Genomic DNA, 244318 nt, shown 5'->3' on the forward strand with positions numbered 1-244318 from the left:
CCTTTAATACTAGTACCTAACAGCGAAATCTTCTAGCAGAGCTATTAGAAGATAAACTTACTAATTAATAACTAACACTGCAATATTCTATTATCTACACTACCTTAATTACTATATATATAGTTAAAATATATCTAAATAAATAACTACCTATTATAAGCCTAGCTAACGCTATAAATATATCTACGCGTAGACTAGTAGTGTAGCTACCTATTTTAATTACTCTAAGTTCTATAACGCCTTTTAGGCTAGATTAATACTAGTTTATTAGCTTAATACTTATTCCTGCACTAGCTGCACGTAACAAAGAGACAGTATCTATCTCTGCGCATTCTATACCTATTACCTCTCTTTTCTAGTCTTAGAAAGCGCGTATTATAGCTATTAGCATAGCTATTACTTTTATCTAGTAGTTCTAGTTAAGTATAGGTTAGCTTAGTTATACTGTAAATTACGCTAATATTAACGCTTCTATAGAGAATCTATAGAGTGTATTATCTACTCTTAACACGTGTTACTCTATTATGCTAGAGTGTATTATAGATATAAATACTTTACTTAGCTAGTTAGTTATACTATTAGACTAAGATATCTATAATACTGTAGACGTAGCTATATATAGACTAGAATAAGTTATATAATTAATTTTAGCTAAAAATATAGATACCTAATACAGCCTTATATACTTATAAACTAGTTAGCTTGCGGCTAGAGTTTATAACGTAGCTATACAGTTTCTATATATTACTTTCTAATATAATAAGATTTTAATATATATAGAAAATACTAGAGACAAATTATATAGAGTAGTTAGTATTATTATAAATAAGTAGAATGTACTATATATAAGCTAAAAGAAGAAGTATTATAGCGCTTTTAAGCACGCTAAGAAGATTATAGAAATTAGTAGTAATAATACGTTTAACAAAATAGTTAACAAATATAAGAATATAGCTATAGCTCTTAACCTTCTAAATAGAGCTTAGAATAAAACTGTCTTAGCTAGTTATATTCTAGATAGCAAGTATAGCCTATAGAAGAATACTAGAAAAGAGCTTAAGCTTTTAGTAGTCTATCTATATAGTAATTCTAACTTAATAATACCTATAGCTATATATCTAACTTTAAGTAAATATAAAGTAGTTCTATATAATCTTAAGAGCGTAGTTATAAAGGTTATACTTTAAGATAGTTATATAGTTAGTAGTAGAGCTATAAATTTAGATATATTTAATACGTAGTATTTATATATATTACTTTAACGTAAAGTAATAGTTAGTGCCTAGTACTACTATAGTTATACATCTATCTACACTACAGACACTCTCTAGTAAGCGCAGTATACGTTATAATATTCTACTATACTATTACAGAATTGCTAGCTATAATCTTTAAAGCTCTAGTTAAACTAAGTATAAGTTGTCTACCTATCGTTTTGCTCTATTAGCTAACTTAAGTAGTCTTCTACTAATTCTTCGCTAATTTATTACTTCTATAGCCTAAAAGATATATTTAGTATAAATAATATCTTCTACTTCTCTAAAACTCTATAATCTTGCACTTTTTACGCGCTAAACACGCTATTATAATACTATAATACTAGACTTTTACAGCTCTTTCTTAACCTAGTATATAACTTTAAGACTTATAATTATTACTATAGAGTAGAATATAACTTCTTCTTTAATACTATCGCAGCCTTTAGCTATTAAGTAGCTACCTTAGAGAGTAATAACTCTAATTCTAAACTTACTATTAAGCTTATAAACTATATGCTTAATAAAGCGTATAAAAAATTTAATACAAGCCTTAGATAAATTAATAATATAGTTACGTAAATTAGTATACTTAATATTTATTATAAGAAGCGTACTATTAAGCTTACGCTTTAGGTTATTCTTATTATAATATAGCATTATAATAAGAGTTGCACCTGTCTAATAGAGAGTAATTATAAGTAGAGTAAGGCTTTTAACTACTTTAAGAACATAGCAAATAGGCTTTACTAATATAGTATTACTATATATTATAGTCTACAACGTATAGTTACTCTACTATTATCTTACTGCGTTTAGATAGACACTGCTCTAGCTATATTTAAGATACTACTACCTAAGTTAAAGTAGCAGCTCTAATTAAAAGTCTCTTAGTATTTTAGTGTAAGAGTCTAGAGAAATAAGTTATAATAATAGTAAATAGCTAATTAACCTTAAGCGTAAGGTATAAGAAAGAAATTAGAATAGCGTTTATAGTCTTAGTATTACCTTTAGCTTATATACTTATTTATACTAAGCTAGAATCTATTTAATATATTACTATACACTACTATATGTATACAAAACTTAATAGTCTTCTTAGTATACTAGAGTTGCTAGCAAGGCTATAATAATTTAGAGAGATACTATTAGTTAAAGAGAACAAAACTACTAGATTTGTACCTCTATTAAAACTCTATTATATAACGTTTTCGCTTATTCTACTTATATTATATATTAATAAAGCTAAGAGTTAATAAAGAGCTTAAATAATCTTTTCTTATAATAGAGACGAGACTCTTAAAGCTTTTAAGAGTCTTTTACTAGAACGTTCTAAGGCTACCTAGCTATTATCTATGCGTAAAGCTTAGCTAGGTAACACTAATTTCTTTTTTGCTTTTTACACTACTAAACACTAATACTCTTTATCTTTATCTAAATCTAAATATATACGCTAACTTATATATTATAGTAGTAATACTTACTATAATACTAAAGCTATAGGTCGCTAGAGAAGTGTAGAGAATACACTAGTAACTAGTAAGCACCTTCTCTCTTTTAATTCTGTAATTATACATCTTACTATAATATAGCAGGTAACCTAGCTAATAGTAGTAATCTTTATACTATTTCTTATAGTGCTAAGTATATTATATATTATAATATTAGTTACCTTCTACCTATTAAGTCTAGAGAATATAGAGGTGTTTCTTTTAGAATAAGGTTAAGTTTAGTAACGTGCTCTTTAGTTACTTCTTATTATATAGGCGCTATAGTAGTAGGTAATATAGTAACTATAAGTATACTTATATTCTAGAATTTAATGCGCTAACTTAATATTACTATAAAAGCTTCTCTATCTACGTCTTCTTCTTCTAAACTAAACCTTCTCTAAAAACCTATAGTACGTACTAACGTACTTCTCTCTATATTATAAGACCTTAACGTAGATATACTTAGTAGTTATATAACGCCTCTACTAGTCTATACTTATAATTTTTATATTATCTTCTCTACTTTATAATACTACTACATTGCGTTAATACACCTTAATTATTTTAGTTTTTAGCTTTATCTCTACTATTCTTAAGCGCAGTAATATAAGTTAAGAAAAGTGTCTTTATAATATTAGTAGAAATAGACATAGTTACGTTAGCTAGGCTACGTAGAAGAGTTATAGCAAGAGTAGCTAATTAGATAATAGGTAGGCTTTAGAAAATAGCTATAGCGCTTATAATACTTATAGTAAGCAGGCTCTTAGGTAAGATACCTAAACTATAGAGTTTGTTCTGTATTAGCTACGCAAGAAGAATAATGCCTAGAGTAGAAAGAATAGTAGATATACCTATATTCTAATAAGATAGTATTTAGGCTTAATATAAGAATAGCAGAAGATAATAGAATTTTAATAAACGCTAGTTTATAGCAGTAAACACTCTTAATTATATAAAAAGTTTTAACCTCTCTAGTAACTTTATATATACGTAATATAAGCAAAGTATATATCTATTAAGTTCTAGTTATATAATAAAGGTAATAGACTACTCTTTAGTTAAATAATAAACTCTATATTTGCTACTTACGTAGGCGGTTAAATAAAACCTTAGAACACCTAGATACCTCTAGAGCTAAGTGTATTTATAAAAACCTTAGTAAGATCTTCTTTATCTAGATAATTATAATTACTCTATATATCTAGGTATAAATTTAATATCTAGCTTAAACTAACCTTAGAAGACTTAGCTTAGTTCTAAGTTAAGGCGCATTTTCTTCTCTATAAACCTATAGACGTAAATAGACCTAAGCTCTTTAGGTCTTAGTAATAATAAGTACGCTAAGTAAAAAGAGTCTAGCTACTATAGATAAGTACTGAATACAGAAGTACCTATAAAACTATAGCACTATACAAAGAAAGTTATTTCTCTTAGATTTAGGTAGAGACTAAGATTAATATAAACGCTATAGAAGATATCTATATTAAGCGTTAACTACTCTAGGTAGGTACCTATCGCATTTTATAAATAGTAAGAGATAGATTTAATAATAGTAAGAAGAAATTACTTGCCTATTAAATAAGTAGGCTAGCAATAGACACAGCTCTATTATAGTACTTAATATTTATATAGTTATTTACACTATACACTATCTAAAGTTCTATTTATCTATCTAACTCTGCTAACACGTTAACCTAGGCTATTCTAATTATACTGTGTACTAAAGTACTATTTTAAAGACTAGCCTAAACTAAGACTAGACCTTAGTCTAATTTATAGGCGTATCTTGTTCTTCTACTAATAGCTATAAATAGAACTACGTTCTACCTTGCGTTATATATTAGTAACTTAAGCAGCCTCTAGACTAATCTAGCTAGAGGCCTTATTACGTAAATAGAAGTAGGCGCGTTCTATTATATATAGGTAGATTTGCTTTGTAACTCTTTAGTTTTACTAAAATAAACTATATACTAACGCTAACTTTACTCTTAGTTATGTAATACTACGCCTTTCTATAAACTTAATCTACTTAGTTCTCTTTCTACTAAGATTCTTTTCTCTTACTTTAGACTTAACAGCACCTACTATTTAACTAAACTAGCTTCTTACTAACTACGAGTTCCTTCTCTCTATTAAGATAATCTCTAATAGATAGCTTATTTACTATAGCTCTAAGAACTACTGCTATCTCTCTATATAATATCTATCTTACAACTTAGCTACTTCTATAGAAGTACGACTATAAGAAGGTAGAGTATACTTATTAGAGGGTAGTAATATAGAGCTTTAGTAATATAGTAGCTTTACTACCTCTTCTAGTATCTCTAAAATAAATAGCGTTTGTCTAAAGTATTCTTAAGAATCTTAATAACGCGTAGTAGAATAGTTCTACTAAGCTTAGTAAACTACTTCTTCTTATAGGCTATAGCGTTCTTATAAGCTTTGTACATTTCGCTACTAAAAAGTTATAAAAAGAAGTTATTATTAAGAATATAGCTAAATAGCTAAAGAATAACAAGCTATACTATAGTCTAACCTAGAATACAATTCTAAGTATTACAATTCTTTACGTCTTTCTTAATTATATAGTAATTAAGTAATATACTACTAGTAAGATAATATTCTTATATGTCTGTGTCTAGTACTAACTAATATATATTAGTTAGCTTTGTATAGTCTACACCTCTAGGTAAAGATAGCTCTACTAGAGAAGAGTATATCTTTATTACTAGTAGCTATAATATTAACTTAGATCTAATACACTAGAATAATAGCACTCTTTATAAGAAACTAAGTTAATACTATCTAAGTAGAAGTATAATTAAGAAAGAGTATATTTTATATAATCTCTTTATATAGAAGTATATAAAGCTAATATATATAGAGTTAAAGCGTACTAGATAATATTTATAAATATAGTAGTAAAGCGCGTAGCTTTTAGGTTACTAGAAAGCAATATAGATAGTTATATTCTATTAAGTATTACTAAACTATTCTTCTAGTCTAGAATAAGTAAATAAGAAGTAGAGAGGTATTTTAAAATCTATACGTTAAAGAAAGTCTTAGAAATCTAGCTCTTTAATTATTTAGAGAAGTTACTATTACTATTATAACTTTAGAGCGCTCTATACAATAGACCTCTATATAACGTACTACTTATAAAAGTATATAAAGTAGCCTTATCTACTAATTCTCTAGAAGCTACTTAGGCTATACTTATACGTATTTCTACAGACGCGTATTCTAAATCTAGAGCTTATTATAATAGTACTCTATAAGCTCTTACTTCTCTTCTAAAATTATTAAGCTTAGATAGATAAGGTCTAAAGAAAAATATAGTTAACGTAATTCTTATAAATATAGGTTTTAAAGCTAGTAAAAAGGTAATTACAGAGCGTTTTAATAAGCGCGCTATAGCTATCTACGTAGTAAAAGACGTTAATAACGTACTAAAAGCTAGAAGTTACTATAACCTTTATAGTAATGCTTAAGATCTTAAACTTATAAAAGAAGGTAAAGTAAATATAAAAAAAATAGTTTATATAGAGCTTATTTTTAAGTATTTTTATAGTACTTTACGTAAACTAAAAAAAAAATTAACTCTAAAGTCTAACTTACTTCTACGTCTAAAGCAATTAAAGCTATTTCTACTAGTAGAAGCTACTACAAACTAGATAAAGATTAATAATAAGAACTCTAGATATATAGTTAGAATAAATAGATAGACTAACTATAACGTAGACTTAGAAGACAACCTCTATACACTAGATAGAGATATAGCTATAGTTATGCGTTCTATAAGTTCTAGAGATACTATAAATACTAATAATTACTCTAGGTCTATAAAAGTAGAGTAAGAAAGTAGTAATATAAGCTTTATAAGTACAAAAAGCTCTACACTTACGTTAAATCTAGAGTTATAGAAGAATAAAGTAGTAGAGATTTATATTATAGCTAGAACGTTAGCTTAAAAAATTAGAAAAGATAAAAGCCTTTTTCTATAGTTAGCAAAGAAGAGAAGAATAAGCCTATTAGTTTTAGAAAGTTAGAGTAAGAGGGTTTTAAACTTAGCAAAGGCAAAACAGCTACTAGAGTAGAATATAGCAAATTTACTATAGCTACTAAAGTAGTTAATTCTTTTATTTAAGAGATAATTATTTTAGAGGTAGAGATAGTCTAGAATATTTAACTATATAAGGTTTTATTTCTATTATACGCTATATAGACTTAATATTAAAACGCTAGTATATTAGTTTTAAGCCTTTATATTAGCTATTACTACGTTTTTATTCTCTATACACTAAATCTTTTTTTTAATAAGTATATCTATAGGTGTTAGGTAATAGTAGTATTAAAAAAAGAATATACATACTATAGAAACTAATAATACTCTTTAGAAGTATTTTCTTACTCTTAGTTCTAATATAACCTCTCTTAAGATTACTTAGAATTCTAGAAAGTATCTTATTTTAGATAGCGTAGGTAGTAACAATAAATATATTAAAGTTACGCTCTACCTTATTTAACGTATAGTTATACTTACCTAGATATAATTTATTAGTTCTTATTATTATAGTAGGTAGGTAAACCTACTAGTAATATATTCTCTTTCTACTATAAGTTTGTATACTTTATTAGCCTTATAAAGTAAGTCTTCTAGTAGAGGTTATAGAATCTCTATATATATAGGCTAGTATTTAACTACTAGAGCTATAGCTTTGCTATAAGCTAGTACTTCTAGAAAAGAAGGTAGCAAGAGCAGCTTCTTCTTATAGTTACATATTCTAGTGTAGTCTTTCTATTTACCTTAGCTCTATAGCTGTTTCTATAACTATTAGATCTAGCTAATATCTTTAGATATAGAAAATTTGTTATTAATTATACTAATGTATAAGTATTAAGCTTTTAACTAGATATATAATATAAGCGTATACCTAAAAGTTAAGTAAGAAAATAATAAGTCTACCTTTCTCTACTTATCTTTATTACTTAACTACAACGTTAAAAGCTTAATAATCTTTAGTTACTTATAGGCACTAGTAACACGTAAACCTCTAATCTCTTTATTACTATTTTCTATTTATACTATAATAGCAAATATACTATATATTATAAGTAGTAAGGTATAATAGTTCTTCTAGTAAAAAGACTTCTTATTTTATATAGTATAAGGTAGAGTATATAATAAAGAGTATAGAGCTATTACTAAATTAGAATAGATAAGTATAGGTAATAACGTATTATATATAACCTTAGCCTATATAGTATAAAGTAGAGCGTAAGGCCTATCTCTACCTAGAGATATACTATAGTAAATGTTCTTTTGCTCTCTCTTATGTTTCTAGTATACTTCTTTACTAACTATTTAGATAGTATCTTAATTCTCTAGTTTAAGTAGTTTAGAAGATAAAGCTAAGATAGAAGATACTAGTCTAGACTATAGAATATTCGCTATAATAGCTAGGTACTTAGTAGAGTTATTTTATTATAATATACTAAGAAAAGTATATAAAGTTAAGCTAGAAGTAAAGCTTTCTATATCTATAGTTTTAGGTATATTCTCTAAAACTAGTATATAACTACTTTAGAAGTCTAATAAAAAACAAAGTAAAGAAAAAAGTGTAGCTAATAGAGCGCTTCTTCTAGTTAATAGTAAACTACTTTAGGCTTAGCTCTTTAATAAGCATTATAATACTTAGCTATATCTATTTAATAATAACCTTACTATAATATAATAATCTATAGTTCGCGCTCTTATATTTAATATTAAAACAAGTGTAGCTACTATTAGTTGCTAGGTTTATGTTTCTTTTTTAATCTTAGCGAGCTACTAGAACTCTTAACGTGTAAATATTATACCTTAGAGCCTCTATTATATAAGAAAAATTCTTAATACCTATATTTTAGAAAGAGTGTTTAAAGTTTCTGTACATAATATTCTAGATATAATAAAATTACTTATACGCGCTTTAGAAACGTTCTAAAATAAACTAGAATAGTACTATAATTTCTCTAATAAAGTTAAGTTCTATTAGTATACAGTTTCTATCGCTTACCTAGACTTATTATTACTTCTTTTAATAAGTAGTAATAGCTAAATTTCTAAGTTAGCTATCTATTAGTTAGTAAGTTATCTTTAGTAGTATATATTCTACTTTTATATTAAAGAGAATCTCTTTAAACTCTTAGTTAGAGACTTTATCTTATATAATACTTTAATAAACTAGTACTATATTATTAAGTATAAGGTATAGAAGAATTACTTAATAGATAGTGTAAAGTAAAAACTTAAGACTTATACAGCAAATTAGCACTTTGTAATAATATATTAATAGTTATAAGTTACTATAATAGCCTAAACAACTATATATACTAGTAAGAAAAGTAGTTAGAGAGGTAACTAATCTAAGAATAATTATTCTAATAAGTTTAAGCTACAACTTAATAGTAATAAGATTAATATAACTATAGAAGGTACTTAGCTAGTTAAATTTATTTAGTAGTAGAATAAGAAAACAAGAACTACTCTCTACTAGAAATAGAGAGCTTCTAGAAATAATTCTAGTCTCTATAACTATAAAGTCTCTAATCCTAACACTACTAGTTAGAAAATTAATGCAGATACAGATATAGATAGTATAGATATAGATATAGATACAGCTATAGATAGAGATAGAGATAGTATATTAAAATTTAACACCTCTACGCGTAGAATTTATACTAGGCTAAACGCTTAATACTATATTCTTTAGAACTTAGTATAGCTTTCTAATTAATTTACTATTAATAGTAGAGTTTAGAGATTAGTAGTTAACCTTAGAAGACTATAGAACAAAGACAAGATATATATATATAAAATATATTATATCTCTCTAGACCTATTCGCTTATATAGATATAACTATAATAGAGAACTATAGATATATACCTATATTAGCTCTTCTTGTTATATAGAGAACTACTTTAGAAAATCTCTAATATAAACTTAATATAGACATTATAAAAAGATATATAGTATCTTATAGCTATATTAACTCTATTCTTATAGTAAGTCTGCGCTTTTCTACTAATAAAGATATTAGTATATTTAGTATCTATTACTAGCTAGTGCTAAATAGTTACTGCAAAACCTATAATTTCTATAAGAATAATAGTATAGTAAGTAACCTAAGGTAGTATTTAAGTATTAAGAGAGAGCTTCTTTAGCTTACTAACGCCTCTTCTAGCTAACTAAGCCTTCTTAGTACTAGACTTCTTAAGAATTTCTAACCTAAGAGTTTTTTTTATATTAAGAATAGAGACTTCTAGTAATACTTTAAAGACGCTTTCTTTAAGCCTAGCGTTACTACTTTATCTAAATTCTAGTAGGTAGAATAGAATTATAGAAATCTACATAGAAGAATGCTAATAGCTATAGCCTAGTATAATAACTAATAGTATTTATTTACTACGTTTACTAATCTTTATAAGCATTATAAAGAATATCTAGAACTTTAAGTCTATCTTAATAGATAGTAGCATAACAATATTCTTTAAGTAATAGAGTAAGCTTATAGTTAAATTTTCTAAAGATAGTAGTACCTATAGCAAAGAGCTTTAAGTTCTTCTCTAAGATACTTAACTATATTACAACTACTATAGCTTAGTAGAGTAATACTAATTACTTATTTCTAGCGCAAGTTATATAAGCTTTACTAACTAAGTTATAGTCTATATAAGTTATTATAAATTCTATAAAATAGTACACTACTTCTAGAACTCTCTTTATATTAGAACTCTACTTAAGATAATTACTAGAGAGTGTAGAGAGTATTAATACTACGTTCTATATAACTAATATATTAATAAGAGCTAAGAGTGTAACACTCTTAGTAAAGAATATAGAACCTATTAAAAAGAAAGTGCATAATATACTTAATAAAGGTGCATTTGTTTTAACTACCTATATAGTGCCTTATACTTAATTTTATAGACTTTATTTAGTAAAAAAATATTAAAAGACGCCTAGCTTTTATTCTAGAACTACTAGAAGATTTTAAGATTTTAATACATTTAGTGTATATTACTATTAGCACTAAAGCTTCTATATAGACTAACAACATATTACTTTTAAAGTCTTACTAAGAAGAGAAACTTTTTAGCTATTAATATAACACAACTTAAGTAGCTAACAAAGATAACTACTCTATTATAGCTTAGTTCTTAAAGGTAACTATAATAGTAGAACACTAATACAGCTACTATCTATTTAATAGTATTATTATACTAGAAGTAGGCCTTAAACACTTTATTCTCTTTAGTTTATTTATTACTACTCTAGCTAAGAATTCTAATAAACACTTTACGCTAGTATATAATAGCTGCCTTTATCTTTATAGGCAGAGCTGTTTATAGCCTAAGCTTATATATAAAGTTATAGATATAAATAGTGTAAATAATTAATAAATTACTCTAAGTAGAAAGAGTAATACTAGTAATATAATAACTATTCTATTACTTTCTTTAGAGTAGGCACAGCCTATAAAAAAACTTCTATATATTACTAGTAAGTTACTTAAAGGCTTAGCTATAATAGAGAACTATAGAAAGTCTTAATCTACGTATTAGAAGCTTTTATAGTAGTAGTATAATAATCTTAATAGTATTAATAGTATTAATAGTAGTAATAGTCTTAGCAGTCTTAGAATATAATATAAGATAGATAAAGTAGACCTTAAGAGCTCTAATAATAGCCTCTATAATAGCCTTAATAATAGTTTATATAATAATTACTAGAATAGCCTAACTAAGAGCTTTCTTTTTAGTAGTAGTCTTAGAGTAGTCTATAGAAGCTTTAATAAGTAACATAGTATAAGAATATAATTAATATAGGTATAAAGAGAGGTAATACAACTAGTAATAAGATTAGCTTTAGACTTACTAACGCTAGAAGAACTTATAAAAGAGGTATTAGTAATATAGTTAAAAGCTTATTTAGTATACTAGTATAGCTTTTAGTATTAGATTTAAGCTACTATTTATATCTTTAATAAGTTTTTAGATCTCTAATTTTACTATAAGCTATAGAATAAAGATAGAGGTAGAGAATAGAAAGTATATATATAAAAGTACAATTTTGTAAGCTAAAATTTTAGTATTTTATTACTTTGCAATCTATAGCTTAGTTAGTTATAAGCTATTAAGAATATATAATTATATTATAATTCTCTCTACTATAGTATAGGTAGATATTAGTATTTATAGAATAGTTGCCTTACTACTCTAAATTTTAAAAGCTTTAACTATACTAGAAGTAGTAGCGCTAAGAACCTAAGCCTTAGCCTATCTAACGCCTATACCTCTAAATATAGAATTTTAACTTTTTTAGAAATACGTCTTTTTGTGTACTAGTAATAAACCTTACTCTTTTTAGACTAGTTTACGCTATAGAATTAGTTTACTAATAAATTAACTACCTATATTAATACAATTAGCAAGATATATATATACAGGCTTATTATAATAATAGGTATAGCAAGAGTTATTTAACAACCTTATAATATAGGTGTAAGAAATGTAACTTACTTTGTGTTAATTCACTTACTATGTACCTCTATCTTGAGAGCTGCCGAACGCGAGGTTCACAGATGATGACATCATTACTCTAGCCACTTTTAGCGCTAGCGGGCTCACGAGCCATTACCACACACCACCACGACCGAGCGTCGCCCACAACACCCTTCTCTTCTATCTAGACGGAATTCCGCGATTCGCTTGGAAAGAAGACAACCAGAGTGTTATGCATCTGGTACGAGAACGAACTACATACATCCTAGACTGCTGCAAAAGCTGCAATGTCTGCATCCTTCACACCAAATGGAACCCTGAGGCCAAGTGAAGGTGAAAGAGCATGGAAAGGAGCAAGCCCCCAGATTAAAAGACATTTAGTACCAAAAGCTACCATGAGCGAAGCCTCGGGTCTCACGAGCCTCCCCTCGCAACGGATGAAATCAGTGTTAATGTGCTGAGAATGTCACATCTGGCTATGAGACGGTCTCTCTCACGCCTGGAACTATCGCAGGTCACCTCGACTGGTCCCGTCTTAACCGCTTTTCGAGACAATCCTATTGTTTCGTTAAGTGAACGCACTCAAAATGGATCGTTTTTGCGTCTTCACTACGACTCACAATAGGAAATACCAGCCTTCACCACCCGATTGGGACAAGATGGCAGAAATTTGTGCAGCTCACCTCGAGACAATAGCAGCTTAATGAGAAGAAGTCGCAGCCGTCGACAGCAGTCCTCATACTTAAACTGCCCTCCCCCTTGGCAGACTCTATCGCCAGACCACTCAGCTTCTTCTATCTTCTCATCACGACTTTCTCAGTTTACAGCACTTTACCATACATTCTTCAGCACTCAGCTTCTTACCTCCATCTTCTACTCTTTACGATACCCATTACTCTTTACGATACCCTTCTATCGCAATGTCTTCCTCTACTCTCCCCTCGGTCGAGCTGGTCTCACCTGGCATGCTTGAAGCAGCCACGATTCTCGCTGGACTTCGTCACGCTCGTCCCAAAGATTCCTTCACGACCCCGACAAGGTCACCTTCCGTCATCCTCCCTTCGGTTGAGCAGGCCTCATCGATCGATGTACACATGGGAGCCGCTCGTGCTGGACATACCTTCGTCCCTCGCTCCACTGGCGCTCCTTCCCCGTCTGCTTCTTACAGCTCTGGTAGCCCTCGTCTCAAGCTCAAGCTCAGGCGCACCAAGGACACCACCAAGAATACCACCGCGGTCGACTCGACTCCCATCCCCGTGAGCCACGCCGCCGGCCTCCCGAACGCAGGATCTGGTCGCTCAGGTCTCAAGCTCAAACTGCGTTGCATCCAATCCGCCCTTCATCCTTCTTCACCCACCCCCATTGCTGGCGCTGGCCATAAGCGCAAGATCGATCAACTCGTCACTCACTCTGAGGACGACAACGACTCCGAGGCCGACATCATGCCGCCCAAGCGTCGCATGAAGCAGACCGCCCAACCTCCCCTGCCAATCTCCGCGCCCACCATGAAGCGCAACAAGCGCATCCTGGACCCGAAGAGGGCTGATCACGCAGCACTCATCGCCACCGCCGCCAAGGCTGGCAACGAGTACTACGACTCGGACGTGGGCGACGTCGCTGGCGACGTCAAAGACACCACCAAGCCAGAACTGTTCCGCAACGTCACCTGGGGCGCATACGCCACCGACTACGCCGACGACGACAACTTCAAGACCAATCCTGAGTTCACTCAGTTCGTCCCCGGCCGGTTCGAGCTTCTCGCCGACGGCACCGTGTTCGACCAGAAGCACAAGCTGGTCGTCAAGCTCCTCGACAAGAACGGCAAGAAGCGCATCTTCGCCAACCCGCCCCCGCGCAACTGGGCTTCGCAGGAGGCCATCACGGCGCTGAACAAGCGCACCGTTCAGCAGATCCGGCGCAACACCAGCGTCCGGTTCCGTGAGGTCGTGCAGGCCTACGTGGCGGAGGAGCGCAAGTGGATCCTTGCCAACCTCACCGCCGGCAAGCCCACCAAGGGGTGGAAGGCCTTCGTTGAGGCGTTCAACCAGACCTTCGGCGGCAAGGTTCTCGCGGGTACGGCTGGCGCTCGGCCCTTGAGGAGTCACTCAAGTCTCACCAAGGAGGTGGAGAGATTTGGAGCTGACTTCTACATGAAGGGTCGGGTGCCGGTGACGGCCAAAAAGGTGGTCAAGAAGGAGTGAGTGGCTGTTGCAGCGGCGGCGGTGATGGTGGTGTTCGGTTTGCGGGTGGTGGTGGTGAGCTGGGCGCTGGTCGTCCGTAAGTCTCACCTTGACGATCATTAGCTAGTTGTGAGCTGGGGCTGGTCCCTTGTAAGTCTCAACAATTCATGTATACACTCTCTGAACCCTCGTATGATGCCTTTGTGATGACCAATATTGACTGAAAGACTGGAATGTGAGCCTCCGGGCCATGCATGCTATATATACTTGGTGAACTGTAACGTGTATATCGTCTTCCCGCTGCTATGACCTGTGCCGTTCTAACCCTTCGCACATATATGTTACCTCTAGCCTTCACCCTTCGCACCCTGAGGCTGAGTCAAAACTCCATTGCATCCGTCGCCATGGCATTCACCCCCATTGATGCAAGCACCGCCGCAACATCGTCGACTGCCTTCGTGATCTTATGATGCTCCTGCTGCACCATCTCCACACACCGCATAACCTGAGATCGCGCGGTATGCGCATCAGCTGGTCGCGCTCCTTCCGTACCCGCGAAATGATCCACGACATCAAATAACTGGTGGCCATAGCTATCGTCTGCGCTCGCGGAATAGCGTGAAGAGTTCGCGCCATTCTTCTCGTCCTCGAACATCGGAAGGTTGTATTTTTCTATCACGGTCTTCGTCATGATTGCGATCTCGTTGTGGAGGAAGATCGCATCTGAGTTGGAGTTGAGCATGCGAAACAGTCCTGGTGAAGAGCCGGACCCGCTGATGTTGCATCGAAAGACTCGTGTGATAATGTTCCCGTAGAGCAGGAAGTCATTGAGACCAATGATATCCTTGAGTCTTTGGAGGATACTGTTGGTGTAACAGGACGTGTGTGTGTTCATTGTCTCGACCATTGTTCCAGTTAGAGTCGATCTTGTGTGTTATCGGAGCGGTTGGCGGTGAGTTGGAATGTATTGTTGAAAGCTTCCGGTGGCGGGTGAAGCGGTAGAAAGCTGGGGTGTTTATAAGGGGCCTACAGGCCTTGACTTTGAGAGTGAAATGGGCCGAGTGGAATGAGAGTTAGAGTATAGATCGTTCTCAATATATATATGCGGTGAAGAGGGGGCTGATTCACATAACGAAGGTAGGGCCACAATGGTCCAAGTGGTGAATCGAAAGAGCGTCTCAATTGTCGCCACTCCCGCGGAGCGACTGCGGCGGCCACAAAGCAGAGTATCGCAAGCTTCATTTTCTTGCAAGGCGGGAAGTGTGTCGGGTAGGATTTTTGGGCTTGACTGGAGGCAGTGGAGGTGTCCATGGTTCTGTTTGGGTGTCTTGGTCTCGGGTTGGGTGTGTTGATCAGAAGCAGCACCTGACTGATCAGCTTGGTAGCAAGAGATGTAAATGCAATATATATATATGTATAAATATAAAAGGAATTTGAGAAGCAAGGGAGAAGGTAATTCCGTCACTCTAATAAATACTTGCACTTACCTTGTGGTCAGTGGACTATTGCTTGTTTGGCCTCATTATCTGACCTCAGTTCATTGTCCTATACGAGCGAAACATCAAAGTTAGTTTCAATGATTGCGCAGGCAGTTATGCCAAAGCTTGTCGTACAACGAGACTACGCTGCCAAGTGAGTGTAGGATGGAGTGGCCTCTACTGCAAGCTGAGCCAAACTGCGCGCAAGACCCTTCAGCCATGATACCTGCTGAAAAGGCGCTACAGTTGTGACAAACACAGATTCCGGCGTGGCGGGTAGGTCAAAGGGCGATTGCAAAGACAACACAGCTAAGAGAGCAGCAAGATCGAGGACACCAATCTGACCAATGGCAGGCGTGTCTTGCACGGTACTGCCAAAGCGGAGACGAGAAGCCTCAAAATCTCTTCGAGCCTGCTCGCGCTGCTGAACAGCCACACCCTGCTCTTCCAGTATTTTCCTGGTCTGCGCAACTTTCGCCAGCTCAGCTGCCCTCTGCGCATCGTCTAAGCGCCTGTAGATGAAGTCGACTACCACACATCGCGCGACGAAGACATCCTCTCTTGTCATCAGCGAGAATCTCTGCGTACAATACTCGTGGAACCTTTGTATCAAGGGATGCGAGAAATTCGTTCCCGCGAGCACCGATGGCAGGTTCGGTTCGTCCTCGTCGTACATCTCTAAGAGCAGGGCTTCGTGCCACATCTGGATGTGTGGACGAGCACGCAGAAAGGAGATGAGGTGGGCTTTGGCGATGTGCGCAGAGCCAGACTTGCATAGTATGTGCGAGATAAAAGTCAGGTAGTAGAACCACTCCACTGCCGAAGTGTACGACTGAATCGTGGAAAGGATTACTGGGATGGTGTACCAGCTTGGGCGCAAGAGCTTTGGCTGCTGGGTGGATTCCATTTCGGTGAAACCGCGCAACGTCGAGCTGATCGTTTGGACACGCTTTGCTTAATCTTCATTCGGTTGTAATAGCTGAGAGAAGCTCGTGGAATCGCGCATACTCATGGAATGACTTCGATTGACGGCGTTGTGAAGGGCGATGTCGAGAAACAGTGTTTGTTTGCTGGTGATCGATAGCGCAAGGGATGGACAAGTCCACCAATGGACGAGACTGCATCCGGAGGTGGTATGAGTATGGAGCGCGAAGCGGTCATGATGCTTGGGACACCAGGTAACGATATTGTTAGTTCCAGAACGGATCATCATGTGCTTTGCGATCCAAAAGGGTGTACAGGGTACTCAATGAAAGACACGAACCACCTTGCACGTGTCAGTGCAAGAGCAATCTCTCCACCACCCCACCATACATTGGAGCACTGCGGCTCTCATGAAGAACAAAGACCACTATCAATTCTTACCACTTATTTCTGCAGCCGTCTTTGCTCTCCACTGCCCATACAACAGTAACTATGTCCACTCGGGAGGTTTCGGTAGAAACGCCCTTCCCCGACATGAACATCAACAAGCAGCATGGCCCTGTGCACGTTCACAGTGCGACCGCTACAATCACCACGATCGCGAAGACCCCACCGTCCGAGGGCTTCACCACTAAAGTCATCAAGGTCGTGATGACATGCACCGGCAACCTTGACACCGACACCATCCTCATCGAGAACCCCGATATCCTTCGCATGTTTGTTGAGAAGGAGGGAAAGATAGTCATCAGTTTCTCGCATCTTCCCATGATGATACCGATCTGGAAGTTGGAACCTGCTGGCCCAATGCCTGACAACCAGGGTCAAGAGGACACCGATGAGGACTTCGAGATGATAAGGAACGCTTGGAAGACCTGTCTACTCGTATGGGGGCGCCACGCGGGGCTCGACGAATTGAACAGGCGAGCGGCTGTGACTATGCGTGCGATGCAGGAACAGGACGAGCTTGCTGCTCGAGCTGGTAATGGTAAACAATTGCGCTCTCTTCAAGTTGGTTGTTTGTGCTTTCGAAGTCAGTCTCCCCGCAATCGCGATCGCTGACCTTTGATAAGCTGAGCGTCCACGAGCAGTATTTGCACCATCACTATCGACGACGCCAACAACGACGCCGACAACGACTCCGCCACCATCGACGACTCCACAAGATAGCCCGCCGAGACATCCGTTCGTCCTCCCTGGCGTACCAGCTTCCAGGAATTCTCGTCGCGATCCAAGCCAGGCATTCCCGTCGGCCCCGACAACGATGACACGTCCTCTACGTATCGGTGGTCATACACTACTACAGCCAGAGGACGTCGAAGGACATTGGAGCGACGCAGAGGAAGAGATTGGGGGCCAGACTGCTGGCGACTCTTCATCAACCGGAGCGCACAAGCCCGGGTCTGAAGACCTTGCAGCCTTAGTCCGGCGTCGCCAGGCCGAAATTGAGGCTGCTCAGGCCATGAGGACGGGGCCGTCGAACCCTTTGGACGCACCTCGTTTGGAAGATGATGATAAAGGAGCTGGAGATCCTGAGCTCTTTGGTTTCTCGGGTATAGATGACGAAGGAGGTATGAAGGGTCAATTCGAGGACCAGTCGGAAGAAGAGCCTGAAGAGGACAGCGAAGACTTCGAAGATAGCAGCGAAGAAGCCGACGATGACAAAGAAGACGGAAACTTCGGGGAGTCTCTCCCTGTGAAGGGCAAGCGCTCGCAAGCTACCCCGAAGAAGGTCTCACGACCGTCTCAGAAGCAGCTTGGAAAGCGGCCTGCCAAGCCCACTCCAATAGAAGCCAATACCCAGCCCCCCAAGTCAAAGCTTCGAAAGACTGGGGTTCCGATCTGGCCGACGACTATCATCACCACTGGTACCGCCGGACCGAGTCTACGACAGGTTATGGAAGAGATGGGCCAGATCCTGACGACAGACGCTGAGCGTCAAGAGTATATGCATCTCGTGTGGACGCGTCGTCGAGCCGCCGAGGAAGACAAGGATGCTACCGCCGAACAAGCAGTGCTTCATGACCTAGAGACCTTTGTGCGTAATCACGGCATCGTAGACTTGCACAACCGATGGGCACGATGGATGGAGTCTGGCGTCAAGACTGCTATGCCCATGTATAAACCGGCAGGAACTGGTGTGATGGATGCGGATGAGCGGAAGACGATGTTCGAGAGGAAGAAAAGGGTGCGTCGGGGCTAGGAAGGCTTGGTGGGTTCGAGACGAAATGAGACGGTTCGGCGCGGGTTCATGGTGTTGAGACATGATAGGGAGTCGAGAAGGCTTTGCGTATGACACTGGTTGTTAGCTGGAGGGTAGAATGTCTTCGTTGAAGAGGACAAATTAAATTGTGATGAATCCTCGATGTACTGAGCAATGCGCGCCGATATGACGTCGTGTGATCGCATGTGTAGAACTTGGGCCTGTAAATATGCTTCACAGGTAACCACGTGCGACAAAGAGTATTGATGAAAGTGAGGTAAATGTTGGAAAGTTCCTCAAGATGGCAACCACAGTCTTCTTCAGATGTCGTGAAGTTTGGTGGTTCAGGGTCCGAGCACGCGTTTCGCGCACGCGACATCGGCGCTAGTTTCGGTGATGATGACGTCATCACTCTTCACAACACCACCGCAACCACAACCACGCATCTCCAGTTACCTTTGGGGATATACTTCCGAGCCCGCCCATCTGACAACTACATTAAGACCTCAGGATGCTCGCCATAAGCAGGTGTCATTGCCTCCTTCCCAGCGAAGCGTGGACTTCGAAGACGCCTGACAGCGACGAAGACCGCTCACAATGCTCACGACATCTTGCGATGCATGAGATGAATCCAATATTGTTACGGCCCGCATCGGCTGTGCAGAAAATTCTCCGCACGCAAATTCACTATTTCGATGTCGAGCCGCTATGACCAAAGGTTCTTGGAACTCATCGACATTGCTCGTCCTCTTACATGCCCCCAGTCTTCCAGTACGCACTCGTGTACTGATCATAATCTTTCTGCCTCCCGCCAACTCAACAAACTCCGAAATTAAGACTTTCAGGTTGAAAGTCACGGTGCGTGAAAGCTCGTCGCAAAGGAAACAAACGGTAGAGCACCCCGCCAATCACTTTCTCCTCGACTAGGAAGCCTCACACTCCTGCATCCGAATCGCTGTTACCGATAGGAAAGTCAATGAAATGGGAAGTGAGAGCAGCGTCCCGGCAGCTAGGTCTTGTGACAAAGAACCGAAGCAAGCAGCTAAGAAGCATGAGCCCGGCAAAACCGAAACAAATTTGCCTGGTACAAACTTCAGCGAACCCAAACCGAAGCGACACAAGACTACCAAGGCCAAGACAGTCATGAGATCTCCCACTGAGCGCATACCGCATTCCGTGAACAGTCGTGCGTCACAAGGTCAAGGCACTCAACAAACTGTCGATCACCTCCGGGATAAACACTTCCAGCCCCAAATGCGTGAGAAGGGAGGACGTAATGGAAGGAACGACAGTACGACCGAGACTCCAACAAGACGTTCGCATCGGAAGAAGGCTGGTGGACCGGAAGCTGGACCGACTACTCCTCTGGTAAAGAGTGTAAACAAATACGGCTTTGAGGTATGGGTCCCGGCTACCGGATCGAACAACCTTACGGCGAGTCAGAGTACTAAAGAGGAGACTGCAAAACCTCCTTCTCTTCAGGAAGACGACATCTCCGATGATGTTTCAGTCGAACCCGCCTCTGATACTGCTGTAGCTGACCCACGCAACGAGACTTCTGGAGACGCAATATCCCAAGAGCACACTGGCGACGATACAAGACAAAATTTCGTCATTGATGTCGTTAGGGGCGACGTGAACGAGAAGACGATGGCAATGGAGGACGTTGTCGACACCAACTTCATTCTAGAACGCCTGAAGACATATAATGCACAAACCCCTACCAACAAAGACAGAGGTGCGCAAGATGCTATTGACCGGGAAAGACAGCCGGTACCTGAGCAAGATGTTCAAATGATGGATGTCGACGACGCTCAAGTTAGTGTCACTACTTCTGGCCTTGGTCGTGACGACACCAATCCCCAAGTCAACCACCATGCTTCCCCAAGCTTAATACCGAAAAAGGAAGTTGGCGCTGCTGAGGTCGATAACCCATTGCGAGACGACCGCGACGTTGTAAGGACGACACCTGGCCCCTTGTACTGGCGTGCAGCCGACAAACGAACGGAAACTGGGGTCCACTTCTTCAACATGCCTTTCGAGGACCTGCGTGAGATGACGCGACTTCAAGCTCTCGAGCGAGCGCGTCCGCAGTCATCCGATGAGCTTCGTGCTCTGCTAGTCTCCGCAACTACCAGTAGCGAATCCAGTCCCGAAGAATACGCCCTCGCCGATGCCAGAGTCAAGCTACAAGCATGTCGCAATGCGTTGTATGGCGTTCGACTAAGGGAGCGCATGGCTACGATGCGCATGGCAGCCGCTCGCGCGACGCGACAGCCGCGTGATAGTGTTGCAAAGCTTGAGGTCATCACCGAAGAGGCACGGAAGGAGCTTCTTGCTGCTCAAGATGCATTTGATGAGGACTTTCGGAATGTTGCTGCCGCCAAACAAGCCCTCAAGAATGTCACAGGTAAGCCCGTGCCAGATCTTCAGGACCCAGAGACGGAAGCGGATGCTTTGAGAAGGGAGAAGATGGTTGATGAGATCAATGGGGCTATTGCAGAGTATGAAGCGCAGGTGAAAGCGTAGTACGGTATTATTGACGCACACTTGAGGCACGATGTTTGGCAGAAGAAGTTGGATGACAGGACCTGTGTAATAATGTGTAGTGGAAGCATGTGGCGGAGACGTGTAATGCATGGTATATAGGAAGAGATGAGAGATCATGATACAGTAGTTGACTAATGCAAAGGTGCTTCCTATATTTTCATCAAAGTGCTCGCGCGATAACGACATCGCTAGTTTAACTTCTATGGTGCTTCCTGAATGTACGTGGGTAAACAACCATTGATTCCATCCGTTGCAGAAGTTGGATTGATGATTGGTACTGCGTATAGTGCTTTCAGTGTTTTCTCTCATTTTGGAGGTTGCGAGTGAGAGCGCAAGCGAAAGTGAGACAAAACAAAACAACTCTGCGCGCAAACGCCCACCAGGCGACCATCAATAACATCACATCTCAACGAACTCTCTAGTAAAACTCGAAACATTAATATACCAAGACCAGTATGCGCAAAGAAGGCACCAAAATGCAAAGCGACACGCCAGACCCCCAGCAATTCTTCACACCCGCGCCTACCCCACCGCTCAACACCACCGCGCCTGAGACAAACGCGATGCAGACTCCCAAGACATACAGACGGAAGAGACCACCCACGACGTCGAGCAGTCTTACCATCTTTGAACCTCGGCTCTTCGCTGTTATGCCCGAAGCCGCAGCCCACGAGCTCATCAACACTATGCGCTTGGTTCTCACCAGAGGCGGCCAGAAGAAGCACTTGCTGGCATTGTGGACGCAGAGAATCAAGGATATTCTCCAGAGGCTAGGGAACGGCGAGGTGACTAGGGTGTATAATGAGTTTGCGACTGCGCATGATCACCGAGAAGAGAGGTTGTCGTACAAGCTGCCGTTGATCGAGGACTTGGTAGAGGAGAAAGAAGAGGCGGATAAGATTGATGAAGCGCACGACGATGTTGGACCCCATAGCGCGCCCGACAAGGTGATAGGAGAGAATGCTACTGCCGATGATGCACTGCAAAAGAAAGTCACATCCAAGGTCGCACAAGACTCAGATGTCCACATGGAAGACTTACCTCTAGCAAGAAACCTCCAACCTGTCACGATCGAACATGCCAGCCCAAAGACAGCACTTTCGCCTCCACCCTCATCGCCGATACCACCACCTGCTCCAATCACTTCTGCAGGTGTCGCATGCGAAAGGCATACCCCCGGTACCTGCACAGTTGTACGAATCCATGGTTTCGAAGCTTTTCCCATGACAAAGGTCCAAGAAATCCAAGCCGACTATTACCCAAACGCTATCATCGTTGCTATGTGCGTACATCGCGACAACAACAGCAACCAGGTCACCCAAGTAGCAGCAAGTATGGATAACGGGCCAGTCGAATTCCTCCTCATCAACGACCCACGGATCATCACGTTCCTCGGTTTCCGCCAGCCACAAAACGATCCCCTCTGCCTCCAACCCAATCCTCGCCTAAATGAGACATACCAGATCTTCATGCACCCAGGTCTAGCATCGCGGGATCCGAAGGCTTGGCGAGTTGGCGAGTTAGTATCGGCGCGCCATGCGTATCTATACTGGTTGGACAGCAGACAGACCGCAGACCCGAAAGCTCCACCTACTGTAGCAGAAGCCAGGATCCTGGCTCCCAAGATAGGTCGTCGAGCTAAGGACGTGTGGGAAGAGGTTGAGAAATGTTGGAATCTGGAGCAGGGTAGTAGTGGAAAGCGTTACCGAGAGAACAGGATGGAGTATCTCGGCGAGGACCCAAAGTATCCGGAGGGCGAAGAAAGGAGATCGGGGAGGAGTATGTGGGTGTAGATGGAGGAGCTGTGCTTGTATTTTTGATTCAGTCTGATTACGATGAAGGTTTCGGCGAACACTGCGTCTGCTTGACACTCCAGCCATGTCCTGAGTTGTGCGTAGTCGCAACGGCCACCTCAATACAGTGAGCGTGATGGTCGACTGTTTGTCGCGCCCGTAGTGTATGCGCATATCGAAAACACTCTCTTGTAGTAATAAATGTTTCGAACACTTCGATAATAATGAATCCACGAGTGTAAATTGGCAAATCTGAGTCCTGGTGTTAAGGCCCATTTAAATAGGTAGGACTGACTCTGCCACGGGGCATTGATAGTTGCATCGAACCCTAACATCACATTATATTGTCGGGTAATTCAGTTGAATTGCTCGAATGTCGATCTGGACATGCTGTCGATGCTCCCGTGCGTGGTGGTCGACACTGGGAGTCTGCGTCAGGGAGGGAATAGGGCGGTTTACCCTGAGTTTGTATGGAGACGACCACTTCAGACTAATCTGGCAAACCACCGTTACCAAATCTCGCTCTCCCAATATACAGGATCAGAATTTTCTCTCGCCAAAAGATCACTCAGGCTCGAGCGCGAAAGACAGAAGATGGGAGAGATGGGGTTCCGCTAGGTAGCTTGAGCTATGACGCACATTGATTACTAATCACGAATGGCTCCTGAACATCGAAGGGCATCTGGGCAAACTTCATTGCTACACATCCGCCAGCAAACGTCAACGATGACCTGATGTTACGATGTCGCGGAACCTGTCGTCCTTCTTGAAGTTACCTCGCGCTACGAATACAGTTTCTACCCGTCCTCTCCTTCCCTGGTAGGGAGATCATGCCTGCCTAGATAACGCGAAGACGACGCGTCCCTCCGCACCGGCGGACGAAAGCCGAAATGTCACCACTACCCCCTCCACCTACAAACTTCGTGTCGCCGCGAATTATACCTTTTGCTCCAACGAAGGAGCATGGACAGATACCGATGCCTACCTATCGATGGCTTGATGGCATCTGGTAGTGCTGTGGTTCAGAGATCTTCTGCACCAGCACCCACTTCATCATCCTCTGCAGGTGCGACAGCTTCAGTAGCAGCACTTGCTGTAGCTATATCGTCCGGAGCGGTAGGTCCCGGGGCCATCGTCGGTGGTATAACAGGCGCAGGCCGGCCGTTGGGAAAGGAACCTCGCTCGTACGATATGCGGAAAAGATCACCTTCGTCGTCGGATTCACCCTCGTCGCCCTCGTCGTACTCGTCGCCGCTGTCCGTTAGGTCTGGGTCCATGTTCCACTTGATCTTTTTATGCTGAGCCTCTTCTATAATCGGCACCGCAAGAGAACGCCATCCTTGGAGAGGCGCATTTATGTGCTTGAGATTTTCAGCGGGGGTGAGAGTAGTGGGCTCGTACGGCACTCTGATACCCACTCGGGGCCATATCGCTTTGCCTCGACCTCTCCGACCGTAGTGGTCATGTAGCCGGCCATGATACGTCTTACGACTTCCTTCGGGCACATCGAGTAAGACCGGTGCGTCGATTTCCATGCGATTAGTTGGCAAGGAGGTTGGCTCGTCATGGAGTGACCAACATTCATCTGTCGCGTGCGTCCACCATGCACGACACGTCGTGTTGCCATGCGTACACCTGCGTAGCTTGGGTTCGTTTGGAAGACCGTTCCCGTCAGGTATCGTGGACATGTCCACTACATCTGGGTCGATAGGTGAATGAGGAGGTGAGTTCACTGGAGAGTAGGGTCTTTTAATCATGCCGACATGTCTCTCTCGTCTACCATCTGTTGCCTCCGCCCACACCGTTGACAGTAGCCGGCCGTCCTCGACCCAACGAGTTTTCTTCGGCAGACAGAACTCCCGCTTGTTGTATGGATAGTCGATGCTAGCTGTGACCCTTCTCCGGCTTTCGTCCTCTGTGGGCCCCTTCGTACCGTTCCCAGGAGCAGGCTTGCTCGCGCCTTTCTTCTTTGAACCTTTCGCTGGCCCTGCATCATTGCCGGCGCCCTGACTCACTGTGACAGCTTGAGCACCACCTGTCTTGCTTCTCACCCGCTTCGCCTTTGGCATCGGTGAGCTGCTTAGCTGTTTCCCATTTCTCAGCTGCCGACCAGTATCATCAGGCTCCTCTGCGCTCATGTCTGTGGCCTGAGGGGCTTCGCCATCTCCATCAACGGGCAGATCATCGCCTTCGTCGTCTTCGAGATCCTCATTAGCACCGTCATTCGCTGGCCCAACACCCTCTTCATGTTCCCCATCGTTACCGCCTTCCATCTCATCACTGGGCGGGTCAAACGGCGCATCGAAATCCTCGTCTTCGTCAGGCGAATCATAGAACTGATCTTCATCGCGGACAGCACTGGTCTCGAAGTGCTCTGGAATACCACAGATCTTCACCAATCCCAAGCAGTCGTACGATGTAAGCCAATCATGGGATGATTCTCGTGCGGCAACGAAGACTCCTGACGCTGTCTGGATTCCGCGAAACCTGTCTTCGTCGACTTGGCCGCCCTCCGCGTTAGTCTCGACTAATACATTGGCCGTACTCGGTCTGGTGTCTGCGTAAACCCCAAGCTCGGCCGCACGTCTTTCCGTGTGCGTCCTGTACTCTAGGTCTGCATCGTCGTCGACGATATTCTCGAACTCTGCGCGACGAGCCTCTATAGCTTCTTCATTCACCCGAAATTGTATCGGGTCTCGTGCGGCTTGCTCCAGGGCTAGACGTTCTTCCTCTTCTCGAAGCCCTCCAGGTGCACGTCTCCACATCGGAGTAATAAGATGAAGGTCTTCAGGTTCCACCAGAATTGGCGGCGCGCCAGTCCCGTCGTCTACCTCTCCAGTTTCGATGTTCGCTTCACGGTACCTGGACAGTCCCGTTCCAACCTCTCTCCGGTCATAGTATTCCAGCATGTTACGAAGGTACTGGACCTTTCGAGGGTCGTCTCCATGCGAACTTATCAGCATTGGTGGCATGTTGAGTCTGCGTCCATCCTCTTTCTGCACAGCTGTTGGTCGGTCCGGATTAAACCTCAACCGTCTGTTTACCGTGTTCTGATAATATAGGAAGTCCTCAAGTTCTGATTGCAATCTAGTCAAGCGAGCTGCGGCGTTGTTCCTGGTCAGCTTTTTGAATACCTTGCCCTTATTCTTTAGAAACCCAGCGCGTTCGCCTGCGGACAATCCAAGATACTGCGGCAACAACTCTTCAATCTGCTTTCTCACCGTCTCCTGGTTTGTTCTTGCTCCCCCCAGATCGCTTTTGAGCTTGGCCATGTTGATGCCGTTGAACTTGATGTTATCAGACTTCTTTCCGTCTCTTTTTCCCTTTTCGTCCCCTCCATTCTCTTGACCCCCCTTTTTGGGAGGCATGATTTGGAAGCTGATGAAGCACTCTCTCACGGTCAGCGGTGTTTCCTCACTCTGTACACACTGGACCAGAGAATGTTTTGGCAGTGGCCGGCTGAGCGCAGAATGCGAAGACTTCAGGTGTTGCGAGCACAGCTGTTCTTTCCACTTTAACTGGTCTCGCGACAAAGAGTCCTGTAGGACAGCTTTTCATTGTCTCTATTACCGAAGCCGGCAGTGACTGGCCCCTTTGGCGGCCACTCTACTGCATGCGAAAACAAAGAACATCCGTATGCCTCGGTTCCCCCGAACTCCTCATTTCAAGACCGCATTCCCGATGAAGCATCTACATATGCTTAGTCCAGTCATACTCTTCCACCCTCTTCTCCGGTACGTACTCTTCGCCCCTGGCCTTGGCCTCCTCCTTGCGCTTCTCGATCAACCGCTTTGTCTGCCTCTGAACTCGAAGCATACGCTCTGGTCCGTTCAGGAAGTTGTACGGTACCTCCCTCTCTTCCTCCTCTGTCTCTCTGTGCAGGTAATTAACCATGTTAATACCGTTCCATCCAAAGACCTTCGGATAGCCATGCTCATCCTTTGGCCAGTTTGGATCCAATTGCTCCACTTGAGCAAGCTCAGCAGGGGTAAGCTTTCGATCGGCATTGGGTCTAGCCACGTTGTCTTTCGGATCTCCTTCGGATGCTTCTTCGGTCTCCTCCAACGTGTCGTCAACTGGAACGTCCCTTTCACTGGCCATACGGACCGGTTGGCGACGAAGTGGCAGCTGCTCGGGTGCGTTGGCGGGCACGGTGCTGCCGGATACAACGCCCAATCCTTGAGCGACAGTGTCGTCAGGGTTGTTCTTGCCGCCTTCCATGGGTTTTGCGAGCTCAAGAGGAGATGCCACGCCATGCTGTAGCCTCGAAGCTGGCTTCTTAAGAGTGCGCCGGGTGTTGGCTGTGCGCGTGTCTCCAGCAGTCTGTCTCGGATGCTTACGAGCACCAAGACCCTGAGCATTGTCGTTAGCAAGAGCCATGATCTTGTCGCACTCGGTCTCACTTACTTGTGTCGCAGTCTGCATGCCGCCAGTCGCAACTCCATCCTTGATCCGCAACTTCAACTTCACGATCAACGATGTCTTCGGTCGGTCGGTACGTGCCCGCTTGGTGTCAGATGGACTCACTGTGGCAGGACGCTTGCGCTTGCCCCCGCCGTCGACGGGACTAGAGACCGCCTCCGCTGTCGGATCGACCAATGGTACTGCCTCCGCCGCATCCTCATCTCCCGCCATACGCACATCTCCGTCTTGATCTCGATCCGCTGCTTCGCCGTCGATCGGGGTAGCTTCATCTTCTTGAGCGCTGGCCTTGGTCTTCACAGGCCTCACCGTGGTCGTCTCTTTCTTTCGTTCTAATTCAGACCTTGCTGCTGCGTTTGCGCTACGCTTCTTCTCTTGCTCTGCCTTCTTTTCCTCTTCCTCCAGCTTCTTATTTAGCTTCGCGATCTCCTTCTGCCTATTCACCTCTTCTTTCAACTTAGCCTTCTGTGCGTCGGTCACTTTGTCCTCGATATCAGGGTCGCTCAGAGACAGCGGATAGTTTCTGTTATCAAAGTCCAGAAAGATCCCCACAAGTGCATCCTTCGATACAGCGTTGAAATTTGTAAGTGTGCTGTCGGCTTCCTTGAGCGTCGGTCGAAGGGCTGGCTTATTGCCCGAACTGACGTTCACCGGCCAATTCTCGTAGTCGTCTGACATCGTGTGCAGTATCGCGCGCTGCCGGCTGTCTTTCTGTAGGCGCTGTCTTGATGCGTTGGGGTCGTGCGATCGGAGCGAGATGGGCTGCGGAGGTGTGCGCCAAGGATCGTGACTGGGGTCGCGTCGTATGCGGAACGGCACGCGAGTCGCGCCAATGATACGCTTGCGATGGAAGTTGCCGAGCCTGTATCCCAGGGTGAGTGACCATGCTGCGAGCAAACCCTGGAGGTGAAGCGTCCCTCACGTGCGACGTCCCGCTCTGGCCCTACACAGCGCAACCCTAACCGGATTGGGGGTACGTCATCAATCAATTTTCGACAACAGTATGTTCGACAACAGTGTGAGCCACGAAAGCTTCTGCTCTGTATAAGCTTCCAAACGAGCAGCAGCGTCGTGGAACACTGCGGCAGTCAGATACAACAGGACTTGAGCTTTACTCGGCTCTTGGCGTAGTCCATGTCTCGAACTGATTGCTCAGACTCTGAGGATTGCGATGTCTCTTATTTAATAAGAAGTACCTTTTGCGTATATAGTAGTTATGTATTTTAGGAGTTATAAGTAGCTTATCTTCCTCTGCGTTATTGCAGTACTATAGATAGAATAGAAGAGAACTAGAATATTAAGTCGCACACCGCAGTAAGTCAACAGTCGAGGGATATATAAGTTGCTTTCGCGACTCACACCAAACTGATTGCTTAAAGCAAAGCGCGCGCTATGAAGAAGCACAACGTGCTGAAATTGTGAGAACTATACTAAGTTTGGTCTATTCTAGCAGACTGCGAAATCGAGCGCGAGAAGAGCATCGCATGCATCTCCATGCCATGCATCGGCTGTCACCCCAGTCAAAGCTTGCACCTACACGCCCACGCTCCTTCTTGTCGTCCTTTTCGCCAAATATCGAAGAGATAAGCGAAGGGTTCTACTTCTTGCTCTTACGTTTTGGCTGCGTCTTCTTCTTTTTCTTAGATTTAGATGTCTTCTTAGCTTTCCCCTTCCCGGTTGACGCGGGAGAGTTCTCTTCGGATACGTCAGTATCTACTTGTTCGCCATTCTTATTCTGCTCATCGAGTTCCTTTTTATATTCAGTCGACCAACCTTCACCCAGTTCAGTAATCCTTTTCTCAAGACGATATGCGACACTCCGATCCTTCAGGATATAGTGATGAATAGTACCAGGTTGTTTCGGGTTGTCGTCATAATCATTAGCACGCTTGTGGAGCTCCGTAACATACTGAGCACTCTGAGCTTGCCCTCGATACTTCAAAGCTGTACGGACTTGTGGGCGATTGTATTGCGTGTAATTATGTTTTTTCGCTTTCTTTCCTGGCGATTGAGGTCGAGGTTCGGACCCGGTTGGCGGCTCACCAGCAGGGTTGGTTGGTGCTACTGGATCACTGGTGTCTTTCTTATTCCCCTTGTCACCATCGCCGTCATCATTACTACTATCATTCCCACCATCATCACCGCCACCGCCACCGCCACTACCATTGCCTCGGGGACAACCTGCCAAACCACTGCATTCGCGGTAACTTATTGCAAACAAGTCGTTTTCGTCGTCGCTAGAATCGCTGTCACCATCTGGTATCTCCTCCTCGGTCGGTGGGTCGTAAAGCTCATTCGGTGCATCTCGCTCGTCGGAAGTCTTCCAGTCGTTCCATGTCTCGCCCGCTGAAATGAACAGACCACTCTCCAGTCGCGTCCTGCTAAGATCATTCGCTGTTGATAACGCGTCATTAACATGACTATCTGTCGGTAGTCCTTCCAAAAGCCCAGTCTCTCGTGCTCGACGTTCTGAGTGTGACTCGTCCATCTTGTCGTCCTTATTTTCATCCTCTACTTCCCTCCTTCTCTTCTCGATAGCTTCGACATCAAGTTTCAGGTTGATCGGCGGATCGATTGGCGGAAATCGCGGTCTACCTAATCCCACAGCTTGACTCTTTGCCCTTGGTATCCTGACGTGTAGATGATGTGGGCCCATGTTGTCGTAATCGAGTGTCTCCGTTTGACCGACTTTATCATCTTCAAGCGATTTGAGGATTGGACGTAGAAATTTATCGTAAGCATCGTCTCCTGTGAGTAGCCCAGGCGGCTGCCCGTCCCGTATGGACTGCTGTATTCGGTCTTTCACCTTATCAATGTCCTCGAGATACTGAGAACGAAATTCAGGCGTCTGATAATATAGAAAATCTTCATACAAGGCAGTCGCATGTTTTCGTGCGGCATGGGCCTCCCGGCGTACAACACGGTCGAATTTCTCTTGCCCGCCTACCGCCTTGTTGGCCGCACGAACGAGAGCTATCCGATTGCTGGCATTGATATCTTGCGCTCGAGCTCGGTTTGTGAGGTGCTCCTCGAATCTGGGTATCTCGGCTTCTTTCTTCGTCTCTTTCAGATTTTGCGAGAGTTCTTCTCTCTGTGCTTCCAAGTCCTGGTATACACGCTGGGACTCATTGGCACTATCATTAGATCTAGGACCGTTGCTCCGCGTCGCTCTCCTAGTATTGGGGGTCGTATCACCGCTCTGCAACAGTGGTGCTGGTGTTCTCTTCGCTCTTAGATTCGGTCTATTTGAAGTTGTGTCGCCTTGGTCGTGTGGTGGCTCTTCCGCGCTGCTCGCGACATCAGGATCAACTTCTGCACCTTTGGGTGACATCGTCAATCAAGAAGAGGGGTAGAGCTCTGGCAGGGACATACGATAGAAAATAGAGCAACTGAGAGACTTCAGAAGCTTTCAGTAAGATAGCGTGACGAAGCTGTAGTTATTTAGATGAACGAGGCTGATATTTCATGCTAAGTTCTTTGTTTTGAGCGCTTTTGTAGAGTACAAAAGGGATATGTCGTATTCATCATCCCTGCGCCGCCGTTCCTGAACAAAGGATTTGGAGACTCTGCGACACGACACAAAGCATCCTGACGTGAAGTATTCGCTTGCTATCGCCCGACACTAGTGTGCCCATAAATCCATCCCAACATCATGCCCTACCATTCTTCGTAAATGTCCTCTTCAAAATCGTTCCTTGATGGCGACGCTCCGCCACCCATCCAGAGATCTAGGTCCTTCCCTTCTTCTTTTGCCTGATTCATGAGACGCTCGTGCAGACGCCATGAGCCCAGCTGATCAGTAGGTGCAGGTTTGACACCAGGTCGGATGTGTCCGTCCAGGGGAGCTCGAACTGTCTTGTGCACGACACGAAACTGCTTTGCGAGGATAGGGTCTGAGTAGTGACCTAGTGAGCGCGCTTCGTGCAGCTTCTTTTCCTCCTCTTCATCTTTCAGACGCTGCTCCTCCTCAAGTTGTTTAGCAGTCTTTAGCGTGCCATCTTTGTTGAGCATCTCTTTCGTTGTGCCAGCCTTGCTGTTCTTCTTCTTGCCTTTCCCGCTCCTAGTCGCTTGCCGTTTAGTACGATGTCGCCCTGAAGCTGGCACTTGCACCTCTTCAACATGAGTCTCGAGCCTCTTGTCGTCTTCTTCGCGGTTGTGGGCCAATGCATCGTCCGTAATACCGCCTTTGTGTTCCCCAAACTCCCTCAGCGCCAGTGCAGCCATGCCCTTGTTTACTTCGAGGTCCGTCTCGGTAGCAAGCGGTTGAAGGTTTCGAGGCTTGCGGAGACGCGTTCGCGGCTGAGCCAGTGTTCGAGTTGGCGTGCCGCCCTCGACAGCAGCTTGTGGAAGGGAGTCGCCGTCATCTGGTTCGCCTCGGTCCTCCGTTGCGACGTTGTGGTCCCCTGGAGGAGCGTTGGCATCGTTCCGGGGCTTCTTGGATGCTGTGACTTTAGTTGGCACAGCCTTGCGCTTCTTCGACTCCGCTGGCTCGATATCGGCCTTCTTTCGTGTTGAGACGACCTGCTTAGGGATGGCGGATTTAGTGGCCTTGTCCGAGCGCGGTAGCAGAGCCGCCATGAGCGGGACGTTTTGTAGATCCCAGTCTGTCAGTAGTTCAACTAGTCTGCCTTTCTTTATTCCTTCTTGATGGAGGTTGTGCATGCCAGCTGCGTTAGCCATTGGCCGCAAGTGGTCGTTGATCGCGTATTTGGCGTAATCAATTGGCTTGAGGTCTTTAGCATCCGCTTTCGCTGTTGACGGGTCGTGCTGATCCAGAATCTGAATGGCGCGTTCAACGTCGTCTGGTAGGATCCTTGGAGGTACCACCATTTTATGCCGCTGAAGGACGACGTGGGCTCTCAGCGCAGAGGTCTGCTCAGTCGTCGCCCAAGGGGGGTGGTTCTTGCTGCTGGCTGGGGCCATGGCGTCTGTGAAGTTTTGTTCAGCGCATGCAACGGGTGTCTTTGGATGCGGATGCGGCGCTCGGAGGTGCGTACAAGCGAAGTGTGAGCGCACAGCGTAGGGGGCGCTGTGCAGCGGTCGTGTTCGGACGCGTCGAGAAGATGTCGAGATTAAGATCAAGCGCAAGCAGCGGCATTAAACAGTGCCAAGCTGATGGGTGACCTCTACGCCGGTCTCGTCAACGGTTAGCTCCGATACATCTCCAGAACCGTGCGGTAGTTCGGTGTGCTGACATAAACAAGGAAGGGGTGTCCACCACGTCCTACTCGCATAGAGCATGACCTACCAGAGCATTCGTTCACCATCGTCCCAGCCGCGCCCCTCCCGAATCACTCAACTTCACAGCCATTGCACCTTGGACTGCCCATTACTCCGACCGCAAATCACACCACCAGCGCAACTGCTCCACCCCAACCACAATCACAACCTACACCATGGGCCAGACACCAACCACAAACCTAGACATGGATCCGCCATCGTCTCCACCCCATACCGGGATTCGCGCCTTTGCGGAAGACCTTGAAAGGGAGACCACTGAGCGGGAAGAGTACACCGCGACCGGTAGCTCCGTTGACGCCTTCGACCAGACTGATAACACTGTCAGGAGTTCTAGACTCTCTTCGCGTCACGCTGACATTGCCCGCAACCATCCACTCCCGCGCGCTACAACCCACGTCCCCGAGTTCCGAGACCGCGATACCACCAAAACTGGTGGACAGGAGGAGGCAACAACGATCCGGAAGACGGACCAGCATGAGACGGCGGACGAAGATGAAGACTTGGAGGAATTGGAGGCACTGATGATCCCGGCGGAAATGAGGTCGTCCCCGCGGCAGCCGGAGGAGTCTCCCAATCCAGAATGGCAACCCATAGACAAGTCTTCGTGGGACCCTGCCGGTTTCCCGACCACGTCTGGATGGCAGTCCATCAACGACCCAGCGTTCGACGAGAACCCCAGCCATGATATCGACAAATCCTCGTGGGATCCCGCCGGTTACCAGACGAAGACGGGATGGCGGTCGATCAACAATCCAGACTTCGACGAAGACTTCAGCGAAGAGACACCCACAGACGAGCCCTCGGCAGCGCGCGAAGGCTACTTACCCGACGAAGGCGATGAAGACTCGGTGGCTGATTTCCCATCTGATCCTGCTGACGATGCGAAACCTTTGAGAGAGCCGGATGATACCGACGATGTACTGGACGAGAAGTACTTCAAGCACAACGGCTACTTGAACTACATCAACAACGTCGAGGACGGGGGTGAATCTGACTCTGCGACGGAGAACAAGAAGACAGGGGTTCAAACCAAACTCAAGACAACGAAGAAGAAGGAATTCAAAGTTGTCTTCGGCTCCTCGCCTGCCAAGTCCACGGGACCTGGAAAGTCTTTGCCATCGCCAAAGAAGTCTACCAAGGCATCCGCCCATCCGCCGGCCACGGGAGACACGGGTCGCGATAATCTCAAGGTCGACGCTAAAGCTGAGCGAAGCTCCAGCCCTGCTTCCTCTTCGGATGAAGCTAGCGGATGGGAGGTGGTAGACGGCAACATCGACGCCCCACGGACGGGCAACAAGTCGGTCCACAAGCTCACGATCAAGCTTCATAACAGCGTGACCGGTGAGTCCAAGACCATCACGTACACCGACGTCGAGCACGATGACATCGACTGGAAGTCCAAGCCCCAGATCGTCGCAATAACACAATGGCGTACCGACGTTTTCAAGCAACATGGAATCGGTACCAAGAAGGCTGCGTACCCGTACACACCATTGGAGGACGCCTGGATGACGCTCTTCCACAGAAAGCTGCGTGCAACCATCGATGCGGGCCACGTTATCAAGCTTCCCGGCCCAGTCAGCGTGATGGAAGCCTTCAACGCCTTTTTCGAGGGCAAGGTACTCAAAGACGCGAACGGTGCTGATGCACCTTCTAGACCACAGCGCGACGTGTCTTCCATCCGTGGAAAGCTTGATGGCAGGGTTAGCAAAGTTGCTACAGAGAGGAAGAGCATGAGAGGACTTCTAGAAGGGAAGACAGGTGGTGTTTTGTTTGTTCCAAATGTGACAGAGGACGAGCTGAGGCAGTTTCAGGTGGATGAGTCGGTTGCGGTTGACGACCCGACTGAGGTTGGTAAGAATGCGGCCTTGGATGTTGAGGGGAAGAAGAGCAGGCGACCGTCACCGAAGAGGAAGCGGGATGAGAACGATGCGGGGGACATGTTGGCGAAGAAGACGAAGCGAGTAGGCTGAGGTAATCAGGATTAGTATCGGATACGGAGATGTCTAAGCCGGTACCTCTGGCCCCAGTACGCATGTGGCCGACGGCCGACGGTGTTGCACGTCGAAGAAGAGGTCTCGTTGTACGTATGAGTCGCACATTGCAGTAGTCAAGCCGATATTCATTTGTCTCAAATTTGTCGATTCAATCGCAGTCGCGCTCAACCCGTCTTGTCTTCCCAGATTTTCAAGAACAGCTTCCACAAGATGGAGAACAGAATGCCCTGCAGACCGTTGGCGATGATTCTCGTCTTCAATCCGCGCCCAAATAGGCCCAATCTACCGTCTTGACGGATGACCTGCTTGGCAGCCTCTGTATAGGATATCCTTGTATCGTTGACCTGTCGATATGTCTTCACAACGCGTAACGAATTCGATATTGTGTCCGAAGCGACCGAAGCGCAGAAACCGATGAAAGCCGCCCGTAGTAACCACCATCCGATCTGTTGTCTTGATGGCTCTGTAATGGTTTCGGAAAGGAAGTTGTATACGGCGAACCAGGGGTAATGCCCAACGAAGGTCGCTGCTGCGGTTGCAAAAGCACCCCACCACAGGGAGCCGATGCCGTCGGTCCTAATGCGCTGCCGCAGTAGACCCCAACCACTAGAACCCTGTGCCTGTAAAGTAGTCTTCAATGTATCGATTGGTGTTAGTAGCATTCTGAAAGCTGCAGCGCACGCAGATGCAAAGATTGTCTGGATGGGCGATGGGAGCTGCTTCAAGAAGCCGTTGGACTGCAGCAAGGCCAGGATGCCAGCGTTGGCGGCTGTGTCTCCGAATCGAGCGATGGGCCCCTGGAAGAGCGCAGCACCCATGCCTTGGTAGTATCGACCTATACCACCGTCTGCATATAGAGTTTTGGTTGCGACAGTCGTTGATGTTCCGTGGCGATATTGGTAGTTCATGATTGTACGGATAGGCATCAACAGCAACACTTGCAGTATCATGGCCGCAGCACCACTCAGACCCCCACCTAATGCACGCTTCAGTGCGCCTTTGAGATCGAACTAGTTATGCTGTGAGCTTTTGGAGTTTGTATGTACCGCGACAGTGCAGAGGGACATACATCGACGTCATCGGCCTCTATCCAGCCTTTGATGAAGACAGCAACGACCAGTATCGCGAAGACGGCAAGGATGCCTCTCCAAACATAATACCAGGTCTTGGAAGCCGCCTTTTCCGGTTGGTCGATGATTTCGTCGCTTTCCGATGGCGTAGGCGTGGGCTGACGCGCGGCATCATGTGAGAGCAAGGGCGCGCGCTCATCTGGCACGCTACCGCCTTCTAAGTCGCGTTGAGAAGGCATCACTATAGGTGTGTGGTGTTGAAGTGCAACGATACACAGTATGTCGCCTTCGTTCGACGCGTGTTGAGATGGATTACCAATCAGTAGCGATGACGCTCACTCGGCTATACCTTCATGCCGAAAGATAAGGACCCACTTTGCGACCACGTGACACTCTGTCCTGCCGGGGCACCATCTAGCAAAGCTCAACAACAAGGCTACCATTGACCTCTCAGACACCGCACCGTTACTATTCCACATTCTCCGCTTCTCATTGTCATGCTGCACCTTTCTCACGAACGAGAACGACCTCACTTCAATCTCCATCATGAAGTGCTCAATGCGGCGAGCGGGTGTGACTTTTCCCACTAATCATTTCGCTATAAGGTTTCGATAACTCAACGACCTGCAATTTCTGCGATGTTGCGATTGCACGACATGGTTAGAACCATGAAAAGGTCCACGGCGCGATAGAAAGAGGCGCACTCACACGTCGACCAAAAGGTCACTACCAAGAGTTGTGTCGCCTCGTCGAAGTTAGCATGCTGTTACTACGATGCTTCGGGTCGACTTCACACGAGACGACCTCATCACAGCCCCCTATGAGTCTTGGCTCGTAAGGCGAGCAACCTTGATATTCCACACCGATCAGGCCTTACGACATTTTAGTCCTCCAGAGTCACAGAAGCTTGCCCCGCCTTGCCAATACAACAACGGATGACATCTGCCGTTTACCCATTCGAGTTCCACCCATCACGCCCGGATCCCACAGCCGTGACAGCCAGGCACAGCCGCAACTGCATCGCTTAGCGGGCCAATCACCATGAAATACATACGAGACCCGAGTTACTTAGTTACTTAGGCTCTGTTGTAAACAAGGCCACCAGCGCCAATCTGTTGTAAACCAACACAGCAGGTATCCCGCCACATTCCAGTCATTTGAGCAAAACGCCAACTCAGTGATATGATAGCCGCTATAACCGCTTTATGTAGAACGGGATCCGTTCAAGCCAAGATACTGCGCCCTGGGCTTGGCTAACCGGTGAGGATGCCCTACTATAATCCCACGATGCTTAAAGGGACGTGAAGACTTCGTGGGAAAACTTTTGTGTTGTGCATATCACAAATCAACTTCCACTGCACCTGAATCCACCACCACCACCACAATGGCATCCCTCCTCTCCACCATGCTCTTTGCAGCCACGGCATCAGCCCAAGTCACAACCTCCTTCTGGATGCCCTCCAACGGCCTCGGAACAGAAAACATCGGATTCGTCGGCTCCGTCATCAACGCCAACGAAACCCACACCACCCTCGCCGTCGAATACGACGAAGGAACCGATCTCGACGCTCTCAGCATCGGTGTCAATGGTCCCATGACCATGACCATAGGCCCCAAAGTCTACGGCACCACAGTCGACGTTGGCGTTGCCTCTTCTGGGGACGACGACGAGGACGACACCTACGCACTTGACTGCACGTGGCCGACCCCCGAAGAAGCAGAGTCGAACCGTACATGCACAGTATCTTATCCTCCGGGGCTCGCTAGTCTTCTCTGCCAGAACACCGCTTACATCTCGACAAGTGAAGAGATTTGGACGCGAACTCACACCTATCCTGCGCGCGGCTCTGAACCCGCAGGTACCGAGACTGTTAGGCAGACTTTCAGCTGGGGCTATGGCTCTGCTGTCTCGTCCGTCTCTCAGCCAGCTTACTGCAGTGAGAGTGGTACGCCTGACGAACCTTATGTTTCTGAGGTGGAGATCGCTGCGACGCAATTTGGGACTTACTACCTTGTTATCACTGCGGGGACGGAGAAGTTGGAGGCTACTGCTGCGGCTACACCGACGATGTCGAGTGCCATGTCTACGGGTGCTTCTACGGATGCGACAGATGCTTCTGGAACTGCGCCCGTGCCTGAGGTGACGGAGGCTAGTGCGCCGATGGTTAGGGGTGCGCCGCTGTTAGCTGGACTTGGTGCTGCTGCTGCTGCGTTCTTTGTCTAGTTCATTAGCTTGAGCAATGAGACAGGATGTAGATCAATATGACATGGAACACTCGTTTAGTAATTCTTCATACATGCAACCACTATCATACCTACCAAGTACCGCTCAGAGCACCCAACCATGCCACTATCCCGAAACCTTCGTACCAGAAGCACATGTATCAACCAATCAGCTCTACTAAAACCCGAAAGCATCCAACAAACTATTCGCATCCGGCTCATTAAACTGAGTCGGCGGCGGTTTCTTCTTCGGCTCCTCCTTGGGCTTTTCATCATTGTTCTTATCCTCTTCATCCTCTTCACCTTCTTCTTCACCGTCCTCTTCACCACTCTCCCTACTTTCTTCCAGCGTGCCCTTGCTTTCCGCGAGATCGTTATGAGCATGCTCTCGTACCGGTAAATCGGCGATAACAAGCGAACTCCTCCTGCGCAGTAGCTTTCTGGGATCAAAGTCAAAGTCCGTCGCAGACTGATTTCTGCCTTGCGATTGATAGCTTTGACGCGGCATCGAGGGACTCAGCGGTGGACGACCAGATGTTGCTTTTGTCGGTGGTGGTGGGAGTAGGAACTCCCATGTCTTGACTAGGTCGAGGGCGAGGACGTCGCAGCCCATGCGATCGTAAAGGCCTGCCGTGTGTAGCACAAAGTCCCACTCTTCGCGCATGCCTATCATTGTGGCTCCGCGCAATGTTTGGAGCGACTTCTCACGGAGTTGCTTGTACAGGACTACCAAGGCGGGGTCGTCGGTGAGGTACGATTTAGCGGCTGAACTGGGCGGTTCGGAGGTCTCGAGTAGAGTTGTTAGTGGTGTGACCAGCGAGCGAACGGCCATGTCCTTCTTGTTCAATAGCCAGTATGCCCATGTTGCGAGCCATCGATTGCCCTCTCTAGCAGCTTGGGGTAGGATTTTGTCTCTCAAGAAGTCCAGTAAGATGGGCGAGTCATCACCACCGTAGACGCGAGCGACTGCTATGGCGAGCTGGGTATCACCAAGCTGATTATGGAGAACGCTGACAGCGTCTTGTAGATGATCTGCAAGTAGAAAGAACGACGCAGCATACTCGAATCTTCTCCTGCCCATCAATGCGTACGCGTTCTTGAGAGCGGCGGTTTTCCAGCGGTCTTCGTTGAAGTTGTTCGATAATAGTCGATGTGTTGCGCCCTGTTCTCTCGACCAAGTAGCCATGCGCCAAAGACCGACTAGAACTGGCTTCTTCCGGAGGGCCATGTAGTATAGAGCGCAGTCGACGGGGTTCTTTTCGTCGGTCTTCGTGTACTCGTTCCGAGCAATGACCTCGAATTGGGCCCGCTGTATATTTCATTAGTTACTTCCGCCGACAAAGAGATGTGTACTTACCAATGCGTTGATATCGGACATCCACATGAACACTCCACACTCCTTTGCGTGCTGCCACATCATCTTCCCGCTGAAGTGTCTGCTGACAAGGTCGACAAGAATATCCTGACTTCCTGAGTGGAACGCCCAGATGATCTCGCGCCACGAGATGGGTCCCTTGTGCGTTTCGCTCAGTACATGTTGTCGAAAGAATAGCAAGAAGCGACCGGCGTTATCATCAATCGATCGACGATGCCTCTCTACCATACCAATACACTCGATGATGTCGGCCAAGCGAAACTGTTCGCGACTGGTCAAGAGCGGTATCCGCTTGGTGGTCAAGAGTTCCTTGAGACTGGAGGCGACTTCTTCGGTGACTGCTTCAGGCTCGCTATCGTCAGAGAAATCGGCGTATGATGAATGAATCTCTTTTCGAGATGCAGTCATTTGAGTCTGTAGAGGTTAGCTAAATCCAGATAGTGCTATTCATATACGTGCCTCAGCTTCTGAGAAATCTCCAGGTGCGAATCCCAGCGAGCTGTCAAGCTCTTCGCCTTCGATCCAAAACTTGAGTGTAGTGTAGAGCTTAATCAGGATGCGCTGCACCAGTAGCAACTTGCCAGCCAAGACGCATTGTGAAAGTAACTGAGGGTGGTACGCGGGTAGAGGACCGTTGAGTCTGCTAACTGCATCGAAGATGTCAATAGATGCCGTCTTCCGTGAGATGGTACGTAAGCTAGGGAATAGCCCTTCGGACACCTGGACATGCTCATCCTGAATGAAGAGCTGGTTGCCTGCGCCAATGATCAGATTACCACTGCTTAGCCACACCGAATCGCCGATCGGGTGTGGCGTGATGTCGCGAATGCGCACGTCACTGATCTGTACCCAAGATGGACCGGCATTGAGATAATCGTATCGCAGCTGGGCGTAGATGACGACACGATGGGGGAAGCCAACAGCAAGTATGGACTGATTGTCGGGAGTAGAAGACCAGTCGAGATCCTGGATGCTTCCGCTGCCTTCGAATGTCTCTTCATGTTCCAACTGGGCGCTTCGGGTGTTCCATATTGTGAGCGTAGTTCGATCAACATCGGCCAACGCAGCCTTACGTATCGACGTGCCACTAGCAAGTGATGGGTTCTTGACGCCAGTCTCGACTTCCGAAGTCAACAGCCAGTCCAGTCTTCGGTCTTCGACGTTGACGCGCGCAGTCCAGGACTTGATGATTCCGGATTTCGTGTATGAGATGGCTATGTCTCGCGCAAAGGTGTCAAGGAAGCCCGAGATGACGGGTGCTGTGCCAGCAGGATCTACAGGCAGTACAAAAGCAAGGTCGTCGCCAGATCCAAGGTTGAATGTGGAGAACTCCTTAAGCGTGATCTCTGAATGACCGTTGGTATAGCCATTGGTGTGCATGATGGCGGGTTGTTCCTCACCCACAGGTGCATCTCGCTCCGGTTTTGGCAGTGTGACCTCCCAGCAGATGCCTTTCATCTCGGAACTGATGGTGGCGATGTGTATGCGCTGTCCGCCAACTTCGACCTCTGGTATCACTAGCAGACACAAAGGTTTGCCCAGGAGTTTGTATGCGAGCCGTGTCATCTCAACGGCTTCATGACCACGGGTATCCCAAAGCGAGATCTCGTCATGATGTAGGAAGACAATGAAGTTACCCTCTTGCAAGAGAGCAGTACGATGGATATGCTCCGTCACTTTGACGCTGCAGTGTCGATGCAACGTCATGCCCTGATCGCTCTGCCGCTGTAGCCATACAATGCACTCATCTGTCGTGGTCCGCGATACCAATGCTCTTCCGCTAGCTGTGCGGTTGACTTTCTTGATGGCATGCGAGTGTCCCGTCCACATAGCCTTGCGCTGAATGCGCTGTGGCTGTGACGAAGGGTCGAACAGATAGTCGATGCGCGACTCTAGCCACTCGATGCGCCCGTCAAAGTGATGCGATAGCAGGGTCAACTCGGAGTCAGGTTTCTCATCGATGAACGCGTAGAACTGTACATTGTCTTCAATGGGCTTTGGTTCCTTTGCGAAGTGTAGATGAAGTCCATCGACATGCGCAATGTTGAAGACGTCGGTGACCTTCTTCTGTTTTGCCCCCACGTTCTCAAAACCCCACGCAGACATGTTGCCTCTATCATCCAACACAACACATATCTCCGGGTTGCGATTCGCGACTTCTATTAGGTGATGCAGCGCGATGCCGTGGTCTTTCTCTTCTGGCGAAGCCTGTTGCATCGCTCTTTCCGTCGCATGTGTAAAGTGCTTGCCGTCGATGAAGAAGGCATATCGCTTCTTCGACTGCTGCTCCAGCGGCACATGCCGTGACATTATCGACTCGACGAGGTCCACCTCAGCCCACATGTGCATGCCGTCTACGCCATGATGCTCGCCCGGTACCCAGACTCGCACCTTCTGGTCCGCGCATATTGTGTATAGTACGTTGTCCGTGGACTGGTCTTTGTGGTACGGGTGCCGCCAATGCAAGCCTGTGATGGCCTTGGGGTGTGGGAGGTAGAAGTAGTCGAAGCTCTGATCCGCCGAACCGAAGGATGTGCGTCGCCATATTTTGAGGAGCCGGTCGTACCTGCCTGTCGAAGCTATCAACTCGGCATCGGGCGAGAAGTGGGCGAACTTGACAGGGTTCGCTAGCTGCTTTGTCCATATTCGTTCGATGTCGCTGTGGGTGTTGAAGAGGGTGAGGGATGCGCTGCCGACGAGCAATTCGTCTGGCATGCCCCATGAAAGGGTCATTATCGTGTCATCGGCGTCAGACAGGGACGTGCTGCCCTGTTGCGACCACTGCGCATATCAGCAGTCATTCCTAGCTGCCCCTCCTTGTGTGCCCACCTTGATTGCGCCTTCATCTTGCCCGTATGGCCGGTATATGTATATGTGTCGCGTCGAACATGCCGCGAGCTTGCCGGTGCCCTCGTCGATCGCGACTGCCTCAAGCTCGAATTCTTCGTCGATGTAGATGGTTTGGAGGACGTGGTTGGGTCGATCGAGGATGATCAGCGCGTTACCGGAGATGTAAACCTATATGGACAGCGAGTCAGCCTTTGTGCGCGCCGCAAAGGGTGTAGTCATACGATTATCTGGAGGCCTTCCCACAGGCCATGAGCGACAGCTTGGAGCTTAGCCTGGGGTCGCCCAGGGAGGATACCGCGCATAGAAGTTATCGAGCTCGGCTACCGTTGATTGCGCATTATTAGGCAGTCGCTGGATGTCAAGTAGCGTCCAGTTGACAGTAGTACGTGTAGGGTTCTAGTAAGCTTCCGGTGTCGCGCGGTGCGAGATGCGACACCTAGGGTTCCTGGAATGTTGAAGCTCACGCGCACGATCCACGTGCTATGTCGTCACCTCGCCCATCGGCAATCTTGGAGAAGAAATGCGGCACAGCTATTACTATAAGCGACATGAACTGGTGGGCAAGGCTCCGATTCGCCGTGTCGTAGCAAATGGGGTGTTATCTGATGTCAAGATGCATTGTCGACGCTTGGGGGTTGCTGCCAGCCTTCCGCGCGCATTTCGGAATCGGAACACTAGCGCGAAATCAGAGATGCCGGTCCGGCATCGATTGATGTGTCGCGTTAAGCTACATACACGCGTTTTGGTGGTATCTGGTGTCTACAACTGTGCTTCTCCAACTTCCTAGGCCATTGTTCGCTGCACCTTGCCCTCCACATCGCCCTGCTCGCCTTTACCCTTCCACTCCACTGTCACGGTAATACCACGATCATCACCCTTCTCCTTCGCATACGTCAGGCTTCCCTTCAATACAGTGCCCTTCTTATAAGCTTGCTTCTCCGCGACCTCTGGGTCGAGCAGTAGTACTGCCTGATGCCAATGTGTAGGTGTGTTGCTCGGACCCGTCGAGAAGCCCAGGCCCGGAATGCCGTTCTTGCCCCAATCAACGTTGTCAAGCGTTTTGACATCTTGCGAGCTACCTGGGTGGATGAAGATCGTGTCAAACCATATCGCAATGGCCTGAAGAGATGTGATGTCGCGGTCGAGCGTCATGCGAAGAGGCACCTTGAAGCTTAGATCCTGCACGGACACAGTCTTCATCTCCAGCAGATGGCTTGTCGCAGTGCCGCAGAGCGCCTTCTCAGGCACGTCAAAGACGCCGATTTCGTGCGTGTTGAGCAAACCGCCTGGGATCATGGGTGAAAAGTCGAACCCGTAGATGTCTTTCCAGAACTTCTCACTCGTGCTGTCTGCTATCCAGTCTGCATCTGAGATTGGCGCAAGACGGATGTTGCAGTGGGACGGTACCATAATGCCATCAGGTTTGAGGTACATGTCTCGTGCGCGCAGGACCGAATCCAACATGCCTTCGAAGAGGAGACCGTAGCCCATCCATTCCGAGATGATGATGTCGACCTTCTCCTTGCCAATCAATCGCTGGGTGTTGAAGTCCTCAGCGCGGCCTTGGATCAGTTCAATACGGTCCTGGTACCCGTTCCTCGCGATGATCTCCTTCGCACGGATAGCGATGCCAGAGTTGTCGACCGCAAACACCTTTTTCGCGCCTGCACGTGCGCAGAAGAGGGACAGGATACCCGTTCCGCATCCGACATCAAGCACGGTCTTTCCAGCAAATACCTCAGCATTCTTCTCGATGAAGTCACGGTACCCTTCTGTTCGTACGCGATCTTCGATCATCTCACGATGGATACTGTTGCCCTTATACGACTCAAAGTAGTCTTGGTCCCGATCGTTGGTGAGCTTGATCTTGGAAAAGTCTTCTTGCATGTCCTTGTGCATCTTCGCCTCATACTCGTCGTAGTCGATGGCCTTGCTGTCGTCATCTGGCATAAGATCTCCAAGTTCAAAGAGTAAGGCATCGTCCTCCAATACTGGCTGTAGATATTTGTCGCTTATGAGATCATCTAGGGTAACTTTGATACTCTTGGGATCTGTGCCTTTTTGTGCTTCTGATCGGAGGTAGTTGATCAGCTTGATGATGGTGATCTCGTCCGCGTCTGGTGCAGGCAGTCAGTAGTCATCCGAAAAGGGTAAGGCGTATAACGTAGAGATGAGCGTTCAACATTGTGAGCCATACCTGGTCCAAGTCCTTTGATCGTTGCGGGTAGATCGAATCCATTCTCAGCTTTGTTGTGCTCTACCATGTCCGACACACGAGTCCATTGTCGATCCGAAAATAGATCTTTGAAAGTAGTCGTATCCGGCTCGCTTGCGTCTTCGACGATGCTGCCGACCGAGCTCGCGGTGTCCGATTCCGTGTCTGACATGTTTTCTGGAGTGACTTTCGCTCTGTTTGCGAACGCAAGTCTCTGGAATTTTGCAAAAATTGTAATGAGTCGGGATGTCGCGTCAAGTTTCCTTTGGTGGGGGAAGGCTCTGCGGTTAGTGTGCTTTTGTGGGCGATGCTGCGGGGCAGGTTTGTCGCGCCTGCCGTAGTGATCTTCGCACCTCCTTTCATTGTCACTCCCCTTCGCATGCCATCAGCACAATTGATCTTCATCCGCACCGTCATGTATATTGACCACCCCTGAGATATCTGGCTACAGCATGCTGGATGGAATCGCGAATCTATCCATCCCTGCGTTTTGAGCGAAATGCAGTTGATCGTGCCTTCCATCATGCGACGCAGGGCCATGCCATCGTCACATCCGTTCTCCTCGTCAGTCCCGACATCGTGACATCCTTCATCTTTCTTACTCGGCGCTCACTTCAACTATTTGCAGGCTATCATGTCTCTCGCCATCAGAAGCATCGTGTCACTCGAGCGGCATGTATAGTCACGCACAGGGGTCACGCCGGGTTTTGCTCCCATCCATTCTACGCTTACGAATATGCTACTCATACGTGTGTCCCTTACTAACCGTCGCTATTGGTCAAGTCGCTTTTTTGCTGTGCGTTCAGTCAATGATTGACAACGTCGTTTGTACCTCCACCAATCTCAGCGCGCGCATGGAACTTTTACCGCGCCTTCATTGCACCAGCCTCCGGCCGTTATTCTGATCTCGGCCGTGACAGGTGTATCTCACAGCTACTCATCAGAATCTTCTTCGAGCATTCGGCGAGCGAGCTCAATGGCGTGGTCGGTCACACGTGGCTTCTTGGCTGGCGGAGGGGCGTCGGCCTTCACGTCTGCTGCCTTCACGACCTCGGGCTCCTTGTCCTCGACCTCCATATCCTCGGCCTTCACGTCTGCGGGCTCCTCCAAATCCTCTGCCTCCTCCATGTACTCGGGCTCATTACCGTTTTCCTCCTCATCGTCCGAGGTCTCGCCAGCGTCGCTTCCGTAGCCATGCTCGACCTCCTCTTCGTCACTTTCCTCAGCAGGAAGCTCGGTCTGATCATCGACTCCATCGCTGTCGGAAGCCGGCGCATCGCGCTTGCGTTTCTTGGAGATTTTGCTTGCAATCGAAGTAATGCCAGCAGTTTCGTAGTCTTCGTGGACCACGATGTCATCGCCAGTCTGTGTGTTCACAGATCGGAACTTGGGCTTGTACTTGGGCTTACCGGTGCCCTTTCGGTGATTGGCGCGCTTCTCAACTGGAAACTCTGACAGAGGAATCATGTGTTTAGGGTACCGCTCCTCGTCGCTCACCACGCCGCCAGCTTCAACCAGCAGTCGAAAGTCTCGGGCGTGCTCACGAAGATACGCCATCGTCTTGTTCTTCGTCTGATGAGCCGACGTGATCTGACCTCGGAGAGCGTCCAGACCACGATTCTTCCCACCAGCCTTGTTGATGGCATCAACGATCTTGGACAAGTCGGCGGTAGTAATGGTGTCGTACGCGTCGAAACCCTTGGTGTGGACGAAGTCGTTGATGCCAGCGTACATGGCGCAGATCTCTGGGACGGTCCAGTGGTCACGGTGCTTCTTCTTCTCGTAAGCGGCGTTAGACCGGCGCGAGATCTGGTCGATCCACTTGTTGTATGCGTCCTTCCATTTCTTGTCGTTGGGGTCGATATTGGTGAGCTTCGACTGGCCAACGTGGACGTGTTCGTATGCGTGGGTACGGGCGTTGAAGCGGCGGAGGGCGATACTTGGGGTGAAGACCTCATGGATGCCTTTAAAGGTCCGCTCCCAACGATTCTCGCTAACCTTGTTCCATTCCACCACGGGGTTTTGCTTCTTCTCCTTGTCCTTCTTGGGAACCTTACAGCTCTCGAGGTCAGGGAAGAAGATGCTGTCATCGGCTTCGTACAGATCACGGTCGGCAGATTCGCGCTTCTCCGGGATTATGTTCTTCTGGGTAAACCAGCTCTTGCCGTCGGGCATTTGGATCCTGAAAAGCGCCTCGATCTTGGTGGGGTCGGTGTCGTGGGGCGTGAACGTCTCTTTCGGTGTGAGCTCCTTGTTGACTAGCTCTCGACCGGCGTATGGTGCAGGGTCGTCCGACAGTTCGCCATCGCTATCTTCATCAACTGGGATGAATTCGGCACCCGAAAGGTGTTCCGGTGGGCTGCTGACGGGCATCTTGATCTTGATCTTGCTCTGGGGTGTTGGCACCTCAGCCGCGCTGAGAACCTCGCGGGCCAGGCTACCGATCAGGTGTGGCGCCATCTTCATGTGTTCTTGTCCCCCTTGTGAAGGTTTATCGGATGCGTACAAGGTTTGTGTTTGGAAGCGTGGGGGTATGCGCTGAATGAGAACAGTCGTGGCAAGAGGTGGAAAAGCTCTTCAGAGAAATGTGTCAGTCAATGCGCTTCAAACGTCGGATTGGACAGATGAGACGACTCAAAAAGTTGCGTCGCTGGTATTGCGCACGAAAATTGAGCGGTTCAAAACTTACGGCGCGATGTCGACTATGTTTGCCGGGTATAGTCGCGAAGTCAGATGCGCAGATATCACGCGTTACAGTCCTGAGCGCTCGCCAGATCGAAAAGGCTGTTATGACCAAGTCACTCTTCAGAGAGTAGAGACTTCAACGTGTGGTGACGGTGGCGCGTTTGGTCGCGCAGAGAAATGAGCAAGATATACGCCAAGGAAGGGGAAAACTCAAGACTCCAAAACAAGGCTTAACAAGTTGGGACAGTGCGCGCGTCACTGCCTGGCGTAAAAAGCCTCAAAACGCTCATTCACTTCTGGTGCTTCGCGTCGGAGAAATTGAACAGTCACAGGTGTATCAGGGCGAGTCTCATCCTGCGCCTGGTGAGAGCTTCTGGGCGTGTTGTCCACGCGCCAGATAGCCATGAGGACAGTCAATGTTGAAAAACCATCTGGTGTCGGTTCAAACGATCCAGGCTGCATTGTATGTTTGCGTTGCGCGAATAATTAGAGTGAGTGAATGGGAGATATTATGTTATATGCCCATTCATTGTCGACCGGTCTAGCTACAGTACGTGTAGACGCTGACATCCCTCCTCGAATCGATACCTCCAATTTTCTGTGGTCTCGTGCTCCCGAGAACCATCATCCCAAAGTCAAGACGCACCTTATAGCGACGAGTTCTCGAGATATCAGCGTTCAAATCGCGTCCAAATGAGGACAGCAAGTTGACACGGTAAAGGCTTACGGTGCTATGGCTTATTGCGTAATTGTTTTCAACGTCTTAAAATAACGTGGTGTCATTATAGAAAAAATGTATCATTCACTAGGTCCACTACCTCTCCTCCCCAAACCACTCACCCTACGCATGCGCAGACGAGCAAATCCTACACGTAAACCCTCCACTCCACGTTACACACATCGCCTGCTGCAACTTCCCATCTGCGAAGCAATTCCCCCTACACTCCTCCACCGTCGGCCAACTCCCCTTCTCACTACACACCGTCTCCACAGGCTTCACCGGCGTCTGTCGAACCGGCGCCTCGAACGGCAACGTCTTCGTAGGCGTCGCACCTACCGTCGTTGTTATAGTCGTAGCGTCTTGCGTTGTGTGGACTGGTGTGGATGTGATAGTAGGCGTTTGGTAGACTGGGGCTGGCGCGTGTGGACATTTGGACAGACCGATCTTGATGCCGCCGAGTAGGGCGGCGATGAAGAGGGCTATGATGAGTATTGTGGCGGTGGGGATGAGGAATCTCTTCTTGGTGAAACATGAGTGTCGTTTGTAGAATGGACGTGGGGGCAGTTGGGCTTCGTCGTCGTGGGGGAAGTAGGGGTGGTTGGGGTCGATGTGGTCGGCGGGGACGCCTGTGCGTTGAGGTGCGATGCCGGAAAGCTCGATGTTGGGTCGTTGGGACATGGTTGTTGGTATTGCTGCGCTAGGATAGGTTGCTGGGATATTGGATATCGACGGTGCTCACTGGTCTGTAGTGGTCAATAAGTTGGATATTGAGGAGGAAAGTGGCAAAGGACATTATGTAACCGCTTGGACTATAGTGAAAGGAAAGCGGCCAGCAAAGCATTATGATCACAGCGCAAGCACACCGCTCCAAAATTGCACAATGGAAGTCTAGGTCAAATAATGGCAAAGTATGCCGGCATCGCTGTCATGTTGATGCGTAGAGCTGACACTTCACTCACAGGTGTCGCAATGCCCAGCTCTTAATCAGAACGTAACTAGAATTTTAGCCTATCATAAAGCGTCTATGACCTGTCAGGGATGTGCCCGGCTTTCTTTAGCAAGGTGACTATGCACGCACAGTTACGACGTCTCATCTGCATGATCTCGAGGAACATACTTTTCCCAGTCCTCTAGCAACAGCCGTTCCGTCTCATCTGCTGGTGTCGTTATTTCATCTGTACAGTAAATGAAATGTCTTGTCCCTTGGAAGTCAAACCAAAACTGATCTACCTCACAACCAGTCATTGCGGCCTCTTCAAGGCCTATTGCGGTGATCGGACAAGCATGACCATAAAAGCGTCCCAGTCTATCACTATGACATAGTTTATAAAATTGAAAATGAAAGTTTCTCATCTGGGCCCATGTAATGTCCATCCCAATAGCAGCCCCATAACACAGCGTGAAAGCTTGATTCTTGGGTGATTCTGCCGCTAGTCCCTCGAGACATTGATTTCGAATTACGGCTAGAGCGACGTCCATGAAGAGTTGATCGATCGACTTCTCATAATCGACTGTGACGCGTTGGTCGTGATGTACCAGCCCGAGTAGACCGTAGACTTTGTCGCGCAGGTCTGCGCATTCAGTTCCCGCCACATAACTGTCCAGTGCGTCAAATATACCGAGATATATGAATGCGCCGGTTCTCCGCAAAGAACTATTGCACATAATCCTATACACGCTTGAAGGTACGTTTTTGCGAATATAGTTATAGAAGGTTTCAGAATGACACTCCGGTCTCCGTGTGTCATCCACCAGCCACATGTCTTTCACTAGGATCCTGATCTGTTTCGCTAGGATGAACTCTTGTACAATCCAAAGTCGTCTAAAGTACTTGCTGTGGAGGACATAAGTAAATGCCGCTTTTTCTGCTGCATCCCTCCATACACATGCAGCATCGTACGTGTTTTCGAACTTATCGCATCCGCCCTCGGTATGTGAATTGGGTTTCTCAGAACCGTCGCCCAACCAAGCAACGACTGACGTAGCTTTGCTGTAGATATCGCTCATCATCTGCACCTGGTGGTTGCGCTCAACAGTACTCGACTGATCAATGCACAGCTGGTCAATCCACATATAGCGATCCGAAGGCGCCTTGTCGCGGCATTTTCGAAACTCAGTGAGAAATTTGAACAGGTTTTCGCGGATTTGAAGCCGTCCGTCCGCGATGTAGATGGTTTGGTCCGATGGTGGTGGACCCCAAACATAGGACAAGGCTGTGTATGGCGGGGCTTCCGAGATTTCGAAGACTTCGATGTCGAGACGTATAGCATCGTCGTTCTCTAGCGGATCCAGAAGCGTGACAAGCCGTATCTGCTGTGTCGCATGGTCTAGTGGCTGATATTGGTAGTCGTCAAACGCCGGGTTGGCTGCGGAAGACATGTTCGCTCCATGGCTGCCTTGTGCCTCGACCCAACATGTCAGTACGTGCCATGTATACGAAAAGCAGCCATGTCACCTACCAAGGCACCACGCAGCAGACTAAGTAGATTCAGCATACGATTAGACTTTAGGAGGACATGTGGACTATGTGAGGTTTGTGATAGTCGCGATAAGAAAGTAATGCAGCATATTGATTGTAAGCGGGGAAGATGCGCGTGCCAACATGTTGCTGACTGCGTGGGCTGTGCAGACGTCTGTGGCTTGCACGATTGAGAGTCTGACCAATGAACAGTGAGGCACCCGAGCAAGCGCTAGACCTTATCAGGCTAGTAGCTGCAGGAGCATGTTGAGCAGATGGCAGTGCAGTGACTTGCAGGACACCGAGGACTAGAGTCAAATCAGATCAGCGGGTAGTACACTTAACTCAGGTTAGCGATCGTGTGGACATAAATTTGATGGGTATATAGCGCCTTGGATGGGTATCGCATGGAATCTCTCAGAGCTCCAGAGCCAGGAATACCAGTTTGGTGTAAGGAAAAAATCCCGCTTTCTTTCGACCTTTGCGTTTCTCGGGACTATGAAGACCAAGACAGTCTGTAGGCCTTATCCGTGCTCTCTAGGTATCATTACCATACCGACCATACCGACCATCAGTACCACTGTTGCGCTTACGCCGGGTCTCGGTGCTTCGATCATCGTTGCCTGGGGCCGGCTCTGGACGTCCATTGGCTCGCGCCTGGTCCTCAATGATGTTACCATGGCTCCCAGAGGACCGTCGACTAGGGCGTGAGTTGCCTCGGCGTGGTTGTCGTGGAGCATTTTGCGGGGGGCGGTTGCTACCGTCGTTGCTACCAGGTCCTGTAAAGCGTCGAGCTTCGTTAACGCGGTCAGGCGGAAGCTGGTAAGACGGGCCGCGCCATCGCGAACTGTTGCGCTGCCCGTTGATTGCTTCGGCCTGGCTGCTGTCTCGAATTGCGGGGGCGGGTGTGAGCATGCTGATATCGGTCTTTGCGCGCTTGGTAGGGGCTGTCCTCATTGTAGTGTCACTGTCGGGGGCTCGGCGCCGGGAACCTCCAATGACACTACGTCCTTGTAGGCCTTGGTCCTAGAACAATGTCAGCTTTGGCCTCGAGAACTACCTAACACTCGAAGACATACCTGGAGCTGAGCACCCTGTTGGCGATTTTGACTGGGCTGCTGATCCTGCTTCGTCTGCTCCGGGCGGGCCTTGTCGTCTGCATCTTGGTGAGTGTGCTTATCTTTGTCCAGGCGTGCCTCCAATTCTTCGATCCACATGTCCTTGGGGGTGCTCGTGCTTTGTTTCTGTAGAAGTCTTCGATTGCGCTTCTTCAGAATCGCGTTGAGGACGTGTTCCTCAATCATTCCGCATACTTGAATGCGGGAATCGTACGGGAGGGGGATAGCATCCAAGACATTTCCAAAGGCGCCCGTCTTGGGTTGGTATGGGCAACTCGCTTCTATGTCGTAGACGCCCTTTTCCGGGACATAGGCGACCTCTTTTCCCTTGCGCTCGTCCCAGCAGTAGTAACCTGCATCTTCTGCTTTCTTGAGCCCGAAGCAATCCACGCGGACTTCTACAGGCTTCGGTAATGGTCCGCTGCCTCCTGCAGTGCCGAGCTTCAGAACCTCAAGTTCGGTAGTGTTGTCGATGACGATACCGTATCTGGTCTTGAAACAGAACCAGCCGAACTGCGTCGAGACAGCGTTGGGGTCTTTCTCTTCGCAAAGGACCACATGAGGGAAGTTCACAATCATGCCTTCCACGTATTCATCTTTGTCAACAGGGGTGTGGTCGTTCCATCGTCGTACCTCGGATTCTCTCCGCCGAGGCCGGCCGGTTTGTTCGGAGACCTCTTGTGTAGACAACATTGTGAGCGTTGTTGACTGTCAATAGGCCAGCTCATAGGCGCCTGTCTGGAAAGGAATTTGGGCCGAAGGGCGAGTTACTGTGGCGACCACGCAGGGTATCGTAAATCTGGATTGCACGGTCGTGGAACTCGCGCTCCTGCGGTACGGGGATTGCGTATTCTTTCTCCGCAGCGTAGCGCTGATAGTCTGTATAAACTGAGGGCATCGCAGGGAGTCAAAGCCGCTCTGGCCATGTGGCGCTATACTGTTTCAGGAAAGAGAGATGGCTCAAATATAAATGAAGTGTTGGTGTTACTTCGTGAATAGGGCGACGGAGCGGAACCCTACTTATTCCGCGCTCACCTGGCTGATCAAGCTTTTTGCGCACTCGATTGCCCGCACTCTCTGCAATCGTACACCCTGTAGCAATCTACGTTTTTCGCTGTGATCTTCGACAAGTTCAAGACACCCAAACCTAGATATTCCCGCGATCAGACAATCGACGGTTCAGGCAAGATTAGGCCTGCATTAACAAACGACCTTCCCAACATGTCGACCACTGAGAGTGTTTTGAAGACAGCTATCCGCCTGTACAGGTCGGTAGCGGGCTATATTCCCCTCTTCCGTCGCTGCGAAGGCCAGATCCACCGAGACAATGGACGCACTGGTAGTGGCGCTGAAGAGCGTCCAATTCCATCAAACGTCGAGATGTCGTCATTGCCTACTCAGCTTATGATTACCTCCGTCCAGTCTGGAAAAGTCAAATACGAAACGATGTTACAACTCCGATCCAAGGCGGACTCTATCAAAGCGGACATTGCGATGGTGAGGGCGAACGAAATCGACGCTCTGTCGACAGTCCAGTGCAAAAAGGCGGCTGTTGAGAGGTTAACCCGTCAACTGCAACGTCGGGGTGGCAGCGGAGTAACGAAAGCTTAGCAACGTTGCCTGAAGGTTTTAGTTCGCGAGCGCGACGCAGCGACCAAGACCAAACGAGAGATGCAGAGATTGGTAAAGTCTCTTACGAAAGAATACGATGGGAATCTTCGCTCCTTTGCTGAAGTCGTGATGGACCTCCAGGATACGTTCCTGTTACCAAAGAAGAAGGACAACGATGTCATAGCAGAGCAGCATGAGGACGGATCTGTGCAGGGAGAAGTGGAAGGTCCGGTACAAGAGGACGAGCAAGCTCAGACACAGGAAGACGGTGGTATCCCCGAGGTAAACAGTGACCAGCCGAACAATTCGCCAGGCACCGCCCAAGGACTCGAGAGTAGCAAATCTCTCGCCCGTAACCAGCCTGTAGAGGCTTCGCAACCCGACATTCATAACCTCGTGGTTAGTGCTGCCTGTCTTGACCAGCAAGCCGAGGCCCAGTCTATCGACATCGCTGTTGACGACATTGCAACAACGTTGAACCCGCCAGTAGAAGACAAGGGTGGCTCGCCATCCAGCAGAACAAATTATTCTGCTACCCACTTCGAAGACCCGCAAGATGTGCAGGACATGGCTAGATCAGAAAACGATGGCGATATTGATGGTCGAACAGTACATGAAGTGCAAGAAGTCGGCATCGGACAGGAGACCGGAGAAGCACTCCCCCACGAGGATCCGTATATCAAAAGTTCCAAAGGAGAGTGGGATAGGATTGAGCAGGCCATAAAAAAGCTCGAGCGATGTGAGAAGACTTATTGGGAGAGGAAAGAAAAGTTCGAACAGCACTACAAAACGTTTGATGAAAAGCTGGATAAGTTCTGCTCAATCAACCCACGCTTGAGTAGAGCGGATGCAGAAAAGAAATTCGGGCGACACTTCCTCCAGGTAGGGGGCAATTTCCGTTGTTCTTTAGGTGTAGCAGAGACGTCGCTCAAGAAAGCCCGAATTGAGGCGAAAGAAGCAGGAGTCCACGATTGCAACTCATGGGACCAGGAGTCCGGCTTCCTTTCAGTGGCGGGGGAAGGTCCGGATCCAGAAGACACCGGATACCTGAGCGATAGTCGCGATCGCGAAGTGGTGATGGAGTGGCTGCAGATGCCCCACCGCTCAGAAAAAATGCAGCCTTCTGAGTTCAAGTTCGCGACATCGAAGGTGAGCGTCGATCCTTGGGAGAGCCATTCCACAAGGGGAGACTCAAGCAAACGGAAGAAGATAGACGAAAATGTCGACACTTGGGAAGCTCAGTCCTCCAAAGCGTACTCAAGCAAGCGGAGGAAGATTGAAGAGGATGTTCCTTGGGTTGCGTCCAACGACAGCAATGACAGCGCGTATGGCACCGCCAAGGAAGACAGGGGAGACCAGAAGCAATCGGAAGGTCCAAAGAAGAGACCTCGCGCAAGGGCAGAGGTAACCCGTAAGCGACGTGCCCGATCATTCGACGCGCTTCCGGGTCACAAGGTCGTCAAAGAGATGTATTCCGACATGCCTGTAGAGGATCACAGCGTGAGTGTTGACCCCTCCGTAATAGTCGATACCGAGTACTGACATTTCCACAGGTCTGGATGAAGCGAGATTACCGAGAAGACGTTGTCATGGTTGATGACGAAATGACCGACGACGACACCTGAGCGCAACAAACTGACGATTGGGATGATCGAAGTCGGTGGAGTGGGAGGCTATGAAGCAGCGGCTGAAGCAGCTACGTGCCGTTGCCGGATGTAGCAAAACAAGACCGGAGGCGTTGCGTGAAGGATCACAGAGGGAAGCGACCCATCGCGCGATGAACATAGGCAGTGTCGCAATGTTACAAAGCAGCAAGGGCTGAACCGATAGCGTATGCAAGACGCGTACGGCACCGCGTCGAACGCGTCGTCGATGCGGAGAGATCAATCGGCGGAAAGGCAGGGCAGAAGAAGTCGATGCAAAGATATCGGCGAGGACCTCCAATGCGAAGACATCAGGAGATACTCTGATCAACACCGCCAGACAGCTCGAGAAGCCACTGGACAAAGTTCAGGACGTTTGGTACGCGTGCAAAGACATGCCGCCGATGCAAATATCGGGGAAGAACTCGGTGGAAAGATACCGGGGGAAACTCCGGCGCCAAGACATCGGATGACCACATCAGCCGGAAGGTCTGTGCACAAGCTTCACAGCCTTGCAGGTGCGCACGCGCTAGAGATGATCCCACATCTGGGCGTCGCGCCCACAACACCACGTCTGCGATGTCAACGAGGCTCCACTGAAGGACATAGACGCTGAAAGAGCATATGCGACAGAGTAGGAAATAGAAAGTACGAAGAAAGTACGAAGGTAGATACCTAGGTAGTGAACCCGGAGCCGACGAGCAATTCCCAACGTCCGCGATCGATATTCCACCCATACAAAATTACTTTGTTTTATGAAGAGACTAACAAACGTTCTGAACACACAACTGACAGCACTAATGCTTCAATCACCAGCTATGTCTGTAGAATCTCTCATGCCAGCACAGAGCCTCACGAGTGATCACAGTACGTCTTCGACGGTTTGGTGCGCTGGATTCAAACACCCATGTTCAACATCCACACTACCGGGCTTCAAGAGTGGGAACTTCACAAATGTCAAATGTCACATATGGTTGGTATATAAGCGCTCATTAACTCTCCTATCTTACCATATCCACAAAACCCTCAAGTCGTCGAAACACCAGCAACTTAACGAAACCCACTTTTTACCTAGTACAACTCACATCCAACATCCCGAGGACATGCTTTCCTTCCTACATGCTAGCGATAGGCACTGCGCCAAGTTCATCATGCACCCCGATGCGCACCGTGTGCGTCTTCCAAGCGGTTCCGACCTCTACTTCACACTACCGATCGACTTGGACGCACGGCAACCCATGCCGCCCCAGGACCTGGCCGCACTTGATGCATACCTAGAACGGACTCCACCACATCCCTCAGAAGGACCAAACGGTCCCACTCACCAGAATAACCTCGAAGTGCGAAGTATCATTAGCGACTGGCTCGAAGGCTCGCGCTACCTGGACGATATGGAGATGTACGCGTGGGAGTCTGGTCATGGCTTTCCGATATTTGATGAATTCGGCATTCCAATCGATTTCCAGTGGGTTTGGGATGTCATCGCTTTTGAGGGTGGTGAGGAGTTGATCTCCCGTTATGTCGAATATATCAACGATTCTGCTGAGCTACACGCACAAGGTCATGCCGAGGACCACCATGACTCCGCTTCTATAGGCCGCGCTACTCGCACACCCCACACGCCTCCTCCCGATTCTCCGCTCGAGCAACCTCAACATCACCGCTTTGGCCGGTTCCGTGTGGCAACCCAGTCCGACGGACCCGTCTCTGTAGGTGGAGCTGACTTTGCAAACATGAACGATTGTCTAGCATTCCTGGATACCCTTACCGACATCGAAGCGAAATTGCTCAGTAAGAACATCATACAGTTGGAAGGCGATAGTTCCACTGGGTTGCGCATCGTACGTGGCCCGAATGCGAAGTTCCTCCCTGAGGGAGCTTCGCAGGCTCAAAAGGTACCTGTTCAACTTCACGCGTCTCCGGCTGATCATCAAATCCGGCATGTGCATGTCCAACAAGCAGATATTCAACCTGCTCAGATCCACACTATCACAGCTAATCCTCCAAGCCGCAATGTAATCATTCGCCAAGAACACCAAGAACCAAAACCCATTGTTTTCGTTCACGAGAACCCCGTCAAACAAGAAAAGAAGCCCGTCCAAGAGCAGAAGTTAGTCTTCAAGCGCGTAGGCTCACCACCCGAGCAAACAGTGGCCGCCGAGCTCGACCCCTTCCGCTTCTACGGCCGGGAACCTGCACACGAGGCACGAAACCAAGCTGCCAACGAACAGAGGCTGTTCGACGAGCTTCAAAACCTATGGGATGAGTCCCAAAACCTAGCCGATGAGTACTACCAAGTTTCCAGCACGCGCCCTACTTGGCATGCCAAAGATCCACGGAAGACCTATAACAAGGTAGTAACAATTGATCTGCGCGGGCAAGGAGCACCCTCGTTTCGACCTCTATTCCCGCCCAGCGCCGTAGATCCTTCCAAGAAGACCACCAACAAGTCCATCCCCGCTGCCAAAACGGCCCACTCCGTCGCTGCAGAAGCACGTCATAAACTCTTCGGCGCCGAACCAAGTGCTCACCGCAGTTTGTCGTTTCAGGAGCCTACTCGTCTGTCCAGGCGCCCCAAGGCCACTGGTAGGTCCTCGAGCTATGAAGCTGGTGTCGACGACCCCGCGTACCGCATGTGTGGAATGAATGCGCATCAGCCGTATGCGGAGGATAGCCCGGAGGATTCGCCGAGGCCGGCTACTGGGAGTTGGAGGGATGTGTGAGTGTACTAGTATCGAGGAGGTTGAGATGTTCGTAGTGTAGTTGGGTGTTGTGGTAGCTATGCTTTGTCAGGTAGCATAGTCAATGTATTCCGTCATCAGCATGCACTTTACAAAGCGGCTGACTTACTGTTGCACTACGTTACATGCCATCACGATCGTTCCATCATGATCACTTATATTAACTCACACAGTCCAGTACTTTTGCACATTTTATCCATTCCAATGCCGTTACTACCCAGCAGAGCTAGAGAAATCTACGCTATATGGTATGTAAACATCAGATACCAGCCCAAAAAAGGATACTGTTCATGTCCAAGGAGATTCGTTGTCGTATCCTTGAAGAAAGCCTATTCTCATGCATATAGAAACCATCGGTGGAAAACAATCCGATGACGACAGTGATAATGGAGCACTGACCACGTGCAAGCTCCATGATGTTCCCGAAGAAGAGCCCTGGTATATTTGGTATCCAATCCGTTGTACCCTTTCCTGTGGATCTACAAGCGTCATATATCGTCGAAGCCTTCATGTTTGCGCCTGGTTTGAAAAAAGAAAAGAGTAAAGTTATAAGATGAAGAAGACATAAACTAGAACGCGGATAGAAGAAGATCAAGGCGACAGGGGGAATCATGCTTGCTTAAAGTCGAAAACCTTGATGGTAATATGAAAGACATAAAATGGGGAAACTCCTCGCTATGCTTGACCGGCCGTCATGGTTGTATATAGGCCGTAAAGATGTTGTGCGCATGGCGGAAATGCATGAATAAAAGTTTGCGCAGTGTCGCTGGTAATGAAGAATAGGTCGACAGGTCGGGGGTATCAATGCAGAGTCGAACACCAAATGCGGAAAAAGACATACTATGCCCTGCTCGGGTTGATGTTCTCCAGCTCGCTGCGCTGGCGCAAGTACTTGGCGGCAAGCTGGTCGCCGCCCTTCATGGACTGCTCCATCCAGTGTTGCGCGACACACATGGTCATTGGGTCGCTGCGGGCAGGATCTTGCGACGCCTTCCTCTCACGGTTGAGAAGCTCAGTCTTGAAGACCTCGCTGGGCCTGGTGAGCGGCAGGACTGTGCGATGAACGAGCTCAGGCGATGTGAGGTAGAAGATGGCAAGCTCACGCTCGGCCACTGCGTCGCCCTCTTTGGCAGTGATAAGGAGCATGCGTCCAGCATCCTCCATGGTGTACTTAGATAGTGGCTCATCAACCGGAGCTGGTGTAGTGGACGATGCACCGGCCTTCTCGACAGTAGCTCCACTGCTGACTTTGCCTGCATCTCGCTTCGAGTTCTGGGTGATGACCTCATCGACAAGCTCTACCATGATTCTGCAGACGTCTTGCTTGAGGCCAAGAGCAGCGAGACCGACATCCCAGAATGCCTTGCCTCGTGCAGTCTTGTCCAGCATCTGCGCAGGCACAAAGGATGCAATGTACTGCAGGTCTCGGAACAGGGTCTTTGGTCGGATGTTAGCGTCGCGGAAGAGGCCTTGGATGACTTCGACGATCATGTCTGTGCTTGGTGGTCCAACCGGGGAGCGTGCACCGTTGCGAGGTAGAGGTGAAGCGTTGCTCACACGTTCTACGCTCATACTGTGGGAGCGGCGCTCCTCGCAGTTGGCGATGGCTTCCTCGAGGTTTTGTGCCCGAGAGGTCTGAGTAGCTGGCTCACGAGAACTGAGCTCTGGCATGGTGCCAAGGGTGGGTGATTGAGGAACCGGGGGAAGAGTCTCGCGGCGGTTGTTGTACGAGCGGCCTGTCCTAGAAGAGAGTGATGCTATGATGAGCAGCTCCAGCTCATACAGTGCATGCAGCTTGGAGAACGGGTTGGGATGTGTCTGGAATCTGCCCAACAGCCGTCGGAAAGCAACGTTGTACGGAAACTCGAGTAGCCCAGCCTTCTTCGCTGTGGCATTGCCAACTGAACGCGAAGTCGCGTCGCTGGAAGTCGAGGATTGCTCGCCAGCAGATTGGTGAGCGTCGGATGCACTGGCGTGTTGGAAGGTTGCGACAGGTGGAGCAGCTGTCCCACGCTCGTTACGACCGAGCGTCTCCAGCGGCAGATTGCGTGAATCGGGCAGGGTCTGCTTCCGGATGTTCTTCATGCTCTTCTTGGCAAGCTGTTTCTTGCGTTTCCGTTCTTCCTCGTCTCTACGCTCGAAGCAGTCGTCTAGCAAATCACCACCGAACCATGAGTCGGTCTCGCTGCCGTTGGCGAAGACCATTGTACCGAGGTCACTCAGGAGCAGGCCTGTGAGTGTTTGCTTCAGATCGAGCATGAAGCGGCGCTTGTCTTCGTTGACCATTGCAGATTGCTTCAGCATCACCGTGCCCTTCGAGGATGATGCGGTACGTGGTCGGATGCTTGTGGCATTGGTAGGAGATTGCGCTTGAGTCTGGAACGGTGACCAGAAAGTAGCCATAGAATCGATTGCATGAACAGGCGAAGAACCGCCAAAGTAATCCGGAGCATCCATGGGATTTCTTCCCCAGGGGCTCTGGTCGAAGCTGGAAGATCCGTTCCGGTTGGCTGCGGCGCGCAGACTACCTTGACTGGGTCGTTGTGAAAAGTCATGGCTACGGGAACCAGGTCGGCCATGGGTCTCGTACTCCTCATCACCGGCGATGGAAAGAGTGCCAACACCAGTCAGGAACAGGTCGCCCTTTTGTCGTCCACTCTCCAGAATTTGCTGGTCGCGTTTGTAGAGATCGCTGGCCCAGAGCACGGGCCCGTCGAGAACTCCCTCGCCAATGACCTTGGTGACGCATTTGTCGACTTCGAGACAGAAGCGATGTATCCGCTCTTCGCCTTTGCAGAAGTTCTCTACGCTGTATTGCATAAGCCACTTCAGCGTAATTTGCGACTGCTCGTCTGACAGCTTGTTCGGGCCACCGAAATCTTGAGAAGCTGACATGAGGTCAACCAGCTGAGCTTCGTTTTGGCGTAAGAAGCTGTTGCTGTTTCGCGGTTGGGAACCTGACGGGCCTCTGACGTTGAGCATCTTTGACTGTTGGTCCATGATCTTGAGAGCAAGCGCAACGTTCCTGGCGTCTTCATATGGCTTGGAAGTGCGGACATCTGTGATGTACCACATCTTGTCTCGAAGGTTCTTGAACGTGAGCATCATCTCTTCGACCATACCGTCTGACCGCTCCTGGGACTGCTTGAGCCACACGAACCAGGCCTCGAACTCTTCAATGGCATTGGCTGCCTTGCTGAGGAGATCGCGCGGGCCGCGCGAGAAGTAGTTGAGAAGGGCCGCGTAGCCGTTCTTAACCAATGTTGGAGAGCTAAGTCTTTTCAGACTCTGCAATGTCTTGTAGTACATGTGCGCATTGACAAAATCGGATCGTGCTTGGCACTGGTACATGGCAGTCTCGAGCATGGTGACGAGAACTGAGTTGTTCTCTTGCTTCTCGCCAATTTGCGGGTTGCTGTGGCTTCTCGGGAACTGTGGTGAGCGCCTTGACGAGACGTTTCTTTGACTTGCAATCATGTTGGTAAGCTGGCTTTGGCTCTGGGTCGAATTGTATGGGTTGCGTGATCCCAGGTTTTCGCTGACGTTGCGTACTGGGCCACGTCCACGAGTGCTCTTGCGGGTCGTCATTCGGTTGCTGAAGTTCTTCGATTCGCTGTCGGGCGCAAGTTCTTTGGGAATCTCGTACTCCTCCACCAGCTTGGCGATTGCCTCTTTCAGCTGGTGGTAGTCGTTGCCAAGATCGAACCTGTTCCCGCCCTCTTCGTCGTCGCTGCTGTCGCTGTCTGGTGAGTCCTCATCGTGCTCATCCTCATCGTCAAAGTCTTTGCGCATACGCGGCTTCAGCTGCTTTCCATCGGCGGAGATGTAAAGGACAGCCCATCGCTCTGCGCACGGATGGCAAGAACCTGATGTGGCTTCGAAACCTAGGAGACGAGTCATCTCAGAACATGCCATTCGCAGCTGTCTTCCGTATTGCTCTGTTGGTGCAGGCTTCATCTCTGTCGGTGATTCGGCGGATGCCGGGTTGCTGTCCAGGAGTGGCTCGCGCGAGGTCTGGTCGCTAGTCATTGAAGAAGCACTGGCACTCAGGATAGAGCTTGCGTCAGTCACGGAAGCGGCGGCATTGCGGAATGGAACCGACATTCCGGACATGGAAGAAGCAGAGGAAGCCAGACCAGTACGGCGCTGGCTGTCATTGTCCATGTGGCTGGATGACGGGCGTCGCTCCGGGAATAGAGCGTTGACCAGGGTGACAATGTCGGCTGGTGACAAGACAATGAATGGCTGAACTTCCACAGTTTCTCTGGGTGATGTTATGGCCTTTGCAGGTAGCAAAATAGGCTTCGAGGGTGTCTTGGTGTGCTTGAACCGAGCCAGGATGTTCTCGATGTGTGTGCGGATCTCTGGGAGGATTTCGTTTTTCTGCTTCCTACAATTTTGTTAGCTGGTGGCCTGAGGGTACTCCAGCATAGCGCCATACCAGTTGTAGGTCATGTTCACGACGTATTTCTGTGCTCGTATGGCGACCTCTTTCAGAATCTTGATGCGAGCATGCTCACTGATGTGGTGGCCAATCATGATGCCATGGGTCTGTTTGGTGTTAGCTTCGCAGTCTTGCGTCAGAAAGGGTAAACATGCCTCGGGATGGATGATGGCGTTCATGAGGAAGGTAGAGAAGAGCCAACGCGAGACAAAGAAATTTTGGGAAGCCCTGCGCAAGCTCTTCTCGTCCTCCAATTTGCGCAGGATGGCATTTCCAATCTCCAAGACTCCTTCTGGAATGCCACCGGCACTGGGCTCATCGTCAACGACCTCGAACAGACGCTTGACAGCCTTGTCAAAGAACTCGTCTGCTGCAATGGTGTCCTTGCTGGAGCGCGGGGTCGCTTGCATTCCGGGTCGTGCGGCTTGCTCCTCGGGCTTCTCGAGCAGGAACTGGCCATCCTGAAGGGTCTGCATAAGATAGAGCTCCAAGTTGGTCTTGCCGGGCCATTCTCGCATGCCGGCCCAGACATCGAGCACAGTGCGAATGAAGTTGGGGTTGTTGTTCTTGATCAGCTTAGCACAAACAGTGGCCCATACATCTGTGCGGCGAAGGTCCTCTGCCGAGTCGGGTCCGGATGAATTAGCGAAGATGGTGTACACGAGGGCAGACAGCGGATCGTGGCGCTGGAAAGATAGCAGGCGCTCTACCGGGCTTGTTCCTTGCTGTTGGGCCTTCTGCGAGGGAGCGTTGCGGCTACGGGCGTTTGCAAACATGACCGAGTCAATCGGGTCCATGGTCTGACGGAAAGACGTAAGAGAAGTGAGCTCTTGCTGCGAAAGACTGGAAATACGAGCAGCAAGAAATTCTGGGTTCGTGCGGATTTCGGAAATGAAATCGAGAAGGTTGTCCAGGATCTTGGACGGTACTTCATTGAGGAAAGTGGAAGCAGAGAGGGGCTTCTCGCTGCGGAAGTTTTTGGACTTGCCAAACTCCAGATCCGGCTCCAAGAGGGCATATTGCCGCGTGGCATCGCACGAGTTGCGGACATCGTTGAGGGCGTTGTAGAGGGAGGCGAACGACTTCTTGTCGTCGGAGCGGAAGTTGTCGACCAGCGTGCGGTAGGCCAGCTCGCCGCAGTGTACCAGACGTGCAGAGAGGGCGCTCGAGACCAGCCAGCGGTGCAGGCGCACGCGGGCATGCGTCTTGCGCTGCTCCTGGTAGCCCTGGAGGCGGATCAGGTGGGCGAGCTCGGCGAGGGAAGTCGCGGACGGTGGGATGGCTGCAGTCGGCAGGTACGAGTCGGTGTAGGAGGAGAGGTCCGCGGGCAGCAGGCGCGGCAGGCGGCCGGCGGGGGCAGACATGGAGGCGGGTATCTGGGGGCGCTGGAGTTGCTGGTGGCCATGGCGGTCGGCGTGGACGTCTGGAGTTCCGCCAGGTCGGCTGCCCATGGTGGCCGGTGGTGGTTTGGGAGCGCGAGGTGAGGGCGACCTGGGCGGGCTGTGAGACCTAGGCGGAGCCTCAGCGGGCGGGTCGTCGACTTGAGAAGTAGTGTACGAGGGCGTGTGGCATCTGGACGACACATGGGTGACGGTGGGCGACACGGCTACGAGAAAGTCAGCGTCGGCTCGCCTGCCAGCTCATCGTACATGCACAGAGCAGCGCATTGATGCCCGCGCCAGCTATTGGCCGGAGACGCGCTCGAGCACGGGGTGGATAGCAGAGCACGGGAAGGGAGATGGGCACCTACGCGGAGTGTTGCCAGCCTGCGCCGGCGAGGCTGTGAGTTGGGTTCGTCGCATCATGTCGCCATGAGAGAGCCCCATGGAAGCCCTACGGAAGGTGCGGACCTCAAGAAGGTGGCAGAGATCCCCTACGGCATTGCCAGATGGGGCGGTAGTCTTGGGAGAAGAAGAACTGCTTTGGGCGCGCCCTCTCCACAGCGCTCGACGTATGCGCTGGCGCGTCTTGACTGTTTAGGTGGTAATGATACAGAAGCGAGGCAAAAGAAGCGTGATTGGGCCTCGTCCTCGAGTCCCTGTAACAAGTCACGACTGCAGCTCAACGGCCCCCGACTAATCCCATACTACTGCTACCAGTGCTAAGCCGCCAGCCGCGTAGAAAGCGATACCGTGTGCGAAATACAGCGGGGGAGCTGCTTCAGATTGGTGGCCGTGCCAGACCGCCAGACTTGCCCACGACCTCCATGTCGCCATGGAGCCGTCCAGGCGATGACTTGCAGGAACAGCACATCGCAGTGGGACGAATGAGGACCAGCCCGCCGAATGCCTCAGCTCAGACCCTCTGCTTCCCACACCAGCCATCCCCGCCTCGCACAGAGACTCGTCGACAACGCACGCTTTCGATCGGCGCCGTCGTCGCTCTGATGGAAGCTTCGGCGACGCTCTCCCGCCGCTGGTGCTGGCCGTGTTGATGTCGCCATAGGGAGACTAGGCGGTATCGCTGGCCGCCTCTGCGACCGCCCCTCAACGCTACCCCTCCTCCCTTCACCACGGCACGCTGCCCTCACCAGCAGCGCAACTCGTAAACTCTCAAACACGCTGCTCCGCTGCAGCTGCAGCGCCAATACAGACGACGCCCCTCAGCTAATCGCCTACGCGCAGCTCTGCTCGCCCTCCTGACGTGACGGCCGGCGAGTGGAGTCGCCCTCTTCCCCTGCGCTGCCAGCGCATGGCTGTCAAAAAGGACCATGCCATGCAACATGCTGCACGCCAAAGCATCGCGCTGCACCGCTGTGAACCCATGTTTTCCCATTCATCTCCCAGTGCATGCCTAGTGCCGAGCATTCCTCGCCATCATTCATCACTCCGCCATGCATATCCAGTCGCCATCCAATGAGCCGCACCGTCACACCACATACTAAACTCTCTGCAGCATCTCCTGCTTGGGGCTATCGTTGCAGTCGCTGCGGAGCTTCGTTCCTTTTGCATGTTTGCAGTCGCAGTGCGTCTGCAGCTATATCCTGGTGCATGGCAACTCAATCGCGATCGTAATATTACGAGATAAGAATATCCTGCGTGGGCGTTGAAATGTTACCTTGAACATGTTTCGTTTCCAGGTGGCTATCGGAGATCGTCGACCATCTGCCGGTCGCGTGTAATACCCCGCCACACGATTGCCGCATACAGACCGCTCCTTCTTCAGGTACCCATGGCCATTCCACCTACTCTACCCAACGGCCTTTGGGCTGACGGTTGCCCTGCCCAATCGCTGCTAAGCGCCTATCTACAATGCAAGACATGCGAAATCGTGGCGATCCCCGCTAATCCGACACCAACGCGCCAGCGTAGCGCTCTACCGGCACCATTGTACCCGATCGCTGCCTCCGCGACTCCATCACAGCTTGCCCAGAACCCATAGTCAAGGCATGGCTTCCCTGAGTAGAGGCGCGACACGTTTCCGACTGTGCTGCACTTGTCGCTGCCACCAAGTCTTTCTCCACTCGCTCTTGCTGTCAATGTCGTTGGAGCCCTGCCAGTCCTCCAATCCCAATTCATCTTTTGAATTCGTGGCAAATGTTTTAGCAGCCGACACGGCGCCGTCGTTGAAGGCCCATAGTAACAGTTCTCTCTGGAATTGCCCATCTGCACCCGACGACGTGGTCATCAGGGAATACATGTCCAGCTCACGCTCCCTTGCAAATTCCTCCAACGCTTTGAGGAAGGCGTCGGATGCCTGAGCACTTGCTTCGTCCCCAGCTTTCTTCTGGAGAAACTCTATAGGCTTGACAACAGAACTAACACCGAGCTTTCGGCCACCCTGGTCCCATTGCTTATAATCCTTCCGAAGTATGTCTTGCAGCTTTAGGCTTCCAATGTCCTTCTTTGCTGCGTTGATCTCCTTGTAGAAGCTGGCGCGGTCGAAGCTTGCAGCCAGCGGGGGACAGAGCATGATCTTAGCTTCCAGGTACTCGACAGCCTTACGGTCATGCTCGGTCGTTTTGTTCTCGTCGTGGAGATCGGCCGTATCGATGAGAATGCTGGCCAGTCCCAACTGGGCGACGTCTGCATCCCAGCGCTTGACAAAGGCAGCGTCGTTGGACATGCTGTCACCCTGCGCATGGGCTGCCCCCGAAGACAAGGCAGACGCGGAAGCCATGTCCCATGATGGCTGGCAGTAGTTTGCAATCAAGCTAGTGCAGCTGCCACACTTCTCGATTATCCTCGGCTCGTCGCCTGTGTCTTCCGGTACTTTTTTCTCATCGTCATGATGATCAATGACACCGGCGACACGCTCTGCATAGATTTTGCCTAATTGGCCCTGCAGCGCATTGTGGTCTACCAAGATCCATTTGGTACTTTCAGGCGCGAGCTTCGACTGTATGTCTGACCAGGCGGGAAGGTCATCCAACGTGATCAAGTGCTTTGACTCAATATTGGCGTGCTTGAACACGGCCAAGTATTCCGGTCGTAGCTGAATATCGGCAGCTGGAATATTTGTGATTGGTACGTAAAGTGGGCTAAAGGCATTTTTGGGCGGCGACATGGACCGGAGGTATGCGTACAAAATGGAACATGACATCGAATCAAGGTCTGCATTTCATGAGTATGCAGCGCCATTGTGGAGCAGGAGTCATGCTCACCCGCAGACTCATTGCCAATGACGAATGTAATCTTCTGACTAGTTTCAATGGCGCTCCGGAGAGCGCCTCTCGCGTGTGTGAGAAAGGCTCGCAAAGAATTCCTCGGCACCGCCATGACTGTGTTTAGCGGTGAGACGTGTGTAGGTTTCGGGAGGGTGGAAGTGGACGAGCGAATGGTGTTCAAGAATGAAAGTGACGTAGAAGGCGCTCGGACCACGCCACGCGCATCACGAGGTCTGGAGGGCGTGATGACGAGAATGTGGTGGGCAAAGCGACATTGATTGTGTGTGGGTGTGAGATTTCTCATGTCCAGATCGCGTGATAATTGGGGAGCCGATTGTATTCTTGATGTCCTTGCTTTGCTACCTACCCAGCACTTGGAAAGGCGCCGCATGCGCGTAGTGGCCCATGGAGGCTTTGACTGATAAGACATTTTGCGATATCTTCACTGACGTGCCTATCCGATCTCGACGCTACCTGCCGGGACTCCTCTAGTACTCCGTAGCCGACGAGCAAAGAACTGCATGATGGGCAGCATCTCGTCGCGGCTGCTCGGCATGCCGTCGCCGTTCTTCTTCCACTCTTTAAACTCGATATATTGGAAAGCATCCTTCAGCTTCGTAGTCGCACTGTCGGTAACTGCAGACTTCTTGCTTGCCTTGCAGATCAGCACTGGTGTCTTGCTCTTCTTCTCCAAAGCTTTCAGCGGCACTGATTGCGACAGTGGTCCTCCGATACTGATTACCCCACCTAGTTCTTCCTCAAGCTGGGCAGCAGCCTGCAGTGCGACCATGCCGCCTTGCGCGAACCCAAAGATCATGATCTCTCGGGCTTTGTAGCCACACTTGCTGATGAGACCTTCGCGGATGACTTGATCGAGTACCAGAAGTGTCGACTTCTGGACGCCGGTATCCATGTCCATCTCGCCCGTGGTGGAGTCAAAGATCATGTCTTCACCCCAGTGCATGCCACCAAGATCGAACGGCAGCGGATTCGGCGCTTGTATCGCGATGCATGCTGTTTCTGGGAGGTTCAGCTGCTCGCCGAGCTTCGTGAAGGACGCATTCGTGTCGCCGAGGCCGTGTAGGAGGATCAAGATGTTCGTGGGTGGTTGCGAAGCCGGCGCTGCATGAGTTAGCGAGAGCAGAAGCGACTCTGGCGACTGCGACGTACGTGGTGTGATGCTCAAGGTTACCGACGACGGAAAGTCAGCTTTGGTAGGGAGTCGGCCCGGCATGTTGTCGCGAAGATGGGGTTGTGGCTGAGTACGTGGTGGAGTGGGAGCAGGCGCCTGAGACTCGGGAGATGATCGCACGCTAACTAGCCAAGCTTTCTACCATGGAACAAGCAACAGCCCCAGCTATCCTACCTGACGGCAGGCTACAGTATTGGCACGAGATTTCGACTTTCATTCCGCATTCTGTGGTACTGTCCATGAGGATTTGGAACCTATTGCAGGTGCAGCTCCTCAGCTCGCAAGCCTAGACGCTCTGTCATGCAAGGCTAAGCTTTACCAAGGAAGCTTGTTTGACTGTGCCGAGCGTCCCGTTGATCTGACGTCCACATCCTGGCTCATTACGCACGCGTCTATACCACAACAGGTTCGCCAACATGCTTTCAAACGTGCCGACACGAAGAGTGAGCCACTCAAATTAAGATGTCAGCGGTCTGGTGCGTAACGTGGCGCAAAAATGAGCTCAAGGACCCTGCATGTGCTTCACAGCTGAGCCACAAGTGGTCCCTGGATGGCTGGGCGAGAAGAGAGGGGTACGATCGGCCTCGATTGAGTGATTTGTTACTGCCAACAGATGCATGAATGTTGGCCGACTATGACGCCGCGTGGCAGCGGTTGTCCGAGGAGAGATACTTAAAGGCTGACAAAGGACGCCTCTAAAACGGACACTACACTCAATTACCACCACTGAACTACACACAAGTCCAATATCAATACTCGTTTTTCCGTCTTCACATTATCAACTATCAAAATGGGTTTCTGGGGTTCGTCTGTCTTACTTATCGAAGGTATCTTCACTGACTCCATTACAGACAAGAACGAAGACAACTACCAGCAGGTCTACGAAAATGACAACTTCGAAGAGAATAAGTCCAGCCTTGGACATGAAATGATTGCCGGAGGTGCTGCTTTCGCAGGCTTCAAGGCATTCGAAGACCACCAGCGCAAAGAGGGTATGTATTTTCACATGCTTGATCTTATCGCACACTGACATCGTCTCAGGCAAGCCGGTATCCCATCAGTTCGCCAAAGAGCTTCTTGCCGGCTTCGCAGGCGCTGAGGTAAGCATCACCGTGAGACAGTGCATGGGATGGCCGCTAATTGGACGTCTGTAGGTTGACAAGCTCGCTGAGACCAAGGGCGAGGACTGGTTCGACCGCGAGAAGGCCAAGCGCGACGCAGAGCACCATGCAGAGCGCATGTACGACGAGCACTACATCGACAACCACGGCGCGGACCAGTACGACCCTCAGCAGTACGGTCGCCCAGAGAGGTTCGAGAGGCGCGGATGGTAGCGGAGGAGAGACGGCTATGATTGGTCAGACCCATAGAAGCAACCAAGAATCCAATGATGGACTAGCTCAATCCTTTTGAGACCAGTGCTCTGGCCAGCCCCTCGGTATCGTCAACGTGTTTCGTGAATAGTGGCAGCTGGACGTCTTTATCGACGTGTGTGTTTATCCGGTCTTGTGCTGGAGGCATTGAGGGGCTTCCACACCTGCGGAATACAGGATCCCTAGGTATGACGTTGTCGCCAATGCGCCAATAGCTGCCAAGGGGAACATGATTCGTGCAAATCTCCTCCGCGGTATACTCAATCTCAGCGTGACAGCCCTCACAACCACGGTTCAATTGCTGGGAGGTAGCACACGACCATCTTCGCAATCACTAACCCTTATCCGCGCCCGTGAAACATTTTACGTGTGTCTGCGCGGAACCTCATGCATCGACAATAACGCGAACGCGCTTCTGTGCCCCCCATTGATCGTGTTTGGGTATTGACGCGCCGACGAGACGGTCATGAAGTTCGCAAAGTGAGACGACGCACCTAAATATCGCCAGCTATGGGACTGACTGGAGTAGAGAGCTAGAGCGCGATCTGGTACCGGAGTGGCGGCTCAAGTACTTAGACTACAAGGTGATGCCGACTTCCGCTAGCCGACGCTTAATACCACAGACGACTGACGATACCTCAGGTGGGCAAGAAGAAGCTCAAGGCCATCAGTCGCGCCCTCCGCAATGTCGAATCGACCCCACGCCTCCGCCGACGCGGCACCCAGATCCTGCCCTCGCCCTTCGACGCCGCGCCCAAGTACACGTATCTCAACCGCGACCAGACGGGCAGCGCCAGAGACCCCGAGGACCTTAGGGCGCTTGCTATCACGAACAGCCGCAGCCAGCACAGCCTGCGCCAGAGAGCGAATAGCAACCAGAGTGGTCGCACGCCCGAAGAAGAGCCACTGGCACAGAGCGAGACGAATCGCCGAGACTGGGCACACAACTACGGCAGTTTTGAGGGAAGCACGTCTGATGGTGCTACCAAGACAGGGACGTCTGCAGACAAGTCCAAGGCACCGCCGTCCTTGAAGCTGCCTGGGGCTGCGCTCGACCCTGAGAACCCTTCCCCCCAAGGAGGAGCGGCGTCTGGCGCACCGCTGCGAAAGCAGAAGACAGTCACGCTTCCTCCGCCAGCAGAGAACGACAACGACAATGCTTTCGAGGTCGGCAAGACGGTGTCGCCCCACAAGCATCACAACTCGCTGCCTAACAGATATAAGAGCGTCTTTACCCCTAAGCGCATGAACTCGCTGCCCGGCCCTATTACCGAGCACAAGTCGCGCCCATCGGTACGCCGTCTGTTCTCATTGAGCAGCAAAACTCCCCCGGATAGCCCAGGCGACGTCCCCCTCGAAGCCTATCGCGATCTTGACTTCCGACAAGCCGAGTTCTTCAACTTCCTCGATGGCGAGCTGGATAAGATCGAGTCATTCTACAAGCACAAGGAAGACGAGGCTACTAAGCGCCTGAATGTACTCCGCGACCAACTCCACATTATGCGAGACCGACGTATCGACGAGGTCATCAAGCGTCAGACGGACAAGATCAATGCCAGGGCCCACAAGAAACACGACGGGCATCATGTGCTGAGCAACGGTCAGAACAGTAGCTCCGGCGACGAGAACCAACAGGCAAATGGGAATGGGAATCTTGGAAGCACCCTCAAGGACACTTTCCTGAACCCCATAGACGCCGCGTTGGACGCCATCAACGCTGGCAAGTACGGGAAAAGCACCAAGAACATAACACAGCTTGCGACTCCAGCGGCACTTCAGCCCAAGGATCATCCCGATAGTCGTCGCGACTTTGCCAGACGCCCAGAGCTGCCCGATGTGCCATACCAGACAGCGAAACGCAAGCTCAAGGTGGCACTGCAGGAGTACTACAGAGGACTCGAGCTTCTGAAATCCTACGCGTTGCTGAACCGGACTGCCTTCCGGAAGATCAACAAGAAGTACGACAAGACCGTCAACGCGCGACCGTCGTCGCGTTACATGAACGAAAAGGTCAACCAAGCCTGGTTCGTGAACAGCGATGTCATTGAAGGGCACATTCGAGCGACCGAGGACCTATACGCAAGATACTTTGAGAAGGGCAACCACAAAGTCGCCATCGGGAAGCTACGCATCAAGATCGCACGAGCAGGCGATTACACAGACAACACATTCCGCAACGGCCTGCTATTGTCAGCCGGTGTCATACTCGGGATCCAAGGTCTCATCAAAGCAAACACTATTGCAGATCTGCACAATACTGATGGGAACGAGTTCGCTGTGAACACGAGCTATCTGTTGCAGGTCAGTTCATCCAAATCATGGATAGGGCAAAGCTAACATTCTTAGATATATGCTGGGTACTTCCTCATCAACTTCCTCCTTCTCTTGTTCACTCTCGCGTGTCGGACCTGGCACGAGCACAAGATCAACTACGTTTTCATCTTCGAATATGATACCCGCCACCATTTGGACTGGAGGCAACTTGCCGAGGTTAGTACTCGTTCCGTATCTGGCACGCTGACACTGACGTATCATAGCTTCCTTGTTGGACTTTGTTTATGCTTGGACTGTTTATGCAAATCAACTTTCATCAGGTCGGGGGAGATCGACTCTACCTCTACTATCCAGTCATTCTTATTGGTATATCTGTCGCGCTTTTGTTCAATCCTCTTAGGATAATGTATTTCCGTACTCGCATGTGGCTGCTGTACTCTCTGGTAAGTTTATTGATCAACTCGTGCGAGACCACTGCTAATGCCTCACCAGTGGCGCTTGTTGCTCGCTGGTATATACCCTGTCGAGTGGCGAGACTTCTACTTGGGCGATATGTTCTGTTCGCTGACCTACAGCATGAGTGTAAGTTCGCCGAACTCATCTTCACTCCAAACCACTGACCCGTCTAGGGCATCGCACTGTTCTTTTGTCTCTACGCGCACGGCTGGGACAATCCTAACCAATGCAACTCGTCTCACCTGCGCGTTACCGGTGTTATGACGACGTTGCCGGGTATATGGCGATTGATGCAATGTCTACGACGATACAAAGACACCGGAAACAAGTTTCCCCATCTGTTGAACGGCGGAAAGTACATCGCAACCATCCTGTTCTATGTCTCCACCAGTATCTATCGCATGGACCAGAAACCGTCTACCAAGGCAGTGTTCATACTGTTCGCAGCCATCAACGGCATCTACACGAGCTTCTGGGACATCTACTACGATTGGAGTCTCGGTGATCCGCATGCCAAGCATCCCTTCCTGCGCAAGGAGTTGGGATACAAGAAGGTGTGGTGGTACTATACTGCTATGTGCATTGATCCGATCTTGCGGAACAATTGGGTTATGTACCTCGTCACACCTCTGCAACTTCAGCACTCGGCGACTACCTCGTTTTGTGTCTCCCTCAGCGAGATCTTCAGAAGAGGCATGTGGTCCGTATTCCGTGTTGAAAACGAGCACTGCACGAACGTCGGTCGCTTCCGCGCAAGCAGAGATGTACCACTGCCGTACTACCTACCCCTGGACGCAGAAGAGGAAGAGGACCACACCTCTGGTATCCCTCGAGCACCTACCCTTATCGACGAAGAACAGCCCGACGAGCTCCGCCCATACACACCGACCGAGAACCAGAACCAAGTCCGCCGCCCAGCTACAGCCTCAGGAGCAGATCTCGAACACTCGCAATCAAATACGCGCAAGCGCCGCGGTCCTCAAGACGATTTCCGTCCTTCTCCTCTCCAGCGCGCGTTCACTCATGTCGGCGAAATCTTCCGCGACGCACACGCTGAGGACTTTGAGCGCAAGACGAAACCTGAGCTTGGCCGCGATCCTCGTGAATCGAATAAAGCCGACGATGACGATACGGACGACGAATCTGACAATGAGGAGGAGCAGGAGCAGGAGGCTTTGGTCAACGCAGATGGCAGCGATGGCTCGGATAGCAGACACAGCATTGCTGAAGCTGAAGTCGATGACGAAGTCGCGGATGAAGAGGAGCAGAGTGCGCTGTCGAGGATACGCGAGGACTTCAACATTGGAGTTACTGGCGCGCGGAGCGATCATACGCATCAGAAGTAGTCTGGGATGACAACGCGTTCGTGGCTTGGTTGCTGATGCATGGGTCTGGAGATGACGGTCTTCGCAATGGTTTCGTTTCCTTCGTCCTAGTTTATAACTATCCTTTTCAAGCTTCTACCCCAGATCACTTTGCGACCCAAAGTGCCCTCACCCTTTTGCCGAACAATCTCGGCACGCCCGTCTCACTCTCCAGACCGCTGTGGAGGAGAAGGAGACGCCCGTCTATAGCTTGGATTACATCCCGGACCAGATTCACATCGGAGCTTCCCATCCGCATCAGCTTTGTTGGTACCGAAAGTAATAGTTTGGCATTGCAAGAAAAGTGTCCCAGCGTCTTGGAAGGCTATTTGAGGATGCAGTTCTCGTCGTTGGTAGAGTGGTTCAAGTAGGAGACTCTACAAGGGTCTGATGAGATCACACCTGTGAGCACCCCATGAGCGTTTCATGGACACAAGTACAAGTACTTTCCTCCAAATTCCAACTACCGCACCATAACAGCCTCCAAAATACCTTGGGCCGCATTATTAAGATTACTCAACCCCCATCCATCACCCATCAACATGACACACAAAAAGAACACCTCCACCGCCTCATTTCTCGAACCTTCCTCCCCTTCCACACCTATTCTATTTGTCATTCTACGTTGAGATCTGCATGCGCATCGTTGCCACAATCCACAATCCACGTGGAACGGAACATAAACAACGTGGCCGGGAACAAAACCAGATTCGCGGAAACAGCCAAGATGTAATGATGAGCCTCTTGTAGGCTTTGTTGTGGTTAGCACAAGCGAGCTAGTGATGTGCACGTCAGCGCTGGGGATGCTTTTTCCCTGCCAAGAACCAATGGCATGGGACGCTAGATGGATAGCAGGGAACATCAAGGAACGGTGCGGTAGAAAAAGGTGTTTCAGCGACCGAGTCTTCGGGCTCTGCGCGAGCTGCGCGAGGCTGAGGCTGAGTGCTGTTGAAGAGGAAAAAAAGTGGCGAATGGGGTACGCTGGGGTGATTCGTGAGTTGGGCTGGCGATGTAATCTCGCGAGTCATGATAAGTACGAAGGATGAGTTATGAGATGGAAGAACGAGTACTGTATGAGAAGGAACAGGGCACTGGAGGAAATGAGTGTGGTAGGGAATATGGGAATGGATGGCTGGCTAGATGGGTAGTTCATGATGAGACGGCGTCTTGGTTAGGTAGTTTAGTAGGTAGTGAGGTCGTCCTCGCCGAACACCCCACGGCGCACAAACCTTCTTCTCGCTCGCTATACGTATGGAAATACGACGGAACACAGCCCGAAAGAAAGAAGTTTGGGGAAAAGAATCATTGGGTTATCCGAATCCGAAGTCGAAGGTCTCTCTTCACGACTAAATACTGTCTCTTCCGACGTCGTACTTGAAGGAAATACTTTCATGCACTTCCACACTTCCGGTTTATCACTTCATACTACACATCAATCACGTTAATCATATACCTACCGATCTTCAAATATCGACCGCTACATAACTGCCAACCTTGAAACACCAACCAGCAACCACCACGCACTTCTCCGTCCAAACCGCAACCAACCACCCACCTCCCACCTCCAATCTTCACTCCTCAACAATGCCATCAGCGACCCCATACCGCTGCACCGGCTGCGACTTCCCCAACCCCGCCTCTCACAGCGGCGCCTGCCTCAACAACATCGCCTACTGCCCCAAATCAAAAGGCGACTGGTTCTGCGCCAAATGCCCGAACATTGTGCGTATCACACTGGGCTGCGATAAAGACGGCGTGTACAGGTGTGATCAGTGTGGTGCGGCGTTTGATGCGAAGTACAAGTATACGCCGCCGGTGAGGAGTTGGAGCTCGGCGGAAAGGAAGAAGGGGACGGAGTATGAGGGGAGGTGAAGGAGGTGTGCGTTTGTAAAGAGGGTTTGACATCAACTCTAAAGTTATGTGGGGAAAGAGAGAGGGGAAGTGGTGGGTGATATGGTGAAAGATATGAGCAGTCATGGTGTAACGGTGCGAAGGATGCGAAGGATTCGAAGGATGGAAAGGAACATTTCGTAATATGACGAAGTCAGGGGCCCGAAGACAGCGGAGTTAAATGCGCTGGGAAAGACCTCCCAGCCCCCAACTTAGGTTACGCCAAATATTACACGAGAGCCCACAAGGGAATGCTTTTGCATAGGTTAAGGAGTCATTGGGGCGGAATTTAGACGGGGATTATAGATTACATCAACAGCAACAGAGTAACGTGTAGGTCGGTGCGCCATCACGGACCAACTAGCGGGATAGAAACGAAGCCTTATCTATATGCAACAGGTGTTATATCTTTGAGTCCTCCCAGTTCGCTAATTCGGTTGCGTTGTAGGTAGTACAACACTGTGATCTTCAGTCAGAGGTTATCATCGGTCAGTAACTTGAACGCAACAGCTCCACCACCGAGATGCTTGACACAGCCCTGGAGTCAGCTTTTTGACTGTACTGAGCAATCCGATGAGCCAGATGTGAGTGTGAGTAGGTAGAATGTATGAGTCTTCACCGGTATAAAATGCGTTTCTTGCGCGCTTTCTTAATGCATTGCAACAACAAGCATCTGTCTACTGTTACAATTACCATCCAGCAAAAGCGCAAGATCAATTCCTTTTACCGAAACTACTCATATCGAGCGAGTAGACCTCAAGCAAGAACAGAAGGCGACCCGTCACTTCACGAAGTCAACTTTGGCAAGATCATCACTTCCACACTCAAAGCTACTACCACTCTCCTTCGTTCTCCAAGCCCTCTCAAATACATCATCAGGCAAACTCAAATATGCCTGGGCGCTTAGAGTACGAGTGCGGTCTATGCGGATACCCCAATCCGGAGGCACACGAGGGGCAATGCAAGAATTCGTTCCGGAATTGTCCAAAGATAAAGTCGGACTGGGTTTGCAAGACCTGCAAACAACCCGTGGCGACTAATTCGCCGCGTGACGCAGATGGCCGTCGGATTTGCCCTCGCTGCCAGACTCCTGAAAATACGGACGAGCCGTTCGAACCGCCGGATGGGAATTGGAGTTTCAGGATTGGACGCCAGAATGCTGCCTTGGGTTCACACAATACTAGACGACCGGGATAAAAAAGGCAAGACATCTTGTGACATCACAGTGGGTAGAGGGAGACATATCGGGGTGTAGGAGAGCTGAAGATATCGGCTACGGTCATTCATTTCGGTTGTGTATTCGGCGTTGGACTAGACGGACTATGGGTGATTCTACATCTTACTCAACGGAGGAGGTAATATGTATTATACATGACAGTCTTTTAACTGGTTGTAATAATGGTTATCATTGTTAATCAATTCTAGTGTAAACTGAACAAGGAGTGAAGGGTGAATAACCCAGTTCTCTTTGTAAAGGCATGTCAACGCGCATGGATATTCAATTTCTAACCTATTTCGCAGCAAGATTGATAGCAAAAGGTTGCATCGAAACGACAAAAGTGAAGCGAAAAGCATGCCTGTAGACCGTCAGTCTTTGGGAGTCTAATAGAAGCATGCCACAACCACCCTTTCTCACAACCCCTCAAGGATTCACCGCACTCCACCTCGCCACCATCTCAATAAATTCCCTCGCAAACCCCTCCTTCTCCCCCGTACTAAAGATCTCCTTCCAAACCTCATTCTCCTCCGTCATCTCCTTGGCAAGCACCTCATCCGCCTTCTTCGCCAGCTCATACAACTGCCTCCCAGCCTGGCGGACCTTCAACACAACCGCCGTCTCCTCTTGGGTAATCATATAAGGCGCAATGTCAGCTTTCAGCATATCATACCCCATATCAGTAGCGTAAAGGTCATCCAACTGCGCTTTCTGATATGCCTCCAACGCCTCCATCTGCTCTTCGAAGCGGGTGAGGAGGGCTTTAGCGTGGGTGCGGCCGTCCATCCATACAGCGGTTTCTTCGAGCATTTCTTTGTGGTTTGGAGCTTTGTCGAGATGGGCTTCTGTGTCGGCTTGGGCTTCGTTGGCGCCGGAGATGGTGTCGTGGGCGATGGGGAGGAGGGTTCGCTCGATTAGCTTGCGGTAGTCTAGGATGAGCATTTTTAGCGCGGTAAGACGGTTGTTGAGGGAGGCGATTTGAGCATAGGGGTGAGGGGTTGAGGTCGACATGGTAAGATATTTGATGGGGATATGAAAAGGAGAGAGGTTTTAGTAATGCGGCTTTTTTTCAAATGAGGTGGATGAGTTTGTGAAGCAAACTTTTGAGATATCATGAGATCTAGAGTTGAGTTATCATGCCGCCAAGCTGTGTTCAAAACGTGGTGACTGTGTATTTGGTGAGGGAGAAGAATAGCAGCGGTGAGCAAACGCAAGTTGGAAGTGAAGGAGCATGACGGTCAATCGCAGACAATAGAAAAGAATGCTGTTGGATGGACCGTTTTGTGACTTTAATTCGAGGTGGCAGCCACCCACGGAAGAGAATACGCGTATTGAGACGTCATGGTTGATGAGCTGCAAAAGGACGCCGTGGTTGAAGAAATAAGAGCGATGGGTCTGCGAGAGTAGTTCAATCCACATGCGTACACAAGGTATGTTTGCAGTAGCCGCGTCTCGTGCAGTCAGCAGACTTAGTCATCGAGATTAGCATTTTCATAGCCTCTATGCTCATGTGTCGTCTGCAATGCTGTTACGTGTCCACTTGGAAGATAGCTCTCGTGGCCTCTGACTAAGCGCCAGCTTCCTCAATTTCCTATCTCTTATGAACCATCTGATGCCCAAAAGCTGACGGGGAGACCTTGTAACCTATGCGCACCCCATCTCTACAAATTACTGTCTAGAGCTGGCTTTCCTCAAGCTCGTGATTGTTGCATTGACGGCGTAACAAGATCGGCTTAATCACAGGTCTTTGTGACACGTATGCGCTACTCATTGTTCGAAATACGAGATCAAGGCCAGGAAGTCCAATACAACAAACAGGATTGAGAATAGATATTGAAGTGACAAAGGCGATGGACAATCTAGACAAGTGCGGAGACCGAGGTAGTAAATAGTGCACTCGTTGACAGCACATAGTGTGGGGGTGAGGGACTGTACTTGTCAAATGGCAGAACACCGCCCCATGGTGGCGTCGCATAACGCTGTCATTTAGGAGGTAACAACGAGACACTCTCCCAAGGTATGCCCTGGGGGCTGGGAAGCCGCGTCGGGACGAAGCGAGCTGACTAGGCCGCTTTAGATGGCACCTCGGGATACATGCATGGACCTGGCAGTCATCTTCGTCACGACTTTGGGTCCAAGTCCAAGCGCGTCGACGAAAGAGGTGGGGGTGGCTCAAGGCTGTGCAACACTGTCATCATCATCGAGGTGATGTCGATGAAGTCAATGAGCTGTTGAAACATGCCGAGCTCCAATTGGGATCCGCAGCCAGCTGGGAGTATAATGGAAGAATTGTGAGAAGATGAAACCGCGATAATTCATGTCCGAAACTCACAAAGACATCTAGAACAACGGAAGAGCCCCTACTTCTATTGACATGACTGCTAGCGTCAGGCACCGGACTGGGAGATGAGACGGATCGCTGCTCATTTCGCGCACGGAAGCGACCCGCACGCACAGATGATCGGATCGATTGGCGAAGCCGCGGCAACGCTGCTTGGTGTCATCTCGGTAGTTGTCGTGAAGTGGTCAGGTACAGCGTCTGGTCCGCGGCATACGATCGTGTTTGAGAAAAGTAAAGATCGTTGACGTAGATGCGGACGCTAAGCTTTGACTTGACGCGATATCACATGACCAAACCATCATCACGACTATGCAGCGCAGCGATCATCGGATCCGGGTACGAGTAGCGCTCCGTCACACCGCTCACAAAGAGAGGTGCGACAGCTCTCGCGGGGTAGACAAAGGCGCTGGTCGCGATTGGGTCTCGTGAGCCTCAGCAGATAACGCAAGAGGATGCATGTCATCTCCTGTGGCTGCCATTGGCGCGCGAGGTTACGCAAAGATGTGAGGGTTCGCATCGGCTGCAGAGTAGAGTGAAATTATTGATGGCACACAGGAAGGTGTGTCGAAGGAAAGACGCCTCGTGACGCTTGTAGCGCCACCCAGCAACGCGTGGGCTTGACTTGACATGTTACTCAACAAATCTAAAACGAACCACGACCTTGTGGGAAGTGTCCGCAGCCCGTCAGATGCTCGCACCGCGGAGCAGAGGCATCGCTAGCAGAGTGATCGGTGCTTCCGTTGTCGATGTCTGTCTTTGTCGAACAAAGCAAATGCCAGAGTCCATGGCCCGCGCCAGCCGTGCAAGCTACTCCGGTGGAAAGTACGGTGAGCAAGCCAATAGTTGAGACAGGGTTGCTTTGCCTGCCTCAACTGCAGCACCCCTTGGCAGCCTCTCTCACCATGACGTATGAATCGAACGACAAGGGTAACCCACCCCCAGCGCGCCCGAGATCTAGCCTAGTAAAAGTCAATCGGCGGATTGACACCTGCGAACAGCCAATCTGCCACCCAAATTTGCTCGAGTCGGCGAGCTGCGCGCGGTCGGTCCCAAGTTCCGCAGCGTGCGCTCCTCGAAGGGGTGTTGCTCCAAACGCGAGCGCAACGGCCGGGGGATTTCAAGCAATCGGAATCGAGGCGGCACAAGCGAGCCTGTGTGTGCATCTAACAGGGAACGGCGAGGCTGCAGCACGTTTATCGTGAATGCGGGAAACACTAGTTGGGGCACGGTGCAGGGTGCTGTATTGAGGGGAATCTGTCGGCCCGCGCTTGCTCTCACCTAGTGGCGCTATGATAAGCTGTTGCCCGTAAAACCTTGATTCCCATCCTCTGTTATTATGCGAAACTCGTCCTCCTCCATTCTCTACTAATCGTAATACCGCCAACATGCCTCCTGATCCAAAGGACGCGCCGTTCCCCACCAAGCAGCTTCTTATTCTCGGTATGTATGGCGGCTGCAGGTGATGTCATGTTGATTGGACCGTCGCTGACCACCGCTTAGGGATATGCCGATTCTCCGAGCCTCTCGCCTTCAACTCTATCCTCGCCTACTCACCTTTTATGGTGCGGGATCTGGGCATCAGCAAACACGATGCTTCGTTCTACGCGGGACTCTTGGTATCAGCGTACGCCATCGCTGAGGCCATGACGGCCCCATTATGGGGAATGGTGTCTGATGTGTACGGCCGGAAACCTGTCGCGCTCATTGGCTTGCTCGGTGTCGCCGCATCGAGTCTCATGTTCGGTGTTGCGGAGACGTACTGGGTCGCCCTGCTTGCGCGCTTCATTGGCGGTGCACTGAATGGAAATGTCGCAATCATGCAAACTATGGTCGCTGAGTCGGTCAAGAACCCAGCTCACGAGCGTAAGTAAATCGCGCAGTCCGCATCAGGCAGGTCAAGCTAACACGAGATAGCGCGCGCATATGCCACACAGCCCTTCGTCTGGACGGTGGGCGGTATCATCGGTTCGGCCATGGGTGGTTTCCTCGCTCAACCAGCACGACTTTACCCCAACGTTTTCGACCAGGATGGCATTTTCGGACGCTACCCGTATCTTCTGCCTAACCTGATCGCCGCCATTGGAATTCTGCTGGCCATTCTCCAGGGTATGATCTTCTTAGAGGAGACCCTGGTCCGGGAAGAGAAGCCAGAGGGAGAGAACGGCATCGAGGACCACCACGATTACCACGACCATCTGGACACCATCAACGAGACCCCCGCAAACGAGCGCAGCCGTCTCCTTCCCCCTCCCTCAAACCATCAGCATGTGAACCGCGACGCCCGAGGCTCGACCGCTGGCTCCATGAGACATCGTGGCTCCATGTTGAGCGTTACGCGCGACCGATTGGCCTCCATGTCGGTTTCCGGCAGCATTCGACAGATCCGCAAACGAGCTTCTTTCCTGGAAGAGGGTATGCCCATGCCTTTCGCGCAAAACTTCGACATCCGCCGCTCGTCTTTTGGAACCATGCATTCGATCAAGGTCCAGCAAGACGTGCTCCCTATTCGAGGTGGACCGACCCCAAAACCCCGAAAGACGTTCAACCGGACAGTAGTCATGATCGTTCTCGCCATGGCCATCTTTGCTTTCCATCAAATGGCCTTCATCTCGATTCTCCCAGTTTACATCCTGGACACACCTGCAAACAAGGGCCTTGATTTCCAGGGTGGACTAGGACTGGACTTGCCCGATGTTGGAAAGTTCCTTACGGTCAACGGCTTCATCACGCTCTTCGTTCAGGGTTTCATTTTCCCTCCATTCGTTGAGTGGGTTGGTGTCTGGAACTCCTTCATCTGGATGATCATCCTTTACCCGATTACATACCTCATCGTACCTTTCATCAGCGCTCTTCCCCACGGACTCATAACCCCGGGTATCTACGTTTCGCTTTTCCTGCAGGCCTTCTTCGGTATCATCGTCTTCCCATGCGCCTTGATCCTGATGAAGAACGCCGTTCCTTCGCCTCTGGTACTCGGTCGCGTCAACGGTATCGCCATGTCCGCGTGCTGCTTAGCGAGAACTATCTCTTCTCCTCTGATTGGATTGATCTACTCACTCGGTGGATCTGCAGCAGCCTGGTTCGCTCTTGCTGCTGCGGCCATCTTTGGCATGATCCAACTTTTCTGGGTCCCCAAGGAAGACGTCGGCGCTGTCCAAATCGACAACGCCCTCAAGAAGGTTATACATCACGATATGGATGAGGATGCAGTAGACGACATTTCCATCATTGAGTCTGTACGATAACAGCTATACGATTACGACAGCAACAAGTTTGAAAAGCGGTGGATCTTGGAGTAATATCTAGAGCGTCTTGATTTCCGACGCTGCATGTCTTTCGGCGTCTTATTGGTTTATCCTCGACATGTTCATGTGTCTTGAGTGCCTGGTCTTCTATGTTCTTCATTGATGCTAGCATCACAGCATTTTCTTTCTTTCTTGCATAGCGCGTTGATAGAGCTCAATGCCACTCATGTTGCGTCTTGGACCAATTCTGGAGCTGAGTCACTTGTACGTGATGCTTGACAGTCGATATATGCTTGGGTATCGGCCCGCTTGGGCTGTCCGTGCAACTTACCTTGAGTACGCACAGACAGCTGCCTACTGCACGTCGATCTAGGCCCGCTGTGGGTCCTACCACCCGGTTGGTGTAGCAGACGGAATGGCGGACATCCGGGATGTTGATCGTGGTCTATTCGCTGGCCAGCCGGAGTGAGATAGGAAGTGTGCGCGCCGTACGATCCTCAATAGGGGTTCAGCACCCTGGCGATAAAAAATCCCAGCAAGAACCACGACATCAGCAGCGAAAGCCAACAGATGGTTTGGAGGCTTCCTAGATTGCTTTGGAGGAACATCTCAACTGTACTAGCTTCCTTGACAGGCAACAGCGGCTGGGTATATCTGGGTAACTTCGTTCTGCGTTTTAGGACTTTGATTCGGGAACCTACTTCAGCCCTCTTTTCATAATCTTGATCTGAATTCCATGTTGCGTAAGTAGTAGCGGTTGCTGGATTGCGGAGTTGGCGGACCAAGTGAACGTAAGTTTGTGGAAGACGACACCCTCGATTCTTGGTGGAAGTTGACATGCTAGCTCCAATGATCCCTCATGCTTCGTGAAAATATTGCTCGGCGGAAGTATAGAGTGGGAAGATGCTTGATGAGTAATCATCGCATTGTGAGTTCGCGATGTGCAGGATATTTCCCCAGTAAACAAGCCATGCCGTGAGACCTTACCGCAGCCCCAAGAAAGGTGATCTCCATCATTTGTAAGTCGCGATATGCCGTTGTGAAGTCTCGTGATTGCGCATTGTCACTGTCACAGGCGTGGGTGAAAGCCATGGCTGCCTGAATCGCGAATGAAGTTCGCCGGCTGCACGACGTCCGACTCCCGGCTTGGCAAGAGCCTGCATGTCCCCGAGGTAAGCTGGCCTTCGCCCGTTCGCAGCTGCCCTACCTCGCCCACTAATTCTCGATTGCTTGCACCTTTGGTGATGCTTCTCTAGCAGAAGCGACTCACTATGACGCTTGACGCGGCAGCCCGACCATGGATCATTGGGGCGACCCGTGGGCAGACAACAATGCCGACCAACAAAAGTCGCCGACGAAGCACGAGGTGACCTCACCACCGCCGCCTACCCTTGCGCCTGCGCCCGTGCTATTGAATGGATTTCTGGATGATGCTGGGTGGGGGAATGAGGACGAGAGCTTTGGTGACTGGACTACGTCATCTGGACATGATGCCGCTGTCACCACGCTCACGGAGACACGCATAGCTGACCCAAGCCCACTGAAGAATGAGAGTGCAATTGACGACGGGCCGCGTTGGGATCTTAAAGAAGAAAGCGAGCACGAATTACCGACACGAGAAGACGCGTGGGGTGGACAAGAAGATACCTCCGACCTGGACAACGTAACCTCGGACACATCCGACACGTCGACTACGATACAGCCGGACAAGTCTCCCAGTCAAGACGCGGTCGCCCCTGCGAATCGATTACAGCCCGACGATGACTCTTCTGAACGACCCTCCACGTCCCCATCCGAAACGAGCCGCACCGAAGCGCCGGTCGAATCGCCACGGACATCATTCGAAGAAGAGGCTGGCAGGCATCAGACTGCAGTGGAGGATCCGAGTCCTGAGGAAGTACACGCGACAGCAAGTCATGAGGACAGTGACGTAGATGCTTCAAGCTCGAGTAGCGACAGCACAGACGATGAGTTTGGGACTTTCACGCAAGACACTCTATTGACGGAGGCTCCTTCTGGTTCACAAGAAACTACAAAAAGCGCTGAAGTGGAGTCGAAGGAGAACTTAGAAGAATCAGCCGCTTCCCGCTCTGGATCGCCGGTAGCATCGAGTGCCGCCGCTGCCTCACACGATGGCGATACCTACCAACTCGATACAGACCTCTTCAACGAGCTCTTTTCTTCCAGCGGCGATACAAGGGAACTAGAGGAGGCACCAGATGATCCTATATACTCAACATCTGGGCGCAAAGCGTGGTACAGGCTCACGCGCAAGCAGACTATGAGGGAGTTCAACAGCGGGAATGCAGACGACAACTACATCCGGGTCACATGGGCAGGCTCACAGATCAGAGCGGAAGTGAACAAGACTGTGGCAAGATGGGCACGCGAAGACCGTCTCTCTGGTACAGGTCCGGGAGCCAGAGCATCGTTCTACTGGGACACGCCTGCGCCTCCTGAGCCCAAGACAGCAAGAGGACATCTGCGCACGAAGACTACCATTCCCACACCACGAGCAGTCGAAGTTGTACCAGCTCGACAAAGTATGCCTCCCGTGTCCACTGACGCTCCAGCTGCGTTCAACTGGAGTTCTCCGACTACCACAGAAGACCCTTGGAAGCAGGACAGTCCCGGTCTACCGCCTATAATCCCGCCTGTCGCGTCTAAGCATAATGCTGTCGAAATTACACAAGCGAATGAGCTTCGTGCAGTTTCAATGGACCTGACACGCGATGTTGGGAAAACACATGGGCAAACGCCGAGTGAAACGCCGGTTGTCGCAACGAAAGCAATCCCACCTCCTGAGCCAACCACGACCTCTTCAAGTCCTTGGGGAGACATTGCTGCTCTCGACACCAACAAGCTCAATCAGGAACAACGTACGGATGTGCCTGCAGAAGATGACGATGATTGGGGTGAGATGATATCAAGCCCTACAGTATCCAATTTCCCCTCGGCCTTTTCAAGTTCTATACCAGCGACGCTCGACAGCACCGTATCAAACTCAGCATCACCACCGAAGACTCCACCGACCCAGGACCGCTCTGCCGAAGCGATGCATATCGTGCGCCTGCGAAGTACCATATCGCCAACATCAGCGATCTTTGGTCCGAAGAGCTTTGTTCCATTCCACGCTGAACAAGGACCTATTGGGCCTGGACTCTTGAAACCCGCCAAGCGCTCTGTTTCTGCCACGTCGGAGAAGAGCAAAGTCGAAGTTCCATCGAAACCGATTTCAGATGTTATTCCACAGGAGGAAGTGAAAGCTGATGTGTTGCCGGCGCGCGACGCGCATGATACAAACCAAATCGCTGTCAACGAGGTGAAGCTCGAGGAGCCTAGTACGAACGGCACGGAAGATGACGACTTTTCTGCGTTTACGTCCAATGCACACGAGCCGGAACCTGCCAGGCCTAGCACTCCGCCTCCAGCACCCATAGCACGAGATGAACCCACCATCGATGCTTGGGCGGACGCCGACTTCTCTTTCTTCGAATCTGCTCCTGCCACGAAAGCGTCTGCGCCAGCCACGCGCGATCCATCAGATCCCTTTTCCGTCTTTGAGACTCCTCCGAGACCGAGCAGTGCTGCGTCTTCGGCGAAAACGTTCACGCGGTCTCCTCCGCGAAATGTAACTCCTCCGCCTATCCAGCCGCTTACTGGAGCTACGAATTCTGCGCAACGACGGAAAAACGATGAAGAGCAGGTTATCAAGAGCATTCTGGCTGGGCTTCCAGACTTGAGTTATATGTTGCGTAGATGACGTATTGTTGTTTAGATGACTGTATAACTGCTGCTTCTTGCATTTCACATGGCGTTTTCAGGTGCTTGGATATCCAGGGTCGTTTTAGCATTGTTGGTGTAGGTTCAAGAGTCTCGTGACAAGATCGTTCCTCAGTACACGTCCAATCTTCATATCATTACTATCACTTAGAGGTGCATATACATACAATGTCGTCTCGGTTGTCCTTACTTTCACATCATATTTTCACTGCTTTTCACACTCCGGTTCACCTCCTCTTCGAACACTTCACTCTAGCCATGCATCGCTATTCTCATAGTCGCCATCGCCGAACAGCCGGTCCCCTCAGTTCATGGGAGTAGAAGTTTACATTCCATCGGCACACCCTCTCTCGGATTAATCCTTCCCACCGATGCCTCTTCGACCTAAACCAAACCCTTCTTTTAACTCGAGCACTATCTCGACACGCAACGTCAACCACTCCCACCTTCGACTCTACCCGACAAAGTCCTTACCAAAAGATAGTAAAACACAATGGATTGGATTACTTCAAAACTACATGGAACGCCACGCCATTGCCACGTCCGTAGTAGGAGTACCGGCGAACGTAGTACAGTCAGCGTTTCTGCCGACTCCGGCCCCATCTATGTACAGTCAACCTATGAAGCTGTACATAGGAGACATCGTAGCGTGAGCTACGAAAGCGACTCAAGGCACGATACTGATGACTTTCGATTCCCAAATCGACTAGACGTGCCAGATGGTTTGATACCCATCGATGGCTCTCGCTACCAGCTCATTCCGACTCATCTCGAAATGCCATACCCCCCACCCAATCGCCACGGTCCCTTCCCCCCTCTGCCCCCATTCCCCCAACCAGTCCCCTCTCCACCTTCTCGACGTGTATCTTTCGCCCCCGACCCTCGAAGAGACCCTCCCCCTCCCTCCTTCCCATCTGAACCTATCCGCCGACACGGTCCCGTACACTCTCGCAGCAGGAGTGCACCCGTGCTTCATGTCGAGGGCTCACATCACGGTGGTGTTGGTGGTGTTGCGAACAGGCTCGCCCAACTTCCTCAGTATGCTCGACAACACCCTCGGTTTGAGGAGGCAAGGCATGCTATGCAGATGATATGGAGGTATCCTAGAGATGATCCTAGGGCGGTGCCGTGGCAGATGATGCTTAGGGAGATTACTGAGGACATGGAGAGGGTGGGGTTGGATGGTTTGGTGGCGAGGGGGGAGGGAAGGGGGGGTTTAGGAAGGTAGGCGTGGGGTATGAGGGGGATGTGAGGGGGATGTGAGGAGGCTGCGGAGTTTGGAGGAGGTTGGGAGATGCCTGGTGTTGCTTGCTATCTGCTTTTCGCAAACTCTCGTGTTGACGACACTTCTCTTTTCGAGAGGACCTGATTAGATGGGTACATGTGGATTTCGGAAGTTGTGAGTCGCTCGTCTGCGTCGCGTCACCGCAGTACCATTTGCTTTTCACGCTCATGGACGTATGACCTTTCCATCATACAACCGCAAACTGCTTGTTGATTTACCGCCTCAGCTATGTATAAGAGCTGCTCTCGGATCCTGACCTCTCATCTTCGAAGCGAAACATCAATCATCAACACGACAATGAGTTCAGCGGCTCGATCCAACGAACCCCCGCCCTATGTACCACCGAAAGTCCCAAACCATGTCATACTCGCAGTCGTCCCGATACAGTTTGTAGTCGCTTGTGACTCCATCCTGAGAGCAGCAAGAGAAGCCATTCTGAACAACACGAATAAAGACCACTTCGAAAAGAACCCAAGCGAATGTACGCTTTATGATTCTTCCTCCGTAGCTGAACAGATCCTCCAAAACGAATACACTTGGCCTCTGGTCGTTGATCGAGACGCACCCCTGGCCACGAACATACACAAGATAGAGGCGGAGGCGCGCACGTGGCTAGACAACTCCCCACTCTTCATCCAGCATCGCAGCGATCTGGAGCTTTACCTCAACGCCCCGATCACCTTCAAACCGAGACGCTATATCGTGGATAATGGTGGTCTTTTACAAATGAGGGAAGAGAGGATTGCGCTTCGACAGCAGCTACTTCAGGGTTACTCGGACTGCACACTTTCGGTCGAGGACTTGTGCTCGGGAGAACATGGGAAAGCGCATCGAGAGTATTTGACTATGCTGGCTTGGGTTGAGAAGGCGCCACGAGAGCGCATGTATATCAGTGCACCGCATTTGGACGTCCCTTCTCCACCTGATCCCTTCGAGTATAATCCACCGGGATACAGATGGTAGAGCTAGCAAGTCAGGTTACCTAGGTAGTCTTGATTAATCGCAAAAGGAGACCGGGTTCTAGCCCAGTTGCGGGTGAAATCAATGTCATAATACTGAAGTCAATTTTCACTTGTGGACTTTACCTTATCTTTTATCTCGAAAAAGAACAGGCAGTGAGATGTCTCTGGCGGTGTGCGACTTACCCTCTCTAATCTGCCAGCCGGTCAGTAAGACCCTTGCTTTCCTTGTCACCTAGCTAGTGTTCACTGACTACCGGTGCAGGACCGTGCGGGCTTGGACGGTCGTTTGCTCTAGCGGCACGCATATCAGGGCATATAAATCATAGTATTCGATCTCTTCTCTCTACTCCATCAATCCCGCGCACAACACACCCTCACTCCCCGCCATGGACGCGTACCCAGAGAATATGATGAAGTTCGCCATTGTCCCCATTGAGACTCTCATCGCCTGCAGATACATTTTATTCCAAGTGCACTGCATCATGATCAGCAACATGTCTGTATATGAGGCTCCATACTCTCGAGATATGGACGCAATCGACGCGCACTACAGTCGAGCTACAGAGCTAGTTGCCTCCAGCGACACTGTCTGGCCGCTCATCATCGGACAGCGATCGCGCATCCACGACAACATCACCGAGCTCATTGAGAACGCGACCGAGTGGCTTGAGCGCTCCGCTTTCTCCACATCGTTCGCGGAGCAAAGCAAGGCCCTCAAGAAGTACTTGACACCCCCGCGAGGCTTTTCAGCCAGCAGATTGGCCATACGTCGAGATGGTACCGTTTCGGATAGAGATCTCATCATTCTGGAGCAGCGCATAGTGGCGCAGGCCTACAAGAATGACCTCAATCGACTGAAGTCTTCCCTTATTGACAGTTACGAAGGCATGGTGTTTTTCGAGGATTTTTTGATGACATTGGCCTGGATGAAAGAGGAGCCTCTCCAGCGTATGTTCAGCAGGGAGTTCAGGGGAGCCTACCTGGAACATGTACCAGAAGTCCAGGACGGTACAGCCTCCGACCACGTCAGTCTGACCGGTAAGGAGACGTTCTTTCCAGCATTCAAGCTTATATCTAATACCGTGCTAGACACCGAGTCCGTTGTCGACACGTTCACTCCGTCGACTACTCGTACCGCTTCGCCAGCTCCCACCGAGCGCCTATAGGACAAGTGGTGAAATAATAAGTAGTTATGGATCATTCCATACTTGATAGTTGTAGTGAAACATGACATGGGAGGGCGCTGCCAAATCCAGGATGCTTACATCTCGCTCAATTGTCTTTGTGTCGTTTTTAAACGATACGTGATGTTTTCCCGGCTGCTGCCTTCCTCATTGAGGGTTCACTGCTAGGCAAAGCGATCTAGGCCAGCGCGTCGATAGCGCAATATGATGAGTACCGGTATGGTACCTCCCACCTCCTGCTCGATCGCTCGATCCGGAAGTGACTTCCCAATTAGTGTTCACCGCTAGGTGAAACCTCGCAAGACCCTGGAAATCGCGACTGCCCTAGTGAGTAATGCTCCAGTTAGAAAACACTGCGACCTGCGGCTTCCGTCTCCGCACCTTTACCTCCCCTCGGAAACCGCCAACGACTAAATCGCACGCGCCCCGCAAGTATGGACAGCAATACTGCGCAGATGACTGCTTCCGTCTTCTTTCCTGTACAAACCATAGTAGCTTGCAACTACATCTTCTACACCGTCGAGATCGCCATTCTTGAGGACTCCAACCGAGAAGACACAGCTGAGATCGGTAAAGCTCTTGCTGCTGGCAAGCGCATGCTCGAGAAGGTTAAGACGTGGCCAGCCATGTTCAAGATGCACTCAAAATGCCATCGAAGCGTTACCAAGACCATCAGTCTCGCATCATCATGGCTAGAGCGCTCCCCGTTGTTCGATGCGAAGACGGTGGAGATCCTCAAGCAGTACCTGGAGGAGCAGCCCGGTTTCTCCGCCAGCGGTCTAAAGTTCAACAAGGACGGTGTCCTCCTGAACCGAGACTCTCTTCTTCTCGTGCAGTCCTTGTACCCCATTGACATGGAATGGGATAATTCTTCGTGGTGCCTCAGCGACGGCTGCATGCTCAGATATCGAAAGTTCGTGACCCAGTTGCTCTGGGCACGAGAAAATCCGGCAAGTAGGATGCTTGCGCCGGAATTCAAGGGTCTGTGGGAAGAGCATTCAGTACAAACATGCGACAAAGATATCTTCCAGCGGCTCGAGGGCTTGAACATCACCGGTGTGTGTATCTTACTGTCTCTAGAAATCCCCAACTGACCATCGCTAGATGACGCGACCACTGCCGGTACACATACACCATCGACCACTCGCCCTAACTCTCCAGCCCTGACTGAGCGCCCAGACGGCACCACCAACGGCGAGTCACCCGAACTTGGGACTCCTCTGGCACCCATGCTCAAATACATCGCTGTCATCGAGACTGCCACCGACAAAGCCATCTTCAACCTCGATATCTCCGACGTGAACGAGAAGAAACGCAGGCTCATGAGGACCGCGCAGGGCATGTGCACTGACATGGTCTCCAACGGATATGAAGGCAAGGTCAAGTTGCAGGACATCATGGACATGGTGGTGAAGATGGCGGAAGATGTGAGACGTGCGAAAGCTGCAGCAACTGTCTCAGCTTCATCCGCGCTCGCTCACTTGTCAGACAGATGATGAGAGATGGCATGATGAGAAGGCCCACGAAACCGCAGAATCTCGACGCGAAAAGGAAACTTAGTAGCTAGACGAGGGAACTGCGTGAATTGAAGATGTTCGCATCCCCAAAGTAGTCACACAAGAATACATAATGTTCATGTCAAGTTCTTTTCTAATCAGAGGATTCGTGAGCTTGCGGTTATGCTAGACAGTTACGTAGCTCATGAGCGAAACCAGCGTGTTGTGCCCTGCAGCTTTCAGGCGCTCAAGTCCATCGCATCCCCAGCAGTAGCCTTCCTAGACCCAAAGCGCGCATCCAGCTTCCTGATTGTGCTCTGCCTCATCTCTTTGGAAGGCCAACCCTCACTCGGCACCCTAACCTTCTTATCCCCCCTCAACTGCACCGGCACAGGGATATTCTCCCCAGTCTTGCTATCCCCATACCCATACATGACAAAGTCCAGATAGTACTGCTGCACATCCAGTCCCCTTCTGATACTCTCAGCGATAACCAGATCCAAAGCATGCGGCATCCTCTTACCATCTTCGTTCCAGCCCTCCAGACTCAGTAGACCCCACTGATCTTCCAATATGCTATGATCGTCTACGTCTTCGAGCCAGGGATGCGCTTCGAAGTCAAGATCGTCCATGAGATATGTAGCAACGACCATTGCACTGGTGGTATCGTAGTTGAACTTCATCTTGCCACTGAGCGCCTCCCACAGGGGAGTCAAGCTCTTCTGGGCGAGCAACATCGGCCCGAGCTGACAGACGCCGTTGCCCAAGATGGGATCTGAGAAGCGCATGTCGAGCTTCATGAAGAAGAGCTGGATGTTGATGAGATCGGCGTCGGTCCAGATATCGGCGTCCGCGAGGAAGGCGCGACGCGTCATCGATTCGTTGAGCTCCATGACGCACCAGTATTTCATCAGCGCGCCCTCGCAGGCCTCCGGTACGCGATGGCCTTCCAGAGCCAGACATGTGAGAATGCTACGTACGACTTTCTGACGATAGACTATCATGCCGACCCAGCGGAAGCCGGGTACGTCGCGCGCCAGCCACTCGCGGCCGTCCATGGGTCGGAGCATAGGGTCGGAGATGCATGTACGAGGGTAAAGAACCCAGCTGAAGATGTGGCCGGCGAGCGGCGCATGGTAGCGGGCGTAGTCGTGTATCAGAGAGACGCTGTAAAGATTCAGGCGGTAGTGGAACTCCTTGTCGATGGCGTAAAGGTCGACGATGGAGGGATAAGGTAGGCGGAGGGCGAACTGGAAGAAGAGGTTCGGGTGTCGGATGATGGCCTTGTAGACACTGAAACGCTGCTTCGGGGCAGGTCCACCGGTGGACGTCTGGGGTATGGGCGTGGAGGGTATGTCCGGGCCCCAGATCTCGGCAGCGATATTGTGACGGCGGTGTTGGCGGCGGCGGACCACGGTAGGCGCATTAATCTCGGTTGTGGAGGAATCCTGAAGCTTGGCAGTATTTGGAGAGCCATCTTCGACTGCTCGTTTGTTTTTCCCTTTCGCATTCGCGTTGAGATAGAGCGGGCTTGGTGGAGGCTCCATGATTGTCGTAAAGCTTGACCTCGTGACCTATTATCACCTAGGTGAGACCAAGGTTCGCTCAAGTAAAGATGCGAAAATCAGTTCAAGATGTACTCTCACCCAGTTCAGGGTGACCGCGTGCGTAGTTTAGGGTTTTCGCGCACAATAGTTGCTGTCAATACGTGGGTGAGGCAAACCATAAAGCTGTCAGGTCGTCGTGCCAACAAAACAGCGGGACGCCTAGGCAACCAACTACACAGCAAATTCAGAGCACCTGAGATCAGAGTAGGACTAGGTGACTGCCCGGAGTTTTCCGGAAACTGTACATTAAAATATGCGATACTCGTTGCAGACGCGTGGATCAAAGATCCGTGAACGAAGATGACAGCTCGCCCCGGCTCCAGCATCCGCATGAATCCCAAGCCTACTAAATGAACATGAGATATACGAAATAGAAAGGAGCAGAGCTGTATACTATACCGTGGCAGTGAAACCCGACATATGCACTCATCATTGCTGTAGGCACGCGATGCTCTAGGCTTTTCCTCTCAGACGCGCTTCTCACATAACTTACGGCGTGTTCATACGTTCGCCTTCTAGCCAAACGCGCGAAATTGCTTCGACAGGGTCGGTGGTGGCCATCTGGGGGTGTTGAAGGTGTATGTCAAGGGGTAGATGGGTGAGTGGACGACGCGTCAACGTCATGGGCCCGTGCGCCGAAACCCCCGCCTCGGCCCCTCGTCGTCGTCCCTGCATAATCTGATAATTTAGTTCGCCGTGGGAAAATCGCGTTCCTCACGCATCACAACAAATTCTCCGATTAACGACTTCGTATCACAGTCGCCAAACACAGCTACCTTCCATCGCCTGCAGTACGTGTTTGCTCTCGGCCCAGAATCAACGCCTTCCGCCACGCGATTATTGACTTGAGATATCTAGGACAACTTAGGCATCAATATTCTAATAATTGAATCAACCCAAGGAGTACGGCCATCGACCATTGCCATAGAGCCATCTCTTTCTGATATACGACACCCTCCGCGATCGCGTACCACGCGCATCATGACGTCCAATGTTCTGGCCACGGCGACGTCGGCGCTCCCCAACGAACTCGCTCTCGTCGTAATCGATCATCTCGAAGGCAATAATAAGGCCTTATGTGCTCTCGCTCGGACATGTCGCGATATGCAAAACCTCGCAGAAGAGCGACTCTACAAGCGAATCGAGCTTCTATCCGTAAAGAACCTCCACGCCATCATCGAAGCCTTTACATCGCGTCCCGAACGCGTCCGCGCCGTACAAACACTCAAGATTTTGTATTCATACAAAGACGACAGTTTAAAAGATAGCGCCGAGATAAGGACCACCTTCAACGAGTGCGTAGCTCGTATGGTTAACCTGAGGGAGTGGCATATTGAGAGCCCGTACGATAACTTCCATTGGGAGAACGATGGTGGAGAGGCTTGGGTGCATGGCGACATGCAACGCTTCCGCCGTGCGCTCGACACAGCTTGCGTGGATGGTCCGATAGAGACGGACAAGATCGCGGCTGAGCGGCGCTTGGGAAAGAATCTCGAGCGGACAGTTGGGCTGGGTCTTCTCGAGAACTTGACCATCCACTCGCACGGTACTGCTACCGACTTCTGGAACCTTGACGGGTTCCATTGCCTCTTCCGACACCCCGCACTCAAGCACCTTCACATCTCCTGTGTGGCCTTCCCAGACTTTGAAATCCCAGAGCTCGCGACATATACGAAGAAGACTCCTCTGACCTCGCTTGTTTTCGACGAGTGCGAACTGCGGTCCAAAAGCCTACTCAGCATCCTTCGCACTCCGGCGCGACTGAAGTCGTTGACTTTGGGCGAGAATGTCTTCAACATCAACCGGTCAAGGCGGGCTAAGCCGTTATTGAACAAAGACGCAGTCGGATCACTGGAGGCTCTCTCCGCAGTCGCGCACTCGCTGGAAAGCCTTACACATCTAAATCCTGGCTGGCGTCTTGACAAAAGCCCGCAGGTGCTCCGCAGCATACGCCCACCTGGTGATGGTATGCGCGATTTCCACCTTCTGAAGTACCTTGAATGCGACACGAATTCTTTCCTCCATCAGGCTATCGTCATGAACCGTGATCTAGCGCCCCCTAGCCTGGAAACACTTCGTATCCGTCGGCATTGGGACGTTCCGGTCGACTTCTGGGATCAGCCGCCTGACTTTGATCACTACGCCGCTTTGCCATCTCTGGACACACTCGAATTATTGCAATCAGCATACATGTGGTAAGTTCTGACAACAAAGATGACGTTGCTTTTAGAATCATACGCTGACTTTGCCCTCTGTGGCTCATAGGCTCGACACGGCAAAGTCTGAGTACATCTGCGATGAGGAACGTCTTCGCAATCGCCACGCAAAGGCGTTCAAGCTGTACAAGGCTGGCATCAACCTGAAGATGTCGTTGGAACTACACAAAAGCGAAGGCTTAATACCACCGTACCTGCACAAAGAGCGCGTTCCTATTATCGAATGCTTGTACGATGCGAGCATGGAAGGTTTCAAGAGTTTCATCCGGAAAGAAGTGACAGATGAGGACGGAGAGACGACTGACTCGCTTGCGAGAGAAGAGGCCGAAACGGACCAACTAAGCGATGTGGATATCAGCCTGTTGAAATCGAAGACGCGTCGTCTTACGCTCACCATGAAGCACAGCCTCGTGAATCGCGGCCACCGACTCCCATCATTCAGGGAAATATTCGGCTCGGATGATGGAAGTGAAGAATCGGCCGATAGCGATGAGGATTTCGAGGTCGATGACCTTGACGAGGATGATGATATGGCGCTCGATCTTGAGCTAGACGATGATGTCGTTCAACAGTATATCGACGAAGACGGTAATCCGGTGTTTGACGAGGACGGCAACCCTGTCTTCGAGGACGACGGAGAGCTATTCACAACCGTGTGGGAGGTGGCTACTGAGGACGAGTTTGATAGTGATATGGAAGAGGATATGGATGAGGATGACGACGATGACGAGATGCACGACGCGGTGGAAACTCAAGAACAGCCCGCCAACACCAGCACCAACAACGATGACGTTGACTAAGCAGTCTCGGGAGAGTGATAGCTGTTCATGTTCGAATTCGGTAGTCTGTGAGCAACTACAATAGTGTATTCCTGTGCATTATTGGCTTTAAAAAATAGTTTTAATGATGCATGTATTATCAAAAGTATTGTGCTGATCACCAGCAGTAGCGATATGTGCTCGTGCAACACATACAGCTTCGGATCACAGTATCTATATAGATTCTCTCTCAAGAACGAACGAACGCCGGGTATGTGGGAAAGCATCGCAGTAAATGTGTAGCCAATACAAGGCTGCAAAAGAAGTCTGCAATAAACGTCAGCCATAATCTCACACGCCCCACCCCTCATCAACTCACATAAACCAACCACCTCACCGCGCACACCCAAGAGTTTGTGACGAACAGTACGCGTTCTCCCTACTCACTCGTCAGCGCTCAACTCCTCAATCATTTTAAATCAATCACCCCTCCCATCGCTCGCATTCCTTCCCAATCCGGTAGGTATCCCGCCTTCCTTCCCCAACCAAGATTCAAGAACCAAACAAACATACCTCGTCAAATAACTCCCATCCGCCTTAGCCCTCCTCGTCTCCAAAAGCGGCGGCACAAAAGGCAGCGCAAGAGCCGAAACTACATAGCTTGTTGCTAAAGTGGCTTTGAGGCGGTAGTGTGGGTCGCGTGGGAGATGGCGCGTAGAGTATGTGCGGAGGTGGGAGAGGGCGTGTGTTGAGATTGCCATTTTGTGTCGTTTAGTTTGGATCGTGGATCTTAGAGTGTTTGCGAATCGCTGGATGGTTCGTTGTGCCTTTGTATCGTCGTTGTTGCGATCGTGATTATAGATGCTCGCGTGTGACCAGCCTTACGGTCGATGATCTCGGAATGTGGGGCCAGGAAGGTTCGGTGGTGTCGGCGCGTGTGGGGTCTTGGTTGTGTCGGTAATTCTGTGCTCTGTGGTTTGGACTTGATGTTCTTTCTTCAGAACAGGTATAAGAAGATAGTAGCATGGGGGCGTCGGGTGATATTAATACGTTTCAAGATGGCTGCCTAGGACGTCTGCCCTGAGGCCATTGAGCAAGGGGTGAACGAACGGTCCTTCGCACTACGGCCGCGGCTGACCTGCACGTGGAGATGAGCGACGTATGCAGGCGGAGTCAAATGTCACCATTTTTGTGGGCTGCGGTTAGGGCTGCCTTGACGCTAGGGATTGTTCCAGTTGCTTATATCTTGCTTTGAAAGCGTCCTCGAGTGTCTTGCGAGTTCGGCTTACAAAGGCGCATACCATACATACTGATAGAAATGGTAAACGTTGAGTGTGCTCGCTAAGAATTTCTATTCATCTTTCTGCGGTAATGTACTTCCTCAGGCGTGCATTCGCGAGGATGCCTCAGGGTCCAGGCGATCCGGGTCACACCACCCTCGCGCGAGTACGCGCGAGCCGCCGCCTTTGCACGGTAGAGGCTTTTACCGGGATGCAGAAAGATCCTTCTTGGCACAATACAGCGCATTGGTGAGCAGTTGGTCACGACATCTTTGCTCGCAGTCACGAATCGGCGGTTCTCGCGGAGCAAGGGTGGCTGTCAGCAGGAACGACCTGATGCTGATTGGTGGATGGGCGTGGCAGGGGCCTTGGGCAACCTCGCCGCGACTTCTTCTTCTGTGACTACCCAACGTCGCGATGATTGGCAACACTTGTGATTCTCTTGCCTTGACTGGTCTGGATAGGTCGCATCTGCAGCTTCTTTAATGCTTCGTCTGCAACTCCTTGTCACTCTCTTAAGCGACTACCAATCCCTTTCGCCAGGTAGACAACGAGAATGTCGGCATCGACGACTGTGGTCATCATTGCAGAGTCTCTAGGTATCACCATGGTAAGCTGATGTATACTGCAGTCTCACACAAGCTATCATCGTCATCATTTCCACAATCTTAAAGTTCATACTACAAATTTGCATTATCTTCGAGCAAAGCTCTCGGAAGCTGTCTTGGAAGAAAAACTATCCAGACGTCAACGCCATTCAAGCTACTTCAGCTCGTCCGGCTCGAAAAGAAAAGTTAAAGCGACAATAGCGCGGGCTTATACCTCCGCAGCTTTTCATCCCCTTTAGTTATTCCTCCTCCCATTACGATCAAAGTTGAAAAACTGGCGTCCACCACCTCCTCCACCACCGCCAGCACGACGCGAACTACCACCATTACCACCACCATAAGACTGCTGAGGAGCATAACGCTGCTGCGGCCTATAACCTTCATGCTCTGAATCTGAGTCATCATCGTAGTAGCCCTGCTGACCAGATGGCTGTTGACGACGAGAACCTCCATAGTCAAACATACGGCCAGGACCTCCACCATGACCATACTGTCCACCGGCACGCGGATCTTCGTATCCAGCTCCATATCGCGGGTCGTTAGCACCACCGCGGGCGTAATCGTCCATGTAGCGCTGTTGGCCGTAGCTAGGCCCTTCTTGGGCGCGGCTCGCACCAGTGGTGCGTGACTGGCGGAACGGGTTGTCTGCGCGCGAGAGACCGGAGAACATGAGGCCACGGCCACTACGAGAAGCAGGATCTTGACTACCACCGCCACCGCCGCCCATGCCGCTCATAGGTCCGCCGCCGCCACCACGGCCGCCAGCGTAGTCACCGAAAGGCTCGTGGTGTTCTTGATATTGTTGGCCTTCTGGACGGGAAGAATCGAAGGTCGAAGAGAAGGAGTATCCGCCTTGACGCGGGTTACCGCCGCCCATGCCACCGCGTCCCATCATAGGAGGGGGACCACCTCCCATCATGCCTCCCATACCGCCCATGGGGCCACCGCCGGAGCCACCCATTGGACCACCGCCGAAGGGGCCGCCCATGCCACCGAAGAAATCGTCACCGCCTGAGTTGCCGAAAGGGTTCATGTTGTAGGGTGTTGTAGGGTGTTGTAGGGTGTTGTAGGAGTGTAGTTGTTGGTTGTGAGTTGGGGGTGTAGATGAAGAGTGCTTAGGAGAAGATGGAATGCACATGATATAGTCAGCGGGGGCTGGGTGAAAGTATCTTGCTATGGAGTTTGGCATGGAGAGTGAACATGCTAATGTTTGCAGTGTGAGCGAATGTCGTTGGTGGTGGAAAGGACGAGTTTTAGCGGGAAGGGAATGGGTAGGGTGAAAGCATGGCTCGTATAGGTGGAGGGCAAGACTACTGATCTACGAGGGTCCTAGAGCATATGACCACATCAGATTAGCAGGTATCTATCCGTAAGTTCAATCACGCCCGGATTAAGACACATCATAGACAAAGTATTGGTGAAGCAGTCTTGTATTCACTCTCCATCCTCCTTTACTATATCTCCATATGTAACTAAAAAAGGGTATATACATTGTTGGTTGTGGTAAGTAATGTAAAAAACGGACCAGCCTTTATAATTCTCGCGCTTTTTGCAACCAACCTCAATCGGCTATGTACTGTTCACTGTGTGTTTGTTTGTTGTTCTTCGTGTTGCGTCAGGGTGAGGCGCTTAGCTGAAGAACTTGAGGGCGCGCCTGAACCTGTTGCCGCCACGGTTGCCTTGGCCGCCGAAGCCCTGCTGACCCTGGCCCTGGCCTTGGTTTTGGCGTCCGTTGCCCTGGCCCTGGCCCTGGCCCTGGCCCTGACCGTTCTGACCTTGACCTTGGTTCTGCTGGCCTTGACCCTGGTTCTGTCCTTGACCCTGACCCTGCTGGCCCTGGCCTTGGTTGCCGTTGTTCTGGTTACCGCCGTTGTTGCCACCGTTGTTGCCGTTGCCAGCGTTGGGAGCTTGAGTAGCGTCAGGGATAAGAGCTGAGAGAAACGTTAGCATGAACTTCATGAAGGTAAAGACGTGACGGATGAAAAAGCAACGCACCGGAAATGGCACTGGCACCCTCGTTGCCACCCGCAGCACCAGCAGCCTGGTTCGCCGCGATAGCAGCAGGAAGATCCTTCTTGTTTTGCAGAATTTGTGCAGAGATACCCTCAAGTGTCTGAGCAGTGTCGACAGCTAGCGGCAGTGAGTATGGATACAGGATAGGGCAGACGCTTTCTGATGATGATAGAAATGTGGAACTTACCAGAGGCAGCCTTGTCGGTGCGACCTTGTCCGTCAGTTTGCTGGACGGCGAAGCATCCACCAAAGGGACCGGCAATAGCGTTGTTGCGGCATCGGATAGTGCAAATGTCTCCAGTGGAAGCACCGAGGCAGTTGAAGTTGTCGGGCATCTGGACGTTGATGACAAAGTCCTTCTCCTTGGCCTGGGAGAGACCGAAAGATCCGGGGATGTTGTTGGACACCTTCAGGGGGGTGAAGGTGGTGACGGCGTTGCTAGTCTCGTCCATGTCGCACTCGAATGGGCCGGCACCATCAGCGTTGACTTGGTGAATGGTGACAGCCAGCATGGAGCCGCCAGAGACTTGAGCCATACGGCCAGCAGCAAGCTCGTTCTCGGTCTGCTCGCCAATGTCGATGTTACCGGCGATTTCAGTCCTTCCGCAGGCGTTGACAATGTTCTGCTTGATCTCTTCGTCACGGATGATGGTAGCATCCTGCTGGCAAGGAGAGATGGTGGTGCAGTTGCGAGCAATAGCAGGGTCGACCAAGAAACCTTGACTCTCACCAGAGTCACCAACGGCGGCCAAGATAGCTGCGTGCGAGTGCACGGTGGTGAAGAGAGCGGCAAGCGCAACGGAAGAGGCAGCGAAGTACATAGTGATTGGAGTTAAAATAAAGTTGGCGCTCAGCGCTGAGAATAGAATAGAATGTGGAGTAAAGAAGGACTAGCGTCGAGCTGTGAAGAAGTGAAGACCGTTGATGGAGATAGATTACAAGCAGTGGAACAGATGGTAATCTATATACCATCCTCCATGACCAGTCGAACCACCACATCGCGAAATCCCTTACTCGACAACCATGGTGGTGTCCACTTGCATGAGACGTGCTTCGGTATAGGTCAAGGGTTTGGTGTATGGTCGTGCTGGCCTAGGCGCCTGAGTAGAGACTTGGCAATGAAAGAGTGGAGTACGGAATACCGCCAAGTAAGGAATAAGCACCCTGGATAGACTTCGCAGGAGCTTATGGTACCTCCTGCACGGGAACACCTAGCCTGTCATGGACGTAAAGGCGCTGTGGTGAGGCTGCTCCACAGGCTTCAAACTTCGAGAACCTGGACCAGATCATGCCCTCCGTCACTTAGCGCTCATTGAACCAACAATTCAGCCTCCGTTTTGCCGTAGTACGCTAGCGATGAGGCGTGGGAGGTTTCGACGACCGTAAAGTCAAGTTTCGAATCAGAACGTCGCACGCCACATGCAAACACGACGGCTTGGCACAGTGCCATGCCGTATGTCCGGCTCAATTCCGGAAACTATGCTCGTGCGAAGGAACAGCAGATGGTGAGTGGCGGTCCCATGAAATGCGAAGAGCCTCGGGATGTTGGTGTTTCGAGATCAGGCGCCCGTTAAAGTGGATCTTCCCGTTACATGGCTGTGGGGCCACCCGTTGGAGCAGGAACGCCGCGCTGTCGGCAGATAGGCTCACAGTCTCTCGCGTAGAGTCGCCTGTTGGTCTCTGTCGACAATGCCTAAGCAAAGGGGCTCGATGTTGCGATAGCGCAGACGCAGGAATTGCACCTGTCATCTCCGCACTCCTGAGGCATCTCTGTCGCGCATCATGCCGGACTTCCGGACTCAACGATGCAGCGAGCAGTGTATTAAGCGATCGTATTGTAGAGGCGATGCTGTGAGCATTGCTTCTTCTTCGTTGGTGTCGCTGCCATCCTCCCGAAGTGTTGCACCTTCTCTTCAAAGTCAGTTTGCTGCAGCGATGATGATCCTGCAGGTTTGACACTTTCACAAAGCAAGTCCATTCTTTCGAGATGGCTCAGGTACTGCTGTGACTTTCATCCAGCTCGAGATAGCGCTTTGTCTGTGGTCAGTAGATTTGGAGTGAGAGCATCCTTGGTCAAAAGTGTTGTGGCTTTAGAATCCTTTCGTCTGACCAAGTGACAGACCCGATGGAGTGAGACTAGAAGGCACAGCTTGTCGCCGCAGATAACAGGCTCCTACGTGTTATCAACAATGATCGTTGACAAATTCCATTGCGGGTCTCCCCAGTATTTCTTGCAATGGCAAGATGCTCTGAGTGTCATGAACAGTAATGCTGTTATTGAGACGTGCTACTGTCAGTGCAAATCAGATGGCGCGAGTCTCGTCATATTGCTCTTAGAGAGAGGGCAAGCGATGATGGCATCCCAGAGAGATTCTGGGCACCAGGTCCAATTGCGACAAGCAGTGAAAAGGTCGTGTACTAGAGATAGTTAACTTGTACCAGTCGATTGTTCTTCCCCGCGGCGAATCCTTGTCTAATCGCCGAACAATCGCCGGCAGCCTTACAACAATCAGACCACTTTCATCATCCATCGCTCAGAAAACTTGCGAGCTGTCGCAAAGCCGCCACAAGCTTCCACACACACCAATTCCCTTCTCAGACCGATAATTCACAACACACCATGAACACAGTAAGCTCCACGTGTACTTTCCACCCGGTCATCAGCACTGACAGTCGAACAGGTCAAATCAGTATAGTACGTCACACCTCTCGCAGACACCCACAAGTCCACCCACCCCATACGTGCCAAACCCAACACCATCCCACCAAAAGCCCCAATGAACCCATCCTAACACCACCCACAGCTACGGCTGGGCGACCCTAATAGTAGCCGGCGGCGGCGCCTACTTCTTCGCCAAACGCAGCATAAACGCCGACCGCGCCGCAAAAGCCGAAGCCGACCGCCAAAAACGCATCCGCCTCTACGAACTCGAGCACGGCTTAAAAACTTCCGCTCCGACCACCACACCGCTGAACCCAACTGCGAAACCAGGATCTACACAGGCGGCGCCGCAGAGCGTGACGAGCGAGGTGGGCAGGCTGAGGGCAGAGGGAGGAGGGAATGGGGGTACGGGGGGTGAGGGCAACCCCAGTATGCAGGCTAGTCAGGATCCGGCGCCGACGAGACATGCGCCTGAGAGTGAGGGGCAGAGGGTGGGCGAGAAGAGCAAGTATGAGGCGCCTGAGGTGTATCGGAGTCGGAAGGGAGATCGGTTCTCATGAGGTATGACACAAGAGGATGTTATGGGTATTTATGATACAGCGCAAGGTTGAAGCACCTATTGGAGTGAGCTCACGTAGATACGAGGCATCAATGGCGTTATGGCATGGAAGATTCCGCTCTTTGTATTATCGTACACCAGCAGGTTGGCGACTCCAATGCCCCAGCTCCAAGCTATGCTAGACTAAATAAATCACTCAAAACGCCCACGCGATATATCAGGGTATAAAGCGATATGTTGCCGTGCCACGTCTCTGTTCGTCATGCCCTATGACAGTCTACTGCGCAAACATTCCGCTTCGGCTGTCTCTCCGCTTCTCGTACAGCCATTTGCTGTTCAGTCCGACACTCGCTTTGCCAGTGGAGGGCGTAGGGGTGCCCGGTGCCGTCATGCTGCTTGAGCTGTCACCGAACAAGCTACTGCTCATTGAACTGCCACCATAGCTCAACCGCTTCGTCGCAGAAGACCCGCTCATTGATCTCTGGAAGTTTCCTCCATTGTTTGGTGAAAAAGGTGAGCCTGAACCAGACCTTCCGAAGTTTGGCGACCCGGAGCTGTATTCTTGATTGCTGAAGCTGTTACTGCGCGGCGTCGATCGCTGGTACCGAGGAGGCGTGACATAGTTCGGCGATGCGAAGGCAGAGCCTGGCGATTGGGGCGCCTGGACGCCAGCCTTCAAGCCCATGGAGGCGCGCTGTGAAGGGGTGAGAGGTATGTCGGCAATTTCATCGGGGTAGTAGCGACGGATGAGAGGGAGGAACGCGATGACGATGTTTGCGGTGAATACGATGCGGACGAGGAGGACGGCCCATGCGCTGTAGGGAACAGCTTTGACGACAGCGTTGATCGGCGTTCTGCTGCATGTTAGCATGACCCACGTTGGCAGTTGGTAAGGAACATACGCAGCGTATTCCAATAGCTTCACCTTCTCAGTGACTCTAGTACCATATACCGAGAGAAACAGGAAGCCTGCATTCAGGACAATGGCCCTGACGTTGCGCTCATCAAACGTGGTAGCGTACTGGCGGCGCGCAATCTCGTCAAACTTGGGATGTCGCCAGGAGCCATTGGGCGTATATGGCTGTTCTGTATGGGCGGATGGTGTCGCGACCTTTTGCGGAGTCGCAGGCTGCGCGTATCGGGCTACCGACATGTTGTGTGAAGCTTTTAGCTACTCGCGTTGATTGTTTATTTGGCCGAAAGGGAGTCGCAAGAGATGGACTGGTTCGCGCGTCGGACTACACTTTCACTGATGCTGCTGGGTTAGTAGTTAGTCTTGATAGCGTCGCGCGGCTACAGGCACATTCCGTCTGCCAAAGGGTGCCGCGGTGGTGAAGGTCAGCGTGGTTGTACAGCAGCCATGTTTTGGCAAGGGCGATCGGAGGACGGACATGCGAGCCGACAGGGGTCCCTTCACTAGCGGACCAATTCACCCCCGCCGTCATCCCGCAGCTGCCAGCCAAACCTCCGACTTCACTTCACTCATGCGACTTCAGCCATGGCGGGCACTCTAGAGCAGCTTGATCAGACCATCGGCGAGGTACTCGCAGGCTGGAACTTTGTCAGCACTCTCATCGCCTTCACCATCGTCGGCTTCCTGGCCTGGGTCATCTATGACAGCGCCGATGCCGACACACACCCGCTGCTGCTCGCAAGACAGGCAGTAGCTTCATACGTGAGGCAGCCGGGAGAGTCTGCTGTCTTCCGCTCCCCCGAAACTCCTCATGGCTGTACGAGCGCCCCACCATAGGTTTGCAGACGTTCCAGCTGACATTCAGCAGATCCTCTCCGTACCGGTCTTGCCGTAAGACCCCCAGGCGCTCCCATGTACTCTGCCGGCAAAGATGGGGATCTTCGGGATATCTGGCGACGTGTCACGGGCGAGATTCCTCTCGAGAAGGGCGCAAAGTCTAGCGGCACTGCAAACATCATGACCGTCTTCGGAAAGGAAGGCGTCACCGAGCACAAGGTCGAAGACATTACCAAGGAGATCGCTATCCTCGGAAAGCATCTTCAAGATCGTGGTGCTAAGAGAGTGGCCATCTACCTCCCCAACAGTCTCGAGTTCCTCTCCGCACTCTTTGCTGGTGCTTTCTTCGACTTCACGCCCATCTTGATCCCATACAACCAACCACACGAAACCCTTGCCGAACTCCTCCTTCAAACGAAAGCCGATGCCCTCATTGCCGAGGCAGGCTCTGTGCCTCTTGCCGAACTCAGTCAGGGCGTGTCCGGCCTGCGCTCCATCGTCTGGACTGTAGAGAAGACAAGCAGGCACATGGACTGGAGCGAGGTACCCGAAGGCATCGGCGGAAAGATCGATGTTGCTGTTTGGCATGAGCTCGTACAGGAACAGAAGAATGCCACTATACCGCTGCCGTCGAATCCCGGCAAGCCTCGAGATGTTGTCTTCCTCTGGCAAGAGGCCGTTGGAAAGCCGGCCGAGGTCGTCGAATTCACGCAACAGGTAAGTAAGATCATCATGTTGACATATGCACGTACTGATAGGAACAGAATCTGACCGCCGCCGTTGGTGCGCTTGTCACGTCCCTTCCTGCCGCCCACCGTCTAAATGCCTCGGATACGTTCCTCCCCGCAGATGCCTTTACACACTCCTACTGTCTGTGTCTGACGCTGGTTGCTCTGTTCTCTCACGCGACAGTCGTCATCCAGTCCGTTGCCGGTCCGGGTGTGGATCTTGAACTGGCTACACGCTCCATCGCCCCTACAGTTACAGTGGTCTCAGCCGAAACAGCTGCGAAGCTCCACAATACCACGAAGACTTCAGTAACGGGTGGCCCCCAGAAGTTGGCACATTACCTCGAGACGCGCATGTTGACTGCTGGCCGTCTGCCTACCGACAACCTCCTCACAAAGCTCAATGCGCCCAAGAGGGCGGCTGTCGGCACAACACCTGGGAAACTGCGCTTGGTCTTCGTGTCTGAGCGACAAGGCCTGAACACGCCACCACTTAGCTCAGAGGACCTTTCCGATCTGCGCATCTTCACCAAAGCACGTGTCGTATACGCCTTGACCACAGCCAAGGTAGTGGGAGCCGTTGCGCAAACCAACATCTACGACTACCGGAGGGAGACAGCATCGAACAAGCATAGCCACTTCGGTGTGCCCCTCAGTTGCGTGGAAATTAAGTTGAAGGATACACCACACCTCAAGACAACAGACGAGCAAACTGCGGGCGAGCTTGTCGTGACTGGCTCATCGGTCGTGGGTGGTGAAGTCCACCTAGGCGTGAATGCGACCATCCGAGATGACCATACTCTGGCGTATGTATAGCTAGCGCATTGAGCAAAACGCGATGAACTTGAACGTACTTCCCTTTACGAAACTTCTTCCAAATGGCCCTCATCCAATCTGCCGCTCAAGACTCTTAACATGCGTTCCGCTCAGCTCAACGACACTTCTCGTATGCGTGAGATTATGCGACTGACCCAGGAATCCAGGCCAGCATGTGCAGTAGTCGGCAGCGACGTGCATGCGGCCCAAGTACCGAGACACACTGATTTCCCCTCCTCCACAGACCTTTCTAACCGCTTGCACCCTTAGTGTGTGCTACGATACGCTGTGTCCCTTGACTATAACCACCAAGTACATGTGTATCTGTAGAGGAGATATCGTACCTATCGCGTCGCGTGGGGATCACCCTCTCTGGGGTAATTTCAGCCGAAGCGCCACCGAGCGGCGCCTTCGCTAAGACCGAACCGACTGGGGTGCTTATCTGCACCTGCACAACCGTCGAATGACAGCCAGCCCCATCTAGCAACGGTCGCATTTCCCAAGGACCGAGACCTTGGGTACAGCCGCTAGCCATTATGACAAGCTGTGTGAATGGCTGTTTGTTGAGCAAAAGGCTGCGAGCAAAGGCTCAAGGCGTTCGTCTAGTCAAGCTCAGCTGCTCAACCTTGTCTTAAACGATGGGTTGACGGCCGGCCTCATGGCGCTTATCTTATCGTCGTCTTGCCAGAGATATAGACGTAACGTCAATCCTGGGCGCCCGCTGTTCGGAGATCTGCACTGAGACTGTGCGTGCTGCTAGAGGATAAGAAGGCGCTTGTGTCCGTCGCGCGGAAAGACCCCCAAGGATAAAAGGTCCCTTCCATCTTTACAGCCCTTCCACGTTCTTGGTGGTTGGCACGGTAGGCTTCAGGATGCCGTTGATCGAGAAGCCGCATTGGACGCTCAGGGTTGAGCAACCCAAGAGCACGTTTGCGGAAGGCAATGCGCGATGGTAGGTCTGAATTGAGAACGGAGATGCGCGATGATGAAGTTTTTGTACTGATTGATGGTATACAGGACGAACAAAGATCTTGACCCTGTTCCGAGGCATGGTAGGAAGTGGGGTGTGACGAGCTTCATCTCGTATTGGGTGTCGGATGCATTCAAGTATGGTTTCTCCCATCTTTGTCAAACCTCAACAAATGTGAGATGCTAACAATGCTCCAGCGCCGCAACATGGCAATTCGCATCCAGTATCATCGCAATCGGTACATCCACCACTTTCCCACCAAATACAATCTGAATCAACTAACACCACCACCAGGCCTCACATGGCGCGAATCCCTCGGCATAGTCGCCCTGGCCTTCTTCATAATCTCTTTCGTCATCGCGCTAAACGGCGCAATCGGCGTCCTCCACCACGTCCCCTTCCCCGTCATCGCCCGCGCCTCCTGGGGTTTCTGGGGTTCCTACATCGCCATCGTCTCCCGCGCCATCCTGGCCATCTTCTGGTTCGCCATCCAAAACATGAACGGCGCGAATTCCGTGCGCGTCATGATTGGCGCCATCTGGCCCTCCTTCCTCACACTGGAGAACGGTATTCCCGAGAGCCAGGGCATCGATACAGCGACCATGATTAGTTTCTTCATCTTCTGGCTAGGCAGCGTGCCGTTTCTGGTTATGCATCCGAATGAGTTGAGGTGGTTGTTTATGGCTAAGAGTATTATTGTGCCGATTGCGTGGATTGCGATTTTGATCTGGGCGTTTGTGAGTACGGATGGTGGGGGTGAGATGTGGAATCAGAAGGCTACGTTGACGGGGAGTGCGTATTCGTGGGGGTTCTTGTCGAGTTTGACGAGTGTTATTGGGAATTATGCTACGTTGTCTGTGAATCAGGTAAGTTCAATTCGCTCTCCCCTGCGGGCTTCGACGAAGCAGAAGGTTTTGGACACATGCTAATCGTAACCACAGTCCGACTTCTCCCGCTACTCTCGCGTCTCGGTAAAATGGCAATGCATCTACGTCCCCTTCCTACCCATAGTCTTCACCTTCATCGCCTTCATCGGCGTAGCCGCCACATCCGCCGGCGCCGTCAAATACGGCACTCTGGACTGGGACCCCATGGCCCTCATCGCCCACTGGGACAATCGCGCCGCCCGTTTTTTCGCCGCCTTCTCCTTCGCCCTCGCCGCCCTCGGTGTCAACATCTCTGCCAACTCGCTCTCCGCCGCAAACGACCTGACCGCCCTGTTCCCCCGCTACGTCAATATCCGTCGCGGCCAGCTCCTCTGTGCGGTTCTCTGTTGGGCGCTTGTTCCCTGGAAGATTCTCGCGTCGGCGGGTAGCTTTTTGAACTTCATGGCTGCTTATGCGATTTTCCTGGGGCCGATCGCGGCGATTATGGTTGTGGACTTTTGGGTTGTGCATCGTGGGAAGTACGATACTTTGGCGCTGTACCAGTATCATGGTATCTACAAGTACACCGGCGGTTGCAACTGGCGCGCTATCGTCGCTTTTCTCGTTGGCGTTGCACCGAATATGCCGGGGTTCATCCAATCTATCAATCCGGCTATCGACGCTGGTGTCGGTGCTCGGCCGTATAGCTTCGGGTGGTTGCTGGGTTTCACGGCGACGGCGCTGGTGTATGCGTTGTTGGAGATGGTTGTTGCGCCACCGAAGGAGACGTTCATTGACAGGGCGGTGTATCCTGATGAAATCTACGATGAAGCGGGTGTGGTGGATGAGGGGATTAGTGTGGGGAGTGGAGAGGAAGGGAGGGCGGAGAAGACGGGGTGGAAGGCGAAGATGACGAGGATGTTGTAGATGGTAGCATGAGTTCTTGAAGACCCAGACATGGGGAGAATACGTCTGGTTTTGTGAAGATATATCTAAGCGTTGTGAGAGACGTTCTTTCGATCTTCAACACGTCCCTTCTCCAAGTAGGTGAAAAGTGAGCTCAATTCGACATGTAGATTGTATTCGATGGATTATAATAAGGATATGTAAAGGGAAAGAGCGTTACTTCGTCCATGACAATACGCTGACAAAACCATACATACTCTGATTCAAGACTGAGTTCCTAGCCAAGATAATAGGGAATAGACATCACATGCCCACCTCCTCTATCTCCTCACAACCCCACAACAACCCCCATCACCGCAACCAAGACATAACCCCCGATCCCCACCGTCCCTGTCCCCTGCGCTCCACTCCCCGCATCCCCATTCTGACTCACTTCCGCACTTGCAGCATTAACCTGCAACCCATACGCCGTGGTCGTAACCAGCGTCCCACTAACCGTCGTAGTAACAACACTCGTCGCCGTCGTACTAGCCTCGCACCCGCTCCAGCTGGTCCAGGGCGCAGAACTACTCCAGGGCCCTGCTGTCCAGCCAGGCCAGTCAGATGGCGGACACGCACTGCCGTCCCACCATGCGGTCCAGGGGCCGGACCGCCAGTCTGAGCGTGTTGACCAGTCGCTGTAGGGGCCGAAGTTGGAGGGGCCGAAGGGGCCGGGACCGTCTGGGCCTGGAGGTGGGGGTTAGTAGGGGTTTTGGTTGGGGAGGGAGGGGAGGGGGTATGAGGAAGGGATTGGAATGGAAGCTATCTTACCTCCCCAGTGTCTTCCCGGTCCTCCAGGGCCATGTGGTCCGCCAGGCCCCCAGGGTCCCTGACCCGGTCCGTAGCTACCAGTTGGCCAGGGTGCGGCGGTTAGAGTCGAAGGGATCTTTCCGGCGGAGAGGAGGGATTCATAGATTGAAGACCATTTCCCAGGGTCGGAGGATGCCCATGGTGGACCGGAACCATACCACGGATCAGTTGATGTAGGAGCAGGCGTGATGCTTTGACCGAGGATAGGCGCGATGAGCGCTGTGATGGTTGTGAAGGTAAACTTCATGGTGGTGGTATTGGCGTCGTGATGTTTGTTTCTGTGTTTGGAGAAACGTTGTTGTTATGTCGTGTAGATGTAGTAACAAACAGTATGCGGTGCTTGACTCCGTGTAACGATACCCAGACCTGTCAGTGTCGTGCCTGTGTATCCGAAACTGCAAAACAACATTTCCAACACGCGAACACCGCAGCATACAAATACCCTTAGACACGACATACGCGGCCCACTCGTTCATTGGACGCCATCATAGCTTACCTGCTACTCCGTCATAGAAACGCGTCCGGAGGGGGCCCGCGAGGCTCAGCTGAGGTTAGTCCACCTTACGCTGGATGGTAAAGAAGCGTAGGATCAGAGATGACAAGCAACAACGCTTACAAGCTTACGCGTCTGCAAGCCTATACACGTACTGTCTCGGCAGTCTGACGCGTTTCCCGAAAAATCGTCATTGGCATGGTGGTGATGCAGGGTCAGGCTTTCAGCCTTGTGGCATGCCGAAGCGGAGCGTAGTGGAGTTCGCAAACAGGCGATCAAAGCTTGACGACGAACTTGCATTGGCCGAACATGGACAGGGCAATGGGTGATTGGGTAAGATGGGTATATCGAAAAATGGGCTTGCGACTATAAACAGAAAGGGCGGCGTGAGATGTGCTGCAGCGTGCTTTTTCGGAGAATGGAGGTGGGGAGAAAACGCGGAGAAACGTGCTGTGGTATTACCGCGCGTGCATATGTCGGTTGTTGGAATTGCGTGCGTCTCTCGCGTTGTCAAAGGGACGAACTGAGATTAGGACGGCTCAACACGATCAGGCAGCTGCAGCCATTGTGTTCGTTGCGCATTCAATTTGGCAATGAAGCGTCGCAAGTTGAGGTTGAGTCGAGAGAACTACACGCAAACGTATGATGCAGAGACCCCACTGTCGATCATCGGCGGAGACGGAGGCACAAGCACCGACGAGACGCTCACTCTGACACCACCATCGCTACTCGATTACACTCGAGTATGACTTGTGTGCGACAGTGTACGCGTCCTGTTGATATTAGAATTGAGTAATACACCGTCTCGTGACGCTGATTGACCTTTAGTAGCTGCAAGACTATCATGCCATGTTACCCTTGAATCATTGTCTCGTAATGATAACATCGTTTTCATGTCAGACCGAAACCAGCCTCAAAACTGGTAAGATGAAAGTTAGGAAGTTGAGCAATTCATAAGGTTGCAAACACAATGAGGCGGACAGCGCATGCATAGCTACACTGCATGGAGGTACGTTGTCTTATGTCGCATATGGAGTTTGGTACTAGCATGTCGTGTACGTGCATGTCAGGCACAACACGTTGACGAATGCGCCAAGTCGATTGGTACTTCCTCAGACCCTACAATTCCTCACTCGTAGTCAGATGCCATCGTATCTCGTCATGAGACGCATTCAACGATGCAGTGCACATGGAATGCATGTTTCATAGTCGTATTGATATATTCATCGCCAGCGCCCTCTTAGCAGTACCTAGTTCACATCGGGTAACCGCACAGCGATGTCGCCTGACTGTGTAATGTATCGTACCCAAGGTAGCGACGGGTATTGCAACTGCGCGTATGTTAGCCACTGCCTATTCGATTGCGATGCTTTGTCCTTACCTTTGGCTCGATGATCTTCAGATACCGCACTTGGATACCTGATGTGGTAAAGTACGGAATCTCGAACTTGACATTGATGGGCCTCTTGGCCTTTCCGCCGCCAACACCACCCATGCTACCACCGAAGCCTCCCATCATACCGCCACCCTTCTCGTCATCACCGCGCACCGATGGCAAACCAAGTTCAGCGCGCATGAGGAACTCCTTGCCACCACCAAACTGCTTGATCTTCCACACTATGGAGGATGTCTCAGGCGCGTAGTGTACGGTGCCAATGTTTGTGCGGAAGCGAGGGGTGTCAGCGTCTTCGGGGACAGGAATCGAGATCTGGACGTTATTGGCGGTGCTTCGTCGCTTAAACTGCGCTCGTGCCTAAAGAGTGTCAGTCTATCAAATCTGGTAATCAGGGACCTGCCTACCTTCAGCATGTACTCGATCCTGCTACCTGAATGGCTCTCGACTATGCACTCTACCCAGATGAGAGGCTTGACTTGTGTGTTCAGGCGGTAGCTCATCAGCTCAAACTCGCCATCTGGTGGAATGAAGCTGATGGTCCTGTCGTTCTCGAATCTCGATAACCGTACGCACTGGTGAAATTTGACATCCTCCATCTCAACGGCCTTTCCTCGTGTAGCCCTTCCGGTGGTCTCGAACATGGCTTTGTCATTCAGACCTAGTCGCAACTCAGGCATACCCGACAGGTAGCACTTCATCTTGACAGCACCCAGAATCTCCGATCGTAGCACGCTGCCGGTCGCGGAAACGAGGAGATTGAGCGATTCGATGACGTCGAGAAAGACTTCGTTCTTGCGGTATCGGATGCCTTCGCTTCGCCAGCTGACGGCGTTTGTGACTGCGATGGGTGGACGTGCGATTTCGAGCTTGTGCGACTCTTGTGTGATGTATCTGCAGACTTGTTGTTATTATGGGGCCATGGCATAGCTGAATGGAATGCATACTCTTGCAATATCTTGGTCTCGGTGGTTTGCGGGTAGCCAAAGTCCATCATCTCATCTAGCAGTTCGTAGATAACGACAAAGTTGTCTCTTATGCTCTCTTCTTCAAGCTCTTTGAAGTATTCTGTAAAGACCTCGACGATCTTGTGGAGGAACAGGAGAATCTCGGCCGCATTAGTGTTCCGCTTGGTAAGGGCGAGGAGGTATAGGTTGTTGTGGCGGATGTAGAGGTAATTGATGCCTTCGCTGGAGAAGCATGGTGGGACTGCCGAGCTCTCGTCTTCGGCCTCGCTCAGTAGAATGGGGAATTTCTCGACGGCTGACATGGGGATGTCACCGCGGTAGTTGCGCGCCAGAAGGGTCTATGCGATGGTCAATAAGTAGCCCTCCCAGAGGCCTGACCGCCATACCTTGCCCTTGAGGTCGAGAAAAAACACCGCCGACGCCATGGTGAGAGAGTGTGAGTGATTTAAAGAAGAGGAGAAGAAGAAGCAACTATCGGGTCATTGTGCGCAAGGAAAGGGCGATCGAGGGGTATATGTGCTATGTCTTGGTCGCGTCTCGGTGATGCCAGAGTAATTGCGGCTCTTCCCGCGCGCCAAGACTCCCCAACGCACTAGGCCGCGACAGTCTCGACGCTGCTACTGATGTCTGAGTTCGTTGTATCTTTTATATCGCACATCCTATCTTGGTTTACATACTCGTCCTCCTATGCCAATGTGTTGTGATTGCATTACATCCATACAGGCTCATACTGTAACGAGCCGCTTTAGCTGAGAACAGCCTTTGCCCCGCATTAGCGAACATGAGGCAGCACAATGGCCGTCCTTCGCGCTCAACGTCTGCTTCGTCATCGGATTACAGCTCCATGCCATCACAATGTCACTTTGCTATCTTTGCAGCGGTCTAACTTTCGCCAATCTCTATCCCCCGAACTTCTATCGTCATGCCGATAACATGGCTGTACTGCAGGCTTCAATTGCAGGCTGCCGTCTCTGCAGGATGCTGTACGGTTCCATCAATGAACCCAAGGAGCATACAAGGCAGCCAGAACTTCGTTTTGAAGGCGCCACCGATGTTTGCATCACCTCTCGTGAAGATCGCGAAGGAAGTTCTGTAAAATTGCAAATCGTCCCCGGCGATCTTTATCCGTGGCAGCCGGAGAGGGAAGGCGCTTCACACGTAGGTATCTGGATGAAGTCGAAATGGATGGTAGCTTCTTTGATTCTGTCGGTCGAGGAAGGTAATAAAGCATGTCGTTGTATCCTCCATTATCTAATCATCTTCCCTAGGTGACGCGTTAGGCTCAGAGCCCTTCCTGCCCGGCAAAGCACACTCCTTCATTTTCGGTCGCGTCCAACTGAACGACTTGCCTTCCCAGGCGTATTTCGACGTCATCAAGCGCTGGCTGGCTAACTGTGAGGCCAACCACACAATGTGTGGCCATGATATCCCAGAATTGCCAAAGCGGGTGATACACGTGGCCGAAGAGGGTAAAAACCCGTATCTTGTACGGGGAGAGAGTATCTACGCTCGCTATGCGGCACTGAGTCATTGTTGGGGCCATTCAAGAGAAGGGATGACCACGACTAAGAATCTGGAAGCACATATGCATGCCATAGGCTGGTCCACGCTTCCGAAGACATTCAAGGACGCCATAATTACCTGTCGTCAGCTTGGTATCAAGTATATATTCATCGATAGGCTGTGCATTGTGCAAGATTCCAAAGTCGACTGGGAAGAGCAGTCTGCGCTCATGGGCTCAATCTACTATGATAGCACCCTGACACTGGCAGCATCAGTCTCCAATGACTCCTCAACCGGACTCTTTGTTCCTTTTCGTCCATCTGGGAACTTCAGGAACGATGTTGTCCCACTACCCCCATCGTTCGGGAACCACAAAGGCCAAGCTTTCCTCACTGCCTTCACCTTCGTCGATGGGCGTATGCGCCAGCCAACAGACAAAGCGAGATTCAATATTTTGAATACAAGGGCATGGGTGATGCAGGAGAGGTACCTATCCCGAAGGTCGCTTTGTTTTGTTGAACATGAGGTGATTTGGTGCTGCGGTGAAGTTTATAAGGATCACGCAGGGCATCTCATCGGCGTGAGGAACTCCCTGAACGTACGAACGGGACTGAAAGCACTAACCAGGGTCTACGAGAGGTCCTGGCTCCTTGAGGGCCCAGAGGATCAGGATGACGAGGAAGTAGGAATATGTTCAAAAAAAGGCGGTTTCGTCTGTACCGTTAATCAGGGGGATGCTGTTGACGAAGATCTTTGCCTTAGTACGTCAGAGTCACTGCCCGTTTTGGTTCATGTTACTCAAGGCGGAAAAGCCGATCATATCCTCGATCTGCGCGCACCTGTGTATCGCACTCGTACTCCGCCGACCTCGTTCCGGCCGAGCGACGACCCCGAGTTCTACACGTTCCTCCTATACATCATACGATTTTCAATACACAGCCTGTGGTACTCCATAGTATCCGAGTACAACTCTCGTCAGCTTACATTCCCCTCGGACAAGCTCCCAGCCATGGCAGGCATAGCGTCACGCGTCCAGGAAATTACACATGATGACTACCTCGCGGGCCACTGGCGCAAAGAGTTGGAGCGTTCGCTGTTCTGGGACACTATCACAATAGATCCTCGCGATCCTCCCGCGAGAGCGCCAAAATATCGAGCGCCTTCTTGGAGCTGGGCCAGCGTTGATGGGAAAATAGGTTGGCTTTCCCCCTATCTAGCTTCCCACGAATTTATTCCTCCGCCCATCCAGATAATCGAAGCGAGTACACAAGTCGACGGCACGAATTCCTTTGGATCCGTCACCAACGCAAAATTCAGTATCAAAGCTCGCTGCGTGAAAGCTTTATGGAACGCCGAACGTTTCGAATTTCAGTTGGCAGGATCCTTTGCAACCTCGAAACTTGTACTAGGTCTGGGTAGACTACAGCTCTCCAATTCGAGTAGTCTAGGCGGTACTTCGGCTGGGTTTTGGGTCTATGACGATCGAAAGCATGGTGTTCTACCTGGCCCGCCTCTCGGTCTTTTCCCCTCAGACGAAGAGTTGGACCGCAGGTTGACGTGCCGACTTCCGATGGATCATCCCGCGTATGGTGGTTCCTTTGTTGGCCTTACGAAAATCCCAGTACTGGAGAGGGTTACACATATCCCAGAGGAGCTCACCTTCGTCAAAGGATTTACTAGGAAGCAATTCGAAGTCTCCTTCGTCGACGTTTTGGTGTTGGCGGCAGCCGAGAACGGGCAGGGTCGGTTCAGAAGAGTTGGCACAGGGACACTGTACAGTTGGGATGAAGAGGCGGAGAGTGTGGAGACTTTGGCCATTGTATGAGCGAAAGCTTTCACCACTTCGTCGATCTGGTTGCTGCGCGATCCTCTTCAAAGTTCCGACTACTCCAGGAGGATCATTGAGGATATCAACTGGAAAACCATATGGACATCCCCTATACTGTCATTCACTCTGCATTGCCTGTTTGGCAATGTCGTCTTACGTTGCGCATGCTAGCAGACCTTTCTCACAATGTGCCTCCGATACTACGACGCACGTTGTATTCTGACAGATTGTCAGAGCAGGCAATGAAATGGCGACAAAATTCTTCACGAGTTCAACCCAACAGCAAACAAATTCCAGGCCGCTTCATTCGAGCAACACGAAGACACCGAAACAAGATGAGCGAAAACCCGATTACCAGCATTTTCAACCACATTCTCACAACCAAACTATATGCTTTTCCACGAGGCCCAACGGAGGCGCAAGAGTTTCTGACCGCCGTGTTCCGTGCCCCGTTGCAACGTCTGGGCTTTCCGTCTCAGCCCATACCATCTCAAACCGGAGTATTTGATACATGGTCCATCCGGGAAATCGATGACGTGGAAGACGCTACCTGGACAGATGACGATGATTGGAACGCGATATTTCTACGTGACAGCATGGAGGAGCTTTTTGACCAGCGTTTTGGAAAAGACAGCCCAATGTACGCCAACTGGAATGGCCATATCAAGCGTTCAATGGGTAAGGCTCACACCCTGACTCTTCTGGACGCTGCTGCAACCACTCCTCGGTCACATTGGTCTGAGGATATTAGAGCTACAGTGGAAGCCTTCACTGCACTTCTTAGAGCCTTCCACAATGTCAAGGGAATTGTCTGGACTAATTACCCAACCGAAGACGCTCTCGATGGCCGCCTCGGTCGATGCAACGACTACGCCTTCATCCAGCGACTTATATTCAACGAGTGTCGTCTTTACGGAAAGTCGCTAGATGAATACGAAGCCAGCATGCGTCAAATACGGGAGAAATTTGGTATACCAGTGGAATTCGATCTCACCGAAGAACTGCAACGGATTGAGATGGCCTATAACCAGCAACACTACGAAATCGAAGAAAGGTTATCGGAAGCGTCAGAAATGGAACGGGTAGGCCCGATGGTTCCTGTCACCGATGTGTCCACAGAGATAGAGGACCCAGAAGGCGTGGACTGCGTAGTTTGTCGGTCAGATATCTGCCCCTCCCCCGGAGTACTGACTGTTCCTTGCCGACATGCCTATCATAAGGAGTGTCTGGAAATCTGGATTCATGCTGGGCAAGGGGCTAGCCATCTTTGCCCCTACTGTCGCACAGAGTTATTTCCCGAACCGGAGTATGAGGAACTTTTTCGTAACTACGAGGAAGAGCGTAACAACATTGAGGACCAATTGTACTGGCACTCTTGGATACAAAAGTCGGCGGAATGGTTTGCGGGTGAGCTGGCCATGCAGAGGGGGTATGAGAGGTCAGAGACAAAGCAGTTGGACTTACAGTGGCTTCGAAAGATAGGCGCACTCATTGCTTCGGGTAGTTCGGGGAAAGGATAGCTTCACCCGTAAATACTTTTGGCGCATAACCAGGTAATCGGGTTTGGCATTAGTATTTGATTGTGAAATCTATTTCTTATTAAACAAAGGATGCACTTGGACTTTGCGACGTGAAGGTTGAGAGGCACATTCGGCAGGACTGTCCAGGTGACTAGCTGCTACCGATCGCCTCAGCATACCATGATGGCTACCTAGGCAACATGGTTCTGGCACTTTCCCTGCCTACTTATCTGCGTGTGTAGTATGGATACTTCGTTCACCGCGCAACAGGCACCAATCACGTGCGGGGTGTGAACGGGCTGCCCCACTCGCTCCGTCCTCGTGGTAGAACAAACACGTGAGGCCGGTACCTTCCATTTCCGAACCTTTCCACTCCATCCCACTCTCGAGTTACCGCGACCGGCAAACTCAATAGTAACCTCTACAAGCTTGCGCAATCATGTCCGCCGAAGCTCAAGATTTGGTCCCGCCAATAAACCATGCGCCGGCAAGCGCCGCAGGTATGTACCTCACCTACATGCCCTGCATTGATTCTGAAATTATTTACGCCGAGCCTCTTCACCTTGAGATCTTCTGCTAACGATGCCAGTATATCGTCGTGTGCGTACACACATACGTAGCCTACGAGACTTGCGCAAGTTCGGCTACAGGCACACAAACCCCAAAGACGTACTTTCCATGACACCCGCAGAACTTCGGAAGCTAGAGCAGCAGCACTTTCCAAGTCCAGCAAACACCGCTCGTCTCGCGGGCATGAGCGATGAAGAGACTGATCAACAAGCCGATGCCGCGCGGCGGTGGCTACTGGTGATGCTCGACTGTCATGACAGAACAATGACCCAGGAACACGAAATAAGAATGTTCAGATTCGCTGTAGAGAAGCAGATGGAAGAACGGGAAAAGGACTGGACAGATCTGGAACGACTGTACATGGCACTCGCAAACAGCAATCTCGCATCGCCGCAAGAGCGATTGCAGGCAGCTTTCGTGACCGTGCTTCACTTTGACTACCCGCAACGCTGGCGAGACATTAATGAGGTCGCCCAAAAGCTTGACGAACGTCTGAAGCGTGCCTCCGACATGGACGCTGTGTTAGATGAGACACGCGATGTTATAGTCGCCAGAACCGAATTAACCAACGTCGACCATTTCGCGTGCGCCATTCCACTTTCACTACTCACCGTCACAGCAGAAAACACTTCTGTGGTCGATGACAATGCCGGCTGCTGCCCGATCTGCCAACTCTCATACACCTCATTCCAAGATTCCTCTATTCTACAACTGTTAGGTGACTATCCAGTGCGAATCAAGCAATGCGGTCATATCATCGGGAAATCATGTCTAGAGCAGTGGATGAGAACGCCAAAGATCGACGAAGCAAAATACCCACATCGCACATGTCCATGCTGCCGTGTCAAGATCGAAGGTGTGAAGTCGCCCTCAGTACCTCGTGGGCTACTGGATCATCTGAAGACCGATCGACGAGCCATGGAAACAGTAAGAGAGTTGCTCTATGGGTATGATATGGACCTGGAAGAGTGTCTGAGCGCCATCAGCGCGTGCATTAGCGACGAGATCGCCTGCGAGGAGCTGGTGGCTGAGCTTGGACGGAATGATGGAGAGCAAGACAACCAGATACTGAAGGACAAACTTGCGAATCTGGAGAAGGAGAAACGGGCTTGGGGATTTAGGGGAAATGGAATTTGGAAAAGGCTGCGAGAGGAATGGATGAACAGCGGTGTTACCCGGAAGGCTTGAGGAGAACGACAGCCATGTCTCTGGATATCGCCGGGAGTCCTCTGGTACCATTCGGACTTTCGCGCTCATGCTCAACAAGAAACACAATACCGTGGGCTCGGACGAAGGCATGCGGATCTCGTGGATATCAGAAAGGGCCGAACGAGCAGCTCGTATCTAGGAGCTCTTGGCTCACGAGGCAGTGCAAGCTGATGAGGCATTTTCTTTCAACCACTTCAGTCTATCTCGAGTATACTCCGTAGTACAACAAGCTTCACGAGGAAAGCTCGCTCAACAGCCAAGCAATGATAGATCGACATACCAAATGTTAAAAACCACGCATCACGAGGGGTAAACAGCCCCGCCGATGAAGTATATCGCGCACACAGCCCCCGTCTGTCAAGTGTAGCTTCGTTCAACACCAAGTAAGGGCGTGCATGTGCATACACCGGCAACAAGTTTCCTCAGCGCGAGGTTTGCTCCCTCATATATAATTCTGGGCCCGCCGTTCGCGCAGTACAGATCACGACGTCACGTGCCCCACATAATGACCCTTGATTTCTCCACGTTCTCCGTGCTCTAGACCCAGAAGCAGCTACACACTTGCGCATCGCCAGGGTCTAGGCTATTGAGGCTGAGTACATAAGCCAATAAACTGTGGCGCGGGCGGCTTTCTGATTGGTTCCAGCGTATGCAGGTAGGAAGGGTAGATGACGTCTTGTTTGTGAGGGTCGCGTGTGCCGCCGCTTATCAACGCAGCAGCTGTTGCTGGGCAAGGCTTGGCCTATGACGATGTATAATGCGTGTGAAAAACAAACATAGGGAGCCCGTTCTGTCGCTGCTACATCCCACGCAAAAACTCCATTCATTACGCAAAAATCAAGTATGAGCGTTAACATTATTGATGTTGGTGTCAGCAGGGTGCGTTGTGTGTTCCTTGCATGCTCTTCCCGCTCTTCTAGATTCCGGTTCTTCCGAGCTGAGACCGAGATCTCTTTACTAACGTTGTTCCCCACAGATTCTGGGTGCGAGAGAAGATCAGGAAGACCGTTATGTTACCTTGACGCCGGGTTCAATCAAGTCACGGAAAGAACTCGCTGTCTTTGCCGTGTATGATGGCCAGTAAGCAGCGTCACACAAAATCCCAAAATGTGGCTTGTAAGCTAACGACGGGGTCGCAGTGGGGGTACAGAAACGGTAAACCATGTTGCAGAGCATCTGCATACACACCTGGAACAACACATCGCCATCCAAAAGCCGTCCAATGTAGCCGAGTATAAGCACGCGATACAGGGAGCTCTGCTGGCTGTAGACCGCGATCTAGACCACGCCAACCTAGACGGAGGCTCAACCGTTTCTCTCGTTCTCATCGACACAAAGCAGAGCTTGCTCATACAGGCGAACTTGGGAGACAGCCACGTCTTCTTCGCAGACCACGAGCCCCAATCCCCGCAATCGCTATCGCCACAGTCGCCCACGCGCGTTGACTCCGGCGTCAGCTCCAGCGGCTGGAACGTAGAAGCGCTCAGCGAAGAGCACGCACCCGACAGCCCGCTGGAGAAGCGAAGAGTAGAAAATGCCGGCGGCGAGATCAACTACCGCTCCGGCATCGCTCGCATCGGCGGCGTGAGCATGTCGCGCGCCCTCGGCGATCTGGACTACAAGAAACCGCGCGTGAACCGTCTAGCAGGCCACGACCTCTCCGACCTCATCGGCGTAGAAACCGGCCTCGCACCAGGAAAAACCGCAGTCCACGACCTCGTCTCCAACAAAGCGCATTTCACCACCCGCACCCTGCACGGCCAATCGCTCATTCTCCTCGCGTCGGACGGCGTTGGATCGGCGAAGGAGGCGGAGGAATGCACAAGGCTGGCGGTTGATGCGTGGCAATCTGGGAAGGAAGCCAAGGAGATTGCGGAGGAGTTGACGTCAAGAGAGGGACAGATGAAGGGCGCGGATAACTGTACTGTTCTTGTTGTTGTGCTGGATACGGAGAGTAAGGGTCGGAGGAGTATAGATAGTGGAAGGCGGAGTATGGATATTGGGATGGAAGGGGGTGGGTCGAGGAGGAGAAGGAGATCGAGTATTGCTAGCTTGAAGGACTGGATACGAGATCGTTAGGTGACGGTTCGATATACCGCGGCTGTGTGATACGGGAAGAGGGGAAAAGATTGAGCACATTGAAGGGTCAGAGGGTTTATCAAAGCTTTATCGGCCTGGTTTGGTGCAGCAAAGGCGTTTTGGTTGAGGCTGGGTATGTCTCTTAGTTCCTTTTTTCGCTGTTGTATCAATATATCAACATAACAAAGGATTCGATCAACATCATCGATATCAAGACTCGAGCAATGAATCACTACGTCAATGCTAAAATTAATCAAAAGCTTCATTATTATCGCGGCATGCCACGCTAGTGCGCTACTATGCTCATCCGCTATTCGCTCAATCGTTTCAACCATCGCTAGTACGACTAACGTATCAACTGGTTCTCAACGATTACTATAAAAGCGTTGAACATCGAGGGGGTATATCCATGCATGCCAGGTCAAGCTCCTAAACGCCCAGAACATATCTCTTGAACACAGCCAGAACCATCGCGCCTATCGTCGATTCCAAGGAACCCATCTTTCCAGAGTTCGCTGTTCTCAACGAGCCAACGTCTGCGTCGCCTAAACCTTCCGTCCCTTCGCCATCTTAACACCCTGCATCAGCGGGTCCTCATCAACAGTCCAAGTCTGAGCATCGAGCCTCGCCCGCTTCTCTTCGCGCGTCTCACCGAATGCCTCAGCCCTCTTGCCAGTCTTCTTGGTACTCTGCATGGGCTCCATGGACACGGGAGTGCCAACACGAGAGCCGCCAACCGCAGGAGTAGGCAGCGAAGTATCAGTAAGAGCAGGCGGGGAAGTAACTTCATCATCAGCGTCGATCTCGTTCAGCTGACGCTGCGCCTCTTCGCGCTCCTGCGACCAAATGTCATGCTGATCTTTGTACTGCTTCTCCATGTTCGCGATCCAGTCTTTCTGCTCCGCGCTCTCCTCACCCGATTCGACACAGGTGGGACACTTGATGTAGAAGCCACCGGTTGTGTGCTGCTCGCCCATGAGCTCGAATTCCGGAAGGGTGTCGCCGATCAGCTCGGTCTCGTCCCAGTCGAGACAATCTTCGCAGAAGCCTTGTGGACACCAGCGGCAACGGAAGATGAGACCGCCGGCATCGTTGGTGGTTTTGCCGCAATCAGTGCAGTTATGCTGGGAACAGTAGAAACCGCTGAAGCCCTTGACCTTGGCTTTGTATTGGGAATCGAGACAGTCGAAATGGTAAGCACGGGGGCAGCTCTTGCACTCAACCAAGTGTCCAGTATCTGCGTCTTCGAAGCAGGCGAGACAGTGGTCTTCATGAGTGATTTCGCGACGCTTCTCGCGGACCGGTTCAGCGAGGCGGGGATCTTTACCCGCGAATGTCGGTACGGCTTCCCAGTCACCACAGTTCATGGACTCTTTGTTGATAGCAAAGCCGTCCACCATGACGGTAGTGTTCTTTCCCTTGCGGCGATCCTCGCGAGTGATGGTGTCTGGAAGGATGTTTGCGGCTGAGGTGTTGGCCTTCCAGCTGGTGTCAAGCTGGCGCTGATGACGCTTGCCTTCGAACACGGCGCATTCAACTCGCTCCATGGTAGAGAGCCATTTGTCTTCATCGACTTCAGAGTGTGTCGCTGAATCGGTCAAATCAGCAGGGGCATCGCGGCACTTGGCCATCATAGTCTCCAGATCCCAAGACACCATCTCTTTGACATCGATTTCCGGATGCGAAAGTGCCTGGGCACCTCGTCGTACAAGCGTCTTGAGCTGCGTGGCATCCATTTGTGGCAAGTCTTCACTCAGAGACGGACGTCCAGCCTTCTTGGTATCGGCAATCTGCTTGCCATGCACGCTCTGCATCGACTCCGTGATCTTTGCCGAGAGGTAGAGCTTCTTGCGAATGCGACCCATCATTTGCTCTTCGACAGTACCCTGGGTACAGAGCTTGTAGATAGTCACCTTCTTGGTCTGCCCAATGCGATGAGCTCGAGCCTCAGCCTGAAGTGTAATCTGTGGATTCCAGTCTTCGTCAAGGAAGATAACGTCCTGGGCGCTCGTGAGGTTGATACCCAAGCCACCGGCGCGGGTCGAGAGGAGCATGACCTTGTAATCCGAGTCCTTCTGGTTGAAAAGGCGGATGTCCAAGTTACGCCGAGCTCGAGCTGTGCTACCGTCTAGACGAAGCGACTTGAAGCGCTCTCCATGGTTGCTGATGAGAGACAAGAGATCTTCACAATAGTCGAGCGTGCGAGTGAAGCCAGAGAAGATGAGGACCTTCTTGCCTTCGTTGAATACCGTGTGCTTGAGAAGCTTCTCCAAGAGGATGAACTTGCCGGATGCGCGAATGATGTGGTCGCTGAGGTAGTAGGGATCGGGTGAGACACCGGGGAGTAAGTACGGATGCGAGCAGCACTTCCGTAGCTGCATGACGAGGTTCATCAGTTTCTTCCAGGCGCCCTTGTTGGTGTCGGTGTCGGTCTGCTCCTTCGCCACGGCTTCTTGCAGAATTTTGGTGGTTTCTTCCCAATCACCCTCGGCACCGCCGGAGTTGACTACCTTGTCTACTTCCTCCATCTTTGCCAATAGCTTGTTCTCTTCGATATCCTGCTCGATGGCGGCCTTCTCTTTGGATTTGCCATCAGCGAAGAGCTCGTCGAGCATACCATCGTCCATACGTGTCAGGAGACGGGTGTACCAGAACTTCTGCATAGGAGTCAAAGGTACGTATAGCAAGATTTCTTCCTTGGGCGGGAGGCCGAGGTTGACTGACGGCGAGTCCTTCATACGTCGCAACATGATGAGTTCGAGCAAGCGGCGAGCGTCTGTCATGGTTTGCTTGTTCGCTTTGCCCTTGCTGAGATCGAAGGACTCTTTGAAAAGTGTCTCGGTCTTGTCGTCGAAGACGTTGGGGTACAGCCATGTCAGAAGCGACCACATCTCGACCAAGTTGTTCTGAAGTGGTGTTCCAGTCAAGATGAGACGATACTCGGCACTGATGCTCTGAAGGGCTGTGGAGATCTGGGTGACACTGCTCTTGATCTTGTGTCCTTCATCCAAGACGACGTAGCGCCAGGCGAAGCTATGTTTGAACCATGATTGCTCAGCCTGGAAAGTCTCGTATGTCGTGACAACAATCTTGTAGTTGTCAGATTGCTGGTCGTTGGAGGTGAGCTTGGCCGCCTTTCGGCCAGCCTTGCGCGAGGCTTTCCGATCTTTGGCGCGCGAGGTTTCATTGCCCTTCATGTCCTCCATGCCAGCTATGACGCGCTTCAAGCGGGTTCGCTCGGTGACGGCGCCGTGGAAGCGCATGACCTTGAGTTGTGGTACCCATCTCTGGGCCTCGGTGACCCACGAGTTGAGTACACTGAGGGGGCAGATAACGAGATAAGGGCGAAGTTCTTCTGAGGTGACACCGTTCTTCTCGTCCAGCTCTTCAAGATACTGGAACAGCGACAATGTCTGTAGCGTCTTTCCGAGACCCATCTCGTCGCCGAGTATACCGGAGAAACCGTTGTTATACAGGTGGACCAAGTAGGACAGGCCAGATAGTTGGTACGGCTTCATGACAGCGGTGACGCCTTTAGGTTGCTCCTGAAGCTCTTCGTACTCGACAATGGGCTGCGCATCGCCCTGGGCGACAAGCTTCGCGACCTGGTTGTTCTTAGGCAAAAGTGGGAGGAAAAGGTCTTTGTTGGCAACGAGGAAGCTGTTCGCTCTCGCCTTGGTCTTCTTAGCAATGTCATCGCGGAGACGGGCACGAGCGGTGTCGAGGTTGGGCGGCGGCCGGGCTGACTTGCGACGGGGTGGTGACGGGGTAGGCATGGTGTCGGACTCCAAGATGGTGCTCTTCCTGTCGCGCGTGCTCCGACGAAGTCCGCCAGATTGTTCGCGCTCCTTCTTACGCTTCTCCATCTTCAGTTCCTCGGTGTAGGCCGAGATTCTGGCGCTTGTCTTACGGTTCGGGCGGGCTGATGGGGCGAGTTCGTCTTCGCTGGTTCCCGCGTCGGCGCCAGCTCGTCTTGTGGAGGCGCGAGGGTACTTGTCGGCGACGGTCCTGGGCTTGTGGTCAGGCGTGGATGGCGAGGCTTCGTTTGCGGATGAGTCGGAGGCGACGTAGTTTGGCGTTGGCTGCGCGCGCAGGCTGCGTTTGTTGTCGCTAGTCTCGTCTGGTTTGGCCGCCTGCTGCGAAGAGATGCGTCGTCTTTTGGTGGCCGACTGGGCTGAGCTCTCAGACCCAAACTGCGCCAGGAGGTCTTCATAGATGCCGCCTCGTTTCTTCGGAGTGATGGGCAGGGGAGAACCCAGGGTGATGAGCGGATGTCCCGCCATGACGACGATTGTGGGGTATCTTGTAGGCAGTTCTTGCGCAGTGACTGAGAATTGGCAAGGGGTGTATAGTACAAGAGAAATGACAGCGAAGTGTAGTCGGAGAGCAAAGAAGAACAAACGACGGCAAGAAAAGTTTTAGACAAGGTCGGTGATGGTGAGGATGAAATGAAACGACGCAGCGTCCCCAAAGAAGCGCGATGAGACGACTAGGCGTCTTCACGGTGAAGTGAAGTGAAGCGTCGCCGCATCTCCAGGCGCGGAGGCGATACGTCGTTTGCGGCCGACGCGTCCTAGCGCGACGTGCAGGCGTTCCTTCCGGAACCGTTCCGAGCTATCAAGTCTATCCAACGCCTCGACCCTCACACGTCGACATTTCGCAAATCAAGTCCCCACGCCCGCGCATCTGGCGCACCACCCCCGACCACCATGGCGCAACAGCCCATGACGCCCTTCTTTCCCATCTTCGCCTCCAAGTCAGATGGGCAGCACATCGTCAACCTCAAAGGCCGGCCGCTCAGAAATGGCCCGACCGAGGAACAGCTCAACACGTCGCCCAACGACCAGGGCCAGCGCGACTTCTACCGCCTCATCGAGAAGGAAGACCCCAAGCACCAGGACTGGCGCAAGAAACTGGGCGGCATGCTCCTGCGCGAGATTGGAGGGAAGCAGTTCGAAGGTATGGCTATGCGAGGCGCATTCGCTGCAGCGCACTGACATGTGACAGATCGGTGGCAGCAATGCATTCTGTGGGAGCTGCCGGAGAACTACGTCCTATACGAGCACATCAAGACCAAGGCAGACGGCCAGCTGAAGACAGTCAAGAACCACTCGGGCGGCGGCCACGACAGACAAGACGCCTATCTCTATGGATACCCCAAAGGCCCCAAGAAGCGCTTCAGGAGCCCCGTCGAGTTCTTTCCCCATCTCCTGTGGCTGTGCACCGACGAGAATAGCGACATGGCAAACTGCACGTGCAAGATGTGCTCGCCCGCCGGAGACGTCGAGAAGCCCCAGGTCAAGGTCGAAGTCAAGCAAGAACAGCCTGCGCCCATCAAGCGCGAAAACAGCTCCACTGGCGCTATACCAAACACAAACGTCACAGGGCGCAACCCCATAGTGCAAATCCCTGCCCGAAGGTCATCGACCGGTGCGCCCATCCCAAGTCCCATCGTCAAGCCCTCGACGCCCGTTGCCGGTCCCAGGCCTGCTCCCACGCCCGCCGCTGCACAGATCAGAGCTCCCCCAACATTGCAGTCAACACCTCTCCCCCAGCCACGATCCATCGAACAACAAGCCGACTTGTCGTACAACAAATTCCTCTGCCGGAGCGGTGAGGTGGTGTGGTTCTTCCGCCCCAAGACGTCAGCCTGGGGTCTTGGGCTGGTAGTGCGAAGATGGGCTACCAAAGAGGTGCCTATGAGCAGGGCATACCTGATTCAGCCTCTGTCGCATCCTTTCGAATCACCTCCACAGGAACTCGTGCAAACCGATGATCATGTCAAACCTTGGCTCGCCTGGAGTGCACCCAGCTGCACCTTTCCCTTCTTACAGCAGAACCCTCAATTCGAATATCACAACACGGATTGGAGAGCACTAATTAGCGGACAGGGAGGTGAGGGCATAGCGTCTGTCGACGCGTCTATATTAGCTGCAAAAGCCATCGATACCACGTATACACTCTTCGAGTGCCTCAAGACGAACAAGGACGACAAGGGAAACGAAGTGCGACAGTATAACGGCATGTATCTGGGCGCCGAGAAGATCTGGAGAGGCGAGGCTGTCCGTCTGCGCATAGGCGCCACGGGAACCGATCTCATGGTCGTGACCGACATTATAGAGCAAGTCCTCGTCAACCCGCCCACCACCAAAGTCATTGCCATAGGCGATGTCTACAGCTACGCCACGTTGGATGCTCCAGACGCGAACCTTCCCCCCAAACCACCCCAACAGAACAACAACATCCCATCGCGCATGGTCCACGACATGGTCTGGCGAAACCGCATGCTCGTACCCCTCACCCGCACCGCAGCCTGGTGGAAGCTCATCCAGCCAGCCTACAAGATAGACATCGACGACATCAAAGGCCGTTGGTACGAGACAAGCCTCGTCTTCCAAGAGCCCTTTGCCAAAGCAGTCAAGAATGGCGAGGGCGGAAACGGTATCTGGATGAACTCGCGCGGCGATGCAACAGGCAAGGGCAAAGGAGCCAGTGTGGCGCAACCGGACCGCATTGGTGCCTTTGGAGCTTCCGTGCCCAAAGGGACGCGCGTTGTCGAGGGCCTGGATCCTCCGAGCCAGCCTATGGGTCAACAACAGCAGTCTCATGACGGAATGGACATCAACATGGGTGGCGGTAACATGGCAGACCCCTTTTCTATCGACGAGTTCATGCACGTTGATCATTTGGGCGATGATGCTGGGATGGAGTATGGTGGTAACAACAACTACACTTTCTAGTGGAAGTGTCTTCGTCTCGTAGCTAAAGGCATAGCATGGCGTACTTAGGCGTGATGGACGGTTTGCATTTCCAAAAGCATTTCTGGGACAGGGTAAACGCATTGTTTCTATTCGTATGGGAGATACCCAGGTCGTTGTTCGGCTATGTAAATTATCGCTAGGTCGGTGACTGCAGGTATTCAATGTAGTACAGCCCATGCTGAACAAAGCGCGAGCCGACAACAAGCCTATGCACATGACTCATTCAACCACAAGATACATACCTGAAACCTTCAAGGGCGCCCCTGTTGTTGTGAATGAATTCCAATTACGACGACGTAGTCATGGGTCATAAGCGCGAACACTCAGTGTCAGTCCTCATAGACCGTTGTCGCATAGAAACACGTAGGTTTTCTAAGCACAACTCGGTATTCTCAAAAGATTAGCAGGCAAAACTACTTGAATCGATCATGTCTACTAACCCAGAAGTAGTAGAGCAGTGGCAGCCGCCCACTAAGTCACTAAGCAGAGTTCCTTTGGTGACTCCGGGAACAAGCTGTGGTAAAGGCAATTTCCCACTCGATCAGGTCGTCATAGACAGTATGTATCATACACCCCACGGCTTAGTAAAGCTACTTATCTTAGAGCAGAACTTCCTCCAGGCACTCAAGTTCACAGCTGCAGCCGACACGGCGCATCAGAATGGACAGTCACCGCAAGGATAGACACCACACGCGCAGACAACGAGCCAAAGTCGTACTTCCTGAAGGTAACTAAAACCTCCTGTCGATAACAAGGTACTCTGGAAGCAACCCACCTAACGCTCATAAAGTGCGCAGACGGCGACCAAGGCAAAGCCATGCTCAAAGGCGAATACGAATCAATGTGTGCCCTCTACAAAGCCGCACCCACCTTCGTCCCCGAACCCCTCGCATACGGTCAACTCAACGTATCAAACCCAGCCTCCTACTTCTTTCTCTGCGACTTCCTAGATATGGATACCAGCCAACCCCCCGACCCAGAACAACTCTGCAGAAAACTCGTCGCGCTCCACCTCTCCAGCGAGTCACCGACTGGCCAATTCGGCTTCGACATGAATACCTGTCAGGGCAACCTGCCCCAGCAAACAGCCTGGCAAGACAGTTGGAAAGACTTCTTCATCCAGCTGCTTAACGGCGCTATGAAACTCAATCGCGATATCAACGGGCCTTGGAAAGATCTGCAGGAATGTACTGATCGCCTCATTTCTCACGTCGTACCAGCGCTTCTCAACCCCCTTACGGAGGAAGGCCGCGTTATTAAACCTACATTGATACACGGCGATCTCTGGGACGGCAACATTGGCACTGATACCGCGACAGGAGAAATCTACGCCTTCGACGCATGTGCATACTACGCGCATCACGAAATGGAGATAGCTATTTGGCGCGGAGATCCTAGTAACGTTTTGGGTCGGAAAGAATACACGAATACTTATGTACAGCTGATGGGGGCGAGTGAACCGGTCGAGGGGTTTGAGGATAGAGGGAAGCTTTACTGTGCTTATATGAATCTGCATGCGAGTGCTTGTCATGGGGGAGGCAGGTTTAGGGAACAGTAAGTTGGTGCCGAACGTGTGGATCGGGGACTTGTTGCTGACTTGATTGACACACAGATCTTATGGTATTATGAAGGAGTTGATTAAGCAATACCCGCTGTTGGATGAAGAGCAGGGGGATGTGCGGTGAATTGGTGGGTCGAACACATGCCCGTTTGGAGTAAACATACATCCTTTGGCGCGCTATTTGTATTCCGTAGAATGGCACCAGGCTTCGTTTAAACACGGTATCGTCTACATGTATTCTTGATTTGGTGATTCTAATGGGATTCTGAATCCAACATATCCAACATCTCTTCATTCGTGCAAAACCCCCGGATCTGAAACTGCACGATGATAACCTTGTCGGTTCAGCACTAGATCCTGCGCATTTGGGCACGTCTGCGTATTAGTGCGCATTCGTCCTTGCACGAATAAGGGGGCCTCCTCGTTGCCTTCCTCCGTACCAACCATGTGGTGTTCGGTTTCATGTTGCTGATGTTCTTGCGATGGTGTCCTTGTAAGAGGTACCGAAGCGTCGTGACTACTGCGCAGACGACTCGATCCGTTGAGTGCGTCGACTGAGGTGGCGCTTTCGTTACTTGCTGTTATGGCCGGCGTACTTGATACCAAATCATGCGTCCAAGCATCATAGTCTGTCTGCTCAATCAAAGGTATGGAGTGACCATCGTCATTTCCAAATGAAGAGGTTACGCTAGGGAGGACTGGATCCGGCGTGACACGTCTGGACCACATAAGTGTTTTCCGTGGCTTTTTGATTCGAAAGATAGCAACAGCGAGCTTTCTGAGCCATGTCAAAGTGAAACGGGATATGAGACGAGCGGGCAGTGTCCACGATCGATATGTGCGGGTCATCCGTAAGCCTTTCACGGCGTCTAGGTAGTTTTCGGTAGAGAGAAAAGATTGCTGACACCACTGAAGACGTAAACGTAAGAAGTCAGTATATGTGCCATATCCATTTTGTGCAGTCAAACTTACTTCTACTGTGATATATAGCATGGATAAGCCCATCACTGACGCGGTCAATGAGGTACCTGAGATCCAGCACCATGCAATCCAGTAGCTGTTCGACGTGAACTGCTGACTAAAATCAAGATAGCCGCCACCCCATGCCCAGTTGCTAGTTATGCAGTCACAGGTTCTGTAATAGCCAAGAACTTGCGCCATAACGATATATATCTATGGGCAAGTAGTCAGTAAGATAGTTTCTATCGAGAAGACAAGCGTAACTTACTAGCCACATGGTGTTAAAGATCTCTACAGGGCGGAAGAAGAACACTTCCCACTTTTTCCTCGCTTTCCTCAGGCTACCTTCAACTCTCTCTTTCACAGTTGCCTTATCTGTGTACGGTACTTTGAGTGCAACAAAGACTGTGCAAAAAACCAACAAGTTTCCCACGGCTTCAAATATCCGTAAAGCGCTTCGTCTCAGCCTTTCCCACCTCGTCTGCGTGCCGGGATCAACGTCATAAAGCGAGAAGAACATCCAGACGCTCATCTCAACAATAAGCAGACCCAATGCGACGATGAAGAATATGGTATACCCTCCGCTTCGGCAACCGAGACCGATGGTGGGTGTAAAGAAGCTCAAGATAAATGCGCCGCCGCAACTTCCACCGACGATCACGACGGCACTGATAACCTGCCAGAACTCTCGGAAATCGAACCAGACTAAGCCCTCTTCATTAACAGTTCCCAACACTAGACCTACTCGTGCATCTTCTTCGTTTTCCAGCCAATTACGGCCCTTCTTCTGGATATAGCAAGTCTCGATATCACACAAAATGGCATGCGCGGCACCATAATGCCACCTAACGCGCGCTTGACCAGCAAAATCTAAGAAAAAGTTGTCCATGCGCTGTGCTTTCTCTGGCACACTTTCGATGGTGGCTTTCAACTCATGGTAGTTTGGCTTCCTTCGCAGAGGTCCCAAATACTCCCTAAAATTTTGCTTGTTACGTAAAGAACAGCGAACGTGGTCGACCAAGGTGTTGAGTTTTTTCCGTATCGCTTCTGCTGCAATCGGGTTGCGGTCTACGATAGAGCCCATGATGAGGACAGGAAACCAGGCAAGCAGACAGCCTAACGCCAGATCGTGAGCAGTAGTATTGGCTCCCAGTTCACTGAATGCATCTTGTATAGAAAGCGCGAATGCGAATAAGAACCACAGGATAGAGACAAAGACTAGAATACTAATTAGCAAGTGCGATCATATCGAGCAAGTGAGTGCAATCACCTGGTACAATGCCTCTTCTTCTCGTTTCACGCACCTCTTGCGCCAGTATACGCCTCATTTGATCGAGCGTCTTGTCGGTATCTGTCATTTTGAGGTCTTTGCTGAAGAGTGTGATGCGCAACAAGCACTCCGCCTCTTTCTGAAAATCCTTCGGCATGGCCGTTGACTTCAGTGTGTACTGGTTCATGACCAGCAAGAGATACATTGAGTCTCGCATGCTGCTAAAATGGGTCGTGCGATGATTCGTGCGATGATCCATACAATTGATCGTACAATCGGGTGTACAATCGGGCAACTCGGAATCAAGCGGCTCGTCGTACTGAACAGACATGTCGACCATCAAGGCAGCTTTGGCGGACACCTTGATATTCCACAGTACGTAGGACAGCGATGCGATAGGCGAGCCCACCCATCGTGTGATGGCCAGCAATGTTTGTCGAGTTTTGTTGCTCTCAAAGGGTGCTTGCAGAAGTATACCAATCGTTGGCAGTACCCAGGTGGTTATTACCCCTGAAATATCTCTCCATGCGTATATATCCGGTTCTGAGCCACACACATGTATGCACCCTTCTCTGGATATCTGGGTCATGTTGTTGTACATGATGCCAATGACGGTACCGTTCCATCCCCATTGCCTGCGAAGTGACTCTCCATCGGAGGTGTTGGCTGAGAAGCGCGCTCCACATTCCGTAAAGTTGGTCATATCGACTGGAAGGCGTACAAGGCAGGACTCACTGTGGAGCTTACATGGCGGGTGCGAGTCGTCTTGATCGAAAGAATGGAGTGCACTTTTGACTCAGACTGCGGTCTGGTCCTGGTGGAAGGACTTACTGTAGAGTTAACATAGCGGGTACATATTACACTTATCTTACTACGCGTTTATTATATAAATTATATATAATTACTAATTATTTTTTTTAGTATTAAAATTAGTAGTATAGTATTATAATATTACTTTTTAAATAAGTAAGTAGTAGCTAGTACTATAAAATAAATAAAAAATTTAGTTAATAACTAAAGTTTAGTAGTAACTTAAATAGTTATAATAACTATAAGTAAAATATTAAAATACTTATAAGTAGTATAAAATTTTATTTTACTACTTTTATTTAGACTTTATTTTTAAATACTATTAAAAATACTATTAAATATACTATTATAATAAACTTTATATTTATTAATAGTAATATTATTTTTATTATTTATAATAGCTTTAAAACTTTAGCGTAAAGCTAGTTAAATTTTTAGTATTTAATAGCTAACTTTTCTCTTATATTTTTTACTATAGCTATACTTATAGTAGTTTAGTAGTACTTTTTTAAGTATACTAGTATATAAAGTAAGTATAGTAAGTAGTATATTATACTAATATTTATAGGTAATACTTACTTAGAGATATAAATAATATAAGCTAAAATTTAAGTAATTAGAGGCTTAATACTAAAGTTAGTATTACTTATACTTCTACTATTATAAGCTAAGAAAATATATATTAAAATATTAGCTTTTTTTATACTTAGTATAAAAAAGTATATTTAGCTATAAGCTAAAGTTTAGTTAAAATTAAAATATTACTAAAAAGATAAGTAAATAGCTAGTATTAAGATAGTAGAACTATTACAGAGGTAGTAGGTAGAGAAGAATAGGTATACGTAATTAGTGTATTTACTACGTATTACTAATAGTATAGAGTTAGGCTAAGATAAGAATATAGCTTAAAGAGCTTCTAATAAAACGCGTCTACGCAGAAATTTTAGTATTATAGATTTTAAGTAAGCTAGCTAGCTACTTAAAATCTATATAGCTAATTAGAGTATAGTATAGCTTTTAGCGCTTCTTACTAGCTACTACTATAATAGTACTTTTTTCTCTAGGTAGAGCTCTAATAACGTAGTTAACTAGGCTTATATAGGTAGTAGTAGTAAAAGTTCTTTATAACCTTCTAGGCGTTTTTAATATAGTTAGCTAGCACCTTAGTAGGCTTATTATAGCTAGCCTATTTTATAGTATACTTTAGCTAAAGGCAGTCTCTATAGCTATAGTAGTTCTAGTAGAAGTCTAGAATATTCTTAACTTTTTACTTCTTAACTCTCTTAACTTAAATAGAAGAAAGTAGCTCTTAGTACTATTCTAGTAATAAGTTTATAGTAGCTAGGTAGAGAAGGCTAATATAGAATATAGAGTAAATTCTTATAAAAGTAAGTAGCTTTAGTTAGTATACGTATAAGCTAATAACTTTAGTAATCTTAAAAAGGTCTAGAAATTTCTAGTTAAGCTTCTTTTATAGATAGGTAGTCTTAATATTCTAAGTATCTAACTAAACTATATTATTCTTAAAGAACTAGTAAGTAGACGTATATTTTTTATTAGTATACTTCTTATACTAAGCTTATATAACATAGATCTCTAATTATAGGTATTTATAAATAGTCTTTATCTTTAGAGCTAAGTCTTTAGTGTCTTAAGTAGTAAATTATTAGCTAAGTTCTACTAGTTTAAATTTAAAGTAGAGATAGAAGCTATAGTTTATAAAGAATAGTGTAGTATAGATACTCTTATTATTAGTATTATTTACTATAAATTTAGCTAGTAGTAGCTATCTTACTTAGTTATTTTATAAGTATAAGACTTAACTTTATAAGTATTATTCTAAAAAGAAGTTTACTCTCTCTATTTACTTATTAGTCTCTAGATAGTATATAGTTAATAAGAAAGACTATATTTCTAGACGTTAGGTTAAGTAGCTCTAGAATTTAGATATAAATTATAGCTTTTAGTTTAATATAATTATCTTAGGTAGGCTATATAGTTTCTAGATATACTTTATAAATAGTTACGCTACTTTCTCTATATTATAGGTACTATTATAGGTAATAAAGTACTTTATCTTAGTAAGTCTATCTACTATAACTAAGATAGTATTAAATCTACTACTCTTAGGTAGGTGCTTAATAAAGTCTATAGATAGGTCTTACTAGACTTAGTTAAGTATTAGTAATAGTTTTAGAACCTCTTACTTTACTTCTTATAAAGTAGTTACTTATCTATAAGTATAGTAGTTCTAAGTCTATTATTTAATGTAGTCTAGTATTCTAGGCTAGTAGTACTTCTAGAATAGTATCTTATAAGTCTAGAATTAGCTTATATAGCTAGCTATAGAGCTCTTATAGTATATACGTAGTAGCTTAGTATATAGCTTAGAGTTATTAAGTATATATAGGTAATCTTAGTAATATAAATAGCCTTTGCGCTCTATATACTTAGTAAGTATAATTCTTTTATAATAGCTTTAACTAGTGTAGAGAGCTTCTAGAATAGAATTTAGTTTTTTATTATTTTAGTATTTTTTTATTACTAAGTCTCTTATAGTTAGTAGTAGTAAGAGTATAGTTCTATTAAGTAGTAGTATTAGATAGGCTAGTTTTAGCGCTACTAGCTCTAGGCTTTCTATAGCTCTAGCGCGCGTAATAGAGAATAGATAGATAAGATAGTTAATAGTAAAGTAGACTCTCTTTTTAAGTTTTAGAAACGCTAGTAGTATTAGTAGTATATTCTTAAGGTAGGTAGTAGCTAGAATAGGTATTATAGTAGACGTGTCTAGCAGAGTTAAAGACTAGTTAAAGTTCTTCTTTTTTAGTATAACTTAGCTCTAGTGCTATAGGTGTTTATCTCTCTTCTTAGGTAGGTTCTCTAACCTTCTAGTTAGCGCGTTAGACTTTACGCTTAGCTTTTTAAGGTAGTACGTAATCTAAAAGTTAAAATAAAATAGAAATTTAGACTAGTAGGCCTATTATTAGTTTAGTAGCTTTATAGTAGTAAAGTATTTAAAGTTATAATAGTCTATAATAACCTTAATTAGTAATAGAGTTCTCTTTAGCTTAGGTCTCTATTTCTTAAAGTAGCGTATAATTATAAGTAGTTTCTTATTATAGATCTTATAGTTACACTTTATTATAAAGTACTTCTTAGAGAAGAACGCTATAAGTTATAGTATTTTATTATCTCTATACTAGAATAGTACTTCTATAGAAATATAGTTAGACGCATTTATCTCTAAAATAATATCTCTTTTCTAGTTAAATAGAGCTAGAATTAAAGCTTTAGTAAATATAGTCTTTAGATAGTTAAAAGCTTTCTAGTAGTTATTACTTTAAGTAAAGTTAACACCTTTCTTTATAAAAGTAACTAGTAGAGTAATAATTTTTAAAAAGTTTTAAATAAACTAGTAGTAGAAGTTACTAAATCTAATAAACGCTTGCACGTTAGTTAGATAGAATAGAGTATTCTATTCTTAGATTATCTAGATCTTTTTTAGATCTATATAAATACTTTTATATTCTATAATAATACTAAAGAATATTATCTCTTTCTTAAAAAATTTATACTTTTAGATCTTAGCGTATAACTTAGCTTCTTATAGAGTAGTAAGTACTAGTTATAAGTAGTTCTTATATTCTTTTTAAGTTTAGCTATAAATTAGAATATTATCTAGGTAAGTAGTGTAGAAAATATCTAAGTATTCTTTTAAAGTATTATTAATAAACCTTTAGAAAGTAGCTAGTACTTCTAATAGGCTAAATAGTATTACTAGGCTCTTATATAAGCTAAATTAGATTTAGAATATAGTTAAATACTTTTAGCCTTTTTTTATATATACGTTATTAAAGGTAGTAATAATATTAATCTTAGAGAAGTACTTTATCTCTTTTAAATTATTTAGACTTTTCTTTATAAGTAGAAGTAAGTAGTAGTCTTTTATAGATATATTATTTAACCTCTAGTAGTCTATATAAAACTAGAGGCCTCTATTAAGTTTCTTAATAAATAAAATAAGTAAAGTAGTAAGTAAGAAGCTTAGCTAGATAAACTTTTTCTAGAGATTCTCTTTAAGCTATTTCTTTAAAGCTTTAAGTTCTTTTTAAGATATTAAGTATAGTAGTCTAAAAAGTAGAGTCTTACTCTTTAGTAGGTAGATATTATAGTTATATAAGTAGTATAGTAGAAGCTTCTTTACCTTCTTAAGTAAGAAGACATTCTAGAAGTCTCTTATTTTAGATAGTAGTAGAGTCTTAGAGTTTAGTAGTTTAGTTTAGTTAGCTTAAAATAGATAGAGGTTAATCTATTTAATAGTAACTATAAATATATAGTAGTTTCTTTACGTATACGTAGTATAGGCTTTAAGTAATACTTTTATAATATTTTAGTTTTATAGTAGTTTTAGACAGTCTAGTAAGTTAATAGAGTAGAACTTAAGTAGAACTTAGTGTAGAGCGTAAATCTTATTTAGTTTCTCTAGAATATTATAGTATTTCTAGTAGTATTTGCTTTTAAACGTTAGAGTATAGCTAGTAAAGCTAATTCTTAGGTTATACTATTTTAGCTAGAGTATCTTAAGAATTATAAAGTAGTACGCTAGCTATATTATATTTAGGTAGATAGTTTCTGTATAGTCTTCTATTCTTATAGTAGCTTTAACGTAGTGCGTAATAGTACTCTACTCTAATAAGTCTCTATTAAATATTATAATACTAAAGAGATTCTTTAGTTCTTATAGAAGTAGCTTATAGCTTTTAGCTTAGCTTTAGTTTATAAACTTCTTACTCTTTATACTAGAGTCTATTATTATATATATTAGTATTATCTTCTCTTCTATCTTTAGTAAGATAGGTAGAATTATTATATTAGACTTTTAGTTACTTTTTTTATATACTAAGAGTCTCTTAATAGATACCTTAGAGAGGTAAACTAAGAGCTACTAGCTCTAGTTATACAACTTTAGAGTCTAAATATAACTTAGTTTAGACTTATTTTATTTAATAAGTAGCTTAAGCTAGATAGTAGGCTAGCTATTTAGTAGATAGAAGAATATAGAAAGCTAATAAAGTAGGTAATCTAGAGTAAGAATATATAGAGAGACTAGTAAGTAGTAGAGAGACTAAAGAATTAGTAAAGTATAAAGAAGTAGGTGTTAAGTTCTAAGTAGTATACTACTTAATAGCTCTTTAAGCTATAGTAAAAATACTTACCTCTTTTTTAGTAGCTATTTAGTATAGAGGTTTTTTATAAGCTAAAGTCTATAAGTTTATATATAAGTATAGTATTTAGCGCTGCTAAGTAGAGAGAGTTTACTTATTTATTCTACGTATCTAGACTAGAAGTAGGCTTTATAGTAAAGGCGTAGCTTACTAAAGAAGTTTTAATAAGTAAGGCTTAGTAGTTATAGGTAACCTACTACTAGTGCTATTAGTAATAGTTATTAAGCTTCTATAGGTAGCTAGTATAAGTAAAGAACTTTTAAGATAAAGCTAAGTTATAAAGTAGTATATTCTATAATTTCTAGAATATTTCTTAAAATAGTAAGAGTATAAGTGCGCTTTTTAGTATATCTCTCTCTAGAGCTAGTTACTAGAATTTAGAGAAGTAAGTGCTAAAATTAAAGTTTTTCTACTATAGTTAAAAGAGCTTATTCTAAGTATTCTAGGTATAATTTAGGTCTCTAAACGTCTACTCTAAGTATTCTAGTATTTATAGGTAGTTAATAAACTAAGAGATACTATATTAGATCTTAGGTAGTATTAGCGCGTACGCGCTGCCTATAAAGTAGTCTATAATATAAGTTATTTAGTTAGTAGCTAATAGAAAATAGTTAGTATTTATATTTATTTTACTATATATCTATTAAATAAACTACTAAAAGTTACTATAAGTTTTATTAAACTTTTTTAAGTTAAGTATCTTTTTACTAAAACTAGTAGTTCTAGAATATAAAGAAGTAGTAGGCGTAAGTAGTCTTATTAAGTTATCTATATAAGCTTTAGCTATAGCTTAGAAAGGTAAAGTAGTAGCTTTATAGAGAGTCTATATAGTAGAGCTTATAGTAGTAGTAAGATAAGACTTTTTAATCTTAAGCTAAGTAATCTACCTCTAGTTAGTAGTAAGTTACTCTTTTTAGTAGTAAATAATTTTATTACGCTTAGTAATAGAGATTTAGAGTTCTTACTTAGTAGCGTATATATTACTTAGGTAGTTCTTAAAGCTTTATAAGTACTAATAATTATTATATAAGTATAGTAGCTAAAAATTAGAGTCTCTCTATACTTTAGCTATAAGAGCTTTAGCTAAGTCTAAGTTTATAGAAAGTTTAGAGTAATCTATAGTAGGTCTTATAAAAATAAGTACTTATAGGTAAAAGCTACGTAATATTATAGAGGTAGTAAGTAGAGAAAAATAGGTATATATAATTAGTATATTTACTATATATTACTAATAGTATAGAGTTAGGCTAAAATAAAAATATAGCTTAAAGAGCTTCTAATAGAATACGTCTACGTAAGAATTTTAGTATTATAGATTTTAGGCGAGCTAGCTAGCTACCTAAAATCTGTGTAGCTAATTAGAGCACAGCGCAGCTCTTAGCGCTTCTTACTAGCTACCGCTGTAATAAGAACTTAGTATTTAATATTACTAGTTAAACTAGTAGCTAAATAACTTATATTAAATAAGATATTTTATTTAGATATTTAGTTTACTTTTTGCGTTTTTTGCTTTCTTAGAAGACGGGTATATATTGCCTTTATCGCCTAGTGCGGTTGCTAGGCTGAAGCGCCACCAATATGGCCCCCAAAGTGATTGCCTGCTGGTAACGATGTATCCAGTAGGAAGGTGCGAACATCGAGCCTCATCGTCAACCGGTGAGCTCTTGAGGGCAGGAGTCAGCTCTTGTACCACCTCACCTACCGCTCAGGTGGCTTCCAAGGTTGGATTTAGCCCAGCCCGTGTCAGGCAGGCAGGGAGGACGTGACGTGTTAGCTTCTCCAAGCAAATGGGCAGCACCTTTCGTCCGGGTTTGAACAACCTGGTATCGCAAACCGTTAATGTACTAGGGGTGGCGCAGAGGTTCTTGTAGATGCAACACATCTCTCGTTCATGAGTGTGTTCTTGCGTGCGAGTCGCATGAAATGCGAAAGGCCTGGTTGGCTTATCGTCTCTAGGTCGCCACTGGGTTATCGCAGCACCATGGGATGACGGTGGCGCAAAGAAGGCGTACAGGCAATAGAGATAACGCTGAGATGAAGACACGATGGGGTTATTCGGTGGTGGGGGCCGTTTATCCTCGCGACGCGTTCGTCATTCCGCGGCGGCAACCGCGCCCCAGCAAAGCGCGCCTGCCCACTACTGTACATCACGTGTCGATCACGAACCTCCAGGGCTTTCAAGAACGGCTTCAGTTGATTCCTAATTCTAAGACACATTCGCATCGCGCAGGTTGGGAAATGCATATCAATGACGTAGATATTTGATAGGGTAAGCTTCGTAAGCTTGGTGCTCATCATGCTCATAATACATAAATAGGGTATCGTTTCCCTTGGTACAGCAGGTATATACAACAAAGATTTTCCCCATGTCCAACAATGCCAAAAACACCATGCGATGCAAATATTCCATACAAAAAACCAAGAGGCGATATCCACATCAGTTCAGACGTGCGCCTTCTTCCTCCCTCTCCTCTCACCCTCCTTCCTCATGCGCCCCAACCTGGTCCCGCTACCAGGCTGGCTCGCCCTCCACCACGTCAGGGGTTTAATCTTGACATGCCAACCGCATTCCTCCACCGATTCGATTCTTTGTTTCGAAACGATGTTGCGGATCTGTTCCGTCGCAACCAGGGGCATGTAATGTCCTGGTGCGAAGAACTCGCGTTCGGCGTCGCCCCGAAGCGCTGGACTTAGTCATGAGAAGAAGTACTTCGATTCGCGGAGACGAGATACGTCCCAGCCGCCCTTTTGCGGAACGGGTGGGAAGCTGAGTGGGATCCAGACTTGAATCGTGCCCTGATCGTAAGCGACACGGGATGCGGATTTCTTCTTTGTCGCATAACGGCCGCCTTGGGGGTCTTTTGCGAGATCTTCGGCGTCCTCTTCCACAATGTCCATTGTGGACTCAGTGGTGGTGACGGCGTCCTCTTCTTCGCCCAAGACCTCGTCCTTGACCTGTGTTTCCCTGTCGGCTGACTTCTTATCTTTGGTCTCCCCAAGAAGACTGAGCCTGTACGAGTGGAGTGCCTTGGGATCCTGATTCTCAAGCCAGATGCTGGTAGGTGTGACCATCTCTTCACCCTGCTTCCTCTTCTCGGGATCTTGACTCTTCAAAAGCTCTTGTCGCTTAGCCTCGAGCGCAACTTCCTCGAACGAAGCATCTCCGTGCCGTGAACCATTAGCTTTCGAAAGAATGCCCTTAGCTTGACGGCGCTCATGTCTCCATAGAGTAATTTTCCGACTAACATCGGCACCGATGTGAAGAGTAGCACGATACATAGCCCCTGCATAACGCGCAGAAAACTCTGCGGCGAGACGGTCGACAATGTCTTCGGTGTGCATTCGTACGAAGGCATCGCGAAGGATGACATTGAGGTTGGGGATGTCGGAAGCGTGTGTCCAGAAACTGTCGTGTACGGCGGCGAAGTCAAGACCCATCTCGCTAGCCTTCAATGCCGAGAGCAACATGTGACTCGCATCGAGAGAGTGGATGAAGTTGGGCGGAAACGCTTGAAGTTGTTTGCGTTTGTCGACTTCATCCTGCTGGGACTTCTTGGCGACTGTAATGTCTTGAATCTTGGTTTTGATCTTTTGGAACCCATCTTTCCTGTAGGGCTGCACAATGGGCATCTTTAGCGGGGTGGTCCAGATGATGCTAGTCGTAAAGCTCTCCATGGCCTTGTTGAGTTGCTTTAGTTGACCTGCAGAGACCTTTTGTGGCGCTTTGAATTTCGGATCGTACAGTGCTCCAGAAGGGTCCGCGCCATCGAAGCGGTCTTTGATCCGTTTGATTTGCTCAGCAGTGATTGATGTCGTTATACGCTCGCCGCATTCGCCAAGCCAATACTGGATTTCTTGAGCACCGTTGAAGATTTTGCCCAAGGCGTCAAAGATCTTGTAGGCAATGTACAACGCGACGCTTCCGAGCGAAGAAACCTGTTTTGTTGGCTCGAAGTTAGGGAACAAGTTGCGTAGCTCGTCTTGCACCTGCTGCTTCGCACCCATGAAGGTAACTCCATAAACATTGGTCATGACTGTTCGCTTCACGACTTTGCGTGTAATGTGACCGTTGATGAAGCAAGCTTGCGCCAGACCTTTCTCGGCGTCTTTCGCGACCATCTCTTTGACAAGTTCAGCAACACCAGTGTAAATATCCTGTGGTCTGTCGGAAGGCTCAAGATTGACCTGACGAGCACCGGCGTAGTCACCACCGAGCGCTGCGTAATGTTGGAGTCCGTTACATGTTCCATCTTGATGAACAGGTAATTGTGAAACAAAACGAGTCGGATCAGGCAGATCATGGGCGTTCTTCAGCTCCATGCAGCAAGACAAGCATTGCCATGGGTCTTCAGCCTGAGTCCACCACCGTCTGCCACCCAAAGGATTTGTCGCAGAGTCGTAGATCTCTTCCAGATTATCCATGGTGAACTGTTCACGTTCTCGCAGACTAGCCTTATCGTAGCCGTAAAGGTTGGCAAGATGGATCTTGAGCCACTGTAAACCGACAGTACCGAGCTCTTTGCCATTCGCGAACTTGAGGAGTCCTCTCGAGATATCGGATCCGATGTGATTGAGGATAGGCGGGATTGGATAGGCACGACCTCGGAAGTCGACGCTGTGCGGGAAGAATATCTGCTTTTCGTTCACGTATGCTCGTGCCGTCTCTAGCTGGAAGTTTTGGAAACACCGCTGCGAATGCAGACCACCCACGCTGTTCTCATATTCCTTCAGAGCCCTACCCCACTTCGCCCGTTCCTGTAATGTGGCATCTCCAGAAGGTTCCTTGGGACGTTTGAGGTTAGTAACAGAGTCTTCCCCTACGAGAGACCCAATACTCTCGCCAGAGTTCCACGCCTGAGCCATAACCTCGAAGACGGGAGTATTGATCTGCCAAGGTACACGACCGAGCACGTCCAGACCAGCCATGACTTTGTTCATGTCACCGTTCTCAATGGCTGACTTGGCATAAGCACGCTGTGCGCTATCACCCGCCTTTTGGCGAACTACTTTCTGCGGGATGGTGTAGTACCCTCCATCCTCAAAACTGGACCATGGTTTCGGCTCAACTACCATTGGTAGCCTGACTGAATGGATGGCATGCACAGAATCGGTTCGTAACTTGGAAATGAGCTCATGGTGAGGCACGAGTAAGCCGAGCTTTTTGCCTTGATGATATCCGACTGCATGATGGAAGGCGGCCATATTACGGGACAGCGTCTTGCCAGTTCTGGGGTCGTTTGCGGTCACAGTGAGGGTTGCGCTTTGAAGCAAAAGCTCTAAACAGAGAGCTCCAATCCGGGTTCGCACAGATAGTGGTATGTCGGCCTTTTCGATTTGATAGCTCATTTTCGGGGGTGCTGGTGTAGAAGAAGCCTCTTTAGTCTCTTTGGAAAGTTTCTCAACCAGATTCATCCGGGTCTGCTTGCGCTGCTTGCGGAGGAAAGCATCACGTCTCGTCTGCGACTCGGCGTTGAGGTAGTCTTGGACGTCAGTACCTATGGAAACAGACAGAGCGGCAACTTTATAGGCGGAGTTGTCTTCGTCTTTGCCCTTTACTGCAGCCTGAGTAGCGCGAGCAACTGTGATTGCGGCCAACTTTTCAGGCCTGCATCTCTCCAGCCAAACACCATAGGAAAGGGCTTCGTCACGGGTCTTGGCCTTTTCAGGATCGGACAAGGTGTCCTTGACATTTGCAATACGCTGCTTGAACAGTGGTACGAGGGCGGTGTACCAGCCATACATGATGGCCTGTATGGGCTTTGAGTTCATAACGCCATATATGCCAATCTCTTGCATTTTCTCATCTTCTTGTTTCCATCTCTCAACAGCAGCTTCTACTCCATCTTGTTCTATCTTCAGTTGTCGTGCGTATGCGTAGGCTCTGTCCTTGTCTTCTTGGGTCCCAGGCATATCATGAGGGTAGGGAACGCTTGACCCGTCGTCGAACATGGTGAGGGCTTGCTTCAGCGAGTCGAGACCCATGCCCTTCTGCCTCACGGGCTTGATGGGCTGTGCTGGGTTGGACACCAGGCCGTGGTCTATGAGATTCTTGCGACCGGAGGGAGTGGCGACGTGGAGATCCTGGACCTCTTCGACCGAGGGGGGTTCGTTGAACGACTCCGGTTGCAGGCGGATCAATAAGTCCCACTCCTCGTCGGAGAACTCGGGAGAGGCGTTGATCTGGTCAAGAACATGATCGCCGTGTCTGCGTGCGGTTGCAATGTATTCCCGTACAGAGTTTTCCTGCGCGCCCTCTTCCAGGAAGCTCATAGCCGCCCGGATTAGGGTGACAAAAGTCTGCGCATTGGGCTGGATGCCCTTGGCGACCATATTGTTCTTGTACCAGTCTTGGACCTTCTGCATGCCCTCGGCACTTGGGTCCATCTGGTTGCTTTCGAGCAGCGTCTGCAAATAGACATTGTTGGCATCTAAGAGCTCTGCAGCTTCGGGATTGAAGACAGATGCGAGGCGGGCGATGATGCTGGCAGCCCGGTCCAGGCGGCCAACTCGCAGACAGGCGTAGAGATTCTGGTGTAGCTCGATTGGGTCGGCACCGAGGCCGTAGACAGAACGCATCGGTGGGGATGCCGCTAACGTGTCACGCACGACGAGAGGATTTGTAGCGTCCCATGGCTGGAGCCGCGACAGCTCAGGCGATTGGAACTGGCGTCCCAGCGACAGCGCAAACGGGTCGAAGGGGAGGGCCGAGGGCGGTGGGGGTTGCATCTGCGCAGACGTGGCGAGGGAGCGTGTCTCGTGCCGTGACGACAGTGAAGTCGGCCGTTGCCGCTGCCGTTGCCGTTGGCTCGCATCGTGTGGTGTGTGTGAAGTCTTGCGGGAGAGCGCTGGGCAGAGCCATGGTAGCGTCAATTGCTGCGACAGCGTCGAGGGCGTCGTGTAGGCATTTCTGCGGATGTTCCGCCCTAACGCTCGTGAGAGCATGTCGTGGGAAGGAGCGTGGCGCGTGCAAGTCTATGGGGTATTAAACAGATAAGAAAGAAAGAAAGACCAGACTGCTCAACGCCAGAAGACAAGTAGAAGGGACGATGCAGTGAATCGGGGGTATCAACTGGACGTCGAGTTGCCTCGCAGTTGAAGTTTCTCTCTCATGGAAATTTTGGCCGACCATCAGATCCATGCCCGCGTCATCACCGAAACGGCATCGCCCCACCTTGGCGCCTTCCTCGCCACCCGAGCCACTAGCCACGGCCCTGCGCCTCTAGCACGAGATGATTACATAACGCATCAATCATTTGCATCAGCATCAAGTGAAAGTGGTATTATACAAGATACATTTCGAGCTCGACCCATCATGGTTCTTCACTTTCAGCTGTAGGTCTCGTGATCGTCCTCTCCCTCGTCGACGTCGCAATAGGTAGCGCATCCTCAATCAACTTCTCCAATTCATCATCAATCGGCGCATCAAACATCTCCACCTCTCTCGTCTCATCATCCACCCAGTCACTACCATCCTCGTCTCCAAAGCAGAACAAATCGCTAGCTTCACCCGCAACAATCTTCTTATGCTTGCCTTTGGGTATCTTGCAGCCTCCAACCTCTGTGCGGAACAAGTCAGCATATTCTTTCGCCACGGTAGATACATTTGCGGGAGCAATCGGTTTCCCATCATAGAGAAGGTGGGGCAGGTGAGGTATCTCAGGGAGGTCGCCTTTGAAAGGCAGCGCTTGGTGGAGGGGCACTGAGCCTGGGATGACTGGCGGTTCGGGGTTTTGGGGTGGCTTGGGTGGTGTGTCGGCGCGCAGGAACGGTGCATCTGTCTCCTTCGGTATGGTTGGACTTTCTTTCCCGTCCTCAGAGGTAGTTGCGGAGAATTCCTCGGGGATGTGATACAACTCGTTGTGGATGGGAACCAGTGCATTTTCCATCGCTGCGGGATACAGGAGCGAATAACCTCGCGCGCGCATAAACTCGAGCATGTACTCTGTCCATGCTGGAAGTGTCTCAGACACCAACTTTTCCCGAGATGTCGACTTGACCGACTGCTGATGTTTCACAACACGGTTGCTGAGGAATGAATGCCACTCTGCCCATTTGTCCCCCAACAACAACGCGGCATGGCTGTTCGGAGCCTGCCACATGTAAGGCACGCTCTTAGCGTCAGGATACAACTTCTTGTACCGATCCGTGTGCATGTCGTCGGTCGAAGGAGCCTCCAACTTCGTCTTGCCATCTAATAGCATCGGTGGTAACTCCAGGCTCATGCCCATGAGCTTTTCGTTATCTTCTGCACCGTAAGTAGAGTATTTGTATTCCAACAACGCATACTTGACGAAGTGGAAGTACTGTGGCGATAGCTGAGCCTGCGGTGAGAGCAGTAGCACATGCGAATTGGTTGTGCTTGCGGGGTAGAACAACTCCAAGAAACGTATCGCCGATTCCTCTTGATCATGGCGGTGGGTTGAGATGCGCCGTCTGATGCTGAGACCGCTTCCGCCCGTTGGGTTGTCACTCTTTGGGGGCCATTTGAAGCTTTCTATGTGCTCCTGAACGGATACATCGAGCTCGGCTGGTAGCTCGATCGTGATGCGGGGCAACGTTAGACCGCCGTAATCAGCATCTTTAATCGACTCCAGTAATCGAAGAACACTGGATGAGCCTGACGGGACTTGAATCAGAATGTCTACAGTGGGGTCGTGCCAGTGCTTGAGCGAGCCGGCGTCAAGTCGCGAGACCCAGGCAAAGTCCTCCAATCTATCCTTGGGTACTTCGACAAGAGGCATCTTTAGCGCACCAGTTTTACTTCGCATGCCTCGCACGAAAAATGCATCTTCGGACACCGAGTCGTCGATAACGACTGCTTGTGGATGCAGGAAGCTGTTGATATGCGACATGGCACCTGTCACCGCTGTCTCAGCGCGTACATCGGTACTGTACCTATAAGCAGCCTTTAATCAGCCCTGACTCTCTAAAAGAGTCTTTGCACGACATTCCTTGAAGGCTCAAGACGAAGAGTCGTGCGGGTGTACATACTCTGTATAATCCGGTCGCGCATCATGCCACACAGCAGGACACTTGTCCTTGTCTATCCCGTTTATCTCTAACAAATCTTCTATTCGTATTTCATCCCTCCCCATGAAAGCCGCGTGAACGTGGTTCCGGTTCCATTGCGACATGTCGCACACCATCGGCAAAAGCGTCGAGACGCTCTTCAGATTTGACATGGCAAATAGTATATTCCTATTCTTCTTCTCATAGCCACCCGTTGACGAAGCAGACGCGCGCAGCGAGCTAGCGAGACGGAAGAAGCGTATCTGCCCATCGTATGTATGCGGAATTGGATCCCCGCGTCTGGGTTTTTGTATGCCTGCGGGCGGTCCTGTAGGTTCGTCATCGTTGCCGCTTGCGCCCGGCTTCTGATAGGTCGATGAGATGGGCCGTCCGCGATATCGCTGTTCGACCGGGTCTTCGAGGTCGTCCGAGCTGCCGTGGAAGGTGTAGTACAAGAGGCATAAGGCTACTATCGCGAGTAGTATCCTTCTCCGTCGCCAGCGGAATGTGTGATTCCACATTGACCAGCTAGACTGTCGCGCGGGTTTGTATCGGTGGTCATCGTCTTTCTTGCCCAACTCTTCATCGCCTGGGAGCGTCGTCTTTCGATACATGGCGCCGCCAATGGAGCTTCGCTGTAATCACGCGTTGTACAAGGCCTATCTCTCCGCTAGCAATCATCCATGGCGATAGCGGAGTAAATGTCGCGTGCGATTCGTGCGGGCGGCGGAAGCTGTGTGAGCATGCGACGGGTTGCTGACCTCAGCTATGGGGGTAATACGGAGGATCCCAAGTCGAGAGAAACGGATGCGCGAATCCTAGAATCATGAAAATAACATAACGGGTGGTGCAAGGTCCCTTCAAAGGCGTGTCGGAGGCAATGGAAGAGGACATTTGGAGTTGCGATAACCTCGATTCATTGTCCTCTCGGAAAGCACATCCCTGCAACGCATCATCCCGCTCGCTTGCAGCTGCCGCCACGTGCCGTCTACGCTACTGCGAACCCTCTCCTGCTTCCCTCACAACTGCCATCCCGTCCCAAAATCACGTGTGAGCTGCCACATCATCGCTTCTTCGACTGTCCGCATGAACGTGCTGCATACGATCATCACGCCTATTTGCAACACAGCTGTGGAGCTTTACGGACGCCAAAAGCCATTTAGATTAATCAATACGCACACGCCGGACCAATATGTCCATCTACTACTCACACCTTCTCATGCTCAGCCAATCGCTCATCTGCCGCCTTCAGAGCCTCACGTAGTACTTGCTCATTCCGCGGCTTGAACAGAATCTGGTAAGGCCGGCACATAGTCACCAGACTGGTAGGGTCTGAGCTGCCCCGGACAGGGTGCACGTCTACCTCCGACTCCGATACAAGCTCAAAGCTGTTCAGCATGCGCAGGAAAACGAGATACAGCTCGCGATTGGCCAACAATGAGCCTGCGCACATCCTGTAACCCAGCCCGTATGTGTGCAAAGGTGCATCGGGCTGCTCGAGCCAGCGCTCTGGGCGGAACTCGTCTGGGTCGCTCCAGACCTCGGGATCTGTGTTGTAGTCAGTATCGCTGTTCCTAATGTAGATGGAGCAAACTGAGAATGGCTTACCCATGTTGCACGCCCATGCGTTCAGATATATCGTACTACCAGCTGAGATGAGCTTGCCCTCGTACATGACATCCTTGATGGTCGCACGAGGCAGCGCCAGACGTAGTACGGTATAGTAACGCAGACACTCTCTGACTAGTGCCACGATATATCCGCACTTCTGGTCGTCATATGCATCCGCCAGCGGCTCGTCCTCCGAGTAAAACTTTCGGATCTCCCTGATGGCCTTCTCCTGGATGTCTGGTCTTTGAGCTAGCAACGCGACACTCCACTGCACAAGGGTCGTGATTGTGTCTAGGCCGCCAGACAACATTGTCAGACTGATGGACGTCAATTCTTCCTTGTTCAACGCGGCTTCTTTGTCCTGGATGATATTCGCCTGGATACATGTCTTGTGGTTGCCTTTTTCCATGCGTTCGTCTAACTCGCGATTTAACTTGGTTAGATACACATCCCTTCGGCGCCGGTGCTCTTTCGCAGACTTTGTGCCAGAGCTGAACGGGTTCAGTCTCAGCAGCGGAATGTAGTCTTGCAAGTTTCCGGTCGTACTACGGAACTTTGAGATGGCAGCTTCAACCTCGCAAATCTCGTGGAACATGGGGTCGTGACGACTGCTCATCCGCGTTCCCCAATTGAGAGTCAGCGCAAGAGAAAGAGAGAGGCGTTCGATCATGGGCATTGGGTTTACCCCAACGGTACCGGCTTGTCCTGACTCGAATCCATCTTTTACGAACTCCTTCGTTTCGAGATCAAGGTGGTCGATGTATGTCGCAATCGAAGGCTTGTTCAGCGCGGCGGCAGCGCCCTTTCTTCTGCGCTTGAGCGAATCGTTGAAGGGAGAGGTTCCGATTGTCGTACCAGCAGTGTTTGAAAGTACCTAACACCAGTCAGATATAACTCAAAACACCCATATGCGTCCACCCACCTTGTGGAACGTCCAAAAGACCGGCCTTGAACTCAGCGCCTGGCTATTCCCCCCAAAGATCTTCCTCGCAGCCTCAGCGCTGTTCACCACGATCACCGGCTCGTTTCCAAGCTGTATCTGATACACGGCGCCAAACGTCTTGCTCCATTCCCGGTATTTCTCCGCCGCATTGTACTTGATATCCGGTATATTCCCGACCAAAGGCCAGTTCGTCGGCCCAGTAAAGCCTTTAATCCGCCGCGAGTATCGCACATATTCGTTTCCGACCAAGTAAGATATCGGAAAAAGTATCAATAAAACGAACAGAGTGCGAATTGGATGATCTGCAAACTGCGATGATAGCAGCGGGAGGATAGTGGAGATCATGGTGTTCGCTAGTGGCGCTTGCCGAAACCAACGAGTTGATCAAAGGTTGGTGATGGGCCACGACGCGATAGAGGCCTTTTACAAGCAAAAGCCGGACATTCTATATATCTACCGTTTCTCGACCATGGCGGCTTCCCCGGGCTTGATGTGGGTGAGGCCGGCTAATGCGGGGAAGAAGGTCCGCTGTTGGGGCTGCGGAATTAGGCGATGGGGAGTGCGGAACTAGTGCGCGGAGGCGCTACCACGCCATTGTCTGTTGCTCTCAACATTTTCGAGGACAGGTTGAAGTTGTGGCTTTCGCGATTCAGAACGAAGGTTATGTTTTCGAGCGCGCGACACGCTCGTGTTGGTCTACGTCACCGCTGTCTGCACTCACTCTTCGCCCAAGTACCACTTACCACATCTCCGCCTCTCGTGGTCGCATCACACCCATGACAGCCTCATAGTCATGCTCGAGCAACTCCCTTAAAGTATACCGCTATCATGAATCACTCGACTCATACATTGACGCAGCTGAGCCGTCTTAACGGCACACACGGCTCAACGTCAGTGCGCCACGATGCCCTGGCCGTCTATTACTCGATATGGCCACTGTTGGACTTCACGGACTCACCAACATGCTGATCCAACATCTTTGACCAACATGATGATCCATCATCCTTTCAACTTCTGACTCTAGCATACATCCTGTGGATATCTGAGTAGACTCATCGCGAAAGCTTCAGCTCTGATACCACAATGCGACTCACGACCTGGAGATACCCGTGGACATGTGGGTATCGCAATGAGTCCTCCCAGAAAGTTGATTCATCGGCTACCTATCTGTTGCTCATTATTTGGAGTCATGGACTAGTATAAATTGCTGCGCGTCTCCGTAGTGTTGTTCGAAATCACAAATCACTCAAATTCTGTCACCTTGCACAAATACACACAACGCTACATCTTTAATACACCCACCAAGATGGAACAGACCGTTCAGACGTTGCCTCCGGAAATGGGGAAATTGGGGGAAATCCAATTTGCGAATCCCGACATTGAGAAAGTTGCAACCAGCCTCGGTATCGCAGGCAATTGTGCTTCTGATCAGCCCTCCAATTTTGACGATGACCATTGGACCCGTCGAGTGCCAAACTTCTTTTTGGTGAAGTTCAGAGACAACACAATCGAGAACAAGGGCACTCCGGAGGAGCGTCTCGTGTATGGCATTGGCTATCACACAGACGTGAGCAAATTCGTCTTCTGTGATACAAACTATTTCAAGGACGCCTCGGGCAATTGTCGTAAATGGACGATCCAGGCTTACGTTATTAGAGAGGACGATCTGGCTACGCTGAAGCGCCGCTGTGCAGTACGCCTACAATTTATCTTTGGAGAATACGATTAGCTTGTGCAATACACGGCCGGTCAGGATCCGGAAGAGCCCCGCCCAGACAACGAGACGGGGATGGGAATGAATGTAAAATGTAAGTTGTTTCCCACTAGGAACAATTCATTTGCTTGTAGAGCTAATCGTCTGTCTTCAAAAATCCAGTGAAAGAAGTCTTCCTTGGACCACCAGATCGATACAATCCTTGGAAGTCCGATGCGCGCTATGTGGGGTGGAAAAGGAAAGGCGATCTAGACAGCAGTGCCAACTTCTGGGCAATCAAGGTGGCTTCATGGCCTCAGCAGAAAGGCTTTCTCAAAAAAGATCCACTTAACGAAAATTCACTTGTCGAAGATGTTCGCTTCGAAAACAATTGGATCTTCACGAATAACATAGCCGAGGCCCAAAGGTGGTCCCCTAAAGGCGACGATTCCCGGATGAGGGGAGTGGTTGAACTTGAGTTTAAGACGCGGGAGAAGTTTATTGGGTTCTTGAAAGAATGCGAACGGAACAAACATTGGTTTGGGGAACTTATGATCATGAGAAACACCGAAGAACACGAACGCGGAGGGCCCATCCTAGATTTTGCGGTATACAGCGAGGAGTGTAAGTCAATTGGTAAAGCATTCTTGCATCTACTAATCAATGTGTAGTTGTCTATCATCATAACCTCACTCCAGTTCCACTTGAAGAGGGAGATTGGGAGCCGCAAGGCACGAGGATAACAGTGGGAGATCTGGAGGCAGACTTCAATAAGTATGTTGAGAGATGAAGGGGAGTACAAGCCGCCAGCAACTAGTCTTTGGCGCTACCTAGGGCTCACTTAATCTGGTGTTTCCTCGGTTACATACACACTCATTATTGCGACAATGTGTTTTGAGGCTGTTTTGGAGGACTTGTTGGGGTATATGTGATGTAGCAGACAATGAGAACACAACCACACAGCTGGAATAAGAGTCCTCGTACAAATATGAGTCACTAACCGAGTAGGAAATGACAAAGCTGCTTCGTTCGGTTCTGTAATTAGATGAACTACAGTGATGATACATACCTAGGTACCCAGGTAGCCTCGAAGCGGTCGCCTGGATAGACATCATGTCTCTGGATGATCAGCTATCTTCCGCGCCATTCTCCCCACGTGATGATGCACGTAGGTCGTGCGGCGTTGTCACAGCAGTGGCAATGGCGACATATGGCTTACGAATGAACTGTCACACTCAATCGATTCCAGACTTGTACAGCCTCGTAGAGAGTTCCATGTCACATCAAGGCTATGCAAAGGTGAATACCATACCTGGATAATCCCACGCAACTGACGAAGAGTCAAAGAGACGGAGAAGACAACCGGAGACGATCGCAGCGAATCACAAGAGCCTCGTTGCTAAGTCTGGACAATGGCATCACCGCTCCGATGCGCGGCCCGCGACACGTGAGCATTGCGGCACCGGAACGAGCTGATGTTCAAACACGTACCTGAGCTGCACATGGCACATGCAACAAACGTGTGGGGGTTTGAAGCCCCCGTCACGAACGCATTCCACAGCCTCAGCAACCCCACGAGCTCCCAACGCACAGCCTGATCACAAGGCATCGCGAAAGGCCATGAGTATCAACGGGTATTTTGGGCGACGGACCGACACAGCGGTTGCGGTGAGCGTTCGTTCAATGTATAAAGCCCGGCTCTTCACGATATATGAAGGTACATTGATACGGCAGCTTAACATTCCCAATCCTTCTTCACATTATTCCCGATCACATATTCTTGCATATCAACACCAATACCCCCTCTGATCTTCTTCTCTTCAAACCCTACATCACACTTAACACGCCGTATCTGCGAGAAGCATCAGCACTTACATGAAGGAATCTCCGCGCCAGGCGGAGAAGTCACTCCGCCAGAGCGAACACGAGCCTGGCGATACCTTTCCCGAACGGCATGTCTACACCCCGCTTGACGTCGAAGGCAATCGCAGCTACTTGAGAGAGGCCACACACAGTCCCCAGAACCCAGGATCCTCGCATGGATCCCGCGGGCCTTCCGGCCAACGTTACGGGGATGCAAACGACTTCAGCCAATCTTACATGTCGAATCCTAGATTCGACGCGGCCGCTACTGCATCGCATGATCCACGTAATGCCATGCAGACATCGCGATTCGTTCCCCACAGCGACAACAACCATCTGCGTGGCGTCAATAGCTACGTTGATCTGACCAGCCCGAGCTGTCGGAAAAGCGAGCTCATGAGCAAAAGTCCCGCGCATGCATATTCGATACACCAGCGGTCTATCTCCAGGGAAGGCCCTTCGCTCGCGTCTATGCCGTCGACAGAACACTTTAGCATGGTACCGCAGGCGGCAAGTCCGCTTTACGAACCATTCCGAGGTCTTTTCAGTGACTCTGGGCACGCGAAGGAATACCGACAGAACAAGATGAGATTCAACCGTGAACCATGGAGGGATCCTGCCACTGACCCGACTATCGAGATGGTGGAACGTGATCGCGACCACAACGTAGAGCGCATCTACAATGCGATGGTCAGCGGAGATCTTGCTAGAGACAACCCCAAGTCCACGGCGCGGAAGAGATGGATCGAAGAGCCACATTACCAATCCGACTTGGTGGAAGCATACGCCCACAAGGTGTTCGACTGCCTGCTCGAGCAGGTCAGGAAAGGATTCCGCGGTTGGCAGCAGAACGACTATGTCAACGACGAGCGCAAGGGCGAGGACGAGGACAAGGATACCGACTGTGCCGGTCGGCTAGATAACATCGTCACCGCCCTAGCACAAGAGAAGTGCATCTGCGAGAACGTCATGTGCTCGGCGTGGCAGATCCGTATGTTCGTCAACGCACCTAAGGCGTATTCCAAGCGTAAGGACCAGAACCGGGTGGGTAATAGCAAGAGGCCGAATGCGAAAGGTCACAGTGTACCTGATGACAATCCGCGCGCATCGAAGAGGTCTCGTACCAGCGCTGCTCCAAGGACCGGACAGGCGCGTGGTCACTCTTCACCAGCTTCCGAGCTGCCGTTGTCGCGTGGGAACACACCACAGGAGTCTTCGGGACCGACAGGCTCACCGTACTTCACTACGCCAGTAGCCCAGCGAATGACGGCCTTCAGTCCTCCGTCTAGGTTTCTAGCACCTCAGGCCCCGGCCATGCGTCCTCCTCCTCGATCGTACCATACCTCCTTCGACCAACGCCACATCTCCGCGTCGTCGCCTCCTATGCAGTCATCATTCGCACAAGCGCAGACTCCAAAGGGTCAGCCTCTCTTACCAATCACCTCAATCTCACCTACTCAGCATTCGCCATTCCCACCTCCGCCCATGCCACGGAGCAGATTCTCAGCTTCTGCCAGCCCCGACGATGTCAAACCACCGAACAGGAACACAGACCCGTTCTTCAGTCCATGGGGACAGGCAATTCGACCAGACGCAGCCTCTCCTGACGTGTTCGCACACTTAGATCCAGCTGGCAGCTCGGGTTTCCCAGGAGTTGAGGACTGGCAGCATGAACCGTTCCCACAAAACGATGCGTCCAGCGATGCCAACCTCTTCGCGCAACATCCTGAGATGGGTGTCTGCCTTGCCGATATGGAGCTTTTGCCCTCGTTCACCGTGAATGATGTTGTAGGTGGGAACGTCTTCGACCCCTGGCAGCACCAGGACAGCGGGCACTGAATGTCAGGTACCCCCAGAAGCCGCCAGAGCCAGCTTCGATACTGTGGGTACACGTCAACCTAGGGAAAAGCTGAACAAGTCTGGATCCTAGATCGACGTTAGGTCACCTACCTGGCATGTTTCTATGTTAATGTAGGCTGCAGACCTGTTTAGCCTATCCCTAGGTTGACATGGGTAGGGTACTATTCCGGATGGCGGGGCGACATATCTTTGCACTCGCAAGCGCTAGGGGACGTACTTTGAACTTGCAGTGGTTCTTTTCGACCTTCTTTCCTCCACTTGTTGACCACCTGGGTAGTGTGGCAACTAGTCCCGATTGATTATTTCCCAGTACACGTTGGCGCTGTACGACTTTGTGGTACTATTTGTAATTGTTGTTTGGTACATTCTCTTTTGTAATCCAGAGTCGTTCAGTAATGAAGATGGAGAGCTTTGGCGGCGCTGTAGTTAGAGTGTGGACTTCGGTCTTGGAGACGTCATTCGCGGAGCTGTGGAAGCTCTATTCTTATGTTGTAATCTATTGTTAGCCCGTAGTTGAATGAATCGTAAACACCATATTCTTCGTTCCGCAGACATGCAATGGCGCGTTTGGATGGTTGATGTTAGGGAGGAAGGTCGCGAATTTGGCAAGTACCTAGGTGGCCGACACGCCGGAGACGCGTCGCGTGGGTTTGGCGATGGTGACGTCATCAACGGAACCGTGGAGCCGATAGCTCTCTTGACCTGCCTCTACATCTAACCTAAGGACAGAAAGAATAGAGTGCGCCCTTGAATCAGACTGCAGTCTGGTCCTGGGTTGGGCTTGATCTTTGAGATTGTACTTTGGTAGAAGTCTGCAGCAAGCAGTCAAGAGATGAAATTGCAGGAGTACCTCCAGTTATGTCCTAGTGAAAGTGAAAGTGCTTCCGACTCGAAGTGTACCCACTAGACAACAACAATACTGCTAACGCAAACACCGCCTCCAATCATCCATTGATGCAGGCCGGTAAATTACCCGCTCGTCAGACTCATACGTTAGCGCACGCCCTCTGAAAGGCTCTGGTGAAGCCGACGCTGCTCTTGGTTGCTTTCCCTTCCCTGCCCTGGGCGTGTCATCGTCTGGGGGCGTGATAGGATCTTCGTTCGGTGGCGTGGAAGGGCTGTCTTTCGGGGGCGAGGTGGGCTCCTCGTTCATCAAGATGATACCCTCGCACAACATGCCGACATACTCCGTCTAAGTGTTATGCGTCATTGGTCGCCTGTGTATTTTCCTGACTTTCTGGATGTTGTATCCATTCGCACAGTGATCAAGGAGGTGGTCGAGGGGCATTCCGTCGTCCGAGAAGAGTTCGCCAAGTCTAGACCGAAAGTCATCGCGGTCTATGGGGTCGTTGCGAATGACGTCGTCTGGTAGACGTTTGCTCAAGATATGCAGAACGAGAGAACAAAAGCAGCGATTGGGGGCGTGATCCTGGTAGTCGGACGATTGTATCCATTCGACAAGTTCTGGGTCAAAGATCATACGAAGATCCTCTTCGTTGGGCATACGCCACGGGATTGGATGTCGGCCAATGTGCAGAGGTGCCAGATCTTTGGGTCCCGCCTCATACCGTTTCTTCATGAACCTTTTTGTCAGAATCGACCTTAGCGTTTTCGGGTGTATCGCGTTTGGGTCAGTCGTGGGTCCGTCGGCGAGCTTTGGTGATGGAGGTCCTTGCGGCGAATCGCGTCGTATAGGCTCTTTGGGTGTCGCTTCATCCTGTGTGTCCGGGAACATATCATGCGCGAACCCCACCTAGACGCCCGGCAATCTCCTCGCATTTGCTTCTGAAAAGCCTATGGGGCAGGAAAACGACCGCGCCCTGAGAGTTGGGATGGGCGGAGCCTGGTACGCGGAAGTATCCATAGCGATAGTATCTGGACTTTGGCGATGTGGAGATGAGGATATGAAGATAGCGCAATAACGATGTGGTGGTGTGCTGGAGTGTGACTGTGACTGTGAGTGGAGTGAAAGTGGTGTTTGGGTCAGCAAGGTGCGCGACTGCTCTAACCATGTCGATACGCTTCCGCGCTTTCCATCTTGTGTAACTTCCCTACTCTTTCCTAGCTTTACATTGGAAGGTGCCGTACCCAAACGAAATCAGGTCACATGCGACGATTAGAGTTTCCACAGCCTCGTATTAGCAGCCCGTTATTATTGACACAGCGCGTATCTGTTGGTAGGCCGTTGTACGATTGTACGGAGTGATGACAATAACTGCCCAGGTGGGTTCTTCTCGTGAGATGGTATATATTACTACCTAGGTATGCACGCGGACGCTAACAAGGTATACCCAAACTCGGCATACGCCGGGCCGAAGTAGGATCGAGGCGGTACTGAACAGCATTGGGTAATATCATGTGTGTGATACCGACCTCTAGATCATCCTCGGACGATCATGACAGCGCCTGGCAATAACAATAACATGTTCCTCTCCTCTGCCTGTAACTGAAGTAAGTCTCTACCTCTCTGAAATCTGTGATGCGTTACATACACTCGGTATACTGCCATTGACGTCGCATCGGGGAAACAAGTGGACATGCAACCTGCGTTCTGGCCTACAGAAGGTGATCATTCGTTAGTAAGTGACCACGAAAAGCGTGTACAAATGATTGCTTACACGCTCGGTTGTCTGCAGTAGAACAGCTCCACTCGTCTTTTGGGGTAAAGTCCCCATCTTTCAGGCACCAGTACGTAATATTGGCAGAGGCGAGTGAAGCAAACAGCATTGAGGTGATGATGGCGAACTTCATGATGGATAATCTTGGGATTCTGAGGAGTTTGTAATGAAGTGATTGTGGAATGTTGGGTAAGTATGAGATACTTTGGGGGGGACGACGGCCAGCTTTGTATTCCCTCGGGAAAGCACACAGGCTCCCTTCTCACCCATGGTATGTTGTACTATTTCAAGGAACTGCTCAGATAGAGTTTGAGCGTAAAATTTGGCCGGGGAACTCCTGGAAAGAGCTGTCAGATTGGCGCAAGGACTTGAGTTGCGTGCATCTCAATGCCCTGAAATTGGTATGGCGCGCTACGGGCTGTCAGACTGCTTAGCGTAGACCAACTATTTTGGATGATCTGGAACGCTGTTGACTTCGGCCCGTTGGTACCTGTGTGACCACAAGCATAGACAACATTCCGGAGTTGGGTCCGTCAATACAGGCCATGCCCAGGTGAACTTCTGTTTTCGTACACGATGTCTGGAACCAACAAAGCTACCTCTCAGTATGGGTAGTCATCGTATGGAAAGAGCAAGAAGCCGCACGCACCTATCAACTGGAAAAGCTACACTAGCAACTCTCACTATTCAAGAGTTTTCTCAAGCGACAACCTTAGGATGGCTACACCGACTTATGCGGCTCGTTGCAGACCGTGCATCGCATACAGAATACGGCGGCTGGTGATGCTGAGCAGTATCTCCACCTATCGTTCGTTGTCTTCGTGATGCCTAGATGTTTCCGTACATTGACAAGGGTCGCAATGTCGTAGCAGCTGATACGGACGGCATACTCATGCTAGAGATAGCCCGCGACGATCTATCAGCCCCCTTTTAATTCTCTTCATGTAGAATTTCATCTTCCTTGTATTCCAGGGTCGACATCGTGCCAAGAGTCTTTGCATACAATCAGCGGTGTAATCAGCTCTTCGTGCTCTTAACATTTCCTTCATCAATAAGTTACGAAAGTAGCGATCGTCGTAAGCAGCATGCACCTTCCTGGCAACTTCATGATCAAGTTGCGCTCTGGGCGTCTTAGCCGTCAGGTCGTTTAGCATATTTTGTCACAATGTGGAAAGTGCGACATGAGGCAAGAGCAGTTGCTGGCGACCAGAACTCCAGGAAACGCAGGCGCAAACGATATGGGGCAAGAACGCCCCAACCATGACAGCTTACTTAGGGACACACTGTCTTGTGTCTTGTCAACACCTCAAGGTCAGACACGGCGGATATCGCTGGGGTCCTATCGGTTGGGTAAATCTAGAGCACGTGAGCTCCTCCATAACGTCGCAATCACGACCCTTTGGGCTCTTCGATATCGCAGTTCGTTAAAATTCGTATTCGTACAATGGTATCACTCTTCGAAACCCATCCACTCGCCTATATCCTCGCCTTCGTCGCTGTCAACCATCTCTTCATCCGATATTCCGTTCTCTATCGCTTTGACCCCAAAGTCGAGTTGAGCGGACTTCTCTTTCTCCTCTGGCGGCTGCGCAAGCAGGTATTCGATGCGATAAATGTTCTCATCAGCCAGTCTTGCGAGCTCAGCCTGTATCCTGCGAACGGCTTTCTCGACACTTCTTAGCTCGGCCTCAAGTCCACCCTTGTTGTCCTTCATCCATCGACCATGCTTGCTGAGTAGTGCCTCGATCCACACCAGATTGAATTCCAGATGCGGAGACTCGTCGGCTTGGAGGGCGACAAATCGTAGTAACCGACCGAGGTATACTGATGGTAGGTCCTTGACTACTAAAGCGACGTTGCTCACGGGCGTAGCTTCGTATACGCGGCGAACAAGGTTGCGCTCGTTGAGACGGAAAGCCATGACCAGTGCCTTGAGATAGTCTTTCTGTGCGAGAGTCTCGAGAGTTGTCGCCGGTGTGACGGTGATGTCTAGATCGAAGGGATCGAATTGGAACGTGTTGTCCAGTGAGTAAATCAGCAGACCTTCTGTTGAAGCGGCACAAAACGCTCGGCCAGTTGGCGAAAACGCGACAGCAGGTACGCGTACTTCTGGTCGTGTTTTCCGTGCGCCAATGCCCTTTTGCGCACCAGGTAGTGTTGTGTCTCGACGGTCCTCTAGATCTGATGCCTCGCCTTGGTCATCGATGAGACCTTGCGGTCCAGCGTCTGTGAGCAGCTTGCTGTTGAGGAATTCTTGTGTGCCATCGAGAGAAAGGTTCACGGATACAGTGAACCTCTTCAGCAACACACCAGACTGCACATCGTAAAGACAGATGTACTTGGAGTTGCCGCCTGCCAATACACACGTGCCGTCTGCGCTGTACTTCACCGACGTAAAGGCTTTGGTGCCTGCGACGTTGGCTGCAGTGCGCCGATCTGACATCTTACGACCACCGGAAACGTCCCTTCGTGCATCAAGGCCATTTTCTTGTGCAGCATCAGATACGTTCCAGAACGTCAGTTGTCCATCAAGAGTTGTGACGGCTATTTGCTTCGAATCGGGGCGGAATGCGACAGATAGAATGTCAGCCATTAGTTGTAGCGGCTCGCTTGTTTGGGTGCGAGCGAAGATGTTCCAGACGCGAACAGTCCTGTCCCAACTTCCACTGACCAGCGTGCCAGCATCCGGAGAAAATGCTAGGGATGATACAGGGCCTTCGTGACCAGACAGCCTGTCGAGCAACTGGCCGGTCTGAACGGACCAAATGTGAATGTCGAAAGAGTCGATAGAGCCTGCGCATACGACCTCACCGCTTGGGTCAACCGCTAGGGACGAAAATGAAAGCCTCGATGGCGCTGTGAAAGTGCGGAAGTTGCGATACCGGTGGAGATCCCAAGCCCTGACGGAGCCATCAAGACTGGCTGTGAACAAGACGTTTCCCTTCTTCGCAAATTCGCAGGCCGTCACACCGCCCATATGTTCTGTGAATGTGACGACACAGAAACCGGAGTTGACTTCCCAGACTTTGATCTTGCCATCGTCTGCCGCTGTTATTATCCGTTGACCGTCTGGCGAGTATGCGATTGTGTTCATCGAGTCGAAGTGTCCCTGCTGCTTCAAAATGTACGATTCAGACTGCCATTCCCACACAAGTAGCTGGCCGAGCTTCGACGCGCCAAATGCTAACCATTCTCCAGTCTTGTTGATGGCGACGTAATCGATGTCGTTCTGCGAGATGCTGAGGCTAGAGATTTGCGCAAATTCTGGTAGCTCGTGGATGAAGAAGGCGCCGTGGGAAAAGCCTGTGACAAGCAGTTTCGACTCGGGATGGAAGCTGGCGCATGTGACTTGCGCATTGTTCTGATGGAAAAAGTGACGTTCTTGGATACCCCATTGTAGATTCTCGTCGTCGTCTGGGTCGGCGTCGGCGGGCGCATCGTAGCGTAGCATGTATTTCCAGACGAATAGCGCTCCATCCTTGCTGACTGTGTAAATGGTCTCCTGATCCTTGGAGAACCATGCGCCGACTACTTCCTGCCTGTGTCCACCCAGTGTTGTCTGCGCATGTCCTTCTGCTTGATCAACGCTCCATATCCGCGCTGTCATGTCTTTGGATGCGCTCAGGAAAAATCTTGAGTCGCTAGACCATTCTATGCTCTGGACTGAATTGTAGTGTCCTGTGTATATCCGGTGGCGCACGAAAGGCGCAAACTCAAGATCGCCTTCCGCAACGTCTGGAGTGGATGGTGTGTGCCATACTTCAATCTGCCTTCCTATGCCTACTGCAAAATGCCGGCCTGAAGGAGAGAAAGCGATCGAGTTGACTTCGCCGCGGAGAGAGAAATGGTAGAGTACGATGCGACGAGGAACATTGGTGAGGACTGCGCGACCGTCTTCATCGACCGAGAGGAGGAGGTTTCCGCGGGGGTTGAGGGCAAGGCGTGCGATGTTCTTCCGGTGCGCAAACGGAAGCGTGTATGATTTGGAGCTGACTAATGATCAGCGCATATCGAGAGAGGCAGTCGCGACTTGAAGCCTACCTCACAAGGTCGAAAACCGTGACCCGGTTACCAACCGGCGACAGCAGACATGTGCCATCGGGTGTGAAGAGAAGATTGCCTCTGCTGTAGACGGTGCCCAGCAGGTTGGAGAACTGTGGGTGTCAGATGCGAAGATTTGAACGACAGCACTCGACTCACCTGAAAGTCAGTCTTCATCTTCAAAGTATCGTGGCTGCGGTCTCGTCATGTCGTGGAGGGCATGATGGTCGCATCTTGAACTTTTTCGAAGCTCGGATCATCGCAGAACGCGCTAGTGGAGTAGTGTGCATTAGTCGCGGTTTCCCCGTTCAGGGTCAGTGCTTGCCGAATGGGCGACTGGCAGAAAGGGGACCCAAATTGTCTACCAACACCACACCTCCTCACCAGACCCCATATCGCACGCTGTTCAGCAACCTCACTGCTGACTTGCTTTTCATCCGCCACCTCCACGTATGTTTTCACGCCGCACTTCCCGAATATCAGCCCTCATATAGCTAACAGCACGCAGACCCCATACACACCAGCGGTCAACCACACACCAGCACAATGGCCGAGTCCGCGTCCCCCATTGGCATTGCCAATGTACGTATACCATCTGCTCCACCTATGTCTTCAATTCGTATACTAACATGCATTGCAGCTGCCCAACCAGAGGTACTATCAACACAGCGGACACGCAGCTTCGGCCCTAACGTAGCACAGGCACAAGATTGTTGCAAAGCGCGGTGCTGCCTTCACCATAATGGTACGCATATCATCCCCATATCAATCGACTTCAATCTAACTAGCTCAGGTTGCTGGCGAGTCTGGTCTCGGAAAGACGACCTTCATCAACACCCTCTTCTCCACCACCATCAAGAACTACGCCGACCACAAGCGACGACACCACAAGCAGATGGACAAGACCGTCGAGATTGAGATCACCAAGGCCGAGCTCGAGGAGAAGTTCTTCAAGGGTATGCAGCGCCATCCTGCTCTTCGTTCCCTATGCTAACTCATCTAGTCCGTCTTACCGTTATCGACACCCCCGGTTTCGGTGACTACGTCAACAACCGCGACTCGTGGCAACCCATCATCGAGTTCCTCGACGACCAGCATGAGTCGTACATGCTTCAGGAGCAACAACCGCGCCGCTCTGATAAGATCGATCTCCGTGTTCACGCCTGCCTGTACTTCATCCGCCCCACCGGCCACACCCTGAAGCCCCTGGACATTGAGGTCATGAAGAAGCTGTGCACACGCGTCAACTTGATCCCGGTTGTAGCCAAGGCCGACACACTGAGCCCAACAGACCTGGCCAAGTTCAAGGCGAGGGTAAGTTGTTCCATTTCTATGGCACCAGCAGATACTGACCGCTTTTAGGTGCGCCAAGTGATCGATGCTCAGGGCATCAAGATCTACACTCCCCCTCTCGAGGATGACGACGCCGCCGCCATGCAACACGCACGCGGTCTCATCGACGCCATGCCCTTCTCCGTCATCGGTTCCGAGAAGGATGTTCAGACCAACGACGGCCGCACCGTCAAGGGTCGCCAATACGCCTGGGGTGTTGCCGAAGTCGAGAACGAGGAGCACTGCGACTTCAAGAAGCTCCGCGCTATTCTCATCCGAACCCACATGCTCGACCTCATTCACACTACTGAGGAGAACCACTACGAGGCCTACCGCGCTGGCCAGATGGAGACAAGGAAGTTCGGCGAGGCGCGCCCAAGGAAGCTGGACAACCCCAAGTTCAAGGAGGAGGAAGAGGCGCTCCGCAAGCGTTTCACCGAGCAGGTCAAGGTTGAGGAGCAGCGCTTCAGGCAGTGGGAGCAGAAGCTTATTGCTGAGCGTGACCGCCTCAACAAGGACCTCGAGGCCAGCCACGCGGAGATCAAGCGTCTTGAGACGGAAGTGGACAGCCTCCAGGGTAGCATCAACCGCTCTCACGGTCGTCGCTAGACGCACCTTTTGGCGTTGGTGGTGTTGCACGTACAGAGATGGTGCAGCGATTCAGCATGGTCGCACTAATTCTCCACATTCTTCCTTCAAGATTCCCCTTTCTGTTTCCGTAACTTCGGTTCTCATATGTCTGTAATGTCGCGCCGCCGTGGGGATCACTGTAGGCGACGCGTATCTAGGCTTGAGCTAAAACAGCATGTCATAGCTTATAGTTCTATAACTTGGTATTAATCTATTATGAAGACCGCTGGTCGCTAAATCTTGTTGTTGGGTATAGTGATGTTCAGATATGATGTTTAGACTTGTAATCCGCCAAACACCCTATCCAGCTCCTCGCCTTCCTGTGCCTTGCGCTCCGCCTGCGGATCTAGATCCATGAGATTCTGCTCCGGCACCTTTTCTTCCTTGACCGACTCATTATTATCGCCAGGTCCCTCCGGCTTGATGATATGCACACCACTATCCAACCACCCAGGCGCAACCCGCCTCTTCTCCGCGAGGTCCTCCTTCCGCCGCCTCTCCTCCCACTCCGCCAACGTTCTCCTCGCGTCCGCTTCTAGCTTAGCAAGGTGCTCTTGTAACGCGACACACGACGTGAGTATCTGGTCTGGATGCGCTGATGTGCCCGTTGACGAGGTGACATATGCTGGTTTCGACGCAGAGGCGTTGGGGTTGGACGGGTCTTGTTGTTGCTGCTGTTGGGAGAGGATCGAGGGAGGTAGCGTCGACGGGAGGGTTACGTAGGAGTATGGCAAGGGGACGGATGTGGGGAGGGAGAGGAAGGGCGAGAGTGTTAGGGGAACTTGGGCGAGGAGAGGGTGGGGGTCTGTGGGAGTGGTGTTAGTGAGGTTCGCGCTTGTTGTGTTGGGCTGGGTGGAGGGATGCGATGCGATGCGATGCGACGGGTAGCCACACTCCAGAGCGAGCATGTCTGGATGAGACGATGCCGAGGTCGCTAGTGATCTCTCGACATGCTCTCACGCGATACCCTGGTATTGAAACTATGACTGGTCGCATGTACTGGCTATGCGCGTGCATCGCGCTGGGCGTGTATTGTAGCGGGGAAGAGGAGCACTCACGTTCGTCGTGCATATTCGATATGGCTATTTGCGTATGATAAGTTCCGTTAATTATTGCCAGAGTAGCAGTAGCAGAGCGTTTGATCGATTTCGTCCGAGTACGGTGGGGCGTAACTTTGCGGGATTGTTGTTGCAGGGCTTGGGGTTGTGGAGGCACGAGGTGTTGGTGGGGAAGCTCCAGGCTGAGTGGAGCTGCTGACGCAGGTACGAAGTTCCAAGGTTCCACGGCTCCAAGGTTGGAAGCTGCGATCACGCGTTATGCATGTGAGGTAGATACAGACAGATTGTTTGTGGGGTGCATACACGAAGACGATTATGGGGACTGCCTCATTTTGTGGGTTGATGGGCAAGTCACCCTGGTGGCATTTCGAGCGGTTCTTGGGAGTGATAATATCAATTTACGTAGCGACTACCCTTTCAATACAATTGCATTTGTGTTGTACTGTGTATATACTTGATGAAAGAAGAAGAGGGCAACTGTGCGTATGTGCGCGAGAATGTCACCTATATCCGCCTACCTGATCTTCGCAGAGCAAGTGAATGGCCTCGGGCCGGGAATTGTGTAGCTGGTCGGGATCGGCCAGTACAGTTGAAACTTAATACCCGGGTCAGTCGCTTTGTATGCACCTGGGAAGCTGACGGTCGCCGGACTGGCACTGCCACCTCCTGTCACGTTGATTTGAGCACACTCCATGTAGAGTTGAGCGCCAGGGTAGTTTGAGGCGGCGTGAAGAGCAATGAGCTCTGCGCGGAGGAGATACCTAGAAAGGACCGTGTCAATCGAAAATAGAGATTCACCAAGAAGTTAGAGATGACTGACTGTCCACTGGGGATGCACGACGGCAGTACAAAGTCCACCAGGCCCTTATTGTTATAGAGTCTCGTAACAGCCCACTCGCCATTGGCATCCATACCATCCTCGTAAATCTTGAACCACTTGAGTCCCGTCACTTTGGTAGACAAAGCATCATCGACTTTGGCAAGGTAGACCATGATGGGACCCAAATGACCGGGGTCAATTGGGTCTGACTTGTCCGTCTCGGGCTTGGAATCGAGCGTGTGGTGCCACTCGGCAGTGAGCTTGTCCCCAGCTTTGACCTGACAAGGTGTAAGCCGAAGCCATGTGGCGTACTTGCTTATTGCACAACCAGCGTACATTGATGATGTCTTTGGGGAGAGGCGTTCTGTAGGGGTTTATGCTGAATGCGGGTCAATCTAGCGCTTGCCTCCACGCTTTGTAATGCTTTACCCGCCATTACAGATCACATCGTTTGATGTAACGTCCGTTATTGGTCTGAGTTCGTAAGTAAGTTGGAGTTCAGAAGGCGATTGTGGGGTGCATTACCCGTCGTAGGTCTGTGTCGTGCTGTTAGCAGGGGAGCAACATGGGAATCGTGAACATGCTCACCGGCACTCGAATACCCTTAGTATGTCCTTGCGCCACGCCATTGACATGTAGCTGGGTGAAAATTGTGTGTGCCGAAGCGCTGGCCAGTAAAGCACAAGTAACCACGTATGCCTTCATCATGTAGGCTACTACGTTAGATCATGAATGCCCTCATCAACGCGACGATGAATCTTCCTATATGCCATCGTGGTGCACCGTTCTCAAGCTGTCCGAATGGAACACGGCACTATTGTTCAAATCTGGTCGACCTTCCAGTTCGGCACGCATGCGACTCGCGGTGGACTCGCGTGATCAGAGACACTTTATTCCCCAATCTATTTCGCCCGCCGTAACGCATTTCTGAAAATATACTGTGTATGCACGAGACACGTGCTTCGTGGATTTCTCAGCGCATAGAACCCTCGGCATATACCAAATAGGTAATGAGCACCAATGCGGTCGTGACTGCGCGTGCTTTGAACCGGCGGTTGGGTGGAAGAACCGCAGTATTAATTACAGGGAGGAGGATATGACCGAGACATGCCGCGACACCGTGGCGCGGCTCTTGGAATGTGGGAAGCGAGAGAAGGAATGCGTAATATAATAGATTGTGTGTTACTGGTCTGGTCGAGTGTTTCAATCAATGAAACGTGCGCATCTTGTCGGTCAGCGAGAAGGCTTGGAAGCCGTCCTTCATTTTGAGGCAGCCTTGCGGAATATGCGGGAAGAAGCCGGTACCGAGAAGGCTGTGGCGGTTGCACGAGGTCAAGGGCACTGACTTCTTAATCCTTCCGACGAAGCTGGTGGTGCAGATGGTGCATTTGAAGAGGCTGATGCGAGGCGAAAGCGCGAAGGTGACGGTCCATCCCACCAGCCACTAAACGATTGTGGGGAAGCCTGGGCCCGAACGGGTAAGGGGCACATGGCTAACGGCGATTAAAGTCGCCATCCCGGCTGCTGTCAATCTACATCAATCAATCCACCCATGCCGCCGTAGTTTCGACATATTAACGACTAACCTTGAATCTCGGCCAGATCACCTACGTTTTGAAACAGCCAATGACAATGTCGCCCACGGTAATCACGCCCCTCGGTTGGCTCATCCTAGCCAGCGCGCGTCGTCCGTACCTGGTTCAACGCGCACTTCTGCCGCCTCCAGAAGGAAGTTCCCCAGGTAGTGGCTTGGCCACGGGTGTCAACCCCATACACGGCGGCGTAGTCTAGCATAAAGTTGATATGTATATAACACGTCCGCACCCTGGCAGAGTGATAGAGGCCACAGCTACAACTTGCGCTTGTCAATTCATCTCATCTTCGACGTGCTGGTAACAAGTCTCCAAGATGAAGACCTCTTCTTTCGTTCGAGCGGCATCGCTGCTATCCTCTCTTTTCGCCCCTCTCGCTCTTGCGCAGGAAACGTTCACCCACGAAGGCACCGGTATCGAGTTCTGGCGCCAGACAGTCAGTGACGCTCAGACTGCAGGTGGTTTCGAGTGGGGTTGGGTGCTGCCTGGAGAGCCTACTGGAGCCAACGACGAGTACATTGGTTATATTGTAAGTTATAACAAGTCTGTGTCGACACTGCAGCCGCTAATATTCCCCAGAAAGGTTCGCTCGAAGCAAACAGGCAGGGATGGTCCGGTGTCAGCCATGCTGGTGGCATGCCAAACTCCCTTCTGCTCGTCGCATGGCCGGAAGAAGATGCCGTCAAGACCAAGTTTGTTTGGGCAGGTGGTTATGTCGCTCCTGAGGACTACACTGGCAATGCCACTTTGACTCAAATCTTCCACTCTGTCACCGACACACACTTCGAGATCGTCTACCGATGCGAGCACTGCTGGGTCTGGAATCAGGGCGGTGCTGAGGGCTCTCAACTTCCCACTACTGAAGTTAACGTTATCGGTTGGGCTCAGCATGACAAGATCTACGACGGCACTTGGGTTTTCCACAACAAGGGACAGTCTCAGTTCGGCGCCCCTACCGCGGATGCGAGGAACGCGAAGTACACCGACTACCTCAAGCTGGTAGGTGGCCAGCCTTCTGGCGCACCTACACCAACCAAATCCGGTCAGCCATCAGCTACACCCACTCCAACAGCACCTGTCAAGTGCCAGGGATCACCTGCTCCTTCAGGCTCCTTCGACTACATCGTCATTGGCGGTGGTGCTGGAGGTATTCCTGTAGCGGATAAGCTTTCTGAGTCCGGCAAGAGTGTTCTTATGCTCGAGAAGGGCCCGCCATCTCTCGCCCGTTTCGGCGGAAAGATGGGCCCTGACTGGGTCACTAGCAACAACCTGACCCGCTTCGACGTTCCCGGTCTTTGCAACCAGATCTGGGTTGACTCTGCTGGTGTTGCTTGCACTGACATTGACCAAATGGCTGGCTGTGTTCTCGGTGGAGGTGCTGCTGTCAACGCTGCGCTTTGGTGGAAGCCTGTTGACATTGACTTCGACTACCAGTTCCCGAACGGCTGGAAGTCAGCTGACGTCAAGGGCGCAATCGACCGTGTCTTCAAGCGCATCCCGGGTACCGACACTCCTTCCGTCGACGGAAAGCGCTACAAGCAGGAAGGCTTCGATGTCCTATCCGGTGCGCTTGGTGCAGACGGCTGGAAGAGCGTCGTCGCGAACGACCAACAGAACCAGAAGAACCGCACATACTCTCACTCTCCTTTCATGTACAGCAACGGTCAGAGGCAAGGTCCTCTTGGCACCTACATGGTCTCTGCCCTTGAGAGGAAGAACTTCAAGCTGTGGACCAACACCATGGCCCGCCGTATCGTTCGCACCGGTGACACTGCTACTGGCGTTGAGCTTGAGAGCGGTGTTGGCGGTACTGGCTACTGCGGTACGGTCAACCTGAACCCTGGAGGCCGTGTCATTGTTTCCGGTGGAGCTTTCGGATCCTCCAAGGTTCTCTTCCGCAGCGGCATTGGACCAAAAGACCAGCTGAGCATCGTCAAGAACAGTGCCCTCGATGGCTCAACCATGATCAACGAGTCTGATTGGATCAACCTTCCCGTTGGCCAGAACTTGAACGACCACGTCAACACCGACCTTGTTATCAAGCACCCCAACATCTCCTTCTACGACTTCTACAAGGCGTGGGATGCTCCCATCGAGAGCGACAAGGATCTTTACCTTTCCAAGCGCTCTGGTATTCTTGCTCAGTCTGCACCCAACATTGGCCCCCTCGCTTGGGAAGTGATCAAGGGAAGTGATGGCATTGACCGATCGATCCAATGGACTGCTCGTGTTGAAGGCCCCGGTGCCAACGACACCCACCACCTCACCATCAGTCAGTACCTTGGCCACGGCTCTACCTCGCGTGGTGCGCTCTCCATCAACGGTGCTCTCAACGTCTACGTCAGCAAGGCGCCCTACTTGCAAAACGAGGCCGACACCGGTGTTGTTGTTGCCGGTATCAAGAGCATGATGAAGGCTATCCAGAAGAACCCGATGATCGAGTTCCAGGTACCATCACCCAACATGACGGTTGAGGCATACGTTGCCAGCCTTCCCAAGACACCAGCTGCCCGTCGCGCCAACCACTGGATCGGAACCGCGAAGATCGGAACCGACAGCGGTCTTACTGGCGGAACAGCCGTCGTGGATCTGAACACTCAGGTGTACGGAACGAAGAACATCCACGTCGTCGACGCGTCTCTCTTCCCTGGGTAAGCTCACCCTCAATATCACATGTCATCCTCGAACTAACATGGCGTAGTCACATCTTCACCAACCCTACATCTTACATTGTCGTTCTCGCAGAACATGCTGCTGCCAAGATCCTTGCGCTTGGTGCAAGCAGTGGAGGTGGTAAGCCTTCGTCGTCCGCTCCGTCATCCGCCAGTACCGCTAAGCCCTCATCTTCCAAGGCGCCGACTAGTTCGTCAGCTGCCCCTGTCAAGCCTTCGTCAACACCAGGAAAGTCATCGGCTGCGCCGACCAAGACATCTGCAGCACCATCAGCTACTCCTACCAAGACGGCAAACGCCTGGGAACAGTAAGTAGACCAAAAGCTTCCATGCATTGAACAAGTACTAACTTCATATCAGATGCGGCGGTCAAGGCTACACTGGACCGACAGCTTGTGTCAGCGGATACAAGTGCGCAGTGAACAACACATGGTTCTCTCAGTGCGTCCCTAAATAGGGGACACACATTCATCTCCTACCCCGGTCTTGACATTCGATACATCTGGGGTGTCTTCTTTGTACATACTTTAGCTTCAGTGTATATCACTCGCTCATCCTGCAACTTCGTGTCTTGAATGCCTCGCCTGATCTCGTGAGCTGATGAATTCCGCAGCATGCCTGGGAGCCGAGGTGGCAGACGCGTGACGAATGCGGCATAGCGCGTCTCTTATCGCGCCCCGCATCTATCGACCTTCCATCACAACTTGCCAACCATCTCATCCCAACTTTCTTTTGCTTTGCCAATACATTTCTTATCGCGTAGTATTCCTGAATCTTACGTGACTTGGGTATTGCATACTTTTTGGCTCCTCTACACGTACATGATGCCATCCAACTGCCCAGCCACCTCTGCCAAGCGCGACGATGACGCGTCGAGAAACGTGACGGAACTACTCCATCAACGGCTTCAAAGCAGCCCTAAAGATGACTGGGGACGATTGTTCGAGTGCTGGGGCTATGATGATTGTGGCGACTGTCATCGAAGTAAAGGCCATTGCGGGTGGTGTGCGATTGTATGTTCACATCTCCTTAGTCGACTTGTCATGCATTCACCCCTAGGAAACCGCGGACTATCACTAACGCACTTTAACAGTCCTCGACGTGCCTTCCCTTGCCTACGGATGCTTTGTCAAAAGCTTTTCCTCTCCTTTCGCCCATTCGCTACGACTCGATATGCGCTTTACCATCTGAGCGCTTCGAGCTGCGTACCTCGGGGTTGGGCTGTCAAGTGTCTACAATCACTTTCTTGACGTCTATCGTGACTATCTTCTGTACGCTCTTTGGTGTTATGGTGCTGTACAGTCTTGCAAAGTGTATTAAGTGGGTTGGCTTTGGTGCAAAGGCAAGCAGAGGCGGCTACGCGCTCTATGAGGATGGAACGGAGGATGTATGGGTGAGAAGAGGCGAAAGTTGGGGGAAGTGGTGGCGAAGAGTGAATGGCGAGCAGAAAGAATTCGAGGTTGAAGAGGTGGATGAAGGGACGCGTAAGAGAGGCTTTTTCTTGTGGAATACGAGGGATGCAGAGAGAAGGCCGTTGCTTGAGTGATGGGCTATAAAGCTGATCATTTGGCCTACGTTGAACGACACTGGCATACTGGTGGCTCATTCATTTCTGCGCTTCGGCTATCTGCGTCACCATCGCCTGCTCGACACTCACTCGCCCCTCACCTCCGCGTCTGCCTTCCCGAATACGTCATTGCCCAGAAACGTCCGATCTTTTACTTCCCGTCGTTGAGCGATATCACCTGCTCTCACCCAGATCCACGTCCGAGCTCTCACGCACTAAGGCCCTATAAACAAGCTCTCCTCCGACCAGCTTTTTTCCTCCACCGTACTCCTCCACTGTAAACCCCGACAACACTGCGGTACCTTACCCCCAAACAACTTTTCTTCAATTCACAACTACGAAGATTCTACAGCAAGTTACTCCACTAGACATGTACCGGATGCGCCAACGCGGACGTTACGGTCGAGCTAATCCGATGAGGATGCCCGGCTCCTTCAGTGACAGCGATAGCGGCGATCAATTCAGTCCCGCTGCTCACACCCCGCCAAGCTCTGACGAGTACCCATCGCCTTCCAGCAGGACGTCTCCCAAGGTCAACACCGCTGGTCTTCGACCACTCCAGGAAATCGCTGAAGAGGCTAACATGTGTGCGGCGTCCCAGCTTGCGTTCGATAACGACGATGAGGCCTTGGCTCAACTCGAAGCTCGGATCGAAGAACTCAACGCTGAGTATGAGCAAGTCCTGGAGGGCCAACCTGGTAAGGACAAAGAACACGGCCCTGCGGACGCTTACAGCAATGAGCGCGAAGAACACGATGAGCAAGATCCCGCTGGACACGGCGCACAAGGCCGCAACGGACCCGCCGGACTCCGAGGGCTTGTTGACGCCCACGAGATGGCAGTGAAGAAGTCTATTGACAGGGCCCGTAACATGATCGGAGCGTTCCCCTCAGCCGTCGATCTTTTCCCCGTGTACGGCAACATGCGCTCCACGGTTCAGCACCCCATCCAAGTCGCGGGAGGTATGATTGGTCACACTCCAACGGCCTACATGAAGCATCGACGTCAGTTTAAGGCACATTCACGATCGCATACCGACACTGCTTCTCCTCGCTCGGCGGAAGTCAAGGCTTCTCCTTCTGCTACACGCGCTGATGATGAGGGTGAAGAGCAGTCCATGAAGAAGAAGTGGAGTACTGTTAAGGTCAAGTCTGGAGATGATGATGGCACCAGTCCCACTGCAGACCGACCAAACCTCCATTCGACATTTTTCGACACTTTTGTCTGGCCGACTGAGCTGTCCACGACATCGTCCCATGCTCGCGCTGCAACGAGGGCATCTAGGTCACCGCTTCCTGAGCTCAGGACTTTCGAGGACGTTCACCGCCAGATCCGCGAGCAGGATATCGAAACTACCCTGAACGCCGACAATATGGCTGCTCTACATTGGGTTAAACGCGAACTTGCTCCTGTTGCTTCGTCGAGCGGCCCTGCAGCCCAAAAGCCTGAGTCCGCTACTTCGCTTCTAGACCACACGCACCCAAAGAAGAACGCACCTAGCCAGTCATCGCTAGAGGCACTTTGCGGTGTCCACACGGGTCAAGATCACAGTGTCGGCTGTATTACCCTCAAGGAAGGTATCTCACCCATCGATCTTCTGCATCTTCTAGATAACTCCGACATTTCCGATATCGAGTTCGAGATCGAAGACGACTCTGCCGAGGTCAAGAACGGCGACGCGACTGTCGGAACTACTACTTTGGAGCCGCGTAAATTCGTTCCGACTGTTGCGGAACATAAGAAGCAGGCTGGCGTATCAGTTGAAGGTCTCAACTATGCTCTCAGTACAGATGGAGAAGATTACAGTGACTCTGACGACGATTCAGTTCCCAACGAAGCCCGTAAAGATGTTCACCCAAAGAAGCCTTCTAATGTCGAGGTCGTTGCCGGCTCTGCTTCTGCTGACAGTACCGCCGCACCGGACGACGCTATGGTAGACGAGTTTCTGGACTTCACTGCCAACGCCTTCTCGCGTGATGAAGTCTTCGAGATCCTTCGTATGTGTGGCGCGAATTTAGTTGTTGCTGTCTCCATGTACCGCAACGCCCGCAGTCTTGATCATATCCGACAGATGCTGAGGGCTTGGCTTGCGCCGCTTGAGAACGGTGGTTTGGGCGACATGGACCGCCAGTCCGTTCAAGACGGCGAAGTGAACATTTTACAGTTCAGTAACCCCTCACAAGTCTTCACACCTCTTCACAACGCTGAGCCTACTGGAACAACGCTGAGTGTGCGAGATGCCTACAAAACGCTCGGTCTGGAGGCCTATCACTCTGTCGACCGTGCCACACTTGATGACAGCCTTCATTCAAAGCTGATACAGTGCGGGTCAGCCAAATCTGTGTTCCGATCTCAACAGCTGGTGCTTCAGGCTTATACCGACATTACCAAGCATCAGAATGACAACGACTGTTGGGAGCTATCTCCTCTGTGTATCGAGTGGACTGAAGAGACGGACGAAAAGCTCATCCGATGGAAGACTGAAGACGTCAAGATTACTTGGACTGCCATCGCTGGAGCCTTGGGTATGACCGTGAAAGAGTGCAAGGACCGTTTCAAGGTACTCCGACCCTCGAAGGGCAAGGCGAATTCTACAAAGGAAGACAAGTCCAAGAAGCAGCAGGATACTGTCAAGGAAAAGATCGATGCTGTTCACGCCACCTCCCCTGCGCTTGGTGACAACTATGGCGGCCTAGATGAAGCCTGGGATGCTCCACTTGTCTGTACGCGTTGTGGAATGCATTGGTGTGACTGCACATTCAACACTGATGGCAACCGTGCTGAGCAGACAGCCCCTGGCCTCGCGACCGGTAACGACGTACACTGGGGATCTTTTTTCCCAGGCCCACAGAGCTCAGGAGACGACGCATGGGCTTCCATTCGCAACCCTGACGATTCCAACAAAGCTCCCGAACCGGAAGCTTCTGCATCTACTGACTATACCGTCACCTACTGGGCCACCGTCGAGTCTGGCGACAAGACTGTTCACATTCCCATCAATAGCAGCGACGTCTCCGGTCCCGAGAAGAACATCATCGAGAGCAGCAGTGGTATGAAGAAGATCTGGAAGTGGGCTCAAGACAAAGGTCTCGCCGACAAGATCAGCCTTCAAGACGCTTTCGATCTCGCCAAGGATATGCACTGCAAGGAAGAAATCGACCAGCCAGTCGTTGAGGAGCCTCAGCGTGCTACAGATGCCCCACGTGCTACCAGCTACAGTCGTAGCCCCAGCCGTAGCCGTAGCCCATATCCACGACGGGCTGCTCCCGCTGTAGGTCTCCTCGGTGTGGACTACATTTACCCCAACCCCCCGTATGTTCGCCCGATGACCTCTGCGATGACCTCTCCGAGGTCCTCTCAGATGAGTTCGTTCCGTCCAGTGCACGAGGAGACATGTGATGGGTGCGACGCATGGTCTTGTTATTAGCCTTTTTGGCTTGACGTCTTTCACGGCGTGGAGTCTTCTATCTCGTGTTTCATGGATTCAGGAGTGATTCTCCGCTCGATGGCCTTGCTTTATTTGTCCTTTTCTTAATTATGGGATTGCGCATATGATCGAGATCACGGTAAAAGGTCATTGGCTTACAGGCCTATAGGATGTTTGCGACAGGCAAGTTTACCGTCAAAATGGGTAGTACGGATAGGTGCACTGCTTAGTGCTATGAACGTGTAAAATATTTGTAACCTTGTCTCTTACGTGCAGTGATATCACTAAGCCCAGCATTGAACCCTTGAGACATGAAGATATCTTCGACACTAATATCCGCTCGTACCAGGAGTTTGGCTAAAGCGGGCGGCGGAGTAGCTTGGGATGGCCGTGTGGTTGATGAAGAGTCGTTCATGATGCCGACCTGCCCCACACTCTATCCGTAGATTAACGTCCATGCAGGTCCATCCGCAACGCACCCATGTACGAGCATGGTATCCCAGATTATTTTTGACGGCAGTTCGCATCATTGAAAAGTTGTGATGCCATAAAGCCGATGAAGATACGAAGAACAACACTACTACCCCCCAATTGACTCTGCATTGTTGTTCAATTGCAAACATCGTCATCTCTCACCATGCGCCCGTCAACCCTCCTCAGCGCTACAGCGCTCCTCCCCCTCGCAATGAGCGCCTGCGAACGCGAATTCCTCGCCGCATTCACATCCCTCTACCTCTCCGCCCAAACCATCGGCAACTCCACGCTCCTCACAAACTACATGCTCCAAAACTTCACCTACACGGAGAACTTCAAGCCCGCAAATCTCTCCGCCGCAACATCCATCATCAACACGCCCCTCAACAGCACCAACTCGCGCGTCTTCCTAGACCCGTATCTCTGCAGCGCGTTCACTGAGATCATCGTGGCAGATTCAAGCCATCCGTATGTTCTCGGTGCGCGCGTGGAGGGCAACGGCAAGTTTGTGACGAAGATGGAGACGCTGGTTAGTGATGAGGGGGATTGGCTGTTCAATGCTACTGGGACGGCGTACTGGAATGAGATGCAGGATTGGGCGCCTATACCGCTTGCGGATCAAGATACCCGCGCGGTTATCAAGGCGGCTGGTGATGCGTACTTCGACCGCTTCGGTAATGTCAACGTTACTATTCCGTTTGGTACGCCTTGCGCCAGGCTTGAGGGAGGTGCGTATACTGATACGAGCATGACGAATGGTGAGACCTGCTCTTTGGGTTTGCCAAGTACGGTTTATGTGCAGGATCGCCGGTATGTGGTTGACGTCGAGATGGGGAGTGTGAATATCTATGTGGGATTCCCGGGGCTGGACAGGGTGAGTAAGACGCCCGCGCCGGATAGCCATACTTTCCGCGTCGAGAAGGGGAAGATTCGGTATGTGCATACCATCTCGACTTGTGAGAGTTTCGGGTGTGGATTGAACGGGACCTATATACCGATCGGCGGCGGCAAGAAGATGGCGAGAGGTATTGCTGCACCGAGGCTTCGAAAGACGAGACGCGCCTTGTAGAAAGATGGTGAATTGGTAAATACGCTTTCTTGTAGCATGTGTTGCTCATTCTGCTATTCTATACTCGTACCTTCAGGTTCAACCCTGTGATACTCCACCGTCCCACAACCAATATACAACTTCCTAGCAACACCGCAGTTCCCGCAAAGATCTGCGCACTGAGATATCCTCCACCATTGCTTTGTATCAATGCTCCTGCGATTGGTGGTCCAATGAAAGTACCCAGCCCTACGATAGCAAGTCCCTGGCCATTCCTCGTGCCTACTTTACTCATGTCCTTTGTCAGCGTAGTCATCACAGCCGGGAAGATACCCTGAAACCCCGAGACGAAGAAACCATAGCACACCGCCCAAGCGTAAAGGCTGGGCTCGCTGTTGACTAGAGGCCAGAAGTATAGTACAAAAGCGGAGACAAAGCAAAAGGGTATTAGGATATTGTAAGGCCCGGTATACTTGTCGGCGAAATAGGATGGTACGATACGACCAAGAACACCGACACCGTTCAGTACTAGCAGGATGTTGATGGAGGTTGCGTATGGTAGACTAAGGATGTCGATCGCGAACGACGAGATGTAGTAGAAGGCGAAGTACTGCCCAAGGGCAATGAGGAAAACTCCCATCAGGAATACACTATAAGGCATTTCTCTGAACGCGCTGAGTTCGAGCACTGGGCCAGACTTCCGCGGAGGTAGTCGTGGTTTCAGTAGCGAGCTGTAACATATCCCCACAGCTAACATCATGAAAGCCATCACCCTGACAGTCCATGGGAAACCAATTCGGGGAACTAGCTGTCGTGCGATCGTTGGGTAGACGAGACCACCCGTCGCACTGCCGCTGGCCATGATTGCGAGTGCCACGCTCCGATTCTTCGCAAAGTATGTGCTGACAAGTCCCAGAACAGGCGCAAACTGCATCCCGTTCCCAACTCCATTCATTACACCTTGCGCAAGGAAGATCTGCCAGTACTTCGTGCACAGACTGGTCATGAACATGCCGAGGCAGGAAACGAGCATGCCAGGTATCACGGACCAGTAGAAGTATCCCGCATCGAAAAGACGCCCGGTCAACATGCCCAGCGAAAAGTGACCCAGCATCTGGAAGCTTCCGATCCAGGATACGGCCGATGGTTCAAGACCCAGGTCGAGCGTGTAATACTGTTGGAAGACGCCGAATGTCGCAATCATCCCCCACGTGTTGAAGATAACGAAGTGGCCCATGAATGCCTGCACCCAAGCTTTGGCACCCCCATCGGGCGGTGGTCCAGGGTCGATGACGGATGCATTCGAACGAGCGGTAATCGTCTTAGCCAGTCCGATTACCGACTTCTTGGTACGAGACGTATGAGATGCGTGTGTTGGTATTCTTTCGATCTCCTCCTCTTCGTGCCGGGATGCGGGTCTTGATGGAACCCTTATTGAGGCGTACGACGCGTCATGATGGCGTTCGTGATGGCGTTCGGTATGCGCTTCTCCGAACTCCGATATCGTGGCTTTCTCCACATCGCGGTTGGCACTCATCTCGATGGACTGGAAGGGATGTCGTCAGTAGCCTGAATTGATAAGGAAGATAGAAGACTACGGCTTCGAAGAAGTGGTGTGGCTGGTGTGCGGGTATACGAAAGAAGCGCATCCTTCGGTGTTTTATCCGACGGTCAACCATCTTTTCGACTCATCGTCCCCACTCTCCGGCCGCGGAGGCTAATTGAGATCCGATGCCATCTTGAGCTTGGTTGTTGGATCTGTATGCATGCTGCACGCAGGATGTCCAATTGCGAAGCTTTGCCTGGAGATATGGGGAAAGCTTGTGGCTGCTTCCCCAAAATTTCGGCAATAACACCGCGCTGGTAAGCTTCGCGCTAAACCAAATTGGTAGTTATCTCGTCGATCACTGGCCCCGGGGAGTCGCGCCCTACAAGTGCCACCAAGTACTGTCGCACGGCACGATATTCTACACCATAATCATGGAGAACTTGATCTAGATAATCATTCTGCGAATACATTACTTCAAAACTAAGTCCCATCGGCTCATGCAGCGGCAACACGTGGTGACCTCGATGAAACCTACTTTCGCCACCATTTGCGCCACCTAGCCATCTGCATCGCATTCTCGCCGTTAGACAACTAATTCGCAAAATTCGGGGAATTGGCGCGCGTTGTGGTCGGTGTAAGAAGGGCTTCACTATCTAGTCTTCAAGTCAGCAACCATCATGAGCGGAAGCGCTGCGACATACCAGTCTGAGATTCGGCCACAGTTTGTACCGACACTGCATCGTCTTCGTTGTGACTTCTGCAGTTTCCAGCCTTCACTTGAGATCGATCAAAGCTTTTAGCATAGAGACGTTCTTCGAGATTCTCGCACATCCACCTTGCAGTGAAGAGCACCTCTTTGAAATGAGTCTGAAACCCCGAATCGTAGAGGCCTGGAACGCTTCTGTGCCATTTATCGTAAAGTGCAATTATGTCCCTATTGATAACAAGGCCGTTCTCTCCCGTGTTCAAATATGAAGATCGAAATGTCGGAAAGGGCGTTAGGTATGTAGTCAGATAGCTGGTACCAAAACCACCGCTTGCATTTCTTGAGATCCATGTGTTGGCATTGTTGAGAACAGAAATAAATCTCTCATCAAGTCTGGATCCGATCTCGACAACAAGGGGCCATTCGTGCTCTTGGAGTCCTTCTCTTTCGATATCCCTCAACAGATCATACGCTTCCTGGAGGACAGGAATGGAATTCGGTTCGCCGTCGAAACGGCATCGGGCGACCCGTGAGTCTGCGTCGTCGATAATCACTCTACATGCCTCGACAGTGTTGTAGCATATGATACGATACGCTGGTCGCTGGGAATGCGCGCCGTTCTTAGTAGGCATTTTGGGGATTGAATGAGATCGGACGATTGATTCAGTCGTTTGCTGTTGCGGAACATGGCCTGGGACACATCAAAAGTATTTAAGTCACCAGCCGTTGATCATTCGTTTGTTTCAGGATAAGAAAAAAACTTAATTACTAGCTTTGAGCGCCAACCGGAACTCCTCTGTAGCCGGATTCCGTTCCATGGTCCATCGCCGGTCCCTGTCGAGCACAACCTTGGAAGTCGGCTACAGCTCATGCGGCTTGGTCTATTACGGTTATTTGATCAGATCGAGTGGAGTGCTTGCTCTCTCAAGGATGTTGACAGAAGTTTAGGCGGTGTTGCGGTGGATCAGGCGAAACGATGTTTCGCGAGAGGGACTGTCTATGATGGATGACATTTCGTGGATACAGCTGTTCCGGGTGCTGGGAAGGAAAGCTCTTATTTGGAAGTTTAGAGCACCAAGTCGCCCAAGCTCAATCAAACGGAGGGGAAAAAAAGAAGTTTGATAGAAGAAGTGAGTTGAAGCTATGGCGGGGATGCCCTGACGGCGGAGAACGCGTAGGGCTCGGTATCAGTAAGAAAGTTTCTTATCACAAACAGGGCCAATTAGTGAAGTCTTCCGGAGGTGATTCCGATGCGGAAATAAATCCATAAGCATGTCTTCATATGGTCTTGTTGGACCCCTCTCTTACCGTGTGCGGTCCCGCAGTCCATCATCACGAACCTCTAGGTGGGATCAAAGGAAGATCTCGTGGACAGTGGAAGCTAGAAAGCTGCATCTATGGTATACTGGTCATTCTTACCCGCCGAAGCAGTAGACGCATACCCAAATCCATTTCAGTCGGCGTAATACGCCTCACCTAATGTAACTTTGACATTAGTAGCTATACCACGCTATCTCATGCCTTCAGATGCTCCTCAAACAACTTCTTCTGCTTCTCCCACTCCTTCTTAAGCTTCTTCACCCTCCCCTTAGCCACATCAGCACCATCCTTATCTTTGGTCGGCAAGCCATCCTCATCCCAAGCACTGTACTCCTCAGTCCTGAACATATCCTTCGGATTGATCTTAGCTTGTTCCGCAAGCTTAGCCTTCTTCTCGGCCTCCTCACGTTCGCGCTTGAGCTTAGCTTCGGCCTTTTGGCGAGCAATCTCCTCTTTCTGTGAACGAGCGGCTTGAAGTTCGGCGTCAACGGGACGGACCATGGCGGGCGCGTTCTCGCGGTCTTCGAGGTAGATGCCGAGATCCCAAAGGTGCGTGTCGCGGAGTTGGTCACACAGGTCGAGGTAGTCTTTTGCTGGTGCTTGCTTCTTTGCAAGGTCTTGTAGAGACTGTTGGAAAGTGGAAAGGACTTCGGCGTAGGGGACTGCTTCTATGTCTTGTTGCTTCGCGGGGCTATGCTGGGCGATGATGGAGTCTAGCTTCTCATTAAGATCGCCGGCTATGGCATGTTGCCTTACTTGGTCGCGTTCACGTGAAACAGCGTATACGTGCTCCTTGGCGGCTGAAGGAATGTCAATGCCAGCCCAGCCGATGCCACCATCCCAGGGGTCGGCTGAACCGTCAAGGCCAAATATCCGAACCATGCGGGTGATGTAGCGAGCGACGTCGAATGAGACATCGTCAGACAGTCCAGCCTTGTCGGCTGAGTTGTATTCGGTGATGAGGCTGGAAATCGCACGCATAGCGGTAGGTGTGTCGAACGAGTCGGCTAGCGCACTAATGTTACATTAGTAAAAGTTTCGATACCCATCTGCTCGTGTCTTACCTGTGTACTTTCTCCTTCGCAGATTCGAGAGACTGTTTCACCTTCTCGTCTTCAGCACCGGTCGAACTGATGTTTGGATGTACTTCGAGATCCCGAACTTTGTAGAAGAAGTTGGTGACATAGCTCTCCCATGATGAACCCGACTTTCGCATGTCTGGTGTGATTTCAATCCCGTCATGCCAGCCTCCGAGAAGGAAGATGATGCGCAAACTCCGGGCGTTCCAATCACCGCGGCTCAGGGCTTCGCGGATTGTGGTGAAGTTCTTCAAGCTCTTTGACATCTTGGATCCTGATATAGACAGGTGACCCATGTGGAGGAAGTAGTTCACCCACTGCGCGCCACCTTCCTTTTGCCAGTAGGCTTCTGACTGTGCTAGTTCGTTGTCGTGATGCGGGAAGCAAAGATCGATACCTCCACTGTGTATGTCCATCTGTTCACCAAGAACGGCTGAAGCCATGACGGAGCACTCAATGTGCCAGCCAGGTCGGCCCGGACCCCATGGGCTCTTCCATGCTGGTTCTCCTGGTTTCGATGACTTCCAGAGCGCGAAGTCGGAGTCGTTGCGCTTTTCCGAGGTCTTGACTGTTGACAGGGCACCTTCGCCATCTGCTTGCAGATTCGTGTCACCTCTGTTCCATGGCTCCAAGCGTGCGTAGTGGTTTCCCTTTCGCTTCTCGAAACTCTCAATATCGAAGTAAACAGATCCATCCGAGGTGCTGTATGCCATGCCGTTCTTGATAATTTTATCCACGAAAGCTACGATATCATCACCGTACTCAGTCACGCGAGTAACGACATCCGGATCCAGGACGTTGAGCGCTCGCATGTCCTCGTTGAAGCGCGCTTCGTACTTCTTGGTGAGTGTTGTGAAAACCGAGTGGTCGCTGGCATCAATAGTTGAACCATATAGTGAGTCCAGGTAAGGTAACAGTACGTCCTCAGCGCCAGCGTAGAAAATCTCTACATCTTCAGGTGTTGTTTTCGATGGAGCCAGCAACGATGTGACTGCTGTGCTGGCCGTCCGGAGGTGCATCTTGATCTTCGCTTCCTTGTCGCCTGGTGGAACGACGCCGTCGACGGACTTGCCCTGGATGACATTGGCATACTTCTCTGCAGAATCGCTGTTGAAGCTACCGATGTTGACATCCTCGCTGAGCAGAGGGAGGTTCTTCTTGACATATGCGTCAAAGGCTTTGATGGTAGTGTTGACAACTTCATCTGTTACAGTTGGGTTATCGGCCTTGAACTTGGCAAGAAGATATTGTTGGCGCCCGCGCAGGATGATTTTGTCGTCAACGTCTGTGATGTTCTGAACGAACTTCAGCCTGTAACCATAGTAGTGGGCCAGAATTCTCCGCAGAATGTCGTTTGTGACGTAATTTCGAGCATGGCCCAGGTGTGCATCGTCGTAGACGGTAGGACCGCAGCTGTACCACTTGACTTCTTTGCCTTCGGGGTCGATAGGTATGAAGTCATTTTTTGATCTCGTCAAAGAGTTCCAGACTTTCAATTTTGCTGGGTTTGAACCTTTTGGTTCCTTCCATGGAGGTTGGGTGCGCGCCGGTGTGGCCATGTTGGCTGCTAACCTTGGCGATATCTGACTCCGATGTATCCAAGTGCAGTTGGTTTTCGAGAGTAGAAGTGGGGAAGGTGATTTGACGGTGCGGGACAAAGACCGGAAAGCAAGTACCATCAATGTGGCGAGAAACGGGATTGTAAGGAGTGACAGGAAACGGTGCTAGTAGTCAGGCCAGGTGTAAGTTGGGTAGCCGCTTACGGTGAGTCAGTAAGTGATGTTCTCGTCACGTTCTGTTGGTGGTCTCTGAGTGAGCAATAAGAATCCCTGTCGGTGAGGGCTTGGCGTTCCCCTCCAATAGCGTCTTCGAAAGCTCCCCGCTGAATATCTTTTTGTTCTCTGGAGCTCCGAGTCGCGATCGCATCATCTCCACATCTTTGGTCTGTCGCGACTTCTCACACCCATGGCGACTACACCTTCCCCGTTCCTTGACCCGGGGACTTGCGCGACATCAAACAACCTCGGTATACTACAATTGCGCCGCGATCAACTTATTCCTGCCGTCTTGAGACCAGAGGCCGATTCCGACTATCCTGAAGGCAAGGTTGAGAACACGCGATTCGGTTCTTTCCCACATAGTACACTCGTCGGTCAGCCCTGGGGTACGCAAATCCTTGCGTCACTCGTTGACACCGGATCGCGCGGAAAGAACAAGAAGCGCAAGAGAGACACCAAAGATGAAGGAGAGGGCACACCAGTCGCCGAGCCGGAAACGGCGAAGAAGGATATCGTGAAGGCTGCCGCAGCGAGTAGTGGTTTTGCGCATCTCATACCACCTACGCCAGAAATGTGGACGATATCGTTACCACATCGTACGCAAGTTGTATACACGCCCGACTACAGTTACATCTTGCAGAGACTGCGCGCAAGACCCGGCGACCACATAATCGAGGCCGGCGCAGGCAGCGGAAGTTTTACGCATGCGTCGGTACGAGCTGTCTACAATGGCTACCCGGGGACACAGGCTACTGAGCCGGATACAAATGGCGACGAGGAGAATGCAGTAGACATGTCCAAGAAAAGGAAGCGCAAGACACGGACTGGCGGCGTATACAGCTTTGAGTACCACCAACCGCGCGCAGAGCAGCTACAGCTCGAGATCAAGGATCATGGCCTGGATCCTCTCGTAACAGTCACACATCGCGACGTATACAACGACGGTTTCAATCTCGAAGATTCGACAGGCCCAGACGCCGACTGCGTATTCCTCGATCTGCCAGCGCCATGGCACGCCCTCAAACACCTCACGCGCTCCCCTCCCTCCTCCGCCGCATTGAAGTCCGTCGCTTCAGACCCATCCACACCTGACGAACCCGCAACCGAAGCACCACCACCGAACACTTCCTCCTCAAGACCCTTCCGCAGCCCCCTCAACCCGCGAAACGCAGTCCGCATCTGCACATTCTCGCCCTGCATCGAACAAGTCACAAAGACCGTCTCCGCCCTCCGCACACTCGGCTGGGTGGAAATAGACATGGTAGAGATCAACGCCAAGCGCCTCGATGTACGTCGTGAGCGCGTCGGTCTGCAAGAAGAAGGTGTTCGCGGCGGCAATGCGCATCCCGCAAACGTCCAGGAAGCGGTACAAAGACTCAGGGACGTGGAAGGCCGTGCGGCAGTATTCCACAGCATGCAGCGCGAAAAGCAAGAGGAGGTTATGCGGAAGGCTGAGGCGCGGAAACGGGGGGAGAACGTAGACAAAGACGGCGTGGGCCAGGGCAAGAAGAAGAAGATGGAAGGCGTTCCGCCGAGCAAACACGACAGGCTTGCTCAGTCGAAGAAGGACATGGAGAGCAGGACACTGTTCAAGGAGGGCAGGCTGGTGCACAGGACTGAGCCAGAGCTCAAGACACATACCTCATATCTTGTCTTCGCCGTACTACCACGAGAGTGGACTAAGGAAGACGAGGAGAAGGCGAAGAGGAAATGGGGCTGAAACTTGAGCATTTGATATCAATGGAAGATACCCAGATTACGAAAACTATTCTTCAAAACAGGAGCTTTGTTCCTCATTCCTAGAAAAAGGCATCTGCCTAAAACTAACACGAACACCTCCGACGCTGCCATTTCTAGACACCCACTATCCCCAGACAGCGTCCTTCGCCCTATGACTTCCACTCCTCCCCGGTGGTGTGCTGATACTGTGCGTCCAAGCCTCGTTTCCATCGATGAACAGCCTGTAGTTAACAAAGCTCTGCTCTCCGTGTTCAGGTGTCGTAATCTCTACAGCACCAAACTTGCTGTTACCGTCAGGAAGGTACTTGAGGCATACATCCTCGTCATCTGTCTCCTTGTATGTCCGGAAGGGTAGATAGAACATGCTCAACGGACTGGTGCTGAACTCGTGTACCGTAGCGCTCGTAGGCCACTTGCCATCCTTCGGTGGTGGGAAGGACGTAGCAGCGAACTCGTGACGATCACCGCTGAGGACTACGACGCCGATGTCGTGCGCAGAAGAGAGGTCCCATGCAGCTTCCAGGATACGTCTGCGCTCATATAGATGCCCGCCCCATGTGTCTTCCGACCCGAATTGCCAGTTCTTTGTGAAGGGTGTACCCGTGACAATGAACTTCCAGTGAACGCCCGGAGGTGGTAGTTTATGTATCCAGTCCAGTAAATCCGAGAGCTGCTGGGCACCAAGCATAGTTTTTGTGGGGTCGGAAGCGTCTTTGCTCGCGGGGGTACGGTATCGTCGGGTGTCGAGGAGGAAGAACTCTGCTGGGCCCTGTGTGAACGAGTAGTAAGTGACGCCTTCGCGATGAGGAGGAGGATTGGGCGCGGCGTTGTAGTGCGTGAAGGCGTCGTAGGCTGGGACTGCTACACCCGTCATGTTGCTGTTCCAGTCATTGTGAATCTCATGGTCGTCAATGACGTGGATCCATGGCAGGTTCTCGCTCACTGCCGGCCACGATGGCGAAGAGTAGACCTGTCGGTACTCGCGTCGGTATGTTTCGACATCACTACCCTGACGGTGTGGCACATCCACGTAGATGAAGTCACCGAGAAACAGCATGAAGTAGGGCTTGAGCTCTGGTAGCCAGCGCGCTAGGTGCTTCATGCCGGGGAATTCGAGAGGGTGCTGGAAGGGAGTGTACGGGACGCGAGGCTTGATGCAGCTCGAGTGTACGAAAGTGTATTTGTTGTCCTTGAGCATCGATATGCGACCTGGTTTCGGAGCAGTTGTGAAGGTGCCTGATATGTTTCCGCGCGAAGTCTCGACGATGTACTCGTAAGGCAGATCGGGTCGCAGGTGTTCGATGTTCATAACGGTCGTGAAGTCGGTCTCGTTGGTGAGCCAATACTCGGGTTGGCTGGCGCGATGGGTCTTGTGCATCCACGACCGTTCGGTTCCATCGATGGAGCGATAGAGGACCTTCACGTCAAACGCGTACGGCTCTCGCACCAAGATCTTTGCGCTGTTCTCCGAGACGTAGCCGACGCGTGCAAAGCTCGCATCATGGCATTGGTGGAGTAACGGAGCGCGATAGACGACGTCCAAGGCCATTGCAATCAAGGCCATGTTGATGCCAAAGGTGATCCAGCTCCACATGGCTGATGAAGGACTCGGGAGCCCAGTGAGCAGTGTACGCAGCACCTTGGGTTCCCTTTCCTCATATTGGACAGTCTCTTGGACGTCAAGCTCTTTCAGCGGCTCATCATCGGCACCGTCAATGAGCTGTACTTCTTCGCTGGAGTCATCGCCGCGTCCACCGACAGTCTCCTTCACGATGATGTCGAGTTCATCGGATATGACCTTGTATTGTGCCGTGTCCTGGAAGCTGGTGAAGAAGGAGGGGATGTAGACGAGCGTGAGGGCGGTCGCAAGTGCAGGTACGATTGTTGTGGGTATCTGCAGAACGGTTAGCTACATGCATCAAGCTACTCGTTCTCTCCTCGTACATACCCATCGCAGGAAGATCCATATGCTCAGACGGAGTGTCAAAGAGCTAATGAGGGTAAGAACATCGCTCGCAGATGCCATGTTTGCTAAGCGACAAGCATCACTCGGCAAAGGTTTGACGAGGAGAGATGCGCGTCTCGAAGCTTGTGAAAGTGGAGCCATCACCAAACGCGAACCAGCATGACGTCGTTGGCGCTAAAGACGGAACAAGCTAGCGGTTCTGCGAACGCGTCTGTGAACGTGTGACTGTGCCATTCACTCATACCACGCGATACAACCTTGCAAGATCCCTCGCGTTCTCAAAAATATTGTCACGCGGGTATCATCAATGGCCTAACAGCAAAGATGGACGCGTCTTACCTATCTGAGGGTGCATGCCCGGGCTGAGTTAAGCGACATGCATCTTCAGCTCCTCTACCCGTCAGGCTGAGATACTGGCACATCCTCTTTCCCCGCTTTCCAGATCTCCGCCTCCGATATGCGACATGCGTCTCATCAACACAAGTACTCGGAAGTTCGAAGAGTTCATCGGCACATCAATCCCCGCATATGCAATTCTCTCTCACACCTGGGGTAAAGAGGAGGTGACTTACAGAGACTACGTTAAAACCCGCGATGCCTCCATGAGACGCTACAAGAAAATCCGCATGACTTGTAAAATTGCGGAAAAGGCCGGGATAACGCATTGCTGGATCGATACCTGCTGCATTGACAAGAGTAGTAGCGCTGAGCTTACGGAAGCTATCAATTCCATGTATCGATGGTACAAAGACGCCAAAGTCTGTTATGTTCATCTGGAAGATCTGGCTCCAACCACAGCAACAAGTGTCGCTACAGCGAAAAGCGTCGATTTGTCGAAATGCCGCTGGTAAGCTCGACCATTGCGTCCACGCTTCCCATACTGAGCACACTAGGTTCACGCGTGGCTGGACTCTCCAAGAGCTGATTGCGCCGCGCGATATCCGATTCTATGATGCCAAATGGAATTTCATTGGTCCAAAAAAGGATCTGATTGATGACTTGTCGACTATTACTGGCATTGGCGCCGGAATCCTGATGCATGAACAGTCATTGGACCTAGTATCAGTGGCAGCAAGGATGTCTTGGGCGGCAAAGAGAGAAACTACGCGGACTGAAGACATGGCGTACTGCCTTCTTGGAATCTTCGACGTGAACCTTCCGTTGCTGTACGGCGAGGCAGAGAAAGCTTTCCAGAGACTTCAAGAGGAAATCATTCGTTCGAAAGCCGACCTCAGTATCTTTGCTTGGAAATGTACCCCGACCCCAGGAGTTGATGAATGGACGCTTACTGGTGTTCTCGCGCGGTCGCCACAAGATTTCTCGCATGGTCATGTTGTGGAACGCTTGTACAGGAGGGAAACCCATGATTTCGCCATCACCAACGTCGGCATCAAAATGCGTCTACGAAACCTTTGGGCACCAGACTTCAGCTATGTTATGCAGTTGAACAGCTATTCGGCCGTTACAGGAAAACACTTGGCACTGAGACTGCGCAAAGTTGGTCCAGAAATGTACTTGAGGAAGGGGCCATACGATCTTTTGGAGTATACTACTGGCGCCTTCTCGGAGAGGCGACCTGTCGATCGATACCTCCTTACCTCCATACCGGCAATTCCAAGGTTCTCGGAGTGGTTGGATCCATCAGCAAGGTTTCAACACGCAGGAAGGCTTTTGTCCTTCATGCGACAATTTCCCATCCATATCAAGCTTCCACCGACATTCAAGTTGATCAAATTGTGGCCAGCTGATCGTTGGGATCAAGAAGACCGGCTGTTCTTTCTCTCTGGCGATTCACGTTGGGATACGTTTCAACTGGACCTACGGCATGAGATCTCTTATGTTGTCAAATCCTCTGACGGTACTCTCACTGATAAGACTCTAACCATTGATTTTACCCTGTATGCCTTGGGATGGTCTCATATACAGCTCGACGCTAAAGATCGTGCTTCATTCGGTCTCGTAAGCCGTCTGGAACATTGGACAAGCGTTGACAAAATCTATCGGTGGATCCTGGACGAGGAGCCAACCACAGCTGCAATATCCAGGTGGTTTAGAGCGGAACAGATGCCGAGACACCAGTGGATACGCTGCGATATACCCCAGACCGCTCGTAGCCTAGTCATAAAGATCGAGAGTACACTGCATGACACTGTCACTTTGACAGCGGAGGAATTGCCCAGCATCGACGTACCAGAGCGAGACACACAAGACTGGCCTGCGTTTAGGGACTCCTAGGTCAATGTCACAATTTGCTGATATATATGTACTACACAAGTCAGATATCTCTCATCGTAGTCATTCCCAAATCTACACCTTCTACCAAGTGTTCATACATGATAGGCGACGCATCGTGTCCAGTAAATCTCGCATTCTCAGATGTCACATCATCGCCAAGAGAACCTATTCATTACCACCCCTATTCCTCAGCACCTCCAAACTCCCCACACTATGCATAAGCCAAACGTTGTCACCCTCCTGAGTACATATGCACTCTCATACGGACAGTATGAGCGAATCATACGATCAAACTTGGGATCCTCAATTGCGTTTATCTCACGAACGATAACACCCCCGTTTCAAGGAGGAGAATAAACACTCATTCACAGCGGATAATAGAAGTGATAAATCTAGAAGCTAACATAGCATGACGATCTTGCGAGCTTTTGGTTCATACCCGTGTAAACTGCAGGGCGCCTGTCAATTCCTTTGTTACATAGGGTACACACCTTCATCTTTGAGATCTTCGAGGAATTCATGTTCAACATGGAAGTGGAATTCGGCGACAGCACGAACAAACCATTGAGGGGTACGTACAGAACGCATGATTTGAAGGTTAGTGAGGAGCTCAGGATTCGTCGGCAGATTCTTGTCATCACATACCCGGCTACCCAAAGTACTTTCAAAGTCATTGCAATCGGATCATCACGAGACGAGCGCGCAGACAAGAAGACGAAAATAGTGGCACGTCAGACGAAAGTGTTAGGCTTATGACGCAGTAATGATGAGGTCTGATAATTGCGGCGAAGGAAGTCAACATGGAGGCGCAGGGCTGCTAAGCTACCCGCGTTGACATGGAACGAAAATGTCCATCAAAGGTTTTGTTCCATGAAACTGCGATGACGAAAACAACGATGATATCGTCTCTCTGCCTCTCAACCTCGGCATCCTATCAGTCACAATCCACCCGTCTCATCTCCACACGCATCGCTCGCGGCCGATCAAACAGCCCTCATACTCCAACGCAGCCACAACCACATTCACATGCACGCCATCCATCCTCACCTCCGCAATCACAATCACGCGTTCCTGCATCATCCTCCTCCTCCACAAGCTTATCTTCCTTCGACGCCGTTTGTCATGCGGCCAAGACGCTCTTTCCTTTTCCCAGAAAATATGAGCGCATTCGCGGACCCTAACGTGTTTCACCTTGACGAAGGAACAATCATAACACGACACGGAACGCGACGTAGCACGACGCGACATGAGACGGGACGGACGACGGCAAATATCAACACAGTACAGTAATCAACGCACCCGTTGTCGTCGTAGTCAGTCGTGGTCGTAGTCGTGGTCGTGAGATTAAGCCCCATCCCGGCCACAACCACCCACCCAGGTACGCACGCACCACACGGAGAAATCTTACATTCGAAAGGAAGAAAGGCGGCAAGAAGGGCGATCACAAGGGTATCGTCGGAACGCTGTTTCTGCCTGGTAAGTTTGAGATGAACGGGTATCTGATCGGGGTCGGTGGTTTTCACGGCGAGATAAGGGAGGCGGCAGCGCCGAGTCAAGTCACGAACATGCTGTCGGACGTGAGGGTCCTTTTTGCTCGTCAATTTCGGACGGCGGGTTATAGGCAGGGATGGGGCGGATATTGAGATCGCCTGAGTGAGGCTGTACTTTTTTTCTCTCTATCTCGTGTCTATCTGGCAGGTGGGGTGCGTCGTGGGTGTGACCGTGACCGTGTGATGGTGGAGTGGAGAAGGGATGGGCGGTGGGTGGGTGATGGAGTGGAGTAAAACGGTCGTCGCGTCGGGGGATAGAACGGTGTTTATTGCAACTTAGTCAGGATAGCCGAGCATGAATGCTGAGAGTGAGTCGAGATAGTCATCCCATTGGTGGTATGATTGAGGGAGCGACGGAGGGGAACGCATGGACTACACGTGTACTGTAGTAAAGGCAAAGCAAATTCCCATCATTGTCGCACTGCAGGTATACGCGGAGAGGGCGTTGTCAAGTCTTTTTCCTCCGGCTCTAGTAACTGCTCCGGAGTACTATCGTTTGCATACCCGAGTAAAAAGCATACTGAGTTCACACATCGAGCCGACACGTACGCTACACATGTCGGGTGTCTGTAAACTGTCGGTGTTAGCCGATAGGCCGCATGTTTCGTGGTCCAGTTAGTTTCCTTCTGTTCGCCTCGTTCGTCTTCCCTAACAGGGACAAAACAAGGGTACCTGTCCCCACATCAATCACCCTGCGATAGCCAAGCCCAAAGAAACACAGCGCAAAAACTGGGTCTTTGGTCGCCTTCGGTCCGCGGCAAAGCAGGGTGTTGGTGGGGACGGCGGAACTCAATCGGTCCTGGGAATAATGCCTTTTTTTCCGGAGCCGAACGTGTTGTAGGAAGAGGAAACTTGGATTTTGAGAAGTTGAGACCCAAGGTCCACTGTAGAGAGGGTCTGGCAACGTCATATTGGACCGTGGGGTTGGGTTCGCGAAGGTTTGTTGATGCCTGGTTATGCTGGGAAAGTTTGTGATTGGAAACCTGGTGGTTGGGCTGCGTGATGTGGCGTCATTGTGCATGCGCGCTGGCGATGTCGTTGTCGCAAGTTGATGGCGTGACAATCCGGAGTACCGTGAACATGTACGTCACAAAACAAAGGTGTTAGCCACGATCATGGGTTCTGGTGGAGCGATGTGACAGGCAAAGTGTTGTAAGCGAAGTAGATTCTATTTCTCTCATCTCGCTAAGTGGCGACGACTAATTGGGATATCATGACTGTTCGTTCCGAAACAAAACAAAGTCAGGCTGCGAGCTGAGCGACAAATTGTAAATGACAAGAAAATATGCATGCTGGATGCGATGATAGCGACAGATGGATGTGTGGCGGCGAACACTTCGCGATTGCCAACGACGGAGTAGCTGAGAGGGTATCGTAACCTCTAGGGGACAAACAGGAACGGAAAGTAGAGGACAAGGAAATGCCATGTCGTGCGCCATGGGTACACCGGGTATTATGCGCTAAGGTTGCTTAAGTGCCAAGGCGGCGAGCAGGGAAGAAGGTAGTGGCTGGTAGAGTAACATGTACAAGGTAGTCGCATGTTGGGTGGTTCGTCTATGCGTTTATGCGAGCGTTTCGAAACAGATTGGGTTCTTGATGCGTTCATAGGGAATCCATGAAATCCATTAGTGACTTGCGTCGTCGGATTGCGCGGCTCTTGATACTGGACGTCGCGTCATCGGTCTCGCTGCCAGGGAACTCTGGGATGACGAGTGTAGGCTCACGCTCGTTGGCGCCCCGGGCTGTCATCCTGCCCATGGTGGTGGAACGCTTCTGCTGCATAGTGCTGAGTTGCGGGACCGGAGGCGCGTTTTCGGGTGTGGGTGCCCGCTTGGACTCGCTTCCGCGAGACTTGGGTCGGAGGATGGTAGATGCGCGGCGGAGTTTGTTTGGGCTGGAGAAGTTGTCTGAGCCTTGGATGGGTGCAGTCATGGGGGTCATGGGCGCTGGTGTCATTGGTGTGGTGGGGGCTCCTGGGGCTCTGCTGTTGATGCGAGAGTCGTATGGCTTCTTCGCTGGCGAGATGGCAATCTTGGCCAGAGAGAGCTTCATCGAGATCGACCGTAACCGTCGGTGCGCAGCAGGCTTCTTGATGATGGGCGATGCAGCGCTCTTGTTCTGGGTCTCGTAGGGGTCGGAGCTGAGGAAGGATAGCGCGGGTGACTGGGGAGTCAGTGGGGCGAATTGTGATTGCCTATGCGATTGGTACGATGATTGTGATGTTTGTATCCGTGACAGGTCGAGACGGGACTTTGTGGGAACGTATACGGAGGAGCGAGCGGAGGTGGAGGGCCGGCGAGGTGGCTCGCTTGGTGCAGGCGAGTAGCTGCGACTTGATCCAGTCTGGAATGACGATGTGAAGGAAGCGGAGTCGGGGTATGTGGTAGGCTTCTGGGTGATGGGGCTGTGGCTGGTAGAGGGCCGTCGGGGCTCGGGGTCGGCGACGGGTGATGTGGAGCGAGACAGAGGTGGTGAAGCCAGGCGGCTTGTGGGCATGACCTTCATAGACAGGCGCTGTGCCTCGTCGGCTTTGCGTAGCTTGCTGGCTGTGGTAATTGGGAGCAGGTTCGCGACGGAAGCCGAGCGCTGCTGCACCGTTGGGCGATCGACAGGTGAGCGGGAGTCGACCTCAACGACCTTGGGACGACCTGCATTCGCGTAGGAGACTAGCACGGCCATGTCGCAGCTCTTTCCCTTGTCCCATCTCGACACAGACATGGTCCTGGCCTTGCACTCTTGTGAGAGGTCGTGGACAACCACATCATCGTAGTCATATTCTGATTCAGAGGCGGAACCGTCGTCGGCAGTGAGGTCTTCTTCGCTGGAGAGGTATCGCTCTTGGAAAACTCTGCCTTCCTTCTTGGTGGAGGGACTCGAGGTTTGGCCCGCGGCAGAGTCTATGCGCAGGGTGTCGGGAGCATCGTCGCACAGGTTGGGGCTCGAGGCGGCACTGTCAGTACTAGAGCGCTGTGGGCGGGCGACAACTTCAGGCTTGTCGAAAGTCCACTGCTTCAATTGCGAAGTCACAGCAACGTCGACCATGATTGCGGAGGGAGAATGGAATTGCACCTGCGTGGCTGGTTCGGTGGGTGATATATCGGACAGGCTATCGGACTGAGCGGCAGCCGGGACAGTTGAAACCAAGGCGTGCAGGTGCTACGCGCCAATGGTCGGAGACGTGTGCGTGGCTTGGGAACACAGGCAAGCCGGCGCTGAGTGAGACTGGCTGTTGCACGGGGTGTTATGTTGGAGTGAGAGATCTCAGATGGTGTTGGCACTGAGGGGCACTGTATGTAGGCGTGGTGTGCAGTAGGGTGGGTTGAGAAAGACCGACGCTATATTACGCACATTGGCGAGGGCTGTATATATTGCAGCACTTTCCAAGGCTGCCCACCCCTGGCAGGCGTCGAGGTTTCAAGTACAACCGAGGAGCGAGGGAACCCAAGAGTCAGTTCACCGTGTCGGTGCGCCATTCATCATCTCACGCTGGGCTAGCACAGGCACGCTGCACTGACGCTTGAGGGCTGCATGGCGCACTCGAACTAGCAGACGTGCGAAGGTCGGAAGAAGCTGATGTGAGTGGCCCGCAGAGAGTTTCAGACGGCACACCCTCAGCAGCGACACTGCCAGCGAGCGCCATCAGAGCGCCTGCTGCGAACTCATGGCGTGCACACCCGACTGCTGCCGTTGCAAAAGCCCGTGGGGCGTTGCGATGGCAATGTCACCAGAGGACGGCACGCGTTCAAGATCGCCATCCTTTCATCTTCGACGAGGCGGCCTTTTCCCTTTCCAGCGCCCTCGACGGTGACCTGACAGGTGTTCCTGTGCCGCTCAGGGGCAGCACCACTCAGCGCCCGCCGTCGCCCACTGGGGTGCCCACCGTGTGGGGTTGGCCCAGGACCCGGCGACGCCATTGCCGAAAGGATCATCGATAACTGTCACCATGTCTTTTTTCACTGCCCGCTCTAACCGTTGCTGAAGCTGGCTCAGTAAACCTTCCCGGCATGCCTGGAAGACCCTTCTTCTGCAAACTCTCCCATGCAGGCCGCCCCTCCCCTCAGCTGGACTTGCCTCCGACGCCTGCCCGCTGCCGCCCCCAGCCCCAGCCCCAGCCCCAGCACGTCCGTCGTCACACAGCACGAGAATATCTGCCTCGTCAGCCAACGCCTATCTTTGAGCGCATGCAGCGGGCTCCGAATCCACTTGGCATTAGCCCTTCAGGAACACCACGCTGATCGCCTGGCTCTATTCTCGGTCCAACTGCCATGGCTCCAGTTTACCTGCAGTTTATCTGCAGACCGTGTGCACGGTCGCTGCTTCCCCATTCGTCGCTGCACCTTCTGTAGCCCACACCGCCAACACCACCATCAGGCCTCCCTGGGCCCCGCGCAGCCTATACCTACAGTTCATCGTGCCGCCCTCTCAATCACAAACCGCAGAAATTTCAATCGAGTCAAGATGCGTCCTGCGATTAGTCTGCGAGGGTCTTCTGATTGCCTGCAGAGTCAGTCACGTCGCCGAATCTAGCCACTAGCATCTGCTCGGCAATCTGTGTAGATTACACTACGCCTCTAGCAGCTTATCGTCGGAGTTTAGGACCGTACTAGTTGGCTGCTCCCAATACCGACATGCTTTGCAGAAGGCTGATCAACCGTTGCTGAGGTTTGCTGTCGCGGCCAGTCATCTCACGAGAGAGTCTCGCTGCCTACTGTCAGCATATATCGCCCTGGCAGCATCGGACTACCAGTTCCGGACTCACACTGCAGCATCGCTCGGACCACAATCCATTCTTAGTCACTACTGCTGACTCTAACATGTTCTGTGGTAGCTTTGTGGTAGCCTTGTTGCACCTTTGCAGTCCGGCCCCCTAAGCTTGCGTCACAAGGCGCCCCAAAAGGGTCCAATACTCCAACACCAACGACCGTTTCATCGTCTGGTTTCTTTTCATCAGGTTCGCAGCAGTTCAGACGATTGTCCGGTTCACGCCCATACATACCGTCTGGTCCCTGCATGGAGAGAAGCGTGCCTCACACGCAGTGTCTTCGTGTGCAGTGACGCTTGCGCACCCGTTGCCACGCTCAACCGTACCGCGTGGTACCAAATTCGGCCTCGGAAATCTCGTCCTGATCGTCTCAACGTGGTAACGACATTGACTGTTGGCGATACATGCACAAGGCCGAAACACCCCTCCATCCGATCCGTTACCGTCATCGCATTGAAGTGGCTTTAAGGGCACGATCGATTCACAATAAGGCCACAGGCAAGCACATGCTGAGAGACACAGCCCCATCCGTGACAAGGACATGCGTTTCTGTCTGTGATGATGCAATCTCAGTCGCCCCTCGACCCTAGCTGGTTCAGACGCTTCCTTAGGGTTCAACACATACACCAACATTCGGCCCCGTGGAGCCGCACAGGTATTGTCTGATGTAAGGTCTTACTTTGACGCAGCGATCCGCGATCGAGCACCAGTTTGTGTTCCAGCCGTACTACCAACGGAGGTGACAAGCTCAAGGATCTGGGAGCACAGGCATCCACAGGTTGTGCTGACAGACGACTCGCGGTGCGCCGAATTATTCTGGACATTTCTCAACTGATCCTGGATCATTTGCGACGCCTGTAGGCCTGTATTACAGCCGCAGCAATCGCTCCGTCATGTTTGAGAAGCAAGATACTCCGTGGGGGTGTACCGCTAACATGACAGTTGATTGCTGGGTAAGACGGGTCGGAAAAATATCAGTGGAATTTGAGCGATTGACGCTTGTCCATCAACGGCGAGCTACTTCATCTGAACGGCGAACCACGCAATTAATGAGAAGCCGTCAGTCGGGATCGGCAGGCCAGCCCAAGAACATCGCAGCCAACACCCACGGCTAAGCAGAAACCTTCTCGAACATCTGATCATCGGTCGTAATATTGTTCGCACACCATCAGTCAGCGTTTGCTTGGAAGCGAGTTTCACGTATAGTATCATCGACCGACATCGCGGCATAGCTGTACCGGTCGCAGTGTCTTGACCACCATCGTGGGGTAAGTTGCACCAATCAGAACAAGACTCGTGGATGGCGCAAGCAACCACATCTAAGACATAGCGACACCGATATTACAACAGTCGGCAGGGATCGAAGATTAGCCGGTTCATGTATCGCCCGGGTCAGGGTAGCAGATATCCTGGACATTGACGATAGTGCAGGCAGATCGACAGTCGAACAGCAACAGCTTGCGACTGTATCTTTATGGCTTGTCGTTAACAGTCGCACGACACTGAAGTCAAGCAGTGCGGTTGGTGACGACTTAAGTGTTCATCTACACGGTGCACTCACAGCCATCTCAATGATTCATCACGCAGGCGCGCGCACTGGCAACTGCCACGTGCTATCGCACAATTAGTCGCGGTCGCATGGTCAACCGATCATGACCCCGAATGCAAAGTGCTCGCCTTCTGGCCGCTTTGTTGGCTTCAGCTCGCGCGCAATGAGTAACACAGAAGACGCAGACACCCGCAACTGACAAGGCGACCTTGACTGACTGCGCACCACCTACAACCTTACAGTATCATCTTCAGGAACAGCAAAGGAGTAACTCAATCGAGGCCAAAATCTAGTTCTCAACAGAAACGTCCAGATAAGACCCGATAAGCGACAAAAGCAATAGTGTATAACGAAAAACGTTCGCTTCGGATACCTACGATCCGTATCCAAGCTTCCCCGCATGACCTCAACTCATCGGCGACATCACCGAGGCAGCAGCAGGGGAAGCGACAAGCCATGGGCGGCTACATATCAATTGTGCGACGACGAATCTGTACATCGAAAACCCTGAACGTCCACGGCATTCCCTTTTGTACCTGACGACCAAGGTGCGTTTTCGCAGATCTCATGGATTAAACGTGGAAATCGATGGATTTAAGTTCCTAGCCGCGTACTTGGCGCGTCTTGTTCGAGACTCTTGTACCTTTTGTTTACTCAAAGCGCTCGCATCCCCGCGTGGTAGATGCCGATTGTTGGGGCAGAAGAAGGAAATATGCAACAACAAGCGCTCTGCATGTGACTTTGCATCGTTGGGACGAGATGCTCATATTACGATGATTATGCCTTTGGATTGACAAGTGTGACACTCGCTCCAACATACATTCGCTTTTTTCCCTTCGTTTCCAGTTCGTTTCGAGTCCACCATTTTCCTTATATTCCTTCGCGATTCTCATACCTGCTCTTCCAACAAAGAGAAGATGGCGACTATGGTCATGCAGACTGAGGTCCAGTACCAGGCACCGGTGATGATGGTGGCGGCAGTGTCTACGCCGCGCAAGCTGTGGGAGCATCCAGATCCGAAGTCTACAGCGATGTGGAAGTTTATCCAGGATACGAATGCGAAAAGGGGGTTGCAGATGCAGGTATGTTTTGCTTGCGGACTTGGTAATACAGAGAGGGGTGCATGTCTGCGTGAAGCAACGTGCGCGTCAGGCATGTTCTTTTGTTTAGTCAAGAGGCCGTTGCAGATGGCAGCAGAAGGCAGGACTTGTGCTTCATACTTGGAGCACACGGACTCAAGAACATGGAAATCAACCAGACCCGTCGCATGCCATACACCTTCGTCCTCGTTTTGATGAAGCCAACGATTGTAATGACGGTTGGACATCACTGACATGCTCTCCAGACCTTCCGCGATCTCTACAATTGGAGCGTCGGCCCCTCACGCACGGACTTTTGGGAAGACATGTGGAAAACCAGCAACCTCATCTACTCCGGCAACTACACAACCGTCGTCGATACATCGCTACCAATGGAAACAAATCCCCACTGGTTCCAGGGTACATATCTCAACTTTGCCGAAAACATCCTCTTCACCGCCGACCCCACCTACCCTGGCGTACGCACCACAACCCACAAAGAAGAAACCAAGATCGCTCTCACAGAAATCCGCGAGGGAAACACAGAGATCCGCCATCTGACATGGGGTGACCTGCGACGACGAGTTGGTGTCCTTGCGAATGCGCTGCGGGCTAGAGGAGTTGGGAAGGGGGACCGTGTCGCTGTCATTGCATCAACGAGTTTCGACACTTTCATCGCATTCATGGCGACTGTTGCTGTGGGCGGTCTTTTCAGCTCAAGCAGTACAGATATGGGTGCCAAGGGCATTCTCGAGCGGTTATTGCAGATTCGGCCCAAGTACGTTTTTGTGGATGACTGGACGGTATACAACGGCAAGACCTTCGACCTTCGACCCAAAATTGAGCAGATCGTTGCGGGGATGGAGAGTGGAGGTGTTGAAGAGTTTGAGGGTGTTGTTGTGCAGCCTAGGTTTCCTGGAAGACCCGCCGATGTCGCAGATCTGACCAGGACGGTGCGGTTGGACGAATTTTTGCAAGTGGCTGGAGGGGATAACACATTGACGTTCGAGCGGGTGGCATTCAGGGATCCGTTTCTGATTGTGTACTCGAGTGGAACGACGGGCGTGCCGAAGTGTATCGTGCACTCCACTGGTGGCGTTCTCATCAATGTCGCGAAGGAGAGTATACTGCACAAGGAGATGACGCCCGAAAGCGTCGTTCTACAGTACACAACCGTAAGTCCTCCCCCACCCCTATCTTACCTCCCATCTGACTAATCGACGCAGACTGGCTGGATAATGTACGTCGTCTCAGTCCAAGTCTGCCTCTTCGGCACCCGCTCCATCCTCTACGACGGCTCGCCCTTCCAACCCACACCCGAAACCTTCCTCTCCATCCTCGAAGAACAACGCGTAACCGACTTTGGCACCTCGCCCAAATTTCTCCACGAGCTACAAAAGCGCAACATCACCCCCCGCACCCTTTTCCCCTTCAAGTCCCTCAAAAGCGTAGGAACAACCGGCATGGTCCTCCCCGAAGCGCAATTCGAATGGTTCTACGACACCGGTTTCCCCGCTCACGTCCACCTCCGTAACATCTCCGGCGGCACCGACATCGCCGGTCGCTTCGGCATCGAAAACCCGCTCGAGCCCGTGTACAGTGGCGGTTGCCAGGGCCCGTGTCTAGGCATGAAAGTCCAAGTCTACGACTCCCTCATCGAATCCGGACCTGGATGCGCAGTACCAGATGGCGAGCCAGGCGAACTCGTCGCCACGGCGTCCTTCCCCAACCAACCTGTTTACTTCTACGGCGACGACGCGGCAGGTACACGCTACCAATCTGCGTACTTTACCCGTTTCCCGGGCGTGTGGACACATGGCGATTTCATCCAGATGCATCCCATCACCGGCCAAATCCTCTTCCTTGGCCGCGCAGACGGCGTACTGAACCCCAGTGGAGTACGATTTGGCTCTGCGGATATCTACAGTGTTGTTGAGACGCATTTCCCTGAGATTGCAGATAGTATCTGTGTTGGGCAACGGAGACCCGGTGATGCGGATGAGAGTGTGATGCTGTTTCTGAAGATGAACAAGGGGTACGAGTACACGGATGGGTTGGTGGATAGGGTCAAGAGGAAGATTGCGGAGGAGAGGAGTCGGAGACATGTTCCGCGGTTTGTGTTTCAGACTTGGGATATTCCGGTGAGTTTTGGCTCTTTCTTTGTCTTACAGTCTTCTGGGAGCGCGATGCTAACGTATGTCACAGACTACAGTGAACCTGAAGAAAGTCGAGTTACCCGTCAAGCAAATCGTCTCAGGCAAGAAGATCAAGCCGAGTGGGACGTTGGCGAATCCAGAGAGTCTCAAGTTCTACGAGCAGTTTGCGGATGTCGAGGAGGTGGTCAGGAGGATGGCGATTGAGAGGTTGTCGATGGAGAGGAGGAGATGGAGGAGTAGTACGTTGTAGGTGGTGGCTTGAGGTAGATAGATAGCGTGTGTGGCGTCTTTGTTTCTTTTATCTCTCCCTCTTCTTTTTAGATATCTTTTCTTTCCTTGCATCTTTATACCTATAGGCCAGCTCTGTCATGTCGCGATGCATGTATAGCTTGGCTCTAATACAAATCATTTCTGTAGCTTTCAAGTAACCTTTTGAGCGAGGAATTCATTTCATCGATCATACTCCCTATTCAGGCGGAGACGTTGCGACGTCTACACCTCGCAGATCCTGGCATCAGCACATGAGCACATTGCAGCACCCCGAAAGATCAAGTGATTATAACCATCTCATTGAAAACCCTGACTTTGAACCACTGAAGAAGGGATCTCGGCGCCTCGTACCGCCATAAACTGAATCGGCGCGCGTCTCAAGACTTTTCTTTCGCCAATACGCCGTTGAACGCCCTTGTCATGCCTTCACATCCTCCATCCTCCATCTTTCATCTTTCATCCCATCACATCGCCTTATCTCCTCCTATATCTCACACCATAACCCCCCCTGCTATCTTCCGCTCGTAAAATGCCGTTGTTACTGCGTGGTGTGCGTCGCTTAGTTCTTCTCAGCGACCTTGTTCTCTGCTTCCTGTTAGCCCACTATCCCTATCCGCACCCCCATCCCGGGTGTATCTCCATAGCATGGTTCAAACATACTCTGCTGCGTCAAAAGCAGTCCATAGCGCTTCTTAATCGTAACCCTGTGCCTGCTGTACTTGTCGTCGGGCGAGAAACGGGCCGGGTGCGCGCTCTTGCTGACTTCGCCGTCGATGACCTTTTTCAGCGTGTAGATGCGCTTGGTTGGGTTCGCTGGGTCGGGGATGTACATGAGATGCATGCTAGAAGCTTTGTCAGCCTTTGCGCTCTTGAATTCAAGGAGGGCTTTTTGTGCTGAAGGGGAGGATGCTGCGCCTGTGGTTGGGATTGGGATTGAGGTGGTGGTGATGGTCGCGCGCCGTGTGCAAATGCAGCGTCGCGCCGGCTGTAGGAGAGAAACTCACATTCCGGTATTGAGTATCCCTAAAATTTACGGTAGAAGATAAGATTGCGTCTGAAGCGAATGCGATAAGGTGATGTGAGGTGTGGGTAGTAGTGTCGCGTAAGGATGTCGCGATAATCTCGAGCTCGAAATTCTAGGCGGAGTTTTTTGCGGACCACCGAGCTTTCCATGGTTTGTGCCAAGACACCACACCCCTGCCACTTTCCGGACTCTTTGCTGCAGCTTGTTTGGCTCGTTTGCATTGATTGGATTGGGGGAAGCGACACATCATCCACTTTGACCTACGCTTCACACAAGTTACTCTACGCTTGTCGCATACACACGAGATACTGTTGCGAATATGGCGCGCTTCCAAGTTGTTCTCGCGGTCCTCGCATCGTTTATTTGGGGCTCGAGTGCGCAATTCGGCTTCTTCGATCAGATGTTCGGTGGTGGTGGAGGACAGCAACATCAGGAGCCGCAGAATGTGAGGAGTGATGCTAGTTGGTATCAGGCGCAGTACGAAGCCGGTATGTTGCACTCTTACGTTCTCTTGCATTACATCGCATTTGTGTTCCCAGCCTCGTAGCTATCTACAACACTTCTGTCGCGCATGCGCCTTCTACAATGACAGGAACAAGCAGTACAAACAACCTTTACTAACAACTCCCCACAGCACAATGCTCCCACTACCTCTGCCCCGGTACCCTATCTTGCGTCCACTTCCCGCACCACTGCCCCTGCGCATGGGAGAACGTCGAAGACAAAGTCGAACTCGGTGACGGTATCGCGATCTGTGGAAGCAAGGGAGGATGGAACACTGGCGAGTTTGGCAGGAAGGTTGAGCTGGCCAGGAAGGGCCTGCTATAAGAGCATGATATTTTGGTGACCCCATACGAGAGGGCACACAGCTGAGGACGGCGGTATCATGGCTGGCCATGGAGAGCTCATGTCGAGAGGACACTTTGACATGGGCATAGCTGGCACGGACATACACGTCCATCGAGAAGGATGAGCGGGAATCTTGGGAATGGACCAACCAGGCCAGGTCATGAATTCGTTGATTCGCAAATATCCAATAACGCCTTTGCTATGCAATGAGTACTCCAACTTTTCACCTCTTGACGTACTTGTACCGATACGCCTGTTTCCCATCCTTCGCCTCCCTCTCATCATCGATGCCAACCTCCTCTCTCCCCCATTGCCTCATCAAGACCTTACCCAGCAACTTCTTTTCTTCCTCCAACTCCCTCACACTCTCCGTCCACTGTCCATCACGTTTGCCCACCACTGTCTTGGCCTTCTCCTTCATAAGCTTACTAAGAAGAGCGGCTAGCTTCTCGTCCATTTGCTGGTTGATGGCAGCGTTTTCAGCAGCTTGATTTGCGAGACGAGTCTCAAGGGCTGCGTTCTCGGAGCGGAGGGCTGAAATTTGAGCTTCCAAGCTAGCTATCGTGTCTTGGGACGATGGTGTAGGTGTAGCCTTGAAGGTTTTGTTGTCTTTGCGAAGGGCGGAGAGCTCGGATTTGAGGCTCTTGGTTTCCGAGACTTGTTTGCGGATTATGTCGCGGAGGTTTGCGATCTCGGTATCTTTTGCATTTGCCTCGGTTGCGGATGAGGAGATGGTAGTATCGTCGTCTGTGTCCTCTTTTGCAAGCTTTGCAATAGCGGCAGTGCGGAGCTTCTCTACCTCGTCTTTGGCTCGCTTCAAGTCTTTGGTAAGATTCCGCTTCTCGCTACGCTCTTGCTCGAGCAGAGCACCGGCTTTGCGTACAGCGTCTTCTGCCTTGTCCCGGACATCCTCCATCATGGCCTCGTGCCCTTCCACCATGTCTTCGTGCTGGTCGCGTAGCTCTTTGAATTTGCTCTCGGCTTCAAGCTTCAGCTCCTTCATCTTGTTGAGCTTCTTCTCAATGTCGTTTACGCGGCGATCTGCCTCCGCGCGAGCGTCCTGAAGACGATCATTGGCATCTTCAAGGTCTTGCTCAAAGCGTTCCGCATCTGCTCTGGCCTTGGCACTATCGCGATGCGCTTCCGCAAGCTGTTGACGAAGGTTCGTGTTGCCTGTTTCGAGGCTCTGTAATCGACCCTGGGCTGTGTTCAGACGTTGCTCGGCCTGTTCTGACGACTCAACAAGATCGGATATCTGTTGCTCCTTCGCGGCAAGGTCGGCTTGAGTAGATCGCAGTTGCGACTGTAACGATCGAATTCGCGTTTCGAGCTCAGCTAGCTGTGGTTGTCCCTCCGTTGTCATCTTCGTAGTGCCGGACAGCTCAAGTTGCGACTGGGGAGACTCGAGTTCCCTGTCGGCAGCAACAAGATGCTGAAGTTGCTCTTCTTTACCAGCTAGGTCTGCAAGCGCAGATTGGAGCTGCGTCTCAAGTGAATTAATACGCGCCCTCAGCTCGCCTGCATGCAGGTCTTGTTGTTTATTCGTGGTTGTATCTGCGCGAGCTGCGTCAAGCTGCGACTGGAGATCTCGCATACGATCTTCAAGGTCAGCTGTACGACGACGTTCTTGGTTCGTTACAGTGATCTCCCTTCGTGCAGCCTCCAAATCTGATTGCAATGTGCGGAGTCGAGAGTTGAGATCGAGATTTGTATGGAACAGTTGTTGTTTAGCTGCCACATCAGCATGCGAGCATTCCACTTCGAACTTCGCCGCCTGTAGTTGTCCCTCGAGTTCTGCAATGCGGGCCGTCTGGCGTCGAGCCTGTGTTTCGACAGTGGACCGCATATCGTCTCTTCTGCGGGCTTCCTCACGAGCTGTCTTTGCTTCGGACGTGGCCGTTTCGAGACTTGATTGCAGGGCATCCGCGCGTGCTTGGACCGAGGAGAGTTGATCGGCCAACAAGAGACGTTTCTTCGCAGCATCCTCATCTTCATGTCCAGACTCGTGTAGTTGCGTTTCCTTCAGATCGTGTAGCTCGCGCTCGTGTATTTGACGCACCTGGACCAGCTCTGCTTGCATCTCTTCTAGCCTCTGGTCTTTGTCTTCCACCTCCTCGGTGAGTTGACGCTTGGCTTGTTCAAGAACCCTTCGCTGTCGTTCGAACTCTTCAAGCATAGTCTCCAACTTTGTAAGGTTCTGGAGGCGCATTTGCTCTCCAAACTCATGCATCCTGGTCTCCAGCGCATCTTCTCGCGCCTTCACCTCGGCATCCGCAGCTGCGCGAGCAGCTTCGTGATCTGCACGTTGCTGCTCCAAGCTCTTCTCCAGACTCGACACCTTCTCCTTGTGCTTGTAGTTGTCGTTACGTGTGCTCTCGAGCTCGGAGCGGGCATACGAAAGGATCGTCTCAAGTTCGGTAATGCGCGATCTCGAAGTCGACTCTTGCTGCTCCAGCTGATGTTGTAGCTCTGCAATCTTATTCCGCGCCACGTCCTGCTCACTCGTATCGATAATGGCTGAAGTGTGCCGTATAACCGTCTCTTGCGTGGGCTTCCGCGGTGTATCGTAGTCCTCGACGGTGGGCTGTAGCGATCGCGCTTTCGGGGGTGACGACCGGGGGACTTGGAGAAAGCTGTGTCTAGGCGCGTGTAGCGGTGTTCCTGTGAGGGCGCCCTCCATCTCCGTGTCTGGTAGGTTGCTGAGAAAGCTCCGAACCTTCTCGTCGTTCTCCATGGACCTCTCGGAAGCTGGCGAACTGTGCTGGCGCTCATTCTTGGTGCCATTCGGGCGCCTGGCGGGAGAGGCTGTGCGAGATGTATTAGTTCTCCGCCGCTCCGTGTCCTCCACCACAACTGCCGGATCGCCCACTTCAGTTGCATGTCTACTTTCGCTTCCGTCTTGTATGGCGTCCATTCGTATCACCGGTCGTTTCGTGTTGGCCTCCTTTCGTGATTTTATCTGGGCCAGCGGTAGATCGGCCGTCATCCAGTAGGTCATGTTCATGGTGAAGTCTTCCGGCCCCTCAATCTCGCTCGTATCCACGTGATCGACTGGCGGTTGATGGCTGTTTTCTAGTTCGGTAGACTCAAAGGTCGAGTTGAGGCCTAGGGCGTCCAGGTCCATCTCATATTGTGATCCATCTTGGGACGGGCGGCGCGCCGGACTGCGTTGGGGCGATTGGAAGCGCGTGGGGCTGGCCGTGTACGATGAATGTGTTCGGACCATGTTTGCTACATGCGACTAGATACTGCGGGCGTCGCGATGTCGTGATGCTGAGATGCGATAAGAATTGTGCTGTTCGTGTCTGTTTGTTGTGGTAACGCGCATTCGACGTGTCTCGCGAGTCAAGCGGCCATGCACGGGCCCTCAACGCGACTCAGAAGCAGGGTCCAGCGCAAGTCATGTTCTTCCAGAATTCCACAATGAGATGCTAAGTTTACATCACTGATGAGTGGTTCTTCGGATTTAGATTTACTTTACTACTATACTGAAATCTCGTTTTTTGTGACACTTTATGGACAAATACTGCCTTCTTCACTCAACTACAAGCCCACTGTCCTTTTCTGCTTCTCGATTCGCTCTCTCACACACGGTCTCCACAGGCATTACAGGATACAGTTTCTAGAGTGAGTAGGTCTCCGAAAACAACATGCTATTTTCTCCAGAGGCAGTACCTCCACTCGTCATATCCGCCGTTTGCGTGGCCATGCTAGAACATCATAAATCCGAGAAGCTTGCGAAGATAGATGGAGTGTTCGAAAGGGTGGCCCCATGCGATTGAGATCGCGGAGTTTCTGCACCGCCAGAGCTCTAACAGATAGACTAGCAGGCCGTGCGACCACACTGTCCTTGTACGATTCTCTTCGCCCTTCTCCGTGCTGATGTCTCACGCCTTTCTTCCATCTGATCTTGGGTTACGCAGCATGGAATCTTCACTGGATGAATCCCTAATACCTTGTCACTCGGGCGGAACGTGCTTTCCTTTCTCTTGCAGAATGAAGCTGGCGCTTATCAGATAGGCTCATCGGTCGGCCTTCGTTGAGTAGTCATCTGCTGGTGTAGCAGTCATGATCGGTAACGATTCGTATATGAAGCGAGCCGGCCATGGACGCCGCGCTCCAGTCATGGCCATCCGGGTCGAGCTCAAAGTCCGAGCAACCGCGATGAATGGCAACAATGGTACAGAGATCGCATTATCTCTGGACGCAGTGCGACCACATTGCTGTCAAATTGCACGCCATAGCCAGACCGTGCCATGTCGTTTGCGAGCCACTATCAGACCAAGCCTTGATAGGCAGCCATGATGTCTTGAAGGCTGCCCGTGTCGTATTCGATGTCTGACTGGCAGGGTCCATGTCATGCATGCATGGCGGGAAGTCTCCCGGCTTCCGTGAGCATAGGAAGAATAACAGCGACGCCTATGACCTAGGAAAGAGTTGGATGAGCTGGCGAGGGGTAAGAGGACAATGCGCAGTAAGATGGTGAGCAGCCCCCACGCATGCTACAGGAAGCGTCTCTCGCGCGAGCTTGTTTATTAGACGTGCTGCATATGCGGCGCCTGCCTGTGGGTCCGGGATGCTGAACCGAGAGGGGTCCTGCAGACGACATCATCGCATGGTAGTCATGTCGGTCGACTCCGAGGTGTCCAAGGAACGACCCACCTTGACAATGCTGCTCTCCCGAACTGCGGGTAGTCGTTTAGGTTGCCCTCTGACCCGCGTGCACGTCATTGCGAGGGGGTCCAATGAACGCACCGTCGTGAAGAAGGGTGCGCAGGCGAGATGAGAGACGATGCGGGGTATGCGCCTCGCTGGTTACACGACAGCACGCATCGAGGTACGGGCTGCTCTGACGTCCATGGTCGAATCTTCATCTGCCCGTGAGTAGTGCCGACTGCGGGACGTATGTAGGGTAGTATCAGCGCGTATCGCGACGTGGAGCAAAGGGTGCTTGATAGTCAAGCAGGGTCCGGTCGACAGCGGCGGCTATGCTCGGCTTCCCGCTCAGGGACAGAGGGCAGTGCTGCATGCACGCAATCATATCCCGCAACACCCATGGACTTCGTGGGGCTTCACTCCATGTGCTGCTGGGGTCAGGGACTGCAGATACGTAGCTCGTGCTGAGAGGCATGGCGTTCGTCATCCGGTGCGAGAAGGAAGTCGGCTGTTGCGGTTACCACACGCCTTCCCGAGAGTCTGCCCGTCTGCGGCGCGAAGATATCGTCTTCGCTGCCGTGCAACTCAGTCATTGTTTTTGGCGTAGATCAGGTACCCTCGAGCACAAGATAGATTGGGTGCACGTCTGGTTGCAGCGGCGGCATGAAGACTGGTCGTTGCCCGCATACGAGCACGGACGATCCCAAGGCTTGCGTGCAGCTCGTCGAGCGCTGCATGACACCAGCAACAAAGGGATGCACTATTGTGGCTGCTTCTGACGTCCCATCCGCATTGTTGAAGATGACATGCTCTGCTCGCCGCTGACTATTGTTTTGCCGCCGGCCACAGAGCCAATCTCCCAGCATCATGGGCGCGCCGTCGTGGAAAATTCTCGGGGTGCCTCATCGAGTCACCACACCCGGATATCAGCTCCACTCTTGCCCGTCGACTCACATAAAGCGTTGATGCTTCCTGAAAACCACCGGCCCACTCCGCCAGCATCGACAGCTGCCACTACATACACTGCCTTTTGACCGGGTTCTGTCCCACGCCTTCACAGTCGACGTCAGCAGCAGCATCCGCTCTACGCGCAGGACCGATTCCTGCGTCCAGCCGTCTTCCAGGCGTCCATTCCCGTCCAGTGTGCCACCCCACGCGCCCATCTGGCCCCGCGCATTGCGCACTCTGCCCTGAAATCCAACTATAAGGTTCATCCACCTGTACCATCCGTGAGCCTCCCAGCCAATTAGACAAGGGTTACCTGCATCAATCCCCACGCCGCATCTTTTACCCCAGACTCACGGCATTTTGTCCTAATCCACGCCTCGAGGTCACATACAGCAGCTTCCAGACCGTGCCCTGCGATTGTGTCACTTCTACGCATGCCATCGGTCCGTAACTGAATCGGTACGATTGCTCACAGCACCTTGTGTCATATACACCCGAGGTATCCAGGCGCCGCATACCCTACTCTCCAAGTTACACATATCCGGTTTGTGGGATGAATTTCGGCTTCAAAAACAATACTTCGCACTGGCCCGTTGGACAAGAACACATCAACCGATAGTCTGGTCAGATCCCCCGCATTTTCATCTGTGGCTGCATGCCATCATCTCGATTCTAAGAGTCTCGGAATAACGATAAGCTTGCTTTTTCTACGGTTTCTGGAGGCTCCACGGACCTCTTAGCAAGCCTCGTCAAGCTTGACTTGCCGAATCGGAAAGTGATCCCGAAGCCAGCTACCCACGGGCACGCGAGCGATCGTCATCGAAAACGCCTATTCTTATCTATTTTTGTGGCACGTAATGGACTCATCTTTGACACTGCTCAGTGCAAATATCCGTATTCTGGTACGTGGGCCTCCCCTCATTATGCGTTTTGCTGCATTGCATGGTAGCAAAAGTGTCCGTGTCTTACACCGGAGAGAGCCTTGGTGGCGGGTCCTTCATGCACGACATAACGGCAGGGCAACTCTTATAATTCGCCTCCCACACTCAAATTTTCTCTCCCATGGACATCAGCTAACATGATCACCTTCAAGGATACCCAACTCGCTCTCATTCACATCCCGTTACCTCTGTATCGCAACTTTCTCCAGTCCATTCTTCAATTAGTTCTGCCCAATGCGACGCGCAAGTCTTATGGAAATGGCTCTGGCGCCGTGCAGCCGCCCAAAGGCTGGCCCTGCGAACATCCCTTTGTGAATATCTCCATTACACCAGTCGAGTGCTCCATTGTATGTTCGAGGACGCTTGCGAGTGAACTATTTCTGCCTGTCCTCAACTTGCTGGATCCTGAGTCAAGAGCGTCTGTCAGTATCACCACAGATGACTATGTCGTAATGCAAGTCGATGGCGAGGGACTTGATGCAGGACAACGCGTCTTGGAGTTGACAAGTCCTCTTGCTCTGGCTGGGATGTAAGTAGAGGCCATCACAAGGCTTCCGCACAAGGCTGACTTAATTCCAGCCCTATATTCTTCATCACCACCTACTTCTCCGACTACATCCTGGTCCCACTGCGACACCGATCGCAGGTCGTACAAGCGCTAGAAGAGCGTGGTTTCCAGTTCGAAAAAGACACTTCCTCATACGTCAACTCTTTCCAACATGCCCGCAAGCACTCAGCCGCGTCACTGGAAGTTCAGCCGCCCAGTACCCCTCCGCCAACCACGATTTCAGAGCTTCAAACCAGGACATTCGCTACACTTAAGCGTCGTCACATCGTTCCCACGGTGGATTCGAGTATCCGGCTCGTGCAGTGCGCCGGTCGACGCGACAGTACAAATGGTATGTCTCAAGCTCGAAACCGCAACAGCATGACGACAGCCGCCGACGACGCACTCCACCTCGGTCTCGTAAAATGCCTCATCACGCAGCCATATCCGAAATTTTTATCGCTCACACTAACTGATACCGAGTCTGCCGCGCTGCTGCTCGACCACAGCTTACTACCACATTTCGCGCCAGATACTCTCCTAGGCTCCAGAGATGAGTTCTTGACACCCATCACCTTGGATCTACGAGGTCTGCCAATGGAAAGCACCGGTATCGTATGCGGTGTAGCTGGCAGATTAGTCGGCGAAACCACAGGGCAACTGGAGGATCCTGTTGAGATGAGTTATTTGAGCACCGCGCGTGCTGGAACTGTAATGGTCGCTGAGCAGGAGCTGGAACGTGCACTTGATGCTCTGCACGGCGCTGAAAATGGGGTTTTATCGGCAGATGAGTAGTTGTGCTCATGTGTGAACGCGGCACAAACCTCTTTTTGGCTGCGACAACCGGTGCTGGCTGAATCGAGGTCGCTTGAGCCTGCCAAGTGTGCGGCCTTCACTTCCCACTCGGCTTGCATCGGCTCCTCTCTTTTACTCCGCGACCAACAATGTCGCTACGATTTTCGCATTCGCTGTATAGGATAGGGTTTGGCGACCGGCTCAAAAGTTATCATTTATGCGTACCTAGGTACAATCAATACCTGTGTAAATGCGTGACGTAGCGTCTTCGCCCTAACATCGATGTGTACAAGTGGCCGCGTATACTCCACGCCCGCGTGCTGCAAGGCAAGAGCGCCCCGCCGCTGCACCTCTCTCATCCTACCCGCATGTCGTCGATATGCACGACGACGTTCCTTGGACTTCTAATTCCCATAGGTGATCTTGTTGGTTCACATGAATGCATAAGGGATGCGACAGCCATCCCTTCTCACCAATCACGATCGAGTAGCTCTTTTGGCCCCCACTGCGGCTGAGATCTCGAGATGGTTCAGCTCGATCTCATCACAACAACCTACGATGAACTCCCACTTTGATGAGAATGCCGATACTTTACTACGAACCGTTCTGATGATATCACAGCGTCGCTCCAAAAACACAAGGTCGACCGCGAGCGGCCCCATCATCGCACATGTCTATGGCCACTCATTCGCCACTGGCTTTTGTGGAGAACAAAGCCGCACCTGTGAAGCTGATTGAAGTGACCAGCGATGGCCATGCAAGGAGACTGGAAGTAACCGACGACTTGATCGAGAAATACATTGAGAAAGACTTCTCGGTAAGTTTCACTAGCTTTGAGGGCAGATGCGCGTTAACGTAGTGGAAGACAGATGGTAGCAGAACTGAACAGCCAGAAAATGTGGAGACTATCAAGCTCTTGTGAGCATAAACACATTCCTGTATCAAATTTACCGTCCTAACACTTGTTAGCTGGTCGAGGCGCAAAGGGGAGTACAATGGCAGTATGACTCCGGTGCCCTTGTCATCGCAAGCCTTTGGGCGTATCGTTCCATATGCTCGAATACCAGAAGTCTATGGCCGAGTTCTAGACTACAAAGCGGCGACATACGTATTTGCCAAACCCCAGTTGCCCTCACACCTGGCGCGTACATCGCCGAAAGAGGTGCGAAGCAAATATTTGAGTAGGTAGCAGGCGAATTCAAGCTCTGCTCGTAAGCTCACAATCTCAGGCTTTATATTACAGTCGGTGCCCGGCGCGGCATCTGACGTGTATGTCGGGGCTTCCTTCACGTACGATTTCTCGACCAGACATATGTACATCTTCATGCATGGACTTGCAACCCACAACTACGATCGCTTCGCCAACGCAATCCAACAAGGCGCTGCCAACCAATCGGCCTTCCTTGTCCCAAGCATCATCGTCCAATTCAATCTTGAACGGGCAGTGCAAGCACTCAACAGTTGGCACGACAAGATATACTGGCACGAGCGGAAATTGGGCATCCGGTTCGATCATCATGACAATCCTCCGCTTTCGAGTATCGATTTCGGTAAGCTTTCGAAAGACATCAACGCTGCAAACACGAATCTCGCTCGCATCGTATTATCTTGTAAAAGCATCGCGCGCATGCTGGATTTCCTTGATCAGGTCGCAAAGCGCTATAGGATTCAGGCCCATGCAAACCAGATAACTGAGGATGAGTCGGTTGAAGTAGAACAGCTACTGCTTGACTCACATGCGCACATGCGATCATGGAATGCGGGTCTTGAGGACCGGGCAGAGTACTTGTCGAAGCGAGGGCAGGCTTTGGTGCAGACTGTAAGTTGTATAAATCAGATCAGATACAAGGAACTGATACATCGCGAACAGGTCTACAGCGGCATTGCGCAGCGCGATTCAGCGATCAGCCTTGAATTGGCGAGCACGAGTACCAGCCTTGCGCAGTCCTCACAAAGCGTAGCGTTATCAACTCTGAGCGATAGTAAGATTATGAAGATCATAGGTGTTATCACCGTGTTCTTCCTCCCAGCAACCTTCACCGCCGTAAGTCCAACCACAGCTTAGGCGCACGCCAACATTCATCTAAAATCCAATAGACATTCTTCAGCACCTCCTTCTTCGACTTCAAACCCGACCAAGACGACAAGATCTATTCACAGTGGCTCTGGTTGTACTTTCTGGTTACAATCATTCTAAACTTGGTTGTGTTTTACGGCATATACTTTTGGTGGCGTGATTTCAGGCCAATCCCGCCCAAATCGGGTGGAAAACAGGAGGCACAACATGTGGGAATATCTGCGGGTACACTTGATCCTGACATAGAGCAATGCGTTGAGCAAGAGCCTGGCCACGGAGCTCTGGGAGCGAGCTTCAGCACGAACTCAGAATACACGCAACCGAGTCGACGGCAAACACGTCATGCGGCAACAAAAGCAAGCGCATAGTGGGAACTGAGGGGATCTCAAGAGCGATGGACTCATGGATTAGAAAATACATACTGAGCTTCCACTCCCCAATTTCCTTCTTACCACGTATCGAGCCGTCAACCACGCCCATACGCAGTCAAATACGCCTTGCTATACGCCGAGTCATTCACGCGCAGCAACGAAAGCTCAAGAAGTCTTTGCACCCGCGCGACAGCCACGACAGCCTTCATAACAGGATCGCGCTTCAAACAACGACTACCAGGGCATACATTCTGGCAAGCATCGTCTACCGCGGCATAAGCTTGAGCGAGCGATTCTTGCGCCTCCTTCACCCAAGCGCACTGGTATGCGCGGTCGCCATATGGAATACCGCGTTGGATGTAAACAATCTGGGCGTCCAACTCATCGATACCAAAAGCTCCTTGCGCCATGACCTCGTCGACGCATCGAATGAGTTGCTCCTCGGCAATGGACTTGGGAGCTTCTGGCACGTCGTATAATGAGAGCAGAACTAAAGGCCTGGGCGATGAATCAGCCTCATGGCCGGTGTCGCATGGTGGTTTGGCACTGGTGGGTACATCGGAGGTACTTGCTGGACTGTCTTGGTCGTATTCTTCGTATCTGACGTTGGGACTGAAGCTTACCCGTCGCGAGTGGCTGGAATTGGGGCCTTTCATGTGTGTCTTGTGATATGGATCAGCTGCTCTCTTGGCCAGTCGTGTGAATGTGTCGTAACGATATAGATAGGCCTCTAAAGTGGTAGTTGGCGGCCCACCTCGGGCGCAGAGTCCATGGCGTCCCTCGATTTGCGTCGTGTATGGTGGCCTATTCTTTGATGGTTCGGCAGCTATCGTCGTGACACTAGTCTGTGTACCGATATGACAGACTTTGTTGCTGTCCAATGAAGTGCTTTTTTCTACCGATTTGGACTGGCTGTACTTCGATGGCCCGGCATTGATCGGCGAGACACTGGTCGATGTATCGTTGACACTGGCTTTGTTCTCATCCGACACCTTTGTTCTTACTGGCATAGCCTGACCTGGCTCAGAAGGCTTACTGTTCGTAACACTAGTGGGTGAACCGATAGCACCAGTTTTCTTCCCGTCCAACACATCGCTCGTCTCTGCGGATTTGGGCTGGCTAGGCGGAGAAGGCTCAATGCTCGTAGCAGTATCCTTCTTTACCACACCTAAACGGCATAGCCGCTTAATTGACTCCTCCAGGGCGAATGAAACAGCTGCCTGTTTGGTCTTCGGCTTTGCAGAGCATATGTCGGCGTCGATTTTGCTAGCCAACTCTGCTCGCTCATGATGCACGAGACTTTCCTGCAAGAAATCAAAAGCAATCGGATGCAGAGCCAAAATAATCTTGCCACTGCTTTTCGAAAGCACATAGCTGCGGAAGTTCGGCTTGGTTCGAGCTTCTTCGATAGTGGTTTTGAGAGACCATGTCTGGACGGTCTGGGACTGGTTGTCCATAGTTGCAGAAAGGGCGCGGATGCGTTGAGATTTGTTGAAGGATGGTGAAAGAACAGACCGAGGCTGAACAGTGGTGGCCGAAGGTCTCCTGAGTAGAGGCAATTTGGGACTCGATGGTCAGTGGAGTTGGCTCTCATAACAATCAGGTGAGGTTTATGGCTGTTCGTAGTGCAGAATTATAGACTGTACCACCCCCTGCCATATCAGGTTCTTGTTGAAGCGCAAACACGGATTTCCCGCTCCACGATTCAGCGATCGTTGGTGATTCACACAGCTCTAAGGCCATGGACTTGTTCCCCGCTTTCACAGCAATGGAAACAATAGCGTTGAACTATCAACGACCTTGTCAGCAGTCACCCTCAGGTGATGTGGACAATACCCTCGTAGCATTATTGTTGTTTCTGTTGCGACTCGTCCAAGATCAATACGGTGGGCCCAAAGTCCTGCTCCTCGAGCGTATCACTATTGATTCCTCTCCTGATGTTGTCGTTCTGGGCTTCTTCTTCCGTTGCAAAGCGGTAGCAACGCGTCTCCGCTAGTCCAAAGCGCTTGCCCTTCACAAGGAAAGCTTTGATGCCTCGATGCGTGATGACAGCGATGTTGCTATACGTCGCGGAAAGTTCTTGCAGTCTTCGTCGCACGCTCTCAGCACGCTCAGTAGCGCCTTCAATGCTATGCTCTAAATAATCCCACTCTTCATTGCACTCAGAGAAGTCGAATTGCGGGAACTTTGACGCTAGCTCCTTTCGCGACAACCCCTTGTTGCAGACGGCGTCGTTGGCTTCTCGGAGATCTGGCCAGATTTGCACAGGGATGCGAAAGGGGCCTGCCTCCGTCAAGAATGGAAACATGTTTATCGCAGTTTCTATGGTGCGGGTCATGGGCGAGATGAGAATCAGATTTGGCTGGACTGTGAGGTTGACGCGTTTGGTGGAGACGTTGCCGGCTTTTGTCAACGGCGGATCTCGGTGTGGATAGCCGCGCTGGACGTTGTGCAGTGCTTCGCCATGGCGTATGATATGTACGCGCGCTGTCATGATGTTCCTACACGCAAGTGGATGACGCGGGTGTTAAAACGTAGAATAACTGAAGACCGCGGCCCAGGGTTATCGATAAGAAGGCCTGAAGCTTAGCATCGCTTGAACCTTCGAAGCTCCGCTCCTGCGCGCTCGTCTTCCACGTCATTGCACATATTGCCGTCAACTTCCTTTCTGAACGCACTCCGGAGCTACTGGTTGGACACTGGATTCGCTACTTCTCTATCACATGCCCGAGGTGTGCAGCTGCAGCTAGGCCCCCGTCGACGGCGCAGGAACTCGTTCAGGAGATGGCGGCGCCCACCGTTATCGATGCCAAGGCCACCGAACGATCTCCGCTATCGGATGTTGCATTGATCTGCATCTGATAAGATGAGATTGATAAAATTCTCCACCACCTACTGCGCCGGAGCCAATCGCGAACACCGCACGTACGACGTCAACCTCTTTATTAGGCAGAATGCTCGTACTGCGACAAGGTATAAGAAAATTCTGCGAGTGTCTATGGGCCATGGCATTTGTGCAGTGCCCTGATGCTGATGGGTACGCGATGTGTTTTCGGGGCGTGCAGCGTGGCCTATAAGAAGCAAATCGAGGACTTTAGTACCCTCAACATCTAAACTTCTGTGGTATTTGTTCTTTACCCATCACACCATGCGGTTCTCTGGCGTCATTCTCGCCTCGCTGGCGTCCATTCTTGTCCATGCGCAGAATAATACCAATACAACCTCATCCTGGCCATGGCAAACCTTCAAATCTCGCCCTGGTTTCGAGCCCCCAGTACTTTCGGTCAACAAGACTGGTGACACCGCACCGGGAGTTATTACCTTTCCTCAGAGTGGACGTGGGGCCCACAACTACAGTCTGAACATCTTCCAAGAAGATGGCGATTTGGTTTGGCAGTCTGGCTACGGCGACTACGCCGCCTTCAGAGTTTCGGAGCTCTTCGGCGAACCCGTACTGGCCTATTTCAGCGGCATCTCTCTCACTGAACCTTGGGGCTTCGGGTATGGAGTAATCTACATCCTCAACCAGCAATACGAGAGCATCTACAATGTCACTCTCTGGAACGAAACATACCCACTCGAGAGCATCTATCCGCTGTACGATCCTACCCAGTACCAACCTTTCAGCTGGGTTGATATGCACGAGAACCTTATCACGCCTGAAGGTACGATGTTCATCGCCGCTGTAAATGTCACCCCATGGGATCTATCATCCATCGGCGGCCCGAAGGATGGGTGGGTTGTGGATTCCATTGCGCTCGAACTCAACGTTACGAACAGCGAGATTCTTTGGCAGTGGAGCCATCTTGACCATGTGGACCAAATCTCGCTCGAAAGCGCTGTGCCAACATATCCGCTTGGTGAGCTCGGCAAGAACAGCAGTTATCCGTGGGGCCCGTTCCACATCAACTCCATCGAAAGATTCGAGGATGGAAGTTACTTGCTCTCTTCAAGGCATTACTGCTCCATCTACAAGATTTTCCAAAACGGCACCGTGGCATGGACTTTGAACGTAAGTTTTCATCACCTTTCTCATCCTTCGGATCGTAAGCACTAGTGGTGAGCGCCATGCTAACGAAGCCCCAGGGACATTCCGGCGGCGACTTCACCCTTGAGAATGGCCTATCCTTCTGCTACCAACATGACGCACGTATTCATCCGTCTCGCTCGCCCAACACCACCACCATCTCTCTCTTCAACAACGACAACAGCGCCGTCGTACCTAAAGTCAACGAAACCACCGGAATTTTCCTCTCCATAGATGAGCGCACGATGACTGCGACATTATTACAAGAACTCGCTGATCCAGACGATGTCATCTACTCGGTCAGCCAAGGCAACATGGAAGTCCTCCCCTCCAACCACTCTATCATGGGATACGGCAGCGTCCCGACTCTGAAGGAGTTTGACCAAGATGGCAATGTTGTGTTGACTGTGAAGTGGGGTGAACCAGAGAAGGTGCAGAGCTATCGCGCCTACAAGGCCGAGTGGGTTGGTAAGCCGAGCACCAAGCCTGATGTGTACGCCTGCAAGGCGAGCAACGGCACAGAGGTCTACATGAGCTGGAATGGTGCCACGGAAGTTGACACATGGACTGTGTTCGGTGGCGCATTCAACGGAACCCTTAGCAAGGTCGCCAGCGTTGAGAAGTCTGGTTACGAGACCAAAGCAGTCGTGGGCCACAAGCTTGGGTTCGTGAGGGTAGAGGCAAGTGGCGAGGAGATTGAGACTGGGGTCTCGCGTGTCGCTGCGGTATCGGAGACGTGCTAGACTGTTTGGAGGTTGGAAACGCGAAGTGCACGTTGGTAGGATAATGATCTATGTATTGCGCATCCGTACGCAGTAATTGACGGTTCATACTACTCTCGACCTACCATGGGTAACCTCCAGTATTGTGAATAAACTTTCCACATTCTTCATCTCTCTTTCCTTCGACAAGCTCCATAATGCTCTTCACAGTGTCCTCCGCACTCCTTGCACCAAACTCCAGTTTGTTATATGGGCCAAGGTTGGAAGCCGTGAAGCCAGGGTCGTAGCAGAAGACCTTCATCTTGACATTGTCTGCCTCTTTCGCAGCATCAGCATCGCCCTCCCCAGCCTTCTCAAAGTCCACCTGCGGAATCCCCAGCCCATACTCCACATACATACACGAGCTGATCATGTTGAAGGCGACCTTGCTGGCGCGGTATGGCACGGCTTGGATCTTGTACATCGGGCTCTCAGTGGAAAGGCGACGACCGATCGATCCAGCCCCTGACGAGATGTTGATGATACGCGGGTTCGCGCTCTTCTTCAGCGACGGAACGAGCGCATTAGTAAGAAGCCATGGGCCTGTTGCGTTCACGTCGAAAGCCGTTGCCAAGCGTTGGCGCTCCGTCAAGCCTTCGGGCAGCGCGACTGCAGCATTGTTGAAGAGAATGTCGAGTTTGCCGTACTTCTTCTCGATGAGCATTGCGGTTTGTGTGATGTGGTCATCGTTCTGCAAATCAAGATGCACGAGCTCGATGCTGCCAGGAAGCTTGCGCGCTTGCAGGTCTTCGAGGGCGACCGACCCTTTCCCAGTCGATCGTGAGGCAAGGAGGACGTGATATTGGCCCCGCTTGAGGAGCTGGTGAGCGATCTCAAATCCGATGCCGCTGTTCGCCCCAGTGACAAGAGCAATTTCCTTGGCGAGGGACTGCATTGTGAGTAATGTGGGGATTTGAAGAGATCAAGGTAAAAAGAGAAAGGTCGCAGTGACTTTAAGATGGCTCATTATGGGCTCAAAGCTACAGTAATATACGTTTCCTACCTTCGTGAGAGTTGGGCTGCCGCCGGACTTACGAGTTCAAATTCCGCAATGATGCGCTGCAGTCGGCCTAGCGGTCGTGCCGCAGTCGTGTGTGTAAACTGTGTCTATACGTTAGGTCGGTCATTTTACGGTTAGTCGACGTTCTCGGGCGGATGAGAGTAGGCCAGGCCGGATTATCTGGACGCCTAAAGGCTTCAAGCCAGCGTTGGAGGCGCGGAGTACAGGTTTTGCACTTTCAATCACCGGCGCTAGCATCGAAATGGACTAGAGGAATTGCACAAGTACAACCCGTGCGCTGTGAGCGTCATCAAGAGCTGGCACGCTGTGAAGCATTTTGGAAGAGTCAGAATCGCTGAATTCGTTTTGCCAGGTATTGAATGCCATGCAAATATCTAAGATCCTTCGAATGTATCGCTACCTGACCTGCACTGCAATCCCATCATCACCCCGGATTTGCGGAGACAACGAATCGGCTCGCATTTCTGTCACGGCAGCATCCGGGGACTTCAACCAATCCTGCTGTACCAAACATCTCCCGCGCTCGGTCATCTGAAGATGTGGCAACTCCTCTCGTAAGGCGGCGATGCCACCCTTGACGCTACTTGCTGAGATGGCTTTGGCGCGGAGCACACTCGTTGCAACGCGGGCCGTATCACCACCGTAGCAAACAATATATACATCTTTGCCAGCAAGGTCATGCGCGCTGATGCGCTCGGTCGTGAATGTTGATTCCAACTCTTTCCATTGCTTCTCGAGAACCGCGGCATCTGAGAACGGGCTTGGTGTTGATGCATTCAGGCTTTGTAGCGGTAGGTTATACGATCCTGGGATATGACTGGTGACGAAGTCCTCTGGCTTCCTCAGATCAAGCAGGACAGCCCCGTTGTTTTTGTCGACGGAATCGGCAAATTGCGATAGCGCTCGTGTAGGTGTGAGTTCCCATGCTTCGTCGTAGCGGTATAGATCGACTGCGGTGAGATTCTGCAGTCATGTTAGCTATGTTTGATGAAGCGCGGCAGCTTGAAGGCCAGCCGCGAAGATACCAAGGGAAAAAGCGCCTCTTACCTCGTTGTGTATAGGTCGAAAAGCGGAATCTCCAAGCTTGTCGAAATATTCGTCGATGTACTGATATGGGCCATCGCAGGCCACGAATGCGCAGTCGATGATGCCATTGGCATCGGCGAGGTCGGATAATGTGCCGTCGTTCTTTCGCTTTCCAAGATAGTTGAACAGCCCTAACGACGTCAGCGGCTATACTTGCACTGTCAGATGGTCCCACTTACCCTGCAAATTGAACCCTGAGGATGGACCGCAGATCAAACCCGCGCGGCAGAGCGCCAGGGATAGACTGAAAGCATCCTTGGAGCCCACCTCCTCAATGGCATCCACGGAGTCGCGCCATGGGAACTCGACAGGGCTCAAAAGAGCGAGAGATCTAGGTCCTGGAACTCGATCGCCAGCGGCGGTGCACACGCTGGGCACTTGGTCAGGCTACGTCTCCATAAACTGCGAACATGTATCGACTCACCCTAACCGAACCACAGACGGCTTCGCCGACTTAAAATATTGGCCAAGCCCTGTCATCGTTCCAGACGTACCCATGCCCGCGCACATGAGACGAATGTTGGGTAATTGTTGATGGATTTGAGGTCCGGTCCATTTGACGTGCGATTGCCAGTTCTTGAGAAGTCAGCTTGTGCCGTGTCGACTAAAAGCGATGGGGTAGCTTACTGCGTCGTTTTCGTATTGGTTGACGTTGAGGATTGCTTCGTCCTTTTCGGCCATAATTCTAGCTCGATGAATGCCGCCGCGTTCATCATGTGGTTCTGGTTGAGAAGGACCACCAAAGAGTGTACTGTCAGGGAGTTAGATGACTTCGAGACACAAATGATCACCGCTCGTACATGTCCAGCCCGAAGAATTGCATGAGCCTGAGTTTTGGTGCCGAAGTCTTGTTACTCAAGAAGGCGCGAACATCTTGTATTCCGTGATTGATACGAGAGACCAATGCCAGAGATATTACGGTAGATCCTGAACTGTACTCGACTACTGTCTTGGACTTCTCCGGGTGGACCTCTTTGGTCAACATGTTCAACGCTGGCGTTGCATTAGTGATGTGAGATGCTGAATACGCTCTTCTGCTTCGCACATACCTGGCATGATCTTGACATTGTTCGAGGGATGCATAGACATCATCTTCGCATGTATCCTAACACCATCGTTGTAGTACGGGTTCAGGCTTGGCGGAATCTCAACGAGAGGAATCATGGGTGTGCGGTCGGGGTCAAAGTAGTTCTGGAGAGCATCTGGCCCAGAATAGGCGTTCAAATAATTCCGTGAGACCATGATGAAGTAGAAAAGAGCTGTTCGAGACGGAAAGCATGAATCCCGAGCGCTGGAGCGGACTGCTCTTTAACTGAGCGCTTTCGCGGTGACACATCGGAGGCTGCCTGTCAAAGTCGATATTGAACCAAATGATCTACAGTACCGGGACATTTTTGCGTGGGCATCATGCAAGATGCAACGATGAAGGTGCTCATCGGTGTCACTCCATGGGTGTTAGTGCTGGGGCGAAGATCAATACCGAAGTGGGACTCGTACGGTAGGATTCCCGCTGCGGCCAAGGGAACGTCCCGCATCGGCCAAGACGTGTAACTATAATTTTACGGGCGAGAGCGCAACACAAAAGAGTCGTGAGAGGGCTCATTGGACGGGATGGTGATGGTCGTTGATGGCTTCGAGGCACATTGAGGCACATTGAGCACATTGATGGCGGCGAGTCAGGACGAGACGCGCTTGTACTAGTGTGCTTTGGTACTAGCGTTGACGCGAAATGGGCCATGCCGCGGGTGTTCTGGAGTTCTGAATGTCACAAACCTCGCCATGTGTCGGCCTGACACGACGACAGGGTATGAGAGCACATTTGACGTGCAGACATCGCAATTCTTCACCGAAACCCACCCCTGCGTGGAGCACATGCGCAAAGTCGCCCTCATTGTACTCAACAGCGTTCCGGTGAGCGCGCCACGAACTGGACATGCTGCGACACCAAGGTATGCCCTCGCTCTTGCATCGGCATTGGCTATTGCAGATTGCCGGTAGCTGCCAGTCATAGTACCTAGGCATCAGACCTTTTGGCAGCCAGCAGGACCCAAGAAGCTAGTGTACGAGCGTAGACCGTTACACATCTAGTTTGCATCGCGTACTTTGCAAGGATGTATTCGGCTTCTCGCGTCTTACGTTTTCGGAAGTATACACAAAGTGGAAGATCAACCGATCGGCGTGGATGGACCAGGTTGAGTACTACATGTCAGATTGCGGTCCCAGACCGCGTTGGCATCTGCACCAACGTTGTCTCCACCGCTTCGAGTCGTGATCATATCTGTCAAGCTCAGCCCATGTTGAGTCGTGCTATTCTTTTATCAAGCCACCCCAAGACACCACAGACTTCGTGAATACGAAAAATCGAACGTCTCTGAACCATGGCGACAGAAGATCAGCCCCGGGCTGCCATGAGGACACCGGAAAAATCTCCCGCGGAAGCGTCCTCTGTTCAGGCGTCAAAACAGCCTCCAGAATTCAACGAACAAACCAGTACGGTATGCGCAGATGACATCACGAATTTTGCTGACTCCATAACCCAAAGACTATGTACCAGTCAAGACAATCATTACGGTGGGTACATACATACCCAGCTATGCTCCCTCTCGGTACTTACGTATCAGCAGATTTTCCTTGCTTGCGCGAGCGTCGACTTGTTGGCCTTGATGGATCAAACAACACTTGCAGCTAGCTTGACCATTGTCAGCAAGGATCTCAACGCCAGTAATGAAAGCGCGTGGATTGCAGGCGCATACTTCCTGACGTCCACGTCATTTCAACTCCTCTACGGACGGCTTTCTGACATTTGGTCCCGCAAGGTGCTCTTAGTTATCGGCATTGGCATCTTCTTTTTCGGCTCGCTGGCAGCGACCCTGGCACGATCCGCTCTTCAGCTGATCGTCTTCCGTGCATTCATGGGCGTCGGAGGTGGCGGCCTCATGACGGTCGCGCAGATGATAGTGTCAGACATTGTGCCTCTTCGCGAAAGAGGAAAGTATCAGGGTATCCTCGTAAGTGACATTGTCATGCGTTCTGTGGTATACTGCTAACGTCATGTTAGGGCTCTGTTGTAGCTCTGGCGAATGGCATTGGGCCAGTGATAGGTGGTGCACTCGCTTCCCAAAGCCACGATTCTTGGTATGCACATCGTACTGACATCCAATCAACACAAGACTAAGCCGGTTGCAGGAGGTGGATCTTCCGACTGAACTTGTTTCTATGCGTTCTTACCACTGGCGCCGTCGTGTTCTTCATGCCACTCAGAAAGGTTGACGGTAGTTGGAAACGGTCCGTACTGGCTACCTTCGCTCATGGCAAACACTGACCAGATCAGGAAAATAGCAGCGATAGACTTTTTCGGGGCGTTTCTAGCTCTCGCTGGGTCTGCGATGCTTGTGGTATGTTGCGCAATGCTATCACCCATCCACTCTAGCCGAGGCTAACCATCCTAGCTCGCCTTGACCTGGGCTGGGGGAGAGTACGCTTGGGGATCAGCGCATGTCATTGCAACTCTGGTAGTCGGCATTGCAGTCTCAGCCTTCTTCATCGTATGGCAGTGGAGAGGGACCAGCGTGCCACTGATACCGAGTATGTTCTACCAAGGCAGCATGCAAAGCTTCGTGCTAACTCATACCAGTGACCATTTTCACATCCAAAGTCGTGAACGGTGCCGCGCTAACCATGTTCGTGAACGGCTGGAATTTTCTTGTTCAGGTCTACTACATTCCTTCATTCTACCAATTGGTCTATGGCTACTCAGCTGTGAAGTCCGGAGCACTACTACTCCCCATCACGCTCACGCAAAGTAAGACACCGTCTTCCATTCCTATCAGCCCATGTCTAACTTCGTTGTAGCACTCTTTAGTACCCTGTCAGGCCTTGTTGTTCACTGGACCGGTCGCTACAGAGAATGTCTTCTTGTGGGCTGGGCGATATGGGCGATTGGCCTGGGCCTGATATCGACACTCGACAGCCCTTCTCTCGGGAAGCAGATAGGCTATGGTCTGCTCGCTGGTCTTGGGCTTGGTAACACACTGCAACCCTCACTCATCGCCGTTCAAGCGGGGGTGGAGCGCAAACATATGGCCGTCGTCACTTCGACCCGCAACTTTGTACGCAATCTTGGCGGCACCCTTGGTCTGGCGATCTCAGGCACTGTGATCAACAATGCGGTTCGATCATCGCTAGTCCCATACGGACTTTCGAGCCCGGAAATCCAGCTGTTGCTTAACTCGCCAGACATGTTCCGGGGGTCAGTCGGCCAAGAGCGTACCGATCTCGTTAGGGCTGCACTTGCGTCCGCGTATCAGCAAGGCTTTCGGATTGTTTTCATCGTCGGCGCAGTACTTAATGCGCTTGCATTCATCGCTGCTTGGTTCTTGATGCCTCAGGTGGAACTGAGCAGAAAGGACGATGCCCAACTGAAAGAAGAAGGCAAGAAGAGAGATGAGGAAAAGCGCGGCACAACTTCCCCTGCATGAAAGTTTTGATCAGAAAGATCAGAAGGAACGGCAAGACGAATGCTACAACACAATGAGCCAATTTTCGGACATTTGAGATCCAACGACGATTGCAACTACCGACGACGCAGGATGGATGCCGGGTAAATGATAGATTACCATCGATAGAGTCGTGATTACTATACACCCTGGCAAACCAGCCCCACATCGAAGAAGTACACTAATGCCCCGCGCATTTACTATAAGTGTTTGTCTCATTGTCAAACATAGATAGTGACCGGGTAACGAAGCTTAATTGCACATTAATTCTATAATGTTGTTCAAAACCATAGTACTATATCAGTCGACCACCTCTCCAAACATGAGCAGCATCATGATATCTCAGTCAGACTATCGATTACTGCAAGCATGATCACCACTACTCTCGTAGCTCTCGCGCTGGCCGCAACCGGCCTCTCACAAGCACCAGAAGGCTACCGTACGGTGTACATGACATCGGCACAAGATACCAAATTCGTCGTTGTACCAAAGTCACGAGCAGCAGGAGCAACACTCGTGGTGTAAGACATGTTTCTCTTTTTTCCTCTCATACCAATGCATTCTGCTAATGTATGTCTCAGGCAAACCCTCACGTCTACTCCAGCGCAATCATGGTACATCAAGTCGCCCAACAATGCTACCTCCATCCAGCTCGCATCCACAACACTCTGCATGGATGCTGGGCCAAAGTCTGGCTGGAAAGATATGGCCAACATCTACCTCCGCGAATGCGTTGCCGGAAGTGAACAGCAGACCTGGAACGCCATGGCTGATGGACGCATTGCTCTCGCTGCTAGCAGTGGAACGCAGCAATGTGTCGATCTACAGTATCTAAGAGCTGTGCAGAATAACCCGGTCGGGCTGTATAACTGTGCAGGGCTGGGGAACACCGGGGCGGCTGACAAGGGGATCAATTGGCCTTTGAGAAATGCTACAGTTGTGTAGGCGAAACGAAGGGTGGTTCGTACAGCATCTGAAGTAGCCTAGACGGTCGAGGATCTACTTGACTCAATCATCAATGGCATGTTCTGCATTAGATATGATTGTTTTGCTGATTTAATGTGCATGCACGGTCTGTCTTCTTGATTGATCAATGCATCCCCTCGTGATTTGGGCATTTCCAGGGATTTAACCCTCTCCAGTCATTGAACGGGCTGTTGGGTCTGGGGGCGCTCCATGAAGCAGGCAGCCATATGCAACATTGAGTGAAGCTGACGCCGGCTCGGTCGTCAACGTCGAGGAACTGTATGTGCAACTAACCAGGAGATGGGGAAAATGCCGTTAATGCGTCATAGTGTCGGAGGGTCGTGAGAACGGACGGAGGGTTGGGTTGCAGATCAGCCAAGGCGACCTCGGGCTGCGCACGAGCCCTCTGTTCCACCTCAGCTTCCGGATGTGCAGTCCGTCCAAACTTACGTCTGGACTACCCTCCATGTGTTTGCATAAGGGATGCCGAGAAAGCCAAATTGCTCTAAAATCTCACCAGATAAGCGTTCCGTCGAAACGATCGCGATACCCTCACCGTCTCCACTCATTGAGGCTGCCACGCTGTTACGTCACAACTCAGCCGCCATCATTAACACCCACAGAACGCATGCGACGACTTCTTATGTGGATTCAGAGTTTCGTAAGCTATCGAGAGTCTTCTGAGCCAAATGCTTACACATCAGCGCCCATAGTACGACACCGTAGACAGATGCTTGAACTGCAAAATCGCGCGCCCATCCTCCAACGCCAAACCGCGGAACCTATCCATGACCATCTGCTTCATTCGCTCCGCCTTTTCGCCCTGCAAATGGTAGCCAAATCGGTTCCCTGTGCTATCGTTGCACCAATTCCATAGCGCGTCCACGCTCTCGAGCGTACGCGTGCCAAAACCGCGCGACATCTTCACATCGCCAAACCCAGCAGCGCTCAGATCGCGCTGCATCTCCGGGAAGCTCGAAGGCCATATAAAATTGTCTGTAGGCTCGCCGAGATCCTCTAAGACGTCATCGCGGATGTCCTGTATAGGTAGACGGAATGCGCCGTCCTGAGTCGCGATACCAATAGCAGTGCCGGGCTTGGCTAGAGTGGCGGCTTGAGCGAGGAAGAGAGGTTTGTCGCTGAACCAATGGTATGACATGTTGCAGTGTATGGCATCGAACTTCTGTCCTGCGAACATGGAGAGATCATGCACGTCGGCGACATGGAGCTCTACGTAGGGCTTGAGCTCCGGATACTCCTCCAAGGCCTCACGCGCCCGCTTGATGCTGTACTTGTCTAGGTCGAACCCCACGACTTTCCCAGTCGGGCCTACAATTTGCGCAATGTCGAGAACGTCGCTTCCGGGACCGCAGGCCGCCACGAGGACGTGTTGGCCTTTGGAGATGTTCATCATCTCTGTCAGGGCATGGCCGTAGCCGCGCTGCATCGTATTCGTACGGCTGTAGCGATCTGCTGTTGTTTCGGTGGCTGTGCCCCATTTCGTGGGTTCTTCGGCTTGCGTAGCGAGGACGGACATGATGTACTGAATACTAAGCAGTTCTAAACAGATGGAAGAGGTGATCTTTTGAAATGAGTACGAGATGGTGACCTTGAAATCGCTGAGTACTTTCAAGTTATATGCATAGGATATGCTGCGATAAGCACTTGCGGGAGAGCACCCCATTGACACTTCGTACGAGCCGGCAGATCCCATCACCCTCCGCTGTATGGTGTATACTGAGCGGGGAAGCTCCGAAGATCCGCCGTTTCCTGGAGCTCCGGTCTGACAGCAACGTCATACAGTCGTGGCTGCTTCAAGTGCTCTCTTGTAAAAGACCGCAATGAGGCCCGTACAGTCATCTACGCTAAGCATCCGGACATGGGGAGGGCTATACACAAGAAGCGGCCTCGGTGTCTCTTTCGCCACCATTCTCGCAATACATACGTGTCAAAGACCTTTCGATCGCCACGGTTTCAGAGAGACTGTAATGACTGAGGCATTGACTTCGGCATTTAAGATTGGGCAGCCCAAGACGTATCGGAGAAAGGGTTCTGTGGGGGCTCCCGGGCCGACTGCGTTAACATGTGCTCTTAACAGATAGAGTTCACACTAGTGTGGGACGCCTATATGTCTTATCCAACTTTCTTCTCGATGTTCGAAACGCGCTGGCATGCGGAGTTTATACTAGTTCGGCGCCTTGAGTTTATTACCATACCAACGTCAGTTCCCGTTGAGGCATTTCTCAAATATCTTGTTGAGTGATGGGAGCAAAGCAGTGGATGCATGATGGTATTGACGCCCATGGGTACCAAACGGACTGTCCTGAGAACAGCCCCTAAACCTAGCTAAGGACATCTACGTTCACTCTGACAAACAGACTCCAGGCCCATGCGCCAGTGTAGTGTCACCATGAATATCTATAAGCTATGAGACGCCAAACCGCCGAGATCATCTTCGCCACCCACGCCGAGATCAATCGCTATCTTCGCCGAGATATTGATCACGGCCTGTTAATCAATGACATTGTCGCCCAGTAAATAAGGTTGTGCACTACCTTCACAAATCTTTTCACCCCTCCGACATTCCTACCTTCTTACCCTGATGGAGGGCGCATCTGGTCGCTGGGCCAAACAAAGACATCAGGTTCATCAACGAATACATCGGATCCATGACCGTCACTGTATGGAGCTGATGAAAAGTCGAGAAGAAGAGAACTCATAGGTCTTGGTACAATTCTTCGATGTTGCGGACCCGAACGTGACATGGAGGATAAAATTTACGTCTACCGTGTCTTGTATATCTCAACTTCATCGGCATGGATGATACATCGGGGGAAAGAAGCATGCCCATCCATGTGCTGCAGAAGTTACTCTAATAATGCCGCCTAGGCATTCACTCACACCAAGAAACACAACGCTGAGGTTACCAGCAGCATGTACTCACAAGGCTCCATCTCAATTGTCCACATCGTATCAAACACCACAAACGGTGTTTACAGACACACCACTCACCTCGAAGTCTAAGTACAAATCATCCCATCGTACCCAATACTGACATCATTAATCCTCACTACGCAAACAATCTCAAAACAACAACCAGCATGTCACTCATCACCATCATCAAAACTCTAGTAGATTCCGTGTCCTACAACTGGAACTGCCACCAATGCGGTAGTAATAACGTGGCGAAGGAGCACCCAGCTCGATGCGCCTCGTGCTCGCATTTCCATTGCTGGAAGTGTGAAAACATTATCAACTAAACTGCGTATGATGTCCAGCTAATTCACTTCATTTGCTGTCACGAACGTATACCTCATGGCCCCCTGGGCAGTCTTTCCATATGCTAGCTGCGAATACAATTAAGATTTTACATGCGCTCAAACAACCTTGTCTGGAAGACACGTGAATGCCAATACTTGCACGTGAAGCACAGAGCGACAGCTCTTAGCATTAGTCTCGCACAATGCGCGCACACTTTGAAGAGCAATGCTGGATATAAAGCTGTGTACTCAATCAAAGCGATACAATGTTCTTGACATGTTGAAGTCCAACGTACTCGATTCTATAAAAGAGAAGTTCTCACTACCCTTAGAGCCTTCTCTATGTATACCACTATACTTGATCTACCTTCGTTACTGACTAACTGCACGTTTGCCTGTCACATTAGTTTGACTCTCAAGCCATCATCTCTTTCTTACTTACCCACGAAAACCCGCTTGCGCTTTTGCTTCGACAGCAATACCCTCCACTATGCTCATTTGGAATACTCCACTTATCGGGCTAATTGCCGGTTTAAGCTGTATCTCAGCAGCTCCTATGGAAAACTTGGCTAGCAAAAGCAATTCGCTAGCACATGACACCCGAGATGTAAGTTCTTAATCTTAGTCCATGCCACTACGAACAACTTTTACTAATACCAAGGTTCAATAGGCACATCCTGAATTCTCCCTCCAGCTTCTATACAGCGTCTGGGATGAGGATAAATACCTTTACGTCGCCTATCGAGGGAAGCAAGGGATAGCATGGGGCCCGTGTTTTGGCGATGAAAAGAACAATTCCTTTGAGCTAATCCATTATACAGAATTAGGCAAAGACTCCCGTCCCAACGCCATTGATCATCCTCCGTTTCCCAGCAAAGAAGTAAGTAGAAACCGTCCTTTAACTCTTTAGAATATGCTGACTCGGATGTTTTCTACAGGTCACATTCCCTATCGAAGTACCCGGAAAAAAGGACTGCCGTCACGAGGGCAATGGCAAAGACGCTGGCCAGATTCGATGCGGAGATGAGGCTGTCGTGAAGTGTGGGAAAGACGCCCAGTACGATGAGCCTACGATCAGGTGTTCATGGGGGACAAAGTACCATCGCGGATATGTCTGCGAGTTCTGAGTACCCGTAGACTTGAGTTTGGATGCACCAGAATGGATAGTTGGGGAACAAGAGAGACGTAGAGTGAACTAGAGTCGTATGACGGATTCACTGGATGGGTGTTGCTTGTCGTGTTCGTATGATGGCGGATGTTACTGTAGACAACACACAAGTTCTCAACATGCTTGGATAATTGTGAGCATTAATTGTGTTTGCTGCTATGGTGATTGCTTCTCGTAACGAGTAACCGATGTTTCGTGGTCATGTACGCCTGGGAATGTGGAGCGAACAATGTAAAGAGGAAAACGCCGTTGGCTACACGTTGCCAAGCGCGAGACCGGAACACGAACGAAGGGGAACTGTGGCTCAGTATGGGACGTGACGAGTAGCAGACGAAAATGGATGGAACGGGCCGTAAACAGGATCACGTTTGCAGTGAGGATGTGCTTGCGATAGTCAAATCACGCCGGAAAGAGTGAAGTAGTCCGGGCAGCTGTAACACCATTACTTCTGACATGTCGTGCAATCTTTGCGTCACCACGGCGACATGCATATCGTACAACATGGTAAAGCAACAATAATTTCCAAGCTTGCCGTGATGCCTACGCGATATGGTCAACAGGTCCTCTTACAGCGTGTTGCAGCATATAGGAAGGCGGGTAGTAATATGTCCACGACTGGCTATCACCCAACACAGCAATCTCGCGGAAGCTGAGATGATTTTCTACCCTTTCCTGCTTCTCTGGGCCAGTCGCTCCTTCGCAATGCCCACCAGCACCACCGAAATGTCGCATTTGATAGACGACACAAACCAATACATGATCCTGGACCAGCTTGACATACCATTGCGATCGCCATTCGTGCCAGGCCTCGTTCCTAGCAGCGGGGAACGGGCTCGGAAAAGAGATATCGGTAACTACACAAGGGTCAAAACCGAAGCGCCTTCCAACCGAAGCGCTTCAGACAACGCCTCGCAAGTCCAGCGACCAGCGGCCAAAGACCAGCTCACAGCTCTCGCCGAAATCATTCTGTTCCCAAGGACTTGCGAAATTGATCAGCAGTACCAAGTTCTCGCGATGGCTGAAATGTTCGTAAACGTCGGTGTCGTCAAAGCTGATCTGGAAGGAAACATTCGCCGAAGCTCGTTCTTGTGGGGCGAAGATGTTCCGGGCAAAGAGTATATGACCACATGGATGTATGTGGATATACTTGACGATGGGCCATTGGTGACGCCCGATCTGATAGAGAACATGTTCTATCTGATGATATACGATGAATCTTGCTATGCGACACGAGGCGAGACAAGAGGCGGCAGACTGCGGGCGGTGCATGCGCGTACGGGTAACGAGCTTGCCAATGTGGTCATAAATGCGGTGGACTCTAGAGACGCGTAGTATTGGGCGGTGGATCGCGTGGAACGGGAAGGCAATGCATATGGATAATCCTTTGGAGCACCATGGGGTTTTAGACTCTTTCATCCTCTGTCACCTTCAAGTCTTTCAGATGCTTATCCGGGTCCGCATCCACAACATACTCGTCCAATTGGACCAAGCCCAGTAGAGCCTCGTCGTCAACGACATCTGCCATTGCTGGTCTCTTTTCTGTTTGTTGGCTACGAGCGGCCTTGAGTTTCAAGATTGTCTCTTCATTGTATTTCTTGAAAGCCTTGGGGTTCTTCTTCTCCCTATGCGGATCATGCGACTCGCTCTTGTACTGATATCCTCTAACTCGCGGCCCTTGGCCAGACTTCTCGGGAAGCGTAGGTTCGTAATAGGCCTCGAAAGCGGCCATGTCAGCGTCGAAGGTACCCGCTTTGATGGAGGCGCGAATGCCGGCGAAGAAGGCCGAGAGAATGGCGTGGTTGTGTAGCTGAATGAGTACCCAGCCAAGCATTTCCTTGGCAGCGAGCAAGTGCTGGAGGAAGGCGCGATGATGCTTTGTGCACGCGTAGCATGTGCAGCCTTCGGATAGCGGGGTAACGGACAAAGCATGCTCACCGCCCCACATGTCGATGCCCAGAGAGCGGCGCGCGCTTGTGTTGCCGTCTCCGACGGGCGCTGGGAAGGTGAAGTCGAGGACGATACCCGCGTCGGTCGCGTCGGCGAGGAAGGGCACGGTGAAGACGTCCACGCCCATGCGCACATGGCGGAGAAGTTCCTGTGGACTGGCAGGGACGTGGAAGGAGAGTCGTGGGAGGTGATGGAGCTGGTCGGGTAGGTTGTCGAGTAGATAGGCGTCGTAGATGGCAAGGCCGCTGATCTTGTCCACGATATCGTCTAGCAGGTGATCCAAATACCACGATTGTAGGTCGCGCTCGATGGGCAGAATGGGCGCAAAGATGGTCCACGCTTTCTCGCCCTCGTCGATAGTGCCCTGCTTGGCTACTATGTCGCGCAGCCATGTTTCGGTTCTGTCACTCATCTTGTCTTTCCGCTTGAGACTGATGGCTTCCTGCCCGACTGGTATATCACCCAATCCCACAACGATGTCTGGTTGCAGCTTCCGTGCCGCGGCGGCATAGTACTCGGAGCTGAGGGTCGTGAAGCCGACCGACGTCAGCAGGCGTATCTCGGTGTCTGTATTTCCATGAGGGCTGGCTATGGGCGGATTGCGACGCGCGCCCAGGACGAGGAGCGTGTCTTCGGGGAGGGCGATGAACTTGCGCAACGGCTCAGGCACGTCATACTTGAAGACTGGCGGAGTTTTGTGCGGGCGCTTCTCGACGACTGCATGCTGTTAACGGTGCTTGGTGGCACATATGGGGAACGTTACGTACAGTCCTCGAGCGCGACGTAGACCCCGCCAACATCGGCGCTCCGTCGGAAGTTGTCCTGCGATACATGGGGTATGACGCCTCTGGATGTGTTGCCAATAAAGGCGGGTGTAAGGATACTCTTGCGTCCCGGGAACGACAGGCGGCCGAGTCGCGGCGCAAGCGAGCCTGACGTCTTGAGGAGCGTGAAATCCAGCATTTCAGCCGGCAGTTGACCAAGTTTCCTCGTCGAGACCCCGTCAGACATGGTACCACTGAAGATCTGACTGTTCAATGTCTAAAGCTTTCTCTCGGCCCATACATCAAGCGACAGCTATCGTTTACAACTCCGAACGTCGTTGCCTATGGTGGGGCGTCCATGTTCCTGCCGACTCATCGTCGAAAATGTGGATACGTGCACGTGCAAGCGTGTCAAACCGCGTCAGGCGTCCGACTACTTCTGATTTCTACATCTGTCCTCAATGTTCTTGTAAAATGATGGCGGAATTCTCTTATTATCGCATCATACGTGGTGATGAATCGCTGAAGCCGCCTCCAACAGCGATTGCCCATGTCTTCACCAAGGGCCAAGCACGACCACGATGAGCCACCTCGCCGGGCTCTACGCGACTCTACCACGAGAAAACGATATCAGGACCCATTAGTCGTCTTAGTTGTAGTTCTCATCGCTTTCCTGGGCTTCTACCGCATCTACAGTCCTTCCGCTACCATAAGCTCACCATCACCTCACGACAATGACGTCGACATTCAGGTCGTCGAGACTTACAATGAAGACCAGCTTCAGGAAGTTGCTGCCTTGATGGACGAAATCTACACCATGCTAGCAAATGCCACTTTCATTCCGCATGACTCTATCAAGCGTGGCCCACACCAAATCAATTCTACAGCCAGTCCCTGCAGGCGCGATCCAGCCGACCTGCGCTTAATGGAGATCCTCCCATATGTCGACGCCCCACTACTCGACAATGATCATTGGTTATGGGGTGGCACTTTTTTCGATTTCCGGGTAGATAAATTCTTGGGCTACGGCTGTGATCCTGACGAAGCAGACAAAGACCCTTCGTTCCTCATGCGGCCAGGAACGGTCCACTTAACCAATGGCGGCTGGGATGGCTGGGATCTCTACAGAAGTTGGCAACTCCAATATGACACTAGGAAGAATGCGATTAGGGTCTATGAAGGAGAGGAGAGGAGTGATTACCAGCCACAAGTCAATGGGTGCTTGTTGACATTCCGACATCCATACAAGAGCGAGCAGTACAGATTTGGTCGCAGATGGGAAGACACCCCTGTCTTTGGAGCGATCAACTCAACGGGAGGTCTCTCGGTGAACAGGCACAGCCGTGAATGGACGAGATGGACCGATGCGCCAACCTTCTTGAGGAGGATCAGAGACGCATATCGGAGCACAGCATGGACACCATGGGTGGCTGCAAACCCCGCTGATCGGTCCGCTGATCAGCGCGTCCTTCCGCCGTCCCACAACATCACATCATGGCTTCTGATCAAGAACGGTTGGCCCGAAAAGCTTGACATCGATCAGTTTCGGGCTGACTTCATCCGGGCGCAGCACAAGCCGTCAGGACGAGGCTGGGCCGAAGGTGCTTTCCAACGCATCAGAACTTATCAGGATGATCCAGATGATCCAGCCAACATCTACTATACCAAGAGAATTCTACAACGATATCAGGATCGGGAGCTTTCCGGAGAGATCGAATATTCCACTGGAGAATTAAACAGGATGATGAAGGAGGCGGAAAGAGCAAGGAATAAAATCGATCAACACGACAAAGATTACGAAGAAGCGAAACGGCAAATACAGCGGTTGTGTCCAGACGGCATCTGTGTCGAGGAGGAGGATCTCATTCTTTGGGAATTCAGAGGACTAGAACAGACATATGCAGAGGCACAGCTCAAACCCGACACTAAGACACTGTGCGAACGTCGCCCCTGGAGGCTAGACGAAAGGTTTTATGACAGACAACTGTCGCCAGATCAGCATGCAAGCTGTGTCACCCGACTCAACTTGGAGAGACACTGGTTAGAGTTGGCATACCAACAATCCCGCGCCGATGCCCTCGCTCATTGCGCTCAAAGTAACAAGGATCTCCTCCCCCCTGTCTCGTTCGAGACCCTCGCGAATGTCCACATTGCCGACTATGAAAGCAAATATTACGGGTGGAAGATTGAGGAGATAAAAAAGGCTTTGTCTGGTGACATTGGCGATGGGGGCCTTCTAGAGCCTTGGAACCGATTGGAGATTCTGGAGGAGCCTCATTCGACGTCTGATGACAGACTGTACTACTGAAGGTATATGATCCGGGTATCAGCATGAAGAGTGGTGGTCGATGTCACATTGGTCAATGGTGGCGCTTATTCTCACTATTGTCTCAATTCATATTCCATTCATCTTCACTTCACTTCCTTTCACTTCACTTCACCTCAATGATCAAATCACAACAAATCAAACACCGCCAACTCCTTCCTCAATGTTCTGGCAAGCCAGAAGCACTAATGAAAAAGCAAAGGAACACAACAAGTGAATGTTGTGAAGGGCCGCCCCGCCTCGCGGCCCTCGATGACTCGCAACCATGCGTCAATGAGTCTCTCTTCCAAGCCGAGCCCGGAAAAAGCCAGTCGAGAAGGCGATGCTGTAGGTTAGCCAGCTGCTGTGAGTTAGTTGGGTATAGCCCGGCGGGCGTGTGGATTGTAGGAGGGAGGCAGGAAACGCTGTTTATATAGTCGGCTGCTGGCCTGCCAAGAGCGGCCGGATGAACCTGTGGGCCCGGTTTCACATGGACTGTGCTCACGCCGGTACCCGTGGTTCTGCCGGCGGTATAGGGACGTGCGCAACGAGGTAAAGGCGATGTGAAGGGGACTTGCGACAGTCTGGAGTGGTGTAGTGACGTCAGACCTTTTGCAGCGGTCGAGACTCAATAGGCGCATGGGCTGTCTCAGCGATGGAGTATGAGAGTCTCTGCCGGTTAGTGAATATTGCGCTACACTATGAGACCAGTGGATGAATGTCTAAGTCACGTGCGGGATTCATGTCCGCCAACTTTCTCGATGTTTGTCCTGCGAATCTCGTCAAACGGCATATGATGATGAGATGTCTCTTATAAACGAGAGTTCAGTGTTTTGAGAGGATGGTAGGCGACAGCATAGATCTTTAGACTTGACGGTCGTCACATCGCTTGTCCTGGGTTGCCCCGCAATTGACACGCGATCCCACACGACCCCCACGCCAATACGCGATCACGACTGCAGACCTCGGGAGTCGAAAAAAACCAGACGCGACCAGTCGTCACTTCATCATGACAAGCCGCTTAGATATCGTCACCAAAGACGCGAAAGCGCTCGTACCAGGTCGCAAGACATTCTTTGATCTCTCCGGCGAACTGCGAAACCAGATCTACGACCTTGCGCTCGGCAAGGAATACCAGCGCGTGCCCTTGAACCCCTGCTATCTCAACAAGCCCGACCCGTACATCGCTCTACTACAGACATGTTCTCAGATATACAAGGAAGCGCGGAGCTACCTTGTCGAAAAGCAGGTCGCTTACGTTCCAGTAATGGCCGGTATGCAGTACGACTACGGGACCGAGCTGAGTGAAGACTACGGCCTGAGCAAAGAGACGACAGACACCATTGCAGCATCACTGACCGACTTCATGGAAGTGCATTTCCATTTGCACATCGACATTCTGCGTGTCTCAACAGACCGCCACGGCGCCGACTTCCGTCTTGATGATGCAAATGGAAAAAAATGGAACATAGCCCCCTTGCTCGACACCCTTCACCAAGCCATCAAGAACTATACACCGCACTCCTGGAACCTATACCTCGAACATGAGCTGGGAAAGCGACGTGCGACGGTCCACCTCGATCACCTACTCTCACTCTGGCCCAGGATCTCGCCAGAACACCCTTGCGTCCCTATCGCTGCGATGCGAGACCTCGTCGATCTCATGGCGAAAGACACCATGACTGAATGGCAGATACGGTATTACATCCCGACTGGCCAGGCCGGTGTATCGGTCGGCTACGGATGCACGATCGACGACGATATGGCCCACGCGATTCGCGACACGGAACTAGCACAACTACGCAGTTACGCGAAAACATGTGCACACGACAACATCACCATCATCGCAGAGCTGTATGGCGAAAACACCGCGTGGGAGTATGGGGACAAGTCCGACAGCGTAACTAGGCTGCGTACACCCGCTACGGAGTTCTGGCCAACCTTGCATTTCGACCCTTGGAAGTACTCCATGCCGCATCACCAGCATTGGAACAGGTCTTATCCCGGTAAGTGAAACACTTGATCACCTCCTACTGCCGGATTGTTTCATGCCAGGAGGATGCATTGATATGGAAGTATATGTTTTCAACGTTCGATGACGTTATGGCTACAACACGAATTCTGCCACTAGGCAGTCCCCTCAAGTCATCCTTACTAACGACACATGCGTAGAAGAAATGCCCATCGAGAACTTTGAAGAAGCCGCCTTGTTAGCCACTCACGAAGATCGCCCGCGCCGAGCAGACTGGATGGAGATGCTGCAGCGGAGGGACGACCAGGCTGAGCTGAGGCGGCGGTACGAGGAACATAGGTCTTGGGGTGTCGGGGCGTCAAGCTGAGAGAGAGCGGTAGCAGGCATCCAACGCCTTTAGAGACGAGATAAATGCAGAACAGACATGTACTGCCACGTTGACCTGGAGAGAGCCTGAACACCCTAGAGCCTACATTGACGTTAGGCCACCCACTTTGTATGTTTCTTTATCGCAATGTAATCTGCAGACCTGTTTGGTTTTGTTCTCGTATGAGGTGCGGCGGATCTTGCATCAATCGCTGGATGATGATAACGTTGTCTCTAATTTCATAGCCCGCTGTACAACTACCTCTAATATCCCAACTTCGCCACCCTTTCCTTGCCCAAGATATCAGCCAGACTAACCAACTTGAAGCTCGCTTCTTTCGCCGTGCCTCCACCAGCTAACTCATTAGCATCGTCATGCGTGACGAAAAGCCCACTTGGAAAGTCCTTGTTCAGCGCGTTGCCCACAGCAGTACACCCATCCGTGTTACTAACGTGGTCGATACCCTTTGCCTTGTTGTCAACGATAGTGAATGTCTCCACGTACTTGTGCGGGGGCGCGCGCTCGAAGATCAGATATGCGGAGATGCCCTGCGACGAGACGATGATGTAGCCGCCCGGACCTGACTTGGCTGGTACAAGCGTGATGCCCTCGACGTCGGCGTGGAGGCCGCTGGCGTCGCCTACTTGCGCGATCTGAACACCGTTGTTCGAGCCGGTGGGTTCGGCTTCGTAGCGCCAGATGCCGAGTGGTTCTTCACCGATGAAGAGGTAGCCGGCGCCTTCGTCCGCGACGCAACCTTCGACTTGTCCGCCTGAGCCACCTTGGAATTCGCGGACTAGGGTAGTCTGCAGGGTGCCGTTCGCGGTAGCGCTGAGTTCGTACTGTAGGTATTGTGCATCCTTGTTATTGACGAAGAGGTACTCTTTTCCGGTGGTCGGAGAGCGGTAGTTGCAAGAGCCGTAGGGTTCGTAGTCTTCCGGTAGGGATTGCTTACCACCAGAGATGGTGCTGAGGTAGCCTGTGCTGTTTACCTCGACCAGGCTTGGCGATGCATTAGCAGATGTTTTAAGAAGTCATGCGATGGTACTCACCACATGGTGTTGTCACCGCGGCATGCCGCAAATGCGAGATCAACCTTCCGGGAACCGAGAGTGAAGTTGTAGATGACATCGACGTTGTTTGGCTCCTCAGCCGTCAGGTGCTGAAGAAGATTTCCCTGTAGATCGAAGACACCAAAGCCTTCACCCTCTTCAGACTTTGTTGTGGTAATGATCTTGCTCTGATCTGGTCGAGTGGGGTGGATCCAAATCGCAGGGTCATCGCCGTCTCCACCGTTTGCATCAGTCTCGAACTTTGCGGTGACCGCGACGAACGAGCAGTCTGGGCCAGTCCACCCATCTTTGCACTTGCAGACATTTGGGCCGGTACACTTCCCATGTCCGGAACAATCGTTTTCGCAGGTGATCTTGGAGCAGTCGCGACCAGTAAAGCCGGCAAAGCAGGAACAGTCCTTGCCTGACACGAAGCCGTTGTTGGAGCACTTCTTGGTGACGGAGCTTTCGCAGTGCTTGCAAGCCTTGTTCCTGGGACTGTACTGTGTGTTTGCCTTGATACCCATGGATTTGAGCGCGCCGTCCAGAGAACCTACAGCTACCCCGGTATCATCCTCGCCCTCAAAAGCGAAGGCGAATGCGCCAAATGGGTATCCAGCAACTGAAGATTGAAGGATGGCGAGCGAACCCTCAATGGAGAGCTCAGAGATACCGCCCAATGAGATGCTTCCCTTCTGCTTGATGTCGGAGTCGTACACATCGATGACCTCGTCGTGGGCTACGAACAGATAGTCGGCGGATGCGCTGTGGTAAGTAGCAAGTCCCGCAACTTCGATGTCCTCAGTAACAGTCTCGATATCGGGTGCTTGGACAGACTCCGACGCCTGGAAAAAGTACAATGGTCGATCTTCGGCCGAAAAGAAGATCCCGCCATTCGCGAACACGGCGCAAGTTTCGCCTTCGATAGCAACGGGGAAAGTTTGAACCTGTGATCTTTGTCAGTATTACTGTCTATGGTCACGATCAAGAGACAAGAGTACCTCCAGGATCTCAACCCGGCCTTTGTTGCCCCGAATCAAGAACTGCACAACCATCTTTTTTCCGAAGAGGAAGATGTAACTCTCACCACTCTTCCCACTACGCCATACGCACGCAGTACTCCAATCACCCAGCTGTTTCTTGTCATTACTTTCGATCGTGTCCCCACTCTGAGCGTCGAAGACCCTGATCAAAGAGTCTGGAGCTGGAATGTTGACGATTAGATCCCTGCCGTCGATGTCGTGAACAGCAACAGCAATCTTCGAGCGACCAGTCTTCTGATGCGTCTTCTCTGCAAAGCTTGAGGAATTCGAGACAGAGAATGTCCGGAAGCCACCGTCGGCAGCACTTCCATCATTGATGACCAGTAAAGGCGATTTGCCGTAGACGAAGTTGGTATTGTCGCCCTCGGATCCAGTAGCGGCTGCGACGAGTGTGACGTTCGCGTTCTGGGCTGCGACGAACGGTGTGATCACACTCGCCCATACGAGGCATCGCGTGAACGCTTTCATCTTGTGGCGGGCGTTGTCTAGATCAGTAAAGGCGGCCTGACTCTATGAGCATGGCCGTCGAGGCCGTCTTATATCCCAACATGTCTCCAAGTAATGGGCTGAACCTAGACTTCCCGCTGATCCATGTGCATATGCAGTCCATGTCGTTAAAGCCCTTCGGGGCTCCGATGTTTCGAGGAAAAATCCACAAAACCACGCGATATTGTCGTTAGGGGCGCGATGCATGGTGTGCCTGCTGCTTTGGGTTAGGTCAAGCTGGCTGAGCGGCCAATAACGATGTCTGCTATTGAAACGTGAGACGGCCTGGCAAGGTTCGAGGCCGGGATCAACATGAGGAGAACGGAGGAAGGATTGAGACCTGGCATGGCTTTGAGGTGTGAACATGCACTTGGAGAACTGTGGTGACATGCCACGCTGGAGCAGAGGGTGATGGTATGTCTGCCAAGCTACAACCATTGGAGATGGTCTGCCATAAGGAAGGTGATGAGCCTGATTACGCTTTATCTTAAACATGATAATAACTGGTCCTTATCCTGCGGGTGGACTCTGGCATGGACGTAGACGTAGATTGGAAGTTGATGGGTCGATATTTGGCTAGCTTCCAGTGCCTGGTCTTCTACTTATATCTTGTCGGCATCTCCAGGCGGGTTCCGCAGGCGTTTTCTTCACATGCAGTGTTGAAGATTCACGTTCTGAATCATATGCTGTGCGCGAATAGAGGTCATTCGTGGTGTATTTCTGCAAGATTGAAAGACCTCGGGAAGATTGTGAGAACGATGACGTGCGCTGTGCCAAGGCGCAGGTTCACACCCGTGGCACCAACAGACGCGACAGGACAGTATCACGAACTCTCGACATCGCGCAACGATCCACGCGAATACATACTCGCTGGCAGAAAAATCGCGAGTCCTTGTACAATTTCTCGAATATCTACTCACGTTCATCCCAGGTGTCCCCCTCTTCCGACGCGCCGCACCCGTCCGCACGATAAGCCATTTCGGCAGTATTCCCACCCTCATCTCTCCACGATCAAGCGTGATGCTTACAAGAAGAACATTTGCTCCAACAACACTATGGCTCTAGTCGCGGGCGATCGAGACGTGCTCGGGCTTCAACTGCCCCCACCCGATGGTTGAACAACACACTCCACCAGGGACATACTGTAGCATGCGTCTATGTTCAGAACCGGTCGCATCACTCTCAGCCCTACGCTACAGCCATGCAGTGTCGACGATAATCGCACGCTGTCGTGGATGTAACCTTCGGTCACGATGATTACCTTGGATGGACATACCTGGCAAAACCGACACTTGATCAAGTCGTGGAGTGAGCCTTCATGGCGAACATAATGAACTGTAGCTGGCATATGAAGGACGGCCAACTCGAAGGGGCGAAACACAGGACAAAGTGAACAATACCTCGTCTGATATCCATATGGAACAATCGAGCCCAAGCCCTCGGCACTCTATACCCTTTCTCCTGTGACGATGCGGCACTCGGGTGGCTCCAAATTGCATCTCCACGCGGCAAAAGAACCTTCTCTCAAGCTTGTCACACACTTGGGCATCCCAGGTAACAAAGGACCCCGTGGTCTTGATGCCAACGAGTAGTTGGGCAACCCGCCAAATGAATCGACGCGGCGATTGAGTTGATTACTCTCCATTCGCGACCCCGCCTTCCAGGCGTTGCAGCATGCACGATGCACCCTGGCCATCTTTGCATCCTTAAATTGCCCTTGCGAGATCCAAGAATACAAATTGTCCGGGGAAAGGCACCAAGAATGCTTAGCTATCGGTACATTCGCAATGGATCGAACCACTACCTTTAATTCGTTGCTCGTACGCTAACCCCGCACTGCACCTTTAGCGCCACGGCTCTTGACCTCATATACCGAAGTATAATGACTTGGCAACATTGAAATATCCATACGAGGCGCACTACGCCGAGATGCACCTGATTGGGATACCGTTTTGGAGACTTAGCTGTGCGACGAAGTGACAGCCTGATCGCGTCCATCAATGAGTTCTCAACTCCCAAGGCGGACCAGATGTCCATCAATCCGTCAGATATTATCGCATGATCAGTTCCTCATATTGCATGAGCTCATTGTCGGGCTTCTGGAGACTGGGCAATATGCATTGTGTACTTTGCACACAAGCATGGCCAGGATCGAAGCCGTGAAACGATCCTATAAGTTGGCAGCATCATGTACCCCAATAACGGTGTGACATCCCACAGCCTTCATTCAGCTCACAGTCTTCTCTTTCATCATGTTGTCGACTTCAAACCTTGCGGTGTTTCTGGGTGTTTGTGCCTCCCGCGCATCCGCCTGGGTCATTGGAACGGAGCAGTCCGAAACTCACCCAAAGATGACCTGGCAGCGCTGCACAGGCAGCGGTGGCAACAGCTGCACCAACGTCAACGGAGAGATTGTCATTGATGCTAATTGGCGCTGGCTTCATTCCGTTGGAGGCTACACCAATTGCTTCGACGGAAACGAGTGGAACACCACGGCGTGTGCGACCAACGCCGCATGTACCAAGAACTGTGCTATCGAAGGCTCAGACTACCGCGGTACCTACGGTATTACGACCTCAGGCAATGCTCTTACTCTCAAGTTCGTTACCAAGAACCAATACTCCACCAACATAGGCTCTCGCACGTACCTCATGAAAGATGCAAACAACTATGAGGTAGGGCAGCGCATCAGATCATGGTATGACACAGACGCTGATTGTTGCTATTTGCTGCTTAGATGTTCAACCTTATCGGAAACGAATTCACCTTCGACGTCGACAATTCGCAATTGCCATGCGGTCTCAATGGAGCACTGTATTTCGTTTCCATGCCCCAGAAGGGCCACGGTGCACCCGGTGCAAAGTACGGAACTGGTCAGTCACGGTATCCGCGATTCATAGAGCCTGGACTGATACATCCCAGGTTACTGTGACGCTCAATGTGCTCGAGACCTGAAGTACATCGATGGCAAAGCCAATGCAGAAGGTTGGCAAGCATCCGAATCTGACCCCAATGCGGGTATTGGCAGAAATGGTGCATGCTGGTGAGTACGCCAGTCTGCTCGGCCTGGCCCATTCTGACGCAACTCAGCACCGAGATGGACATCTGGGAGGCGAACTCAGTCTCCACGGCTGTGACCCCGCACTCTTGTCAGCCTGAAGGCTACTCAGTCTGCACAGACGACACGTGTGGTGGAACATACTCGCTCGATCGCTATGCCGGCTCCTGCGATGCGAATGGTTGCGACTTCAACCCATATCGTGTCGGCGCGAGGGACTTTTATGGCAAGGGCAAGTCTGGTGTAGACACCTCAAAGAAGGTGACAGTCGTCACACAGTTCTTGGGATCTGGAGGATCGCTCAGCGAGATTAAGCGCTTCTATGTGCAGAACGGCAAAGTCATCGCCAACCCGGAGCCCACAATCCCTGGCATGGTATGTGCTCCCGTCACCAAGCCTTAAGAACTCCATTCTAACAATCGCGCAGACAGGTAACTCGATCACCCAAGAATGGTGCAACACGCAGAAGGAAGTCTTCCAGGAAGAAGTCTACCCCTTCAACGAGTTCGGCGGCATGGAGTCCATGGGTAGGGGTATGAACCTGGGCATGGTACTTGTCATGAGTCTCTGGGACGACCACTACGCCAATATGCTCTGGCTTGACAGCAGCTACCCTACTGACAAGGATCCGGAGCAGCCTGGTGTCGCTCGCGGCGAGTGCGACATCAACAGCGGCGTGCCAGCCGATGTAGAGTCTGCTAACCCGAATGCGCAAGTCATCTTCTCGAACATCAAGTTCGGGCCCATCGGCAGCACTTTCGCGCAGCCTGCTTGAGTTTCTCAAGAAACGTGATCGATATCGGGGGTTCTTTTTATTTCTCCCGGCTCCAGCTCTACGCAGCCTAACCAGTTGTCGCTTGTACGGTCAGGCTGTCGCTTGTACATAAATCTGTCCGATCATGTCATTCGCTTTATTATGATCAGAGATACGAAACAATCAACGCTGTACAGTTCTTAATACACTGTAAGGACTAAACCTTTGTTCAAGAATGCGCACACTTGACTCTAGCGCTTTCACCTTTGGGAGTGTGTATGCACAGTGAAGTACTGGTTGGGGCACGATAGGCTGCTGTTAGCTCATAGGGAGAATACCCCTAACTCCCATTCCTCCTCACCATGTCAAAACATCACTGGAGCGGAGGAAGAGCTTCCAAGTCATTGTCCAACCCTCCCGAAGCCCCTTTACAGCACATCACAATCGCAGATTCCACCATGGCTATGGACCTACAGCTCGAAGAAACACCATAACAATCAATTGTGCAAACAGCGTTGACCATACCAGAGCTCACGGAAAACATCCTGAACCGTTTGCTGGATGTTCGCAATCTAATTCATGTTCGGGCAACTTCGAAGGCCTTGAAGACCATAGTCGACGGCACACCCAGCATCCAACGCCAGTTGTGGCAGCTTCCCACGCCAATCCCACATGACGAAGACCCACATTACCCTGATTTGCCGCAGATTATGTCCACGTATCCCATCACGCTAAGCTAACAGGAGGTGGAATGAGCTCTAGAGGCGAGTCGTCGCATGGAATGAGATGTGTATGATGCAATTGAGGCAGGCGAAGATGAGGTGACCGCTGCCGCGGTGCGAGAGCAGCAATGGCAAAGTCTATGGTATTCGTTCGAGAAACCTAACTATACGTTTTCCCTTGATACTATCCTCGAGCAGACACCTCAGCAACAAGCGTTCAAGTGCAACAGTTGCCAGCGTGTTCACCCTCCATACGCTGCCTCGGGCTTACATCCAGCTCTCCGCTTCCTACACAACCACGAAATATGCGGTCACGGCTATGGTTCGGAACTGCTCTTTCGTTTCGCTCTTGTGAATCTCGGGCGTGCAGACTACCGGATGGGGCCTGCATTGGACGAAAACCAGGGTCGCATGTGTGGTCGCAAAAAATTGTATATTTTAGCATTGTTTGCCAGGGCGGTGAGCAACGCTTACGAAACCACAAAGCAACGTGGTATTCTTCAACATTATTTCATGGCGCCCGTGTGCGCGAGGCTCATTCTGACTTGCGTCGAAGGTTCCGACCCCGTGGATCTGGGGAATACCATTGTTCGCGATCACGATGGCATCAAGTTGGGGCAAGTGCTACGCGCTCTTCTGCGATTTTGTGACATGACCTTTACGCGCGGTCGCGCTAAGGTGCTGACTGTCAACGAGGCCTATGTCACCGGTGGAATTTATGCTGAGACATGGAAGGAGGACAAGGCCTATATCGCCCGGCTGTACGATGAGGCACAGGAGGAGTTATCCTGCTTGCAGGAAGGTTATTTGGATGAAGACCAAGCAGCTCGTGGTTGAGGCAACGAAGCGCCCAGAGATCGCAGCGACTGATCCTGTATCTAGAAGCAGGAACTCTCGCGTCATGGATCATGATCTTCTTTCATTCAATCTTGAACGTTCGTCTCGGTACACCAGAGTCTGGTGTCGCATGGCCCCCAAACCAAGTTCGTTTTCACTGAGATGTTGACATCAGCGTCATAACAGCAAACACGAGCGTCTGTTTCGTATGGAGTAAACGCAATTTGTTCTCGCATGACCGAATACAAATACTGTCATGCCCTCTCTTGTTATGTTCGTGTATGCCCAGCTTGTATTCTTTCTTCCATATCTTTACTGATTTGGCCCCAATCCGTCGCTATCGTTGCTAGCAAATCGGCGTACTCTTCGCCCTAGCCGGGGGG

At 50.8% G+C, this 244318-nt stretch overlaps 74 protein-coding genes across 74 annotated transcripts; 37 read left to right on the forward strand and 37 right to left on the reverse strand.

Moving 5' to 3' along the window:
- Positions 1 to 13214: 13214 nt before the first annotated feature.
- Positions 13215 to 14495, forward strand: J4E93_005600 (uncharacterized protein; the record flags this gene model as incomplete). The annotated part of the gene is made up of 1 exon (XM_049343520.1): positions 13215 to 14495. One exon carries the CDS (start codon positions 13215 to 13217, stop codon positions 14493 to 14495), a length of 1281 nt encoding a protein of 426 aa, XP_049199613.1.
- A 2934-nt stretch (positions 14496 to 17429) lies between these two features.
- Positions 17430 to 17935, forward strand: J4E93_005601 (uncharacterized protein; the record flags this gene model as incomplete). The annotated part of the gene is given in 2 exon segments (XM_049343521.1): positions 17430 to 17437; positions 17452 to 17935. 2 exon segments carry the CDS (start codon positions 17430 to 17432, stop codon positions 17933 to 17935), a joined length of 492 nt encoding a protein of 163 aa, XP_049199614.1.
- Positions 17936 to 18137: 202 nt separating this feature from the next.
- Positions 18138 to 19076, forward strand: J4E93_005602 (uncharacterized protein; the record flags this gene model as incomplete). The annotated part of the gene is made up of 2 exons (XM_049343522.1): positions 18138 to 18144; positions 18184 to 19076. The coding sequence occupies 2 exons, from the start codon at positions 18138 to 18140 to the stop codon at positions 19074 to 19076; spliced, it is 900 nt and encodes a 299-aa protein (XP_049199615.1).
- A 981-nt stretch (positions 19077 to 20057) lies between these two features.
- J4E93_005603 (uncharacterized protein) lies at positions 20058 to 21605 on the forward strand (the record flags this gene model as incomplete). Its single annotated transcript, XM_049343523.1, has 2 exons — positions 20058 to 20064; positions 20086 to 21605. The coding sequence occupies 2 exons, from the start codon at positions 20058 to 20060 to the stop codon at positions 21603 to 21605; spliced, it is 1527 nt and encodes a 508-aa protein (XP_049199616.1).
- A 476-nt stretch (positions 21606 to 22081) lies between these two features.
- J4E93_005604 (uncharacterized protein) lies at positions 22082 to 23419 on the forward strand (the record flags this gene model as incomplete). Its single annotated transcript, XM_049343524.1, has 1 exon — positions 22082 to 23419. One exon carries the CDS (start codon positions 22082 to 22084, stop codon positions 23417 to 23419), a length of 1338 nt encoding a protein of 445 aa, XP_049199617.1.
- A 1022-nt stretch (positions 23420 to 24441) lies between these two features.
- On the reverse strand, positions 24442 to 26787 carry J4E93_005605 (uncharacterized protein; the record flags this gene model as incomplete). Its single annotated transcript, XM_049343525.1, has 2 exons — positions 24442 to 24728; positions 25200 to 26787. 2 exons carry the CDS (start codon positions 26785 to 26787, stop codon positions 24442 to 24444), a joined length of 1875 nt encoding a protein of 624 aa, XP_049199618.1.
- A 2651-nt stretch (positions 26788 to 29438) lies between these two features.
- On the reverse strand, positions 29439 to 30982 carry J4E93_005606 (uncharacterized protein; the record flags this gene model as incomplete). Its single annotated transcript, XM_049343526.1, is given in 2 exon segments — positions 29439 to 30959; positions 30977 to 30982. The coding sequence occupies 2 exon segments, from the start codon at positions 30980 to 30982 to the stop codon at positions 29439 to 29441; spliced, it is 1527 nt and encodes a 508-aa protein (XP_049199619.1).
- Positions 30983 to 31498: 516 nt separating this feature from the next.
- J4E93_005607 (uncharacterized protein) lies at positions 31499 to 32671 on the reverse strand (the record flags this gene model as incomplete). The annotated part of the gene is made up of 2 exons (XM_049343527.1): positions 31499 to 32620; positions 32666 to 32671. The coding sequence occupies 2 exons, from the start codon at positions 32669 to 32671 to the stop codon at positions 31499 to 31501; spliced, it is 1128 nt and encodes a 375-aa protein (XP_049199620.1).
- Positions 32672 to 33237: 566 nt separating this feature from the next.
- J4E93_005608 (uncharacterized protein) lies at positions 33238 to 35055 on the forward strand (the record flags this gene model as incomplete). Its single annotated transcript, XM_049343528.1, has 1 exon — positions 33238 to 35055. The coding sequence occupies one exon, from the start codon at positions 33238 to 33240 to the stop codon at positions 35053 to 35055; it is 1818 nt and encodes a 605-aa protein (XP_049199621.1).
- A 188-nt stretch (positions 35056 to 35243) lies between these two features.
- Positions 35244 to 36388, reverse strand: J4E93_005609 (uncharacterized protein; the record flags this gene model as incomplete). Its single annotated transcript, XM_049343529.1, has 2 exons — positions 35244 to 36089; positions 36149 to 36388. The coding sequence occupies 2 exons, from the start codon at positions 36386 to 36388 to the stop codon at positions 35244 to 35246; spliced, it is 1086 nt and encodes a 361-aa protein (XP_049199622.1).
- A 1145-nt stretch (positions 36389 to 37533) lies between these two features.
- On the forward strand, positions 37534 to 38373 carry J4E93_005610 (uncharacterized protein; the record flags this gene model as incomplete). Its single annotated transcript, XM_049343530.1, has 2 exons — positions 37534 to 37879; positions 38009 to 38373. The coding sequence occupies 2 exons, from the start codon at positions 37534 to 37536 to the stop codon at positions 38371 to 38373; spliced, it is 711 nt and encodes a 236-aa protein (XP_049199623.1).
- A 177-nt stretch (positions 38374 to 38550) lies between these two features.
- Positions 38551 to 42899, reverse strand: J4E93_005611 (uncharacterized protein; the record flags this gene model as incomplete). Its single annotated transcript, XM_049343531.1, has 5 exons — positions 38551 to 39681; positions 39730 to 40161; positions 40207 to 42528; positions 42577 to 42765; positions 42819 to 42899. The coding sequence occupies 5 exons, from the start codon at positions 42897 to 42899 to the stop codon at positions 38551 to 38553; spliced, it is 4155 nt and encodes a 1384-aa protein (XP_049199624.1).
- Positions 42900 to 43380: 481 nt separating this feature from the next.
- J4E93_005612 (uncharacterized protein) lies at positions 43381 to 44984 on the reverse strand (the record flags this gene model as incomplete). The annotated part of the gene is made up of 2 exons (XM_049343532.1): positions 43381 to 44714; positions 44795 to 44984. The coding sequence occupies 2 exons, from the start codon at positions 44982 to 44984 to the stop codon at positions 43381 to 43383; spliced, it is 1524 nt and encodes a 507-aa protein (XP_049199625.1).
- A 761-nt stretch (positions 44985 to 45745) lies between these two features.
- Positions 45746 to 47272, reverse strand: J4E93_005613 (uncharacterized protein; the record flags this gene model as incomplete). The annotated part of the gene is made up of 1 exon (XM_049343533.1): positions 45746 to 47272. One exon carries the CDS (start codon positions 47270 to 47272, stop codon positions 45746 to 45748), a length of 1527 nt encoding a protein of 508 aa, XP_049199626.1.
- Positions 47273 to 51713: 4441 nt separating this feature from the next.
- Positions 51714 to 52487, reverse strand: J4E93_005614 (uncharacterized protein; the record flags this gene model as incomplete). Its single annotated transcript, XM_049343534.1, has 2 exons — positions 51714 to 52437; positions 52483 to 52487. 2 exons carry the CDS (start codon positions 52485 to 52487, stop codon positions 51714 to 51716), a joined length of 729 nt encoding a protein of 242 aa, XP_049199627.1.
- Positions 52488 to 53174: 687 nt separating this feature from the next.
- J4E93_005615 (uncharacterized protein) lies at positions 53175 to 54947 on the forward strand (the record flags this gene model as incomplete). Its single annotated transcript, XM_049343535.1, has 2 exons — positions 53175 to 53179; positions 53474 to 54947. 2 exons carry the CDS (start codon positions 53175 to 53177, stop codon positions 54945 to 54947), a joined length of 1479 nt encoding a protein of 492 aa, XP_049199628.1.
- Positions 54948 to 56151: 1204 nt separating this feature from the next.
- On the forward strand, positions 56152 to 57771 carry J4E93_005616 (uncharacterized protein; the record flags this gene model as incomplete). Its single annotated transcript, XM_049343536.1, has 1 exon — positions 56152 to 57771. The coding sequence occupies one exon, from the start codon at positions 56152 to 56154 to the stop codon at positions 57769 to 57771; it is 1620 nt and encodes a 539-aa protein (XP_049199629.1).
- Positions 57772 to 58629: 858 nt separating this feature from the next.
- Positions 58630 to 63684, reverse strand: J4E93_005617 (uncharacterized protein; the record flags this gene model as incomplete). The annotated part of the gene is made up of 2 exons (XM_049343537.1): positions 58630 to 62179; positions 62231 to 63684. 2 exons carry the CDS (start codon positions 63682 to 63684, stop codon positions 58630 to 58632), a joined length of 5004 nt encoding a protein of 1667 aa, XP_049199630.1.
- Positions 63685 to 65614: 1930 nt separating this feature from the next.
- On the reverse strand, positions 65615 to 66739 carry J4E93_005618 (uncharacterized protein; the record flags this gene model as incomplete). Its single annotated transcript, XM_049343538.1, has 1 exon — positions 65615 to 66739. The coding sequence occupies one exon, from the start codon at positions 66737 to 66739 to the stop codon at positions 65615 to 65617; it is 1125 nt and encodes a 374-aa protein (XP_049199631.1).
- A 554-nt stretch (positions 66740 to 67293) lies between these two features.
- J4E93_005619 (uncharacterized protein) lies at positions 67294 to 68073 on the reverse strand (the record flags this gene model as incomplete). The annotated part of the gene is made up of 1 exon (XM_049343539.1): positions 67294 to 68073. One exon carries the CDS (start codon positions 68071 to 68073, stop codon positions 67294 to 67296), a length of 780 nt encoding a protein of 259 aa, XP_049199632.1.
- Positions 68074 to 68821: 748 nt separating this feature from the next.
- On the forward strand, positions 68822 to 69365 carry J4E93_005620 (uncharacterized protein; the record flags this gene model as incomplete). Its single annotated transcript, XM_049343540.1, has 3 exons — positions 68822 to 69023; positions 69073 to 69131; positions 69186 to 69365. 3 exons carry the CDS (start codon positions 68822 to 68824, stop codon positions 69363 to 69365), a joined length of 441 nt encoding a protein of 146 aa, XP_049199633.1.
- Positions 69366 to 69870: 505 nt separating this feature from the next.
- Positions 69871 to 71741, forward strand: J4E93_005621 (uncharacterized protein; the record flags this gene model as incomplete). The annotated part of the gene is made up of 2 exons (XM_049343541.1): positions 69871 to 69875; positions 70028 to 71741. 2 exons carry the CDS (start codon positions 69871 to 69873, stop codon positions 71739 to 71741), a joined length of 1719 nt encoding a protein of 572 aa, XP_049199634.1.
- Positions 71742 to 72254: 513 nt separating this feature from the next.
- On the forward strand, positions 72255 to 73480 carry J4E93_005622 (uncharacterized protein; the record flags this gene model as incomplete). Its single annotated transcript, XM_049343542.1, has 2 exons — positions 72255 to 72260; positions 72308 to 73480. 2 exons carry the CDS (start codon positions 72255 to 72257, stop codon positions 73478 to 73480), a joined length of 1179 nt encoding a protein of 392 aa, XP_049199635.1.
- A 3550-nt stretch (positions 73481 to 77030) lies between these two features.
- On the reverse strand, positions 77031 to 77615 carry J4E93_005623 (uncharacterized protein; the record flags this gene model as incomplete). The annotated part of the gene is made up of 1 exon (XM_049343543.1): positions 77031 to 77615. The coding sequence occupies one exon, from the start codon at positions 77613 to 77615 to the stop codon at positions 77031 to 77033; it is 585 nt and encodes a 194-aa protein (XP_049199636.1).
- A 2715-nt stretch (positions 77616 to 80330) lies between these two features.
- On the forward strand, positions 80331 to 82190 carry J4E93_005624 (uncharacterized protein; the record flags this gene model as incomplete). Its single annotated transcript, XM_049343544.1, has 3 exons — positions 80331 to 80385; positions 80446 to 80808; positions 80860 to 82190. 3 exons carry the CDS (start codon positions 80331 to 80333, stop codon positions 82188 to 82190), a joined length of 1749 nt encoding a protein of 582 aa, XP_049199637.1.
- Positions 82191 to 83487: 1297 nt separating this feature from the next.
- On the forward strand, positions 83488 to 85953 carry J4E93_005625 (uncharacterized protein; the record flags this gene model as incomplete). Its single annotated transcript, XM_049343545.1, has 1 exon — positions 83488 to 85953. The coding sequence occupies one exon, from the start codon at positions 83488 to 83490 to the stop codon at positions 85951 to 85953; it is 2466 nt and encodes an 821-aa protein (XP_049199638.1).
- A 2653-nt stretch (positions 85954 to 88606) lies between these two features.
- On the forward strand, positions 88607 to 89386 carry J4E93_005626 (uncharacterized protein; the record flags this gene model as incomplete). Its single annotated transcript, XM_049343546.1, has 2 exons — positions 88607 to 88614; positions 88675 to 89386. The coding sequence occupies 2 exons, from the start codon at positions 88607 to 88609 to the stop codon at positions 89384 to 89386; spliced, it is 720 nt and encodes a 239-aa protein (XP_049199639.1).
- A 222-nt stretch (positions 89387 to 89608) lies between these two features.
- J4E93_005627 (uncharacterized protein) lies at positions 89609 to 90498 on the forward strand (the record flags this gene model as incomplete). Its single annotated transcript, XM_049343547.1, has 2 exons — positions 89609 to 89615; positions 89900 to 90498. The coding sequence occupies 2 exons, from the start codon at positions 89609 to 89611 to the stop codon at positions 90496 to 90498; spliced, it is 606 nt and encodes a 201-aa protein (XP_049199640.1).
- Positions 90499 to 91139: 641 nt separating this feature from the next.
- J4E93_005628 (uncharacterized protein) lies at positions 91140 to 92447 on the reverse strand (the record flags this gene model as incomplete). Its single annotated transcript, XM_049343548.1, has 1 exon — positions 91140 to 92447. The coding sequence occupies one exon, from the start codon at positions 92445 to 92447 to the stop codon at positions 91140 to 91142; it is 1308 nt and encodes a 435-aa protein (XP_049199641.1).
- Positions 92448 to 93488: 1041 nt separating this feature from the next.
- J4E93_005629 (uncharacterized protein) lies at positions 93489 to 95523 on the forward strand (the record flags this gene model as incomplete). Its single annotated transcript, XM_049343549.1, has 2 exons — positions 93489 to 94702; positions 94773 to 95523. 2 exons carry the CDS (start codon positions 93489 to 93491, stop codon positions 95521 to 95523), a joined length of 1965 nt encoding a protein of 654 aa, XP_049199642.1.
- A 2081-nt stretch (positions 95524 to 97604) lies between these two features.
- Positions 97605 to 98402, reverse strand: J4E93_005630 (uncharacterized protein; the record flags this gene model as incomplete). Its single annotated transcript, XM_049343550.1, has 1 exon — positions 97605 to 98402. The coding sequence occupies one exon, from the start codon at positions 98400 to 98402 to the stop codon at positions 97605 to 97607; it is 798 nt and encodes a 265-aa protein (XP_049199643.1).
- A 596-nt stretch (positions 98403 to 98998) lies between these two features.
- Positions 98999 to 100203, reverse strand: J4E93_005631 (uncharacterized protein; the record flags this gene model as incomplete). Its single annotated transcript, XM_049343551.1, has 3 exons — positions 98999 to 99300; positions 99365 to 99499; positions 99570 to 100203. The coding sequence occupies 3 exons, from the start codon at positions 100201 to 100203 to the stop codon at positions 98999 to 99001; spliced, it is 1071 nt and encodes a 356-aa protein (XP_049199644.1).
- Positions 100204 to 102002: 1799 nt separating this feature from the next.
- Positions 102003 to 102604, forward strand: J4E93_005632 (uncharacterized protein; the record flags this gene model as incomplete). The annotated part of the gene is made up of 3 exons (XM_049343552.1): positions 102003 to 102011; positions 102056 to 102063; positions 102187 to 102604. The coding sequence occupies 3 exons, from the start codon at positions 102003 to 102005 to the stop codon at positions 102602 to 102604; spliced, it is 435 nt and encodes a 144-aa protein (XP_049199645.1).
- Positions 102605 to 102880: 276 nt separating this feature from the next.
- On the reverse strand, positions 102881 to 103756 carry J4E93_005633 (uncharacterized protein; the record flags this gene model as incomplete). Its single annotated transcript, XM_049343553.1, has 2 exons — positions 102881 to 103457; positions 103506 to 103756. The coding sequence occupies 2 exons, from the start codon at positions 103754 to 103756 to the stop codon at positions 102881 to 102883; spliced, it is 828 nt and encodes a 275-aa protein (XP_049199646.1).
- A 571-nt stretch (positions 103757 to 104327) lies between these two features.
- J4E93_005634 (uncharacterized protein) lies at positions 104328 to 105124 on the forward strand (the record flags this gene model as incomplete). The annotated part of the gene is made up of 2 exons (XM_049343554.1): positions 104328 to 104333; positions 104489 to 105124. The coding sequence occupies 2 exons, from the start codon at positions 104328 to 104330 to the stop codon at positions 105122 to 105124; spliced, it is 642 nt and encodes a 213-aa protein (XP_049199647.1).
- A 2490-nt stretch (positions 105125 to 107614) lies between these two features.
- Positions 107615 to 108660, forward strand: J4E93_005635 (uncharacterized protein; the record flags this gene model as incomplete). Its single annotated transcript, XM_049343555.1, has 2 exons — positions 107615 to 107623; positions 107809 to 108660. The coding sequence occupies 2 exons, from the start codon at positions 107615 to 107617 to the stop codon at positions 108658 to 108660; spliced, it is 861 nt and encodes a 286-aa protein (XP_049199648.1).
- Positions 108661 to 111231: 2571 nt separating this feature from the next.
- On the reverse strand, positions 111232 to 112767 carry APM1 (AP-1 complex subunit mu-1-like; the record flags this gene model as incomplete). The annotated part of the gene is made up of 5 exons (XM_049343556.1): positions 111232 to 111312; positions 111363 to 111734; positions 111782 to 112268; positions 112322 to 112680; positions 112729 to 112767. 5 exons carry the CDS (start codon positions 112765 to 112767, stop codon positions 111232 to 111234), a joined length of 1338 nt encoding a protein of 445 aa, XP_049199649.1.
- Positions 112768 to 117775: 5008 nt separating this feature from the next.
- On the forward strand, positions 117776 to 118951 carry J4E93_005637 (uncharacterized protein; the record flags this gene model as incomplete). The annotated part of the gene is made up of 2 exons (XM_049343557.1): positions 117776 to 117781; positions 117833 to 118951. The coding sequence occupies 2 exons, from the start codon at positions 117776 to 117778 to the stop codon at positions 118949 to 118951; spliced, it is 1125 nt and encodes a 374-aa protein (XP_049199650.1).
- A 1094-nt stretch (positions 118952 to 120045) lies between these two features.
- Positions 120046 to 121051, forward strand: J4E93_005638 (uncharacterized protein; the record flags this gene model as incomplete). The annotated part of the gene is made up of 2 exons (XM_049343558.1): positions 120046 to 120052; positions 120144 to 121051. 2 exons carry the CDS (start codon positions 120046 to 120048, stop codon positions 121049 to 121051), a joined length of 915 nt encoding a protein of 304 aa, XP_049199651.1.
- Positions 121052 to 121596: 545 nt separating this feature from the next.
- On the reverse strand, positions 121597 to 125334 carry J4E93_005639 (uncharacterized protein; the record flags this gene model as incomplete). The annotated part of the gene is made up of 1 exon (XM_049343559.1): positions 121597 to 125334. The coding sequence occupies one exon, from the start codon at positions 125332 to 125334 to the stop codon at positions 121597 to 121599; it is 3738 nt and encodes a 1245-aa protein (XP_049199652.1).
- A 426-nt stretch (positions 125335 to 125760) lies between these two features.
- On the forward strand, positions 125761 to 127791 carry J4E93_005640 (uncharacterized protein; the record flags this gene model as incomplete). Its single annotated transcript, XM_049343560.1, has 2 exons — positions 125761 to 126010; positions 126059 to 127791. The coding sequence occupies 2 exons, from the start codon at positions 125761 to 125763 to the stop codon at positions 127789 to 127791; spliced, it is 1983 nt and encodes a 660-aa protein (XP_049199653.1).
- Positions 127792 to 128629: 838 nt separating this feature from the next.
- J4E93_005641 (uncharacterized protein) lies at positions 128630 to 129497 on the forward strand (the record flags this gene model as incomplete). The annotated part of the gene is made up of 2 exons (XM_049343561.1): positions 128630 to 129282; positions 129425 to 129497. The coding sequence occupies 2 exons, from the start codon at positions 128630 to 128632 to the stop codon at positions 129495 to 129497; spliced, it is 726 nt and encodes a 241-aa protein (XP_049199654.1).
- A 10835-nt stretch (positions 129498 to 140332) lies between these two features.
- J4E93_005642 (uncharacterized protein) lies at positions 140333 to 144801 on the reverse strand (the record flags this gene model as incomplete). The annotated part of the gene is made up of 2 exons (XM_049343562.1): positions 140333 to 144545; positions 144797 to 144801. 2 exons carry the CDS (start codon positions 144799 to 144801, stop codon positions 140333 to 140335), a joined length of 4218 nt encoding a protein of 1405 aa, XP_049199655.1.
- Positions 144802 to 144948: 147 nt separating this feature from the next.
- Positions 144949 to 146587, reverse strand: J4E93_005643 (uncharacterized protein; the record flags this gene model as incomplete). Its single annotated transcript, XM_049343563.1, has 2 exons — positions 144949 to 146527; positions 146583 to 146587. The coding sequence occupies 2 exons, from the start codon at positions 146585 to 146587 to the stop codon at positions 144949 to 144951; spliced, it is 1584 nt and encodes a 527-aa protein (XP_049199656.1).
- Positions 146588 to 147854: 1267 nt separating this feature from the next.
- J4E93_005644 (uncharacterized protein) lies at positions 147855 to 149546 on the reverse strand (the record flags this gene model as incomplete). Its single annotated transcript, XM_049343564.1, has 3 exons — positions 147855 to 148195; positions 148256 to 149132; positions 149181 to 149546. The coding sequence occupies 3 exons, from the start codon at positions 149544 to 149546 to the stop codon at positions 147855 to 147857; spliced, it is 1584 nt and encodes a 527-aa protein (XP_049199657.1).
- A 3223-nt stretch (positions 149547 to 152769) lies between these two features.
- Positions 152770 to 154596, forward strand: J4E93_005645 (uncharacterized protein; the record flags this gene model as incomplete). The annotated part of the gene is made up of 1 exon (XM_049343565.1): positions 152770 to 154596. The coding sequence occupies one exon, from the start codon at positions 152770 to 152772 to the stop codon at positions 154594 to 154596; it is 1827 nt and encodes a 608-aa protein (XP_049199658.1).
- A 4089-nt stretch (positions 154597 to 158685) lies between these two features.
- Positions 158686 to 161453, reverse strand: J4E93_005646 (uncharacterized protein; the record flags this gene model as incomplete). The annotated part of the gene is made up of 3 exons (XM_049343566.1): positions 158686 to 161224; positions 161277 to 161389; positions 161436 to 161453. The coding sequence occupies 3 exons, from the start codon at positions 161451 to 161453 to the stop codon at positions 158686 to 158688; spliced, it is 2670 nt and encodes an 889-aa protein (XP_049199659.1).
- A 2060-nt stretch (positions 161454 to 163513) lies between these two features.
- Positions 163514 to 164146, reverse strand: J4E93_005647 (uncharacterized protein; the record flags this gene model as incomplete). Its single annotated transcript, XM_049343567.1, has 1 exon — positions 163514 to 164146. The coding sequence occupies one exon, from the start codon at positions 164144 to 164146 to the stop codon at positions 163514 to 163516; it is 633 nt and encodes a 210-aa protein (XP_049199660.1).
- A 664-nt stretch (positions 164147 to 164810) lies between these two features.
- J4E93_005648 (uncharacterized protein) lies at positions 164811 to 165454 on the reverse strand (the record flags this gene model as incomplete). Its single annotated transcript, XM_049343568.1, has 2 exons — positions 164811 to 165057; positions 165117 to 165454. 2 exons carry the CDS (start codon positions 165452 to 165454, stop codon positions 164811 to 164813), a joined length of 585 nt encoding a protein of 194 aa, XP_049199661.1.
- A 1570-nt stretch (positions 165455 to 167024) lies between these two features.
- Positions 167025 to 169837, forward strand: J4E93_005649 (uncharacterized protein; the record flags this gene model as incomplete). The annotated part of the gene is made up of 4 exons (XM_049343569.1): positions 167025 to 167237; positions 167288 to 169359; positions 169410 to 169688; positions 169741 to 169837. 4 exons carry the CDS (start codon positions 167025 to 167027, stop codon positions 169835 to 169837), a joined length of 2661 nt encoding a protein of 886 aa, XP_049199662.1.
- Positions 169838 to 171530: 1693 nt separating this feature from the next.
- Positions 171531 to 174374, forward strand: J4E93_005650 (uncharacterized protein; the record flags this gene model as incomplete). The annotated part of the gene is made up of 2 exons (XM_049343570.1): positions 171531 to 171534; positions 171592 to 174374. The coding sequence occupies 2 exons, from the start codon at positions 171531 to 171533 to the stop codon at positions 174372 to 174374; spliced, it is 2787 nt and encodes a 928-aa protein (XP_049199663.1).
- Positions 174375 to 175011: 637 nt separating this feature from the next.
- On the forward strand, positions 175012 to 175917 carry J4E93_005651 (uncharacterized protein; the record flags this gene model as incomplete). The annotated part of the gene is made up of 1 exon (XM_049343571.1): positions 175012 to 175917. One exon carries the CDS (start codon positions 175012 to 175014, stop codon positions 175915 to 175917), a length of 906 nt encoding a protein of 301 aa, XP_049199664.1.
- A 58-nt stretch (positions 175918 to 175975) lies between these two features.
- On the reverse strand, positions 175976 to 177433 carry J4E93_005652 (uncharacterized protein; the record flags this gene model as incomplete). The annotated part of the gene is made up of 1 exon (XM_049343572.1): positions 175976 to 177433. The coding sequence occupies one exon, from the start codon at positions 177431 to 177433 to the stop codon at positions 175976 to 175978; it is 1458 nt and encodes a 485-aa protein (XP_049199665.1).
- Positions 177434 to 179666: 2233 nt separating this feature from the next.
- On the reverse strand, positions 179667 to 182109 carry J4E93_005653 (uncharacterized protein; the record flags this gene model as incomplete). Its single annotated transcript, XM_049343573.1, has 2 exons — positions 179667 to 180486; positions 180536 to 182109. The coding sequence occupies 2 exons, from the start codon at positions 182107 to 182109 to the stop codon at positions 179667 to 179669; spliced, it is 2394 nt and encodes a 797-aa protein (XP_049199666.1).
- Positions 182110 to 182515: 406 nt separating this feature from the next.
- On the forward strand, positions 182516 to 184048 carry J4E93_005654 (uncharacterized protein; the record flags this gene model as incomplete). The annotated part of the gene is made up of 1 exon (XM_049343574.1): positions 182516 to 184048. The coding sequence occupies one exon, from the start codon at positions 182516 to 182518 to the stop codon at positions 184046 to 184048; it is 1533 nt and encodes a 510-aa protein (XP_049199667.1).
- Positions 184049 to 184192: 144 nt separating this feature from the next.
- Positions 184193 to 186094, reverse strand: J4E93_005655 (uncharacterized protein; the record flags this gene model as incomplete). Its single annotated transcript, XM_049343575.1, has 2 exons — positions 184193 to 185962; positions 186017 to 186094. The coding sequence occupies 2 exons, from the start codon at positions 186092 to 186094 to the stop codon at positions 184193 to 184195; spliced, it is 1848 nt and encodes a 615-aa protein (XP_049199668.1).
- A 5327-nt stretch (positions 186095 to 191421) lies between these two features.
- J4E93_005656 (uncharacterized protein) lies at positions 191422 to 192861 on the reverse strand (the record flags this gene model as incomplete). Its single annotated transcript, XM_049343576.1, has 1 exon — positions 191422 to 192861. The coding sequence occupies one exon, from the start codon at positions 192859 to 192861 to the stop codon at positions 191422 to 191424; it is 1440 nt and encodes a 479-aa protein (XP_049199669.1).
- A 4581-nt stretch (positions 192862 to 197442) lies between these two features.
- Positions 197443 to 199615, forward strand: J4E93_005657 (uncharacterized protein; the record flags this gene model as incomplete). Its single annotated transcript, XM_049343577.1, has 4 exons — positions 197443 to 197448; positions 197476 to 198384; positions 198436 to 199350; positions 199415 to 199615. 4 exons carry the CDS (start codon positions 197443 to 197445, stop codon positions 199613 to 199615), a joined length of 2031 nt encoding a protein of 676 aa, XP_049199670.1.
- A 579-nt stretch (positions 199616 to 200194) lies between these two features.
- On the reverse strand, positions 200195 to 200476 carry NOP10 (snoRNP complex protein; the record flags this gene model as incomplete). Its single annotated transcript, XM_049343578.1, has 2 exons — positions 200195 to 200220; positions 200296 to 200476. The coding sequence occupies 2 exons, from the start codon at positions 200474 to 200476 to the stop codon at positions 200195 to 200197; spliced, it is 207 nt and encodes a 68-aa protein (XP_049199671.1).
- Positions 200477 to 200978: 502 nt separating this feature from the next.
- Positions 200979 to 201487, forward strand: LCL2 (Long chronological lifespan protein 2; the record flags this gene model as incomplete). The annotated part of the gene is made up of 2 exons (XM_049343579.1): positions 200979 to 201147; positions 201294 to 201487. 2 exons carry the CDS (start codon positions 200979 to 200981, stop codon positions 201485 to 201487), a joined length of 363 nt encoding a protein of 120 aa, XP_049199672.1.
- A 244-nt stretch (positions 201488 to 201731) lies between these two features.
- Positions 201732 to 204734, reverse strand: J4E93_005660 (uncharacterized protein; the record flags this gene model as incomplete). The annotated part of the gene is made up of 1 exon (XM_049343580.1): positions 201732 to 204734. The coding sequence occupies one exon, from the start codon at positions 204732 to 204734 to the stop codon at positions 201732 to 201734; it is 3003 nt and encodes a 1000-aa protein (XP_049199673.1).
- An 8955-nt stretch (positions 204735 to 213689) lies between these two features.
- Positions 213690 to 214337, reverse strand: J4E93_005661 (uncharacterized protein; the record flags this gene model as incomplete). The annotated part of the gene is made up of 1 exon (XM_049343581.1): positions 213690 to 214337. The coding sequence occupies one exon, from the start codon at positions 214335 to 214337 to the stop codon at positions 213690 to 213692; it is 648 nt and encodes a 215-aa protein (XP_049199674.1).
- Positions 214338 to 214991: 654 nt separating this feature from the next.
- Positions 214992 to 216613, forward strand: J4E93_005662 (uncharacterized protein; the record flags this gene model as incomplete). The annotated part of the gene is made up of 2 exons (XM_049343582.1): positions 214992 to 215855; positions 215930 to 216613. 2 exons carry the CDS (start codon positions 214992 to 214994, stop codon positions 216611 to 216613), a joined length of 1548 nt encoding a protein of 515 aa, XP_049199675.1.
- Positions 216614 to 216713: 100 nt separating this feature from the next.
- J4E93_005663 (uncharacterized protein) lies at positions 216714 to 217526 on the reverse strand (the record flags this gene model as incomplete). Its single annotated transcript, XM_049343583.1, has 1 exon — positions 216714 to 217526. One exon carries the CDS (start codon positions 217524 to 217526, stop codon positions 216714 to 216716), a length of 813 nt encoding a protein of 270 aa, XP_049199676.1.
- A 522-nt stretch (positions 217527 to 218048) lies between these two features.
- Positions 218049 to 218992, reverse strand: J4E93_005664 (uncharacterized protein; the record flags this gene model as incomplete). The annotated part of the gene is made up of 2 exons (XM_049343584.1): positions 218049 to 218615; positions 218984 to 218992. The coding sequence occupies 2 exons, from the start codon at positions 218990 to 218992 to the stop codon at positions 218049 to 218051; spliced, it is 576 nt and encodes a 191-aa protein (XP_049199677.1).
- A 533-nt stretch (positions 218993 to 219525) lies between these two features.
- On the reverse strand, positions 219526 to 219794 carry J4E93_005665 (uncharacterized protein; the record flags this gene model as incomplete). The annotated part of the gene is made up of 2 exons (XM_049343585.1): positions 219526 to 219731; positions 219788 to 219794. 2 exons carry the CDS (start codon positions 219792 to 219794, stop codon positions 219526 to 219528), a joined length of 213 nt encoding a protein of 70 aa, XP_049199678.1.
- Positions 219795 to 222416: 2622 nt separating this feature from the next.
- Positions 222417 to 223216, forward strand: J4E93_005666 (uncharacterized protein; the record flags this gene model as incomplete). The annotated part of the gene is made up of 2 exons (XM_049343586.1): positions 222417 to 222540; positions 222591 to 223216. The coding sequence occupies 2 exons, from the start codon at positions 222417 to 222419 to the stop codon at positions 223214 to 223216; spliced, it is 750 nt and encodes a 249-aa protein (XP_049199679.1).
- Positions 223217 to 224900: 1684 nt separating this feature from the next.
- J4E93_005667 (uncharacterized protein) lies at positions 224901 to 225737 on the reverse strand (the record flags this gene model as incomplete). The annotated part of the gene is made up of 1 exon (XM_049343587.1): positions 224901 to 225737. The coding sequence occupies one exon, from the start codon at positions 225735 to 225737 to the stop codon at positions 224901 to 224903; it is 837 nt and encodes a 278-aa protein (XP_049199680.1).
- A 3614-nt stretch (positions 225738 to 229351) lies between these two features.
- J4E93_005668 (uncharacterized protein) lies at positions 229352 to 229960 on the forward strand (the record flags this gene model as incomplete). The annotated part of the gene is made up of 1 exon (XM_049343588.1): positions 229352 to 229960. One exon carries the CDS (start codon positions 229352 to 229354, stop codon positions 229958 to 229960), a length of 609 nt encoding a protein of 202 aa, XP_049199681.1.
- Positions 229961 to 230030: 70 nt separating this feature from the next.
- J4E93_005669 (uncharacterized protein) lies at positions 230031 to 231586 on the reverse strand (the record flags this gene model as incomplete). Its single annotated transcript, XM_049343589.1, has 2 exons — positions 230031 to 231292; positions 231343 to 231586. The coding sequence occupies 2 exons, from the start codon at positions 231584 to 231586 to the stop codon at positions 230031 to 230033; spliced, it is 1506 nt and encodes a 501-aa protein (XP_049199682.1).
- Positions 231587 to 232073: 487 nt separating this feature from the next.
- Positions 232074 to 233647, forward strand: J4E93_005670 (uncharacterized protein; the record flags this gene model as incomplete). Its single annotated transcript, XM_049343590.1, has 2 exons — positions 232074 to 232078; positions 232240 to 233647. The coding sequence occupies 2 exons, from the start codon at positions 232074 to 232076 to the stop codon at positions 233645 to 233647; spliced, it is 1413 nt and encodes a 470-aa protein (XP_049199683.1).
- Positions 233648 to 234653: 1006 nt separating this feature from the next.
- J4E93_005671 (uncharacterized protein) lies at positions 234654 to 235983 on the forward strand (the record flags this gene model as incomplete). The annotated part of the gene is made up of 2 exons (XM_049343591.1): positions 234654 to 235650; positions 235817 to 235983. The coding sequence occupies 2 exons, from the start codon at positions 234654 to 234656 to the stop codon at positions 235981 to 235983; spliced, it is 1164 nt and encodes a 387-aa protein (XP_049199684.1).
- A 263-nt stretch (positions 235984 to 236246) lies between these two features.
- On the reverse strand, positions 236247 to 238546 carry J4E93_005672 (uncharacterized protein; the record flags this gene model as incomplete). Its single annotated transcript, XM_049343592.1, has 3 exons — positions 236247 to 236985; positions 237036 to 237982; positions 238037 to 238546. 3 exons carry the CDS (start codon positions 238544 to 238546, stop codon positions 236247 to 236249), a joined length of 2196 nt encoding a protein of 731 aa, XP_049199685.1.
- A 2369-nt stretch (positions 238547 to 240915) lies between these two features.
- On the forward strand, positions 240916 to 242397 carry CEL1_2 (Esterase/lipase/thioesterase; the record flags this gene model as incomplete). The annotated part of the gene is made up of 5 exons (XM_049343593.1): positions 240916 to 241239; positions 241302 to 241437; positions 241487 to 241607; positions 241655 to 241997; positions 242050 to 242397. The coding sequence occupies 5 exons, from the start codon at positions 240916 to 240918 to the stop codon at positions 242395 to 242397; spliced, it is 1272 nt and encodes a 423-aa protein (XP_049199686.1).
- Between the last annotated feature and the right edge of the window lie 1921 nt (positions 242398 to 244318).

Source organism: Alternaria ventricosa, assembly GCF_023758065.1.
Source record: "Alternaria ventricosa strain BMP 2768 chromosome Unknown scaffold_8, whole genome shotgun sequence".
Classification (NCBI taxonomy): domain Eukaryota; kingdom Fungi; phylum Ascomycota; class Dothideomycetes; order Pleosporales; family Pleosporaceae; genus Alternaria; species Alternaria ventricosa.